Source organism: Sorex fumeus, unplaced genomic scaffold, assembly GCF_029834395.1.
Source record: "Sorex fumeus unplaced genomic scaffold, SorFum_2.1 ptg000033l, whole genome shotgun sequence".
Taxonomy (NCBI): Eukaryota; Metazoa; Chordata; class Mammalia; order Eulipotyphla; family Soricidae; genus Sorex; species Sorex fumeus.
In genome coordinates, this window is record NW_026606090.1 from 35,375,613 (window position 1) to 35,606,005 (window position 230,393).

Sequence of the window (230,393 nt, forward strand, 5' to 3'; positions counted from 1 at the left end):
TTCCCCTCAGCACTGCCAGGAGTGATTCCTGAGTGCAAAGCCAGGAATAAACCCCCCCAAAAAAATAAAGAAAAGAAATGGTGACTTTGATTTTAAATCCACTTCCTTTTGGAAGTCTGCTCATCTGGGTTTGGGGCCCCTAGTAAGGAGGCAAAGAAGCCTGAATATGGCCCCACCTCGACCTCTCAGCTGGTCGGCGGCCAAACTGTGATCTGGATCTCGTGGCCTGGAGAGCTTGCTCTGGTGAGAGAGATGTAGACCAGTTTGGTCTGAATTCTTAAATTCAGGCCACTGCTGGGGACCACCAGCAGTGGCCTGAGGGCCCGAGGGCTGCCCCACTGAGACCATCTATGCACTTGCATGCGGCTGACACGGGTTTAATCCCAAGCATCCCATAAGGTCCAACACTAGAGCCTGGGGATCAGTGCAGCTGGGGCACCGGGAGTGCCAGGCAGTACAGGGGGAGCTGCAGAAACAGGTTCCTCGGAAGACAAAGCAAGGACCACTGAGCCCTGTGCGCTGTCCCCTTCCCCAGAGCGGTCCGCTTGCATGGAACCTGCTTTTGTCCCCGCTGCAGACCCCTGCTGTTTGGGTGATTGGGACCCTCAGTGTAACACTCAGCAGAGGCTACCAGTAAATTGCCGACTTCAGACGCAGCAACTGATCAGGAGGGGCAGGGGCCAGGGGAGTGCCCATGGGTTTATATAGCAGGACACTTTCAACATACAGTCTATATTTTCACTGTGAGAAAATTGTGGTACCGATCACAGCAGGTGCCAAAGGCCCCTTAAGAGTCTCCTGGCAGAGAGAGAGAGAGAGAGAGAGAGAGACAGACAGACAGACAGACAGACAGAGACAAAGAGAGACAGAGAGAGACAGAGACAAAGGAAAGAAAAGTGCCTGCCATATGGTGGGGGCAGGAGGGAAACTGGAGACACTGCTGGTGGGGAATGTGCATTGGTGGAGGGATGGGTGTTGGAACATTATATGACTGAAACCAAATCATGAACAGCTTTGTAAGTGTGTATCTCACTGTGATTCAATTAATATATGTATATTTTTTTTCTTTCTTTCTTCTTTTTTTTTCGGTTTTTGGGTCACACCCGGTGATGCTCAGGGGTTACTCCTGGCTCTGCACTCAGGAATTACTCCTAGAAGTGCTGGGGGAGGAGGGGGTCATATGGGATGCCAGGGATTAAACTCGGGTCAGCTGCATGCAGGGCAAATGCCCTACCCTCTGTACTATCACTCCAGCCCCAATATATATATTTTTAAAAAGGCTTTCTTGGCAGCATCAGTCCAGACCAGATGTACAGACACTGTTGGCCCCTCTGACAGAGATGGGGGCTCATTTTGAGTCTAAAATATTAAAAAAAACTTAGAAGCTCTTTCTATGATAGTATTACTAAGTTTGCAGTACTTTGGGCTAGTACATAATAGCAAAGAGTGAGCCTTTTAGACAGGGAAGGAAAGAAATCGAGGCGGGAGGAAGAAGAAGGCAGGAGGTATAGGAGCAAAGGCCAGGGCCCGGGAACACGTTGGCATGTACGAGCTGACCTCTGAGCCACGGGCCAACAGATCGGGGAACGGAGGCGAAACTGTAGCTCCCACAAGCGGCTTCAGCTGCTCATCATGGAGGCAGCCAGGTGGAGAAGCTGAAAACATGGTGGAGGGAGGTGGGCTCAGGAGCTAAGATCGGTGTTGGGACGTCGTATGCCTGAAACTCTACTATGAGAAACTAAATCACAGTGTCTCGATAAAAAAAATTATTTTTTTACTTTAAAAAAGAGTTGGCTTTTTAGTACAGTGGTGCTGGGAAACAGCAACGAAGCCACGTCCATGCTGGCACGAGACGCCCTGAGCTTCAGCCCAGAACCAGCCCCTCAATTCCCTCAATGCCCGACTGGCCCTGTGTGCCCAGGCGTCAGTGCAATGCCCTGCCAGTTCCCAGAGCCAGGCACGCCCACACCAGAGCTGACCTGGGGCTGTCTGGGCACCTGGGGAGGCCCCATTACAAATATGTACAACATTTTTTCAAGAGTTAGGCTTTACTGCAACCAACCTAGGTTCAGATCTAAGTCAGTCCCTTACTAGGATGATACTGTTCAAGCCCAACACATGTCAGCTCTATTATTATTGGGGGAAAAGGTATGAAGTAGAAAAACACTGCCAATATTAATTTGTATTTTAAAATTAAAAATAAAAAACCTAAAGGATTAAATGAATGATAGACTTCAGCGCACTGAAATTATTTAGGCTACAAATAATGGACACATCCATAATTGACTTGAATCGTGCAATGGTTCCTGCAGGGTTGTTGGTCCAAGGTGCTAGTTCCTCAGATGAGTGGAGGAGCACAGATTCTGAAACCTCACAGTTCTAGTTTCTGATTCCTGCCAGCTGTGTATGATCCTAACCATGTATTTTTAAAGAGTTGCTAAACTTCTCTGCACCTCAGTTTCTTTATCCTAAAGCAAGAGATAGTACCTATCTCTGAGGATCATCCTTTGGAAGCTGACGTGTGATGAATGTCAAACAATGTTCATTTGCATTCTCACAATCTTAGAAAATATTAATAATCTACATCAGTTTGAAAACAAAGACTCAAACGGTAGAGAAATTAATCATTAACACCTTCATGCCTACAAGGCCTTGGAGTCCTATTTTCTTCCCTCCTTTCTTTTCTTTTGGCCTGGTTATTGAAATCTTTTTCAATGACTCACCTGTGTTAGTCTCATATCAGCACCACTGTGCCTGACTGGAGACAAAGCCCAGGGCCTGTGAGACATATCCTACCCTTTGCGCCCATGCTGAGGTCCCCTACCAGGGGAGAAGAGTTGGTCAATTCTGCATGTGTGTCATGTCCTCGGGCTGTCCTGGAGCCAAAGTGGGGAGCCTGCATCCGGGGTCCCACCAAGAAGAGCTCCCCTGGGCAGCTCCAAGTGGAATCCTACTTCCGGAAGCAGGAAAGGAATAAAGCATTCTTCCCATTCAATAGCATTTTCAATGTCTCATTTCTTTTGTTTCTGGGAGCAGCTAGGTTCAACTCCAATCCCTACTGTATTTATTTACTTTTTATTTTTGGACCTCACTGAGCAGTGTTGACCCCATGCTCAGGGTTTGCTCCTGGTTGGCTCAGAGAACCATAAGGGGTGCTGGAGATTAAACCCCAGTGAGCCACATGCAAAGCCAGCACCCTCCCTGCTGGACTCTCTCTCTCTTACATGTAGCATCTTTTATGTAACTTTTAAATTCTTCCCCCATTCCTTCTTCTCACTTTCTCTAACTCTCTCATTACACTTAGTCCTAAAGCCCCACCAAATGGCCCAAGTGACTCTGCTCTAGAGTCGACTATGAGAATGTCATCCATGCAGGGTTGCCACTGCCACAAAGACAGCCCCCGCTTGTCCCTCAGGTCCAGAATGAAATCCTGACGGCAGCAATGATGGTGTAGAGTGGCCCCCCTGTGAGTCATTCTCCTACTAGCCAAGGCTTTGACTCACAAGGATTGTCAGAAATAGTCAATAGCCCAAATCATCACGGGCTCAAGCCGTCCGTGTCCTTCTTCCCTGAATGAGCAGGCCAGGCACCACATAAAGGGCAGACAGGCAGGCAGAGCAGAGGGGATGCAATGAGGTAGTGCACAGACCAGCTGTGTAGGGACAGTTGTGGTCTATTCATTGCCAGGAAATCTGGAAGGTTGCCTGACTCAGAGCAATGGCGTTTCCTGATCTGCTCTTCAATCTCCCTTTCGACTCTTCACTTGGATGTGTGGAAGATTGTGTGCAGTCTTAGGTACTTCTCACCCTTGGGGAAGGACCCACAACAGATTCCTTCCCTCCCTCCAGGAAAAGGCTACACCTAGTTCCTCTACATTCCTATATCATCTGTTTCTGGAGCTGTACAATGAACTTCCACTCTTCCTCTGAAACAAGTGGATAGAAAGATACTTCATCCTTGAAGTTTTCCTTCTTGACCAAACCCTCCCCCATTTTCTCTGAGAGTTTGGGCAAACAGGACCCACTTTGTTTTGAATTGACCTCTCCAAGTAGGAAGCTGCACTGTCAGAGGTAGAATTCAAACATGAAACCAAGTTTGCCTGTCGAGGTCATGTGATCTATTGGTATGTGGATCATGCGGCAATGGAATGAGGAACAAATAGCAAAGGGTTTTGCGTTTCAGGGAGACCATCCAGGAATGAGAGTTGTTACTATTTTGTTTGTCTTTTTAAAGATAATTATCTGTATCTTGTTCTCTAATTTAGAAGCTGTTTGTCTGGCACAGTTTGGATACCCAGAAACAATCCAGCAAATATATGCCTCCAGTACAACCTGGGGGTTCATTAGATTAATTAATTATAGAGGTAAATAAATGTTTTGAAATACTCTTATTAAAAGGGCCACCTAAATACAAAGTACTATTATAATCAGGTCTAATGAGGTCAGTGGCTTAAAGAGAGGGAGTTAAACCATATATAAAGCTCCCGTGACAAGCGGAGGTCCATGATGAAGGTAAAAAGAGGCAGGTAAGTCTCACGGGGGCTTTAAAAGCTCCTTCACAGCAGTAGGGACACATTGAAGCCGGCTTGGATTGGAGCCAGGAGCTCAGAGAACTACTGACTAATGGACTCTCAAATGTTACAGGACGACAGCCGCTGATCCGTGAAAGCCTGCCGTGCAGGTTGTTGCAGTGTACAGATCCCATAGAGGGGTGATTTCTTCTGCAGGGCTGTAAAGCAGGTGAGTGCTGCTTTTCTGGGTCGTGTAAGAAACCTAAGGTTTCTTTTGAATACAACCAAGAATAAAGGCAGTGATAAAGTCTCTCTCTCTCTCTCTCTCTCTCTCTCTCTCTCTCTCTCTCTCTCTCGAGTATTGCTATATATTCAGCCACTGCCTAGGCTGATTGAATTGGGCATGAACTCCACCTTACTTTTTTTTTCATTTTTTATAATTTTATTTATTGAATCACTCTCTCTTTTTGCTTTTTGGGTCACACCCAGCAATGCTCAGGAATTACTCCTGGCTCTGCACTCAGGAATTACTCCTGGTGATGCTTGGGGGACCATATGAGATGCTAGTAATCGAACCCAGGTCAGCCACATGCAAGGCAAATACCCTCCCCTCTGTCCTATGGCTCCAGTGCAGAGCATCTCTTATTCTCTTCAGTTTCCTTTGATTTTCAGAGATTGGGATGTGAGGGTGGGAAGAAGACAATGGCATAACTCGATTTGGAGAGGGCAATATGTGTGCGTTTGTGTGGGGGGAGTGGTAATGCATATAAGATATTTATAGTTTCAGGTAAATCTGAAATTAGATCAAGAGGTTTATGAGTTTATGCTTAGGAAAAAGTGGACCAAGAAGCAGCAGAATATTGAAAGTTATTTTTGAACTGAAAAACAAATTGAAGTGGAAATGACACTAAAATTGTAAATCAAAACAGTTTTTCTGTAGGAAAGTTTAATGCTTTAAAATTTCCCCGTTCCTATTTCCCCATTCCCCTGTTACAGCATAACAGGTGCTGCAGGATAAGACTGACCGCAATGCTATCCTCTGTCCTGTTTTGGGGACTCGTGGCTCTCATGGGTAAGTCATCAAGTCACATTAACCTTGTTTGCAAAGGGTTCTTGGAAGCATCTGTCACTGTTAAAGCAAGAAAGAGCAATGAAAGAGCAATGACTCGTGCAGTGCATGGAACCCTCCAGAGCAAGGAGACGCTGATCTGCCGCTTGTTTCTGTCAAGGAGACAGCGGCAAAGCTGAAGTCAGTGGAAACTCATGGGTCAGGGGCTGAAAGGCAGGACGGATGGAGTGAAAACTAAGACTAGGCAGCAAATAAGACTACTGATTTATAAAAAGCACCCCAAAACCCACTGGTCTGGGAAGAGTTTACAAGGAGTAGTTCACACACAGTCAGGATGGTGAGTTCAAAAAAAGTTTAGGGCAGGACACGAGAGCTGACTGATTCTTGTTATTTTAACAAGAGAGGAGCCCACCAGACGACTTCAGTGAAAGCACGAGGCAGAAAGGCAGAGAAAGGGCCTGGGAAACAGTAGCAGGACAACATGCCTGAAAGAGAAAAGGGAATTTCTGAGGCAGGTTCTGGATGGGTGGGCTAGTGAGATGGTAAGAATAAGAGTCAATAAGACAGGATAAGAAACATTCCATAGGAAAAATGAAAAACCACAGTAAATGGTGCTCAATTGTCTTTATTTAAAAAGTGGTAATTAAGAAATAAAGCTTTTATTAAAATATTTAACTCTAAATTTGGGGAAGTGAGTCATACTGCTGAGAACAGCAGCTTCTCAGCCCTTTTGGCCCAAGCAGGGGCCTCGGTTTTAGCTTCACACTGCTTTAATTTCCAGAGGGAATCCAAGTGTGTAGCCAGTAAGCTAATTATGGCAAAATGCCAGCTGTGTGTAACTGAAAAGTGTCTATAATAAGAATGTGTGTTTCAGAGGCCAATGCAAGTCACGTGAGGCCTATGGTCATATTCGAATCCCCTAAACGCAGTAGTTTCCAAACTCAGGTTTGCATGGGTCATCTGGGAAGGCTGATAGAGTGAGGGTTCTTTAACTTGTACCCAAAGATTCTCGTTCAGTAAGTTAGCATGCGTGACCCAGAGATACACATTTTGAGTAGGTGTCCTAGATCATTTGTTGCCTGTGGTCTGCGGTCCATACGTGGAGAATAGCAAAGGTCGCCTTCCTGGCGAATGAGACTGAAGCTGTTCATATATGGACCCAGATACTTTTGATCATTTATTTCCTTCCCATTCGTTTTTTCACCCACCATTTATCAATTAAACAAATAATGATTCCTCAACAAATATTTACTGACTTTGCAACAGGCATTGTTCTAGCTGCAGAAGAGGCACAGAAGGAGGCAATATTCCAATGAGACGACAGGGGGAGAAAGAGAGAAGGAGGAAGCGGGGAAGAAAGGGGAGAAGGAAAAACAGATGGGAGTAATGTCAGAAGGTTTTAAGTGATATCAAATAAGATTTTTAAATAATTTAAGGTAATGAAAGACAAGGAATTAGGAATTGAAATACTCTCTTCACTATAAATAGATAGGAAAAATTCTCCAATAAGGTAAACTTTAAAAAATGTTTTGTTGTAGGAAGTTTTAAATAGAAAATAGGGAAAAGATAGTGTAATAAACTCCAAAGTGCCTACCCACCATTGAATTTATACACTTTCCATTATCTTGATTGATCCTTAAATTCCTGGGGGCTACTCCAGCTCGGTGCCCAGGGGTCACTCCTGATGTTTCTAGGGGACCATCCAATGTTGGGGGTCAGCCTAGGGGTCTCGTATGGAGCAAATGCTCCAGTGTTTTGTTTGTTTGTTTGTTTGTTTTTAGCCATTTCCCAACCATATTTGTCATTCTTATTTTACTTATATTTTACTTTACATTCTGAATACTGGATGGGGGTTGAAATATTTTTAAACAATTCAAGACATTTCACCTGAAAATATATCTATAACATATGAGACCAGCTCTGGCATACTTGGGTTTCAGACTTCAATGTTTGACACAGCACTGATCCCACCTCCAGTATCCACTTCTGTCTCCCTGCGTCCCAGGTCCCCTCCCCTCCCCTCTACAGGCACCTGTTGAAGTTTGGTTGTCAAAGTTTGGGTCTCATGATGTTGTTACCACTGCCTCCATGGTCTGGATATTTAGCTCTCCCATCCATTCCTTAACCCACCCGTGTACCTTACCCTCTGCCCTGTTGCTTCTCATCTGTCTCTTATCTCTACAACCCCACATTTTTTTCCTTTCTTTTTCTTTTTGGGAGGAGGTTTGGGCCTTAACTGGTGATGCTCAGGGCTTACCCCTGGCTTGGAGCTCAGGGATTCCTCCTGGCAGGACGTGGGGGACCATACAGAATGCCAGGGGTGAGACCCAGGGTCTGTCATGTGCAAGGTCAATGCCCCACCTGCTGTCCTATTGCTCTGGTCCATATTATCTGGCTTTCTTATATGCCTGCATTTACTTGATAGTTTCATTCTCATTTTTTGGTTCATTTACAATTCCTTTTTATTTTTTTTTTTGCCATTTTGGAAATGTGAGAGAACAGATGGCTCCTGCATTTTTTAAATTTTGTTTTGATAAGGTTTGCTTTAAGTAAAGGTAAAGGCCCTCCCGTTGATCATCGATTTGCTCGAGCGGGCCCAGTAACGTCTCCATTGGAGACTTTGTTGTTACTGTGTCTGGCATATCGAATACGTCACGGGGAGCTTGCCAGGCTCTGCTGTGCGGGCGAGATACTCTCGGTAGCTTACCAGGCTCTCCGAGAGGGGCGGAGGAATCGAACTCGGGTCGGCCATGGGAAAACTTTAGTCTTTAGAGTTGCTTTGTTTCTTTTCTTTTTTTTTCTTTCTTTTTTTTTTTTAGAGTTGCTTTGTTTCACTGTAGAATAAGAATTTTAAAATGGGAGGGTGCCAGAGGCTAGGGAGATAACTCAAAGGCTGGGCAGATGTTGCATTAGGAGGCCCTGAACCAACTCGCAGTATCTCACAGGCTCTGTGAGCCCCACTGAGTCTGGCCCTGGAGGCCCCATCACTACCAATCTGAGCTTCTTTACCTCTCAGGCAGAAACACTGAGCTGTCCAGACCAAGAATCACCGGGAGTGGTCTCAGATTTGGGAAGGGCTGGCCAGTGAGAGAGGGCAGTCTTTCACTGAGGTGTTTCTGATTCTAAGAAAGCCTCTTTATATTGTCAAAGTAATCAAATCTAAACTGTGGCTGGCACGTGAAATCCACCTGTCTATGGAAAACACTATTCACGATACTAAGAAAAACAACTCAGGTTTTTTTGTCAGTCATTTTAACAAATACAATTTTTATAACAAGTATTTATAATATAAGGTGCAAGTCAATCATCTTGGTGCTGTTAAAACAAAGTTATTGACACACAGAAAATTTCTTTTATCTACTTCAGTAAATACACTTGGATAGAAACTCACCTCTTTATGACAAAATTAAAATAAGACTTGATTTAGCTTAAATATTTATGGTGTGTTAAATTTTATTTCCAATTTATTAGGCAGAAATTTGTTTTCATAGCAACATGACATAAAAATAATATCTTTCAAGTCAATGGCACCCTTGTTTCCTAAGTTGTCATAGCACTCTTTCCTTTTAAATCTTCCTAAACAAAAACAACACTTAGTCCAGATGTTTACAACTGCTGTCCTTTTTCTTGGGTGTGTTTTGGATGCTCCTGAGCACTGTCAAGCAACAGAGCTGACAGGCCTGCACCCAGTGGCTCTGAAAGACCACCACGCAGTGCCAGGGTCAGACTGGCCGCACAGGCTCCGGCCCCAAGGGTTCACACCGTCAATCTCTCAGACTGGAATGCACAATTCCACCTGACAACCTAGTGGCGATTTTCATTCTGATTGAGACAGCAGCACGTGCTTTTGAGACCTGTAAGAACTGGCCTTCCCGTGCTTGGAATTAAGTCTAGAGCAGATGAAGGTTGGTGTAGAACGAAGAAAGGCTCCTGCTTCGCCTGCTGAGCTGGGCGGTTAGGGCAAGGCTCTGGGGAGCATGGCTTGTGGCTTCCCTTGGTGGGGAAACAGCCACTCGGGAAACAGTGCATTTCACGGGCTTCCCTCCCGCCCAGGCGTGGCCGAGGGCCTGTACTCCCTGACCCACTCCATGAACCCTCACCTGCACCCACGCCTGTACCACGGCTGCTACGGGGACATCCTGCACATGGAGACGGCCGGTGCGCCCTGTGACATCTCCCGGCTCTTCAACTGCGGTGAGTACAGAGCAGACCAGGGTCTGACTCCCCTCGTTGCCATCCTCAGGTGCATTCTTAGTGCTTTCAATTGTGAAGAGGGCATAGCATAAAAATTAGAAACTGGAAGAGCATGGAATCCCAACCAATCAAACTGTGTTTTATTTCCCTCCTATTCTTTCCAAATCTTGTCCAGACATGGTTTTTTCCTACCTATTGAAATTACTGCTTCAATAAAATATTAAGCTCTACTTTGAGGTTCTTTGTTCTCTGTTTACTTCACATTACAGCACGGACACTTGAAGCAGGTCTCCTGTTCATTCCATTTCATCACTTTTGTGACCCAAGTCCAGAGTATTCTTAGGCTGGCAGCCCAGGATTAGAGCCAGAGCTAGAAGCAGCTGCAAGATCACAACTACCCCCACTCTCTGATTGGCAGATTAGAGAACCAAGACTTCGATGGAGATGCTGCTGGGCCTGGGGGTTAGAAACAGAACTGGAGGAAAACTTGAGCTGGCAAGACCTAGCCCCAGTGCCAGCATGACACACAGAGATGAGGAAGCGCAGAGATGGTGCCCACGCGATGGTGCAGTGACAGGGAGGCTGTGCTGACAGGGTTGTCTAAGCCGTGGACAGAGGCCAACTTGCAGCCAACTCTTAACCTTTGGAGGACATTTTTCTCTGAAGAAAAGGAAAACATTATTTTCTCTTGACTCAGGGATCCGTGGTTCAGAGATGTTTGCGGAGATGGATCTGAGAGCGATAAAGCCTTACCAGAATCTGATCAAAGAGGTTGGACTGAGGTACTGCGTGGACCCTGCTCTGGTGGCCGCCATCATCTCCAGGGAGAGCCATGGTGGAACCGTCCTGCAAGATGGCTGGGACCACACAGGAGCCAAATTCGGCCTGATGCAGGTACCTGGCTAGGCACTTCATTTTCCTTTGCAGACTCTGAGCCCAACTTGGAGATCCATTTACAACACTTGCAGGCTTCAACACGCCTTGGTAGTTTACCATACTGCTTTGGGGGTTTGGCCCACTTAGAAGTGCTCAGGGATTTCTCCTGGAACTGTGCTTAGAAATTATTCCTGATAGGGCTCAGGGTACCATAGACGGTGACAGAGATTGAACCTAGGCCAGCTGTGTGCAAGTCAAATGCTCTACCCAGTGGACTACCTCTCCAGCTTCAAGAATGGTACTAAACTGGGACATGAAGCCTGGACCCTCAAATTAAAAGGCTGATTTGGGCTTTACCATAATTTGTATCTGGATTTTTATAATACATTCTTGTTATTTCATTGAAGATTGATCAGTTATTGGACATCTTACAAGAAAGTATTTTATGAGTTTCAGAACTGTAATTTTCAATACGTGATATTCATTCCACATAAAGGGGGATGACTCAAAGAATCTTCTTGGGGTTCATAAAGGATTCAACATTTCAATGATGTCTATCAAAACAGTATAATTAACACCTTCTTGAAGCAGTTTGTTCCTCTGGGAAACTGGAAGAAAAAATGAAAATTTTCTAGTTATTTGCTTCCAGGCTGTTGAAACCCAGACTTCTAATCTTTTTATGTTTGGTTTCAAATATCTATACTTTAGGTTCTCAGCAGCAACTTTTTAATTTATGGATCTATATAGCTTGTATATGTATTTATTTATCTATATTGTGTTTTTAAATCTGTACAACATTCTCTTTTCCCAAACCTTACTTTATTTTCTCCTCACCTGCCAAAGGAAGAGCTGCAGGATTGATTATGTGGGTAAAGACGCAGAGTGGGAGGCCAGTGTCTATAAGTCAGAACACAGGAAGGAAAAACCAAGTACAGCAGGAAAACGTGCTGCTTCATTCAGACACTGACACTACTGTTTCCATTTTCTAGCTGGATAAGCAAGTGTATAAGCCTGTTGGTGCCTGGGACAGCAAAGAGCACCTTCTTCAGGGTGTTGGGATTCTAGCAAACAATATTAAGGCGATCCAGAAAAAATTCCCCACCTGGAATGTAACTCAGCACCTCAAAGGTAGGCCCGACGTTACTTGTGTAGAGAGCCCTGAGTGCAGTTTCTGGGGCCAGCGACCCCTGTCTGCCCTAGCTGCCCCCAGGGCTCCTGCAGCTGTTCCTATGCTCCGTGTTCCACCCTTTATTAGTCTCCCCTTCCCAACTTTCATTTCTCCACCCACCAGATGCTGAGGTTCTTATTACACCTTTGGATATTGAACCACCAAGGGATGCCTTAAGTTTAGAAGAATCTGTTGAGCTCCCAGAACTGCTAGTTTAAAAAGGGGAAAAGGAACAGAGAGAAAACACAGCCGGTATAGAGCTTACCTTGCATGAAACCAACTCAAGTTAGATCCCTACTACCTCATATAAACCTCCCAGAGCCCCATCAGGATTTGATTCCTGAGCACAGAGCCGGGAGTAAGGACTGCACAGATGGGTGTGGCCCAAACACACATCCATGCGTGCATGTGCACACACACACACACACACACACACACACACACACACACACACAGATGTGTTCATCTTTCTCTGATGGGTAGTTTTTTCTGCATGCAAGAGATTCTTCACCACATTCTGAATTGCTCGACTAAATTTCTCACTTCATGAGTATCTCAGTGAACTAAGGTCTTTACACACCATGTAGAAGTCGAGATCTCTGCTTGATTAGCCACAGCACCCACTCAACACTTCCCACACAGAATTAATGCACTGACTTCTCACTATATTTTGCTGATTAGTTTTGCTGAAAGAAAGCACACTATGTCCAGTCACATTCTTCTCAATTCACACCTAACCATGGCTATTCTTATTAAGCTTCCTTTCTATAGACTGACAGTGTGCCTATACCTCTCCTATCTTTATTGGTTTAGAATAAACAGTGCCAGGGATCATTCACAGTGGTGCTCTGCGGACCACATGTCTGCTTCCACGGTCACACCTGGCTTCCTGTATGCCAAACCAGGCCCCAGGCCCCTCCCAGCCCAACAGTTTTTATGTCAGTGTCTTTGAAAGCAGGGATCATGGCTGGAGTCTTCTTCTCTAGATGTCAGAGTACATTTATGGTAACAAATTTGAACACATTAAGATGTTGAAGATAAAATTTAGGACATAATACACATATGCCCACACATGCATATATGTACCCTGACAAAGAAATGATTATGTCTCTGGTACCGTCATACACTTGGCACTCACCCTGGCTTCTATCCTGGAACACAAGACATATTTTTTTATTTTGGGGCCACACCCAGTGGTACTCAGGGGTTACTCCTGGCTCTGCACTCAGGAATTACCCCAAGTGGTGCTCACTGGGACCATATAGGATGCCAGGGATTGAACCCAGGTTGCTGCATACAAGGCAAATGCCCTCCCTGCTATACTATAAAATGGTTATTAGATGAATGACTTTTTTTTAACTTTTATTGAATCACCATGAGATAGTTACAAGCTTTCATGTTTGGGTTACAATCACAAAATGATCAAACACCCACCCAAGGTTATTGGATGAATGACTGTTGAGCGAGTGATTTGAAAAAACTAAATAATGAAATAAACAAGGTGTAACTGAGGATCTGGAGATCTAGTTTTTCAAGGCCTGGAAACACATGAAACAAATCCTGAATTTTCATAAAGAAAAACTGGTGCTGGAGAGGTAGTACAGTGGGTAGGGCATTTGCCTTGCATGTGACCAATCTGGGTTCCCTCCCCGGCATCCCATATGGCTCCAGAGTACCACCAGAAGTAATTTCTGAGCTCAGAGCCAGGAGTAAGCCCTGAGAACTTCTGGCACTTCTGGCTGTGGCCCAAAAGCAGAAAAAGTATTTGGGGAGAGAGAGAAACAGAGAGAGACAGAGAGGGAGAGACACAGAAAGAGAGACAGACAGAGAGAGAGAGACAGAGAGAGACAGAGAGAGGGAGGGAGAGGGAGAGGGAGAGGGAGAGGGAGAGAGAGAGAGAGAGAGAGAGAGAGAGTCATCTGAAATAAAGGAGGAAAAGGCTCTTAGACTTCCTGCTTCTGACTTTTCCTGAAGGTCTGGCATCCCTTAAATCTCACTCTGAACCTCTGTGCTTTGTTCCAGGTGGCCTCTCAGCCTTTAAGTCTGGAGCCGATGCCATTGACTCGCCCATGGACATAGACAATGACTTAACCGATGACCTACTTGCCCGAGCTAAATTCTATAAAAGACACGGCTTTTAGGCTGTGTTGGGAGCCAGTCTGGCAGGTGCTTGATGGTCCCTCTTTGAGGTTTGATATGGATATGTTGCACCTAACACTAGCAAAGGCATGGTTGCAATTTTGACAGAAAATTCATTTCCTAATTTTTAATCCAGATAGGCATGAACAAAGAAAAAAATCCAGACCAAAGAGCTATCTTTAGTATGGGGAAGGTGCTTGCCTGGCATGCAGCTGACTTTGGTTTGATTTTCAGCACTGAATATGGTCCCCCAAACACCACCAGGAGTGATCCCTGAGCACAGGGTTAGGAATAAGCCCTAAGAACTGCTGGATGTGGCCCAAACAAACAACTACCAAGAAAAAAAAAAGGAAAGAAAGAAAAAAAGTGGCCAGAGTGATAGAACAGTAGGGCACATGCAAGGGCACTTGTCTTGCACAAGGCTGACCCGCGTTCAATTCCCAGGAGTGATCCTTGAGTGCAAGAGCCAGGAGTAAACCCTGAGCAATGCTGAGTGTGGATCTCCTCCCGCCCCTGCCCCCGCCCCCAGAAGAAAAAAAAAGGAAAGAAAATCTATATAGTTCACAATATGGCTCCAATGAAATGTACGATATTATACACCTCTATCATGGTAAGTGATACATACATACATATTTCAGTGAGACCCTACTTTATTCCATTATTTCAATGTCTATAAACCGACTCTGTTTTATCAGAATTTAGCAAGAGAATTGAACTAGTCACCCACTATGTGCCCAAACCACTGAGGTTTTGTGACAAATGCCTGACTCAGAAACCAGTTAATCTATAGATCACTGGAAGCAAGAGACGGGCTGCGGTTCCACAGGTGAGAACTCTGAGAACTGATCTGCCTTAAGTGATCACATATGTCACTCAGCTGCCACCAACTTCCTGGAGCTTCTTCCTCTTGAAAATCCAGAGCCTGGATTATTTTCTTCCAGTTTTAGAAGTGGCTGCCATATTACCCAAGGGACCCATTCAGCACAAAACATGGTTGAAGATAAAGTCATAAGATCCAAAGTATTTTGGATTCTTTGGTAGCATTCCAGCAAAAGTGATTGATTCTGGAGGCCAGGAGATAGCATGGTAGTTCGAGGATATGTCCAGCATGCGCTGGGTGTGGTTCAATCCCGAGCACCAGTCTTCCAGCATTGCTGGATGTAGCCCTGACCGTCCCCAGCATCCCCAGGCCTGAGCAGCTGTACATCCCTGGGCCCCTCCTCTGAACCATTGGGCCTACTCGCCAATAATAACTTGTGGGGTCCCCAGGGCTTCTGAGCATGGCTTGGTAGTGTGTCTTCCCCACAAGCACCAAAAAAAAAAAAAAGTAACAAATTCTGGAATATTTACGTAATGAAAGGAAATTATTTAAGGCTACAAGAAGTTTCTAGAACCAAGGACACGAAGAGAAACTAGAGCTCTGGGTCTGTATGCAGGAGTCAGTTGCCCGTATTTCATAGCTTATTGTGCAAATGAATTAGCACCCTCACCGCATAAACACATGCCAAAGCATTCCCCCACCCCTTTATTACTGCTTTACTCTCATATTCCCAGAAAGGTGACTCTAGCTGGGGTCAGATACATATCCGCATATCTACGCCCTGATTCTTGCTCTGTGGTCTTCTCAGAATAGTCACATGGAGAAGGGGGCACTGAGCTAGAGAGGGTCTACAGTGCAGAATGAGGCTTGCCCAGCAGAGTACGGGAACATGCAGGGAGGAAAACTGTCATGTCAAGGTCCCAGCCCATAGGCACCTTCCTGGGATTCTAGATCCTTCTGCAGATGAATGTTCCCACCCATCACTTTTCCGTCATGTCTCTGTTCCTGAGTCCCCTTGGAGGAAGCCAACAAACTCTCCTCTGCCCAGTGACCTCTCAATGCAGCCTGGAGGTTTGACTGTTGCCCTGAGCAAACCCAATGCTGGCTGGCGCAGCAGCCCCACAACACAGGTCAGCAGCTACTTGGGAGGGCGGGACGACACTTGGGCGGTCACAGCTGTGAGCTCTTGGGGCTCAAGAACCAAGGAGAAGAGCAAGAGGCATGAAGACAAAGAGGCGACTCTGAGGATCAAATAGCAGGAACTGCCTGGCCAGAATTGAGAGCAGCCCTTAGTGTGCATGAGTGAACTGGCAGTAAAATGAAGTGTTCACTTTGTTCAGGAATGATTTCTTGGTGATTTTCCCCACCAATATGTTCTCCTATTATGCACAGCCCTATCATGGCCTATACTAAAGCAATAAAGCACATCCAGATAAGAAAATCTCCAAGAATCTTAAAAACAAATAGCACATGGACATACTTTGAATCTACACACCCAACACATTTTTTATGACAGGATTATCAAGAGAAGCTCTATAGGAAAATCCATATTCAAGATATCTTAACATGGTTCTTTCCTGCCTCCTACCCGATGCAGAAACAAGGATTCAAATGCAATTAGTTTATCTGAGAGGTTTAAGGAACATTAGTATGAAGTTGGGCTGGAGTAACAGCACAGCGGGTAGGGCATTTGCCTTGCATGCAGCCAACCCGGCTGAGCTGAGTTCGATTCCTCTGCTCCTCTCGGAGAGCCCAGCAACCTACCAAGAGTATCTCGTCCGCACAGCAAAGCCTGGCAAGCTACCTGTGATGTATTCAATATGCCAAAACACAGAAAAAACAAGTCTCACAATGGAGATGTTTCTGGGCCTGCTCAAGCAAATTGATGAACAACGGGAGGACAGTGACAGTGACAGTGCAGTATGAAGTTGCTCATGAAGTGGCTCCGACAAAGAGAACGGAAGAGCAAGCACGTGGCAGCAGGCCAGTTACACAGTGGACCCTAAAGCTCCGTCCTGCAACCAATGAGGAATGATGCAATGCACATACTTCAGAATTACACTGAAGGCACAAGCAACTGAAGTTTTTACTCATCAGCTTCTGAGAATCATTGGTTGAGGGTTCTACTTATTGGAAATGGGGACTGTATGTTCACTCACTGATCTCCCATGACAATAAGCAGCACACTTCTCTGCAGTTCCAAGGAAAAGGGACTAAAGGCAGAGAGATGCAGATACTGGCCACTGGAGACCAACAAGAGTCTTGGAGCAGCTAGAGATGGACAACTGTTGACAGCACCCGCTTGACACGATACACCTGGAGACTGGGCTAGCTTTCCAAGACTTTTTTTTCTTCCCCCATGACTTGACAACATTGTAAGAATCATCTAGAAATAATATACAAGCGTGATTTAACCTTGTGAACTCCACACTGGGTTTCTCTATAATCTGTAAGAGTTATTAATTAGGCAAAATAAAACTATCCCATCAATTAATAATTGCTATTTCACCTAGTTCCCAAGAATTTACTGAGAATAATTCATTTCAAAAATGTTCAATTCAAAGGTGGCTCCATTAAACATTTTTTATATAAGTTTTATTTTATTTTTTTTAACATGTGCTCACCATGAAGAGAAAAGCATTGGTCTAAGCTGACATCCTAGTGTCTAAAGTATCACTTCTGGGAACAGGAGAGAGGGTACAGTGGGAAGGTGTTTATCCCATATGGTCTCCTAAGTACCACCAGAAATCCTGAGTGAAATCAAACAATTATTTCTTTTCATTGTATCCATTTTAATGTGCACTCCATTTGTAGTAAGTACAAGCATGCCTGTTAAGCACTAAACCCCTCACTCTCCCTCAGTAAAACATTCACTCTCCCTCAGTAAACCACCATTAAACTATCTCTAGGATTTTGACTGCTCATTGTACATTGTGTTTCATTTGTCCCGTTTAAGATATATATGTTCACCCTCAGATTTAAAGATATTTCACTGCATTACTTTTGTTCTTTGAGCAACACCCAGCAATGCTCAGGAGATAGCCCCAGCTCTGGGCTCAAAAATTACTCCTGGTGGTCTCTGTAGGACCATACATGTTTAGGGGGTCAAACCCAAATAGCCATATGCAAGACAAGTGACCTGACTCCTCTGTCTTCTAAGTGTGGAGGTTTGTGAAGCACTGGATTTGGGGTGATTTAATGACCCAATTTAATTTTTTAATAGTTATATATCCAAAATTATCTCAAAATTATCCTTCCTCTCTCCCTATAGTACCACCCCTATTTCTGGACTCTTCTGCTGATTTACTTGTCTATCTCAATGACAGTCAGCTTATCTGAGCTACAGCAGTATTTGTAAGTCTGGATTCCTGGGAAAAGTGAGTCTACTCATCTTCTTTAAAATTTTATAGAAATTTTATGACTTTCTTGTCATTTCATAAAACTGTTTTTAGAATAATTTTTAAGAAGTTTTATATTCACATGCTCACTTTGACAGCACATATACTAAAATTGGAACGACACAGAGAAGATTAGCATGGCCCCTGTGCAAGGATGTCACGCAAATTCGTGAAGTGTTCCATATTTTTTTAAAAAGTTTTATATTTTCAGCAAAATTGAACACAAAGGCGGTGTTTCCACATGCGCCTTGTCCCCACCCTCTCCCACCCCCCAACCTCCTTCAATATCCCCACCTTCCACCACAGCACATGTCTATCCTAACTGGTGAGGTTAGTACTCCTGGTCTATAGCTGACATTAGCGTTCACTCTTGAACATCATGTGGGTTTTGACAAAGGTAAAATGACATGTAGTCATAAGTCTAGCAGCATACAGAAAGTTTTACTACCCTAACAATCCTCCACTTATCTCCCACTCCCCACTCACCTTTGGCGACCACTATTCTTTTACTGTGTCCAGAAATCTGCCTTACCCAGATGCCATTCACTTGGAATCATGCAGCATGGAGCATTTAGACGGGCTTGGTACACTGAGTAATAGAACCCCATTGTCAGGACAGAGTTTACTTACTCATTCACCTCTGAAAGGCATTTTAGTTGCCTCTACATTTTGACAATTATAAAGATGCCATAAACATATAAACACCTGGTTTTGTGTGAACATAATTTAACAGTTTAAATGAATGAATGCCATGAAACATGATTTCTGGGTGACATACATAACATACATGATACAGAACATTTTATAAGGACTGGACAAATCTCTCGGCCAGAGCTGCCACGCGGGTCCGGAAAGCGACCTGGAGTGTGGTGGCGGCTGTGGTTGGTGGGAGCAAGCAGAGAAACTCTGTCCCTGGGTCTGCCGAGCCTGGAGTCCAAGGTCTCAGAGAGTTCCGCTTATCTTGTTCTGTGGGAGTGAAGATAGATGGTCGGCAACTACACCACCTCCGCTTTGCTGATGACATTGTTTTAATAACACCAAACATCAGCCAAGCGGCACAAATGCTGCCCGACTTTGACCGTGAGTGTGGAAAGGTAGGACTACAGCTGAATCTTATGAAGACAATGTTTATGAGAAACAGCCTCGTTCCTGATGCCCCATTCGCTCTCAACGGAACGACCATTTCCGAATGCAACAGCTATGTGTACCTAAGTCCAGAAGTCAACATGACAAATGACCTGGCACCCGAGCTGCGCAGGAGGAAGAGAGCGGCCTGGAACGCCTTCAAGAACGTCGAAGAAATAGCTAAGAGGATGAAGAACCTCCGGCTTCGGGCACATCTCTTTGATTCCACTGTTCTTCCTGCACTAACATACGCCTCAGAGACCTGGGCCCTACGCAAACAAGATGAGAACGCTATTCAGGTCTCCCAAAGAAGAATAGAAAGAGCTATGCTTGGAGTATCACATTTCACTCAAATGAGAGAAAGAATCCAGAGTTCTGACATCCGTCAACGATCAAGAATCAGGGACGCTGTCTCATTTGCCAAGGTGTCAAAAGTCAGATGGGCTGGCCACGTAATGAGATTTAAAGACGACCGCTGGACTAGAGCTGTTACCGACTGGATTCCACGGGATGTCAAAAGACCGTGTGGCCGCCCAACTACCAGATGGTCAGGCTTCTTCGTCAAGATCATGAACGATCGGTTTGAGGCTCTTCATGTTCCCAGAGCGAACAGATGCCATTGGGCTACACTAGCACGCGACAGGGACAAATGGAGACGTTACTGGCGCCCGCTCGAGCAAATCGACGACTAACGGGAAGTTAAGTGATTAAGTGGACAATTCTCTTCCCAATCATTTTGCATTTCCTCAAAAATAAAGAGAGCTCCTGATGTTCTTTTCCCTGCTAATACTTGACGCTGCTGGTGTTTCTAACACCACTAGATTTGGTTGTTCTCTGGTGGATGTTTGAAGACAGCATTTCCCTGATGAAACAGGGTGTGGAACATCCTTTCATGTGCTGACTCACTGTCCGCACAATGAGGTCACTGTTCTACTCCTTGGACATCTTACTGGTTTTGGTTTCTGGGCCACACCTGGCTGTGTAAGGGGGACTCTTGGTGGTACTCAGAAGAGCATATGGAGTGCTGGGGACTAAAGCTGGGCTGGTCACACACCACGCAAGCACCTTGGCCGCTGGACTATCTCTCCTCCATGCTTCTGGCCATTTTTTAACTTAGTCGTTTATTATTATCCTTTATTAGTGTTGTCTCTTGCATACATATCTTCCCAGTCTGTATTCTGTCTTCTCATTCTCTCAACATTTGTCTTTCGCAGAGAAGTGTTTAATTTTTATGCTACCTTATAATTTTTCCCAACAATTATCCTTTATTGTTTCCTACAAACATTAATGGCCATATCCAAGATGATCTAGACTTTCTTCTATTCCTAGTTATGTACTAGGAATTTCATAGTTTTTCATTTTCATTTCAGGCAGAGCTTGGCAAGCTCCCCGTGACGTATTCGATATGCCAAACACAGTAACAACAAAGTCTCCAATGGAGACATTACTGGGCCCGCTCGAGCAAATCAAAGATCAACGGGAGGACCTTTTATTTATTTATTCATTTTCATTTAATACTATGACTAACTTTGAGAATTTGTTGGTGAACGACAACTAGATTTTTTTTTTTGGGCACGTGAACACCTGGTTGTTTCAGCCTCTGCAATTCTGTCAAAGATAAACTGTTGATGTTAAAGTGTTTATGTTCCATTGCTTTTATTTATTGAAATACCATATTGTCTTGATTATTATAGCTTTATAGTGATTCTTGAAGTGTCACTCCCTCTAACCCATCCTTCAATTTGAGTTGGCTCTTCTGGGTCATTTGGTTTTTCATAAAAACGCTACAATCAGTTTGAATGTTTAAAATAGCTTTCTGGAATTTAGACTAGGCTGCACTGAAACTATAGATCAAAGTGGGAAATGTTGATGAATGTTAATGAATGTTGATGAACAAATGAATTCATTTATTCATGCTGATGACACTGCAACTCTCTTGTTTTTTAAGGTGGAAACTTAGCTTAATGGTTTTATATATATATAATATATATATACATATTTATATATTTTCCATGATTTTGTCCTTTTATTTTTTAAATTTGTTATTAATTCACTGTGAGGTACAGTAACAAAAATTTCATGTTTGAACTTTGATCATACGGTCATGAAACATCAAACACCCATCCCTTCATCAGTGCACATTTTCCACCACCAAAATCCCCAGTATCTCCCTGCCATTCCACACCTCCCCCTGCCATGTGGCAGACAATTTGCAAAATACTGTCTCTACTTGAGTTATCTTTGATATTTCGAGACCAGTCCTACCACTCCTCATACCTGCCAAAAATGCAATGTTAGACAATGTGTTTTGTATTGCTTGCTATGGATATGATATAATGTTGTGCTCTAGGAATTCTAAGATTTTAATAATTCTAATAGTTCTAAGTTCTGACTTCTACTCAGATCTCTTCGATAGCCACATTCACCTGCCCACATACCAAATTCCGCAGGATGGATATGTTGTTCCCAACGTTCTCCCTTCTGAAATCCGACACACCATTTCGTTGGTAAAGAAACAAACAGCACCTGGCCCAGACAAGGTCAGACCTGAACATCTTAAGAACCTGCCGTCAGTACTCATCAATATACTGGCTCGGTTCTTCACACGCTACCTGTCTAAATGCAAGGTTCTGTCCCAATGGAAAACCAGCAGGACTGTGCTACTGTACAAGAAGGGAGACATCCACGACACTGGCAGCTACTGCCCAATCTGCCTATTATCTGTCATCTACAAGCTGTTCACTCGAGTCATCCTGAATAGGATTGGCAGAACACTAGATGAAGGACAACCATGCAAGCAAGCCGGTTTTCGAAAAGGATTCAGCATGATTGACCATATCCACACGATAACCAAGCTCATTGAGGTTTCTTGGGAGTTCAAGATGCCCTCTGTCTAACGTTCATTGATTTAAAGAAGGCCTTTGATTCTGTTGAGACAGAAGTGGTCATCGAAGTCCTAGACCATCAGGGTGTTCAAACTCAATACATCAGATCCTCTGTGAGCTGTATTACGGATTCACTACCAGGATCTCACCATTCTACAAAGAAGTGATCATTGATGTCAAGAGAGGGGTTCGGCAGGGTGATACTATTTCACTGAAACTCTTCAATGCCACCCTCGAGAACATCATGTGACAACTGGAATGGGAAGGAATGGGAGTGAAGATAGATGGTCGGCAACTACACCACCTCTGCTTTGCTGATGACATCGTTCTAATAACACCAAACATTAGCCAAGCGGCACAAATGCTGGCTGACTTTGACCGTGAGTGTGGAAAGGTCAGACTACATCTGAATCTCACGAAGACAATGTTTATAAGAAACAGCCTCGTTCCTGACGCTCCATTAGCTCTCAATGGAACGACCATCTCTGAATGCAACAGTTATGTGTACCTAGGTCGAGAAGTCAACATGACAAATGATCTGACACCTGAGTTGTGCAGGAGGAAGAGAACAGCTTGGAACACCTTCAAGAGCATCGAAGAAATAGCTAAGAGGACGAAGAACCTCCAGCTCCGGGCACATCTCTTTAATTCCACTGTTCTTCCTGCATTAATATATGCCTCAGAGACCTGGGCCCTACGAAAAAAGGATGAGAACCTATTCGGGTCTCCCAAAGAGGAATAGAAAGAGCTATGTTTGGAGTATCATGCTTCACTCAAATGAGAGAAAGAATCCGGAGTTCCAACCTCCGTCAATGATCAAGAATCAAGGATGCTGTCTCGTTTGCCAAGGCATCAAAAATCAGATGGGCTGGACATGTAATGAGATTTGGAGACGACCACTGGACTAGCGTCGTTTACCGACTGGATTCCACAGAACATCAAAAGACTGTATGGCCACCCACCTACGAGATGGTCAGACTTCTTCATCAAGACCCTGAACAATCGGTTTGAGGCTCTTCGTGTTCCTAGAACGAACAGATGCCAATGGGCTACAGTAGCACGCGACAGGGACAAATGGAGACATTACTGGCGCCCGCTTGAGCAAATCGATGATTAACGGGAAGTCAAGTGATCAAGTGATCAATAGTTCTAAGATTTTAGGGTCTACAGAAATCGCTGCACACTCAAAAGGAGAGAGATAACAAAAGGGAATGCCCTGCCACAGTGGTAAGATGCGATGGGGGGAAGGAGGGTGGGAGGGATACTGGGATTGGTGGTGGTGGAGAATGGGCACTGGTGGAGGGATGGGTATTCGATCATTGTATAACTGAAACCCAAGCACAAAAATTTGTAAGTCTACAACTGTACCTCATGGTGTTTCACTAATAAAAATTTAAGGAAAAAATAAAAAAAAGAAAAAAAGAAAAAAAAAGAAATCGCTGCAGCAAATTGCTCAGATCTGAGATTTGTGTGTTTCTGGATCATGGCCATGTGGGAACTTAAGTAGATGGTGGGTGGTTGTGGCATCATCTCAGAGTCCCATGGGTTACTCCTGGTGGTGCTCAGGGGACCATATGGGATGCTGGGAATCGAACCCAGGCCAGCTGTGTGCAAAGCAAATGCCCTACCTGCTGTGCTATCGCTCCAGCCCTATATATTTTTCTTTTTTAATTGCTGGCCCACACCAGGCAGTCCTCAGGGCTTACTTCTGGTGCTATGCTTAGGGATCAAGCCTGGCAGGACTAGACAGACTGTATGTGGTACAAAGGATCAAACCTGCATCAGCCATGTGCAAGGCAAATGCCCTATCTGCTTTGCAGACCTATTCATTTCTCTTTTTTTAAATCACACTCCTGGCAGTGCTCAGGAGACCATGCAATGTTAGGGATTAAGCCAGTTCTTCCATACATAAAAGCCAAATGAGCTGATGCTAGCCGTCCGGCCTTCTGTTCTACTGCCTGCACTCAGGGCTAGGAAATTCTCTCTAGGTACAACTGTTGTAACTGAATGCCACATTTGAATAAGTTGCATTTTATTTTTTTAGCAAAAATATCTTCAAATTCCTTTTCTTTTTCTTTTGACCTATGTGTTATAAGAAGTGTGTGGTTTATTTCACAATACTTAGTATTTTTCTATCTGTTCTGCTATTAATTTCAATATTTTAAAGTCTGATTTTGCAATTTTGTCAAAACAAAGACTATGTGGGGGAAATGACTGATTTAAGGAGGGAAAACTTGCTTGCAAATACACTAAATACCACTAGATCACTCACAGTCCTTGGGCCATCTCTCCAATCCCCAGAATGACATTTTTATAGTGTCACTATAAAATCACTCACAAACTGACAATGGAAAGAATTTTTCTAGGCTTAACTGAACATTACTGGCAAATAAAAAAAAAGTAGTTTTTCTGCTGCTGTGAAACCTCTACAGGCCAAAACACAAACATGAAGAAAACTTATCAGCAGCTTCCTCCCAGACACCAAACACCCAGGCCAGAGAGCACAGAGGGGAGGGTACCAGCCTCACATGCAGCCAGGCAGAGTTTGACCCCAGCACTGCACATGGTCCCCAAGTCTCCCCAGGAGCAATTCCTGAGCACAGAGCCCGGAGTAAGCCCTGAGCACTGCTGGATGTGACCCCAAGACAAAACAAAAACCTCTTGTTTATATGTATATTGTCTGAATAATGAGATGAGATGAGAATGCTGTTCGAGTATCCCAAAGAGGAATTGAAAGCTATGCTTGGAGTATCACGTTTCACTCAAATGAGAGAAAGAATCCGGAGTTCTGACATCCGTCGACGATCAAGAATCAGGGACGCTGTCTCATTTGCCAAGGTGTCGAAAATCAGATGGGCTGGTCACGTAATGAGATTTAAAGATGACCGCTGGACTAGAGCTGTTACCGACTGGATTCCACGGCATGTCAAAAGACCGCGTGGCCGCCCACCTATCAGATGGTCAGGCTTCTTCGTCAAGATCATGAACGATCGGTTTGAGGCTCTTCATGTTCCCAGAGCGAACAGATGCCATTGGGCTACACTAGCACGCGACAGGGACAAAGGGAGACGTTACTGGCGCCCGCTCGAGCAAATCGACGACTAACGGGAAGTTAAGTGTGATTAAGTGATTGTCTGAATAAGCACACATGCCTAATTTTAACTCAGTTTCATGCGCACTATAAAAATGTCATTCTGGGGATTGGAGAGATGGCCCAAGGACTGGAGAAAACGCTCTGCATGGAGGTCCGGTTCAACCCCCAGCGCTAGATGGCCTTGACCGAAGCGCTGCGTGGGGCTGACCTGAGCACCAAGTTAAAATAGCCCCCACACCCCCGGCTCGTTCCTTACTGAACCGAACTCTTCACCTGGTTGCAAGGGCTCCTGAGAGCAAGCAACAGCGGCCATTAACTAGCATCTGCTGGACTCATGCCAGACTCCACAATCTCGGGGAATACAGACACACCCCTGAACAGAGTCAACACCTGTCAGTCGGCTGACGGACCCTTTTATAAAGTTCTGACTTTCGGGGCCGGAGTGACAGTACTGGGTAGGATGCTTGCTTCCACACTGCCGACCTGGGTTCGATTCCTGGCGCCACATATGGTTACCCAGGCCTGCCAGAAGTGACAGCCCAGCACAGAGCTAGGAATAAGCCCCGAACACAAGGGCGTGTGGCCCCGGTCCTCCCCACCCCTAGGAAACAAACGGTCGTTGCTCTTTCTGTCTCATTTTACTACTTACTTACCAAAGCAAGACACTGAAGCCTGCATTTACGGCACCAATGCCAGACGGGAACTCACTGGGGAACATTCTGTCTCTTACCCCCCTAGGAACCTTGACCCAGTAGTGTTTGCTAATGAGTCATACCTCAAACCCAACCTGAAGGTTATGAAGCAAGGCATAATAGCACCAGTTTAGCTCTCCTTTAGGAAACAATCCCTTTCTGAAGCAAAATCAGTTTAGAAAAACTTTGTGTATTAGACAGCATATTTTTGGATCCAATGGGAACAAAGGGTGTCTTTTTTAAAAAATTTAATCACTGACAGATATAGTTACAAAACTTCTCATGGTTGGGTTTCAGTCTGGCAGGTCTCTTTCAGTCTCTCTCTCTCTTCTTCTCTCTGCCCCCCTCACCATCCCCCCCGCCCCCCCCCCCCCAGCACTATGGTTAGCAACACAGATACCGAGAGGTTTTTTCATGTTTGTTCCTTCACCTACTTTCAGCATGCAGTTCATGTCCAGAGCGATCATTTCCAACTAACTTGGACATAATGGTCTCTTCTCTATACCAACTGCCTTCTCTCCCAGCACTTGAGGCAGGAGTCCAACCCAGTTCTCCTGGCCCTTGTTTCTACCATCTGTGGGTATTAGTCTCTTTTTATGTCTTTTATATATCCCACAAAAAGGGTGTCTTTAAAACTCTGCTGGAATGCCTGCAATGATGTATAAGTTAGAGAATTAGATTTAGAATTACAAGAAAAATAAAAAAGGCTAGCTTTGGTGTTAGATTTAAGGATAATACAAAGTCACGTGCACATTGTATTCATAGATACTAAAGTTTAAATCAGCCAGTCTGGCTGCACCATGTTCAATGACTGGCTGAATCTCTGTATTTCAGCAAATCAGGCAATAAGTTCCTGAGGGGGAGGGACCACGTTCTGATCAGCTTCCGATTCTTCCAACACACACCACTGTTTAATGTCCACTCATAGAAAAGATTAAATTCCATCAAATAAGTGAGGGCACGTTTAAAAAAGCTAATTACAAGGGCCAGAGAGATAGTTAAGGAGCTTGCCTTACATGAGGTCAAGCGCGTCAGTTTTATTTCAGGTCATCATATATGGTCCGCTGGCACCATCGGGAGTGCTCCCTGAACAGAGGCAGGAAGAAGCCCCAAGAACCACTGGGCATGACCTCAAAACAAAAACCATAAACAAATTAATAAAGGGCTAGGGAGATCGCTCAGTGGGCTGAGCGCATGGCTGCCTGGAGAGACCTGAATTTGGTCCCTGGCACTACACCCGCTCACTCAACTATCTCTTGGCCCATCCTGAAGCACAGCCCCAGCACAGAAGCACCACCAGGCATGGTCCACGTCCAAACAGTGCCAGTCATACCCACACTTCAGTAAGAGTATCAGGGAGGAAGAGAAAAACATCCAGCCCAGGCTCACCCAGTGACAAGTTTAATAGAACACTCTCCGCACGTTTAAACAAGAGTGATGTGCGTGTTCAACCGTGCAGTCGTGCTCACATCAGGGCTTTGGGTGCCAGTGCAGTACCAGCTCCCCCGTGCTCTTGAGACATGTGTGGGCCATGTCCTCCTCTGCAGGAAGTCCTTGGGGCAGCTTCAGGGGCTGGATTCTGTGACATAAGAAAATCTTTTAGAATCACACAAGGCAACATTTTTTAAAGCTACAGAAATAAGAACAAACCTTATCAAATGTTTCACCACTTTGAGTTTTGCATTCACTGAAGGGATATTCTTGTGAACTTGAGGTGTATGTGCCTATAAACAAAGGAAATGATGTTATGGACGGTCCCAGACTCAGTAAAATGTAACATGAAGGTACATTCTATCTACACCAAATTTCAAGAGACTACACCAGTGCAAATAAAATAACAAAAATATAAAGTACCAATTTTCAAACAAATCCTAAAGATCAAAAGGACTGTATACTTGAGGCCAAGCTATAGCACAGGTGTTAGGGAGCTTGCCTTGCATGCAGCTGACCTGGATTCGGCTTCTGGCATCCTAGCTGGTCCCCCAAACCCCGCCAGGAGTGATCCCTCAGCACGGCCAGGTAGGCCCCCAAACCAACACAATTAAAATTAAAATATTACATACTTTTTCTAATCCAAGCATCTTTATTACATCTTTTTCCCAGTATGGACGTCTTTTTGTACTTTTTATTCGGGTAACAATATGCAATTTATGAGGATGCTGTGGATCTCCACCATATTTTTCATGATCTGCAGGTGAAGGCTGAAACACCTAGAAAGGAAGAGTTTTAACTGGTCAAATTTTAACTTAAGTTTCTAGGTACCTCTTTGTACCCGCTCGCCCCTAAAAAAACACCACCACCATCAAACAACTACATAATCATCCCTGGTGTTTCCAGAACCCTCATCACAAACTGAATCTTTCTACCAGTAAGGTTTCTCATAGAAATGAGAGTCTATGAGTTTCATATTCCAAGGAGAATATCATACAAAGTTTTTTCACTTTTTTATTAAAAGATGGCAGCTAGGGGCTGGAGCAATAGCACAGCAGGTAGGGCATTTGCCTTGCATGTGGCCGACCCGGGTCTGATTCCCAGCATCCCATATGGTCCCCTGAGCACCGCCAGGAGTAACTCCTGAGTGCAGAGCCAGGAGTAACCCCTGTGCATTGCCGGGTGTGACCCAAAAGCAAAAAATAAAAAATAAATTAAAAAAATAAGAAAATAAAAAGATGGTAGCCAGAAGCACTGAGGGGCACTAAAGCATTCAAACAGCAAGAGGATGAACACTATGAAAGCTGGGGAGGGGATAACGCCACCTACTTTACAGAGGAGAAACAGTCAACAGCAAACACCCAGGGGCTCCCCTAACCTCAGAGCGTACAATTGTCACCAATGGGACTTAAGCCCCAGCTTCCTTTCATGGGCTCCCAGCATCATGCGTGTTCCTAGTGGCTACTGGGCAAATTACACTGTGAAGCCCTGGCAGGCCTCCCAGAACTCCTGAAACACAGAAGCCAGTCACTGCTACATACTCACAGCAAACCCCTGCCCACCCCTGGTCTGTCTTAAGTTGGTCACAGGTGCTGTGCACTCAGCTCCCGAAGCCCTGGTCTCTGTCCAGGCCCACCTGGACTCAGTGGTGGCATAGAAGACCTGTGACCACATCTCCCTGGTCACTGCACAGGTCCAGGCCCAGACTTACACGGATGACTTCGACTTCAAGCTGGAAAAGGTGACAAAATATGGTGCAGATGTTACACAATGAAGGGGCTCTCCATCAGGAGGTCCTAACTGATTACTACATGTACAATGAGAAGGAGCTTCAGTCTATATAAAGCAGGATCGGGAGAGGGGGGAGGGGAGTGGGGGGGAGGGGGAGAGTGGGAGTGTGTGTGTGTGTGAGAGAGAGAGAGAGAGAGAGAGAGGGAGGGAGAGAGAGAGAGAGAGAGAGAGAGAGAGAGAGAGAATGTGTGTGTGAGAACCTTTAATGAAACTGACAGCAACATAAGAGGTAGGGGATTACCCAGTCCTGTCTGGAAAAATCAACATGGCAGTAAAAAATAAGAACATAACCTCATTTGAGGAGTTGGAAGGGTTGTGCTTAACGGAACACACAGGGCGCTTTACTGCTAAGAAGTCCAGCACATGTTCTTCTCTAGTAGCACTAGCACTATCTTCCCATTATTCACTGATTTGCCCAAGTGGGCCCAGTAACGTCTCCATTTTGAGACCTGTTGTTTCTGTGTTTGGCATATTGAATACGTCACAGGGAGCTTGCCAGGCTTTGCCTTGCGAACAAGATATCCTCAGTAGCTTGCTGGGCTCTCCTAGAGGGGCAGAGGAATCGAACCCAGCTTGGCCGGGCTAGCTGCGTCCAAGGCAAATGCCCTACCTGCGGTGCTATCGCTCCAGCCCACTCAAATGCACAAGTAATAAAATTAAAAATAAAACTCCAAATAGGATTGCATCAAGCTACAAGCTTCTGTCCAGAAAAGATAGCAATCAAAGTGGCAAACTAAAAGAAGAAAACACCATACACCATACATCTGATTAAAAAATATATGAGAGGGGCTGGAGCGGTACCAAAGCGGGTAGGGCCTTGCACAAGGTAGGCCTTGCACATGGCCGACCTAGGTTTGATTCCCAACATCCCATATGGTCCTGTGAGCACTGCCAGGAGTAATTCCTGAGTGTATAAGCCAGGAGTAACCCCCTTGCATTGCCGGGTGTGACCCAAAAAGCAAAATAAATAAAATATATATACACATATATATATATATATATATACACACACATATATATATAAAAGATAAAATAAGATCCAGGAGATGGAGTGATAATACAGCAGGCTGGGTGCTTACCTTGAATGCAGCCAATCCAAGTTCCATCCCCAGCACCAATATGGTCCCTAAGGACCCCCAGGAGTTATCCTTACAACCTGAACTCCTGCAAGGCTGCTTGTGTGCAAAGCTGTGTAAACTCACACAAATTGGGGGGCACGGCACCCACAGCGGCGGTGGCTCTATCTCTCCCGCCGCCCGCGTTCGGTAGTCTCACCCTTCTCCCACCCCAGAGAGGTCGATGGCGATGGTCAGGCAGAGGAAGGAACGAGGGCCAGGCTGGTAGGTATTAGTCGTAGTTTATTCTGATTCTCTCCTCATCTCTCTCTCTATCTCTGCCCCCATGCTACTTCATTCTCCTTCTCCATCCCCCTTCATCCTCCTCTTCCTTCTCATCCTCTCTGAACTCTCTTCTTCCTTCTGCCCCAGCCCACTCCTACAGTACAGTTAAATCCTCTCTCCATGATGAATTGGGGAAACAATTACACATAGGTGTGGTCACAATCAATAGGGGTAGAGATCAACAGGGGTAGAAATCTTAGCCTCAGGGAAGACCGCTCCTAGGACAGATCCTTCCTCAGCAGGAGGACCCACCCTAGAGCAGAATCCCATGGGCGTGCCTCTCCTCTCCTTGTCCGACAAGCATATAAAAATATAATATAAATCATTTTGTATGGATACAGTAAGAAATATCTTAAACTTATAGAATTGCTCTCCTAGGGCCATCTCGATCTCAGACTACAGTGCTCAGGCCAGATAGTCTTTCCCACCCCTAGCAGGATCCTAGTCTTGTCGTTACCTTTGGATCATGACAGCATTTGTCTATGATCAAACTCTTAACTTATAGTTAAGAATCGTGGCACTTTGGCCTGGCCCATTTCGCTGCCAGGGTAGCTCACTGCTTGCCCTGGGTCCATTCAGTCCCTCGTCGGGACCCTGCTTTTGGGGTGTTAGGAACTAAGGGCAACTGAGGCTAAGTCAAGAAAGCAGATGCCCGGGAGTGAATAATATTCAAGGCCAATCAAATCCTAAGTTACAAAGCATAATGTTAACGGTCTTTCTGTATCTATACAAAAAGGATATTACTTTAAAGTAAACTGTTCATAAGGCATAAGGAGAGGAGAAAGGCAATATTTCACTCATACATATAAAATCATAGATTTCTGGGAAACTGATCTTACAAATTAACAAAGTCTGATTAAGGGGAAAGCTGATTAACTGGGTGGGAAGGAGAGCATAGGGAAGACTGTTTACATGTTTACATGTAAACACAATGGAAGTGGAAGTGCTTCAGGAGCACTGTGATGGGTGTAACCAGATTGATGGGTGTAACCAGATAAACCTAAGTTTCTTGTGGAAGGACAGAGCAATGTTACCCAACACAAAGCCGAGGGGTAAATGTGACTTTTCCACAAGCCAAGGGGTAAATGTGACTTTTCCTCTAGTATACAAGGAATATGCTCTGGCACAGATATGTAAGTGAGGAGGGAAGTCATTTCAAGGATCTTTTTGGATCACCAGGGAATAAACTAGAAACCAACCAAAAAAAGAAAGGTGGAAAAAAAATGGTAACTTATAGTGACTAAGCAACATTTTACTGAATAACTATTGGGTCAACAAAGAAATCAAACGGGAAATAAAAAAATAATCCTAGGAATAAATGAAAATAAAGACATTTGCTACAAGAATATGTGGAAAGTACATAAGAATAAAAAGAAAACCACAGCACAATCTCCCTAAGGAGCACAGACACAAACATCCTCAACAAAATCTCAGTAATCTACATTCAACAATACAGAAAAGGATCAACCAAGTGGGGTTTATATACCAATTAAGTATATCACATCAACGAAAGATAAAAATCATAATGATCAACAGATTCAGCTTTTTGACAAGATTCAACATCTGTCTGTGATCTTTAAACAATGAATTCACTACTGTGGGGACAGAGGGAATACACCTCACCACAGAAAAGCTCAATGTCACACAGGAGCTATAATCCTCAATGGAGAACATGGGCAGTTTTCCTATATGTAAGACAGCACAAAATAAGATGTTCACCCTCTCCACTATGGTAAATATAGTATTTACTAGAAATCCTAACTCCAGCAATTTTGCAAGGAAAAGAAAGAAAAGGAAAAAAAATATAAAGGAAAAAGACTATCACTGTATTTAGATATTATAATATACATAAAAATAAAGGTTTCACTAAAAAACTATTAAAAATAACAAACCAATACAGTGAAATGTCAGGAAACAAAATCTGTATCTAATAACCCATTTTGTTTTATTGCGTGCAAGCAAGTAAGGGGGGAAATAATCAGTAAAACTATTTTACTTAAAAAGTGCATCAAGGGACAGGAGCAATAGCACAGCAGGTAGGGCATTTGCCTTGCACGTGGCTGACCCGGGTTCAATTCCAAGCATCCCATATGGTCTCCCAAGCACCGCCAGGAGTGATTCCTGAGTGGAGAGCCAGGAGTAACCCCTGGGCATTGCCGAGTGTGACCCAAAAAGAAAAAAAAAAGTGCATCAAAAGAATTAAGAACCTAGGAATGAACTTATCAAAGAAGGTGAAACATTCTACATAGACAATTACAATTATATTGTTAAAAGAAAGGAAAGGTGGGGCCAGCGAGCACAGTGGGTAGGGTGCTTAACTTGGACGCCACTCATCGGGTTTGGTCCTGGCATTCCATCTGTTTCCCCCCCCCCCCCCCCCCCCCCAGCACTACCAGGAGTTAATTCCTGAGTGAGGAGTCAAGAGTCAGCCCTGAGCACCACCAGGTGTGGTCCCAAAACCAGTGAAAATAAAAAGGAACGGGAGACACTGTAAATGCAGATATCTCTCCTCTGTCACTGGTCTGAAGAAGTAACACTGTCAAGTGACTGCCCTCCCAAAGTAGGAGAGAATCAGTGCAATCCCTGTCATTAATTCCAGGGGCATTCTATTATCTATTTTATTCTGGTTTGGGGGGTGTATCTGTCTGTGCTCAGGGGCCACTCCTAGTGGTATTAAGGACTCTATGCATGCCAGGGTGGAGCCTGGGTGAACCCTGTGCAAGGCAAATGCCTTATCCCTGAGCGAACTCTTGGCCCCCCAAAGGCATTCTCTAAGGAAGCAATTAGTATGGAATTACAAAGACCCAATAACCAAGCAATTTTGACTATCACGGTCCTCCCGTTGTTCATCGATTTGCTCAAGCGAGCCCAGTAACATTGTGAGACTTGTTACTGTGTTTTTGGCATACCGAATACATCACGGGTAGCTTGCCAGGCTCTGCCGTGCGGGAGAGATACTCTCAGTAGCTTGCTGGGCTCTCCGAGAGGGGCGGAGGAATCGAACTCGGGTTGGCCATGTTGGCTGCATGCAAGGCAAACGCTCTACCCACTGTGCTATCGCTCCAGCCCAAGAAATTTTGATTAAAAAAAAAGCAAGAATGGAAGTATCATGCTTCCTCACTTCAAACTGCATTAAAAGCTATTTTAAGAGATGGCGGTCAAACGCTATAGAATCAAAACAAGGTGAAACTGAAATGAAAGTAGACGCACTTCAGGAAAATGGAAAGCGTGTGCAAAAGAATGGAGTTGGATCTCATGCTACTCAAACGCTAACTCAAAGCCAGTTAAAGATTTGTATACTTGTCCCGAAACCATAAACTGCACTAACACAAACACAGACAGGACCAGGGAGGTAGCGACAGGGATAAAGTTCATGCCTTGCATGCTGGTATCCTGGGAGCACGGCCCAGTAAAACCCCAAGGCAAAAACACTCTGTGATTGGGCTGGAGCGACAGCACAGTGGGTATGGCGTTTGCCTTGCACGGAGCCAACATGGCCAACACAGGTTCGATTCCCAGCATCCCATATGGTCCCCCGAGCACCGCCAGGAGTGATTCCTGAGTGCATGAGCCAAGAGTAACCCTTGAGCCATCGCCGGCTGTGACCCAAAAAGGAAAACAAAAACAAAAACAAAAAAAACACTGTGATTACGGACTTCCACGATGCATCTGGGGATTCAACTTCAGTGTTAAAAGAAAATTAAAAATAAATGGATGATATCAAATCAAAAAGCTTCTGTATGGACAAATAAATAATTAAATCATTCCTCACAGCATGTCTGACAAAGGGTTAATACTCACAAAACTCAACAAGAAGAGAACCTGGACAAAAAATGGGAAGAGGGCTTGAGACAGGACAGGGGAGAAGGCCTGGTCCACACAAGGCTGACGCGGGGTCAATCCCTACTGCACAGACTGTCCTGAGGGCCAATGGGAGTGACCCCAAAGCACGAAGCACAGAGCAAGCTGAGTACGATCTGGTGTGCCCCCCCCCCCCACCAGAAAAAACAAAAAAGAAGAAAGTATGCATAGGTACTTCTTCAAAGACATAGAACACACACACACACACACACACACACACACACACACACACACACTCCCCTGGCCCTGCTCAACATCATTCTCAGGAAATGCTGTGATGCAACCTCTCTAAACAACCCTAGAAAGAGCAAGGGCTGACAGATGTTCAGGAAATGGAGCCGTCAATTCACTACTGGCTCAGTCTCTCTGGAAAGCAGTCTGACGATCTGTCAAGGTATTACAAGAGATGTGCTGGGACAAAGACTTAGTCCAGGAGTAAAGCACTGGCCTTGCAGACTTCCCATCCTGGGTCAAATCCATGGTACCACAGATGCTCCCCCAATACCGACAGAGCCCAAAACATCCCACCCAAAAGATATAACACATGATCAGCAATTCTACTACTACACAGCCACCAGAAAAACACGAAAATACTAATTGAAATAATGTCTGCATGCCTCGGTCATTCACTGCAGCACTGTATACAATGGTCAGGCTACGGAAGTGCCCCAAAGGCCAAATGACAGGGAGAAACCATGCCTTCCGTGACAACATGGATGGAACCGGAGGGGTTCCTGCAGAGAAGACAAATACCTGACTCAGGTGGGACATAAAAACAGCTTGGGAATAGACGGTGATATGAAATCAAGTTCTTTAGCTTCTGATCATGAAGCTGAGACTGCTGAGGGCAACATTTTACTAGTTTACATAGGACTATCATTTACATAGGACTATATTATGCTGCTATAATACTACTACTACCTACATTCATAGTGAGACACTGGCATTTATAGAAGTTTTTCAATATTACAAAAGTAGGTAGCTCTGAAAACCTCACATGTTCTTATAAAACAGTAACATTAATTTCTTTTTAAAAGCCCGCCTGTTCTTACTTTATCAGGAATTCTTGACTTGGTAAATTTGTGACGAATCCAATTTGAACAAATGAGTGACTCCACACCTCTTGTTACAATCTAAAATAGAAAATATGCATTTTTTAGAATTCTAAGTGCAGAAATCTATAATCATCAATTTTGACAAGTCTTTTTACATAACTATCAAAAACATTAAATATGTAATTATTAAACCTTTATCTCAGTCCCCTAAAAAATGAATATATCCCATCATACAACTATCATGACAGATGGCAAAAGCATAAATATTGACTATTAAACCAGAACTTGTCTATATATATGTATATATACATACACACATATATATACATATATTAAATGAAATCACTGTGATAGACCCTTACAAAGCTGTTAATAATTAGGCTACAGTTATACAGTATCCCAAAATCCAGTCCTCCAGCAATGTATATTTCCCAGCACCAATGTCTTCAGTTTCCCTCCCATCACTCCCCCATGCACCTCCACCCTGCAGCCTGCCTCTATGGCAGACGCTTTCTCTCTTTTTTCTGTCTTGTTCCACAAGGGGTGGGGCTATGTCCATCTAAACTCTGCTGGCTGAACTGGCCTGCAGGCCGCCACCCAGCCATCGCTAGAGTGCAACAGAGACAAAAGCCAAAGCGAGCCTTCAGCTTTCCTCCTAACCCAGCAGAAAAATCGGCCCCGGTTTCTAGTCCTTGTTTGCCCTCTAGTTTTGCTTCTTCAGGCTGAAGTGAAAGGATTCATTGCCAACCTTTCAAGCCAGGAAACTGCACAGGCAACTTCCTTCAGGCTCTACCCATACCGCAGAGCTGCAGTGACAACCAGAAAACAAGCAGGAAGGAAGGAGGGTGACCGAGAAGAAACCTGGGCACTGAGCTGACCCATACAACACGCTCGCCGCTACGGGCTCAGGCCTTGGTCCCGTCAGTTTCCTTTGGAGAGGTCACACCAGGAGGTGCTCAGGGCCGACTCCTGGCTCTGCACTCAAGGCCAGTCCTGGTGGGGCTCAGGTGCCGGGAGGCCACGTGCAGGGCGAGCGCCTTGGCTGTTGCCCTCTCCACGGAAACATCCCATTCACCCTGGCAGCAGGTCTACAAGGCGGGACTCCACCCTTACGAACAGAGGGACGTGCCATGCTTTCCAGAAGAAACATAGGAGTAAACACTAACACAATTGTGTCTCTTCATTATACTTTTCTGCATTTTTTTCTAATCCAAGATTAAAAGGGTACTCTGCGATTGCAGGGAAGCCCTTCAACTTAAAAAAGATGAAAGTACACAAGCAAAGGCCATTTTTACATATGCTAATTAGCAAAGACAAACGAATAACTGTAAGAAATAGGGGAAAAAAATCTTGACTAGAAATACTCACCTGGAGCGCATATGCTGCCTGAACCCATGTGTGCTTACGCCCACGTGGCTGAGCACACGTGGTGTCCAAGCACATGTGTCGCCCGCATCTCCCCTCTTGAGATGTGTACTTTCATGCTTTCGTGTCTAACTTTACTCGCTCTCTCTCTCTCTCTTTCTTCCCCCACCCCCACTCCACACCTTAAAAATCCTCCAAATAAAATCTATTTACTTAAAAAAAAAAAAAAGAAATACTCACCTGGAGCTGGCCAGGGGGCCTCTGAAGCACGGTGCGCAGGGTCCCCGCCATGGTCCTGCTACGCTCCCTGTCCCCTGGAGGCTGAGAACCAAGAAAGAGCCTGGTAAGTACCTCAGAATGGGCAGGGGGCCCTTTCAGGAGCAAGAGACACACAATTGGAAGCTTGTCCGAAGTTTCCCAGTAGAATCTGGGTTATTTCGTTTGTTTGGGTGTTTTTGGTGGGGGTGAGGTGGGGGTCCCAAGCTGTGCTGGGCCTGCAGGTCTGGGGGGGGGTTGCTCCGGGTGACAGCTGGCCAAGCTCAGTAGGCTGAGGGTGCAGGGGGTGATACTCGGGTGGCCTAATTTGTCCCTGTACAATCTCCCTGGCCCAATCTTGGTTATTTTAATATAAGGGCAGTAATTAAATCAGGATCTGTGTATTATTCTGAATTCGGCAAAGTCACAGACAGCAATTATGCACAGACACATCTTGTTTTCACTGACTGAAGCAGAGAATAGGTTAATTCCATTATATTATCTACCAAATCTGCTTTAGTTCTATCAGTTAAGATTTATTCTTATAATCTTCCATACAATTGAGGACAATTAAGGACAGCAACATCCAACATCCTCACAATTAAGGGTTTAAGAAAACATCATCCACCAACTGTTGGGTCCTGAGTAATCAGGAGCCACCTGGAGGCTGATACTGGCTGGGAGAAGGCTGGATCCCACCGAGTGGGGTGAAGGATCACCTGCTCCCGAGTGCACTTTGTCCTGCTCGCCTTTCTGATGCATGGATGTAACTACATCTTGTTTTCCTCATATCTCCTTAAGATGTGGGGAAATTGTTTTTTATATATAACAAGTAAAAACTGGACATCCCATAGCTGCCACCATGTAAGCAAACGTCCTAGCTCCACTGATCTCAGAAGCGAAGCACGCCAAGCCACTGAAACTCCTGGGTACACAGATGAGCGTCGGGAGGAAAACTAGGGAGCCTTCAGGAGGAGGTGGCCGAGCCCTGCAGCCACTCCCACTGGCCACACATGCAGCAGCCCATGGCCCAACTTCACCACTGACAGAGACTCATCTCTGCAGAGGCCCAGCCGACTGACGTTGTAGGTACCCGGATTTGGCGACTGAGAACTCTGGGGGTCTCCTCTGAGTGGGGCAGGTGGCCTCACAGCCCACTCCAGTGCAGCCACCCCATATCCCAGAGCTGCTGCCACGTAAACAATGGCCCAGCTTTAGAGCTCACCAGTAACCCTGCAAGTGCCGCTCAAACTCATCAGCCCAGTTCCACAGACCCTTGGGCTCCTGGAGCAACACCCCAAAATTCCACAGTACTGACAGCCCAGTAGGTGCACACGAAATCAGATGGGAAAGTAGCACAGAAGCCCACTAAACTCAATAATCAAAAACACACAAGTCTCAGCTAGTAACAAATCTTCAGACAATGACCAGTGATACACTGTGAAAAACAACTGTAAGTGGCCACAAGTCTGAGCTCTGGACTGAGACACACAGAGACATGACAGATGCTTCAAGGTTTTACTCATACACCAGAATACATTCATACAGGGCTGAGGGTTCGCTCCCTGGGCTTGGAACTCTGAGCTGGAGACTCAGTACTGAGGGCTGGCAAGCCTAAGGGACCTGGAATTCTGATGGCCCTCAGGGAGTGTTTAAGCCCTGTGCCCCCTCCCAGGTGCATTCCCCCAGCCATGAGCAAGGAGGTACAGAAGCCAAACACAGCGGTTCACACATCTTGTTCCACTGACTTGAATCACCCCGATTATCTGTGGCGATGTCTGGGCTTTTATGTCCATGTCCTTGGGGTCTGGCATGTTTTTCCTTACTAGCTTGTAAACTCAAGACCCTGAGGCACAAAATGGAGCCACAGACTTTCTTTCAGTAACAATTTTCACAAATTTTCTCCTTTAAAATTAATTTTTTTAAAAAACGGAATCACTGTGAGATAGACAAAGCTGTTGATGACTGGGTTTCATTCATGCAGTATTCCAACACACAAATTTTCTCTTACTGGAGTATTTTTCAATAATTCCTTAACCATATTTTTGGTAACAAGCAATATAAAATAAACTGCTTTGTGTCTGCTAAGGGGGATAGTGGCAAGCAAAAGACAATGGTGGAGGGAAGGTCCATGTTGGAACATAATTTTGGAGTATAAACGCAACCTCAGTCTTTGGATTATTTGTTGAAAATGCCCCCGTGCCCACTGAAATTCTGAAATAAACTTCTGTCCTATACCCCTTCTGTGTCCTGGGTATCTCACTGATTCTGAATTTGGGCATAACAATTAAAATGAAAAATAGGAGTTACTATGATTTGAAAAATGCCTTCTGGGATAGTTAGCTCAAGTAGCTAACTCATGCTTTGATCTGCATGAATTCTGATTTGACTTCCATCTATAAAACATGCATGAATTCAGAATGCCTGGGCTTAACCCCCAGCACAGCATGGTCCCTTGTGCAGCCTGGAAACGGCTCTGGAACAGAGCCTGGAGTGTCCGAGCACTTTCAGGTGCCCTAAACTCAAAGAATCCAGGGGGAAAAGGCCTTCTAGTAAACTAATACCTGCCTGTTAAAGGAAGAGAGCCAGAGATAGCTCAATGGGCTGAAGGTTCCATCCCTGCATGCTGGGAAGAATTCATCTTTCTCCCCCTTGCTGTCCCTTTGACTTTCTACATGTGATGCCACACTGTTGTGGTGTTCACATATTGGGGCGTGAGGGAGGGAGGCGCCCACTGGGGGTCCCTGCCATGTACATACAGGCACTTGTCCGTGGTTGGACTTCCTGGTCATGGTGATGACACACCTTTTTTAGTGATTTGGTCACTTGTATTTTAAAAACATTCTTTTCAGTGGTGGTGGAGAATGGGCACTGGTGGAGGGATGGGTACTCGATCATTGTATAACTGAAACCCAAGTACAAAAATTTGTAAGTCCTCAACTGTATCTCATGGTGTTTCACTAATAAAAATTTAAAAAAAAATAAAACAACATTCTTTTCTTTTTTGGCGATGTCAGGGATGGAACCACCCAGGCCCACCACATGCAAGGTGACTGCTCTACCACTGAACTAAATCCTCAGCACCTTTTAAATGATTCTTCATGGATAAACTCAAAAACTTTTGATACACATAAAATAATGCGACCTCATTATACGGACACACACTGAAGGCAGAAAGTCAGGTTAATGAATTGTACATCTACTGGGTTAGGTTGCTTAACTTGTGTTTCAATTTCTTCCCATAGAATATAAAGCAGAGCTGGGGGACAGCACAGTGGCAAAGTCCCTGCCGTGCAAGCCCGAGTCCCATCCCCAGCACTGTTCCCCACCGTCCAGCTGTGATGCAAGTGCTGGGGTCTCTGGTCATTACAGCAAAGAACAACAGGTGGCAAGGGGATTACATCTTCAAAAGGGAATTGTACCTACTAGGGCCGGGCTGAGAGGACCTTAAGAAGCTCTGCACAGGGCCAACCCACCCCAAATGGTCCCCAAGAGTGATCCCAGAGTACAGAGTAAGGAGTAAGCCTGAATACCACAGGGTTTGGCCCCCAAACAAAAGGAAATCGTAGATATCAAGTGACTGGGTTCTTTTATAAAAAGAAAAACAAAGGAAAAATTCACACACACAAAGGAAACCAACAAAGAGTTTTGAATAAATGTAAGGTGGTATCCTGGATGTGAGTCTGGTACAATGAAAGGACATCAGATAAAATTAAGAATCTCTTGGGGCTGGAGAAAGGCGGGGAAGGGTGTTTGTCTTGCATGCTGCCGACCCATGTTCGAGCCTGGCACCCTACAGGGTCCCCTGAGCCCTGCCAGGAGTGACCCCTGAGCACAGAACCAGGAGGAAGCCCTGACCTCTGAGCACTGCCACGAGTGACCCCCAAACAAAATCAAATTCAGACTTAGCGAAGGTCATTCTTGATAAAAATCAGGCACAGAGAGCTCTGACCAGGAGACCCCCGTCCTCCTCCGCGCGGCAACTACTCCCACACGGATGCAGGAGGGAAACTCGTGCCCCGTCTGAACACCAGGGCTCCAGGGCGTCATTCACGCTTCCAGGGCGTTCCCGCGCGCTGGTCGCGAGCCCGAGAGGCGCACGGCAGGCCCGGAGCAGCGGCCGCCTTCCCCGGACACCGCCCGCCCCGCGCCCACCGAGCCCGCCGGACCCGACGCCCGCGAAAGGCCCGGGACGCACTCACCGAGCAGCGCGGACAGCCGCGGGACGGGCGGCCGCTTCCGGCTCCTCCGGGCCCAGCGCGCAGGCGCGGCGCCCGCCCCGCCCCCTGCGCCCGCCCCGCCCCCCGGAAGTGCGGACGGTGGGCTGCAACCATGGCGGGTCGGGGGCGGCCCGCGGCCGTGGCCGACCGGCGGCCCGAGAACGCGGCCGCCCTCGCCATAATCACGCGGGCCGTGGAGCTGGACTCGGAGTGCAAGTACTCGCAGGCGCTCGTGTGCTACCAGGAGGGGCTGGACCTGCTGCTGCAGGACCTCCGGGGTGAGCGGACGCAGGTTCGGGGCGGGAACGCGCTCCGGGGGCGGGGCGGGATCCCCGGCGGGGGCGGCTTCGGCGGCGGCCTGGCGCCCTGGGGTCCCCGGCCCCGGGTGCTGGAGGCGCCGGGCGCCGAGCGGCCGCGTTCCAGTGAGGGCTGCTGGCGCCAGAGGTAGGCATTCTCTTCGAAACGAGGCTTCGTTCATCGTTTTAGAGATGCAGAACGAAACGATTGGGGAAGAAATGTCAGTTTTCGTTTTCATTTCGCTCGAGGGAAAAATTGAAGCCGAAGACCGAAAGACTCAAATGTCGGCAGTGGACCACGCGGGTGGTCCTTATACCAGTATCCTGACTTTTCCGCTAAACCTGTTGTGTCGCGGGAGGGGAGTTTCGCTCGCACCCTGACCGGACCAGACTCCGCAGGCAAATGCGAGGCCCCTTGGTCTCGCCTAACGCAGTGGAGTCTGGACAAGGACCTCGACTCCAGATTCCGTGCAGTTTAGGTAGGGCTTGGTTCCGGAACAGCATTTTTCTAGGAACGGGCAACAAGTTTCCAATTCTTGGTCCCTGTCCGGTCCCGTGACTCCACTCCCTCGGCTTTCCCTGCCTGGCTGGCCTGCACTGCCCTTGCCTCCCGCTCCAGTGGGCTGCTCCCACTTCCCACGGGCGGTGTGTCTGCCCAGGACGACAGTGTTTTCTGAGAAGTCGGGACTTCCTGATGGGAAACTGAAACTTAGGCCTTCTGAGTTTCGGTCTCACACATTTTCATTAAAAGGGAGCAGATTCGCTTACCGGTGGAAGAAGTGTTTTTTCTTAGAAATAGGTGTGCTGAAATGCATTCTGAGAAATGCTGGGAATTGTAGGCACACACGGCGAGACTTTTTCTACTGTGTAGTTAACAGTATTAGACAGCACCCACGTAGTTCCCCACAGGCCCCTGTACAGAATAGACGTCCGGAAGTTACATAGTAAAACTAAGACCAGCCTGTGCACCCTATGCCATCAGGTGGAGTTTCCTGCCAGCTGGAGGGTGCTGTGCCAATATAGCTCAGTGGTTATAATTTTAAGTGGTACAGAAACTCAGCAGTGGGCTTGCTTTAAAGATTAATGCTTTCTCAAATCTAAGATTCTGTCTTGGGTCCAGATGATCATAACAATGAGTATTGCGTATGAATACTGAATGCCTGGTGCAGAATACACTTAAAGCATTATCTTATCCTTAGCATGAATTGTCTTAGTAAGTGTATCTTCATTGCACAGAATAGAAAAGTAAAGTAGCTTTGCAGTTCTGCCAATTGGAGTCATTCTTAGAAGACAGCGCTATTGGTGTATCGCCTCCTTTTCAAAAGGTGGTGTGTAGATTAGATTAGCACTGGTCCAGTCTTCTGCCCCAGGAACCTGAAGCAGGAAAGTCACGGGAGTTTTTTTCACGAGTACAACCCATTGAACCTCCAGAGACAATGACATGATTGTACTGGTTAAAAATGCTGGCAACTTAATAGAGGGAATAAGTACAGAGGGAGGGAGATAGACTGGTACAGTGAACACTTAAATTTAGGTCACAGACTTGGCAAGTGAAAGTGACTTGTAATAAGAGTTTTAGGTAAGTAGTAGAATATCCTAATTCAGAAGTAAAATTTCCTCATTCAGAAATTCAGCCAAGAGTATTCAGATTTGATGTGTTGTTTTATTAAATATTAATTTGGCTTTTCATATTCCAAGAATAAAAAGTAAGGTGGTTTGAGGCTTAGAGGCATTGTCTGCCAGGTGATTTTAATTTGTTTTTTGGTAAATAGGGTAACCAAAGTTTTTACAAAGGGGTGGATATAAAGTTGCATTTCAGGGGCTGGTGCTGGGAACCCTTTGGTGTGCCCAGGATCAAACCTAGGTCCACCAAGTGCAAGACAAATACCCTACCCAGTATACTATTGCACCTTGCCAAATTCTTTTTAGTGTTATCTTTCCTCTCTAATGATAGGGAAATACTGTGCCTATACATATACATATACATACACATATACATGTACTATACATTTTCTTAAGTAAGTATGACAATAGTTTAGGGCAGACATTAACTTGGAGACTGAAAGCAAACAGACTAAGGAGCTCCTGCAGAAATCAAATGAGAAGCAAATGACACTGGTATCACCTCTAGGAGGGACAGTGCAGATGGTGAGTTGCTGACATTAGCACACGGCTAGATGTGCAGTGAAGTTCCAAAGGGAATCAGAGACGTTGTAAAATTTCAAGCCTGGTAAACAGACATGATGGCTGAAAGATCTTCAGTGTCAAACACTGCCAGTTGATCAAGGATGATGACTAAGGAAGGTTGATGTAAAATGCACAATCCAGCAACTACCAACAACAAAGGAACAGTGGAATTTAAGAAGAAATATATTAAAAGTGTGGTTCTTGGGGACAGAGTGATAGAACAATGGATAGGGCACTTGCCTTGCACCCAGCCAACCTGGGTTTGATCCCCAGAACTGCATATGGTCCCTGGAGCCTTCAGGAGTGATTCCTGAGTACAGTCAGGAGTAAGTCATAAGCACTGATGAGTGTGGTCCAAAAACAGTAATAAAAAAAAAAAGTATGGTTGTGTCTCCAGGTTGAGATATAACAATCTTCACACACTTTCCTCTAAGGAAACTTTTTGGATCATTTTTAGTGGACTATTCATAACAAGCTACAAAATAAATTGTTTAGGATCTGCCTTTGGGGCAGGCTTGAGTGGTGGTGGAAAAATTTGAAATAATGATTGTGGGAAGGTGAAATAGTGGTGGGATTGGTGTTGGAATATGAATGTAATTATTATGAACAACTTTATAAAAAAAATTTTTTAAAGTATGGTTCTCAAGTCTAGAATGAAGTGTAGGGAAATTACATTGATGATAATATTGTGATGCTGACAAGATTATTTCTTAGTTGCCAGTTTCCTTTTATAATTAATCATATCCACAACTCTCTAAGGTACTACAATATTACTCTTTGCATGACACAGAGAAATACATACATGTATATATATATATCGTGTAGCAAGATGAGGTAAGGGCCCTTTTTATTATTCAATATTAATACATAAAGAGGTGGGGAAGAACATGAGCAAACCTAAGTATCTTTGGAAAATAGTATTTTGACTATATTCATAAAGAATTCTTTGATACATTTTAGATTTAATATATAGATGGATACAAAGTGTGAATGTATGTATGTTATTAAACCTAAGAAGAGAGTATCACTTGTATCACTTGTCATCCAGTTGCTCATCGGCTTGCTTGAGCGGGCACCAGTAACGTCTCCATTCGTTCCTGTTGCATGCTAGTGTAGCCCAGTGGCATCTGCTCGTTCCAGAAACATGAAGTGAGGCCCATTATTGTTTTCGGCATATTGAATAAAACTCAGCTCCCAGAAGAGAACAGTGCAGAATCTCCTGCCCCCGCGCCTGGCTGTCCTCACCAGGGCCCCTTGAAGGGGAGCGGGTTGAGTTTCCCTCCCCTTCCCGAGCAGAGCCCCGGCAGCTGAAGACCTCCAGGACCAGCCACAACTATGCTGAGACCACTCTCGACACACATGAAGGTACCGCAGAAGAACAAAGGCATGCAGGTCCCAGGGCTGAGATCTCCAAGCCTGCTCGGATCGAGGCTGAGCATCCTCCACCCAGATCCTCCGTCTTCCAGTAGGCAGGGGTCACACCCACCAGCTTCCCCTCCCCCCCCCCCCCCCCCCCCCCCCCGGTGCCATGTAATCCCATCAACGGCCAAGACCCAGACACTATAAAACCCAGCTCCCAGAAGCGAATGTGGTGGCGTGACATCTTATTATCTCATTCTTACTTTGGACAACCTGGCAGGCTACCGAATAGAATCTGCCCACACGACAGAGTCTGGCAAACTCCCCCGTGGCGTACCCAGTGTGCCAAATACCAGTAACAATGATAGGTCTCATTCTCCTAACCCTGAAAGAGCCTTGAAAATGGCACTTTTTAAAATCTCAGGGCCAGGGCGAAGGAGACATTACTGGTGCCTGCTCGAGGCAATCGACGAACAACAGGATGATTGTGATTGTGATCATGAATACGCCACAGGTAGCTTGCCAGGCTCTCCTATGCAAGTGGGATACTCCCGATAGCTTGCCGAGCTCTCCCAGAGGGACGGAAGAATTGAACCCAAGTCGGTGGCATGCAAGGCAAACGCCCTACCAGCGATAGCACAGCAGGAAGAAGAGAGCATACAGCAGTAATGCATTTCACTTGCGTCCCAGATTTCGGTTTGACTCCTCAGCACCACATGTGGTTTCCTGAATACCATCAAGGGTCACTCCTATGCAAAGAACCAGTATTAGCCCCTGAGCACCTCTAGGTGTGATCCCCAAAAAGTAGACAACTTACCCTGTTCTTTGTCTGAACTTGATTTCTTAATACCCTTTTACAAAAACTAGTGCTTGTAAAAATTCCAGGGTATGAACAAGGAAAATATGAGTTAAAAAGAAAGTTGAGTGCTCAGCAAAGTAGGAAAAGTGCTCAAAATATGATGAAGTATGTCAAAAGGACACAGCAGCCAAATTAAACAAAAGCCAAAGCTAAAAAAATTTGAGCAGCAAAACAATGGTAGTATAGTATTATTACCCAGACACCAAATTATTCATCATCCATATTGATGACTTAAATTGGGCAGATCAGTAGATGAGAAAAAGGGGTAGCATTTGTTTTTTGGTAGAATTCCAAATAACAAGCAGGAATGTGAAAAGCATCATATAGCAAGTTGGCCTACAATCGTCATTGTCATGGGCATGGACTATCAACAAGTGCTGAAATCAGTGGCTAAAGAGTGGTAAGAAACTGCATTATGCAAATGATGGATACTAATCACAAAGGAGAAAAGAGTGATTTTTCATGGGAGAAAACTGTAAACTCCACATTCACCAAGTTAACATTAGAGGTAACATCAACATCAGGTTCCCACTAAGTGATTTTCTTACTCAAAATGTGTAAGCTCAGTCATGAGCAAACAGCAGCCACCTCAGATGAGAGACATTATAGCACAATAATGACCACTGTTTAAGTGTCAGGGACATAAAAGTGGAGAACTGTTAGAGATCAAAAATGGTCATACTGGGACAGAGATACAGATATGTTTGTAGGAGCTTAAAAACATAATTAAATGTAATGTGGGATCAGGGCCCAGAAAATGGAACATTCCTTTCTAACGCAGTTGTTTTATATTATTTAATTTATATATATATATATATATTTTTTTTTTTAAAGAATTTATTTATTTATTTATTTTTGCTTTTTTTTTTTTTTTGGTCACACCCGGCAATGCTCAGGGGATACTCCTGGCTCATGCAGTCAGGAATTGCTCCTGGCGGTGCTTGGGGGACCATATGGGATGCTGGGAATCGAACCTGTGTCGGCCATGTTGGCTGCGTGCAAGGCAAACACCCTACCTGCTGTGCCATTGCTCCAGCCCCTTAATTTATATTTTTATTAAGGAGTCTGAGTACAAGGGATTCAGTACCTTTTTTTTTTTTTTTTGCAACTTTCTATAAATACAAACTTAGAATAGGTAAGCTGAGCAGAGAAACTGGTTTGTGGCAGAATAACAGTGTATGCTATCTTGATTATGCTAAAATTTCAAACTTACAGGTGACTTAGGTAAAATAATGCTTTGACTTGGGTTTGACATGTTGTAAATCATCTCTTTTGCCTTATCAGATTTTGTGCCCGCTTAGGTGAGACAATGTCAGAGTCTCCACTCCTAATTCAAGGAGCATTAGATATTTCGTGTAAAAGGAAAGAAGGGGAAATAGCTCATTTGACTGGAGCCCGTTTTTCCATCTAAGAGCCTGGGGTTCACCCAAGCACAGACCGGAGAGGACGGCTCCTCTTGAGCAAGGTATTGCCCCCCAAAATAGAAAGAGGACGGTCAGAGCAATAGTATAACACATAGGGCTTCTGGAGGTAACAGTATTTATTGCACATGGCCATTGGGTTTGATCACCACCAGCAGTTATCCCTGAGCGCACAGCTAGGGATAACTATATCCCTGAGCACCACCAGGTGTAGTCCAAAACAAACATACAAACAACACCACCAACAACAAATAGAAGAGAATATGTAGGAAGAAGCCACTGTGAGTTGATTGTATAGACAGGCAAACCATGTCAAAGGATAGAAAATTTGTGAAGCACTGATATCTGTAGTAAATAGAAATGAGACTGTTTTTAAATTTGTAGGTACCAAAAATGATGCACAGAGAAGCCTCCTCAGAAAAAGAATTGCTAGCTACATGGAAAGAGCAGAAAATATAAAGAAATACTTGGATCAAGAAAAAGAAGGTAAAGTGGTTGTTGCAGAGAATGTGTCCACCGATACTGTGGTGGAACACATTTCAGCAGAGGCTTCAGCCTCAGCACCTCAGAGGTCTGTGTGGTCATTCCTGGGGATACAGGGATCCATGCTACAGTAGAGAGTACCAATCCTCTTGAGAATCTGTTGGCGGCAGAATTCTGCAGGCCACTTCTGGAATACACACATCACACATCCGATTGAAGCTAATGTATGAGCTAATGTATGAGCGCCAGTTTAACCATACAGCAATGGAAAATGCACGCAAATCCTGATTGCTATTTGTATTTCCTTTATTTTTTTAAAAAATGACCAAAGTATTTGACCAAATGACCAAAGTTTCTTTAGTAGCTAAAGAAACTCTAGATTAGTTGTGAATCATACCATTTCAGAAATTCAGTTTTCCTAGTGATAAGAGAGGCAGGAAAGTATCACATTCTGTTCTTAATTCCCTACTCATGAATATCTAGTTTCTTTTTCTTTCTTGCTGGGGCTTGAACCCAAGACCTCACACACTACCTATTAGGCCATTGACACCTTTGGCCTGAAGTGCATACTCCTACTATTTTTATAACTAAAGGAACTATTGCTTCACACCTCAGCTGCTCTCCTGCGGTATTCTTACTGCAGCCTTCTATCCCTTAGTATTCTACACCAGCACAGAATCTGGGGAAGTTCTTCCACCAAGCTCAGCTAGGGAGTAGGAATAAAATTGTTTCCTTCACATCTGAATGAAATCTATAATGTAGTAACTTCCCTCCAAAACACTGATGAACTCTAGTATCATCAGTATTGTGTGTTTTTAAAAATACTGGGCTAAATTAACCCTTCTAAAAAAGAAACATCAACTTGAAATCGATGTGTATTTACGTGTTATCAGTGGAAATATGGGAATGGAATCCAAAACAGTGGTATTTAAGGAAAATTTAAAAGTGCAGCCTCCACATAAATTAAGGACTACTAGTAGGAGATATAATACAGTGGGGTAGGACACTTGGCTGACCCAGGTTTGGTCATATGTTCCCCCAAATCCCATCAGGAGTGATCCCTGAGCTCAGAGCTAGAAATAAGCCCTGAGCACAGCTGGATGTTTCCAGAGAAAAAAAAAGAAAAATCTCTGATAACTTGTTTTGAATGAACAGAAACAGTGAAACAATGTTCTTCACATGTGGCATCTTGGTATTGGCTTGGGTTATAAAGGAATGCAATAAATTTCTGCTTAAAACCCCATCTATGGGGCTGGAGAGATAGTACAGAGGTTACGGCACTTTGCCTTGTATTCTGCTGACCCAGGTTTGAATCCTCAGTACAGCAGTCCCCTCAGCACTGCGCCTTTGGCACCATCGGGGTTACTCCTGAGCACTAACGGATATAAAAGATGACAAATTCTAAACAGTATTTGCACGTTTCTCACTTTAGCAGGATATTATTCATGGTGACAGAAATATCATATCTTTATATATGCAGTTCTCTCTTGATCAAAGTACCTGGGATACAGTATTTAGCTTGTGAACTGTTTCAGTAAATCTCTGGATTTTGCCTTTCCTCTTGCCTATGTTCCATGAAGGCAGAAATGCCTTATGGAGTGGTTTGCCTTATTTCAATACGTACAGCACTTTTCAGTGTGTGTGGTATACAGAATGCATTCAGTAAATGTTTGTTGAATTGGAAAGAGTTTTAAAACATTAACATATATCTTATCCTGATCAATAGTTACATAACACATTATGCATAAGTAAGTGATTTTAAAAAAAATGCAAGGCCACTGGTTTCTTAATTGAAGCTTGTATTTTGTAGATGGAAAATATCATAAGCAAATTAAAATAGAAGACAATGCAACAGGTTTCAGTTATGAGTCACTTTTTCAAGAATACCTTAATGAAACAGTTACGGAAGTTTGGATAGAAGATCCTTATATTCGACAGTCACATCAGGTGAGAATGTACTAAAATATAATGAAATGTTTTTTACCATTTCTGAGTTAGTAATACCAATCCATCCTGATGTCTTTCAGCTGTATAACTTTCTTCGATTTTGTGAGATGCTTATTAAGAAACCATGTAAAGTAAAAACTATCCATCTTCTCACATCTCTGGTTGTAAGTATCTGACAGTAGGCATAAAATATCTTTTTTTGTTATTTTAATTGGATCCCGATGAGATTTACAGTTACAAAATTGTTCACGAGTGGGTTGCAGTCATACAGTGCTTGAACACCCATCCCTTCACCAGTGTCCTTCCAGCCACCAATGTCCTCATGTTCCCTCCTGCCCCCCTCCATCCTGTCCCAGTCCACCTCTATGGCATGCACTTCCCCACCCCCCTATTTAGGCAGCATGAAATATCTTGATAAAATGCTTTTGAGTTTAGGATGTTCTTCCTTGGATTTGGCCTGTTTGTCACTTGAAACTCTTGGATGTTCATGGGAGTGATGACACTATAGTATTCACAATCTGTCTCTTCTTTTTGTTGATTTACTAAATTGGCCTTCAGAGAGTCACAGCATGTTGGTAGGCCTCCTTCTCTTGATTTTGACTCAAAAGAATGCTTATAAATAATTCACATTTTCAGGATTAATTTGAGAAGACAGTTCTATCTGAATACTTAAGCAGTAGAATGAAAACACATTTACAAGTTAGGACAGAATTGTGTTATGCTCATATTAGAAAAAAATACTCTTTTTTTTTTTTTTTGGTAAAAACAGTTGCTCTTAAGTTAAATTCATTTAAGTATATAAAAGTTAAACACTTTAACTTCAACAAAAATTGTCTTTGAAACAATAGACATCAAAAGTGACATGGAACCTTCCCATTTTACTTCTTGTGATATACATTGCATAGTTTTAGGAATAAATTAAAAGTAATAACTGATGAAGAAAATATGGTTTTTCTACACAGGGCAGTGTGCAGCAGAATGGCCTGGAAGAAATAAAAGAATCACTCTGTAAATACGGAGTGCTGTTGGAATTAGAATACTCTTCTTCAATACACGACCGAGAAATTAGGTTAGTAATATTATTACACAGCTGAAATATATCTTTATTGCTCAAGTTAAATTTTATAATTGCATATATTTAAATATTACATTTTAAAATAAAAATTAGTCTCTACTTTTACAGAGGGAAATCAGACTTATTTTGACCTAAAATGTGTTTCATATTTCCTAATGGAATAAAATTGACATGTTCTTTGTCATATTAGAAGAAGTAACTTTCTGCCTATTCAACCTATATATACAATATAAATTGGGATGCTCTCCTTTTCCAGAGAAATTAATATGTATTTGTGTGATTTTACTTCTGACACTTTGTCCTATAGACTGGACAGTGTACTATAATTGTAAGGTAAAGGTTATTTTGTTAGCACACTGGCTGTCATATGTTTGGTGTTAGCACCCTAAGGTATAATACACACAGTTGAAATGCAAAGAACATGAAAGTGCAACCACTTTGGGTGAGTCAAGTCCGGGATCCAGAGTTCTTTGTGGCCATCCCCATGTCTGGGTAGGGTGTTTCCTGAAACCCCCACACTATACTTTGAAACCATTTGAATTAGCAAGATTTAAAAAAAAATTATCCATGGGAACAAGTTTTGTCAGCAAGCTGAAATTCAGTATTTATTTTTAATTGCTGTATCAGCTAATCAGATCAGCTACTAGTTTCTCTCTTGTTTCACCGAAGACAAAGCATGAGTGATCCTAGATTGGTTCAATTTATGCCACTGGAAGAAGGGATTTTCTTCATTGGGAGAATTTTTTTCCTCTCAAGTCTTACCAGTTTTATCCCACTCCCCTGTTTTTGATAATTTACAGTATTCAGTAGGTTATTGAGGTGGGCACTGGGCCATGCTTGTGAGGCAACTCCAAGCTCTGTGCTTGGGATTGTCACCATATTTACCACATCACCATGCTTACCACCAAATTCCAGTTACCATTCCATCACCAAAAAGACCCCCATACCCATTCCTCCCACCCACTTGCTGCTTTCTCCCTGATAACCACTATAGTTTCCACGTAGTATTGATAGTTGTGTTGTTTTTTGCCAATTGATATGATTTAATATTTTACATTCCACGAGTAAAACCGTCTCGTTACTTTTACTTCACTTATCATAATTGCCTCAAGATCCATCCATTTAATCCCAAAGAGCACAATTTCATTCTTTCTAATAGAGTAGTATTCCAGTGGGTATATATACCACAGCTCTCTCTTTTTTTTTTTCAATCGGGGTATAGCCAGCATTGCTGGAGGGCCTGGGGCTATCTTGGCGGTGCTTGAGCAGAGGGTATGCAGTGCCAGGGATTGCTTCTCGTTCCATCCAAGCTGAGGCAAAAGGTAGGACTGCATCTTTTACAGTTGAGAAGTATTCCACTGTGAGTATATAAGTGTGTGTAAATATGTGCGTATATATATTTTTATGTACATATTATATGCATGGGCTGGAGCGATAGCACAGTGGGTAGGGTGTTTGCTTTGCAAGCAGCCAACATGGCCAACCCAAGTTTGATTTCTCTGCCCCTCTTGGAGAGCCCGGCAAGCTACCGAGAGTATCTTGCCCACAAGGCAAAGCCTGGCAAGCTACTCGTGACGTAGTCAATATGCCAAATACAGTAACAATTATCACAATGGAGATGTTACTGGGCCCCCTCAAGCAAATTGATGAACAATGGGAGGACAGTTACAGTGACGGTGATTATATGCGTACATACATAAAATCACAATCCATTTACCTGTTATCGGACATTTGGGTTATTTTTAGCTCTTAGTTATTATAAATAATGCTGCAGTGAATAGAGATGGGCATATATCTTTTTGAATTAATGTTTTTGTGTCTGAGGGTGGAGTAGATATCAAGGAATGAATTGTTGGGGTGTAGCTGTCAGTGCAGCTATGAGACTTGGGAACATGGAGACGTATGCAGTCTAGGGTTGATGGCTCAAAGATGTGCATGCCATGGATAAGCTGGAAGATACCATCTATGTGGGTCACAGACTGATGGTCATGACAAAAATTTTTTAGAGAGAACAGTGGTTACATAGGGGCAGAAAGGGGGTGCATTACGTGTGGATCACGAGATGGGAAGAAGAAGGGGAATTCATTGGCTACATAGGCTAGATGGGATGGAGTGTCGCAAGGTGTCACGAGATACCTATGAGCTAATGCAGAGGTGGAACAATAAGGTTTACAGGTACCACAGATGTTGGCAAGGCCATCAAGCCATGCTAATAGTTGGAGAATGCCGGTTCTCCTGGCAACAGCTTGCACCCATCAAGGAGAGTGCTCAGAGGACAAGCACTACGGTCTAGGTTATCAGGGAGCTGTGTGCCAAAAACAACTCCCAACACTGGGGTATAAAGTTTTAATTTTATTTTTAATTTCTTGAGAAATCTCCATCTGTTTAACATAGATTCTGAACCAGAAACAGTCCTACCAGCAGTGAAGAAGGGTTCCTTTTGCACTGTGTCTTTGCCATCCTCGGTTTTCATATAGGTCATTCTCACGTGTGTGAGGTTTTATCTCACTGTCATTTTGATTTGCATCTCCCAGATTATCAGTGATGTAAATACATTTTCATATGCCTCTTGGCCATGTTTATGTCTTTGGGAAGTGTTTGTATAACCCCTCACCCCATTTTTCTGATAGGGTTTTTTGATGCTGAATTCTGTGAATGCTTTCTAGATTTTAATGGCTTTCTGTCAGATGTATAGGGTTCAAGTAGTTTTCATTTAGTAGAATGTCTTTCATTTTAGCCGTTGCAAAGCTTTTTAGTTTATTTATATAGTTCCATTTGTTTATGTTTGCTTTGTTTCCTTTGCCAGTGTTAAGTCTCTGACGTTGAAATCTTAGACCTGTGTTACCTTCTATTTTGTGGCTTCAGAGCTTATAGCCAATGATTAATCCCTTTTGATTTAATTTTTATATGTGATAATATTAGATGAGGATCTACTTAATTTTTTCCGGGGGGGGGGCAAGTGGATATCCAGATTTTGCAACAGATGTTAAAGCAGCTTTTCTTTCCCTCTATGGTTCCTTTTACCCTATATGTGTGGATTTATTTTAGGTTCTCGATTCTGTTTATTGGCCAGCATGTCCATTATTTCCAGTACCACGCTTCTTAAATTATTATTATTTTGTATTATTTTTTTGAAGTCAGGGAGTGTGATGCTTCCACTTTTCTTTTCTCTCAGAATTGTTTTGGCTGTTGAGTTTTTTGTTTTTTTCTTGTGGCTCCATACACTTTTAGAACTATATGTTCTAGTACCTTTAAAAATGCTATTGGTTTTTTAAATAGGGTTTGAATTGGGTAAGATAGCTATTGTAATAATGTTCAGTCATGTTCTTCCATCCCTTAAACATGGGATGTCTTTCCATTTCTTTTATTTCTTCTGTAATGTCTTATAATTTTCAGTGTATATGTCTTTCACCCCCTTTGTCAGATTGGATCTTTTTTTGCCCTCTTTTCCCATTGTAAATGAACTTTACTTGACCGTTCATCTAATTCACTGTTTATATATACAAATGCAACAGAGTATATATATATTGGGTTTTGTATCCTACTGCCTTGCTAAAAATCATTATTTCTAGTAGTTTCTTATGGGGTCCTTAGGGTTTTCCATCTATATCACAGATCTCAGTTATAGTTTTACTTTTTTACGATCTAGATTCCTTTTTTATTTCCTTTATTGGTTTTCATTTTGGAGCCACACCTGCTCTGGGATTATTTCTGGCTCTGCACTCAGGAATTACTTCTGGTGATGCTTGGAGGACTAACCAGGGATGCTGGGGATCACGTGATTTTTTTCAAAACTAGGTTAAAAATTGAAAGGAACATATCTTAACATAATAAAGATCATATATAACAAACCTACAGCTAATACCACACTCAGTGATGAAAAACAGAAAGCTTTTCCCTTAATACTTGGAATAACAGAAGGATATATAAAATAAACAAAGTTTTGGTAAAGTTAATCAAATTAGGCAAGAAAAAGAAATAAAAAGTGGGGGTTGGAGCGATAGTATAGCAGGAGGGCATGTGCCTTGCACACAGCCAACCAGAGCTGTATTTCCAGAACCTCATCTAGTCCCTTGAGCACTGCTAGAAGGTGGACTGAGCATCAGTAGAAATAAAAAATTAAAGATAAAATGGATGCTAAATCTAGTCAAGGTTCCCTCCCAGCATTTATTAATAATATAATCATTTTTAATCTTTTTGCTGCTGTGGCATATTACATTAATTGATATGCAGATGTTGAAGCATCCTTGCACTTAGGGGAGATTTTACTGTGACTGAATTTGGCTTTGTGATTGCTTGTGTCAAGTGTCTGGAATATCATGCTATGTATGTATTTAAATAGGTTCAACAATGGATGGATAATTAAGATTGGAAGGGGACTTGATTATTTTAAGAAGCCCCAGGTAAGATAAGGCCTATAATGATTGTGTAGTACTCTTCTTTTACTATTTTTACAAAATGGTTTTGTTCTCCTTATTTTGAAAAACCTCTTATTTTCTTAGGGTCAATTTTCCCTTGGATATTGTGATCTTGATTTAAGACCATGTTATGAAACAACCGTGGACATTTTTCATACCAAGCATACGAAACAAATATGATGGTTAGTGGTCTAATTTCCATTCCGTATTTTTATTGTTTATATATACTGGAATTTTTTTTACTTTAATTATTACTGTACCAGCTTAACAATAAACTTTTATATTTCTACTAACTTATGTACTGTTCATTTGTGTGAACAATAATTTTCTTATTAATACCTAGTTAAGTGTTTTATCAATTTTGTCATATTTGGCCTTTGGTCAGCAAGTCAAAAGCACCACTTTTGAGTATATCCTGAACCTTGCTTCAAAGGAAAAAGATCATGGATGAGGGTGTGTGTGGCTGAGTGATAGCACAGTGGGCAGACGCTTGCCTTCTATGTGGTCAACCTAGATTCGATCTCTGGCGCCACTTATCCCTTCAGCCCACCAGGAGTGACCTCTGAATGCAGAGCCAAGAGTAAATCCCGAGGACCATTGTGTGTGGCCCTGAAACACTAAAAAACAGCAATAGAGGAATGAATAAGGGTATATGGGTCTAATAATCAGGAAAAAGTCATCCCCTTTGGTTATCTAGACACAGTTTGCAACTCATTCAACACGGGTTGGCACATTAGTTGAATTCTACACCTTAGAAATCAATTTTAGTCTTGGGCAGCCTAGTAATTCTGAAGCAGTTCCTGAACTCCTCTGCATGGATAAGAGTAACTTCATTCATCCAGATACTAGTTAACTGACTAGCTGGAGACAAAAACTAGTTTCCATCGAGACACGCTGGAAGAGATACGGAATAGGCAGGTTCAGTGGGGAGCCCAGGAGTGTAACGAATAAGCTAGTACATGGAGGGAAGCAGTAGTACAGTGCTTGATGGTACACATAAACATCATATTACAGAAGATTTTTCAATTCATGAAGGACCAAAGCCATGGGGAATAGGATTGGGCAGAGCAGACCTGGGGTACCTAGGACACAAGGCACATGCAAATATTTTACCGTTGTGAAACAGTGCGTTCATGACTGAGTTGGCATATTAAGACCAAAAAGCGTTTCCAGAAAAATTCCTAATGTTTTTCTCTGACATTTTCAGAATCGGTGTGGATAATACTGAACCTAAAAATATTCAAACCCATTTTGACAAGGTGGTAAATGGAAAATGGAAAATTAGGGCATCGAGAAAGTACTTGGACAATTGTTGATCAACAGTTACTTTCTGCAGAGTGTACTAGCTCTTTTTGCCATGTACCCATCATGTGGAAGTAAAGTGGCTTTTCCTTCAGGTGAGAACATGTTAGATTTCCTTATTTCCATGTTAAATAACAAATTCTTGATAATATAGATTATTACAATGCAGCATTCCACAATCCTATATAGACTGTTACTATGCAGTATTCTACAATCCTATGCAATCAACTTTTTTCTGACCAAGAAATGACAGATAAGAATTTCTGAATTTCAGATTACAAGTTTACTTAACATAAATATTGGGCCTGGTGCTGTGACTCCATGGTAGAGTGCCTTGCAGGCATCAGGCTCAAAGTTTATCACTAGCATCATCCCACACATCTGAGTGTGATCCTGACAGCACTGTCAGGATCCCCAGAGCCACTTAACAAGTGTGCAAGCACCACAACCAAATGTGCTCCCCTAACACCATTCAGAGATCATCTCCCTGAAACTCTCTGAAGTACTCCCCTTCTCCCCATCCTGTGCTCTTGGTCCTTCTGCGATTATAGAGTTTATTCATATACTTGGGGGGAGGGAAGTCCTCCCCTAAGTGTAACCAAATGTATAACCTCAACAAGCTACACAATTATGTAATACCTGTTATTCATTCATTTTTTCATCATCCTGTTATTCGTCGATTGCCTCAAGCAGGCCCCAGTAACGTCTCTTTCATCCTAACCCTGAGATTATATTCAAGGCTCTTTAGGAGAATGAGACCCATCATTGTTACTGGTATTTGGCATATTTGGTACGCCACGGGGAGTTTGGCCAGACTCTGCCCTGTGATGTAATACCTGGACTTCATAAAAACAAAAGAATAATAACAAAGGGAAGAGGATAAAGCAATTATAAAGATCTCTATATATAATAGGAAATGTACATGAATACATGAAACTAAATAGGCTTTAAGGTAGAATACAAAAAAGGAAATGAGTAACTAGAAAGATATTATTGAATGGGAAGGCTTATTAAAGTATCACTTTTCTCCAATTTTTAAGATAAGTGAAAAAACAGATTGAAACTAACAGACTTGGTTGGCCATATCACGGTCACGGTCACGGTCCTCCCATCGTTAACTGATTTGCTTGGCGGGCCCAGTAACGTCTCCTTCATGAGACTTGTTGTTACTGTGTTTGGCATATTGAATACGTCATGGGTAGCTTGCCAGGCTTGCCGTGCGGACAAGATACTCTCAGTAGCTTGCTGGGCTCTCTGAAAGGGGCAGAGGAATCGAACTCAGGTCAGCCATGTTGGCTGCGTGCAAGGCAAACACCCTACTGCTGTGCTGTCGCTCCAGCCCTGGTTGGCCATAAGGGGGAAAAAAAACTATAGTGATTTCTTTTAAAAATGTGTGTCAACCCGTCAACCCCTGTCATCTTTGGTCCATATCCACCACACCTTCTATTACATATTCTCTACCCTCCCCACACACCTCAAATTCCTGTGAACCCAAGCTCTCCCAGTGTACCATCTCCAGTAAACTGCCATTGGGAGAGTTCGCAACCCACCTCCAGCCCTGCTCCCCTGCTGAGAACTCTTCCTATGGCAGGAAGCAGTGGAGGCAGAAAGAGTCTGACAGTGAACTATATAGCGGATCTTTGCTCAGGCCTTCTGGAATTGAAAGTTCCACCCCTTAACACCTGTGAAGCATTAGGAAGAAAGAGAAAACAAAGGAATTCGGCAGCTTTAGCAGATGGGAACAAAAGTCTAGATAAATCCTCAAGTTTATTAAAACTCTCAACATTCCCTAAGGATGACCTCAAAACAGTCTCCTCAGTGGTACCTTAAATGAAGAAAGCATTGGATTTCACTCAGCCAGAAAAAAACTGATGCAACACATCAAAAAATTACTAGAATTGAGGGAATTAAGGAATACAGTAGAGAGTCACAACAGAATTGAAGAACCTGGGAACTGAGTATGTTTGGAGACAAAAGACATCACCCAAAAAAAAAAGAAGAGAAAGGAGATGTTAAAAGAAAATCTAAAATCTTAAGTAGACAATAGTAAGATGTAGAGTCTCCAAATCAGGAGTACTGGAAGGAGAGGGAAAAGAAAAAAGGGAAGAAGGGCTAGTGGAAGACAATAGCTGAGAACTTCCCCAGTCTGAGGAAGACCTGTGCTGTGCATAGACAGGAAGTCCAGTGAGGGTCAAAATAAACCTAGAGAAACACCCAGGCACATATAATCAGAATGACAACGGAGGGGGTCATTTAAAGCCACAAGAGAAAAACTGAAACTCAGGTACAAAAGCAACATAAAATTCTCATCTCTCACATAAACCCCCACAAGCAAGAACGGACTGGAATACATAGTACTAACCTGAAGCAAACTCCAGGCTTGAGTCCCTTTCCCTGCTAGGCTGTCATTGAGATTTATGGGAGGGATAAAAACACCTGAGACAAACAAGAACTGGGGCGTCTGCTTTATTCAAACCTCGGAAATGTTAATCCTCCCAGACCAGATAGCTCACTTACAGGTTTTGCATGCAGGCCTGGGTTCAACCTCTGTATTGCATGGGTCCCCAAATTCCAGTGGGACTGAGCACTCTTCTGAGAGTACTCGTAATCACAACCAAGAGTGGTCTAAAAGCAGAAAAACTGCTCTCCTTTCAGAACTGCTTCGGGGTTACTTTAGCTTTATTCCCCTAGATTCTGATATTTGAGAAAACATTCTTCTCTCAAATAACTGCTACCAGTGATGGATTGAAAATAACCTATTTTCCCATGAGGATGATTATCATTCTCTGACATTTGTCTTATGTGAGCTGAGGAAGTATTTTCTATGTACTCAAATATGTATATGTGTGTGAATATGACAAGTGGGTGTACATATATTAAAAATTGTTAAATATGCTAGAATGATTATGTAGAGTGTACATAAACTTCCATGTTAATTTATGTTGCCATGTTTGAATTGTATTTTTCATTGTTTAACAGTGCTCTAGAAAAAAAATCTAATTGAATATATTCAAGAAAAGTTTGATTATATTAGAAATATCTTTGTTCCTTTTGTTAATATTGTGAAAATATATTCACCAATTTTTTTAAATGATGGGAAATATAGATGTTAATAAAAGTCGTGCAGTGAAATTCAGCACTGACATACTTAAAAATTCTGTGTATCTGTAAAACAAGCTACTGAAGCATATTAAATTGTACAAGTAGGTGTAAGGCTTAGACAAAGATCACTGTATCACTGTCATCCTATTGTTCATTGGTTTACTCGAGCGGGTGCCATTGACCTCTTCATTCATCCCAGCCCTGAGATTTTAGCAGTCTCTTCTTACTCATCTTTCCCAACGCTGCCATATTGGAGGCTCTTTCAGGGTCAGAGGAATGAGACCCATTATTGTTACTGTTTTGGCATATTGAATATGCTATGGGTACCTTGCCAGGCTCTGCCATGTGGTGGGGATACTCAGCTTGCTGGGCTCTCCGAGAGGCATATATAATATATATATATTTCCCTCTTCGATTTGTTGCCTACTGTCTGAACCCCATCAAATATGATGTGGTAATTATGGAAAAAGGGTAGGGAGTGTCTGATGATGTGGGCTGCGTGGTCCATGTGCATATGTGAGGCTCAGCCTGAGCCTGTGGAAAACGGCCTATAACGTGGCGGTGGTTGGGTAGTGGAGGTCGGTTGCTAAAGATAAAGCTGAAAAAAATGACTGTAGCCTGTTTCGAGTGGCGCTTTGTGTTGCTGTACAGTTAGAAAAATCATTTCCTTCAGAATTTTAAGGAGAACACCATTCTATGTAAGTTAGATCTGATGCCAAATGATTTAGTTTCTCCCTAAACACCCCCTGGAATTCTGGATTACCTATCAGATCCTCCGTCTAATTATGTAATTTACATTTTCTTCTTCGTCATGAGTAAAAGATTCAAGTCTTCCTTACAGTTCACGTAGAGGCAAAGGGACAGTGGGACAGGGAAAAAGGGACATGGAGGGTTAGTACCGACGGGGCTGGTAGTGGAGTTGTGTTACTAGTAAAAAACAACAATATGGGAATCTGTTGTAAATCATGGATCTCAATACAGAGTACAAAGGGTTGTTACTATTAGAATTTATATTCTAAAGTACCTTTTTTCCCCTATTATATTCTAAAATGAAAACATGTAAGCATAAAAACGGACAAATCAGAGCCGGAGAAATTGGAGAAATATTACAGAGGTATTGCATTTGCCCTGCAGGTGACTGCAAGAGTGGGTTGAATCCAAGCAGTGCATATGGACTCCCAAGCACTGCCAGGTTTAGCCCCTGAGCACAGAACAAGAGTAGCTGTGGTCTGTTGTGTAGCAGTAGTTGATAAAACCTGGAACTCTCATTCCATTTCACTTTGTACAGCTTTCTTCTCATTCTTTCTGGTCTGTTTCAATGTCTTCATCTCTAGCTAAATGGCTCCTATTATATTCCATTTTAACCACCTGGACTTGGCTTTTATACTACCCCCATTTTATAATTGTTTACTGATTTGTCCAATTTCCCTCCTAGTGAAGTTTGTTATTTTAATAGCTCAGGCATCAACTTTTTTTTTTAGAGGAGGGGCACACTTGGTGATGCTCAGTTCCTGACTCTGCACTCAGGGATACTCTTGGCAGTGTTCAGAGGACCATATGGGAATGCTAGGGATCAAAACTGGGTCAGTTGTGTATGCAAGGCAGGCATCGTATCTGCTAGTCAATCATCCCGGCCCCCAGATGTTGACCCCTTAGTGGACTATAAAATCAGTTTTCATTTAGTATTAATTGGGGCCCAGTTGTAGCATTGCCCAGAGACCCATGCAGTGCTAGGGATGGAGCCTGGGACTCCCACATCCAAAACATGTGCCAGTCTTTTGAGCTTTTGTCCCTGGCTTCAGAATTTTTTAAACATGGGGGAGGGGTATTTAGACCACATCAGGCAGTGCTCAGGGCTTATTCTTAATTCTGAGATCCAGAATGATTCTTGGAGGGGCTTGGGATATCTGTGTTGGTCACATGCTTAGTTGTGCTACTACTGCTCTGTCCCCCTGATCAGTATTTTAGTTGAAATTCTACCTGTACCTAGGAATAGGTAATGTATGTTTTATTCTAATTTTTTAAATACTATAGAAATGAATAAGTAAAGTAAAGGCCCTCCCGTTGATCATCGATTTGCTCGAGCGGGCCCAGTAACGTCTCCATTGGAGACTTTGTTGTTACTGTGTCTGGCATATCGAATACTCTCGGTAGCTTGCCGGGCTCTCCGAGAGGGGCACAGGAATCGAACTCAGGTCGGCCATGTTGGCTGCGTGCAAGGCAGACGCCCTACCCGCTGTGCTATCGCTCCAGCGATATTCATAGAAATGAATAACATGTGAAAAAATTGTAGAAACTGAGAATGGCTGACAACGATGTTTGAAAAAGTTTGGCAGTGAAGAGTGGAGGAAGAACAAAACTTTGAACACAAGAGTTTTGGGGATGGTGAGTTATGGACATGATCATTAACAATGTTAAAGATACAGTAAAACTTGAAAAGAGAATACAAGATAACTGATAGTACACATTTATGCACAGGAGACACAAGACAGAAACTCAGGGTACAGTTGGTGGCATTAGCTTTAAGGAAAAGGCAGCTTTTCTTACATGATGGTGAGTTTTCCTTCAGTACTGCCTGCATATTGGGGCATAAGTAGAAAATAAATTATTGAAATTAAAACTGTTGGAATAGAGGCTGCGTGATGGTACACAGATAGGGCATCTTCCTTGCATGCAGCCAACCTGGGTTTGATTCCTGGCATCCCATAGGGTCCCCTGAGCATCGCCAGGAGCAACCCCTGAGCACTACCAGGTTTGACCCCAAAAAGCAAAAATAAAAAAATAAAATTGTTGAAATAAAGTTGTAGGTCAGAAAAGAAAAAGAGATGAGAGGCCTGGCAACTAGAGTATGAAAGGAGATGAAGATGAATTACTTCCGAGTACAGAGCCAGGAGTAACCCTGTGCATCTCCGGGTATAACCTGAAAAGCCAAAAAAATAGAAAAAAGAAAAAATAACTTTTTGAGGTCAGAATATCCAGTACTGTATATATCTCCAAGATGGTAGCCAAATTCTTAAGTGCATGCTAAGTATTAAGATCAATGCAGAGATGGTTTCCTGGAGTACAGGTGAGCAAACAATATAGGAAAGAACATGAGATAGACTATTTCAAATGGTATTACTGAAAGACTAGCGCTTTTTTATTTTAAAAGTCATACAATGCAGATTTAAATTTTTTATTTTCTCATTGAATCTACCAGTATGAAGAAATTTTCTAGGAATCACATTATTCCCTTAATTTTTTCACAGAGAAGATTCCATTTACTGCGCAGTTCATTGTCTTCTGGACATATTTTATTTGTTAGTGCAGCAGTTTCAATTGGGCAAAATTTTCTGCCAATAAAATCTGAATTTAATTTTGCACATATTTCCAGTGGCAGCCAATGGTTTGGTATTTCAATATTACAGATTTCAATTCTTCCATTCTTTATGTCGATAAATACTTTAATTTCCAAGGATGACTGTTCACATAATATGTTAAAGTAAGTACTTATACTAAACTTTGGAGTTTTGCCATATATCCAGTCCCAGGTTTGCAGTTCTTTGGCTTTTGACTTTATTCCAGGAAACAGGGTCTCATCTGTTGGGTTTATCAGATTAATGTGATTATCTATTTGATGATAAGCAGCATACTCTGCAGCAATGGTTTCCATCAGTTTTTCACAAGTCAGAGTGGAATCTTTTTCTAAAAGATTTTTCACTAAGGAAGGTATGCTAGCAGTGGCATTGCTCTTAATGCCCTGGGAAGGACTCTTGAGCAAAGATGACAAGAAGAGTTTGTCAGCATTACATAACAAAGTGCAGTGATGGTAAGCAGTAGTTCGGCCAATTTTAGAAGCTGTTCCTGAGATCTTAAACTGTCCATCAAGTAAAATGTCAAATCTTTTGGTCGCCTGGACATCCAGCTGGGGTTGGACAGCATTCAGAGCTCTCACAATTAATTTCAGATTTTCCATCCTATCATACTTTTTTTTGGTTGTGAAAAAGGTCAAATTAATATTACCCATATCATGGTAAACAGTTCCTCCACCACTTCTTCTCCGAGCCAGTTTTATACCTTCTTCTCTCATCAGATTCAGGTTACATTCCTGCCAAGGGTTTTGATGCCTACCAATGACCACAGAGGGAGAATTTCTCCACAAGAAAAGAATCGGCTTGCCTTCTAGATTCATATGGTCATGGATCCAATCTTCTACAGCCAGATTTTGGTAAACATCATTGGAAATTGATTGTAAAATGAGTCCACTTTGTACTGCATTTTTAAAGCCAGCAGCTGGGATCTTTAGGTTACAAAATAACTGGAAGCAATTCTTCTTTGAAAATGGGATGGGCATGCTTTTGAAAATGGAAGACAAACAAATTAACTGAGGAAAGGAATATTAAATTCTATTTTCCAGGTATCAGTTTTTGGTAATTTAATCCAAATTTATCTAATTCTCTTATGTATCCAATCCAGTTGTTTTTCTTGCCTTTTGTCATTAATCCCAATAATTTACCAAAGAGTAATCAAAGGAAGTAAAGTCAAACATCAGATAATTTCAGGTGAACTGGAGTAAGGGCACAAATTTATCAAATTGGCAAAAACATGTATTCCAGAGCCAAACACATTATTTTGAACTTAATATTTTGCCATGTACCCCTTTCCTTGCCTGTATAAATACACATCCACCGCCCCTCATTTCATTCAGCACAGTGGGTAGGGCGTTTGCCTTGCACGCGGCCTACACGAGTTCGATTCCTCCACCCCTTTCGAGAGCCCAGCAAGCTACTGAGAATATCTCACCCGCACAGCAATGCCTGGCAAGCTACCTGTGACATATTTGATATGCCAAACACAGTAACAAGTCTCACAATTTTACTGGGCCCACTCGAGCAAATTGATGAACAGTGGGAGGTCAGTGACAGTGACAGTGACAGCTTTTATGTATATTTTATTGTTACAGTAACCAGTTTGTTCAATCTCTTAGTTTATATTTTGTACTTTCTCCATTTTATTAACAACCTATTTGTGAGTATCTCTAGGAAAAGCTATGAGCTGATACTTTTCAAAAATGCTGATTCAACTTTAGAAATATGATTTACTGACAACATCGCTATTTTAGTCAAATCAGAATTCACCTGGTCCCAAATTGGGGCAGGAGAGGTAATTATAATAGTACAGTACATGTAAAAGCTATAAAATTTTGTTTTTTCCACATTTTAAAATTTATAATAATATTAGGTAGCAAAAGGTTTTATTTTTAATTTCAGGTCATACCTGGCTCTGCTCAGGGATCACTCCTGTGGGCTCTGAAGACCAGATGGGGGGCCTGGAATCAAACCAGGTTGGCTGCATGCAAGGCAAGCACCTTACCCTCTGTGCTATCTTTCTGGCCTGGAAAAAATATTTGATACTTTTTAATACTTCTAATAAATTTTAAAACTTGCTAAAGATTTTAAGACTTTCTATAATGGTATACATTGAATAGTCAAGTAGGATGGTCATATGCTTTTCTTTTAGGTCAAAGAAATGAGAGAAGTAGAAATACTGGGGGTAAGGTACTTGTCTTGCATGTGGTTAACCCTGGTTCAACCTGGTACTGCATAGGGTTCCCTGAGCACTGCTGGGAGTGATTCCTGAGCACAGAACCAGGTGTGAGCCCAGGCACTGTTGGATGTGGCCCCAAACACAAATAAAGCCCATAAACTCAACCAAATTATTTTGCTTTTTAAATAGGGGCCAGACCCAGTGTTAGTGCTAGACAAGGGATATGGAATATAGGTAGGCACACACTGCTTACAGTTAGGGAGAGGTTTAAGAGAAAGGAATATTTGGTGTTAACCAAGTAGATGGGAATAGTATATTTTTTAAAATGCTGACTTATCTTTATTAGGCTAATGAAAGATAGCTAACAATAAGGCACGTTTGGCAACTTTTGGTTCAGGGAAAGTTACACTAAAAGTTACACTATAAGTCTTCCAGCTCTACTGAAGACTAAAGTCTATAGCTGCACTGTCCAAAGAAGCCTCTTGAAGCCAGATGGAATGTCTGGTTAAACTCTTTTTTCTTTTTTGCTATATCCAGAAGTTCTGCTGAGGGATGCCCCACTCTCAGAGATGCTGGTTAAACTCATTTTTTCTTTTTTGCTATACCCAAAAGTTCCTATGACGGATGCCCTACTTCTCAGGAGAAGACCAGGAATCAAACCCAAGCCTCCCCAAAACAAAGCATATGCTCTAGCTCTTTCATCCATCTTCATGGCCCAAACTTCGTTCTTGTTCCTGCTTGATAGACTGAGATGTAGACTAAGCCTAAAGGAACAGAAAAAGAAGTAATCTAAATTTCTAATTCTAAAACGTGGTCTTTTGCTAAAAGCAGCTGGGAATTAGCTCAGTGAAATAAACAAGTCAATCATTGTGTAGAGTGCATGGACTAAAGAAATGACAGACGAGGGGGGCTGGAAGAGAAGTTAACAGTCCAATACAGCTGTCTAAGCCAGAGATAGCAGATTTACAAAAAGGGGAGTCATGAAAGACATGAAGGTGGTAGACTACACACTGGTCCTGGGCTCTGAGAAATTTACACCTAGATCCTGAAAAGCAAATAAGGTGATAGTTACAATATAAATTTTTAAGTGCTATGCCAGTAAGTGCATCAGAAAAAGAGTGGAAATGATAGTGAGGCAGAGATATAAGGTGTAAGGAGTAAGGAAAAACGTTGCAACTACAGCAATAGTGTGGAGGAAAAGAAAACCCAACCAAAGATTTTAATCCCATTGGTAGGTATGAATACAAACGGCTGTATAAAGTGTATAAAGAACATGGGTGGAACATGCGAGAATGGGGAGCCACAAAAAATAAAACGGCAAAAGAAGCAGCAGTCAAGTTATGAAAGGATTTCATCTATATTAATTGAATTTCATCTTGAGAGCCATGGAGGCAGCAGTGAAGCACTTTCAGGAAGTAGGAATAACACATTTATATTTTGAACATATAATTTAGAACTTTAAGCTTGGAGGGTCTTCAGTACTTGTTAACTGCTTGAATAAGACAGAGACATGAAGGATCTTTTACAATGATTACAGACTCAAACCAACTATCAATTTTTTTTCCAACTCAATTTTAAATCCCAACTCTGTCTTACCAGGTCAATCACTGTCATTGTCCTGTTGTTCATCGATTTGCTCCAGCGGGCCCAGTAACATTGTGAGACTTGTTACTGTGTTTGGCATATCGAATATGTCACGAGTAGCATGCCAGGCTTTGCCGTGCAGGCGAGATACTCTCGGTAGCTTGCCGGGCTCTCCGAGAGGGGCTGAGGAATCGAACTCGGGTCGGCCATGTTGGCTGCATGCAAGGCAAATGCCCTACCCGCTGTGCTATCGCTCCAGCCCACCAGGTCAATAACCTAAGGCAAATCAGTTGACTTCTATGTGCTTCTGATACTTTATCTGCAGTAATAGAAAAACAAGACATATATTGGGATTAAATAAGCTAACACATGTAAAGTGCCTATAAAAGTGCCTATAACAAAGTGCACAGATACTTTTTTTTTTTTACTATTATTATGTTGTGATTTCTGGCATGAGAATTGGGCTGAAAGAGGTGACATTTCCTAGGACAGATTTCACAGATACGAGGTAAAGAGAATTGGTTCATTTTGACTGTTGAACTTGCTAAGGCCCAGATTTGGATAGATGGTATTTGTATCCATGGGAGAGAAATATTCAATGATAAGATATTAGAGTTGGTGGGCTGGTACAATAGTATAGCGGGGAGTGATCTCCAAGCATTGCTGGGTGTGACCGAGGACCCCTTCTCCTAGCAAAAAAGGACTTAAGAGCCTTGACTTTAGAGCCTTAGGACCCCTAAAAAGGGTTGATGGAGAGAACTCCCACCTAGTGGAAATAAAAAGAAATTTTTAAATTTATAATAGAACTTCAAGGAGACAAGATAACAGATAATTGAAGACAGATCAAATAAGGTGAGGATTGAAAAGGAACAAGAGATCCTTTTCATTAAGATTACAGTGGTCTTTTCACGATCCAGATCTTTTGCATAAAGTGCAGGTGATGAATTTATCCTAGTTGCAAAGTAGAAAGCTAGGGTCAGCAGTCAGAAGGAAATGAAGTTAGGAGAAAAATTAAAATGTAAAAGAACTATGAATCCTGTGAATCCTGGTAGGAGTCAGGAGAGGAATTTCCTGACAATATGGTGCAAGCAAGTGAAGGCAGGACAGGAAGCAACCTAGACAGCAGATCGTCTTCTCTGGCAATCCAAAGGAGGGAAAAACAGTAACAAACAGCAATTGGTAATATATTGAATGATTTTGATAGATTCGAAGATTATTATTTTTTTTTTGCTTTTTGGGTCACACCGGCTATGCACAGGAGTTTCTCCTGGTTCATGCACTCAGGAATTACTCCTGGCGGTGCTCGGGGGATCATGTGGGTTGCTGGGAATCAAACCTAGGTCAGCTGCGTGCAAGGCAAATGCCCTACCCACTGTGCTATTGCTCCAGTCCCAAGATTCGAAGATTCTTAAAAACCTCCTGACATGCCCTCTGAGGTTAAGGTTCTGATTTGTATATGTGGAGTATGACAGGATAGCAAAGTGCTTAAAAGATGAAGGTTTATTCCCATACCCCCATTTTACTGAGATATAATTAACAGCATGTTTAAAAGCATGAACGACGTAATGAATAATGTACATACTGCACATTATTATCATGGTATTCCCATCATATGGCATATTTTCACTGCAGAAGCTTAAGAGGAAAGTATATACAGTCCTAACACAAAACATCCAAGCGTCACTTACACTGAAAAATTAATGACAGCTCAAGATGCTGGCTTTGGTCAGAACACAATCTTACAAAGGGTTCAGAATGGAGCCAGTGAATTTATTTATTTGTAAAACATCTCATCCAGATATTGTTCATACAGTATGAAGCAAACAGCAAATCTTGCATCTACTACAAATAGGCATTGTTCCTGCCATTTGGGAATTCATCATTTGAACTAGTTAACAGTGAGAAGAGCTCCATGAAAACATGTTGGGGAATGGAGAAAAAGCTCAAAGGGCTGGCGTGTGTATATTGTTCTGTTCTTTTGGTTTTTTGTTTTTGTGCCACACCCAACAACGCTCAGGGGTGACTACATTCAGAAATTACTCCTGGTGGTGCTTAGGGTATAAAACCCAGGTCAGCCATGTGCAAGACAAACACCCTATTCACTGCTCTCTGGTCCCTGGAGTGTATGCTTTGCATGCCAAAGGGGCTAATCCTGTCACTGCACTGTCCCCCAAACAGAAGTAACCCCCAAGCACTCAACTGAGTATAATACCTGAGCACTGCAGGGTAAGGAAAAGGGGAGGGAATGGGGAAAGAAAGAAAGTAATGAAAGGAGGATTGGAATTTGTATGAGGAACTAAGTTGCAATCCTAAATAAGGTAGTTAGGCTAGGTTTCATTAATAAGATGACTTTTGAGGGTCAGTGATAATTCAATGAGCTAAGTGCTTTGCATGCTGGAAGCCTGGTAAACACGGGTGAGTGACCTACCCTTCCCTCCCTTAAAAAAAAAGTTAATATTTCAAGCAAAGACTGAAGGAGATGAGGGAGTTAGGCTAATTAATTACTAGATGCACACGAATAGCTAAACAAAGAGGCCTTATTTGAGAACAACCGAGTCCTAAAGGATAGGAAAAAAGGATCACACTGAGAAGAAAAAAGGGATGTCTGCTTGAGCAAATCGATGAACAACGGGAGGACAGTGCTACAGTGCAGTTTTTTCATTTTCAAAGCGATATGTGCAGTATTGAGGCACAAGACATTTTCTTTATCCCTCCTGGTTCTTTCACACAACACAAATAATCAAGCATCAGATAAGGCAACAATAAAAAAAGTTCATTAATAATACAACATGTATGATTTCCATACACGAGAGGCCCAGAAAAAATAAGTCACCACATTGATTGAGATGCCACCGCTAAGAATTTAGCTAAAGAACGACACTGGGAACAGAGTAAGCGAAGAGAAGACACAGTAAAACAAAGGCAGGTTAGGGTTCTGCCCTCCCAACAGAGAAGCTATCGTCTTCCAGAAACATGTGCCTAGGGGAGAGGTTTTCATGTACTTGTCTCTCAGGAGTAAGCCCTGAGCTCTCCTAGGTATGACCCCCAAACCAAAAACAAAAGGGCCGGAGAGCCTCCAGAGGGGAAGGCGTTTCTGCCTCACACAAGGCCGACCAAGGTTCCATCCTCGAAACCCAGCGGTCCTCCGGGCCCACCGGAGACAGGAATAAGCCCGAGCACTGCCAGGTGCAGGGCATGAGTTGGGGGTCCAGAAAAAAGCACCTTCCGTATACCTCCCTTTAGCCTTCCCAGCGCCGCGCAGGGAATGAACATCTGCCAACACATTTGTGTCGTTTTTCCTCCTCCAAACCAGAGGTCCCGAAGCTTCCCCGACTTCTGCAGACGTCTGGTTGGCACCGCTGCCTTGACGATGCCCAGGTCAACTTCTCCACTCCTCGGTGCAGGCCACACTGTGCCCAGAAAGGGCCGCGGCAGAGGCGTCCCGCGCGAAGGCGCGAGTCCCGCGAAGACGGCGTCTCCGGGCTGGGGGAGCGCCCCGGGACCGGCCGGCGCCGGACACGCGCCTCTGGGGGCAGCCAGACCCCCGGCCTGACCCGTCCTGCAGCTGCGGGAGAGCTAGGCTTGAAGACCTGATCAAACTTCATTTTCTTAAAACTCTGCACCTCTCAACTATTTTTCTGCTTCGGGGCCACAGTCGAGGGTGCTCAGGGGCCGTACCTGGAATCAGGGATCAGTTTTTGAAAAAAATGAAACAAAACTGTTTTTATTTACCGACCCTTGCTCAGAAGGATGGGGGAGACAACATGACTGAAAAAAAACCTTGTGAGGAGAGAAAGCGAGGGGTGCAAGCCGCGGGTGACAGCCTGCGAGACGCCGCTCCGGAGAGCGCGGCGGGGAGCACCGGGTGCACCCAGACCCCCACCCCGGGGCCGCCGGGCGGCCGCCCCCAGTCTGCCCGGCCGGAAGGAACGGCGGGACGCCGAGTCGCCACCCACCTGCTGCTGCCAGAGGGTGCCGCCGCCGCGCGGGACAGGGCCGAAGTGCTCAGGCCCGTACGAACGCCGCGCGGACCACCGCACGCTGGGACGGAGGGCGGGGCGGCGGGGCCGGAAGTGCTTTCGAGGGCGGGGCGGCGGGGCCGGAAGTGCCTCTGAGGGCGGGACGGCGGGGCCGGATATGCCTAGAGGGCGAGGCGGCGAGGCCGGGAGGGGGCGGGACCGGATGTGCCGTCGGAAGGGCGGGTCAGTGGGGCCGGGAGTCCGGGAGGAGGCCCGTCAGCGGGACCGGATGGACCGGAAGGAGCGGGTCGGCGAGGCCGGATGTGCCGTCAGGGGCCGGGCGGCGGGGCCGTGCTCCTAACGCCCCGGCGCGTGCTCGCGCTCCCACAGTGGGTCCCAAAGGCGAGCAACGGTCGGCGGGAGGCGGCGGCGGAGCGGGCGCGCTCGGGGCTGCGCGCTTGCCCCGCGCCAGGAGTAGCAGACGCAGTTTGGCCGAAGGGCCGAGAAACCGCTGCAAGAAGGGAAAAAACCGGGCCCCGACAGGCGCTCTTCGTGTGAAGAACCGGCGCTGCTGTTGCGGCACGCGGGAAGGCACCGGGCACCGCCTCCACAGGGGGCGGAGGGCAAGGGCCTCGGGTGCTGTCAGGCCCAGCAGCAGGGACGCAGGCACGGCTACCCCGCCCTTGCAAGAGCGCTCTAGAAGGCTCCCGCTGGGCCTCGGCGCCCTACTGCTGCCCCCTCCTGGCCGCCAGGAGCACCCTCTGAGCACAGCCGGGGTGGCCCCCAAACAAGCCAAAAAGATTTCTTTTGGCTTCTCTGACCGAGTTGGAAGACGCGGGGTGGCTTTAGGTCATACGTATTTGGCAGTTTGCGCACTTCAATTTTGCAAGTGGCATTTCAGCCACATTCTAGTAGTAACCAAAAATTTCATCCGCACTCCCCTCCCCCACTCCACAGCCCTGCACTGTCAGCCTAGATCTAAGCAATGATGTTATAGACCCCCTCTCTTGAAGAGCAGACCCCCCAATTTATGGTTATCCATTTTCAGTCTTTCCCAGAAATCAATCTCTCCTTTTGTAAAAGTAGAATCCTCGAAGGCTCTGTGCCTCGATTATACTAGGTGACCTTCATCAGAGTTAAGGATGACTCTGCAATGTTTTCTCTCGTACGGAACGTAAGTCACCAAAGCAATGGATATAGCAAAAATAATTTTTCAAACCCATAACAAAGTTTCTGCCCCAATAATTCTTCATTATTGTTAAAAGTGGTTTTGGAGGTCAGAGAGATAATACAGTAGGTAAGCCATTTGTCTTGCAAATGGCTGATCAGATTTCGGTCCCTAGAGCCACATCTAGTTATCCCGTGCACCACCAGGAGTGTCTGCTGAGTAGAGCCAGGAGTAAGACCTGTGTACCACAGAGGCCTAAAAACACAACAAAAATGCTTTTGTTGAGTCACTGATGGCATTCTTGTTGCTAGATCATCAGACCCTCTAGTCTTTATCTAATTTTCAGTGTATTAACTCACTTCAAAGACGCGACCAAAATAAAAAGGCTCCGGGCAATCTTGATCATTACCCTACCTAGGTTTTCTACCAACCTAGTTTTTCTGCCAACTCCTCAATGTCCCTTTTCAGATTCTCTGCTATGACCAACTTTAAGTTGATTTTATCCTGCACTATACATTAGCTTTAAGCAATATCATTTATCTGTGTAGAACTTCACAATTACAGGCATCGGGAAGGGTGGGAAGGTATATTGGGATTCTTGGTGGTGAAAAATAATTACTGGTGAAGGGAAGGGTGTTTGGTTATTGTATGACTGAGACTTAAACCTGAAAGCTTTGTAACTTTTCTCATGGTGATTCAATAAATAAATTTAACAACAACAAAAAAGAACTTTACGATTTATCATTTTAGTTCCTCCTATACAACTTCTACTTGCCTTGGAAAGCTGAAATGTCCAAATACAATGTGTCTGAGCTCACTGTCAGCTACTTTGCCTCAACATGTATGCTTCAAGCCTGTCCCTCCCCACATGCACTGCCAAATCCCCTCCTGGACTGCAATCCCTTCTTGTTACCTGATCACCATCATCTCACTTGAAAAACCATACTATTGCAAAAATTTTGTCATGTCTTGACAATAGATTTCCCACTTTTCAAAATTGAAAATCAACTTTGTGGAGGCCGGAGAGACGGATGGGTGGGGAAGGCACCTGCCTGCATGCAGGTATTTCAGGTTTAATTTCAGACCAAATACAGTCTCCAGAGCACAGCCAGGCGTGATCCCTGAGCACTGCCAGGTGTGGCAGCCCCTCCAAAAACTCAAGTTGTTTGTTTAGGGGACCTTATGCTGCTATTTGTTTGGGAGGCATGATTTCTGCTATGTCTAAGAGTATTTTACTTTTCCTTCATGACACGTAATGGGTGTAACCAGATAAACCTAAGCTTCTTGTGGAAGAAGGACAAAGCAATGTCACCCTACATCTACCTACTGATGTTTTGTTTAGTTCCACTTTTTGGGTCACACCCGGGAATGCTCAGGGGTTACTCCTAACTCTGCACTCAGGAATTACTCCTGACAGTGCTCAAGGGAACTATACAGGATCAAGGCAGATGCCCTTCCCCATACTATTGCTCTGACCCATACTTTCTGACCTTCTATCCTTCCTGCTAGACAGCAGCCCAAAGACAGTGGCTATTCAATTCGCCCTCTATACCTAGCATCAAGCACAAAACCAAGATAGCAAAAGAATGATTTCTTTATTTTCCCAAGTATATAAACACTTTTGTTCCATAAATGATGAACACTTCATCATATGGATTTATGTTCCATTCAGTCATTTTTTTTACTCTAGGACCAATATTCCTGCAAATACATTTGTTTTTAGTATTTTTTCTGATACATGTAATATTTTATCTAAAATATGTGCTTTCCTCTTTGATTTTATGAATATTTGGGAGATTACTCAATTGGACATTAGATACAACAATTAAATATAAAAGTATACAAAATCACAGGGCTGGAGCAATAACACAACGGGTAGGGCGTTTGCCTTGCACACGGCTGACCCAGGTTCAATTCCCAGCATCCTATATGGTCCCCCAAGCACCGCCAGGAGTAATTCCTGAGTGCATGAGCCAGGAATAACCCCTGTGTAACGCCGGGTATGACCCAAAAAGCTAAAAAAAAGAAGTATACAAAAATCTTTAAACATATTATTATAGGTCACTGCATGTCCAGACATAAAATGGTTCTAATTTTATTTAGCATTACTTAGAATAATATTTATTTTAAAGTATAAGATATATCCACAAAAGTGGTAAGCTGATACATATAAAACTATAATTTCTAATACTAGATTGTTTTCTATTAATATTGATGGTATAAAGTGGTGGTTGTATCTGCATGATAAACTATTATACTTGGAAAGAGAGTTATTTTCTAACTGTCATGAATTCAACATGGGGAGAAAAATGTTATAGGAGAGGAAGAAGGAAAACCGTGTAAAGCTTCTGAAGGTATGACTTTACTGAGTTTTTGTGGAGTTTACCAACATATACACATATATATATTTTACAGAAAAGTGATAATACAAGAAAATGAAGTACCTATGTTTCTTTATCAAAATTAAGTTCTCATTTAATATGCCATTTTAGTGGAAAACAATTTTTGTTTTTTTGTTAATAAATACAATGACTTCATTCGACATCCATCATTTCTATTCCATCAATTTCTTTAATATATGCTACTGAGCCCAAGTTGTTCTCTGGATGAACTACCATACCAGTCTCTTCACTTCTTGTAAAGTGTTGTTGGTTTGGGTCTTCTAATCTTGCAGTTTTGAAATAAACGAGTTGCGAGTTCCAACTTACATTTCTCAGTCCTTTGCATTATGTGATCTTCCACTTTTGAATTCATATGCATAGGTGATATCTGAGTAGACAATTTACTAAGAGAAAACCCCATTGGGACAGTTGGATTAAATGCCACGGTGGTCTGCAGGTATTTCTTTAAGTAGTGGAAATATTTCTTCAACCTGGTTGCTTGGAGAGAAAACAATAACAAATAGAGCAGGAATTTTAAGTAACTTTATGGCATTGTTGTCTTGTAATAAAATATCATGGTAAGACAGACAAGAAGACCAAGCAAAATTGTCTTCCACCACTCAGTATTTACATTTTCTATGTGAGAAGTTTATATGTTACACATATTATTTGAAAGACTTTTTCTTTAAACTATAATAGAGCTTCTCTGCCTGGTAATTCATTATTTATTGTGTGTGTGTGTGAGAGAGAGAGAGGGAGAATGAGAGATTGAGTGTGGAGGTGTGAGTGTGTGTGTGTGTGTGTGGGGGGTGACCTCAGGCAATGAAACCAGGTCCTTACACATGTGATGTATGTGCTCTACCAGTGAGCTGTATACATAGCTTTGGTTAATCACTAGTGAATTAAAAATTAATTATGGAATCCTATGTACTTTACTAGGGTTTCTGCAAAAAATAAAGATGCTCATGTGCATGGCCAGTAATTTGATCCCTGCCCCTTTCCCTTTATAAGCATTGGTGTAGCCCCAACTCTGGCCTCTGTAAAACTGTCTGTTGTAACTGTAAACATTATCCTGTGTAATATTATACTATCAAAATATTTTTAAAAAAGGACATAATTGAAGGTAGAAATTATGTTGGAGACTTTTCGACTTCCTTCTCAATAATTAATATAATAAAAGACATAAAAGGCCTATTAGGGCTAGTTAACCTAATTAAATGTAATAGACATATAAACTACTCAATAACTACATACACACTCTTCCAGGACATTTTAGGCCCTACATTGACTCTCATTGTATTACAATAGCTAGACACCAAAATCTACTTTGGTGTAAGGGTATGGTATAACACTACTGTGTTCCTGAAGTATTAACAGTATTGTTAATTGTAGTGCTACATGATTATTCCCATAGATACAGAAACTGATCTATAATTTCAAGGCAACTGTTCATTTCTTGGTAGAAATTGGTTTTGGTAGAAACGCCCATCCTGAAATGCATAGGAAATCTCAACGTGCCACGAATAGCCAAAGACAACTGTGAAAAATAAGAACAAAACTGGAGGACTCATTTTCTGTTTGAAAACTATAAGGCTATGGTAATCAAAATGATAAAGTAACAGCATATTCACAGGTAGAGACCGTGGTTAGAAAAAAGCTGAGGAAGAAACCTTTGCATATATAGTCAGTCTACTTTTTTGTTTTCACTTTGGGCCACATGCCGGGTCCTTGTGTGTTATCCCGCTTGTTGCTCAGGGTTGCTTCGTGTGATGCCTGGGGACTGGCACCCAGGCAAAACTTGGACTCAGCCCTTTAAAAGATCTTTTCTGCCGCTCTTGTTACTTATAAAAAAATTTTTTTCTTTTAAAGCAGCTCTAAAGTTTCAAGTTGTTTCCAGGTATCTCAGAACAAAGACTACACATATTTAAAGACGAAAAGCCAAAACTTCCCAAACCCTGCGTTGCAAAATTTAGAACCGAGAAGAACAGAGGATTAGCGGTTGGTTACTAGGAGACGGGACGCGCGGCGGGCGCGCGGGGGCAGCGCGGGTGCCCGAGGCCGAGGCCTCCCCAGCCTCGCGGAGCCGGCAGGTGGTGCACGTGCGCGTCTACGAGCGTGGGTGCGCGCGCACGGCTGGGGGCCAGTCCAGGAACGCGCATGGCGGGGGGCGGGGGGACAGTCCAGGGGCGCGCACGGCTGGGGGGGGCAGTCCAGGGGCGCGCACGGTTGAGGAGACGCTCGTCCAGGGTCGCGCACGGCTGGGGGGGGGTGCAGTCCAGGGGCGCGCACGGTTTGTGGGGAGGGCAGTTCAGGAGCGCGCACGGCTGGAGCAGTCCAGGGGCGCGCACCGGGCTGGGGTACGGGCAGTCTAGGGGCGCGAACGGTTTTGGGGGAGGGCAGTCCAGGGGCGCGCACGGCTGGACGAGGTGGTGGGCGCCGTCCATGGGGCGCGCAGGGCTGGTAGAACCTCCCCCCCCCCCCGCCCAGTCGGTGGGCGAGTCGGGGCGCACGCACGGCTGGTAGGACCCCCGCCCCCGGAGTGGGTGGGCGAGTCCGGCGCGCGCACGGCTGGTGGGAGCCCGGGGAGGGTGGGTGGGCCTGTCCGGGCGTGCGCACGGCTGGTGGGCCCCCCCTCGGAGGGTCGGTGGGCCGTTCCGGGCGCGCGCACGGCTGGTAGTGCCCGCGAGAAGCGGGCGCGCGCACGGGAACTGAGAGCGCGCGAGACGGAAGCGTCGAGAAGGCGCCGGGGAGGAGGAGGACGAGCCCCCCTCAGGTAGGCGGAGCCGCTAACCGCCTCGGGCGGGGCCTCGGGCGGGGCCGGGGGCGGGGCCGGGGCGGCCGGGACGGGCGGGACGGGCGGGACGGGCGGGCAGTGCCGGGATGAGCGGCGGGGAGGACGGCGGGGCCGGCCCGGGCCGGGGGCCGGCGGCCCAGGTAGACGCGGCGGGTCGGGTGTGGCGGGCGGGGCGGGGGCGGCTGCAGGCGGGGCGGGCCGGGGCCGGGGGCGACCCCCGGCGGGTGTCTGCTCGAGCCGCCCTACCTCGCGTCGGTTCCCAGCTCCGGCTGCCCCGGTTCCCATGGCGACCGCGACGCTTCCCGCCGCGCGCGCGGCTCTGCTCGGGTCCCGGGGGTCCCGGGGGCTGCGGGGTCGGGGTCCAGGGGTCTGCGAGTTCGGGGTCCGGAAGGCTGCAGAGCCCTCGGGGTCCTTGGGGGCGTGGGGTCCTGCGGGGGCTGGGCCCTGGGGGCTCGGGGTCCTGTAGGTGCGGGGTCCTGGGGCCACGGGGTCCTGGGGCTTGCGGGACTCGGGGTCCAGCGGCCGCGGCGCGGGGTCCTGAGGAATTTACCGTTTCTAAGCGTCTGGAGCCTGAGCTGAGGGATGGGGAAGTCGGAAAATCGGGATTGGACCTGGCCTTTCCAGAGGACCAAACACCCACTTCTCAGCCTTTTTTTTTTTTAAACAGATTTTGAATCGGGGGACACAAGGCATTTGCATGAAAATCTCATTTAATTTCACTGGGAATATACACATGTACACACAGGAAAGGCAGCATTAGTCGGCTTTTCTTGGGAAAAAAATATTTAAGGCTTAAAATGAACAGTAAGGTGGTCTTGGGTCTGGTACCTGCAAACACAGTCTCCCTTAGTCAGAGCCTAGGATCCCGACGTCTAGGATGTTTGCACTAAGAATTGCCGCAGAAGTAAGGATTTTACTTCTCCCAGGCCCTTTATGCTCAGGAGTCTTTTGTTTATTTGGTAGATTTTTGGGCCACCCATCGATGCTCAGGTTTGCTCCTGGCACTACGCTAAGGGATCATCCTTGGCAGTACTTGGAGCTGCATGGGATGTACAAGGCAAACTCTACCCAGTGCACTATTGCTCCAACCCTCAGGTCACGATATTTCTTCTTTAAAATTTCCGAGCATTTCAAATAATACCCTTTTTATTTGGTACTTGTATGGAGAGCAATAGAAGAACAAGTGCCTTGTATTTAGAAAGAGTACAGTTATAAATAGAAAGGTCACACCATTCAAATATGCCTAACTGTAGAAGAGGGTTCCTTTTATATTTTAGTTTATCAGCGAACAAACCCGGAAGACGCATTAATGAAATATCTGTTTTTAAAAGTGTGCCTTGTCATTTAATGGCAGTTTTCAAAATACAATCTATTTTGGTTAAATCTCTGGCTCTTTTCTAGTCGCTTAGTTTGGGGGTAAGTCGCGCATAAAGCGCAGTTAGAGCAGCTGTTACTTTTTGTTTTCTCTTCCCATCAAACACCCCAGAGGAAGCTAGTATTCTCATTTATGATAGCTACATTCTGGCTTTTCTTTGTACTTTTTCCTTTGAGGATGAATATGTACAATCTTGCATGACTTGTTTTTGAACTTAATATAAGTGGAATTGTAATATTCCTTGCATTTTACTTCTTAATGTTTTTAAGACTTATTCTTGTGGCTTTTTTCCACTCTGGAGAAGCCCAAGTTCTCTCTTGAGCCCTTACCTCTTTCTTTCTCTCCTCTCACATTTCTCTAAATTTTTTTCAATAAAAATTGTTCTTACACTAAAAAAGAAAATTCTGATCAAAAAAAGGAATTATCCTTGTTATTGCTTGAAGTTATTTTGTTGTTTAGTGTCCCACTGTAAGAGTACACTTCAGTTTATTTACTCTCCTCTTAGTGTACATTAAGGTTTTTACAGTTTTTTATTATTAAGAGCAACACTAACTTTGTACTACATGATAATCTTTTGAACCGAGCAACACTAACTTTGTACTACATGATAATCTTTTGAACTGAGCTAGAAGGGCTCGTAGAAAGGCTGGAGTGATAGCCTAACGAACAGAGCACCTTTGTCCACAGGAATTCCTGTCCTGCCACCAGTACTCCCTGGAGCATCCCTGGAACTGAGCCCTTGAGCACTGCTGAGTGTGGCCCAAAAGCAAAAAATAAAATGAAGTAACTCTGTCCTTTCAAAAGAAAACAATGAGTAAACTAATTTGTTTATAGAGAATGTTTTGGAGGTGTCATGTTGGAGGGACGTTAGGAGAACTGGGAAGAAACTAACTGAATGCTTCGGGGGTTAGCTTTAGTTTAATAAATCCTCACTACTTTAGAGTAGTCTTTGGAGACAGAGAAAGAAGAAAAGTTCCAGTCATATTGGTGGTGGGAAATGTACACTGCTGAAGGAAGGGTGTTGGAACTTTATATGACTGAAACCCAATTATGAACAACTTTGTAACGTTTATCTCAGTGACTCAATTAAAAAAAAAGTTGCCAATGGACTAGCCAAGTATGGACCAGCTAAACTTAGAAATGTAAGTATTGCAGCCCTACTTAAATAAGAATTTGCATTTTTAACTAGATTCCCAAATAATTAATGGTTGAAATTTGAAAAGTACTGTTATAGTTAAGAAATTTGATACTGCTGGGGCTGGAGCAGGTAGGGCATTTGCCTTGCATACTGCTGACCTGGGTTTGATTCCCAGCATCCCATATGGTCCCCTGAGCACTACCAGGAGTAATTCCTGAGTGCAGAGCCAGGAGTAACCCCTGTGCACCACCGAGTGTGACCCAAAAAGAAAAAAAAATAAACTTGATACTGCTATTTTAAGTCGTTTTATTGTAACTAGGAACACATTTTTTAATAGAAACTAATAAGTGGCAAAGTGATTAGGGTTGAGCCCATAAAGACTTAAATTATTCTTAATTTGAAATACTCTAATGAACTATGGTGCTGAAGTCCCATATGAGGTAGCAACTGCTAGAATGAAGAAGAAAAAAGCAGAATTGTGCCTTAAGGAAAGGAAAATAAAATTGTCAGACCACGAAGTACTAGCTAAGTACTGTGTGAAGTATCATACAAGATCAGTGTCTGGTAGATAACTAATTTTCCTAACCTAGTTGTTTTTTAAGTTGTTTTTTAGACTAACAACTGTGTTGCAAGGAAAGATCTGTAGCAATTTCTTTCTTCCCCAATTTAATGGTAGCTGTGATCCAGGGAAAGAAAGAATCTATCTTGAGTGTCATCGTTTCTAAGATATATTGTCAAGTGGAAAAAGCACAATGCAAAGTAACATAGAACACTTTGAAAATTTTTTTAGCATTTCTTACTTTGCACATGCATACGTGTATAGGGTAAATTCTTAGAAATGAAATCACTTGCACAGAGGTTGTTTACTTCATTCAATGTGATATCTTCCATTTCCAACCTTGTTGCAGTAAATTGTGTGATTTCATTGTTCGTAGTTTCATAGTATATTCAGCATATATGTGTGTGTGTGTATATATATATATACACACACACACACACACACACAATGGCGTAGTATTCCACTGTGTATATACATCATAGTGTTCCATTTTGGTATACATCTTTATAATCCATTCATTTGTCATTGGACACTTAGATTGATTCCATATCTTAGCTATTGTATCCAGAGCAGCAGTGGATAATGGTGTACATATATGTCCACTTGAGAGTTTTTATGTCCTAGGGGTGGGTGCCACAAAGTGGAATTGCTGGTCATATGGCATTTCCATTCTAAGTTTACTGAGTACTCTCCATACTGTTTCCCACAGGGGTTGTACCACATATAGCATTCTCACCAGCAGTGGATGAGAGTTCCTTTTTCACAGAAATTATTTGTACTATATTTGATATGTGCCATTCTCACTCGTGTGAGATGGTATCTCATTGTCATCTTGATTTGAATTTCTCTGATGATAAGTGATGCTGAGTATTTTTTCATGTGCCAACTAGCCAACTGCCTGTCTTCTTGTGAGACATGTCTATTTATTTCTTTCCCCCATTTTTTTGATAAGTTTTGAATTTTTAGTTGCTGTTGATTTTTTTGAGTACTTTATATACTTGGATATCAAACCTTTATCTGATGTGTTGAATGCAAATATTTTTTTCCGTTTCAGTTAGTGTCTTTTAGTTTTACCCCATGTTCCTTTTGCCATGCAGAATCTCTTTAATTTTATTTAGTCCCATTTGCTTATTTTTCATTGTGCTACTTTTCCCAGTGGTATCAAATCACTGAAGATTTCACTTCAGATTTTGAAGTGCCTATATTTTCCTCAGTGTCCTTTATAGTTTCTGGTTTGCTCTCAAGGTCTTTGATCCACTTTGAATTGACTTTTGTGTGAGGTGTGAAATATGGTCTAGCTTTAATTTCTTACTCGTAGTTGTCTAGTTTCTCTGTCACTATTTGTTGAAGAGGCTATGTTTACCCTATTTCATGTTCCCAGCTCTCATTGAAAATTAACTGCCCATATATTTGGGGTTTTATTAAGGTAAAGGTAAAGGCCCTCCCGTTGATCGTCGATTTGCTCGAGCGGGCCCAGTAACGTCTCCATTGGAGACTTTGTTGTTACTGTGTCTGGCATATCGAATACTCTCGGTAGCTTGCCGGGCTCTCCGAGAGGGGCGGAGGAATCGAACTTGGGTCGGCCATGTTGGCCGCTTGTAAGGCGAACGCCCTACCCGCTGTGCTATCGCTCCATTTTATTCTGACCCATTGATCAGAGGATCTATCTTTTTTCTAATACCATGCAGCTTTATAATACAGTTCCAAAATAGATAATAAAATACCTCTCAGTTTTCTTATTTGAAAACAAAATTATAAGAAAGTATATTTGAGTGAAAGCCCTTTAGCTGATGAAAAAGTGTAAAACAAAAGTATATCTGAAAGCAATCTTTGAAATCTATTGACTATGCAGGAAATCACAGCTTTTTATAAATTATTTTCCCCCTTTCATTCCCGTTGTCTTTGTTGTTGATGATGTGGTGACATGTCTAGCAGTGGTCCCCACAGTTCTCAGGAGTCGCAGGTCACACTCAGCCACGGTCCTTCCCGAGGTTGAACTTCAGTGGCATTTGCTTACACAGGCCTGGGTAGGGAGGGCACACGGTTAGGCTGTGCGTCCTGGGCTTGCAGAGCACTCACAGACGCTGACGGCCCTTGTCACAAGCTGCATTTGACGCCCAAGATACTTACATGTCGTTTTAGTTGTGATGATTGCCAGGGTTCCCACCTCTTTGTTGTGGCTGCAGGGTGGCTGGAGATTGCTGTAGCACCAGGGCTGCAGACAGAGCTTCTAGGCTCAGTCAGAGTTGCCAGGAATAAATAGGCTGAGGGCATGTGAGACCCCAGGGATTTTTTTTCATTTTTTATAATTTTACTTATTGAATCACCGTGAGAGCAGTTACAAAGCTTTTGGGTCTAAGTCTCGGTCATACAATGAAACACCCGTACCTTCACCAGTGCCCATTCTCCACCACCAAAAACCCTAGTATACCCCCATCCCACACCCTCCCCCCACCTTTGGGGCAGATGATTTCCACATTACTCTCTCTCTACTTTGATCACATTCAATATTTTGACACCAGACCCACCATTATTATTTGAGATTTTACCCCAACACTCAGATATGCTGAAAAGGCAACAATAGGCAATTTGTGTTCTATTGCTGGTTATGAATAACATATGATGTCGCGCGGCTGCAGTAGGACCATGTGATTTTGAAATTCTGAAATTTTAACACTTAAATCTGGAGGGATTTCTGCCAAAAGTCACTGGGTTTCAAGATTTGCTCCTGAGTCTCTGGGATCATGACTGTTGAGCTGCTTGATCAGGAGCCAGAGAGGCCATTCATGGGCGATGACTTGTGGTCTCATTGGGGTGGGGAGGACAGGCCCGGCTCCACCCCATCCCGTGAAGCCCAACAAGTTTCGTCACTGCAGGCCCAAGCTTAACTGTCCAATGGCCTCTGGAGGATGGCAGCCACTGAGCCGCCAGGGGGAAACAGGCAGAGGGACAGCACCCTTTCCCCCCTGGGGTGGCTTGGCGACAGTAACCTACTGCAGGGTCCGGACACATTTCTGCCAAAAGCCGCTGGGTTTCAAGATTTGTTTCTGAGTCTCTGGGATCAAGGCCGTTAAGCAGCTTGATCAGGAGCCAGAGAGGCCATTCGTGGGCGATGACTTGTGGTCTCGTTGGGGAGGGGAGGACAGGCCCGGCTCCCCCCATCCCATGAGGCCCAACAAGTTTCGTCACTGCGGGCCCAAGCCTGACTGTCCAAAGGCCTCTGGAGGATGACAGCCACCGAGCCGCCAAGAGGGAGCAGGTGGAGTGACAACACCCTTTCCTCCCTGGGGTGGCCCGGCGACAGTAACATACTGTGGGGTCCAGACGCATTTCTGCCAAAAGCCACTGGGTTTTGAGATTTGTTTCTGAGTCTCTGGGATCATGGCCGTTAAGCAGATTGATCAGGAGCCAGAGAGGCCATTTGTGGGGGATGACTTGGGGTCTCGTTGGGGTGGGGAGGACAAGCCCGGCTCCACCCCCATCCCATGAGGCTCTGTGTGTCTCGTCACTGGGGGCCCAAACCTGACTATCCAGTGGCCTCTGAAGGATGGCAGCCACTGGGCCGCCAGGGGGAACAGGCCAAGGCACGAAACCTATTTCCACCTGGGTTGGCCCAGCACCGGTAACCTACTGCAGGGACCGGATGCATTATTACCTAAAGCCGCTGGTTTCCAAGATTCGTTTCTGAGTCTCTGGGATCATGGCCATTAAGCAGTTCAATCAGGAACCAGAGAGGCCTTGTCTCCAATTATATAGCTGAGCCGGAGGTGGTTTGTGGGTGTTTCCCACATACCTAACTTTTGGCTGTTTACTTTCTTGGTAAACTTTGCCCCAAGTTTTTGGGGTCTGGCCAAAGGCACAGCAGCAATTTTGGGGTATCTGGAAGACTGAAGGCGCCATCAGGCTGCTGATGCACTTGCCTCACAGGTACAGATTAACCTGCTGGTGGCACCATACCCCCACCCCAGGGATTTTGAACTTGGAACCATCAGCTTGTAAGCAGGTTTTGTAATCCACTGTGCTATTCCTCTGGGCCCCATAAAGCCATTTTAAACTAAATACTTTTGTATTATTCCCATTCTTTCCCGTAGGGTACCACCAAGGAATATGAGTTTGGTCTAGGGGCTCCAGTTTCTGAAGCTGAAAAATACCAGAATACACTCCAGCTAGAACAAGAAGTGAGAAATCAAGATAAATTCATCTTTACCCTCAAATTACAGGTTATGTTTAGTTTCTTTATTTTTTTTTCCTGAATTTGGGATGGGATCTATTTTTAAATAAGGCAATTTTAAGTCAGGAAGAATAAATACCTACTTGGTGCTTATATAAATCTTATGGGTCTAAACTATTCCATTTTTATTCTAGGCATTTTGATAACACAGATTCAAAGTCAGTACAAAGTATGCCAGGTGTTGTATCAACTGCTTTCAAATATATAATGTTATTTAATAGATCCCAATCTTGTGAAAGAGTCATATTTTTCCATGTTATAGACATGGAAGCTGAAGATTTCAAGTGGTTAGGGAATGGTATTTGACCATTGTGTGTCAGAGCTTGGACTTCTCTGAATTCCTAAGTTCACTAGGATTTGAAGTTAATTCCTGATCTCTATGTTGTTTCTGGTCCTATGGTGCCTGACATGTGATAGAGCTATAATAAAGGCCACTTAGAAGAAAATTCCTTGTCTCAGATGATGAAGTAGATTTTATTTCCCTTAAATCTTGAATAAAGTACAAGTAAAATTGTGCTTGTAAAAATCCTGAACATTCTATATAAAAATAACACAACTGCGTAAGTCCGGAAGGAGGAAGACTGGCTAGGACCTCAAAGACATAAGGAGTTACTGCATATATGGATTCCTGAACTTTCTATTTTTGCTCCGATATAGTCTAATCAGTGTGTTGAAACACACACACACACACACACACACACACACACACACACACCTGGCAGTGGAAATAGTTGGTGCAAGCAAAGAAAGGTCTCAGAGAAGTCATCTCTGTCAGACCAAAGAAATAATCTAGTGGCAAACTATTTTTAAGCAATAGCTGTCTACTTCAAGCCAAGACCACGAACAAACCGCAGCCCTATTTGTGCCAGCAAAGATGGAGGAGAAGCTACACTTGCACCCCTGCCTGGCTTTAGTAGAGACTACAAATACATCTTGCTGCGCTGCCCTCCCTCTAAGTCTGCCAACCCATCACGGTGCTCTAAAAGAGGGTTGAGTGAAAAATCAAGACTTTCATTTCCACCAAGGAATAAGGAGATCTTTAACTCCATGGGGTCAGTGAATACCATAGTAATAGTCCTTCATTTCCTTCATTTCTTCCTCGCTAGGATGGTGTTACGGGAAACCTATTGCAGTTTGGTCTGTTACCACACCCAGAAGTGTCGAGGGTATGCACTCACTGTGAGAGTGTCTGACCCAAGATGTTGTGGCTTCAGCACAGGCACTAACCTTACCTAGCAATAATTAGCAGTGTCAGCAGAGACCTTGGAGAGCTATAGGGTTTCCCTCACACTTAGCAGTAGCAAAGCAGTGTCCTCCTATGTTCAATGAAGTGGTGATAAACAGAAAGCCTTCTAAAATAGAAAGGTTAGTCCCAGAATGCAAGATCCCAACTAGAAAAAGACAAATCCCTTCTCCTATGATTTGAAGGTATCATAGAAAGACCCTATCTTCTACTTAAATTTCTTCGATAGCCATGTCCACTTGCCAACATACCAAATTCCACAGGATGGATATGTCGTTCCCAACGTTCTTCCTTTCGAAATCCGACACGCCATTTCATCGGTAAAGAAACTAACAGCACCCGGCCCAGACAAGGTCAGACCTGAACACCTGAAGAACCTGCCATCAGTACTCATCAATACACTGGCTCGGCTCTTCACTTGCTACCTGTCTGAACGCAAGGTTCCGTCCCAATGGAAAACCAGCAGGACCGTACTATCGTTCAAGAAGGGAGACATCCATGACATTGGCAACTATCGCCCGATCTGCCTATTGTCTGTCATCTACAAGTTGTTCACTCGAGTCATCCTAAATAGGATTGGCAGAACACTAGATGAAGGACAACCACGCGAGCAAGCCGGGTTCTGCAAAGGATTCAGCACCATCGACCATATCCACACGATAACCAAACTCATTGAGGTTTCTCGGGAGTTCAAGATGCCGCTCTGTTTAACGTTCATTGATTTAAAGAAGGCCTTTGATTCTGTTGAGACAGAAGCAGTCATTGAAGCCCTAGCCAATCAGGGCATTCAAGCCCAATACATCAAGATTCTCCGTGAGCTGTATTGCGGATTCACTACCAGGATCTCACCATTCTACAAAGAAGTGATCGTTGATGTCAAGAGAGGGGTTCGACAGGGTAATATCGTTTCACCGAAACTCTTCAGTGCCACCCTCGAGAACATCATGCAACGACTGGAATGGGAAGGAATGGGAGTGAAGATAGATGGTCGGCAATTACATCACCTCTGCTTTGCTGATGACATTGTTTTAATAACACCAAACATCAGCCAAGCGGCACAAATGCTGGCCGACTTTGACCGTGAGTGTGGAAAGGTAGGACTACAGCTGAATCTTATGAAGACAGTGTTTATGAGAAACAGCCTCGTTCCTGACGCCCCATTAGCTCTCAACGGAACGACCATCTCTGAATGCAACAGCTATGTGTACCTAGGTCCAGAAGTCAACATGACAAATGACCTGGCACCCGAGCTGCGCAGGAGGAAGAGAGCGGCTTGGAACGCCTTCAAGAACGTCGAAGAAATAGCTAAGAGGATGAAGAACCTCCGGCTCCGGGCACATCTCTTTGATTCCACTGTTCTTCCTGCATTAACATATGCCTCAGAGACCTGGGCCCTACGCAAACAGGATGAGAACGCTATTTAGGTCTCCCAAAGAAGAATAGAAAGAGCTATGCTTGGAATATCACGTTTCACTCAAATGAGAGAAAGAATCTGGAGTTCCGACATCCATCGACGATCAAGAATCAGGGACGCTGTCTCATTTGCCAAGGTGTCAAAAATCAGATGGGCTGGTCACATAATGAGATTTAAAGATGACCGCTGGACTAGAGCTGTTACTGACTGGATTCCACAGCATGTCAAAAGACCGCATGGCCGCCCACCTACCAGATGGTCAGACTTCTTCGTCAAGATCATGAACGATCGGTTTGAGGCTCTTCATGTTCCCAGAGCGAACAGATGCCATTGGGCTACATTAACACGCGACAGGGACAAATGGAGACCTTACTGGCGGCTGCTCGAGCAAATCGACGACTAATGGGAAGTTACGTGATTAAGTGATTAAGTGATAGAAAGACCACAGTTTCAATAAGAAAAGGGAAATGTTTGAACAAGCAATTCTGAGCAAGCTTGAAATACGCCAAAGACAGAAATCTCCGTAAAGAAATAAGAAAAAAAAATGAAATTTTTGAAAGCAGTCAAGTAGGTGAATGGATACACAAACTGTGGTACTTCCACACAGTGGAATATCACTGTATATCATAGTACAGTGAAATACCTGAGTACCATGAGATGGAGCCCAGCCCTTTCACCCCAAATAAGAATAAATAGGAAAGGGTTCAGGGAATTGTCTAGTGGCAAGAGTGAAGTTGCTGGTTTGATTTCTAGTACCTGGTAAATGATGTTGAACGGTGTCACTGTGTCTCTGCTCTCTTGGACCCACAACACTGCAGCAGAGCATACCATCTTTGAAATATCACAGCCAAGTATGTGCCGGCACCACAACTGAAACGTAATCCCCCACGAGCCCTAAGCTGAGAAGAAGTGTGGAAGCTGTGGTCAGGTGTGATCCTTGTCACACGTGTGTGTGAGCATCACAGTAAACCCCATAACCAGAAAATGCATGAGCACCACAGTTGGTTCTATCTCAAGGCCAGAGAAACAATCCAGGGTAAAAGTGCCTTGTCTGTGGCTAACCCTATTTCAGTCCCTGGCACCACGTACCCCTTCAGTTCCACAATCAAGCTTGCCATCCCCAGTCATCACAACAGCAATAAAGAAAGGGAAAGGAGAAAAGATCACCAAGTCATGAAAAATCTAGAAGGAACTTTGAAGAAAATTGGTCGGTAAAAAAAGAAATCTGAAATTGTTACATCAGGCCAACCCCTGTTTAGTCCCTGAGTACTGTCAGGGGTGATTCCCTGAGTTCAGAGCCAGGAGTAAGCCCTGAGCACCTTCCGTGATATGTACCCTGTGATATATAAATTTTTTTTTTCTTTTTGGGTCACACCCGACGATGCACAGAGGTTACTCCTGGCTCTTTACTCAGGAATTACTCCTAGTGGTGCTCGGGGGACCATATAGGATGCTGGGAATCGAACCCGGGTCGGCTGCATGCAAGGCAAATACCCTACCCACTGTACTATCGCTCCAGCCCCTGAATTTCTGGAAAAGATAAAACATGGGACAGACAGTAGAAATACTTCCAGGGTTAATAAGTAAAATAGCAGAAATCCAAAACCGCGCAGCTGCAATAGCGGCCATGCAACATCATTTAATTCTTGAACCCAGCTGTAGAAAGCAAATCATTTCACAATGCTTTTTCAGCATGTCTGATGGGGGGGGGGGTAAACTCTAAATAATAATGGTGCATCTTTTATTGAAACAATGAATCTAGTCAAAGTAGATAGAGTGTTAACTAGAATTCATTTGCCTCACAGGCATGGGGGGGGGGTTATTGGGGTTCTTCGTGGTGAAAAATAAGTATTGGTAAAGGGAAATGTGTTTGATATTTGTATGACCGAGACCAAAACCTGAAAGCTTTGTAACTTTTCCCACAGTGATTCAATAAATAAATATATTAAAAAAAACACATGGGACAGAAAAATTGACTGTTTTTCAGAGATTCACAGGGAGGAAGGGTAGACTATATATCACAGTGTGATACAGCAGTGATGTATGACAATATCATATATTTGTCAAAAGCCACAGTTCAACCCAAAAAACTAATATAAACTATACAGACTGGTTGTTAATTGCATATACAGCAAGAAAGATAATTCAATCTGAAGTACCTTTTTTTTTTCTTTTTTCTTTTTGGGTCACACCCAGCGACGCACAGGGGTTACTCCTGGCTCTGCACTCAGGAATCACCCCTGGCGGTGCAGGGGACCATATGGGATGCTGGGAATAAAACCCGGGTTGTCCACGTGCAAGGTAAATGCCCTACCCGCTGTGCTATTGCTCCAGCCCCCTAAAGCACAGTCTTTACATACTGGAAGCCCCGTGAAAAATTGGAGTGATCTTCAAGCGAGCACTGAAGAATAAAAATGAAATGAGCAGAAAGTATCAAAAGTGGTGCATCAAATGATAACAAATGAACCACATTAAGATAAAAATATATAAATAAGTGGGAAACTGGGGAGAGGGAGTATGGGAAAATATACTTATATATATATACATATATATATATATATCATGATCACAATCATCTTGTTGTCTATTGCCTCGAGCAGGCACCAGTAACGTCTCCTTTGTCCTAGCCCTGAGATTTTAAAAAGGCTCTTTCAGGGTTAGGAGAATGAGACCCATCATTATTACTGGTATTTGGCATATTGGGTATGCCACGGGGAGTTTGCCAGACTCTGCCATGTGGGCAGGTTACATTCGGTAGCCTGCCAAGTTGTCCAAAGCAAGACTGAGATAATAAGATGTCGGGAACTGGGTTTTATAGTCTCTGGGTCTTGGACGTTGATGGGATTACACGGTGCCGGGAGGAGGAGGATGCAGTTGGTGGGTGTGACCCCTGCCTACTGGAAGATGGAGGATCTGGGTGGAGGATGCTCAGCCCCGATCCGAGCAGTCTTGGAGATCTCAGAGCCTGGCAAGCTCCCCGTGGCATATTCGATATGCCAAAAACAATAATAATAATAATGGGTCTCATTCCCCTGACCCTGAAAGAGCCTCCAATATGGCACTGTTGAGAAGGATGAGTAAGGAGAGGCTGCTACAGTCTCAGGGCTGGGACGAATGGAGATGTTACTGGCACCCGCTTGAGCAAATCGATGAACAACGAAATGTCAGTGATACAATGATTTTTATATACATCTAAAACTGCTCTTAAAAATGGTCTGTTAGGGCTGGAGCGATAGCACAGCAGGTAGGGTGTTTGCCTTGCACACAGTCAACCCAGGTTTGATTCCCAGCATCCCATATGACTACCACCAGGATTAATTCCTGAGTGCAGAGCCAGGAGTAACCCCTGTGCATCGCCGGGTGTGACCCAAAAAGAAAAAAGAAATAAGATCTGCTAATGACAGATGAATGAGTAAAGAAGTTGTGGCACACACATAATGGAATTTTATGCAGCTATAAAAAATATGGAATCTTGGAGTTTGTTGCAACTTGGATGGAACTGGAGGGTATTTAGTGAAATAAGTCAGAGGGTACTTGATGATCTCACTGACCAGCGATATGTGAACTGGAAGTAACTTAAGGACATTGGTGAAGCTTCTTGGGCACATTGTGGTGATGAAGGGTGATAACTACATCAAAATCTTAAACTAACACTATTATAAATATGTGGCCTAAATTGCAATAATTTAATTAAATTTAAAAATAAATTACTAAAAATACATGAAAGAAGATATTTTCAAATCATGTATCTGAAAGGGATTGCTATCCAGAATATATAGGAAACTCCTACAACTGAACAATAACAAAAATAAAAGCACCCAATTAAAACATGTGTAAAATACTTGAATCTGTTCAAAGAAAATATACAAATGATCAACAAACATGAAAAGATGCTTAATGACACCAGCTATTAAGGAAATGCACATCAAAACCACAAAATACCACATCACACAATCAGGATAGATGTTATTCAAAAAAGCACACACCAAAAACAATGAATGTATATGAGGACATAGAGTTAACAGAAGACCCTGTCCATTATTTAATGCAAAATGAAATGGTAGAGTCTTAGTGTGTGTGTGTGTGGGATGGGGGGGATAGCTTGGTTGTTCCTCAGAAAACTAAATATAGAATTACCATATGGCCACTCTAGCCCCTTGCTATTTCATTTTAGATATATTCTCCTAAAATTAAAATCAGGGACTCATGTTTGTATACCAGTGTCAATTGTATAGAGTCTGATAGAATAGTAGCATTATTCACAATAATCAAAAGATGGAAACAACACAGAAGTCATTAGTGATGGAAGGAATAGACAAATGGATTTGCTTTCCATTTGTATATAGGTAAATTCAGCATTTGGGGGTGCACTGGGGCTTGGGCCACACCAGGTGATGCTCAGGGATTACTCCTGACTCAGTGCTCAGGAATCTCTCTTGGTGGTCTTGGGGCTCTGTATAGCGTTCAGGTATTGTATCTGGTTAGCTGCGTTCAAGGCAAGGGGCACCCTACCTGCTATATTCTTGTTTGGCCCTATTCAGCATTTCAAAAGAACACAATTCTGATAATAGGGTACAATATGGATAAATCTTGAAGACATGATAAGTTGAAAAATAGAAATCTAAGTAGAGTGCCATTTGGTACAGTGAGTAGTGGATTTTTCTTCCACGTGGACAATCTGGGTTTGATCCCTCAAAGCACATAGGGTTTCCAGAGTCCCAGTAGGATTGATCCCTGAGCACAGAGCCAGGAATAAGCCCTGAGCAGTGGGGTCTAACAACCAAAACCAGAAAAGGTAGGTACAGAAGGACAGCTTTTTAAAAATTCTACTTAAATAAGGGGTCTAGAATAGGCAAATTCATAGTTATCGTTTTAAGAGTTATTGTTTAAAAGGTGTTTATAGTGAATATTTATGGGCACAGATTTCTGTCTTTGGAATGGTGATGTAGGATGTGTATATATCATGGTGGATGTAATTTATGCCTACAAATTATGCAACTTAAAAGAGGTTTTATGGGACTGGAGTGATAGTAAGTGGGTAAGGTGTTTGCCTTGCATGCGGCTGACCCAGGTTTGATCCCTGGCATCCTATATGGTCCCCTGAGCACTGCCAGAAGTGATTCCTGAGTAGAGAGCCAGGAGTAACCTAAGCATCACCAGGTGTGGCCCCAGAACAAAACAAAACAAAAAAAATCCCCAAACAAGCAAAAAAGGTTTTATGCAGCCACCCCAGCTTGATCCCCAGCACCACATATGGCCCTCTGAGTACTGCCAGGAGTAAGTCCTGAGCACTATTGGGTGTAGTTCAGAAGTCCACACTGCCCTAGTGGAGCTAGAGAGAAGATCCGGTGGGATGGAGCACATGCTTTGTGTTGAGAAGCTCTGGCTTCTGCTCTGGCTACAGTGTACCTTCGTTCCTGCTCCAGCACGTTCTGAGAAAAGTCTCTACCACGCCAGGAGGCCCCCAAGCACAAGGGAACCAAAGTGGGTAGAATGAGGAATTTTATGTATATTTTGCTACAATAAAAGATTTTTTTTAAAAAAAATACAATAACTTAAGAAAACTTACGGTTCTTCACAGAGTGAGGGGGAGAGAGGAATGAATCAATAAATATAAACACAGACACAGACACACACACACACATAGAGAGAGAGAGAGAGAAATTACCTAAGAAGAACAGGGAGAAAAATAGATTGAATAAAAATGTGAACAGAGACTCAGGGACTGGAATATATTTTTAAAAGTCTCAAATTTGAATTTTTGGAATGTTGGAAAATGTGGTAAGAAAGGTTGTAGCAAACTAGTGTTCAAGGAACGAATGACTAATATTCCTCAAATCTGTCAAAAGAGGCAAAAGAGAGTAAAGAAGATGAATGAACATCTACCAGAAGTCTCCCTGAGAAATCCAAATAAAATGGTGATATTTTACATAAATACATGATACTTATATATACTGAAAACTGGAAAGGTGCCATCAGAAACTTCTAGAACCAATAAAGTAATGCAGTAAAGGGCAGGTTACAAAGGCAGTACACAGGGGCTGGAGCGATAGCACAGCCGGTAGGGCATTTGCCTTGCATGCAGCCGACCTGGGTTCAACTCCCAGCATCCCATATGGTCCCCCGAGCACCGCCAGCAGTAATTCCTGAGTGCAGAGCCAGGAGTAACCCCTGAGCATTGCCGGGTGTGCCCCCCCCCCCCAAAAAAAAAACAAAGGCAGTACTCAAAGATCTGCTGCATTTCTGTTTGCAACAAAAAAGTAGAAGAGAAAGACATTTAAAAAAATATGCTTGAAATTGCTTCAGGAAAAATGAAGTATCTAAGGATCAAGAAAGGAGGCCCAAAACTTCTATGTCAAAACTATAAATGAGATGGCATAAGAAAAAATATATAACTGACAAAAAGATGCTAGCAAATGGAAACAATCTGTGCTCCTCAACTGGAGAATTAACATTGTGAAAATGATACGCATTGTACAGATTCAGTGAAATCCCTAGCAAAATTCCTTTGACAAGGCTGAGGGGCAAGTATGGGGATTGTAGTACCGTACTTAACTGACTCCAGTCCAGTCCCTGGCACCACATGGCCCCCTTGTCTTCACTGTGGCTCTGGTAGTCATAACACTGTAGGACCCAAGTAATCTTGAGCTGCACATTGAATGTCTAGTCCAGTTGGATGAGAATCACTAGGGAGTGGCCCTGGGTTCCCTGAACACAGCTTGGTAGGTCCACACCCTCCAAAATTTCCCATGACATTTTTCAAGGACATAGAATAAATATTGCTAAATTTTATGGCTTAAAAAGCACAAAATCCCCAAATATAACAATCCGCTGAATTCTGAGGTAAAAGAAGCTAAGAGGCATCACAGTTTCTGACTTTAAAATGTATCTTAAAACTATAGTAATCAAAACAGTGTGGCACTGGACAAAGACCAACTCTCAGCAGTGGAATGCACTTGAGAGATAGAAGTGAATCATTGGACACACGATCAATTAATTTATGACAAAGGGACTAGGTGTATTAAGTGGTAGAAGGAAAGTCTTTAACAAATGGTACTAGGAAAACTGGTTAGCCACATGCCAATAAAATCGGATTCCTGTCTTACACCATACACACGTGTTAAATTAAGATGGATTAAAGACTCAAGTATATCAAGAAAAACAGGCAGACCTTTCCATGATATTGACTTTAGAGGTCAATATCACGATCTTTACCTTGAATTGCTCTGCTCCATTGGCAAAGTAAACAGAAGCAAAAATAAACAGGAATATAACAAAACGGGTAGGGGGTTTGCCTTGCAGCAGCTGACCTGGGTTTGATTCCTCTGCCCCTCTCGGAGAGCCCGGCAAGCTACCGAGAGTATCCCGCCCACATGGCAAAGCCTGGCAAGCTACCTGTGATGTATTCAATATGCCAAAAACAGTAACAACAAGTCGCACAATGGAGATGTTACTGGTGCCTGCTTGAGCAAATTGATGAACAACAGGAGGACAGTGCTGCAGTGCTACTGTGAAAGAGGTCATGGCTAAATAGACACCTTACTGAATGGGAGATATTTGCATGCCCTACATCTGATAAATAAGTACCCACCAGACTCATGAAGAAAAATCTACCCTATTGAAACATAAGGGGAACAGCTGTATAATACTTTCTCAAGAAAAGCATGCATTTGGCCAACTGCAAATAAAAAAGTGCTGCTTATTACTGATTGTCATAAAAATGCAAGTCAAAATGACAGATTAACATGTCAGATATGTGGCAATGGCTTATAATAAAAAAGCCTGGAAACAACCAGTGCTGGTCGGCATGTGGGGGAAAAAAAAGCCCTTATTCAGTGTTGATGGTTGTGTTGCATGGTAAAACCTCTATATAATATAGTATAGAGACCTCCAGAAATGAAAAGATAGAACTACCATATGACCCCAAGAATCCACTTGAATGTTTTTCCCAAGAACATAAAAAAAACTAATTTAAAAATATTTATGCCAAAGTCGTGAGAAACAAAGATGACCCCACCCCATAACCAAAAGGGAACCAAATAAACTTCGTTAGCTGAAGGGAAACAGTATTGAAAGGACAGCAGATTTGAAAAACAGAAGAAAAGTGAATCACATTATTCAAGTACTGGGAGAGATACTGCAAATATCTCCCATTCAGTAAGGTGTCTATTTTAGCCATGACCTCTTTCACAGTAGCACGGTAGCACTGTCCTCCTATTCATCAATTTGCTCGAGCAGGCACCAGTAACGTCTCCATCGTGTGACTTGCTATTACTGTCAACTTAGTATTTCATAGCTAGTGGAAGTATTCTTTAGAAATGAAGGGCAAATCTAGACATTCTTGGGAGAATAAAATAAAATTTAGTGACAGGAGAGATAGTACAGGGATTTAGACGCTTGGCTTGTTTGCATCTGGTCTCTGAGAATACCAAGAGTCATTCTTAAGCACAGAGCCAGCAATCACTCAACTCCAAGAACCTCTGGTTATGGTTCTCCCTACCCAAAAATATTTGTCACTAGGTCTATTCTGAAAGAATAACTGAAAAGATTTCTTTAGTTAAAAAAGAGATGTTAAAGAATATGCTATGGGAATGGACTGGTAGTGCAGTGAGTAGGAGTTGGCCTTGCACATAACTCACTCTGGGTTGTTCCCTGACTCCCACAAGGTCCCCTGATACACTCCATGGGTGATACCTGAGCACAGAGCCAGGAGGAAGCCCTGAGCACTGATTGCTGGGTGTGGGCCCAAAGCCACAAGGCAGACAAAAAACAGATTGTCAAAAGGAATAGCCTGGGGGCTGGATCAATAGCAAAGTGGGTAGGGCATTTTCCTTTTCCTTGCACAGGGCTGACCCTGTGCGATTCCCAGCATCCCAGATGGTCCCCTGAGCACTGCCAGGGGTAATTCCTGAGTGCAAAACCAAGAGTAACCCTTGTGCATCGCCTGATGTGACCCAAAAAGCAAACAAAACAAAACAAAAAAAAAGGAACAGTCTGTAGGACAGGAATATGGGTGAATGCATGTAGGGGAAATATGTTACTAATGGAAGGTATAAAGGGAAACAAAGTTTCTACATTTCACTTCACTTTATTCACTTTAGCTGGTAAGTTATTGACAATATAGAATATAGATAAATAAATATGTTAACATATAAAATGTATAAATCCAAGTTACAAACATGTAACAAAATAACCACTAAGAAAAGAAATACATACTAAGGAATACTACAGGTAAGTGAAAATAGAATTGTAAAATATGTTACCTCAGAAAGCCAACGAAAGAAAAACCAAAGTACAAAAAAATTCACTAAAATATTGAAAATTTCATCAAATCCACATTTAAAAAACCTGGATTATAAAATGAGTTTAGAAAGTTTTTTGTCTTCATTTCTGGCTTCTATACATTTCTCAGCAACAGAACAGTAAAAATGTATCCACAAAACTCTTAATTTCTGTATTATTTATTTCAATTTTGCTAAAATTGTTAAGTGCATAAGCAACACATTAATAATTGAATACTTTCCTTGCCTCTAATGTCAACCCTTATTATTTACTCCAAAACAAAAGTTATTTAGAAGAGGTAATTCATATTTGTAGAAAGGGTATGAGTTTTGGACTTAAGTATAAATCTGGCTATAGTACTTTATTTAATCTTATTTTCCTGAAATAATCTTATTTTTCTGAACCAACTTTCTTTAGCCGGCCATACCCACAAGTGTTGGCTCTGCTCCAACAGTCACGGATGACTACAGGCAATGCTAAAGGAACCACACAGTGTTTGGGGGATCAAACGAGAGATGACACTTACAAAGCAACCTGCTGTCCTATCATTTTGGCCGTGACCATTTTTCTAATCATTGCAAATCAATAATAACTTAAATTAAACTGTAAATAACCTGAAAAGATATAGATGGGAAATTTTGCATATTTTGTACCACGAAAATGTGTTGCCTGTATGAAAACAAACAAAAAAAAACTTTTCCATGCAATATATTTGCATGGTGCAGGATTCACAAAGTGAGAAAAAGATATAGCTTATTCTCCTTTACAGAGAAACAAACCCCTCTTCCTGATTCCTGTGGCCTATTTACTATGTATAGAGGGAAGCTAAAGAAAAACTTCAATGTGATCATTTTCTTTTTAATTATTACAGATTGAAGATCTCAAACAGATAAATCATGGCTTGGAAGAATATGTTAGGAAACTCTTGGATAGTAAGGAGGTGGTAAGCAGTCAAGTAGATGATTTGACCAACCACAATGAGCATCTATGTAAAGAATTGATTAAAATTGACCAACTAGCGAAGCAACTAGAAAGCGAGAAAAATTTTGTGGTGGATACCGCCGACAAGGAACTTGAAGAAGCAAAGGTACTAAATTTACCATCGATCAGAATTTTTCTTTTGGCCAGGAGCTGGGGCAGGCTTCTGTGGCACTTGAGCTCCCCCTACAGGTGCTTGGCGGACCCCGTGGGGCCGGGGATGAATGCCGAAACCTATGTGCAATGTAATGTGCTCAGTCTGTTGGACTGTCTTTCCAGCCTCGGGTCTAAGTTTAGTTTAAACACAATATCATTATTAGGTGCAGTGGGAAAAATGATGTTCTAATACCATAATATAGTTGACATCAGTATCTGTTTTAGCCCAAAAGTAGAGAAGAGAGTAAGAGGGAAATTGTCTGCCATAGAGGCGGGGGAGGGCTGGGAGGTGGCGGGTGGGAGGGTGGGGGGAGATATTGGAGATGTTGGTGGTGAGAAATGTGCGCCGGCAGTGGGATGGGTGTTCGATCTTTGTATACTGAAGTGCAAACATGAAAGCTTTGTAACTGTAGCTCACGGTAAAGTAAAGTAAAAGTAAAGGCCCTCCCGTTGATCATCGATTTGCTTGAGCGGGCCCAGTAACGTCTCCATTGGAGACTTTGTTGTTACTGTGTCTGGCATATCGAATACTCTCAGTAGCTTGCCGGGCTCTCCGAGAGGGGCGGAGGAATCAAACTCGGGTCGGCCATGTTGGCTGCGTGCAAGGCAAATGCCCTACCCGCTGTGCTATCGCTCCAGCCCACGGTGATTCAATTAAAAAATATGTCTGTTTTATGAATAGCAAAGCCACCAACCATAGTAAGGGTTACAGATAGGATGGGGATTAGAAAAATGCATGACCAATGTTGGGGATATGAACAACTAATATCTGTGGTCATAATCATTTAATTTTGGGGCGTGTAATTTAGGTATCCAACCACTGGGAAAAAGATTCTTTACCTGAATTGTGGGATATGGCTCAAAATAAGAGAATTTCTGATTTGAGAACTAAGAAACAATGTTTGGATTCTTAGACTACATGAGATTATTCTCTGGTTATGTGAAATAGAGTCTGAGGCTGAAGAATTGATTTAGAATTAAATTTATTACTGGGAATAGTTTACTTTCATAGTTTTTAAAGTATTTTTTGGGAGGAAGGGTTGAGGGGAGAATCCTCCTAAGCATTGGTTGGCTCTACCAGGGCTACCCCTGCAGTGCTGTGTGGATGCCAGTATGTTCTTCAGCCCTTTGAGCCCATCTCCCTAGCCCTGAGCCATTTCTTCAGTGGTCCACAGAGTAATTCTTTTATCCCATTGTAATCTTTTGATATTTACTATTACATTATCTGTTGCTGTTTATTAGATTACATCTAAACCTTAATGGCTTCAAATGACTCATATAGTTAACAATATCTGTGAATCACTAATTCAGTTAAGTTTATGATGTCTCAGAAAATGATAATCAGGATGATGGCCAGAGAGAAGTCATGACTTGACCATTACTAGACCATTTGCTCTTTATAATAAATTACTGTGGGATACCAGTAGGACTTCGGCAGTAAATTAATTTCTTGCCAGCAGATGTCTCTAGTTTGCTTGATAATAGTTTTTATAGCTGATTTTCCTCTTCCCTGCCCACACTTGATTCAGAGAGAAAGGAATAATCTTCAGTGTCCAGTATAAAAAATACATGCTGTCCTTTATGGTTTGTTACTCCGAATCACCATTACATGCTCCCAGGTCGGGAAGGGGAAGGCAACAAGCTACCCCTCATTGGCTCCGCCCAGCTCTGGACCCATGAAACTGAGGCATTGTGGCATCTGGATCCTGTTTGTTACTCAGGATCTCCATTTTGCCCCTCAGGCCAGCCCCCCCCTCCCCCCAAGCTCACAGCCGCACGGTGACCTCACATTTCTTCACTTCTTAATCCCTCACTGTGAGCATGCAAAGACATCCCACATTTGCTTACCTGGCCACACAGCACTGCAGGAAATACCTCCAGGCTGCCAAAGGTAAAGTGGAAAAGCAACTACAGAACATCACCACTCTTAGCAGTGAAGACAGAAGATAATAGCTCTGAAGACTTTACCAGTATAGGCCAGCTATAAGACCTCTCTGATAAGGACTTTGGAGAGGAAATGTGGAGCATGTTTAAGAAGCTCAAAGAAACAATGGAATGGATAGCTAATAAAACACAAGAGAACAGAAATAAGGAAACCACAAGCAGAAATGGCAGAACTAAAGAGTTTAGTAGACGAAATGAAAAACTCATGGGAAGGCCTCAGTAGAGTAAGAGTAACTGAGGACAGATATCAATGAGTTCCAAGATGAGATGCAGAAAACCTTTAGACAACAGCAGAAGATGGAAAAATAATCCCCCAAATTAATGAACAGCAGACAAGAGAACCCTGGGATGAATTCAAGGGGAACATCAAAAGACTCTTCAGGGTCCCAGAAGGCCAGGAAAATCTGACGCAGAAACAGTAGTTAAATAAATTATTACTGGGAAGGTCCTAAAGTTGAAGAGTGCACAGACCTAGATTCAGAAGGCCCAAATAAATAGACTCCAGGATACATCCTGATCAGAATGACAGAGGCCATGGAGAGAGATAGAACACTGAAAGCAGAAAAATCAGCAAAGGAAATTACATAGAAAGGAGTGTTCTTGATGTAGAGCACATTTGTCAAACAACACCTTTCAGCCTAGACGTCAATGGTTGGATGTAGTAAAAACAAAAAGCAAAACCAAATACAACCAACGCCCCCCCCCCCCCACACCCCAGTAAAATGATTGCCTCACCAAGAGTAGTTTATTCAGCCAGACTTTCTTTCTTTCTTTCTTTCTTTCTTTCTTTCTTTCTTTCTTTCTTTCTTTCTTTTCTTTTCTTTTTTTTTTCTTTCTTTCTTGAATATTCAAGAAAAAAAAACTTTTTTTTTTTTTTTACTTTTTTGGGTCACACCCAGCAATGCACAGGGGTTACTCCAGATCTGCACTCAGGAATTACTCCTGGTGGTACTCGGGGGACCATATGGGATGCTGGGAATCAAACCTGTGTCGGCTGTGTGCAAGACAAACTCTCTACCTGCTGTGCTATCATTCCAACCCCCAAACTCTCTTATATTTTAAAAAGTTGTTCACAATTTATTTCATTCAATATTCCAATACCAATCCCTCCACCATTACACCTTCCCACCACCATTATTTTGGATTTTCTCATCACCACCCAAGCCTGCTCCCAAAGTAGGTCTAAATAGTTTATTTTGTAGTGCTTGTTATGAATAATCTGCTAAGAATGATCCAAAAAAGTTTCCTTAGAGGAAAATGTGATCCTGGGTCCTCCCAGGATTGCTCCCTGAGCATAAAGCAGGAGTAAATCCTAAGCACCACTGGGGGTGGCCCCCCCAAACATAATATACATGACAAATCAGGAGTAAAATAATATCACGTGGCAGGAAGAACAGTGGAATCAAAGAGATGTGCCCGGAGCCGGAGGTTCTTCATCCTCTTAGCTATTTCTTCGACGTTCTTGAAGGCGTTCCAAGCCGCTCTCTTCCTCCTGCGCAGCTCGGGTGCCAGGTCATTTGTCATGTTGACTTCTGGACCTAGGTACACATAGCTGTTGCATTCAGAGATGGTCCTTCCATTGAGAGCTAATGGGGCGTCAGGAACGAGGCTGTTTCTCATAAACATTGCTTCGTAAGATTCAGCTGTAGTCCTACCTTTCCACACTCACGGTCAAAGTCGGCCAGCATTTGTGCCGCTTGGCTGATGTTTGGTGTTATTAAAACAATGTCATCAGCAAAGTGGAGGTGATGTAGTTGCCGACCTTCTATCTTCACTCCCATTCCTTCCCATTCCAGTCGTTGCATGATGTTCTCGAGGGTGGCACTGAAGAGTTTCAGTGAAACGATATTACCCTGCCGAACCCCTCTCTTGACATCGATGATTACTTCTTTGTAGAATGGTGAGATCTTGGTAGTGAATCCGCAATACAGCTCACGGAGGATCTTGATGTATTGGGCTTGAATGCCCTGATTGGCTAGGGCTTCAATGACCGCTTCCGTCTCAACAGAAGCAAAGGCCTTCTTTAAATCAATGAACGTTAAACAGAGCGGCATCTTGAACTCCCGAGAAACCTCAATGAGCTTGGTTATCGTGTGGATATGGTCGATGGTGCTGAATCCCAAAGAAGAATAGAAAGAGCTATGCTTGGAATATCATGTTTCACTCAAACGAGAGAAAGAATCCGGAGTTCTGACATCCGTGGATGATCAAGAATCAGGGATGCTGTCTCATTTGCCAAGGTGTCGAAAATCAGATGGGCTGGTCACGTAATGAGATTTAAAGACGACCGCTGGACTAGAGCTGTTACCGACTGGATTCCACGGCATGTCAAAAGACCGTGTGGCCGCCCACCTACCAGATGGTCAGACTTCTTCGTCAAGATCATGAACGATCGGTTTGAGGCCCTTCATGTTCCCGGAGCGAACAGATGCCATTGGGCTACACTAGCACGCGACAGGGCAAATGGAGACGTTACTGGTGCCCACTTGAGCAAATCGACGACTAACGGGAAGTTAAGTGATTAAGTGATTTAATGTTGAAAAGAATTGTAATTCCTGATATCTAATTTATTTATACAGTTTAAAAAATTAACATTGGAATTATTATTGCATTTCTTCTCTATTAGTTCTTACCATATGTAATAAAGCCAATAAAATATGTGGAAGACATGGTATAAGTCTCTGTAAACATTTTTCTTTTTTTTGACCATACCCGAGAGTGCTCAAGGGTTACTCCTGTCTCTGTACTCAGGAATCACTCCTGGCGGCTCATGGGACCTATGGGAAGCTCCTATTGAACCCTGCTCGGCACGTGCAAGGCACGTGCCCTACCCACTGTACCATTGCTCTGCCCTCCCCCCCCCCCCCCACAAGCTCTTATCTTGTCATTACCCATATCCCTTTCTGATCTATGTTTTGCTGGTTATCTTTTGTTTTTCTCTTTCGATGTAAACTCCTTGAAGTCTGTGTTTTCTGCCTCTTCCCTTCCCTTTCTCACCTTGATTTCCAGTGCTTGTACACTTGCTTGTAGTGCTTAAACACTTAGTTGTGGTGCTCTGATACTTAATTGCATTGATTGTTGAATGGTAAACACACTTTATTTTCAGTTCTTGCTCACCTTCAGTTGTGCTGTGCAAGAGATTGCACGTATATATTTTTTTTCTTGTTCTGATCGGTATCTGAAGTAGCAGTGATGCCCAGTTGGAATCTCAATTCTTTATGGGTCTGTGATAGGGACTGACTCATACCTGTAGAGCAGGCATTCTACCAATGAGTCACATGATGGACTCAAAAGCAGAGAGTCCACTTCATTTGCCGAAATTAGTGTCAAATAAATGAATATGTTGGGTTAGCATGTTATTTTTTGTGTCTTGTAATTTCATTTTCGGAGTGGAATCTACATTGTTTTTCATCTTAACAAAAGTAATACATATTTATTACAGACATTTCAGTCTGTATAGATATAACAGTATAGCACTGTAGTACTGTCCTCCTGTTGTTCATTGATTTGTTTGAGCAGGCACCAGTAACCTCTCACAACAAATTGTGGTACTTGTTGTTACTGTTTTTGGCATATCGAATATGTCACGGCTAGCTTGCCAGGCTTTGCCATTCAGGCGAGATACTTTCAGTAGCTTGCCGGGCTCTCCAAGAGGGATGGAGGAATCAAACCCGGGTCGTCCACATGCATGGTAAATGCCCTACCTGCTGTATATAACAGTATAATTTAAAAAAATCCACAGTGCTATGATAACAGCTTTTTGTACCTAAACATAATGATATACCTTCTCCAATTTTTATATTATTTAGTTATGTCCCATCTTCTTTGAGAATATATACATAAATTTAGTCTCTAAAAGAATTTGTTATGCTATTTAAAATTTTTGGCAGTAAGAATTTTTACATATTTTTATGGGGATCTTGTACATAATCAAACATAGATAGACTTCTTATTAGTATCAGTTGAAAACTTGTGCAAAAGTATGTTACAAACCATAATACCCCTTAAATATTTTATAAATTAAAATGTGACTATCAGATATCTTGAAGTTATCTTTGGTCTAAAGAACAAATGAGGGGCTGGAGAGATAGCACAGCGGGTAGGGTGTTTGCCTTGCATGCAGCCGACCCGGGTTCGATTCCCAGCATCCCATATGGTCCCCTGAGTACCGCCAGGAGTAACTCCTTAGTGCAGAGCTAGGACTAACCCCTGTGCATTGCCAGATGTGACCCAAAAAGAAAAAGAAAAAAAAAGAACAAATGATTAATCATTATTCCAGAAAACTCTAAAATTAAATCTGGCAAGATCAGGTGACTTTCAGTTTAGAATAACAATGGGGGAGATTTATGAATTAAGAAATAAATTCATTAAACCAGCATGCCAAATTTTAGTGAAGAACTTTTACAACTTTGCATGAAAAGCATAGTCACTGTTTTCTAGGAAAATACAATTTAGACATACATTAAATATATGAGTATAAGTAACTATAAGGCTGGATATATTTTATAAGATTGATAAAAACGGTATATTGTAATTTTGATCGAAACAAATTATTAAAAGAGCGTAGAGGCAAAAATAATCACTTTTTATTAGGGTGATTTGGAAAACTTTTAACCTAGTCATTTTCTTATCTCTTTCCCATTAACATTTTGTAATTACAATTGGCCAGTTGGCCCTCCCGTTGATCATCGATTTGCTCGAGCGGGCCCAGTAACGTCTCCATTGGAGACTTTGTTGTTACTGTGTTTGGCATATCGAATACATCACGGGGAGCTTGCCAGGCTCTGCCGTGCGGGCGAGATACTCTGGGTAGCTTGCCGGGCTCTCTGAGAGGGGCGGAGGAATCGAACTTGGGTCGGCCATGTTGGCTGCGTGCAAGGCAAACGCCCTACCGCTGTGCTATCGCTCCAGCGATACTGTAATTACAACTAGTACTAACTTTGTTTTCCAGATTGGGGGAGGAAATTTGATAAAATACTCAAGTAATTTGCAGCCAGTGAGGTAGTATCATGGGTATTGGCACTTGCCTTGCTTGTTGCTGACCTGAGTTTGAGCCCTCAGACTCTCTCTGGTCACCCTGAGACCATCACTATTGATCCCTGAGTGTAAAGACAGAGGTGAGCACTGAACTTCCAGATGTGACCCGAAAGTGAAAACAAGAAAACAAAAAGAATTTTCATTAATTTATGCAAAATATTGAATAATTTAAAGGAGTTGCCATATTTCATCAGGCTTCTTGAACAAAGATAGGCAAACACGAAGGAGTATATTAGTTTTCTTTAATAAAAACATTCACTGCTTATTTAGATTTTTTTTCTTCTCCGCATGCTTTGGGCCGAAGGGTGCTCTAGGCATCCCCTCTTTAAATCATTGCATTTCCTCATCCAGTTATTCTAAACACTACATATAAGTGATCTCAGCCTGTTTTTATCCTCTTCCTTTTGACTTACTTCATTCAATATGATACTCTCCGGTTCCATCCATGTTGAAGCAGATTGCACGATTTCATCATTCCTTGCGGTTGTGCAGTATCCAAATAAGACTACATTAAATTAAAGTGTTTTTGCATGGCAAAAGAAACATGGGCTAAAACTAAAAGACAGATAACTGAAGAGGAGAAAATATTTTTGGTCAACACATCACAATCAGCCTTTGACTCTGTTGAGACGGAAGTGGTCATTGAAGCCCTAACCAATCAGGGCATTCAAACTTAATACATCAGGATCCTCCGTGAGCTGTATTACGGATTCGCTGCCAAGATCTCACCATTCTACAAAGAAGTAATCATCGATGTCAAGAGAGGGGTTCGGCAGTGTGATACCATTTCACTGAAACTCTTCAGTGCCACCCTCGAGAACATCATGCAACGACTAGAATGGGAAGGAATGGGAGTGAAGATAGATGGTCAGCAACTACACCACCTCCACTTTGCTGATGATATTTTTCTAATAACAACAAACATTAGCCAAGCGGTACAAATGCTGGCCAACTTCAACCGTGAGTGTGGAAAGGTCGGACTACAGCTGAATCTCACAAAGACAATGTTTATGAGAAACAGCCTCATTCCTGACACTCCATTCGCTCTCAATGGAACAACCATCTCTGAATGCAACAGTTATGTGTACCTAGGTCGAGAAGTTAACATGATGAAAGACCTGGCACCTGAGTTGCGCAGGAGGAAGAGAGCAGCTTGGAATGCCTTCAAGAGCGTCGAAGAAATAGGTAAGAGACAAAGAACCTCCAGCTCTGGGCACATCTCTTTGATTCCACTGTTCTTCGTGCATTAACATTCACCTCAGAGACTTTGGCCCTATGCAAACAGGATGAGAATGCTATTCTGCTATTTGGGTCTCCCAAAGAGGAATTGAAAGAGCTATGCTTGGAGTATCACGTTTCACTCAAATGAGAGAAAGAATCCGGAGTTCCAACCTCTGTCGACCAAGAATCAGGGACGCTGTCTCTTTTGCCAAGGCGTCAAAAATCAGATGGGCTGGACACGTAATGAGATTTGGAGACGACCGCTGGACTAGAGCCATTACTGACTGGATTCCACGGGACGTCAAAAGACCGCGTGGCCGCCCACCTATCAGATGGTCAGACTTCTTCGTCAAGATCCTGAACAATCCATTTGAGGCTCTTTGTGTTCCTAGAATGAACAGACGCCATTGGACTACACTAGCACATGACAGGGACAAATGGAGACGTTACTGGCACCCACTCGAGCAAATCGACGATTATCAAGAAGTCAAGTGATCAACACATCAGAGAAAGGATTGATATCCAGGATATATAAAGTATTCACAATGCTCAGCAACAAAACATTCTAAAACTCCATCTAAAAATGGGGAGAGGAAATGAACAGGGACTTCTCTGAGGAAGACCAATGGACGGCCTGCAGGCACATGAAAAAATGCCTATCATCACATCAGAGAGAACGCACATGTCAAAAATACTGGGAACCGTCTGTGTTGGCGAGGGGGTGGCAAGAAAGGATGTCTTGTCGCTGCTGGTGAAATTGTGGTCTGGATCAGCCCATTTGGAAGGCAGAATGGAATCCGATTGAACTGCCATACAGCCAGCAATTCCACCTTCCGGTATCTCCCCCCAGGTAGAAAAATGTCCATTTGAAATGATGTGTGCACACCATTATTCACCGCAGCACTCAGTACATTAGCTAAGATTTGGAGGCAACTTAGATATCCAACGAAAAATCTTAGCACTCAGTACAGTAGGTAAGATCTGGAATCAATCTAGATGTTAATCGTGGTTTTGGAATAAACCATGAAAATGTGGTATGAATGACATTTTTTATGGATTGTTTTTCAGATTCAATTAATTTGCCAGCAAAATAATATAATAGTATTGGAAGATACAATAAAGAGACTTAGATCTGTAAGTATGGTTTTGGTAAATATATAAAGAATAATTTTCATTGGCTTGTAAGTCTACGGAAAATGTGTTTGTGTTTTGACTCTTATGTCCTTTTTGAACAATAAAATATGGTTTTTTTTTAAATCAGCACCATCTGACTTGTGTATCTCTATACAATTGGCTTTGATGCCTAGAGATCCTTCTGTCTGTAAGGGAGATACTTTTCCTTCTCCATTTCATCATTACTCCTTTCTTTCTTAGTGGTGGAGAGAAATTTTGCTTGGCTTTATTAATGTCCTTAGCTGATACTTGGTTTGAAATGATCACTGTGAGTAATTTAATTCTCAAAGTATAATGTGCGTTTGTTTATATACTAACATCTATTCCTCATAGTTATAGTTTAAGTTATAATTTGTTTTTTATATTTTATTTGTGTACAACTGTGAAGTGATAACTTCTTTGCTCAGACACTTTAATGTTATTTAAATATCTGAAACGTCCTGTCTGAAAGTGGATCTGATTTCTCAATAAAGTTTGATGAAAAGTTTTATGCTCGAGCGATAGCACAGCGGTAGGGCGTTTGCCTTGCACGCAGCCATCATGGCTGACCCGAGTTCGATTCCTCCGCCCCTCTCGGAGAGCCCGACAAGCTACTGAGAGTATCTCGCCCGCACGGCAGAGCCTGGCAAGCTCCCCGTGACGTATTCGATATGCCAGACACAGTAACAACAAAGTCTCCAATGGAGACGTTACTGGGCCCGCTCGAGCAAATTGACGAACAACGGGAGGACTGTGACCGTGACCATGAAAAGTTTAAAAAGTATTGGTAAAATAAATACTATAAAATTTGGCTATCCCTCATTGACTTAACTTATACATTTGTTGAACAGCTATTGAATATAATTTAGATGTTATTCATAGGTTATTCAGTAGGAAAACAAGGAAGTTAATTGCCTTTTCTAAGCAAGTTAATTGCCTTTCTTGGACATGTATTCGATCTATGGACATTCCTGACGTCTGAAACTTCTTTTTTAAAAATTTATTTTCTGTTTTTTTCTCTTAAAATTATTGAGTAAATTAGAGGTGCTAATTTAACTTTTCAGAAATTTAGATAAAGGGAAGTGTCTAACTTTTTGTTGGTTTGTTTTGGGGCCACACCCAGCAGTGCTCAGGGCTTCCTCCTGGCTCTGCTCTCAGAGGTCACTCCTGGTGGACTCTGGGACCACATGGGACATACAGGATCACGCCTTGGATCAAGGCAGACACCCTTTCTATTGCACTATCTCCCGGCCTCAGAAGGTGTCTAACTCTTAAAAGTATTGATGAATTCTTCTTCTTTTGTGTGTGTGTGTGTGTGTGTGTGTGTGTGTGTGTGTGTCTGTGTGGGCCACACCTGGCTGTGATCAGGGCTCACTCCTGACTCTGCACTCAGTGTCACTGTTGCCAAGGATAGGGACCATATGGGATGTTGATGATTGAACTCGGGTTGGTTGTGTGCAATTCAAGCGCCCTCCCCACTGTACTGTTGCTCCATTGATGAATTATTGTTACAATGCAAAACAATATTACGATTAAGGATCCTGTTTGTTGTCAGCTTTCATTTAAAGGTAATGCTAATACCTTTAGCTTAAAATAATGGCCTGATTTTTCCCTTCTTGACAAGATAATTTTAGAGACTGAAAAAGCACAAAATAAATCTCCTTCCAGACTTGATTCCTTTGTCAAGGCTTTGGAAGCAGACAGAGACTACTACAAGAACGAAACTCAGCTTTTGAGAAAAATGATAAGAAGTAGATCAAAAAGTCCAAGGCGCCCATCTCCATCGTCCAGGGTAGGTTTGGAAACATAAATATTTTGAAGTTTGTTCTATAAATTTGACTTCTACTGATATATTTAACCTAAGAATAATTGAGTCTAAGTTGGCATGCGTTGCTTTAGCAAAGAGCTTGGAAGACATCAATCTCTGGCACAGCAAGTCGTGATTTTTGTTTTTTATCAGAATTTATCAGACAAATGTGGAAGTATACACAAATGTGAAGCAATTTGGGATGAAGCTGTTAAGAAATATTTTTTTTAAATGTGTGTCATGACTTACAATAATATTAACTTAGACACCATCTACCAGAGTGCCAAACCCTACTACTGATGTTCCTAAGTTTACTTTTTTTTTTTTCTTTTTGGGTCACACCCGACGATGCACAGAGGTTACTACTCCTGGCTCTGCACTCAGGAATCACTCCTGGCGGTGCTCAGGGGACCATATGGGATGCTGGGAATTGAACTCCAGTCAGCCACATGCAAGGCAAAAGCCCTACCCGCTGTTCTATGGCTCCAGCCCCTTAAGTTTCCTTCTTATCTGCACCTCCAACCCTGTCTCAGTCTGCTTCTCATTCAGAGTGAAGCCAGAGATGATGTCCTGCCCCTCCCCTCCCCTCCACTCCCCTCCACTCTCCTCCCATCCCCTCTCCTCCCCTTCCCTCTCTTTCCTCCCTTCACCCATCCTCTCCTTTCTTCCCTCCTCTCCCCTTCCCCTCTTCCCCTGCTTTTCAGCTTCCCTTCACCTCCCCCCTGCAGTGCTTAGGGGCTACTCCTGGCTCTGTGCTCAGGATTATCTCTGGTAATGCTTTGAAGGCTCTCTGAGGTGCTGGAGATTGGGTTGGGGTTGGCCCCATGCAAAGCCTTAACCCCTGTCCTATCTCTCCCGCCTTCCCTGCACATTTTTAAGACACCACTGAACTATGGTATGCCAAAATTCAAGCCCCTGAATATATTGCCTGGTTTTGATTTTTGTTTTTTCCAGTCAGGTGTCATAAGAATAGTAAATTGTAAAGTTGGAGTCCCAGAATTTTGCTTGAGCACCTTTTCCTAGGACAGGATTCCGCATGCCTGAGCGGCAGGGAAATCCCTGCTGGACTGTTGTTCTCTATCCACTCTGCCCACCTACTCCTGCAGCTGGTTCTACAGCTTTTAATTCCAGGCTGTTGCTCCTGCACCACAGCAGAGCTCCTGGAACTCCTGACTAGACCCGCAGTTCCCAGGGGGACCCGGGCAGGAGTGTCTGTTTTGTAAGTCATTATTTGTAGGGGAGGGACCAGACATGGCAATGTACAGGGGCTATATCCTGCTCTCAGGCGACCGTTCTGGTGTCCAGGGGTGCCGGGAATTGAATCTAGGTTTCCAGCATGCAAAGCATGTGCTCTGGCCTATTGAGTTAATTCAATTTTTGGTGCATATTTTTCAGCGATGACAAGAGTGCTGCACATCCTTCCGTGTTTAGTCATCTTTAAAGTTATTTTTTCCTTAAGATAGTTTACATATAGCCATTTTTTCCCTAAGTAGAAATTGGGTGTCATCCTTTTCTATTTGTACTACATGTCAAAGACTTTCAAATCTCTTATAATTATAGGGTACAAATTGTGATATAGAGCTTATGAAGTCAGCAAGGGATCGTGAGGAACTTAAATGCATGCTGGAAAAATATGAACGTCATTTGGCAGAAATTCAGGGTAATGTCAAGGTTCTTACATCTGAGAGAGATAAGACCTTTCTTCTTTATGAGCAGGTAAAATTATTTGTAACTAAAATTTGAAAATAAATTTTAGAAATATGTAATTCTTTAAGTTCTATGAGAATGATAAATCTTTCTACTTAATATAAAAGGTAAAGGTAAAGGCCCTCCCGTTGATCGTCGATTTGCTCGAGTGGGCCCAGTAACGTCTCCATTGGAGACTTTGTTGTTACTGTGTCTGGCATATCGAATACTCTCGGTAGCTTGCCGGGCTCTCCGAGAGGGGTGGAGGAATCGAACTCGGGTCGGCCATGTTGGCCGCTTGTAAGGCGAACGCCCTACCCGCTGTGCTATCGCTCCAGCGTGGTTAAGACAATCTTAATAAAATGAGTTAACCCTGAGCATTGCTAGATGTGGTCCCCCAGACCAACCAAACAAAAACATATGTATATGATCCCCCATCCAAAAAATCATACAAATATATATATACACACAAAGACTGATTTTTTTTTGAATAAGAAATGAAGCATATGATAATGATGGCTTATGATAAGTTCAAAGTAAAAAAGATTGATTTTGAGTTAAAAATATTAACATCTCACTTTGATGTACTGTCTGTCACTTTTAAGTTCTGCCACATAATTATTTTTTTAAGAGAAAAGTCAGTTTGTAGGCAATTTAACTTTATCTTAGAGTAGTAGAAATCTTATTAGTAAGAATTTTTTCTTCTATTTTAACAATTTTTTTTAAATCACTATGATTTACAAAGTTTTTCACAGCTGAGTTTTAGACTCTTTAAGTATATAAATATTAAACTTCATATTTTACCCACCTTTTACAATATCAAATTTTATTTAGAATTTAGCTGTTTTGTGCAGTTATAGTTACGTTTATGAAGGATAGAAAAAAAAACACATTGTAAAATGCAGACCCTATTTTCTGTTTGAAATCTAGTTGTGGAGATGTGTGTGTGTGTGTGTGTGTGTGTGTGTGTGTGTGTGTGTGTGTGTGTTTTATTTAGGGGCCACACTTGGTCGTGCTCAGGATTTCCTCCTGGCTCTGTGCGGGCTCCTGGTGGCTCAGGGGGACTGTATAGGGTGCTGGGATTGAACCGGTCACCCACATGCAAGGCATGCATGCTGTATCACCTCCCAGCGCGTAAGATTGTCTTTTGCATATTGTTTGTTGTCTTCATACATGTAGTCTAGAAGATAAAAAAACAAATGCAGTAATGCTTTTTAAAGTTGTGATGAACAAAGAACTATTTGCTCAATGATGTCTGGTTGGAGTAGTTCGAGATTAATGGGGTTTCCGCTATCTTGAAAGGGGTAAGAAGAAATACTAAAGAGAAAGGAATGGTATGAGATGCAAAGGGTAAGATTAGTGGGCCGGGACATAGTAGAGGGGGGAGGGCATTTGCCCTGAACTGGGTAGACCTGGGTTTGATTTCCAGCACCCCACATGGCTTCCAATCCCACCAGGAGTGATCTCTGAGTGCAGAGCCAGGGTGAGCCCTGGATGCCATTGGGTATGGGCCCAACCCCCCCCCCCCCCGCCATCTCCCACAGAAAAGAGATTAATCCTAGAATAGGGGCCAGAGAGATAGTACAGGGGGTGTGGCATCTGCCTTAAGCTAGAATGACCCAGTTCAATCTCAGCACCACATGTGGCCCCTGGACCATCACGGGGGCCAGGATTAGCCCTGAGAGCCCCCAGATTTGGGCTCAACCCCCGCCCCCAACCAGAATTAAAACTAGATTAAGAGTTGTGTGTTAGAGTAAGGAGAAACAAAGAAATGAAGGTAGATTGAATTATTGGTCTGTAAAGACCAAAAGACTTTGCAGGGCATTGATCTCTGTGAGAACTCTTCAACTATGTTGTAGCATGAAAATATGTATACATATCATACATATGAATGAATTTGGCAGTGCTACTAAAAAGTCTAATTTATGGATACAGAAATTAGAGTTTATTATGTTTGCTTATAAAATAGGGCTGGAGCGATAGCACAGCGGTAGGGCATTCGCCTTGCACGCAGCCGGCCCGGCCGAGCCGGGTTCGATTCCTCCGCCCCTCTCGGAGAGCCCGGCAAGCTACCGAGAGTATTTCGCCCTCACGGCAGAGCCTGGCAAGCTACCCATGACGTATTCGATATGCCAAACACAGTAACAACAAAGTCTCACGATGGAGGCGTTACTGGGTGGATTCTACCATAAGCCCTGTGGTTTTTGTAACACATCCTCAAACCACTTCAGGGATGTGCCTGTGGTGCCTGGAACCCTGTGCTGGGACTCAGGCCAGGGTCAAGCATGTGCTCCATTCCAGCCAGCCACTGCACCATTGCCCAGTCCCAACAAGCGGGAATTGTTTGTTTGTATTTGGACACACCTGACAAAGCTCAGGACTTATACCTGGCTCTCTGTTGAGGGGGTCACTCCTGGCGGTGCTTGGGGAACCATATACAGTGCCAAGAATTGAACCAGGGTTGGCCATCTGTTGAGAAGTGCTCTGTGTTATTTCTCTGGCCTTCCACATGTAAAATGTAATATCTATCCCCAATGAAAAATGTCTTAAAAATTGGAAGAATAAGGGAGCTGGAGCAGTAGCACAGCGGGTAGGGCGTTTGCCTTGCACGTGGCCAACCTGGGTTCGATTCCCAGCATCCCATATGGTCCCCTGAGCACCGCCAGGGGAGATTCCTGAGTGCAGAGCCAGGAGGAACCCCTGTGCATTGCCAGGTGTGACCCAAAAAGAGAAAAAAATTGGAAGGATAAGAGTTATTGGTACTGTAAGGGAAAGATAGGTTTGGTTTCATATAAAGATGGCGGCAGTGCATTCAGGAATAATTGTCATTAAACAGTAAGTGGTGTAGAAAAGGCAAGAACTGAACACATAGATTTAGAAGTCATCTGCTTAAAGATTAGTTCTAAACTTTTGGAGTTGATGAGATACCTTAATGAGAGAGCTGTAAATAGAGGAATAAAGATGCCAGTTAGTGATCTTTGAAGTTTTATTCAGTTGGCAAAGAAATCTTCAAAAGAGATAATGAAGACAGAAAACTAAGAATGATGTTATAAGTCCAAGTGATCTTGAAGGGGGATGTGACATATTACAGGAACACATATTACAGAACTGAGGAAAGGCCACCAAATTTGGTGGGGTTGATTGTTATTTAAAATTTTATAGAGTGCTGAGAATGGGAGCCAGAGTTGAGACTGCAGTTGGGAGAGTGAGAGCTCCTGGGGTTTACCTTCAGTCACTCAAACAATCTCATCCTGAAGGGCAAGAGTTTCTAGAGAAATAAACCCTTTATTCTGGTCTGTGAATCCACTTCTATGAAAAATTGGAAATACTCACCTTGGGACTGGATTTCCCTTTAAATCCTACAAATGGTATCCAATTTGGCCCCATGTATAAGGGAACCCATTATATCTTTGAAAGGCGACATGAAAAGAACTGTTTCAGTCACAAAACAGTCTCATTTGTTGTTCTGAGACTTTGACTGGCCTCTGAACCTCAAGCACTGCTTGTTGTAAAGTGTCCAGTTGTTCGATGTTGCAATTGACTGTAGCCTACACTGTCCAGTGGTGGTGAGAGTCATTTTGGCACGGTTTGGTGAAATCATGCATCAGAACTGAGGTTTGGAGGACCATGCCCGCAGCAGCAGCCTCGTGATCATGGCAGTGAGTTCCAGGAGAGCAACTGTCAGGGCTCCGATGAATTGCTGGGCGCGCTGAGACAGGTGTGTCCTGACTATTGTCACGAGTCCTTCAGCAGGTCAGATTTACTGGCAGCCATTCATGTGACCTAACTTTTTGTAAAATAACATTGTAAGAAGCACCTTGGACCAGGAGGGAAGAATGAAGACAGGTGAATGGAGTACAGCCATAACAAGAAACCCTTTATAGAGTGGTGTTAGAGGAAAAGGAGCTCAAGCAAACGTATTAAAATGTTTGACACATGCTTTCATGTTTTAAGAGAAGTTATGATAGGTGTCATGGGTAAGTTGGAGCTGCTTTGAGCCATGAAGCGTCCATCCCAGTAGTGGCCTGGATTTAATTTCTACGGGCCAGTTATGTTCAGGGTAAAGCATTCTGTTACTCATCACCTAAGGTCGAGATGGGACATATATACACACCCTGTCCCCACCCCCCATCGTGCCATTTCAGCAGCCTGTGGGTCTGGATCTGAAGCTGAAGGGAGAAGTATAAGCCAGTTAGCCGCAGGGAGAAAATGGCATTTAGCATAATCCGGATCATCAAAACAATCAGGAACAAAATTTCCTCTAGGTCCCCAGTCTGTTACATGATAACCAAATCATAACAATCATAACCATGACAGAATGCCTGAGGTGGGGGGGGGGCTGGCATTCTGTCCAGTTCCTGGATGAGTATTTTCCATTTTTAATAGAAGTGGATTCACAAACCAGAATGGAGGGTTGACCTAGAAAAGTTAAGTTAGTGGAGCAAATATTTGTGAGAGAAAACAGTTTGTTGGTGATCAGAGGCAGTGTGCATTGTGGGCTTGCTATGGATCCATGTTGAGGGTAGAGAGAAAGACGGAGAAGTTTCAATACAAATGGAATCAAGGGAGTATCCTTGGGAGAAATTAAAAGGCATTCCTTTCTCATCCAGGAACTGAGGCATCTGGGGGTTCCAAAGAGAGAGTTGAAGAAAGGAAACATTAGTCCAAACACAGGGTCCCGTCATTGTCCAATCAATAACTTGTAAAAGAGAGGGGTAAGGAATATTCTGAATGTGACGCCATGATACTTTAAAGGAGTGAGGGGCCTTTCTGGTGTCCTCTGTGCCTGGCTCCTCCTCACAAATGTTCCTTGTGACTTCCAGCCAAGGTCAGCTTGGCCAGCCTGAGGGCTGAATCGGGCAGATTCGTGTCTGATGAATTGGACACTTGGTGAAGCATAACGGGACCCAGAATTTCTGTCATCTGTTGAAATACAGGCGTGACCTTTTCCTTCCGTGAAGAGCTTTCTGGCGACATTCTTTGTCAATTTTAACCCAAATAGGAGAATTAATAGTTTCCTGAGTGGAGGCATACTCCCTTTTTCATTTTTAATAACCGTAGCAAATTCTTCCTGCTGGGTAGTTAGTGTCCACTGTTGTGCTTCAGGACGGCTGACAGTTCCTCCTCTCTGGGGTGGGACTATCTGAGTTGGGGACACTGAGTGAGGGCGGACTCAATTAATGTCTCCTAGCAGTTTTGGAAAATCATTAAGAGTTTTGAGATTTTTATGGCAAACAGAATTTTTTTTTGGATTATATTACATATAGTAATATAATCCAGATATTCCTACAGGGGCAGCATCTGTTTTTTTTCTGTGGCTGTTTGTGATCCAGCTGCTGGCAGACATACCACTACATCTTCATACAGTCTCCCAGCTCTCTATCATTAGAACACACAAGATATCATCCATTAATGATTATTATAATCCATATAATAAACCTGGGGAAACTTAGTATGAGAACACAAAACCAATACAACCAAATATTGAAATTCCACTGTGCTGCTTCTTGGCCTTGAGCAAAGCCAGCATGGGCAAGGTGCCTGCTTTTTCGTCCTTAGCCAACAGCATCTCATAAGTTTTGCTCAGAATGACCTAGGGAGTCAAGTTTTGCTCTGGACTCATCACTGAACCACGTTGTCTATTGTGTGTACTGAGAAAGGCTCAAGCACATTTTGGCGACCACATGAAAACACTGGAGTGCCCAACAGGGGCCTTCACCCCAGGCAGCACATTGATGTGGGTCCATAGGAGGCACAGGCCTGAGTAGTCCATTCTTCTTTTTGTTGGATTTTTGGTCATACCCGGTGATGCTCAGGAATTACTCCTGGCTCTGCGCTCAGGAATTACTCCTGGTGGTGCTCGGGGAACCATATGGGATGCCAAGGATCGAACCTGGGTTGGCCATATCCCAGGGCAAATGCCCTCCCTGCTGTACTATCACTCTGTCCTGAGTAGCCCATTCTTAACCCTTTGTAAGACGGAGGCCAATTTTCCTCCAGATGGATGGGGAGAAGAGATGAAGTTCATGCAGCCTAGATGGAATTGACCACTTGGTTCTGATAAAGGTCTCAGCTGTGAGCCTCTGGGGAGCCGCCTTACCAAGCCGTCTCAGACTCAGGGCCCAAGGGAGTGGCATATACATCATCACACACATCCCCTTCATCTGCTACACTGGACGCTGAGGCATACGGAGAGATGGGGGTCTTTCTGGCTTGATACCAGTGGTGAATGTTAAATCGCTGGTACCGGGAAGGTTTTTCTACCTAGAGCTCTGGGAAAGCGCTTACCTTTCTTTGGGCCTTGGGCATGGGAGTAGCTGAGGGCATGAAACTTTGTTCTCCCAGGGACATCTTTCATTTTCTTAAAAGTCTCTTTACCCAACTCATGAGAAAAATCTTGCCTCTCGTATGGAATCTCCTCCCTATGGTACCTTCCAAAATCTGCGTACTGAGGTCCAGAGTCGTCCAAGTCACCCAGAATTGTGGAGGGATCTGAGCCCCATCCTTGAGTGCCTTGTAAACATCCCTAATCATTTCCAAACCTTGTCTCTAAAGTGCCTTTATCAGGAAACTGAGGATTAAATTTGTAGACAGTCTTAAGGCAAGATCAGAATTTTTCCAGGAAATACGATTTCCAGTTTGTATGAGAAATCAATAAAGGGCTTGGCTCACTCAGTCCATAGGAGAGATATCTACAGAGCTTGGCGCAGAACTGGTTTCATCCATTTTAGCAGGCAGGAATGGGGCTAGGAGTTAACTCCCAGGACCCTGGAAATCTGTTAGCCTACTCACTGCTCTAAGTGGAGGAGTAGACTAGATTCTAACTCCCTGGAAAATGTGTTATCCCACTCAGCTCTTTGTGTGTGTGTGTGTGTGTGTGTGTGTGTGTGTGTGTGTGTGTGTGTGTGTGTATGGCTAGGACCCTGGAAAATCTGTAAAGTGGGGGTCCACCAAATGCAGTCCTTCCACTTTCAGGGTCTCTTTGGGTGCCATTTGTCACCATTCTGCAAGGACCAAGTTCCTTGGTGTGTTAGGGACCAGTAGTCATTCCCCCTGCTGAGGGATGGAAGAACAGGTTACAGGCTGGTGGCTGGCAACATTTTAATTGAAATCAAACAGAACTCTTATAGGAAAAGTGTAAGGGCTGGGGAGCAGGGATTAACCTGGGTTTGGTTGAACATAAGCATAAATATGGGTTTGGTTGAACATAAGTATAAACAGATGTAAAGCTCTTCCTTCGGGGGAAATACTTTCAAGAGAAAGTGTGGAGCACACCTGTTGGTGCTCAGGGCTTACTCCTGGCTCTGACTTGGATTACTCTTGGCTAGTCTTGCTCATGGGCTGCCAGAGGTAGATTACTCTGGACCCAAACTGAGTGCTGTGTGTAAAGTGATATGCATGATATCCTTTCAGTAACAGTATTGCAAACCACAGCGCCTAAAAGGGAAATAAAGGAGGGAGGGAGGGAGGAGAGAGGGGGGAGAAAGACAGGGAAGGAGGGAAGGTGTCTGCCACAGAGGGGAGAGGGCAGGCAGGAGGGAAAGGGAGACATTGGTGGTGGGAAATGTACACTGGTGAAGGGACAGTGCTGGAACATTGTATGACTGAGACTCAATCATGAGCAGCTTTGTTACTTTGTGTCTCACAGTGATTTAATTAAAAAAAAACAGGGGTTCTCCTGCATGCAAGGTAAGCACCCTACTCGGGGTATTATGACTGCAGGCCAAAGAGTGTCCTTCTAAATTTGTTAAATAAGAGTGTATTTCTGTGTGTTTAAATCAGGCACAGGAAGAAATTGCTCGACTTCGACGAGAAATGATGAAGAACTGTAAGTCTCCTAAGTCAACCACAGCACATGCTATCCTGCGCAGGGTGGAGACAGAGAGAGATGTGGCCTTCACAGATTTACGAAGGATGACCACAGAAAGAGACAGTCTGAGGGAAAGGCTGAAGGTTTGGAGAACTCTTCTCTGTCTGAGTGTAGATGGCAAGAGCACTAAGGCAATGGCACTGAAAATATTTTATCTTATTTTTTAAACAGATTGCTCAAGAGACAGCATTTAATGAGAAGGCTCACTTGGAACAAAGGATAGAAGAGTTGGAGTGTACAGTTCATAATGTAAAGAAAAATTATTTTTGTACTTATGGCTATTAAATCCACTGTTAGGGGATTTCCTTCTCCTTTTTTCTTAGCATTTATAATTCTATGTGTTTAGACTCATTTAAGGTTTTATGTATGGTATAAATACTCTTCAGCATTTTTTTTATTGTTGCTTTTTCATTCTAAAAATGTAAGGACTTTTTCTGTTTGTTAAAAGAGTGTTCATTATGAAAAAAGTAAACACTAGTGTGACTGGAGAGACAGGAAAGGCAGTAGGGCACTTGCCTTGCATTTAGCAGATCCCAATTCAAATCCCGCGCACTAGATGTGGTTCCCTGAGAACTGCCAAGGATCACTCCTGAACGCGAGCCAGGAGTAGCCCCCGAGCACTTCCAGCTGTGGTCTCAAAGAGCACAAAAACTCTGGGGATGGATTCTCAGGCATTTCAGCAACCTTTCACATCACAGTCTTGCTGAAGGCAACGCTGTTGAATAGAGAGAAATACTTATTCTACCTAAAGAAGAGTTAAAATAGATGAAATTATGCAGAAATAAAAATCAAAGATAAAAGTGTGTTTAAACTAAATTTAAATTGAAATAGCACATTTTTAAATTTAATTTAATTTTTTTTAATTAAAACATTTTTAATAGTGAGACATCATGAGGTACAGTTGCAGACTTACACATTTTTGTGCTTGGGTTTCAATTATACAATGATCAAGTACCCATTCCTCCACCAGTGCCCATCCTCCACCACCACGGATTCCAGTATCCCTCCCACCCCCATCCCCCCCATCCTACCCTGCCTCTGTGGCAGGGCATTCCCTTTTGTTCTCTCTCTCTTAGAAAAATCACAATCACAAATCATCCTGTTATTCGTCGATTGCCTCTAGCAGGCCCCAGTAACGTCTCTTTCATCCTAGCCCTGCGATTATATTCAAGGCTTTTTAGGAGAATGAGACCCATCATTGTTACTGGTATTTGGCATATTGGGTACGCCATGGGGAGTTTGCCAGACTCTGCCGTGTGGGCAGGCTACATTCGGTAGCCTGCCAGTTTGTCCAAAGTAGGAATGAGATAATAAGATGTCATAATAAGATGTGGCGCGGCCCTATGGCTTTGTCCCTCTGCCAGTACCTTCATGTGTGCGGAGAGTGGTCTCAGCATGGTGGTGGCTGGTCCTGGAGGTCTTTGGCTGCTGGAGCCCTGGTCGGGGCGGGGAGGAAAGCTTGACCCGCTCCCCTCCAAGGGGCCCCGGCAAGGACAGCCAGGCATGGGGGCAGGAGACTGCACTGTTCTCTCTCTTAGAAATAGCACATTTTTACTAATCAAGGATTTGAGATGTTATATATTGAGATGTAACATTAAAGAACTAGCTTTCTCTTTCAAATTTAATTAAATACACTTAAATTCTCACTATTTTTACACTAATTAGTAAAAATCAATAGATGGTAAAAGATTTTCCCCCTGAATTCATATATATGTACATACATATATATGTACATACATATACATATATGTAATTTGTTAATTATACCCAATTTGTTCATGTTGGACAGCAAATTCAAATTTCTTTGAAAGGGTTAGGGCCCCTGCAAGATTTCAGTCTCTATTGCCCTAGTTCAGTCCTTTGACACCTCAAGGTCTCCATGTAGCTCAGGATGTAACCCAGTACCCCCTGAGCTTAGCCAGGGGGGACCCTGGAGGCCTCCCAGCATTGTTGGGTTGGTCCCTGGCATGACAGTGCTGAGCAGTGCTGTGCTGTTGGTTCCTCACATTCAATCACTGGCTCATTTGCCAATTCTTACCAGGAGTGGTCCTCTCTGAGCACTTCTTTGGAAGCCCTCCCAACCCTTCCTGCCATGCTCCATACCTCACTCCCGTAAAAGTATTTTAAATAGGATGTGGATGTTGTAATAAAATCAAACCAGACTGAAAATATAGCCGGTCGTAGGCTTCATAGACAGGCTAGACGGTGCTACCTTATCCTCACCCTTACTCCACTGTGCCTGTTCATGAACTTCCTGCAGATTGTGCTCTGAGCACTCACCACATAAATCTGCCATGCAGTTTCTATAAGCAGTTGGCCGCTTTAAGCAGATCACTGATAGATTATGGTGAAAGAAATAACCTTGTCATTCTACTTGCATAGCTTGATGATGAGCGTATGGAACAAATGTCAAATATGACTTTGATGAAGGACACCATAACCACTGTGGAAAAAGAAATGAAATCACTAGCAAGAAAGGCAATGGATACAGAAAGTGAACTTGGCAGACAGAAAGCAGAAAATAATTCTTTGAGGTAAATTAAATTACCTTTAAACAATAATAGTTTACTATAACCAATAGCTCTGCTTTTTTATAATGTATTTTGTAATGATAATTAAGCTATACATTTTAATCTATGAAAGGATTGTAGGAACTTCTGCACATAATGATCAGTTCTAGACTGGTAATGCCACGCAAAAGTTGAATTCAAACTTCTAATAATCTTTTTTTTTCTTTTTATATTAATTTTTTTAATATTTTCAGAAAGCCTTATTGTTGAACTGAAAGAGCATTTACTAAGTCCTAGCTATAGAGGATTACTTGGTAATTTACCTTTTGTTCTGAGATCTAGTAGTATAGGAAACACAAATGGCAAGTTTAACATTAACTTAGATCAATGACTGGTTTATAATGAAAAGTCATAGCAGAGATATATCACTGTAGCACTGTCCTCCCGTTGTTCATCGATTTGCTCGAGTGGGCACCAGTAACGTCTCACAACAAATTGTGAGACTTGTTGTTACTGTTTTTGGCATATGAATACATCACGGGGAGCTTGCCAGGCTTTGCCGTGTGGGCAAGATACTCTCAGTAGCTTGCCGGGCTCTCCAAGAGGGGGGAAGGAATCATACCTGGGTCGGCCATGTCAGCTGCGTGCAAGGCAAATGCCTCACCCGCTGTACTATTGTTCCAGATAGCAGAGATATAGGACATTTTATTACTTGGATGACAAGAGCTGAACTTTTATAAACCCCTCCACATATTGGTTTTGTATGATCGCAGAAGAAATACCAGTTAAAGCAACCTTCAGGATGTAAAATGTTTTAGACTTCCGGAACCAGAAAGATAATATACTGGATAAGGCACTTGCCTTGCATGCGGCCGAGGAGGTTTGCTCCTTGTTACCCTATGTGGTCTCCTGAACCCTGCTGGGATGACCCCTGAGCACAGAGCCAGCAAGCCTAAGGACCTCCAGTTGTGGCACAAAAACTGACACAAATAAAAACTTTATTGTTAGTGATTTTTATTTCACACTGATGTGAGAAATATAGGTTCTTCAGATTTGGTAAGTATCTGTGAGGTTTTGTGAAATAGTCCAGATGAGTGTGGGATATTAGGTCACTGCTGAAAATTGGTTTATATGAGTTCCCTCTGATCTTTCAAGGGCCTGTCCTATGTACATTTGGTATGTACATTTGAGTCACTTGTCAGGACAGATAATCAGTCGAATTCTTTTCCTTCATTTAATTTTAATTTCCTATTTAACAGTGTATTTCAAAATCATATAAAGTAATAGTGAAATACAACAATAACAAAGAAGACCTTGGAAAATAGAGAAAAATGTAAATAAAATATAAATATATGATTCTTTAACTTAGGGAAAAACTGCTAATGTATAAATATTCCTAAACAGAAATATATTTGCGTATATATTAACTTTCTAGGTAATTAACATCATCTTATATCAAGTTATATATTTGGTCTAGTTCAGTTAACCATATGTAACAAGCATTTTCCAATGTTATTTAAAGTTCTTTGAAAGTGTCTAGTTGTTCATGACAATAGTTATAACAGATGTATAATTTTGCTTTTTTGTTGTGTGAGCATTTGGTTTAACCATTTTATTACAGCGTAATGAAGACATGAAAGACCAGCAGCACTTCAAAGGTCTTCTTTGCTAATACCATGAATATACTAAAGTTAACACAGAAAACTCCAGTAAATATGAAGACTAGGCATATCATCCCATATAAAGAATAGGCATGTAATCCCAAAATCACTCAGGGCTTTCTCTCCTCTCTGAGGTCTATCTTCTCTCTTAAAAGTCTATCTTCTCTCTTCATATTTTCTTTACTGGAGTTTTCTGTAGACTTTAGTATATTCATGGTATTAGCAAAGAAGACCTTTGAAGTGCTGCTGCTCTTTCATGTCTTCATCACATTTTTTTTTCTGCTGAGATTTCTCCTCTTTTGTGGTAGTTCAAACTTCTCCAGGACCAGTGCTGGCATCACTTGGAGTCTTACCCAACTTTAGTTACTGTGTATATAAAGTGGGTCATGCCTTAATGCATTTCTGACTACTTTAGTGCTAGTAGCAGAGTAACTTCTTTAAATCACATCTTGATTTAATACTTCCAGGAATTCATTGCTAGCTACCACTCATCCATCTCCTCCACCCCCCACCTGTCTGCCTACTTCAGGCTGTTGAAATTTTTTGGTGTGCCAAATTCTAAATTGGCTTTGAGCCCTAAAGGTATAAGTGTCCTGTGATAGCACAGTGGTGGGGCATTTGCCTTGCATGTGCAGCCGGCCTGGCTGACTGGTGTTCGATTCCTCCGCCTGTCTCAGAGAGCCCGGCAAGCTACTGAGAGTATCTCACCCTCATGGCAAAGCCTGGTAAGCTACCCGTGATGTATTTGAGATGCCAGACACAGTAACAACAAGTCCCACAATGGAGATGTTACTGGGCCTGCTCAAGCAAATTGTTGAACAACGGGAGGACAGTGCTATAGTGCTATTACAGCGTAGTTGACAAGGCATTTAGTAAATTAGATTTATTTGAAATGACAAGTTTGACAAGTTTGGTAAGTCCTGCAATAACTTCAACACAGTCGAGAGGGTAGTCCTGCCTCAGGGTGCTTGTGACATTGCTTTGGAACTGCCACATCTTTTCCAGGGAGCTATTGATTTGCTCTCTCTTAAGGAGGGCTTTGAAAATTTTTTTCTAAAAAGTTCTATTAATGAAATAATATATATAGAGAGAGATTTTTTGTTGGACAATTTATTCAACATGATTGTTTTGACATTGAAGGATGTAATCAATATTTTATGCTTCCCTTCATGTTTTTTTCTTAGTAGTTTTCTATTTCATGCATGAACTACACAATAATTTTTATTGTTTCATTTTTGGAACACAGCAAATAAAGCTGTTGTATTTTTTTCACTTTTTAAAAAAAGAATCGCCATGAGATACTCAATTACAGAGTTGCTCATGACTGAGTTTCATGTCATGTTCTAATACCCATTCTTTTAGCAGTGTACGTTTCCTGCCACCAGTGTCCCCCACCTCCTTTACCGTCTGCCTTTATGGCAAACATTTTCTTTTCTCTCCTTTTTTCCTTTTAGACACTGTGGTTTGCAGTACTGTTACTGAAAGGGTATCATGTCTATCACTTTACCTTTTTTCAGACGATTTTTTATGTCTGAAAAAATTATATTAAAATATTTTAATATAATTTTATATAATCTTTGTATGAATGATGTTTTTATTTCTCATGGATAAATACCTAAATTGTGGTGGTTTATTTTATTTTGTGTGTGTGTGGTTTGGGCCACACCTTGCAGTGCTCAGGGTTTACTTTTGGACCACTCCTGGTGGGCTCTAGGGGAGCATACGGGGTAGGTGCGGGGAATTGAACCCGGGTTGGCCACATGCAAGGCAAGCGCTCTACCTGTTGTGCTATCACTCCAGTCCCAAAAGTCATAAAATGGTGTTTAATTGTCAAAGAAACCAGTAGACTGTTTTTCAGAGTGCTGTTACTGCTTCCATTGATATTCTGAGCAGTAACACTGCTGAGTATTTTAGTGGTCGCAAATCTTCAGCAACATTTAGGGTGCAGTGTCATTTTCTCTCTTGAGATCACTCCCGGCAGAGAGCTCAGGGGACCTTGTGGTGCCAGAATTGAACACCACGCTCCTGAATCAAAGTCTTCTCCAGTCCTTTGAGCCATCAGACCAGTTCCTGAAGAATCCTTTAAAATCATAGCCACTTTCTAATAGGTATATATTATGGTTTTAACTTGCCATCCTAAATGACTAATGGTCTTGAATATTTGCTTATGTGCTTATATGCCATACATATGTCTTCTGCAGCTTTTATTGAAGTATTTATATCACTAAGGCATAAAAATCCTTGCTGTAATCTAGATATAGTCCTCTTTCAAATATATTATTGGGCTACACTAGCATGCGACAGGGACAAATGGAGACGTTACTGGCGCCCGCTCGAGCAAATCAACGATTAACGGGAAGTCAAGTGATCAAGTGATCAAGTGATCAAATATATTTTCCAGCTTATGGCTTACTTTTTATTTTCTTAACTGTCTTTTAAAGAACACATTGAATTTTGATTAAGTACAATTTATTAATTTTTAAATATATCTAGTTTTTGTTTATCTTAAATCATTGTTAAATCTGCAATCACTGAGATTTTTCTCCCATGCAAATTGATGAACAACAGGAGGACAGTGACAGTGACAGTTATTTTTTTGTACTTTTGGTTCTTAGATTCACATAAATAATTTATACTGCATTTCAAGTTAATTTTTATATATATTACAGGGTATGGGCCAGAGCGATAGCATAGCGGGTAGGACGTTTGCCTTGCACTTGGCTGACCTGGGTTCAATTCCTCCACTCTTCTCGGAGAGCCTGGCAAGCTACTAAGAGTATTCCACCTGCACGGCAAAGCCTGGCAAGCTACCTGTGCATATTGGATATGCCAAAAAAAGTAACAACAAGTCTCACAATGGAGACGTTACTGGTGCCCGCTTGAGAAAATCGATGAACAACGGGAGGACAATGCTACAGTGCTACAGTACAGGGTATAGATCAAAGTTAACTCTTTTTTGTTATCTCTTGCTCGGTTGGTCCAATAGAAAAACTTTTTATACTGAATTGTTTTGTATCTTTGTGAAGAGTTTTGCCTATTTCTTGATGATCTGTTTTCTCCCATAGTTTTTTAAAAATACATTTTGATATTAATACAAAGCTCATGATTATTTTAGTTTTTTTTGAGGACCCCCAAATCCCTGGTTGTTCATGGGTCATCTGGACTCAATTCTCAAATGAGGGCCTAGGATGAGAACTGCGGTCTCTGCTATACTCCTCCAGGCCCTGCTGCTCTCAGGGGAGCAGTTATCCACTTCCTCCTTTTTACCCCTTGGTGCTCCATAGGGTGTTGTTGTTTGCGGGAAAGCTTCCCTGAAAAACAAGAAAAAAATTTACTGTTTACGTGATTTATTTTAGGGGCTAGAGAAATGGTATGGTGGGTTAGCCTGTTGCCTTGTATGAGCCCAATCTGCATTTGTTTCCTGCAGCCCACAGGGCCCCTCAATCATTGCCAGGAGTTATCACTGAGCATAAAAACTAGGGGTGAATCCTGAGCACAGCTGGATGTGTCCAAAACACAGAAACAGATAGGTATATTTTAGTATCAGAATGTCTTTGAAATTCTACTTCAGATAAACCAACACTTATGGAAAAGCTGGAATGCCTTTGTAACCTAGCAGCATTTTTGTTGGTGCTGGGTTTGGACCTCTGGCTTAGTGCTCAGGGGTTGCTTCCAGTGGTGCTTAGCGATCCTATGCAGTGAATGAAGGGGTTACATCCTCCTCCCCCCCCCCCCAAGCAAAACTTGTGCTTCAGCCCTTGGAGCTATCTTTCTGATTCTAGCACTTTTAAAAAAATTTTTATTAGTGAAACACCATGAGGTACAGTTGTAGACTTAAAAATTTTTGTGCTTGGATTTCAATTATACAATGATCAAGTACCCATCCCTCCACCAGTGCCCATCCTCCACCACCACGGGTCCCAGTATCCCTCCCACCCCCCATCCCCTCCATCCCACCTTGCCTCTGTGGCAGAACATTTCCTTTTGTTCTCTCTCCGTTTGGGTGTGGTGGTTTGCAAAAGAGGCTTTGAGTAGCAATCATGTTTGGTCTATAGTCTACTTTCAGCATGCTTCTCCCATCCTGGGAGGATCCTCCCAACACTAGCCTTCTTTTTTTAATGATCTGTTTGCTTGTATCTGTGCATTAAATTTTTCTGAGCTAAAAAATTAGAATCTCATATAGAGTTGAATAATTTCTAGAACGTTCTATTAATAAATTAGTTTGGGACTCTGTGTCCGGTGATTTCAAGTCTAATTCAGTTTGAATTTATGTATTTGAGGCTAAGATATTTCATCATTTAAGTATATTCTAGGTGGCATGAAAAAAAAAACCAAAAGAATCAAAAGAACACTGAAAATAACAAGCAGTTACATCAATGTTAATACACAAAGCCAATTGCTTTGCAATATATCAGCAATGAAGCAACAAAATATTAAATTAATGACATTACAGCACTGAGAAGCCCCCCAAATAAAACATTTAAGTATAAATGTAAAATCGTGTAAGATTTATATAAAGAAAAGTAAAAAAAACTCTAGTGAATAAAATCAAAGGATTAAATAAATCGGGATATATCCCCTTGGAAAAGCTGAGTATTTGTCAAGATGTTCTTCCCAATTTGATCTATAGGCTTAGTACAAATTGAAAGCAGTGCAAGTTACTCATTTATTTAGGCTTTTGGGGGCACACCCAGAGATGCTCAGGGGTTCCTTCTGACACTGCACTCAGGAATTACTCCTGGTGGTGCTTGGGGGAACAAATGAGTTGCCAAGGATTGAACCCCCCAAAAATTACAATGGGGAAAGTGGATGAGGTGCAGAAGAGGTGGAACAAAAGTAACATAAGGATGGTGATAGATGTTTTTGGACACTTCAGTGGTGGTAAAGGTACAGTAACTTTGTACATTAAATATAAATAATAACACTATTGTAACCATTACCATTAACACGGTTGTAGCATCATTCCCTAAACTGCAATTTTTTAAATTAAAGAAACAAACAAATCTTGCTGGAAAAAATAGCACAGGAGTTAAAGAACCTTGCCTTGTAGATGGCCAACTCTGGCTCGATCTCTAGTACTACATGCAGTCCACTGAGTACTGTCAGGAGCACTACTAGGCATATCTCCCCAAAAGCCAAAAACAAAATACGTTTAAATATGGCTGGGGAGGCAGATCACCATACCGAACACATGCTGTGATGCTGGGGACCCACCTTCACCTGTGAGGCAGCATGGCCCCTGAGCATGGCAGAACAGCCCCTGAGCACAGAGCCAAGAGTCACTCCTGATCATCAGGGTCCCCAAATCAAACCAGCAAGCAAAAAAGCTACAAGACTTTGATAGTAAGGAAATTTAAGGAGATGAAAACAAATGGAAAGACGTTTTGTGTTCATGGGTGGAAGACTTAATATTGCTTCAGTGGATATATTATGTAAATATATTTACACATTAAATACGATCCCAATCAAAATATGAAAGGTGTTATTCACACACATAGAGGAAACAATCCAAAACTTTTGGTGGATCTACAAGAAGACTCAAATAGAACAAAATTAAAGAAAGAAACGGAATTAACTTTTAAATTTGAACTATACTATCAAATCCTAGGAATAAAAACAATATACTCTAGCAGGTAGATTGGTTGCCTTGCACCTGGCCAACCTGGTTGGAACCCAGCATCCCACATGACCCCTGAGCCTGCTGCTAGTGACCGCTGAGCACAGCTAGAAGTAAGCCCAGAGCACAGTCAATTGTCACCCCAAAACAAAACAAAACCCCAATAAGGTGCTGACACAAAAATAGTTAACGTTGACCAACGCAATAGAATAGAAAGCCCAGAATTCATAGCAAATTTATATGGTCAAAGTAATATTTGGAAAGTGAGCCAATAATGCCCACTGGGTAAAGTATAGTCTTCAACAAACAGTGCTGGGAAAAATGAGACGTACATGCAGAACAATTAAATTGGGTCATTTTTTTTCATACCACTCACAAAAATTAACTTGAATTGTTACTAAGGCATGAACGTAGTACTTGAAGACATAAAGCTCCTATAAGAAAACATAGGGGAAAGCTCATCAGTAGAGGTCTTTGCAGTGATTTTTTTAAAAATATGAACCAAAAACACCAAAGGAACTTTCTACAAATCGAATCATACCAAACTAGAAGATTCCATGCATACATACTATTAATGAAATGACAAGAGTGGGAGAAAAATTCTGTAAGCTAAAAGTCAATAAGAGGTTGATAACCAACATAAATAAATTACTTAGTCAACTGAATAACAATAAAGCCCCACAAATATCCATTTAAGATACATAGAAAGTGTATTTAAATTACCAATATTTTATATTTAAGGTTTTTCCCCCCCTCCTTCTCTTCCTACTACTGTGTCAGTGCCTTGAAGTAGACACACTTGGTCGGGGTGAGCCTGAGCCCTTGAGGGCTCCCACAGAGCCACAGGAGGGAAGGCCAGGAAGCAGACTCCAGCCTCTTGCTGGAGAGGCAAGTGCCAATTCCCAAGGCCCTGGCATGCCGTTTCGGGGCTGGGGCCCATGTGGTCATGCTTGGGGCACATGTGATGCTGGACTGAACTCAGCTCAGGCCTCCTCTCTGTGCAGCTGAGCTCAGGCTTTCATCTACCTCTCTGCTCCCTGCCATGGAGTGGCAGTGGGACTGGGCATGTCACTCAGTGGCAGATCACCTGCTTCACACGTATGAAGCCCTGGGTTTGGTCCCAAGTACCAAAAATGGATGAATGAATAAGTAATAAAAAAGACATTTTCTGAAGAGAATATCTGAACGGTTAACAGATACCTGAAAAGATTCTCAGCATTGCTAACCCACGGGGAAATTAACATCACAGTGAGAGTACTTAGATCTGATAGACTGGCTGGTAGAGACAACAGGTGCTGTGAGGGTGTGAAGGAAAGAGAACTCTTAAGACATTTTTGATGGAAATGTGAAGTGGTCAAATCACTATGGAAAATAATATGAAAAGTATTAAAAATGTTAAAAATAGATGTACTATAGAATTTAGCAGTTATACTTATGGACTGGAGAAGCAATAGCACAGCGGTAAGGCGTTTGTCTTGCAAGCTGCCAGCCCGGCTGAGCCGGGTTCGATTCCTCCACCCTCTCTCGGAGAGCCCGGCAAGCTACCGAGAGTATTTCACTCGCACAGCAAAGCCTGGCAAGCTACCTGTGACATATTCAATATGCCAAACACAGTCACAACAAGTCTCACAATGGAGATGTTACTGGGCCCGATCCAGCAAATTGATGAACAATAGGAGGACAGTGCTACAGTGCTACTTATGGACTGATCTTTAAAACATGCAAACAGGATTTTTATGCACCTCTGTGTTCGTTCACAATAATCAACATATGAAAACACCCCAATTGTTCATCAAAAGATGAATGAACATAGAAGATGTAGTGAAAATAACTGGAGTATGTTTCATCCATTCTAAAGAACATTATTCCATTTTGAAATGGCTGAAACTTGAGCATATTATGTTAAGTGAAGAAAAAAAAAGACAAATACTATATCAAATCACTTAATATATGGAATGTATAACTACTATACCTCTGGGGAAAAAAAGAAAATGGAGGTTACCAGGGAGTGATGAGTTGAGGGGAATTAGATTATTGTGTTTAAAGATGGAAACTTGTAAACGAGTAATTCCTTAGAGATCTATTGCACAGTATAATGAATTGAAACATTACCACACTATATTTAATGTTATAAATAAATTTATATTGGAAATTTATGATGCATCGAAGTAGCGCTCTGTACGCATTACATTATAAATGTTACATGTTACATGTCAGATTTATTCAATAAAAAGTACACAGTTTTGGGGACTGGAGGAATAGTACAGTGGGGAGGGCATTTACCCTGCACGTGTTTGGTCCCCTGAACTCAAGAACTACACCCATGTCAGGAGTAGTTCTTGAGTACCAAACCAAGAGTAGAGTAACCCTCGAGTACTACCAGGTGTGACCCCCCCAAAAATAAAATAAAGTACATGGTTATTAAGTACAATAAAAAGTTTAAAAACGCAGCCATTTCAGAATTGGTTTTATTATTGCAATGTTTGCAGAATTTTATATGAAAACACAGAAAAAGATCTTTCCGATACTCAACGACACCTGGCCAAGAAAAAATATGAACTACAACTTACTCAGGAGAAAATTATGTGTTTGGATGAAAAAGTTGGTAAGTTTCTTTTTGTGATACATTTTTAAAATTCTGGTAGAAAAATATTTTTCATCTTTCGTTATTACAAACTTTACTTGGAAAATGACCTTTATTTTGTGAATCAAAATTGATAAAATTTTTTATTGTAAAAGTTTTTTTTCTTTTAGGGTCATAATTTATTGGCTTCATACTTTGCAATGAGGAAATAACAATAAGTAAAGCAGCAACTCTAGATGCGATAGCACAAGCAGTAGGGCGTTTGCCTTACACGCGGCCAACATGGCCGACCCGAGTTCGATTCCTCCGCCCCTCTCAGAGAGCCCAACAAGCTACCGAGAGTATCTCGCCCGCAAGGCAGAGCCTGGCAAGCTCCCCGTGACGTATTCGATATGCCAAACACAGTAACAACAAAGCTCCAATGGAGACATTACTGGGCCCGCTCGAGCAGATTTATGATAACAACTTTTTCATTTCATTTTTCATTTCATCATCCTGTTATTCGTCGATTGCCTCGAGCAGGCCCCAGTAATGTCTCTTTCATCCTAGCCCTGAGATTATATTCAAGGCTCTTTAGGAGAATGAGACCCATCATTGTTACTGGTATTTGGCATATTGGGTACGCCAAGGGGAGTTTGCCAGACTCTGCCCTGTGGGCAGGCTACATTCGATAGCCTGCAAGTTTGTTCAACTTGGAGGGGAGTGGGTTGAGCTTTCCTCCCCACCCCAACCAGGGCTCCGGCAGCTGAAGACCTCCAGGACCAGCCACCACCATGCTGAGACCACTCTTTGCACACATGAAGGTACTGGCAGAGGAACAAATCCACGTGGGTTCCGGGGCCGAGATCTCCAAGCCTACTCGGATTGTAGTCGAGCATTCTCCACCCAGATCCTCCAAATTCCAGTAGGCGGGAGTCACACCCACCACCTGGCCCCCTGGCGCCGTGTAATCCCATCAACGGCCAAGACTCAGAGACTATAAAATCCAGCTCCCAGGACATCTTTTTTATGACATCTTATTATCTCATTCCTACTTTGGATAACAACTTTAAAGATATTATACGGTCAGATAGGTAGCACTTGCCTGGACTATAACCAACCCCAGTACAATCTATAGCACCTCATATGGACCCCAGCACCACCAGTAATGAACCTTGAACACAGAGCTAGGAGTAAACCCAAAACATTACTGAGTGTGGCCCCATCTCACCCCCAAATAACTAAATATTATTTTGTGACTTGCTTATAACTGTTGTAATGAAATACAATACATATGTATTACACTTGGTGGAAGTGTATATATTATAGATACATTTTATAAAATTTTCTATTAACTGTGATTTTTATAAAAATATTGTAATTTTTATAATTCATTAAAATTTTCATAAAATAATTTTATCACTAAAATTATAGAGTAGAACTTTTTTTAAGAATTTTTTTGTTGTTTTGGGGCCACACTCATGCTATTGCAGGGGTTAAATCTGGGTCAGCTATCTGCAAGGCAATAATGTAAGGCAAGTACCTTATTCAATGTACTATTCCTGGGAAGGACTATTTTTAATAAAGTCACAGACAATTTTAAAATGAAAGAAATAGTCTTTCAGTGGGACGTTTCTTTAATGTAAATTCAAAGTTAAATATTTTGTAATTTTTTCAGGGCAAATAATATAAGTTAATATTTTATTTTTAATAGATTTGACTTTCTTGGTAATGGAACTCAATTATGTATGTTTTAGGGTACAAAATGATGCCTCTTCAAAATACCACACCATAACCACCAACAGAGTTCCAGTATTCCTCCACCACAGTCCGTTGGTCTCACTTCCTCTTTAAAATTGAAGGGTTTTGTTTGTTTGCTTTCTTGTTTGTTTTTCTACCACATGTAGCTGTGCTGAGGGGTTGCTCCTGGTGGTGCCAGGATTTGAATGTTAGCTTCTCACTTCACTCAGTGTGTTAAGCTTCATTGTTCCTAGAATAATTTTTTTTACCTTATCTATAATATGGCAGAGTCTGGCAAACTCCCCATGGCGTACCCAATATGCCAAATACCAGTAACAATGATGGATCTCATTCTCCTAAAGAGCCTTGAATATAATCTCAGGGCTAGGATGAAGGAGACGTTACTGGGGCCTGCTCCAGGCAATCGACGATTAACAGGATGATTTGTGATTTTTGTGATCTATAATATGGTTTTAAAATGTCTGTCATGAACAATTACATAGTTATTTAATTTAATTATATTGTGGTGCTGGCAATTGAACCCAGGGCCTCAAACGTGCAAAGCAAATGCTTTACCATAAGCATATTCCTGACCTAGAGTTTATTTTTATTGAGGTAGGAAATGTCAAAAGAGAAATGTAAAAAAGGAAATACTGAAGAACCAATTTTAGAACTTTCAAGTAAGTGAAAATGTAAATATCTCAAGAAATACCAAAGAACCAGTTTTAGAAATTTAAAGTCCAAGTGAAAATGTTTGTATCTCAAAAGAAATCTAAGTTAAAGATATGAATTGGGGACGCTTCAGTATATGAATGATACTCTAAGGACATGAAGTCACCTAGGGGAAGTAGAGAGTAAAAAAGTGCTTTTTGGACCCAGCAAGATATGAAGAAGAGAAGGAAAACGCACAGTGACTGCTGTTTGGGTAGCAAGAGTGAAATGCTTTTAAAAGGAGGGTATTATCAATTTTCAGATATTGGGGGGGAAGGATTGGGGTCCATCAAGCAATATCCAGAGGGCCTAGGTTGTGTGTGTGTGTGTGTGTGTGTGTGTGTGTGTGTATTCACTCCCAACTATGCTTGGTCTGGCTTTGGGGGCTAGGGTGCCAGTGCTTGCCTGTGGTAGTGGTGGTGCTGAGATTGAGTCCTGCCAGGCTGCTCTGTCACCGCCCTCCAGGACGGTGCTGTGCCAATGCCTGACCAGGCCTCTGCGCTGTGCACTCCAGCACATCTGAGCTTCTGAGGACCTCCTGACAACAGTTAGATTACGTGAAATAATATGGAGATGAAAATATTGATTGGATTTGGTACATACATGAAGGTAATAAAGCTTGAACAAGTGTTGGCTCTGGACCAAAGAATTGGGAAGTAAGGAAGTAGGGACAGGAGAATTCTCATGAGAAATTTACTGGCTGAAAGGAAAATGAGGACGTAGCTTGGGTGGAATGTGAGGGTGAGGCTTTGTTAAAGCAAAGAGATACTAGAATGGTTTGAGTTTTTAATTCTTTTTTGTTGTTGTTGTTAGTGAACCATAGCACAGTGGGTAGAGCGTTTGCCTTACATGCGGCCAACACGGCTGACCCGAGTTTGATTCCTCCACCCCTCTCAGAGAGCCAGGCAAGCTACCGAGAGTATCTCACCCGCATGGCAAAGCCTGGCAAGCTCCCTGTGACGTATTCGATATGCCAAAAACAGTAACAAGTGTCACAATGTTACTGGGCCCGCTCTAGCAAATCGATGAACAACGGGAGGACAGTGACAGTGACAGTTGTTAGTGAGAATAAATTTAGATATCAGAATATCCCAAAGTGAGATTTACCTTAAAGAAAGTACTGCATGGAAAACAGCAGGATTCACTCTCAGATTTCATAGTTCACCTGTTGGCATCTCCCTGGCTGCCGCAGCAGATGCCCCTTGACAAGGACGTCTGTGAGATGTGGTCCAACAGCTCTCCCTGGAGAGCACCAGGCCAGAGCTTCTCATACTTCAGTACATGCCAGGAGCACCTGGGAAGTTAATAAAATCACTCAAGTCTGGACTCTTGAAGTAGAATATGGGCAGAGATGATATCTTTTACCAGTTTCTACAGGTGATTCTTCATATGTTTGTAAAGCCATTGCTCTGACTTTAACTGGGAGGAACACTCGTGAAAGCAAATATTCCCAGAGTTTCTAATTCAGTGGGTCCAGTGGGGAACTGAGGAATTTTGCATTTCTGACAAATGTCTAAATGCTGCTGCTGGCTGAGAAACCGTTGTTTGAAAACTACTGATCTACACCAACATCCAGGCTGTCAGCACTGTACCAGCTGGCTGATGTTTTCACAAGTTGAATCAGAGGTCCTAGGATGACATTTTTTCCTAGAAAAAATTTAATATTACCTTTAGAAAGACCAGATTTGAAGTCATTTGACTGTGAAGATAACTGGGTATCGGTAAGATCTGTTAGTTACTGACTTGTAAATAATGATTCTAAGGGAAAGAGCACGGATACTTTAGGTTTCCACCAACTTCATCCATCCTTTTCTCTCCATATATGCATATCTGCTTTCAGATTTTGTGGTATTATCTTAGCACTTTCCTTTGCAGTTCTAATTCAATGTATTAATTGTGTTCATATATGAGTCATCATCCACCTTAGCTTTTATTCTCTAATAACAAAAGCCATTTCAAAAATTTGATGCATAGTACTTATTTTAAGTAAAGAATAATGCCCTTTAAAAATATTTAAATCTGCTATAACGGAAAAATTATTTTGATTAAAAACAATGTCTTTATGATTATATATTTAGATAATTTTACGAGGCAAAGTATTGCCCATCGAGAGGAAATCAGCATTCTTGGTGCAACACTTAATGATTTGGCCAAAGAAAAGGAATGCCTACAAGCATGTTTGGATAAAAAATCTGAGAATATTGCATCCCTTGGAGAGAGTTTGGCAATGAAAGTATGTTATGAGAACTGTGATTTAAAACAAATGTTCGAACTTGAATCTCAATAATAATAGGATTTTAAGATTATTGTTCTAGAGAGCAGAAATTAAAAATTTTAATTTAGTTATATTTCAAGTAACTGTTATGAAATATTTACTAAGTATTTACTAATACCTTTCCTTGGGTTACAAGTATTTTACCATTAAAATGACCTTAGTAATTATGCTCCAAGCTAGAAGAACATTTTTTGCATTGTTCTGAGCCTTCCAGAATAGAGCATATGCAGCTTCAGATATAAATCTTCATGATAATCTTCAACCCACATTTTTGTGTTGTTTAAACACAACACCTAAAGGTTGCTCAACTCAGGGAAATAATTGATACCCCTTTCTAGATCACAAATTCATTCTGAAGGTAAGTCCTGAACTATTTTCCACACATTTCCAGCCAAGACAGCATCATTATAATAAGGTCTTTCTACTTTTTTTTTTCATTTTTTGTTTCGGGGCAACACCAGGCAGTACTCCGGGGATACTCCTGAAATGAACAATGCTCAGGAATTTCCTCTCAGCAATGCTTGGAAGAACGTGTGGTCCTAGGAATTGACCTGGGCTTCTCACATGCAAAGCATTTGCTTTAGCCTTTTGACCTATCTTCCTGCTTCTCCCTTTTCTATGGGAAACAGTTCATTTGCTCATCATCCATCCATCCATCTGTCCATCTAGCACATACGTGCTGGCACGCAAAGGTGTTGTGTTAGAGACGGAGGGTGAGTTGCCTGACTCCACATAGCATATTATATAACTGGGAGAAAGATAAAAATAGAATATGCTCAATACATGTGTGATTGGAGCTTGGCAAAACAACTGATTCAGTCTAAGGTGTTGGAATAGAGAAAAGTCTGGAAATCTTCCAGGTAATGATGTTGCATGAAAGACGACTAGGACTTAGCCAGAAGATTTAGAAAAAGGTTTTGGCGAGAGAAAGGGTTATCCAAACAGATAAAATAACTTAAAAGAAAACTTAGTGTATGTCATGAGAAAATTGCACAAAGAGCTTTTTACAGTTTCGAATATGGCCAGAGAACAAATTGCAAAGAGGTGCATGTGGGGTTTGGGATGGGAGACAAAGATAAGATGGAATAGATAAGCAAAACAATCATTTTCTTTTGTGTGCTGAACTTAGACTCTTACAGACTTTAATGTTTCCACAGTGGGCAACACCACCCTTGGGTAGGGCTGGAGAGTAGCCTCAGTTGCAATTGGAAGGTTGCTTTCTGCTTGTTCTTTTAAGAAGGTCTGTTTCCCTGGGTGATGCTGAGAAATTATTTTTCAGGATGGGGTGGAAGGCCAACTACAGACCACCTGATAGAGGATCATTAAACTGTAAAGGAAATCTTACAATTATATCCTTATTTTAAAAGTATTCTTGGCACTTGTTTTTGTTTTTGGGCCACACCCAACAATGCTCAGGGGTAACTTCTGGCTCTGCATTCAGGAATCACTCCTGGTGGGCTCAGGGGGCCTTATGGGATGCTGGCGATCAAACCCAGGTCGGCAGCTTGCAAGGCAAGTGACCTACCCACTGTACTAACTCCCTGGCCCATTTTTGGCACTTATTAATCCATATCCAAGGAAAAATAGAATTAAAACAAGAACACTAGTTCAGAATAGAATATTAAGCAATTTTCATGAGTATAGATTCTTAAGGCAGTTTACAAGATGCATTTTCTGACTTGGGAACATTAATTATTTCTATGCATGAAATAGAAAACACAGGAAATAGAACAGCTTATTGAGGAGGTTCATTAACATGTCTTTGAAACATGTAGTTGAAATATTCATAGAATCTTTAATGTTTAGATTTGCAGATAAAATTTAAATAAATAGATTGGGGAATCAGAACAATGAGATAAGCGAAGAAAATGACAGTAAATTCTGTTTTTATTGTTAAAAGGCTTATTCATTTAACATCACAGTTATAACTCAGTAGTTTTGAAATTTTGTGCTTTTTGGTGAAACTGCTACTTATACATTAAATGATTTAATACACATGATTTTATTTAACAACTTTTACATACAATAAAAAATTCTTTACTTTTCTGAACCTCATTTCTTGATACTATTTCTAATATTTCACTTTTCTTCCATTCTGCTAACTGTACTAACATCTTTTCCTTCACAAGGAATATATATTTTTTGGGGGGGTCACGTCCAGTGATGCTCAGGGGTTACTCCTGACTCTGCACTCAGGAATTACTCTTGACAGTGCTTGGGGGACCCTGTAAGCATCGAACCTTATGGGTATTGAATCCTAGTCAGCTGTGTGCAAGGCAAACTTTCTGTCTTCTGTAATATTCACCGTGGCCCCCATAGTTTAAATTTAAATTTTCTGCTACTTGCTCCCTACTAAAGTTAGAAAATTCAATAGCAAGTTAACAATTTTTAACTAATAAAATTATAGAATTATTATAGAATCTTAGGGTGTTAGATTTTAGTTTTTTCTTTTTTCTGAGTATATTCATGAAGTTGCACAAGGAATACAGCTGATAATGACAGCGTACATTCAGCAACTTGTAATATGGTGGCATTAATGGTTGATTAAGAAAAAAACCAAGAGAATATATTATTTGGTGTTCTGGCAAGTAATTTCGTTGCCCTGAATACATTAAAATGTTATTAGAAAATCTACCTTTCAAGGTAAATCTAACTTGAATAGAGGAAAGTCCTTTTCGTTTTATAAATGCTATTCAATGTTTAAGTCAGTAATTACTTTGAGAAGCATTGTGATTCAATTATTTGTACTGAATTTATAAATGTGTTAAATTACATTTAAATTTGAGAGTCCAGAGTGACAGCACAGCGATTAGGGTGCTTGCCTCATTCAGGTTGGTCCCTGGAACCCCCTATGGCCCTGGAGAACCCCGGGAGTGACCCCTGAATGCATAGCCAGGAGCAAGCCCTAAGCACAGTCAGGTGTGGCCCAAAAACAGCAGTATAAAAAGCATTCTAAATATTACATTTTAGAGCAGTATTTTCTGTTTGAGTTTTGCCTCAGTTGATTTTTACTTGAAAGACTTTTAAAGCTTTTGCTGCTGGTTATTTTAAGCATACTCAATAACCATAATCACCAGATGTGGAATCTTGCCATGCAAAAAAGCAGAACAGGAAAACCTTAGATAAAAAATACTCTGGAGAAGAAAGCATGATAAAGGAGCCTCACACATGCAAAGTACATGTGCACATGTATGTGTGTGCCCCACAAAAGATGTCTCTTTAAAAACAGAAAAAAAAAGCGTAGGAGTGATTCCTGAGTGCAGAGCCAGGAACAAGCCCTGAGCATCGCCAGGTGTGGCCCCCAAACCCAAACCAAACAAAGCTCCCCCCACCCCCAAACAAAAAGAAAACTATTGGGTGATAGAGGTGTGGATTCTTTTGTCTTGTTACCTGGTTACTAGGAATTGAAAATCCAAAAGGCAAAGTGAAATCTAGTTAGAGAAAGAATTTCTTTTTTTTTTTTTTGGTGGTACTAGGAATTGAACACAGGATTTTATACATGCAAACATGTGCTCTACCACTGAGCTACACCCCTGACCCCACAATAATTTTCCTCTTTTTCCCTTAAAACCTAATGTTAGTCTATAATTAGTTTAGAATTAATGATAATTTTAAAAGGAGGAGGGTGGGAATGTTTTGATGACAATAAGATTCTTAACCTCTTTTAGCATTAACCGACTACACTAATTCTAGTCACTTGCCACCCTTTAAAAATGGATAATACAATAGTCTTTTAAAATTCAAATTTACTCCAAGCCTAATGCTTATCTACTTATTAATTTATGTTTGAAATTTATGGTTTGTTTTTATCCACAAATTCACTGAAGCAGCTTTTTGAAAATGCTATTGATGTCTAAGATAAATAACACGATCAAAAGTTTTGTGGAGACCAGAGAAATAGTAGATTGGGAAGGGCCTTTGCCTTGCATGTGGCCGACCCAGATTTGATGCCCGGCATCCCATATGGTTCCTCCAAGCACAGCCAGGAGTATTCCTGAGTATAGAGCCAGGAGTAACCCCTGAGCATTGGCAGGTGTGACCCAAAAGGCCAACATTTGGTGGGGGCTCAAATCTGGGTTGACTTCATGCAAGACATGCTCCTAACCTTCTGTGCTCTCTGATTCTCTTCTTGGGTTTAATAACATGAAGAAGGACATCAGTTCTATTGTCAGTAATAGAATATTGTGATGCCAAATCATGGGTTTCGCCTCCCAAATTAGGTTGATTATGGGGTTCTTGTGTTGCTGGGTAACTGCGCAAAATATCTTTTAGCTCGGTATTTGATACATTGATCTCATATTAGTACACTGAAGTATAGATTTTAGTGAGCATAATAATCATTGTCTTTCTTTAGTGTATTCATATAAATGTATTGGACCTTAGTTTTATTTTGTTAATTAATTTTTTAGTGAAGTAAAAATTTTTATTAAAATAAATATATGTAGTGAAGTGTGAGGGGAGAGGAAGAGAGAAATGCATGGTCAAGAGAGGAGAGTTTTTTTCCAGAGGAAAATCATGGACTTTAGTTTTGAAATTCAGAACATAGTATATAATTTTTTTGGGAAAAAAACGTAGTATGTAATTTTGGGAGGCAAGAAGGGAAGGGGACTTTTCAGTTCACATTGTTTTAGTAGCAATAGTATTTTAAGGTACTTTTACTTAATATTCATATTACTTTTCAAGGAAAAGACCATTTCAGGCATGAAGAATATCATTGCTGAGATGGAACAGGCTTCAAGGTAAATTATTTAACAAATATTTGAGCATTTATTGAAGGCAAAGGACCTTATTATATGTACAAACACAGTAAAAAACAGTGGACTTGGTGTAGCTATATAAAAGGTGATAATTCTCTAAAGTTGGAAAGGAGCTCAAGTATGTTTAAAGAAAGTAGAGTGCTTACTATGTAAAGGAAAAGGTAGTGAAGATATGAAGAAAAGCAAAGAACTGCAGAGAAGCACATGCCATTGTTCAAGGACATCCTGAATGATCGAGGTCTGAGTGTGCTGGGAGTTCAATGCCAGAGGGGCAGTAGGGGGTGCTTACCAGGTGTGGAGAGGCCTGTCAATCAGACCATCAGGGGTGTTTGCCTTAGGAACAGGATGTTTGCATTAATCAAGCAAAAGCGGTAACTGAGGGATTGGAACTTGTAGACTAGGAAGCAGTGAGGTGCTTTGAGGAAAGACACTAGGAAAATGACATTGTCTGACTGGGGATACACAAGCACATCATAGAAGTATATGGGGAAAATGACATTCTTCTGTATCCAAGCTTTTCTTTTCTTCCCTCTCCTACATGCCCTCCCCTCCCCCTTTTCTCCCCTCCTTTCCCCTCCCCTCCTTTCCCCTCCCCTCCTTTCCCTTTCTTTCCCCTCCCCTCCTCTCCCTGCTCCTCCCCTCTCCTCCCCTTCCTTTCCCTCCTCTCTCCTCTCCTCTTCTCCCTGTTTCTTTTTTTTTCTTTTCTTTTCTTTTCTTTTCTTTTCTTTTCTTTTCTTTTCTTTTCTTTTCTTTTCTTTTCCTTTCTCTTCTTTTCTTTTCTTTTCCACATCTGGCAATGCTCAGGGATTCCTCCTGGCTCTGCACTCAGGAATCACTCCTGGAGGTGCTCTGGGAACCATATGGGATGTTGGGGTTGGAACCTGGGTCAGCAGCATGCGAGGCCAGAGCCTTCCTGCTGTACTGTCTCTCCAGCCCCTGTATCTGCCTTTCTTATGGACATGTGTGCAAGCAGTTAAAAATTTGTCTAGAGTATAAGGAAGAGGCCAGCACTGAAGAAATTATTTAGGAATCACACAATTATAGGTGGATGCTATAGATGAGTATAGAATCAGTTTGAGAGAAAGTGACATGAGGAAAGCCAGTGGCTGTGGTTATGCCCCCAGACATTATTTTTTGTATATAGAGTATAGAGGAAAAGGAATCTACAAAGGAGATTTAGCCGTAACTCCTAGGCAGGATGAAAGCTTTCCTGTACTCAAGTGCCAGAAGTTTTGGAAAACTTAGTAAAACTTTTTCTGTTAAATACATTTACATCCTTTTTCATAGTGAAATGTTGACAACATAGAGAAACTCCAGTGTACTGTCTTTATAGTATTTCAACAAACTTAAATTGTATCCAAACATTTTCATGTTAATGATCCATCTGTGAGAATTTATTTGTTATGATAAAAGTTCTCCTAATACACTCTGTGATTTTTGGAATAGGCAGTCTACTGAAGCTCTAATCATGTGTGAACAAGACATTTCCCGAATGCGCCGACAGCTGGAAGAAACCAATGATGAGCTGGGCCAGATTGCCAGGGAGCGGGACATCCTGGCCCACGAGAACGACAACCTGCAGGAGCAGTTCTCTAAGGCCAAACAGGAGAACCAGGTACTCCACCCGCCCCCTCAGCCAGTGCCCTTCTTCTTTCCAAGGTGCAGCCCCATTCACTTTATAGAAAAACCCAGACTTGAGAATTCAGTTGTATTTTTCCTTTTACTTCGTAGAATAGGTCACTATTTCTCATGTGAAATATTAAATATTATTAAAAAGGGAATGGGAGATACATTATTTACACCTGTATTTTTTATATTTATTTGATTGACTGTTTTCTGTTTTAAATATGAGTGTATGGACTACCCCACATTTTGGGGTCCCTTTTAGCATTGAGTATGATTATTCTTAGAAAAATAATTTAATAATTATAAATGGTATAAGGTTAAATATAATACCATATACTATAACTTATATGATTTTACAATTACTCCCCTCTAAGCAAATATATTTCAGCTTTATTCACAGTTCTCATTTTTTTAAAAAAAATGTATTTATTTATTTTGAATGAAGACACCATGATTTACAAAGCTATTCATAATAGAATTGCTTCAGACATACAACGTTGTAACCCTAATCCCATCACTAGTGTTCCAGGGTTCCTGCTTTCCCTCTGCCTGATCCCTTAGCAGGCTTATAACAAATTTATTTCGTATTACTTGCCCCACCAAAACTTAAATGGCAATAGAATTATTAGAAGATAAGTCGGCAAAAGTCAATTTATTGTGATCAATTGCTATATGATTTTAATCTATGTAAATAAATAAATTCAAGTCATTCATTACAATATAGTATGTAGCCTATTCTCATTTGCATAACTAAGTTTTAAATTCTGGTATCTAAAACATATTGTCTTAAATTTTATTTTGTACTTGAAACTAATTGGGGTAATCATATCTTCCCTGTAACAAATGAGGCTTCTTTATCTTGCTCTTTTTTTGCTCACTGGAACGGCATATAACAAATTTATTTTTTATTAACTGGTCCAAAAGACTTCAAAAATGGCAAATAGAATATTAGAAAATAAATCAGTGAAAGTCATCTTATGATTAATTGCTATATGTTTTTAACTTCTGTTAACCTAGTAATATGCACTGTTAGGACCATATTCAACACCACGTTTCGGGAAGTATCTCCTGCCCTTTACAGAAGCTGTATAGATGCTTCTTGCAAAACTGATTCAAACACTTGAATTCCTGAGCTGTTACCTGTCCCTGAAGCTCTGTATAGCTCCTTCAAATCTGGATGACAGTGTAGTTGGTCAGAGTATTCTTATTGAGGTGTTGAACGCGTTGAGTTTTTGTACTCTTGTCATTCCATATTTTTTGTAGAGTCTCATATGATAGATCTCCTGTACATCTTATGGGCATTCATTTGTATGTAAATTCCTTTTTTGATCTTTCAGCTTTTAATATTGTCTCTAAAAGTCTTTAGATTTTTGTCATTTCGAGTATAATGGATTTTTCCTAATTGGGTCTATTTCCTTTCTTTCTTTCTTTCTTTCTTTCTTTCTTTCTTTCTTTCTTTCTTTCTTTCTTTATCACTGTGAGAACAGTGACAACGCCTTTCAGTTCAAGTCTCGGTCGGTCATGCAATGATCAAACACCCGTCCCTTCACCACATTTTCCACCACCAAGAACCCCAGTATACTCCCCCCCCCACCCCTGCCTGTGTGGCAGATTTCCACTTTACTCTCTCTCTCTCTCTCTCTCTCTCTCTCTCTCTGGTGATCACATTCAATGTTATGACAAAAGACCCAACAATTGTTATTTGGAATTTTCCCTAACATTCAGACCTGCCACAAGGACATCATTAGATAATATGTTTTCTATTGCTGAGCATGAAGAGCATATGATGTTGTGTGGCCACAATAGCAGCCAGGCGAATTTGGATTTCTGATATTTTAGTAATAAACCTAGAGGGATTATTGCCAGAAGACCCTGGGTTCCGAGATTGGTATCTGTGCCTGTAGGTTCATGGTCGGTCAGAAGCCAGAGGAAGAGTTTGAAGGTGGCAACGGGGAGCATTGTCATGGCGGGGAGCAGGGCCAATCCACCCGCCATCCCATAAAGCCCCACCTGCCTCGTCAATACAGTCTCAAACCTGGCTGTTCATTAGGCTCTAAAAGATGCAGTCCACCATGTTGCCGCCGCAAAGTGGGACAGGTGGAGGGACAGACACCCTTCTCTGAGGGCGGCATAGCACCATAGTTAAATACACAGTCCAGATATTTTTCGGTTGGGTATTATCTTTTGCTCAGATTTAACTGGGTCTATTTTCACTGGGATCCTTTGGCCTCTTGGATCTCAATGCCTGGAATCTTCAGCTCTGGGAAGTTTTTGTTAATGATTTCTTTGGTTGTTGTTTCTTCACTTTTGCCTCCCAGGTCTTCAAGGACTCTGATGGTTCATATATTGTTCCTCTTGAGCTCACCCCAGAGTTCTCTAGTATGCTGTTCTTTTCAGACTATTTTCCACTTTCTACTGTTTCTAGTGGTTCCTCCTTTTCATCATTTTCATTATTATTATTTTTAATTTGAACATTAAAGCAATCTTATTCAGAAACTTTTCTCCCTCAGAATCCTTTACTATGTTTTGACATTAAAATCTTAATATTTTTTCTCACAGGCACTGGCGAAAAAATTGAATGATACTCACAATGAACTTAATGACATAAAACAGAAGGTTCAAGACACTAATATGGAGGTTAACAAGCTGAAGAATATATTGAAGTCTGAAGTACGTATGTGTATTTTCATTTTGTTCATGATAGAATTTTCATTAAAGTAACCGATTAGTTATAGACATCTAAATCATCTTTCTTTAATACATAGCATAGTTTGCTTTTTTCTTGATGGGGCACCTGATTATTTACAGTATCACCAATGTCCAGAAAGGAATTTCAGGAATATTCCCCTTTCCTTTGCTATTCAGTAATTCTAGGTGAACAGAATTCTAATTGGTTGAAGTTCAAGGACCAAAATCAATTTGGGCTCATTTGTATTTGAAAAATGATAGTTTTCTCTACCTTCCTTTGACAGAGAGAGAGCACATTTTATAGCACATCAGAGTTGGTAATACTATTGTGGGAACATCTATTTCTCAGAACCAAAGGACAGATGGCTTAATTCTGTCCTTCTTTATTAGCAACATTTGGCTAGTCACATATGATATCTGATATCATATGAGTCCGAATATATGTGGGCAAATAAATGATTGACCTGGAATAAACAGCTTGACCAAGAGTGTTTGGCATGCCCATTGAGTAAAATATTATCTAAAATAGTATAGCTTGATTTATTACTATTATATGTATGGGTCACCTACACACCACTCAGACCATGAGTAAGAACTCACCCCCCCAAATAGTTTTCCTTATTTTATTTAACATACCATTTAACATTCACAAGTGTTCTGGAACTGTTGAGATAAATGAGAAGAGTAACAAAATTAGTGGGAGGCAGAGAAATTAGGAGACTGTCCACAAAACTGTCTTGGATTATGATGGATCCCCGCTGAGCTGTGCATGATTTTATTATACTGATCCCAGTGACAGCACACGGTTGGTGGGGGATAGGTGAATGAAGACTGTGAAGAAAGGGAGACTCTGGAAGAGGGAACTGGACAGTACTAGAGAGCAGTTTCACATTGGGCCCTAAACTGCTTATTATATTTTGGACAGAAACCAAAAAGGGGTGGGGATAATGGATGAAAACTGGTTTCTAATTGTAAAGAAGAGTCATGAAGTGATTAGAGGACAGGAGAGGTGTTTATGGCACCCCTTTAACTTGGACTTAAACTTTGAACTACTTATTCTTTGAACCATGTATTACTGAATCACAAAAATGAATTTTAATTAGAAAATGGTTCCTATCTTCTAAGGAGTCTAAGGTGTTATTATTGGTAAGACTATAATACACCTGATTATGAAAAATTGTAAGACAATTTTAAGAAAATGACAAGATAATACGCTTAAGAGAATTAGAGGAAAAGATTGATATGATAAAATTCAGTTTGTGTGCATTATACTACGTACCTCCCAAGTACGTGCTTAGAATTAATTTATTAATTTTAATATAGTTGTGAAAATCAGATATCCCTGTGGATACATTTAGAATATATGAATCCTGAAAGTCAATATAGTGCATTAACTTGTTGATAAAGGTTTACTTCAAGATCTTTCGCTTTAGCCAAATACAAGCAGACCACAAGGTGGCGATATTAGCTGAGTTTCATGCTTAAATAACTTACAATAATTTGATTAAAAAGGGTTGTAGAATTTTGAAAACATGAAAATTTAAAGTACTACAGAATGAGAATTTGTTTATTATTTATTCCAACTTGGTGATTTTTATTTGATTTGTATTTTTGACAGGGAGATTCAGTTTATTCACAGGTAGGGAACAAATAGATTTCATTACTATTTTTATTTTAGAAAAAAATAAGACCATACTTTAGTCAGTCTGCCATACGCAAATTTCAGGCTTTTAAAATGTGGTTTTTAGTTGTATGCTAAACATATACATAAATACAAATATATGAATAGTGTTTATTGGCATAGATTTAACATTTTACTTAATGCAATTTCAGCCTGTTATTTAAAGAGTCAGTAAAAGTGAATCATGAAACAGTCCATGATAGAGAAAAGTAAGTCTGGGACTGTGAATTAAAAGCAGAGCCAAACAGGAATTGTGACAAATAAAGTGAAATACAAGAAGCCGATGACTAAAATATATAGACAGAAGCTCTGTAGCCAGTCCAACTTAAAAAAATAAAAGTGACTAGAGTACTTCTAGAAAAATGGCAGATTAGAGGCCAGCAATCCTTTATGAAGAAGGACAATCAGATATCAAGAACGTATCACACGTAAAACGTCATCCTCTCCTAGCTGGTTTGCCTGAGATCCAGGTACTTGCACAGCCATGGACATAGATGGACATGGATGAACACATCAATGAGCCCAAGGAGGAGGGGAGATGAGCTGGTGAAGAAGCGGTGGCACAGCACTGCAGGCAACACTCAGGGTGAGCCAAGATGACCATAAAACTAGTGGCCATACAGAGAGAGCCAGAGGACTGCTCCTGGTAAAGAAACCAAATCCTGAGATAGACCACATCAATGAACGTGTATACACACACACACACACACACACACACACACACACACACACACACACACACACCCAATGTGTAACAAAGCTGAGTCTGGGCATATTAGGCTATAGACAGATGGACGGGCTGAGACTCCTCCCACTCCTCTCAGAGAGGAGCATAGGGATGGGGCTAAGGGAAGGATGTTAACACAGACTTTTAGCACTAGGAGGGGCAGAAGTTGCCATGGTGGCAGAACAGGGAATTCTCATTTGGGTCTATTCCCCTCCTGTTACCCAGCTAATAATACTGAGATCAGTTATAGTTTTTGATCTTCTGATCTCCCTTTTGTTCCCCATTTTGACCTTGGAAACAATTTCAACACTAAATTGTCAGAATCACCCGCAGGAAAGTGTAAGCAGCAAACCTTTTCAGGTAACTGGTATAAAAATAAGATGAAATTCCTTTAAAAAATGACATATTACCAAAGGGCAAGCTTAAAAGAGATTCAGATTTGGAGAACGTAGCAAAGAATGGAGACGAGCCATCATAATGACCTTTACAAAGGTAAATAACCTCAACTAAACACAGGGAAGCACATTAAGCACATACATCCTAAAATATTCTTCATTAAAGGGGTTGATTATATTAAAAAACTTCAAAGTTTCTGGATGTGAAGGGCACATTGAGTGAGATAACGTCTACCATGGAAAGCAGAACATTGCAGAAGAACAGTATTAAAAATTGGAGACAAAAATCACAATTATGAATCAAATGGAAAGGAAAGAATATCAGATTTAGGAGAAATGAAAGTTTGTAATAACTATCAAACCTCATAAGAAAGGTTCCTATCAAGACTGGGGGCGTTTCAGAAGGTGAAGAAGAATAGAAGAGAACAGAGACCATTTTCCAAGAAATACTGACATTTGTAAAAACGAGGAAAGATCTAATCATACATATCCAGGAAGCTGAAAGAACACGCAATTTTTTTTTGATATTTTGAGTTTTATGAAATTTTAAAAAAATTTTTACTAGTGAAACACCAAGAGGTACAGTTGTAGACTTACAAATTTTTGTGCTTGGGTTTCAATTATACAATGATCAAGTACCTATCCCTCCACCAGTGCCCATTTTCTACCACCATGGATCCTAATATCCCTCCCACCCCCATCCTCCCCATCCCACCCCACCCCAGTGGCAGGGCATTCCCTTTTGTTCTCTCTCTCCTTTTGGGTGCTGTGATTTGCAAAAGAGTCATTGAGTGTCAATTCTGTTTGGTCTATAGTCTACTTTCAACATGCTTCTCCAATCCTGGGAGGATCCTCCCAACACCCTTTATTTGGTCCTCTCTTCTCTAGCTGAGCTGCCTTTTCCCCTAGCATGTGTGGCTGGCCTCCAAGCCATGGAGTAAACCTCCTGGTACTTATCTCGGCTATTCTTGAGTGTTAGTCTCCTATTTTGTTACTTTATGTTCCCCAGATGAATGCAATCTTTCTATGTCTATCCCTCTCTTTCTGACTCATTTTGCTTAGCATGATACTTTCCATGTAGAACCACTTGTATGTAAATTTCATGACTTCATCTTTTCTAACAGCTACATAGTACTCCATTGTGTAGATATACCAAAGTTTCTTTAACCAGTCATCTGTTCTTGGGCACTCAGGTTTTTCCCAGATTCTGGCTATTGTAAAGAGTGCTGCAATGAACAAACAAGTGCAGATGTCACTTTGACTATACTTTTTTTTGCCTGTCTGGGATATATTCCCAGGAATGGTATTGCTGGGTCAAATGGGAGCTTAATTTCTAATTTTTTGAGAATCGTCCATACTGTTTTCCAAAAGGGCTTGAACCAGTCAGCATTCCCACCAGCAGTGAAGGAGGGTCCCTTTCTTGCCACATCCACGACAGCACTTTTGTTCTTTTGGATGTGGGCCAGTCTCAGTGGTGTGAGATGGTATCTCATTGTGGTTTTGATCTGCATCTCCCTGATGATTAATGATGGAGAGCATTTTCTCATGTGCCTTTTAGCCATGGACTTTTGGGTATTGATTTTATAACCTGCAACTTTACTATACAAGTCTATTGTTTCTATGAGTTTCTTGGTAGAGGTTATAGGGTTCTCTAAATATAGTATCATATTATTCTCAGATCCCTGGGTGGTTGATGGAAGCAGACAGGGCAGGGTAGGTTGGGGCTCCTGATTAGAATCCCTTTGTCACCTGTGGTGGTGGGAGCAAGCAGAGAAGCTCTGTCCCTGGGTCCACCGAGCCTGAAGTCCAAGGTCTCAGAGAGTTCCGCTTATCTTGTTCTGTGGGTCTTCAGTCGTGCGTGGGTCTCGGCCGGAGCTGCCGCGCGGGTCGGGAAAGCGTCCTGGAGTGTGGCGACGGCTGGGTAGTGGAAGTAGTGTCGAGAGTGGAAGTCTGCCAGTGGGGTATTTATCTGGGTAGGGTGGGTCTCCTGTGCACAATTCGATCCCTGGGTGGTTGATGGAAGCAGACAGGGCAGGGTAGGGTGGGGCTCCTGATTAGAATCCCTTTGTCACCTGTGGTGGTGGGAGCAAGCAGAGAAGCTCTGTCCCTGGGTCCGCCGAGCCTGAAGTCCAAGGTCTCAGAGAGTTCCGCTTATCTTGTTCTGTGGGTCTTAAGTCGTGCGTGGGTCTCGGCCGGAGCTGCCGCGCGGGTCGGGAAAGCGTCCTGGAGTGTGGCGACGGCTGGGTAGTGGAAGTAGTGTATCGAATTGTGCACAGGAGACCCACCCTACCCAGATAAATACCCCACTGGCAGACTTCCACTCTCGACACTACTTCCACTACCCAGCCGTCGCCACACTCCAGGACGCTTTCCCGACCCGCGTGGCCACAAGCGGCCGCGCGACACATCCTAAGGCACTAAATACCCATCTTCTGGAATTGTCATACCATATTTGATAGGGTTCAAACATGGTAACACCTACAAGGGTGATTAGAGGTCACCCCAAAAGCCTCTATCCCTCTCGGAAAGACTGGCAAGCTACCGAGAGTATTCCGCCCGCATGGAAGAGCGTGGCAAGCTATCCGCTGTGTATTCGATATGCCAAAACCAGTAACTACAACTGGTCTCATTCACCTGACCCTGAAGGCTTCACTGACATGGCAGCACTGAGAAGGATGAGAAAGGAGAGGCCGACAAAATCTCAAGGCCGACCTAGGCTGCCACAACGAAGGAAGACAAAAATGATCGTCTGTACTTTCAATGCACGTACGCTAGCATCAGATGCATCCATCGAGGACCTGATGGTACAAGCGCGAATGATCAAGTACGACATCATTGGTCTGACCGAGACAAGAAGGCACGAATCTCACCATGCCGTTTTTGACACTGGAGAAGAATTGTTCCTCGGAACATGCGATAAAAGAGGTGTTGGAGGCGTCGGTGTCCTTGTCAACACAAACTTGGCCAAGAGCATTGATTCATTCGAATGCCTAACAACCCGAATCGGACGTTTACATTTGAATAGATGTGGCTCACTGCCTGCAGTTTCTATTTTCGTTGTCTACGCACCAACATCTCATTATGATGAAAGAGAAATCGAGAAGTTCTACATGGAGCTAGAGAAGTTCTATAAAGAAGACCACACCTTCTACAAGATCATTGTGGGTGATTTTAATGCCAAGATAGGACCGAGAAGATCAGCTGAAGAACTTCACATCGGGACCCATGGCCTAGAATGGAACGAACAGGGTGAGAGACTGTCTGAGTTCATCATGTCGACCAAGACCATCCATGGTAACTCACAGTTCCAGAAGGCAGAATCTAAACGATGGACATGGGAGTCTCCCGGTGGACGATTCCACAACGAAATAGACCACATCATATTCAATCGACGGTTTTGCCTGACTGATGTCGCTGTTGTCCCAAAATTTCGAACAGGATCGGACCACCATCTCCTTCGTGCAAAATTCTACTTCACAGAGCGGGGAGAAAGGGCTGCAAAGTTCAAAAAGAGAACTCCCAGAATGACCACCAACTGGGAACTCTTTGGTACTATTGCGGCAACATGGGAAGATGCCATTGTTGACAACATTGACGAGGAATACGATCGACTGGTTCAGCATCTCCATGAATGTGCGAGGAATGCCAAGAGAGAGATAGCCACAAAAAGTCGCCTATCTTTGAAAACTCTTGAGCTAATTCGCCAGCATGGTTTGGCGCATGCCTCAGGCAACCGCAAGCTAACGTCCGAGCTTGCAAAGCAGTGCAGAGATGCGATCAAGGAAGACCTCAAAGAGAGAAGAGCAGAAGTACTGGTAGATGCGGCAGAAGCCAGGAAAAGTATTCGTAACGCCTGCCTGTCCTTCGCCCACTATAAGACCAAGATGACTGCCCTCCAACGTCCTGATGGATCCATCACATCCTCCAGAACGGCAATGGAGAAGATTATCCATGACTTCTACTCAAATCTCTTCAATAGCCATGTCCACTTGCCGACATACCAAATTCCACAGGATGGGTATATCGTTCCCAACGTTCTCCCTTCCGAAATCCGACACGCCATTTCGTCCGTAAAGAAACAAACAGCACCCGGCCCAGACAAGGTCAGACCTGAACACCTGAAGAACCTGCCATCAGTACTCATCAATACACTGGCTCGGCTCTTCACTCGCTACCTGTCTGAATGCAAGGTTCCGTCCCAGTGGAAAACCAGCAGGACCGTACTACTGTTCAAGAAGGGAGACATCCATGACATTGGCAACTATCGCCCGATCTGCCTATTGTCTGTCATCTACAAGTTGTTCACTCGAGTCATCCTGAATAGGATTGGCAGAACACTAGATGAAGGACAACCATGCGAGCAAGCAGGGTTCCACAAAGGATTCAGCACCATCGACCATATCCACACGATAACCAAGCTCATTGAGGTTTCTCGGGAGTTCAAGATGCCGCTCTGCTTAACGTTCATTGATTTAAAGAAGGCCTTTGATTCTGTTGAGACGGAAGCGGTCATTGAAGCCCTAGCCAATCAGGGCATTCAAGCCCAATACATCAGGATCCTCCGTGAGCTGTATTGCGGATTCACTACCAGGATCTCACCATTCTACAAAGAAGTGATCGTTGATGTCAAGAGAGGGGTTTGGCAGGGTTATACCATTTCACCGAAACTCTTCAGTGCCACCCTCGAGAACATCATGCGACGACTGGAATGGGAAGGAATGGGAGTGAAGATAGATGGTCGGCAACTACACCACCTCCGCTTTGCTGATGACATTGTTTTAATAACACCAAACATCAGCCAAGTGGCACAAATGCTGGCCGACTTTGACCGTGAGTGTGGAAAGGTAGGACTATAGCTGAATCTTACGAAGACAATGTTTATGAGAAACAGCCTTGTTCCTGACGCCCCATTCGCTCTCAATGGAACGACCATCTCCGAATGCAACAGCTATGTGTACCTAGGTCGAGAGGTCAACATGACAAATGACCTGGCACCCGAGCTGCGCAGGAGGAAGAGAGCGGCTTGGAACGCCTTCATGAATGTCGAAGAAATAGCTAAGAGGACGAAGAACCTCCGGCTCCGGGCACATCTCTTTGATTCCACTGTTCTTCCTGCATTAACATATGCCTCAGAGACCTGGGCCCTACGCAAACAAGATGAGAACGCCATTCAGGTCTCCCAAAGAAGAATAGAAAGAGCTATGCTTGGAATATCACGTTTCACTCAAATGAGAGAACGAATCCGGAGTTCTGACATCCGTAGACGATCAAGGATCAGGGACGCTGTCTCATTTGCCAAGATGTCGAAAATCAGATGGGCTGGTCACGTAATGAGATTTAAAGACAACCGTTGGACTAGAGCTGTTACTGATTGGATTCCACGGGATGTCAAGAGACTGCGTGGCCGCCCACCTACCAGATGGTCAGACTTCTCCGTCAAGATCATAAACGATCGGTTTGAGGCCCTTCATGTTCCCGGAGCGAACAGATGCCATTGGGCTACACTAGCACGCGACAGGGACAAATGGAGACGTTACTGGCACCCGCTCGAGCAAATCGACGACTAACGGGAAGTTAAGTGATTAAGTGATTATTCTCAGAGTAAATGATCTTTGCTGGTGGATTTCTTCTTTTAGAAAGTTTCTGTTCATTTCATCACCCCATTTTTTGATGGGGTTGGATTTTTTTTCTTGTGAAGCTCAACCAGTATTTTGTATATCCTTGATATCAACCCCTTGTTGGATGTATATTGGGAGAATATCCTTTCCTATTCTGTAGACTGTCTTTGTATTTTGGTCATTGTCTCTTTTGAGGTGCAGAAGCAGTCCCATTTGTCTATTTCTGTTTTCACTTGTTTGGCCAGTGGCGTGACATCTTTGAAGATACCATTAACTTCAATGTCATGGAGGGTTTTGCCAACTTTGTCTTCAATGTACCTTATGGTTTCCGGTCTGATGTTGAGGTCTTTAATTCATTTTGATCTTACTTTTGTACATGGTGTTAGGCAGAGATCTGAGCCCATTTTTTTTGCATTTAGCTGTCCAGTTTTTCCAGCACAATTTGTTAAAGAGGCTTTCCTTGCTCCACTTCACATTTCTTGCTCCTTTATCAAAGATTAGATGATCTTATATGTTTAAGGGGAGATGTCAGTATATTCAACCCTGTTCTGTTGGTCTGCAGTTCTGCCTTTGTTCTAGTACCATCCTGTTTTAATTATTACTGGTTTGTAGTAGAGTTTGAAGTTAGGGAGGTTGATTCCTCCTTTTTTCTTTTTCTCGAGAATTGCTTTAGCTATTCGTGGGGGCCTATTGTTCCATATTAATTTCAGGAGTGTTGTCTCCATTTCTTTGAAGAATATCATGGGTATCATTATAGGAATCGCATTGAATTTGTACAATGCTTTGGGAAGTATTGCCATTTTGACAATGTTAATTCTCCTGATCCATGAGCAGGAGATATCTTTCCATTTTCTTGTGTCCTCTTTTGTTTCCTGAAGTAGCGTTTTATCGGTGTCTTTGTGCAGGTCCTTTACTTCCTTAGTTAAGCTGATTCCTAGCCACTTGATTTTCTGTGGTACAATTGTGAACGGGTTTGTTTTTTCATGTCACTTTCTTCTCTCACACTGTTTACGTGTAGGAAAGACATGGACTTTTGGGTATTGATTTTATAACCTGCAACTTTACTATACAAGTCTATTGTTTCTATGAGTTTCTTGGTAGAGGTTATAGGGCTCTCTAAGTATAATGTCATATCATCTGCGAATAGTGATAGCTTGTTGTTCACTCGAGTCATCCTAAATAGGATTGGCAGAACACTAGATGAAGGACAACCATGCGAGCAAGCAGGGTTCCGCAAAGGATTCAGCACCATCGACCATATCCACACGATAACCAAGCTCATTGAGGTTTCTCGGGAGTTCAAGATGCCGCTCTGTTTAACGTTCATTGATTTAAAGAAGGCCTTTGATTCTGTTGAGACGGAAGCGGTCATTGAACCCGTAGCCAATCAGGGCATTCAAGCCCAATACATCAGGATCCTCCGTGAGCTGTATTGCAGATTCACTACCAGGATCTCACCATTCTACAAAGAAGTGATCGTTGATGTCAAGAGAGGGGTGCGGCAGGGTGATACCATTTCACCGAAACTCTTCAGTGCCACCCTCGAAAACATCATGCGACGACTGGAATGGGAAGGAATGGGAGTGAAGATAGATGGTCGGCAACTACACCTCCTCCACTTTGCTGATGACATTGTTCTAATAACACCAAACATCAGCCAAGCGGCACAAATGCTGGCCGACTTTGACCGTGAGTGTGGAAAGGTAGGACTACAGCTGAATCTTACGAAGACAATGTTTGTGAGAAACAGCCTTGTTCCTGATGCCCCATTCGCTCTCAATGGAATGACCATCTCTGAATGCAACAGCTATGTGTACCTAGGTCGAGAGGTCAACATGACAAATGACCTGGCACCCGAGCTGCACAGGAGGAAGAGAGCGGCTTGGAACGCCTTCATGAACGTCGAAGAAATAGCTAAGAGGACGAAGAACCTCCGGCTCCGGGCACATCTCTTTGATTCCACTGTTCTTCCTGCATTAACATATGCCTCAGAGACCTGGGCCCTACGCAAACAAGATGAGAACGCTATTCAGGTCTCCCAAAGAAGAATAGAAAGAGCTATGCTTGGAATATCACGTTTCACTCAAATGAGAGAACGAATCCGGAGTTCTGACATCCATCGATGATCAAGGATCAGGGACGCTGTCTCATTTGCCAAGATGTCGAAAATCAGATGGGCTGGTCACGTAATGAGATTTAAAGACGACTGTTGGACTAGAGCTGTTACTGATTGGATTCCACGGGATGTCAAGAGACTGCGTGGCCGCCCACCTTCCAGATGGTCAGACTTCTTCGTCAAGATCATGAACGATCGGTTTGAGGCCCTTCATGTTCCCGGAACGAACAGATGCCATTGGGCTACACTAGCACGCGACAGGGACAAATGGAGACGTTACTGGTGCCCGCTCGAGCAAATCGACGACTAACGGGAAGTTAAGTGATTAAGTGACTATACAAGTCTATTGTTTCTATGAGTTTCTTGGTAGAGGTTATAGGGTTCTCTAAGTATAGTGTCATATCATCTGCGAATAGTGATAGCTTGATTTCTTCCTTTCCTCCTTGAACGCCCTTAATATCTTTTTCTTGCCTAACCGCTATTGCAAGTACTTCCAGTACTATATTGAACAGTGGAGAGAGTGAGCATCCTTGTCTCATCCCTGATCTTAGAAGGACACCCAAATTTTTGTACCCAAGATTACTAGACACAAGGTCATTAAAAGTTTAAGTAGGGGTCTGAGAGAGTGCAGTAGGCAGGATGATTGTCCTGCAGGTGGTCAGCCTGAGTCCGATTCCTGTCATCACATATGACTCCTGAGCACAGAGTCCGTAGTAATACCTGAGCACAGCTAGGTATGACCCAAAAACAAAACAGGTCAGAGATACAGGAAAAAATTGTTGAAGGCTTCTAGGAAAAGAGAAAGTAATTATACAAGGCTCCCTCTGTCATGTGTTCATCGCATCTCTCAGCAGAACACAAATGCTGCAAGAGTTTGGGATGACATTCTAATCACCACCAGCAAAAAAATCATTTACTCTGAGAAATCATCATGAAAGTATGATGGAAACTAAAATTAATGAGTTTACCACCTTGAAGCCCACCATACAAGAAATGCTGAAAGGAGTTCTCCATGAAGGGAAGAAACAAAGGAATGTAATGCCTTGAGCGAGTCTTATTTTAAAAATAGTAATACAGGGGTTGGGAGGTGCAGCATCTAGGCACATGCCTGACATGCACCCGGCCTAGACTCCATCCCTGCCACCACCTGGCCTCCTGAGTGTATCTGAGTGTGGTTCTGGAGACCCAGAGCATCCTCGTGGTCCATCCTGGCCTAAATGATTATTCCATGTCTAAATAACAGTACCCCCTCGGATCCTTGCATTGAACTGCCAGTTGGTTATCCAGGTATCACCAGGCATGAATTCTTGTTCCCCTGAATATCATTTCAGACCCACCCACATTAATCAGTAGAAGAAGCATAAACATAAACAATAATAGATGAGTAAACAACAAAACATAAAGAGACAGAATTCACACAAAGGATGCTAAGATGATACCAACATAAATGAGACTATGTTAGATATAGTAGCTGATATACCCCCATGGTTATCCCAAAACAAAAATCTGGAGCAGAGACATTTAAGAGAAAAAAACAAAAATAGAAAACAAAGGGTATTCCTGTACAGTGATCCCCTATTTTAGTAGTCACCCTAAATGTGAATGATCTGAGCTCGTGAACCAGAAGACACAGAATGACTGGGTGGGCATAAAGGCAGGATGCAGTGCACATAGAAATACAAACAAATCCTGCATAAAGATGAGCAGGAGGCCCAGAATGAAGGATGGAACATTGTGTTGGAACCAGGAAGGCAGAGAAAGCCGGAACCAGGAAGGCAGAGAAGTGAGCCGGAACTGCTCATGTCCGAAAAAGCTGTCATGTCTGATAAAATACTTTCAACCCCCAAAGTAAAAGGAGACAAAGGTAGATATTCTGTGTGATCCAGGGGTAGATCCATGAAGAAAGCATAACTGTTATCATTATATATGCACCAAACATGGGAACACGCAAATATGCAAAGTAGCAGGTGTCAAGGGATACAGTGACATAATTTTTACATGTTCGTATATTGTATATCAGTAAACCTCAAACAATAGACAGATTATAAAATACAGTGACATTACATGAATTGAGGAGATCGACATATTAGATCTATAGATCTATACAGAAACTCCTATTCCCAAAGGAAAAAAAAAAGCACATTTTTCTTAAGTGCATGTGAAACACTTTCAAGGATAGACCATATGTTGGACACAAGAAATGTCTTTATAAATATGTGAAAAACAAAACCATGTTAAACATCCTTCTGATCACAATGGCAAGAGGTAAGAAATAAGCAATAACACAGGGAGAGAGCTCCAAGAATTGTTATGTGGTTTATACGTGGTACTCAACAAACTCCAGATTCAATCCACAGCACTAGAAGGCCTCCTGAATACTGCTGGACATATTCTTGCTGGCCATAAGCACCACTGGACTGGTCTTACAAAATTTATTTTAAAGGAAATCAGAACAAAAAGTAAAATGGAACAAAAATGAAAAATTAATAAACCTTCAAAAACATGGAGACGACATATTATTTTCATTAACTTTTGTGTCAAGCAAAGAAATCAATGAAGAAATTACCTGGAAAAAATAAAACAAAGAGGAAATCTATCATATCTTATGCAGTGCAGCAAAAGGAATATTGTGGAGAGAGCACTGAAATATAGACCCACATCAGTGAGCAAGAAAAGTGCAAGCAATGTAACTTTACATCTGTAAACACTAGAACTAGAAGAATAGAGAGAACCAAAATATCAGTAGAAGGAATCACTTGTAATCACTTGTCATCCCATTGTTCGTCGATTTACTCAAGCAGGTGCCAGTAATGTCTCCATTCGTCTCTGTTGCGTGCTAGTGTAACCCAATGGTGTCTGCTCGCTCCAGGAATATGAAGAGCTTCAAACCGTTCATTCAGGATCTTAACAACCATCTCGTTGTTAAGAAGTACAGCCATCTCATAGGTGGGTGACCAGGTGTTATTTTGACGTCCTGTGGAATCCAGTCGGTAATGGCTCTAGTCCAGCGGTCGTCTCCAAATCACATTATATGTCCAGCCCATCTGACTTTCGACACCTTGGCAAACGAGGCAGTGTCCCTGATCTTTGATCATCGAAGGAAGAAAGTAGAAGGAAGGAAATAAAAAATAAAATGGTGAAAACAATAGCCCAAATCTGGAAAAAACCTGAGTGCCCAAGAACAGAAGACTGGTTAAAGAAACTTTGGTACATCTACACAATGGAGTACTATGCAGCTGTTAGAAAAGATGAAGTCATGAAATTTACATACAAGTGGTACTACATGGAAAGTATCATGCTAAGTGAAATGAGTTAGAAAGAGAGGGACAGACATAGAAAGATTGCATTCATCTGGCGAATATAAAGTAACAAAATAGGAGACTAACACCCAAGAATAGCCAAGATAAGTACCAGGAGGTTCACTCTATGGCTTGGAGGCCTGCCTCACATGCTGAAGGAGAAGGCAGCTCAGATTGAGAAGGGAGAACCAAATAAAGGGTGTTGGGAGGATCCTCCCAGGATGAGAGATGCATGCTGAAAGTAGACTATAGACCGAACATGATTGCCACTCAATGCCTCTATTGCAAACCACAGGAGAGAGAGAACAAAAGGGAATGCCCTGCCACAGAGGTGGGGGGTTGGGAGGGATTCCAGGAGCATTGGAGGTGGGGAATGGGCACTGGTGGAGGGATGGGTACTCAATCATTGTATAACTGAAACCCAAGCACAAACATCTGTAAGTCTACAACTGTACCTTATGGTGTTTCACTAATAAAAAAAATGGTGAAAAGAAATGAAAGAAACAAAAGAGATTATACAAAAGAAATAGTAATCAAGTCTCCCTGAGAACAGAAGTCCAGGGACAGATGACTTTACTAGATAATTCTACAAAACTTTTGAAGAAGTACTACTATTCACTCTACTTGAATGCTTCCAAACAAAAACGCAAACAAAAAGTGAGAGGACATTTCTAGAAACATTTATCAAGGTCAAAATTAAATTATCTCCAAAGCAGAAAAGGCTTAAAGAGACAAAAGTAAACTAAGACTGATATCGCCAATGAGTATACATGAAAAAATTCTCAACAAAATCTTGACAAATTGAGTCCAAGAACACATCAATAGAATTACTCATCATGAACAAGTACTGTTCATTCCAGGATGTAAGGCTGGTTCAACATACACAAGTCAATTATTGTAAATACTACAGCAAAGATAAAGATTCACATCACATGAACATATCAGTCAATGCTGAAAACTCCTTGATAAGATTGAATTTCCATATATGATAAAATTTCTCAAAAAATTGCAAGTAGAATGAATATATCTCAACATAATAAAGTCCTTTTCATTGAAATATAACCTTTCATAGACTTGCTAGTAACCATTTCACATAAAGAATAGTTTCAGGGGCTGGAGCAATAGCACAGCGGGTAGGGCGTTTGCCTTGCACGCGGCCGACCCGGGTTTGATTCCCAGCATCTCATATGGTCCTACAAGCACCGCCAGAAGTAATTCTTGAGTGCATGAACCAGGAGTAGACCTCTGTACATAGCCGGGTGTGACCCAAAAAGCAAAAAAAAAAAAAAAAAAAAAGAATAGTTTCAATTTTAAGGAAATGAGTTATGAGGAATGAAAATAGGAAAAGAAATAAAGCTATCAACATTTGTAAATAACATACTAAGATATATATAAGACCTTTGAAGTCTACAAAAATTTATGACAACTGAGTTCAGTAAAATGCAGAGCATAAAATTAATAAACAGAAATTATTACATTTCTATATGCAAACAAGAAGAGGAAAAGTAATAAAAAAAAGTTCATTTATAATATTGTAAAAAAATAAAATGCCAGGCTAGAGAAACAGTATAAGTGTTAAGGCATATGCCTTGCATGTTGACTGGTCTTGGTTGGACCCTGGGCACCACATGGTCCCTCGAGCACTGTTGGGTACAGTCTGGGAAGCCCCAATCACCGGAGGCTCCTGAGTACTGCTGGGCACTGCAGGACCTGGGCAGCAATGCACTCTTGGCCTGCGTTGCCTGAGAATTGCAAGTAGTGGCCCCTGGGCTTCTGAGTAATCCTTTGACTCTGCACCCCCTCAGCCCCAAGTAAAAAACTAATGCCATGTAATAACTTAATAAAACAGATGAAAGGCCTTTGCACTGAAAACTGTAAGCTATTTTTAAAAGAAATAAAATACAAAGAATAGAACTATATTCCATGTTAACGGAAATGAAGAATAAACATTTGTAAATAGCCTTTGTTTTTTAAAAAATATTTTTCTTGAGCATATACTTGCTTTTTTAAAAAAAAACTGAGATAGTTACAAAGCTTTCATGATTGAATTTCAGTCATACAGTGTTCCAACACCTATCTCTCCACCAATGTACAGTTCCCACCAGTATCCCCTGTATCCCTCCTCTGCCACTCCCCCTCTCCAAGCCTGCCTTTATGGCAGGAACTTTCTCTCTCTCTCTCTCTCTCTCTCTCTCTCTCCTCTCTTTTGGGCATTAATGTTTGCAATACATATACTGAGAGGCCATCACATTTGGTCCTTGGCCTACTTTCGGCACACATCTCTCTTCAGAGCAATTCCTTTCAAACATCATTTTCATAATTGTTCCTTCTTTATCCCAACAACCGTCTTCCTCAGCCCTTAAGGCAGGCTTCCAACTGTGTACCATTCTTCCTGGTGCTTGTTTCTACTGTCATCAGGTGTTAATTTCATACTATGTTTGTTTTTTATATCCCACAAATGAGTGCAGTCATTCTATGTCTGTCCTTCTGACTTACTTACCTTAGCATGATACTCTCCACGTCCATCCATTTATAGACAAATTTCATGACTTTATTTTTTTCTAATAGCTATATAGTATACTATTGTGTAGATATACCATAGTTTCTTTAACCAGTTGTCTGTTCTCAGGCACTCTGGTTGATTCCAGATTCTGGCTACTGTGAACAGTGCTGCAATGAACATACGAGTGCAGATATAATTTTTACTGTGAGTTTCTGTATCCTGGAGGTATATTCTCAGAAATGGTATTGCTAGGTCATATGGAAACTCAATTTCTAGTTTTTTGAGGAATGTAAATGGCCTTTTTAATTATTATTTATTATTAATATTTATTAATATTTATTATTATTATTATTATTATTTTGCTTTTTGGGTCACACCCAGGATGCACAGGGGCTACTCCTGGCTCACGCACTCTTGAATTACTTTTGACAGTGCAGGGATGCTGGGAATTAAACCATATGGTATGTTGGGAATCGAGCCTGGGTTGGCTGTGTGCAAGGCAAACACCCTACTCGCTGTGCTATTGCTCCGGCGTTATAAATAGCCTTCTTAAAGTAATCTACAGATTAAGTAGAATCTCTATCAAAATAACAATGGTATCTTTTTTCTTTTTTGGGGGAGGCACACCTGGCAGTACTCAAGGCTTATTTCTGGCTCTGTGCTCAGGGATCACTCCTTGCGGGTTTGGGGGGGTCATGTGTGGTGCTGCGGAAGAGCCCAGGTTGGCATAGTACAAGGTAAAAGCCCCACCCATTGTACTATCTCTTGGGCCTCTGCCTATAGTATTTTTTTCAAAAAAGGGAACAGGAGCCCAAGAAATAGTACAGCAAATTGGGTACTTGCCTTGCATGTGGCTAACATGAGTTCAAACCCTGACATCCCATGCTCCTCCAAGTTCCCTGAGTGCAGAACCAGGAGTAAGCCCTGAACAACACTGGGTGTGACCCAAAGACCATCCCTACCCCTCAAAAAAAAAGAAGAGAACAAAATTTTAAAAAATTGTAGGGATCCACAAAAGACCCAAAGCAATTCTGTGAGAAAAGAGGAAATATGTAGACACCATGCTCCTTGATTGCAAGCAGTATTACAAATAGCTATGATCAAAGTAGTATGACATCAGAATAAGACAAGCCCAATGCAGTGGAGGTAAAGTCACAAATAGAAGGACATCTAAGTCATGACACAAGAGCCAGTAACGGACAATGAATAAAGAAAAGTCACTTCAAAAAATGGTGTTGCAGATGGCCACACACAAAATAAAACTAGATCACTGTTTAACCATGACACAAAATTTAGCTCAAAATATATTAATGACATGAATATTCAACCTGAAATCATAAAAATTCTTAGAAGAAAACAAATGATACACAACTCTAGGGCCTCAGCAATATACTTGTTGATGTAACTATTGTCAAGAAAAAAAATGCAAGAATGAGCAAATAAAACTACACCAAATGTAAATTGCTTCCTATAGAAAACAAACAAAACGCAAAAGTCAACTTGGTCAGGACAGGTAATGCAGCAGATGATATGTTTTCTTTGCATGTGGCTAACCCAGGTTTGATCCCAGAATCACATATGGTGCCCCAGAGCCTTGATAGGCATGATTTCTAATTGCAGAGCCAGGGGTAAGTCCTGAGCACTTCCCAGTGTGGCTCCCAAACAGAACAAAAAGAAAAATTAAGAACCACAATCTAGGTAGCAATTCGGGAAGCTCTTTTCACATAGTACATCTGGCAGGTACATCTGAATATTTGAATTAATATTCACAGTTTGTAATTTCACAATAGAATAACAAATAACACAAATGAAAATGGGCAAATGATTTGGATAAATACTTCTCCAAAGAGGAAATACTGACGGCTAATGAACATGTGAAAAATACTCCAAATGTGGACTGGAGAGCTAGCGTTGAATGATTGGCGCGCATGCTCCGCACCGAGGCTCGTGTTTGGTCCTAAACACTCCACAGTCCCTGAGTAATACTGGGAAGACCCCACAGCTCCTCGCCAGTAAGTTCCAGAGCACTTCTGGGCATGCCCCCCATTCTCAAAATCAATTATTATCTAGGAAATATAAATCAAAATCACAGTGAGATATCACTTTACACTGGCTAGAATGGCTGATGTTAAAAAGGTTGGAAACTGCTAGTGTTTACGAGTGTATGGAGAAAAGGATCTCTTGAACACTTTTGTTAGGACTGTAAATTGGTGCAGTTTCTGTGGTGAATGACATGGAAAGTCCTTAAAATGGAAATCGTGCATCAAAAATGCCTCTTCTAGGCAAGTACCTGAAGAATTCATTCATTCATCATCCTGTTATTCATCGATTGCCTCGAGCAGGCCCCAGTAACGTCTCTTTCATCCTAGCCCTGAGATTATATTCAAGGCTCTTTACGAGAATGAGACCCATCATTGTTACTGGTATTTGGCATATTGGGTACGCCACGGGGAGTTTGCCAGACTCTGCCCTGTGGGCAGGCTACATTCGATAGCCTGCAAGTTTGTCCAAAGTAGGAATGAGATAATAAGATGTCATAAAAAGATGTCCTGATAAGATGTCGCGCGGCCGCGAATGTGGCCGCGCAGTTCCGGGAGCTGGATTTTATAGTTTCTGAGTCTTGGCCGTTGATGGGATTAAACAGCGCCAGGGGGCCAGGTGGTGGGTGTGACCCCCGCCTACTGGAATTTGGAGGATCTGGGTGGAGGATGCTCGACTCCAATCCGAGTAGGCTTGGAGATCTCGGCCCCGGAACCCGCGTGGCTTTGTCCCTCTGCCAGTACCTTCAGGTGTGCGGAGAGTGGTCTCAGCATGGTGGTGGCTGGTCCTGGAGGTCTTCGGCTACCTGAAGAATATCAAAACATTAATTTGAAAGGTTATTTCTACCTTGTGGATAGCATTATTTACAATAGTGAAAGCATAGAATCAATTCCCATTGACAGTTAAAATTATGAAATAATAACATAATATGAAAACTTATGTGAAGACTTTGCATATTGACATAAGGAAGTTCTGAGATAAAAAATGTATATTAAGTCTTTTGGAACAAACTTGATAAATAAGGTGATTATGCTCAATGAAATAGGGACATGAAAGACAGTAGTATCACTTATGTGGAATATGTATAACTAAAACAAACTAACAATGCAACAAAACTTCGAAGACTTGATGAAAACTATGGTGATTTCTGAAGGAAAAGTGATGGTATGGGGGTGGTGGGAAGAATGAATAGAGTGGTCTGTTGTAGTGGTAGTATGATTTGGGTAGGAGATATGGTGAATAGAATACATACATAGTGGTATGAAGAAAAAACCCTGAAATCCTATAATCCAAAACAAAATAAAGATATTATAATTCAGGGAAAAAAAGTTTTCAGAAGAAAAGGAATGCAGATTCCAAGAGGTCAGGCCATTACAGAAATTTAGAAGCCAGGCCAGCAGGTAGTCAGTGTTTAGATACATTGAAAAGGAGACAAATAGAAGAAGTTTTAAAACCAGACCCTAAAGAGAAGCATAGTTTGCCTTCCTAGACAGTTGGGTGTGACTCTAGTCCTTTCTTGTTTAATTACAATGTAATAAATTTTCTAAGACTTGGATTATATTTCTCAAGGTTACACTACAAATGTTCCTTATGGCAAGCACATTCCCAATGGCCTGAACAAATAATGTTTAAATTGCATCATATCTAGAACATTTTACTACTTTGATACCTTATTATTTAGGAATCTGAAAACCGGCAGATGATAGACCAGCTCCGAAAAGCAAATGATGATGCTGAAAATTGGGAAAATAAGGCCCGTCAATTAGAGGCAGATAACAATACCCTCAAATTGGAACTTATCACTGCTGAAGCAGAGGCTAACAGGTTAAAAGAAAAAGTAGATGCTCTTAATAGAGAGGTCGAACAGGTAAGACTCGTAATGGTTTTAGAACATACTCCTTATATATTTAAAAAGTTTTGTTTGACTTTCCATAAATTATATGTGCAACTTAGATTGTATAAATGTACTGTAAATGGTAGCTTGCTGTTTTCCTGTTTACAACTTTGGTTCCCCTTTAGTAGGTAACTTACTCTGTAACTTGAACAGTCTATTACATTTTTATTTATTTATTTTAGTAACTTGATTTGAATACCATGGTTTACAAAGTTGTTCATAATACAGTTGTTTTGGGCACTCTGTTCCAACACTAGTCCCACAAAACAGTGTGACTTTCCCGCCACCATTTCCTCTAGTTTCTCACCCCCTGCCAACAAGCTGGAGGACAGGCTCTGCGTGCAGGGGTTCTGGATTCAATGTTTGACACCATGGGGTCCCAGAACACTGCCAGGGGCAACTCTGAGCACAAATCCAGTAGATCAGAAGAACCGCTGGGAGTGCATCACCGATGTATGTAAAACACAGTGAAGCTGATGTACTTGAGGAACTATAGCTTGCTGATTTTTGTAGAGGAAGGTGATAGTATCTTTTCAGATTTAAATAATGCCAATGCACAGCTGTTCATTTTAAAAAGCCAGCCATGTGCCCTGCATATCACAAAGCTACTTCAAGGATAGTTTTTTTTTTTTTAAATCCAAGTATCATTGTTTGCAATAGTATTGAAATTGTTGTTATTTTACAAAGTCATTACACCAGTCCCTCCACCAGAGTTTCAACATTCTCCCCCACAGCCCTCAAGGATAGTCCTACTATGAAAGTGTGTAAGGATGGGGCCTACCTTCCTGGGCCAGAGCAGTGTCTAGTACTAGCAAGTGTGGTGGCCCTCAAAACCCAGAAACGCATATGTTGGGCCTGGGAATGCAACTTAGTCATTGAGTACTGGCCTTGCATGTGTGAGCATGCAAGGATCAGATCCCATCTTAGCCTCCCGTGATTTGTGGCACTTTTACGAGGTAAAGTACATCAAACAGGGTTTTCAGAGCCTGGGTACATAACTGAGGGACACTTGCAAAGTGATTCCTGCTTGTGTAATGAGACACGCTCAGAGACTTTCTTCCTCTTCAGTGTATGTTTCCAGTGATTCAATGTGTTGTTGATGTTTCATTTTTTACTGAAAAAAAATAACCACTTCTAAAAATTCAAAAAATAAAATCTTTTCTTCCTAAAATATATATGTATATTATTTATAAATAGAGCATTAGTATTTATATTAAAATTGAAACAGCATGTATAGGCAAAATATATAGCCTGAGATGTTCTCATATATAAAGCCTGAAAATTCTATTGATTTATTTATTTGCTTTTTGGACCATATCTGGCAGTGCTCAGGGCTTACTCCTGGCTCTGCAATTAAGGATCACTCCTGGTGAGTTTGGGGGGGGCCACATGGGGTGCCGGGGATTGAATCCAGACTGGACACATGCAAGGCAGGCACCCCACCCACTCTGTTATCACTCCTGCCCCTACCCTAAGAATTTTAAGTTGAGAACAGATTTTTCTAAGAAATTAAAAAAGTGACCAAGGACCCCCTTACCACGTGTATTTTATGCATAATAGATTGAAAGCTAAAATTATCTTTCCAGAGTGTTTTGTACATACTACAGTGTTCCTATAACCTATATCATTAAACGTATCCTATAGTATCAATGATTTATACACTTTGTTTTCTATTTTGTGGTTTTTTAAGTTAAAAATATTTGATAATTTTTTATGCAGCACTTAAATGCAGAAAGATCCTACAAATCTCAGATTGCTACCTTACACAAGTCTCTCATGAAGATGGAAGAGGAGCTTCAGAAGGTTCAGTTTGAAAAAGTTTCTGCCCTTGCAGACCTCTCCTCCACGAGGGAGCTTTGTATTAAACTTGACTCCAGCAAAGAACTTCTTAATCGACAACTGATTGCTAAAGATCAAGAAATAGAAATGGTATGAAATGCACTTTAAATGTTTTTTCAAACAGTACTATAAAATTGATAAAGTTTTATTAAAATGCTTTTATAACATTATAAAAAGAAATGTATTTAAACTTCCAAATTTTATTTTTAAAACTTATTCAGTTAATTTATGATGACTGTCTTCAAAAAAATTAAAGAAGGTGATAGAAACTTTTCCATTTTTAAATTAGCTTATTTTATTAAATCACTGTGAGATACATGGTTACAAGGCTGCTCATGATTGGGTTTCAATGTTCTGACACCCATCTCCCCACCACTGTACATTTTCCACCACCAGTGTCCCCAGAAACTTTTCCTTTAAACAAGTAATTTGCCCTTACTTTTTCTCTGAAGAATTATAAAACACAGCAGTCAACAATGAACCATAAGATTGGGGTTTATCCAGCCAAGATACAATTTTAATAATATTATTTTAAGCTGGGCTGGAGCGATAGCACAGCGGGTAGGGCGTTTGCCTTGCATGCGGCCCACCCGGGTTTGATTCCTCCGTCCCTCTCGGAGAGCCTGGCAAGCTACCGAGAGTATCCCGCCTGCATGGCAGAGCCTGGCAAGCTCCTCGAGGCATATTCGATATGCCAAAACCAATAACAACAAGTCTCACAATGGAGAGGTTACTGTGCCTGTTTGAGCAAATCAATGAACAGCCAGAGGACAGTGCTACAGTATTTTAAGCTGAATATATTTACTAATTTACTATGTTCCTTAGAATTATAACCCATTTGATCTTTTTCCTTTTTTTTCTTTTCATTTTTTCTTTTCAGCCTACACCTGGCTGCTCGGGGTTTACTCCTGGCTGTGACCTCAGGAATTACTTGAGGGATCATATGGGTTGCTGGGGATCAGGGGTGTTGGGCCATGTTTGATCTTACCTGTTGTGTCAAAGCTTTCCACTGTGGATGTAGAATTTAAACTATGTATCTTCAAGGACCTCCTGTCTGAGATCATTTGAGGAGTTTCTCCTCTGGTTCGCCCTTTCTGAGAATTTTTTTTGAGTGTTGAATTTTTGAATTTTTTTTTTCAAAATCAGTTAATATGATGATGTGATTTTTATCCAGTACTCTGTTGTTCTGATAGATTATATTGATGTTTTTGGTTTGCTTGGGGGATATACCCCCTGGTGCCCAAGTCTTACTCCCAGCTTTGTGCTGAGAGATCACTCGTGGTGGGGCTTGGGGCTCAGCCAGCTACAGGCCAAGCACCTTCCATGTACAGCCTGTGTAGTCTCACGCTATAATGACTTTGTTTGTTTGTTTGTTTGTTTGTTTGGGGTCCAAACCCAGTGGTACTCTACGCTCAGGGATCACTCCTAGTGGTGCTCAGGGGACCACAGGAGATCGAACCCAGGTCAGTTATGTAAAAGGCTAGTGCCCCACCTGCTGTACTACCATCCTGACAAAAATCTGACACAGATTTTTGTATAAAAGCCAGTCCCACATCCTAGAATTATTTGGCTCATTAAAAATGTTAAAGAGGTTAAGAGCAGAAGATCTACATCTTCACCTTCATTCTCTTATGAAAATGACAAATACAATGGAATACTATGTAATGAAATTACACTTGAAGATTTCAAATTTTCATTTATGAAAATGACAAGACTCACCATGCCTCCCCGGCAGGGAAAGGGTGTCTGTCTCTTCCGCCTTTTTCCACCCCCACCAGCACAGTGGCCGCCACCTCAGAGCTTATTGGACAGCCATGTATGAGCCGGCAGTGACGGAGCAACTGGAGCCACATGGGATGGGGTTGGAACTGGCACATCCTTCACACCCTACCATGGCCACGAGTTGCCCCCCACGAGCAGCTCTCTGGCATGGCCATGGCACCAGAGGCACACAAACCAGTCTCATAATTATCTGGCTCTTGGCAGAAATCCTTCCAGACTTAATTAGTAAAATATCAGAAATCCAAAAATCATATGGTTTTCATAACCAGCAATAGAAAACAAATTATTTCACAATGCCTTTTCAGCAGTTCTGATTGTTGGGGGGAAATTCCAAATGATAATGGTGCATCTCTTGTCGAAATAATGGATGTAATCAAAGTAGAGAGAAAGTTAAGTAGAAATCATCTGCCTCACAGGTATTGGGAGGGTTGGGAGGGGGGCTATATTGGTGTTCTTGGTGGTGAAAAATAATTACTGGTGAAGGGATGGGTGGTTGATCATTGTATGACTGAGACTTAAACTTGAAAACTTTGTAACTTTTCTCATGATGATTCAATAAATAAATTTAACAAAAATAAATAAATAAATAAATATAAATGGAAAAAGAAATAGAAAAAAAAGAGAAAATGACAAGACGCAGTACCCATTCATGATAAAAACTCAATAACATGGGGGTTGAAGGAACTTACCTCAACATAATCAAAGCCATCTACTGTAAAAAACTCTGAGGGCGGCCAGGGTGTGGCCCCAATGGCTCTTCCCCTGGCTGCCCAGGTTCTGGGGGGCCCAGGCCGCTCCCACAGCCGGGGCGGCCTGGGCCATGAGGCAGATGGCGGAGGAAGTGAGGGCCAAGCCGATTGATTGATCAGATGTAATTTATTCCATTCTCATCCCTGTTCACTCCTGTCTCTCTTTCTCTCCTTCTTTCTCGGCCCCCGATCTGGAATGCCCACCCCCCTTCTCCTTCTGGCTCTGGGTCTGGATCCCGATCTCCCAGCCACTCTTTTTTTTTTTTAATTTTTATTAGTGAAACACCATGAGGTACAGTTGTAGACTTACAAACATTTGTGCTTGGGTTTCAGTTATACAATGATCAAGTACCCATCCCTCCACCAGTGCCCATTTTCCACCACCACGGGTCCCAGTATCCCTCCCCCCCACCCCATCCCCCATCCCACTCTGCCTCTGTTCTTTCCCTTTTGTTCTTTCTCTCTCCTTTTGGGTGTTGTGGTTTGCAAAAGAGGCATTGAGTGGCAATCATGTTTGGTCTATAGTCTACTTTAAGCATGCATCTCCCATCCTGGGAGGATCCTCCCAACACCCTTTATTTGGTGCTTCCTTCTCTCTCTGAGCTCCCTTTTCCCCTAGCATGTGTGTCTGGCCTCCAAGCCTTGGAGCAAAATTCCTGGTACTAATCTCGGCCACTCTTAGGTGTTAGTCTCCTATTTTGTTACTTTATGTTCCCCAGATGAATGCAATCTTTCTATGTCTATCCCTCTCTTTCTGACTCATCTTGCTTAACATGATACTTTCCAGGTAGTACCACTTGTATGCAAATTTCATGACTTCATCTTTTCTAACTGCTACATAGTACTGTTAGAAGACTCAATAACATGGAGTTTGTTACATTGTTACATTGTGTAAATGTACCAAAGTTTCTTTAACCAGTCATCTGTTCTTGGGCACTCAGGTTTTTTCCAGATTCTGGCTATTGTAAAGAGTGCTGCAATGAACAAACACGTGCAGATGTCACTTTGACTATACTTTTTTGCCTCTCTGGGATATATTCCCAGGGGTGGTATTACCCCCAGCCACTCTTACAGTCTAGTTAAATCCCCAAAACCTTGAGGGGCTGGGCTTACACATAGGTGGGGTCACAAGCAATAAGGTTAAAGTTCTTCCCCTCAGGGGATGCTGCTTCTAGGACAGATTCTCTTTCAGCAGGACAACCACTCAAGGGTGGAATCCCATGGGTGTGTTTCTCCTTTCCTTGTTCAACAAACATATAAGCATTCATAATATTAATCATTTTTTATGGACACAGTAAAAGATGCATTAAGCTTTTAGAAATGCTCTCCTGGGGTCATCCCGATCTCAGACTACAGTACTCAGGCCAGATTTGTCTCTCCTATCCCTAGCAGGGTCCTAATCTCGTCATTACTTTTGGTTCATGACAGCATTGTCCATGATCAAACTCTTAATTTATAGTTAAGAATTGTGGCACTTTGACCAGGCCCATCTCGATGACAGGGTAGCTCATAGCTTACCTCTTGCCCTGGTTCCATCCAGTCCCTCGTTGGGACCCTGCTTTTGGTAGTGCTAGGAAGTGAGGGCAACTGAGGCTTAAGTTGAGAAAGCAGATGCCCGAGAATGAATAATATTCGAAGCCAATTAAATCCCAAGTTACAAAAGCGTAATATTAATTGTCCTCTTATGTCTATACAAAAGGGCATTGCTCTGAATAAACTATGCAAAGGACTTAGGGAGAAGAGAAAAAACAATATTTGCAAGTCAACAAAGCACAAAGAAAGAAGTTACAAATAAACAGAGAGGAATGGGAGCAACCCAATAAACCTAAACTACCTGAGGTTATACAGGAAGGACAAAAACAGTGTTATCCTACAGTCTACCACAAACCCACCACAAACCCACAAATATTGAAACCCTTCCCCCTGAGTTGCCCATTTTCACCACTTCTATTCAATCTAATATTGGATGTACTTGCAATAGCAATTAGGCAAGAAAGAGATATAAAGGGCATCCAGATAGCAAAGAAAGAAGTCAAGTCTCACTATTTGAGGATGACATGATGCCAGACAAGTGCCCTAACCACTATTACTATCACTCCAGCCCATATTTATTGCATCTCTAAATATCAACTATTAGGTGCATCTTAAATTTAGGGGAATAACTAAGAGACTTGTTCAGTATGTGGAAAAGTTTGGTCTCCACTATGGAATATCTGATTATTGGTGATGGATAAGCCTCTTGTAGAGGCTGTACCATCCTCATGGCATTTGAAAGTTTTCCTTTAGAATGATTGAGTGGACTGTGATGTCTCTCAGTTGTTAGATAATTAGTTAGAAAGATCTTTTGCTGATTTGGATTACCTAATGTCTACTAAGGGTTATGTTGACAAGGACACCAACACCACTGATGCCTCTTTTGTCACATGTTCCGAGGAACAGTTCTTCCCCAGTGTCGAAAACGATGTGATGTGATTGATGCCTTCTTGTCTCGGTCAGACCAATGATGTCATACTTGATCTTTCACTCTTTCACCATCAGGCCCTCAATGGATGCATCCGATGCCAGTGTATGTGCATTGAAAGTACAGACAGTCATTTTTGTCCTTCTTCGATTTGGCAACCTAGTTTGGCCCTGAGATTTTATCAGCCTCTCCTTCCTCATCCTTCTTAACACGGCCGTATTGGTGACTCTTTCAGGGTCAGGGGAATGAGACCCATTGTATTTACTGGTTTTAGCATATCGATTACACCACGGATAGCTTGCCAGGCTCTGCCGTGTGGGCAGGACACTCTTGGTAGCTTGCCAGGCTCTCCGAGAGGGATAGAAGCTTTTAGGGAGGCCTCTAATTGTCCTTGCAGGTGTTCCCATGGTTCAAACCATATTTGAACCCCACCAAATATGGTGCGGTAATCTTCTGTTAAGTGTTTTATGATGTGTCCGTGTGGTCTGGAAAGCATCCTGGAGCGTGGCGGTGGCTGGGTAGTGGAGGTAGTGGAGGTCTGCCAGGCTGCTGGTAGCAGGCAGAGGATCTCCGTTTCCAGATCCGTTGAGCCTGGATTCCAAGGTCACAGAGTTCCGCTTCCCTGGTTCTGTGGGGCTTCACTCGTGCATGAGTCTCGGCCCAAGTGTCGGTGTCCCTGTCGACGTGAACTTGGCCATAAACATTGACTCATTTGAATGCCTAACAACCCGAATTGGATGATTACACTTGAATAGATGTGGCTCACTGCTGGCAGTTTCTACCTTTGTTGTCTGTGCACCAACATCCAATTATGACGAGGGAGAAATTGAGAAGTTCTACATGGAGCTGGAGAAGTTCTATAAAGAAGAGCACACCTTCTACAAGATCATTGTCGGTGATTTTAATGCCAAGATAGGACTGAGTAGATCAGCCGAAGAACTCCACATCGGGACCTATGGCCTAGAATGGAATGAACAGGGTAAAACACTGTCTGAGTTCATCATGTCGACCAAGACCATCCATGGTAACTCACAATTCCAGAAGGCCGAATCTAAACGTTGCACATGGGAGTCTTCCAGTGGATGGTTCCACAACGAAATTGACCACATTATATTCAATCGACAGTCTTGCCTGACCAATGTCACTGTTGTCCCAAGATTCCAAATGGGATCGGACCACTGTCTCCTTTGTGCAAAATTCTATTTCACGGAGCGAGGATAAAGGGCTGCAAAGTTTAAGAGAACTCACAGAACGATCACCAACTGGGAGCTCTTTGGCACTATTGTGGCAACATGGGAAGATGTCGTCATTGACAACATTGATGAGGAATCTGATCATCTGGTTCAGCATCTCCATGTTTGTGTGAAGAATGCCGAGAGAGAGATAGCCACAAAATGATGCCTGTCTTTGAAAAACTCTCGAGCTCATTCGCCGTGTGGCTTGGCACAAGCCACAGGCAACCGCAAGCGAACGTTCGAGCTTGCAAAGCAGTGCAGAGAAGCAATAAAGGAAGACCTCAAAGAGAGAAGAGCAGCAGTGCTGGCAGATGTGGCAGAAGTTGGGAAAAGCATTCACAATGCCCACCTGTCCTTTGCCAACCACAAGACCAAGATGACTGCCCTCCCATGTCCTGATGGATCTATCACATCTTCCAGAAGGGCAATGGAGAAGATTATCTATGACTTCTACTCGGATCTCTTTGATAGCCATGTCGTCTCCCCACATACCAAATTCTGCAGGATGGATATGTTTTTCCCAACTTTCTCCCTTCTGAAATCTGACATGCCATTTCGTCGGTAAAGAAGTGAACAGCACCCGGCCCAGACAAGGTCAGACCTGAACACCTGAAGAACCTGCCATCAATACTCATCAATATGCTGGCTTGGCTCTTCACACGCTACCTGTCTGAATGCAAGGTTCCATCCCAATGGAAAAACCAGCAGGACTGTACTACTGTACAAGAAGGGAAATATCCACAACATTGGCAACTATTGCTCAGTCTGCCTGTTGTCTGTCGTCTACAAGAGGTTCGCTCAAGTCATTCTGAATAAGATTGGCAGAACACTAGATGAAGGACAACCATGCGAGCAAGCCAGTTTCTGAAAAGGATTCAGCACAATCGACCATATCCACACGATAACCAAGCTCATTGAGGTTTCTCGGGAGTTCAAGATGCCCCTCTGTTTAACATTCATTGATTTAAAGAAGGCCTTTGATTCTGTTGAGGCTGAAGCTGTCATCGAAGCCAAATAGGGTGTTTAAGCTCAGTACATCAGGATGCTTCGTGAGCTGTATTGCGGATTCACTACCAGGATCTCACCATTCTACAAAGAAGTAATCATCCATGTCAAGAGAGGGGTTCGGCAGGGTGATACCATTTCACCAAAACTCTTCAGTGCCACCCTCGAGAACATCATGCAACGACTGTAGTGGGAAGGAATGGGAGTGAAGATAGATCGTCAGCAACTACACCACCTCTGCTTTGCTGATGACATCGTTCTAATAACATCAAACATCAGCCAAGCGGCACAAATGTTGGCCAACTTCAACCGTGAGCGTGGAAAGGTCGGACTACAGCTAAATCTCATGAAGACAATGTTTATGAGAAATGGTCTCATTCCTGACCTTCCATTCACTCTCAATGGGACAAACATCTCCGAATGCAAGAGTTATGTGTACCTAGGTCAGAAGTTAACATGATGAATGACCTGGCACCTGAGTTGCGCAGGAGGAAGAGAGCGGCTTGGAACGCCTTCAAGAGCATCGAAGAAGTAGCTAAGAGGACGAAGAAACTCCGGCTTTGATTCCACTGTTCTTCCTGCATTAACATATGCCTCAGGGACCTGGGCCCTATGGAAACAGGATGAGAACGCTATTCAGGTCTCCCAAAGAGAAATCGAAAGAGCTATGCTTGGAGTATCACATTTCACTCAAAAAAGAATCCGGAGAAAGAATCCGGAGTTCTGTCTCATTTGCCAAGGCATCAAAAATCAGATGGGCTGGACACATAATGAGATTTACAGATGACTGCTGGACTAGAGCCATTACCAGCTGGAATTCACAGGATGTCAAAAGATCATGTGGCTGCCCACCTATGAGATGGTCAGACTTCTTCGTCAAGACCCTGAAAGATCTGTTCATGATCCTAGAACGAGTGGACGCCATTGGGCTACACTAGCATGCAACAGGAATGAATGGAGACATTACTGGCACCCGGTCAACCAAATCGATGAGTAACAGGATGTTAAATGATCAAGTGATCAAGACTAAGGCTTGACTACACTGAAACATATCCTATGTGCTTTACATGTGTGAGCTTCTCAGCATGAGTTCTGCATTGAATTGCAAGATATAAATTTTAATAAAGACCTGCCACACTTCTATGTGTTCTCTCCATAGTATACATTATCTGATACATGGTGATGTGTAGGCCCCAGTTCAAGACTTTTTCACATACTCTGTATTTAAATGGTTTCTCTCTAGCTTGAGTGACTTGAAATGTGTGACTTTCGCCAAAGACTCTCATGCTCATTACACTTGAAATATTTCTCTAATATCATTCATTTTGCCCAAAGTAAAAGTTCAGTCTATTTATTCATCTGTTTTCAACATTGCATACGAGAGGCAAAATGTTTCACATTACAGAAATTCATTTCCAAATCCTTGGAAGTTTCAGCTCTTGGGCTAAATAAAGGAGAGACCAGCTTGGAAAGGCAGGCAAACTAGCATGGTTCTTTATTATATTTTAGATAATGAGGTTACAGTAGTGTTTAGTTTATGGTATTGATATACAGAGTCACTGCATATGACCGTCACCAAGTGCCCATGACCCACCACCCTGTCCTCTGTAACTTCTGGTCTGACCTTCCTTCATCCGATTACTACCCCACTCTTTGTTGATTAACAAGTATGGTTTTGGTAATACACTGTTACCTCACTTAACTGCCACCACTGTGCCCTAGATCGCAATCTTCTTGTGTTAATTTTCAGTCTACCTGATCTTTCCTACAACCATCCCCACAATCTACTATTGTTGTATATGTAATACATTGTCCAAGGTTTATTATCAATTGGTACTGTACATACCCTTGATTTGTTCCTCTGTAGATGACAGACAAGTAAGATCATCTGTTATTTGTACTTCTACCTATAGCTTATTTTTCTCAGCATGATACCCTCACGAATGGCATAATTTTATTTTTTGTGACTGCATAGTATTCCATTGTGTATATACCTAAACTTTTTAATACAGTTATCTGTTGTCGGACATTTGCATTGCTTCCTTATCCTGGCAATTGTACTGTTACAATGAACAGAGGTGTGTTTATATCTTTCTAAATTTTTTTTAATGGGGGGGGTTCGGTGTGTAAAAGTAGAACTGGGTCATATGGGAACTCTGTTCTTTCTTTTATTAAGAGCAGGAGTTGGACCACACCTGGATGTTCTCAGGGTTTCCTCCTAGCTCTGTGCTCAGAGACCACTCCTGATGGTGCTGGGAGTGCACAGCTTGACGGTATGGAAGACAAGTGCCTTCCTCTCGGTGCTTTATCTCTGGTATCCCCATGCTCACTTTAGGGGGAAATTTCCATATTGTTTTCCATAGAGGATGGACAGATGGCATTCCTACCATCAGTGGATGAGGTTTCCTTTTAGTCAAACCCACCAACACTGGTTGTTTCATTTCTTTGACATATGTCATTCTCATTGGTGTGACGTGATCTCTCACCACTTTGATTTGTGTTTCCCTTATGCTACATATTGATAAATGCTTTTTCATATGCTTATTGGATGTCTGTATGTATGTCCTCTGTGGAAGTGTCTTTGCATCTCCAGCTTTGATGGATTTAGTAATTTTCTTGCTGCTAAGCCTCGTGAGTACTTTATAAATTTGGGATGTTTTCTTTTTATGTAATGTATTATGTGAAAATTATGATCTCCCAATCGTCAGGTGTTTTTTAGCTTATTATTTTGCCATGCATCAGCTTTGTACTTTCATGTAGTCTCATTTTCTTATTCTAAACATAGTTCTTAATGGAGCGACAGCACAGTGGTGGGGCATTTGCCTTGCATGCAGCCAACATGGCCGACTCGAGTTTGATTCCTCCACCCCTCTCGGAGAGCCCGGCAAGCTACCGAGAGTATCTTCCCGCCCTCACGGCAGAGCCTGGCAAGCTACCCGTGACGTACTCCATATGCCAAACACAGTAACAACAAGTCTCATGATGAAGATGTTACTGGGCCTGCTCGAGCAAATCAATGAACAACGGGAGGACCGTGATACTGTGACCGAATGGTAAAAGGATGTTTTTCCTCTTTCTTGTCAGTATCAGGAATTGCCACCTTGTCTCTTCTGTTCAGTATTGTACAGAAAGCTTTAGCCTGGGCAATAAGGCAGAAATTTCTTTAAAAGTCAGCTATGGGGGCTGGAGCAATAGCTCAGCAGGTAGGGTGCTTGCTTTGCACGCAGCCGACCTGGGTTCAATTTCCAGCATTCCATATGGTCCCCCAAGTACCGCCAGGAGTGATTCCTGAGTACAGAGCCAGGAATAACCCTGAGAATCGTCGGGTGTGACCCAAAAAGCAAAAAAAAAAAAAAGTCAGCTAGATTGGTAAATAAGTAAAATTATATTTTCAGATGAATAATCGTGGATATAGAAAATCATGGGGAATTGACTAAAATATTAAAACTAATTAATGAGTTTATCAAGTGACTTAATGTTAATATATAATAATTGCAATTCCATACTTAGCAATGAACAATCCAATTTAGTAAAATTTCCCAAACCTTTGCTGAATAGCTCAATTTTTATAATTGTTTATTTCACATTAGTTTATACTTTATATCACTTTCTATGATTTCCTTGTTATTTGTAAGATACTAAATCTTTAATTATTGAATTTATTTATTCAGTTTTTCTTACATATTTTGGTTAAGATATTATCTTGAACCTAATTTGAAGTTCACTTTTATATGGAAAGATAGTAATCTTGTATTCATTTCTATGTGGTTAGATAACCTAAATTATATCTTTTTTTCATTATTTTATTCACAAATCACAAATCATCCTGTTAATCGTCGATTGCCTTGAGCAGGCCCCAGTAACGTCTCCTTCATCCTAGCCCTGAGATTATATTCAAGGCTCTTTAGGAGAATGAGACCCATCATTGTTACTGGTATTTGGCATATTGGGTACGCCACGGGGAGTTTGCCAGACTCTGCCGTGTGGGCAGGCTACATTCGGTAGCCTGCCAGTTTGTCCAAAGTAGGAATGAGATAATAAGATGTCATAATAGGATGTCACGCGGCCGCAAATATGACTGCGCGGTTCCAGGAGCTGGTTTTTATAGTCTCTGAGTCTTGGCTGCCAACGGGACCACACGGCGCCAAGGGGCCAGCTGGTGGGCGTGACCCCCGCCTACTGGAACCTGGAGGATCTGGGTGGAGGATGCTCGGCCCAAATCCGAGTAGGCTTGGAGATCTCGGCCCCGGAACCCACGTGACTTTGTCCCTCTGCCAGTATCTTCATGTGTGCGGAGAGTGGTCTCAGCATGGTGGTGGCTGGTCCTGGAGGTCTTTGGCTGCTGGAGCCCTGGTCGGGGCGGGGAGGAAAGCTCAACCCGCTCCCCTCCAAGGGGCCCCAGCGGCGAGGACAGTCAGGTGCGGGGGCATTATTTATTTATTTATTTATTTTTCTTGTATTTATTTATTGAATCACTGTGGGAAAAGTTACAAAGCTTTCAGGTTTAAGTCTTGGTCATACAATGATCAAACACCTTTCCCTTCACCAGTACTCCTTTTTCACCACCAAGAACCCTAGTATACCCCCCTCCCACCCCTCTCAATGCCTGTGAAGCAGATCATTTCTACTTAACTCTTCTCTACATTGATTATGTTCATTATTTTGACAAAAGATGCACCATTATTGTTTAGAATTCCTCCCCCCAACAATCAGAATTGCTGAAAAGGCATTGTGAAATACTTTGTTTTCTATAGCTGGTTATGAGAATCATGTAATGATTTTGGATTTCTGCAAAGAGACAGATAATTACGAGATTGGTTTCTGTGTGTCTGGTGTTATGGCTGTGCCAGAGAGCCACTGGTTGGGGGCAACTCGTGACCTTGGTAGGGCGTGAAGGATGAGCCGGTACCCCTTCGCATGAGACCGCAGTTGCCTGTCACCGCCGGCTCATACCTGGATTTCCAATAAGCTATGAGGTGGTGGCCACCTTGCTGCCGGAGTGGGGGGAGGGAAGGCGGAAGGGAGCAACACCCTTTCCCTCCCAGGGAGGCATGGAGCTGTAGTTTAATGCATGGTCCATTCACTTTTCTGCCACAAGCTGCCGGGCACTGGATTAAGTCCTTTTGCCTCTGGAGCCGTGGCCGTGCCAGAGAGCTGCTCATGGGGGGCAACTCGTGACCTCAGTAGGGCATGAAGGACGAACCGGTACTTCCCCCTTTCCCATGAGACAGCAGTTGCCCCGTCACCGCTGGCTCACACCTTTTTTTTTTTTTTCTGAGGCGGCGGCCACCTTGTATGCGGTCCAGATACATTTCTGCCAAAAGCCTACTGGGTTTCAAGATTTGTTTCTGAGTCTCTAGGATCATGGCCGTCAATCAGCTTGATCAGGAGCCAGAGAGGCCATTTGTAGGCGGTGACTCGGGGTCTTGTTGGGATGGGGAGGAAAGGGCTGGTTCCACCCCCATCTGGTGAGGCCCCACGTGTCTCGTCACTGCAGGCCCAACCTGACTGTCCAGTGGCCTCTGAAGGATGGCGGTCACCGGGCCGCCAGGGAGAACAGGCCAACGCACAAAATCTATTCCCACCTGGAGTGGCCCAGCATCAGTAATCTGCTGCAGGAACAGGACGCATTTCTGCCAAAAGCCTTTGGATTTTGAGATTCGTTTCTCAGTCTCTGGGATCATGCAGTTCAATCAGGAACCAGAGAGGCCATGCCTCCAATTATATAGCTGAGCCCAAGGTGGTTTGTGGGTGTGTCTCCCACATACCTAACTTTTGGCTGTTTACTTTCTTGGTAAACTTTGCACCAAGTTTTTGGGGCCTGGCCAAAGGCACAAAAGCAATTTTGGGGTATCTGAAAGTCTGACGTTGCCATTAGGCTGCTGATGCACTCGCCTCACAGGTACAGATTGACCTGCTGGTGGCACCATACCCCCACCTAAATTATATCTTGTATAGAAAGTTCTTCTCCTACCTGTCTAACCTTCGCCCCAACAATATCATTATTTATTTCTTTTTTTCTTAGAGCTTAAAGTTAATCTCTGTATACTTGGTATATTTTATGAGATGAGAATAGTTTCTTTTCCTTAATAGAAAAGGCTAATTTTTATTTGAAGAACTATTTGGGTTACAATCATATATTAGGTTCAAGCTATGAAAAAACTCAGGTTTTCCACAGGTTTATGTGAGAGGGAATATTCAGTTTCTTTTTGTCTTCCTTAGTTATGGAGTATAATAATGTTCAAAAAGGCAGGTAGGGAGCTCACCTAACTCGGGACAAAGAGTGGTCACAGATAACATCACTTCAGCCATGTAAAAATATATAAAGAAATATCAAAGCTAAAAATCAAGTTTTTTCAGCACTTAGATTACCAAGTTTTAACTGAAATTAATTTTCTGATATGATCTGAAAGTTGGAGGCAGTGAAACTGTTAATTTATGTATGCGGTGTTTGTGTGTGTATGTATATTTGGTACAAAGATAAAAATCTCTAATCAAGAAATTAAAAGTGGGTGTTCATTTGTAATACAGTACAGGTAACTCTGTTAATCTTTGATAATACAACTGAGTGGAAGAATGGGCATAGTTTAAATAATATCCTATTTTTGTACAGATGGAGAATGAGTTAGATTCTGCTCGTTCTGAAATAGAACTCCTTAGGAGTCAGATGACAAATGAGAGAATCTCCATGCAGAATCTAGAAGCTCTGCTAGTGGCCAACAGGGACAAAGAATATCAGTCTCAGATAGCGCTGCAAGAAAAAGAGTCCGAAATTCAGCTTCTCAAAGAACACCTTTGTTTGGCAGAAAATAAAATGTGAGTTGATTGGCAATATAATAACATTAAGTCAGATTTCCTAAGTTTTTTTAAAATTCTTTTTAGGTGATTGGGAATTTATTGAAAGTGGAATTAGGAAATTTAGTGCTGATAACTTTCTGTTACGAAAATTGAGGGCCAGAAATAAGGTTAATTGGCAAAAATTTAATACTTATTTCTAGTATATGTTTTACCTGATTGTACCTAAATTTATGACTTTCTTTTGCTATCTGTTGGGGTCCACTTGTTGATTTTCTTTTATAGTTTTGGATATAATAGGATATGATAGACTATATGAAATTTACCTTGTGGAAGTAATAAACAAGATTGGAAAAAATATTAAGCATTTCTGAACCTAGAAGAATTTTCCTATGCCTAGACCCATCTAGCATTACTACTTAGTCTTTCCATTTGTCACAGTTTTTCTCATGTACCTGTATTTTATATTGGATACCTAGAATTGTTGAATTATTAGGATACTTCCCCAAAGCATTAACTAAAAATTTTAAGTGCGTGCTGCTATAGTTTTATTTGATTTTGTTTTGTACCACACCCAAAAGAGCGCAGGACTTACTCCCACCTCAGTGCCCAGGGGATACTTCTGGAGGTGTCAGGAATCAGCACATTTAAGGCTGATCCTTCTCCCCAACTATCTCTCCTGCCTCTAGTGTTGTTTTAACTAATTTATTTATTTATGTATGTGTGTCTTGGGACCACAGCAGGCTTACTCCTGACTTTGCACTCGGGTCACTCCAGGGGTGCTCAGGGGACTGTATGAAGCACTGGGACTTGAGTTCGGGTTGGCCAGATGCATGGCGCATGCCATGCCTGCTGTCCTACGCTTTTCTCTGGCCCCTGAGTTTTGTTTTTTAAAAGAGCCCGTAGCACCAGCTAGCACACGGCCCCAACTGAAGGGGGCTGATCACATCTCAGGAAACGGGTCAGAACCCGTTGCCTCTCTTCTGCACTGTCGTCTATCTATAACATTTTCTCATTCAGTTTCAACCCCACCCTTCTACCTGGGGAATAGTTAGAAGAATGACTTCTGGAATCAGCTATTTATAGGAGGACTCTTTGCCTAAGGAACATGCAAAACTAGAGCCAGTTTCCATCAGAGACAGTTTGAGCTCGTGGCAGCAATGAGAGGGCCCTTCTTTGCTCACTGCAGGTGGACTTTTGGGATATTTCAACCGATGCTGCAGGATCATCTTTTTAAGTGGGTGGGCAGAAATCCACCTTAGTGAAGGATGCCTAAATTCTTACTTTAGGGATGCATTCTGTTCATGATGGTTGGTCAATACTATGGATCAGAACTGAGAAGTGTAAGCGTCTGTGTTCTTAGTCTCTGCCTCAGAGAGATTCCTTAGACTTCCCGGCACTCAGCTTTGCCATGACTCCCTTAGGATACTCTAAATTCTCACAAGGTTTTTGAGGTGTTCTTTAGCCCCAAGAAAGTGCATGTTAATTGAAGATTTTTATGTTTTTTTATGTATTTAAAGATGTGTGAATAAATTTCATTATAAGTACATATAAAGTACTAGGTTGACTAAATGTTTGTACACACATATATGAAGCACACATATATATGAATCATTGTATTAATGAATTCTATGTGGTTATTTGATATTATTACTCTGCGTACAATACCACAATGTTCCTTAATAATATTATTTATGGATTAATAAATATATTGTTGATAGATTATGCTATTATTAATATATAAAGAGAACGAATTCTATGTAGTTATTTGATATTATTACTCTGCGTACAATACCACAATGTTCCTTAATAAAATTATTTATGGATTAATAAATATATTGTTGATAGATTATGCTATTATTAATATCTAGAGATACATAATAAATATTACCCCATCTAAACATAAAAACCCCAAGAGTAGTGTTAACTGGTTGAATGAGATGGACCAATTTAGGATTTTCAGGGAAGCTCCCATGCATATTTATTATCTAAAATTTGCACACTTTAAATATACTAAATACATCTGCCCACAAAAAATATCACAATTTGACCTAAATCCAGCTGAAAAATGGTTGCCAATATGGTTTCATTTATGCGAGGAGCCCTGGAAATATTTGATCAACTGTTACTCATGTATTTTTTTTACTCAGGGCCATCCAAAGTAGAGATGTTGCCCAGTTCCGAAATGTTGTTACACAGTTAGAAGCTGATCTGGACATCACCAAGAGACAGCTAGGAACTGAGCGCTTTGAAAGGTCAGTTTATTTCCATGCAGTGTTTGCTCTAAAGGTTTTTTCTTAGATTACAAAAGATTTTGCCCAGTTGTAATCTAACTAGTTCATAGTTAAAGTTTTGGGTTTTAAAGTATGAATTAGTTAGATTTTAAAGTATGAATTGTGCTGTAGTTTTGCAAAAGTATCAAATATAACACTGACGGGAATAATTGTTTTGCTTCAGGGAGAGGGCGGTGCAAGAACTTCGCCGCCAGAATTTCTCAAGCAATGCCTATCACCTGAGTTCCTCACTAAAACAGAATGCCAAATGTCATTCCCCAGAGCGTGTTCACCATCGCTCTCCTGACCGAGGCCTAGACCGATCATTAGAAGAGTAAGTGGGTCAAGGATTCATTCTTTTGGGATCATTTAGCAGTATGCACAACGAATTTTTGAGGAAGCAAGAGAATTAAATACACTTACCATTAATAGTTCTATTTAAATATTATGATACGTTGACATAAAAGTAATGTGTATTGCTAAATTATTTTATATAAACATATTTATAGAAATATAATTATCTTGATTTACATAAATTATATTTCAAAACATAATGTTCTTTTTATTTATACCATATAATTTTCCATATATTTTATTAACAAAATGTTGGTTAATTACTATCGCACCATAAAATGTATTATCCCAGGAAAGTAATAAATCATTTTCTTAGGAAATTATTTTAGATATACTCATGTCACAAATTTTATAAAATTTTTTAATTTGGAAAGAATTTCTAACTCATAAGAAGTTCTTTATAAACTGTTTTTTTATAAACCTGTAAGAAGTAATTTTCTCACTCAAGCACTCAAACGTGTTTGAGTTTCTGCTTATAATTAGAGAATTCTTTTTCTAAATAGACAAATTCACTAATGGTTATTTTGTAGTTTTGTTTTTCTATATTTAGATTTCAGATACATTTGAATTTTGTTTTTACATTATGTGAGGAATGGATCTAATTTTATTTTTTTCAAATAAATATTCAGTTGTCCCAACATCATTCATTTAAAATACATGTTCCACTGATTGAAGTCTCTTTCTAGAATTTTCTTTGGGCCTATTTGTCAATTCTGCACTATTTATTTGTGGTAGAATCCTAATGTTTAAATTTTGAACAACTGATCTGATGGCACACTTGGATCTGATGGCATACTTGTCAACGGTCTCCCCCACCCAAAAGGGTGTAAAAAACCCTAATTTGTAGCACTGCAGCACTGCAGCACTGTAGCACTGTCCTCCCGTTGTTCATCGATTTATTCCAGCGGCCCCAGTAATGTGTCCATATCGAATACATCACAGGTAGCTTGCCAGACTTTGCCGTGCGGGCGAGATACTCTCTGTAGCTTGCCAGGCTCTCCGAGAGGGGCAGAAGAATCTAACGCTGGTTGGCCGTGCCAGCCACGTGCAAGGCAGATGCCCTACCTGCTGTGCTATCGCTCCAGCCCTTAGCAATTTCTGTGGTAGAAATAGTTTAACTCTAGGCAGACATGCTCAGTTTCATGCTACCAATTGTGTAATTTAAATTTCATAAGATTCCTAAGTATCACATAAGTCCTTTCATTCAGTGTACTTTCTTTGTAATGTTGATGGGAAAAAGAGCAATCCCAGTCAATGTATAATGAAAGGACTCAATGTTTAATGAAAGGACTCATTCTTCACTTAAGATCAGAGTCTGAAAACATACTACAAATAGAGTAAGGACTCACCGAATTTAGAATCAGGTGTGAATCAGATCCAGCATACCAACAGATTACTCATCCTCCCTCCCTCCCTCCCTCCCTCCCTCCCTCCCTCCCTCCCTCCCTCCCTCCCTCCCTCCCTTCCTCCCTCCTTTCTTCCCTCCCTCCTCTGCCTCCTTTCCTCTTTCTCTCCTTCCCTCTTACCTTCCTTCTCCCCTCCCTCCCTCCCTCCCTCCCTTCCTCCCTTCCTGCTCTATATTTAGGGCTCACTTCTGGTGAGTTCAGAATACCATACAGGGTACCAGGGATTGAACCCAGGTCAGCCTTGTAAGGAAGCATTCTACCCACTGCTCCAGTCCATTTCTTTTCTTTTTTTTTTAAATTTAATCACTGTGAGATTTAGTTACATACAAGCTTTTATGTTTGAGTTACTATGTGCAAACACCCATCCCTCCACCAGTGCACATTTCCTACCACCAATCTTCCCAGTATGCCCACCCCCCATTTCCCACCATCTCCTTGCCTCCATGGCAGACAGTTTCCCCCGTACTCACTCACTCTACTTTTGGGCATTAGGGTTTGCAATACAGATACTGAGAGGTCATCAAGTTTGGTCCTTTATCTACTTTCAGCACACATCTCCCTTCCTAACAAATACCTCCAACCATCATTGACTTAGTGATCCCTTCTCTATTCCAGCTGCCTTCTCCCCCTACTCATGGGGCAGGTTTCCGACTGTGGGCAATCTTCCTGAGCCTTGTCTCTACTGTCCTTGGGTTCAATCTCATGTTATGTTGTTTGCTTGTTTTTTAATTAATTTTTTTCTCATTTATTTTTTCCATATGAGCGTTAGGGCCAACTTCTCTAACTCGATCTTGATATACATTTATTGGATTAAAAAAATTAAGATCATTTTCAATTTATAAACTAACTTGGGGAGAACAAATGGATCGATAATTTTGAGGCATCCCAGCATTTGTTAAGATGTCTTCCTTTTGGTTGAAGGTCATTCTATATCTTTCAGGAATGGCTTATATTTTTGTTTATGTACATTTTGAATATTTCTTGTGTTTTTTCCTAAAATATTTTATCTTTCTGTTGTTTTTAACAAGAGGTTTCACCCTAATTTTTCTATTTTCAAAATGTACTTTTGGGGCGAGGGCCAGCCTAGAGCTGGAGCACATGCTGGCCTGGCACTGCTGCCCCTGGGTGCCAGGGGGCTCACACTTCCTTCAGGGCGTCTCTCACCACCCAGCTCAAAGACGACACTCTGAAAATACTCTTTAGGCTTTAGGATGATCTTGCTACCGTACATCATATTTTCATTGTTTTACTACATTGATTCTTTAGGCTTTTCCACGCACATTACACAGTCATCAACAAACAGATCATTCCATTTTTTTCCTATTTTTAATCTCCTTAATTAACTTTGGTTAATTATGTCAATAACTTCAAGAATGATGATCAATAGAAGTTAGAAAATGGGCGTCCCCATGTTGATTCTGTAGCAACCTTTCCTTTAAATAAAATGTCCTTTAGTATTGAAGTACATATTTCATTTGATATTAAAGAAATATTGCCTCTATAAATTTTCTTAAGATTTGATATTGTGAAGGAGTGTTAAATTTTGTCAAATATATTTTAGCATCTATGAATATACTTTTTTCTAACTGTAGAACTCTTAAGTTTAATTATATCAACATATACAGATATGTATTGACTTACCTCATAAATTAGTATTTTATGTTAATATTACCATATTTTAAAGCATTGAACCATTTTAAAATTTTTGTTATAAGCCCCTCTTCACCAGAGATTTTTCTTTAGTGTTTTCCAATATTTTATTTGTTTTAGATTTTTGTATCAATTCACAGAAATACTGGTTTATAATTGCTTTTTTGTGTTAACCTTATAAAGTTTAGATATAAATGTTTTATTTTAAAGAGAAATTTGATATTTTGGGGGAAGAATTTGAGAGAATTCTAATATCTGATGATTTCACTGAATTCATTTTTGGAATAACACCTCTGGTGAAAGCCTTGGTTCTGTGTGTGTGTGTGTGTGTGTGTGTGTGTGTGTGTGTGTGTGTGTGTTTGTGTTTGCTTATATATGTGCTTGTGGTATTTTTTTTTGATAATTTTTCTTATTTTTCCTTTGGAAATTGATTTTTTAGGCTTTCTATTTCAACTCTTTTATAAATTGTTTCCTTGAGGTTTCCAAGTTTATTTGCATGCATGTTACTAAAGTAATATCTTACTAATTTTTAATTTTCCTCCATCAATTGTTGCATATGTTGTTCTTTCTTACTTGATATGTATACTACTGTTTCTTGTAGTACATCCTGTTTCTTGATTACTTTAGCCAGTGGTTTATTTACTTCATTCATTGCTTCAGAGAACCAGCATTTGATAGAACAATTTGATCCACCATTTTTAGTTAATTAATAATATTAATATTCTTTTACTGTATTATCTTGTAATTTACTTTTTTTGATTATTCACTGTCTTTTTGAGTTAGGAATTTATTAACATTTATTTTCACTTTTTATTTAAAACTTTCACTATTTATTGTTGGCTTATAGTATATGCTTCAAGTGTGGCATTATAGTTCAGTATTTGTATGTGCTTCAGCACATACAAATACTGAAATGGTCTCCACTGAAAATTTAGTTTCCACCTACTACCATGTAATTGACCCTTTCCCCCAATTTTAACATTCATTTTTATTGATGTAGATTTTAGAACTATAAATTTTCCTGTGATAATTGCTTTAAATATGTCCCCAAGATTATGATAGTATTTCATCATTATATTTAAAAATCCTGTAAGTGATAGAAGAAAATATCTTGATGGTCAATGAAAAGGACTTTTTGTGTTTGTTTTCATTTCTTATTTTTATTATTAGTTTGTATTTAAAACTTTTATAATTTATATTTTATGAACTACTGATATTTTCTTTGTACTTTCAGTAATCATATTTTGTGGAAAGTTCATTGCACTTGAAAAGTTTGTCAAAAATATTTATCTTTAAAATTTTATTTGGCTTTTAAAATATTGTTTACTTTTGTCCACTTGACTTATTTTACTAAGAATACTGTTTTTTAAATTTATTATTGACATGTTTTTTAGTTTTTATATATTTTTTTGTATTTCATCTTATATAGGTAGTTTCCTTTTTTGTTTCATACATATATTGAATTTATTGTGGAAGGTGGTTTTTTCTAGACTATCTTTTTCTGATGCTTTTGATTCTTTTTGGAGTGAGTAGGGACCTGATATCTATTTATACATTAGAGTTAAAACTCCTGTGTCAGGGGGTATGGTGCTGCCAGCAGGTCAATCTGTACCTGTGAGGCGAGTGCATCAGTAGCCTGATGGCACCGTCAGACTTCCAGATACCCCAAAATTGCTGCTGTGCCTTTGGCCAGACCCCAAAAACTTGGGGCAAAGTTTACCAAGAAAGTAAATGGCCAAAAGTTAGGTAGGTGGGAGACACACCCACAAACCACCTTGGGCTCAGCTATGTAATTGGAGGCATGGCCTCTCTGGTTCCTGATTGAACTGCTTAATGACCATGATCCCAGAGACTGAGAAACAAATCTCGAAACCCAGCGGCTTTTGACAGAAATACATCCGGATCCCGCAGTAGGTTACTGTCACCGGGCCACCCCAGGGAGGAAAGGGTGCTGTCCCTCCACCTGCTCCCTCTTGGTGACTCGGTAGCCGCCATCCTCCAGAGGTCATTGGACAGTCAGGTTTGGGCCCACAGTGACGAGACACGCAGGGCCTCACCAGATGGGGGTGGAACTGGCCCTTTCCTCCCCACCCCAACAAGACCCCAAGTCGTCGCCCACGAACAGCCTCTCTGGCTCCTGATCAAGCTGCTTAACAGCCATGATCCAAGAGACTCAGGAACAAATCTTGGAACCCAGCAGGTTTTGGCAGAAATCCCTCCAGACTTAAGTGTTAAAATTTCGAAATTTCAAAATCGCGCAGCCACTACTGCAGCCATGCAACATCTTATGTTATTCTTAACTAGCAATAGAAAACAAATTGTCTGCTCTTGCCTTTTCAGCATATCTGAGTGTTGGGGTAAAATCCCAAATAATAATGGTGGGTCTGGTGTCAAAATATTGAATATGATCAAAGAGAGAGAGAGAGTAATGTGGAAATCATCTGCCCCACATGAAGGGGGAGGGTGTGGGATGGGGATATATTGGGGGTTTTGGTGGTGGAGAATGGGCACTGGTGAAGGTACGGGTGTTTCATTGTAAGACCCAGACTTAAACCCAAAAGCCTTGTAACTGCTCTCACGATGATTCAATAAATAAAATTATAAAAAAAGAAAAAAACGTAAGGTGGAGTTCATGCCCAATTCAATCAGCTAATCAGTGGCTGAATAAATAGCAGTACTACTACATTAAAAAAAAACTCCTGTGTCATCCGTCTGTAAATCTTCCATCTCTTTATTATTTAAGTATTTAATTTTAAGCGTCTCAAATATAATATAGATTTGAATTTTATTTCATAAGCAATTTTGAAATTCTTAATTTTATTTTATTTTTTTTTTGTTATTGAGTCATCGTGGTTTTCAGTGTGACTCATAGTTGAGTTTCAGGCATACAGTTTCAGCTCCATCCCATCACCTGTGTCACCAGCTGCCCTCTTCCAAGCTCCCAGTTTCCCTCCCACCCGGCAGGCACATTTTAAGTTTGGTTGTTGTGATTTGGATCTCATGCCTTTAGTTTCATTGAAATCCTTTTTGAAAATAGGTTTAAAAAAGTTAGGCTCCTTGTCTTTAACATGTGAAATTTGGAAGATTTTGGGTTTGTGGGGCAGGGTGCAGGGAATTGCAAATGTTTAGGACTTACTCCTGGCGGCACTTAGGGGTACATAGATGGTGCTGGGTTTGAACCTGGGTTGACTGTGTGCAAGGCAATCCTGCTCTCTGTGCTATTGCTCCAGCCCATGTCAAATTTAGAACAGATAGCTTTAGGACAAACAATAGAACAAGGTATATTATGATAGCTATGTTTTGTGAGATTTATTATTTCTTTATCGATTTTCTTTAATTTTTCTTTGCCTTTGCACTTTTTTGATAGTCAGAAAGGTTTGTATCTTATTTTTTACTATTTTTATTAATGCACTTAATCTCCCTGTTTTGCATGACCTTGCAAAATATTATCTTCAAATGATAGCACTTCTATCGATTGTTTAAAACTGTTTTTCTCCTCCCTCCACCCCCGCCAATAGGATTCAGTTCCTTATTGCTTCACTTTCGCATACTTTTATATAAAGTGGAAACATACATGTAGCCTCTAGTGAAGGACTTTCAGCACAATATATTTCAGATTTATCCAAGATGTTATATGTATTTGTTGTTTTTCATGTTTTTTTCTAACCAGTAAGTGGGATTACGTTGTATGGTGTCCATGGTTTTCTTTTGCTTTAATTTTTGTTTGAAGGATCAAAACTCTCAGAAGTAGTTGTAAAAAGTAGTGCAAGACAATCCCATACAGCCTTCCCGAAGTTTCCCCAGTGATAACATGGTACATGAGACATTGACATTGGTACAGTACTAGCTATAGTCCATACTCCCAATCTATAACACAACTGGCCCCTGAGCCTTATTCAGAGTTTTGCTAGTTCTTACATGCACTCATTTATGTGTCGTGTATGCAGTTATTTTATGCACTACACATACATCATCACTACAAATAGATGTTGAATTCTTCACAGTGCCAAGGAACCCTCTCTTTTGTTTTATCTTATTATACTCTGAGTCTGCCCCTTTTCCATTCATCTCCCTTGGAAAATATTAATTTTTTCTTTCCATTTGTAATATTCTCACATTTTAAGTAGATTATGTAGGTTACAGTGTGGTAATATGCATAATGTGTGATACCATTATGTAACCTTCTGAGTTTAACATTTTAATATACTACAGTATTTATGCAATTTGTTACATCCATCAATAGTCCATTCCTTATTATTATGGAATATTATTCCCTGGTATGGATGTGTCCATTTCTAAAAACTGAATGAAAAAATGTTTTGTATCTATTTTCCTTCACAGAAACTTTGGAGTTATATTAAATATTGCCAAAGTAATGATAAAAATACATTATTTAAATATACTAAAATAATTTAGGTGAAAATATTAACATGCGTAATTTTTCTTTTTCATAGGAATCTTTGCTATAGAGATTTCTGACATGCAAAAAGATTCTTCACATCCTTGGGAAAGGTCAAAGTTAAAAACTGATTTTTTCTATATGATTGCATTTATCTTTGAATGCTTAACAATGTTGAATGTACTTCATGCCTCTGAATTTCTGTTCTCCTGTGCCATATTGCAGTGATCTGAAATGTCTTATGAGCCAAAAATGCATATGGCTTTTTCTATCCACACAGTAATAGTGAGTGTAAAATCTGCTTGCTTCACTATTAATATTATTTTGTCAACTATCCAAATCAAATAAAGAAAATTATAAAAAGAAGGAAAAGTATTTTTACAAAATGGATTTCCTTTCCTTTCTCAATACTTAAATAATTGGTTAGTAAAAAATTTTCTTTGTGATTCATACTTTCATGGCTTGAGAAGTTATGCCAGTTTACCAATACTTGCCTGGGACCTAACATTCCATTGTGGAACCAGCCTGACATAATTTCCAGGCCATAATCAGACTTCAAAGCAGCAGATAGTAAGAATATGTCAGCATTAAAAACTCCATAGTATTGTACCTTTAAATAACATACATTTTCTACAATTGTGTTTGCCCTACTATTTTTAGAAAGGTAGGTGATGCTATCCATGTTTAGAATGTGAGCTTTTTTAAAATCTGTATTTTAAATAAGTTTTCTTTAAAATATTAAAGTATTGCAATCAACTTAATTGCCATTTTATTTATTTTTGCCTATAATAGTTATATATAATGTAGAATAATAAGTTTAGTCATGTTTCATTATTTCCTCTAAAGTCTCTTAAATCTCTTACCTTTTCTGTCCACAGATGGATTTAATGTTGATATTACAGCCCGAACACTACTGTATTTTACTGATGCTTGTATTCTTGCCATTTAATAAAAAAATCAGCCCTCTCATTGATAGCACATATGATGTATATAATTTCTCATTTCATATAGTCACTGTGAAATATGACTGCAGTAAATAAGATAGTGCCCCAATTCAGGTCCTGTTTAATCACTAGTATACTGATATTTACTATAAATTCACGGTCACGGTCCTCCCGTTGTTCATCGATTTGCTCGAGCAGGCCCAGTAACATCCTCCATTTTTTGAGACTTGTTGTTACTGTGTTTGGCATACTACATTTAATTTTTATTTTGAATTTTAAGAATGTTTAGGTTTATCCATCTAGCCTAACATAGTCATTAGAGGTTGTTTTAAAAAATAAATAATTTAAAATAAGATGACCTTCCTTTTAATTAGTCAAAGGGATAATGAAAAATACTAGCTGATCTCTCCTATCTGTGGTGTATAGAGACAAAATAAGGGAATAAAGGATATCAGTGACATACTCTTGGTCTTGGATTATGAAGACAAATTGCCAAGCATGGTTGGGGGCATGGCGGGGGGAGTGGAACGAGATGAGGTGGGTCAGAGGTGACTTATGGAGTGTAGACGGGGCCCATGGGCATCTTGTGGTGTGCGTGGGGGGGTTGTGCCTTGGACTTTGACATCAAAACAGTAGTACAAAACAGTAGTACTACAAAAACAGTAGTACTACTATAGTCATATTAATAATAATAACTACAATAAAATAAGGTATATATATTTAAAATAGTAAAATATAATGCTCTTTATAAAACTTTTGGAGAATAGCATGCCACAAGTACTTCTTGCTAAAAGTTAATATGTAAATAAATATGCAGAATTTATCTTTGTAAGGTGATGCAAAGACCAAATCGTTAGCTCACTAGAGCATTAGTGTTATTGTGTCCACTTCCTAAAAAAACTGACAACTGAATATTGCCTATCATGCATATTTCTTTATTTAGTAAAACAAGATAGTTTTATGAATGAAACTTATTTAGAAAGATGTGAGGGGAATGGAAGAGCGGAAGAGAACACAGACTTCTCTAGAGTGGAAAAAGCAAGAGATATGGAGATAAGCAAGCTAGGTGTGTGTTCAAAGGAGAACATGCGCTTGAAGAGCAAGCCCATTATGCATCTTTCACATGTTGTTTGTGGCAGGGAGGATGAGGATGAGATCAATGATAAAGGAAGCCTGTAAGAAAAATACCTTAAAACATGGTTAAATGAATATTGTACTTGACTTTTGCCATAATTACAGAACATTAAAAAGGAGAATTTAGGGGCCAGAGAGATAGAGAGAGGTTATGACACTTGCCTTGCATGCAGTTCAATCTCTGGTACCACATTACGTACTCTGAGCACTGCCAGAGGTCACTCCTGAGTTCAGAGCTGCCGGTAGCAGGCCAGGTGCGGCCAAAAGCACAAAAATAAATACAAGAATAAAAGTTAAAGGTAAAGGCCCTCCCGTTGATGGTCGATTTGCTCGAGCGGGCCCAGTAACGTCTCCATTGGAGACTTTGTTGTTACTGTGTCCGGCATATCGAATACTCTCGGTAGCTTGCCGGGCTCTCCGAGAGGGGTGGAGGAATCGAACTCGGGTCGGCCATGTTGGCCGCTTGTAAGGCGAACGCCCTACCCGCTGTGCTATCGCTCCAGCAAATAAAAGAATAAGAGGTAAATATTAAGGATTAGTGTTATCCAATTGTAGAAAAACCTCAGATATATTCTTATGAATATAATCCTTTCTTGAATACAATTCTTGCCTAACACAAGAAAACAGCACAATAGCACAAAAGTATATTGAAGCCATTCTTCTTTTTATTGACAAAATCTATTTTTCTGCTTTGAAATGTCATGTTCCATACAAAACAAGCATTGTTAACCCTCTGAGTTAAATATCTCTTAGGCATTAAGTCTGAATACATCTAAACCAAGTTAAATACTCTTCCCTCCTTTTCCCCCCTGCCTTTGTTTCCTAGCTTAGAGTGCCACCAGCCACCATTGACTTAGAGACCTAAACATTGAGTCCAACTGCCATCCCAGATCACCCCCTTCCCTTTTCACACAATATATTCAATGCACTGAAGTGTCACTACAGCACAGCATTGCTGAATGAAAATAAAGATGTACATGTAAGAGTCCCTTAGGTCCGAGGATTGAGAGGTTTACTATTGTTACGATGATATGGTCTCAAACCATCTTCAGATTAAAAACACATCTTTGTTGAAATCTCAGTGGCGCTCATTTTATGTGTGTTAGAAAAATGAAAAAACTTGCTATAAAATTTATATGAAATCATAAGGACCCAGAATAGGCTAAACAGTCTTGAAGAAGAATGAAGTTGTGGGGATGGGGTCTAAATTTCTAATTTCAAAAGTTGGTACTAAATTGCAGTCATCAAATTAGAGTTCTACCTGCATAAAGACAGGTGTGGATCAAGGGATTAAAATGAAGCCCTTTCACTTATATATGGCCTCTTAATTTTCAGCAAGGGTGTCAAGATCTTTCAGTTGGGAAAGAATGATATCTTTACAAATAATGCTGTTAAACTGGATAGCCAAAAACAAAAAGAATTTAGACCCTAACTTCATACAAAATGGATCACTTATCCAGATTTAAGTGCCAAACTGTGAAACTTCAAAAAATACATATGTCTTTGTACTTACTTTGAATTTCACAATAGTTTTTAAAAATATGACGTGACAAGCAGCATAAAAATATATAATTGGATTTCATCAGAATTTAAAACATCAAGAATAGATAATCAGATTTTATCAGAATTTTAACTTTGAGCATTAAAGGATACTGTCCAGAAAGTGAAAGACAATCCAATAATAAGAAAATATTTACAAATCATGTCTGATAAAGTTGTGTTTCCAAAATGTTAAAGGTTTTTACTCCAAGAATAAAACAATCAATCTAAAAATGGCAAAGGACTTTTTCAGAGAAGATATAGGAATAAAGAGCCAGTGAAAAAACACTTGCTATTCGTCAGGATCATGGAAAGCAAAAAACCCTCATAACATACTGATTTGCATGACTAAGGTGGCTATAATAGAAAAGATGGTCAGTAACAAATATTGATGAGAATTGGAAAAATTTGAGCCCTCTTATTATTGCTGGGTTAATGGGAAATGACTCAGTCACTGAAAAACAGTTTGATAGATCCTCAGTAAGTTAAACATTGATTTACCATATGAACAAGATGCTCTGTTTGTAGGTATATAACCAAAGGAAGTGTGTTCAGACTAAATTTGCATGAATATCCATAATCATTCACAAAAGATGGAAAGCACCCAAATGTCCAATAATGGAATAAAATAACCCCAAATATTCCCCTACAATGAAATGGTTTTCAGTCATAAGTATGAATGAAGTGTTTATACAGGGATCATCAAAAATGGATTGCCATTGGAAACACTGAACCAAGTAAAAGAATCCAGACACAAGACTCATATTTTCTTTATTGAGATGAAATATTCTGATTAGGTATATCCCTCGGGACAGAAGGCAGAGCAGTGATTCCTAGTTCCCAGCAGACAAGGGGGCTGTTTAGTGGGTGCAGTTTGCATTGGGTGAGGAATGAGTTCTGGAATTAGATTACCAATAACCAACTGTAATGGTTATTAACGTTGTGAATGTAGTGGTATCATTGAATTGTACAATTAAAATCGTTTTTACAGTTTTAACTTTTAAGTTTTGACAGCAGTAAAAATGATATGTTCTCAAGCTTTCTCTAACTCACCATACAGTTAGATTGAGTCAGATTCCCCTATAACAGCACCCAGTATTTCTCCTTTGAGTAATCTGTTACAGTTGCATTTATTTTTATAATTTGTATTTAATATCTGTCTTTTTTTCCTGTGGTCTCACATCTATTAGGAAAGGGGTTCAAACTGTCTTTTGGATTGAATCTCCTGGTCTTCTGGTCATTGTACAATGCTTGACATACATTAAATGTTCTGTAAATATTTAGGGAACAAATAAATGAATTATACCCATTTCTTGATGATTCTACCTCCAATATCTTCTTTTTTTCTTTTTTTAACTTTAAAGAATTTTTATTGAATCACCATGAGAACAGTCACAAAGCTTTAAGGTTTAAGTCTCGGTCATACAATGATCAAACACCCATCTCTTCACCAGTGCACATGTGTTCCACCACCAAGAACACCAATATACCTCCATACCACCCCTCCCACTGCTTGTGTGTCAGATGTTTTTCACTTTACTCTCTCTTTACCTTGATTACATTCAACTTTTTGACAGAATACCCACTATTTTTTTTTTTTTTTGCTTTTTGGGTCACACCTGGCGATGCTTAGAGGTTATTCCTGACTTTGCACTCAGAAATCACTCCTGGTGGTGCTCAGGGGACCACATGGATGCTGTGAATCTAACCTGGGTCAGCTGCATGCATGGCAAATGCCCTACCTGCTATGCTATCACTCCAGCCCCAAGGCCCACTATTATTATTTGGAATTTTCCCCCAACAATCAGACCTGCCAAAAAGGCATCATTAGATAATTTGTTTTCTATTGCTGATAATGAAGAGCATATGATGCGGCCACTATTGCAGTCGCATGATTTCGGATTTCTGGTATTTTAGTAATTAAGTCCAGAGGGATTTCTGCCAGAAGCTGCTTTTTCCGAGATTGGTTTGTGTGCCTCTGGGTTCATGGCTGTTCAGGAGTGGAGGAGCCGTTAGTGGGCAGCAACTCGGGTCTCATCGGGGCAGGGAGAAGGACCGGTTCCGCCCCCCATCCTGAGAGGCCCCACGTGCCCCATCACTGCAAGCTTGTACCTCTCTGTCCAATAGGCTCTGAAAGATGGTGGTCACCATGTGGCCGCTGAGAGGAAAAGGTGGTCCAGTATCTTCTTAAATAAATCATTTTTTTTCTGTCTTACCTTAACTCACACCACAGTCACTCTAATATAGAATATGCAACATCCTCTTGTTTGCTCTCTTGGTTTCAGTCGTGGTTTCAGTCTGATCTGTATTCAAAGAAATGGTCGATTGTTTTTGCATCTTTTGTGTTATTGGGATTAAAATCACGGTCTCAAACTTACAAAGCAAGTGCTGTTATGCTGTGTGACATCCTTTTCCCTCAATGAAATAGTTTTAAAACAAAAAGATTATAACATCTCACTCTAAATACAAACTTATAGCTTCCAAATTTGCCACTAGACTCAGGTCCTAGACCTTTAATATTAATTTCAACAATCTCATATTGTTTCTATTCTTTTTTCGAAAATCAGCCTCACTACTCGCACCTTATACTCACTGTCACTGTTACTGTCCTCGCATTGTTCATCGATTTGCTCTAGCGGGCCCAGTAACGTCTCCATCGTGAGACTTCTTGTTACTGTGTTTGGCATATCGAATACGTCATGGGTAGCTTGCCAGGCTTTGCCATGCGGGCAAGATACTCTCAGTAGCTTGCCAGGCTCCAGCTTGCCGGGCTCTCCAAGAGAGGCAGAGGAATAGAACTTGGGTCGACCGTGTCGGCCGTGTGCAAGGCAAACAGTCTACCTCTGTGCTACCGTTCCAGCCCACCTTTACAGTATTGCAGTTATTCTGAATTGCTTTCAGTATCTCAAACAGACTCTTTCATCCTTTGACCTTTGCACATGACTTTTCCTCTTGATTTCATTGATCTTTTGGATTTTTGGTTTTTGGGAGTTTTTAAATTTCAGTTCATTAATTTGTACTCCAAGATTTATTTAATCCTTTCTCCTGCCTACTTAGGGCTTTTTCAAGTTTTTTTAGGCTGTGCAGTTAATTTATGTGGGCCCTCCCTTCCTTCCTTCCTTCCTTCCTTCCTTCCTTCCTTCCTTCCTTCCTTCCTTCCTTCCTCCCTTCTTTCCTTCTTCCCTTCGTCCCTCCCTCCCCCCTCCCTCCCTCCCTCTCTTCCTCCCTCCCTCCCTCCCTCCCTCCCTTCCTTCCTTCCTTCCTTCCTTCCTTCCTTCCTTCCTTCCTTCCTTCCTTCCTTCCTTCCTTCCTTCTCGATGAATGCTTACATAGCTGTGAATTTTTCTTTTAGCACCGCTTTCTTCTGTGTCACATAAGTTGTAGTTTGTGTCCTTATTCTTTTTTTTTTTCAGAAATCTTTTGATTTTCCTTCTCTGATCTCTCTGATCCACTTGTTCACTAGTGAGCTGTTTAATTTCCAGGTAATTGAGTAACATCTCCATTTCATTGATTAACTTCTCAAATTTTAGTACATAATGGTCTGAGAAGATATTTGATGTGATTTCTGTACACTTGAGTTTATGGAGGTCTGTTTTGTGGCCCAAGCTTTGTACATTTTTTAAATAGGCTTTTTGTTATTGTGTTGTAGGAGTTATTTATATGGCTGTAGCCTTTTTATTAGATTTATGTTTTACAGGTATTTTCTCAGTCTGTTGGTTACCTTTACATTGATTGTGTTTTTGATGCTTATATAATTGGTTTTGTCTTCAGCTCAGAGAAGAAATAATAAGTACTATACTATTAAGCTTTGTCACTTTTAGTTATCAATATGATGGATTTTACTAAAATTCCTGTTATTTTGTATGTGGATTTCAATTACTAATACCACGTTTGGCCTAAATTTCCTTATAAAACTGGTTTGCAGCAAACATATTCTCTCCATTTTTGATTAAGAGAAAGTCATTTCACTTTCAGTTTTTTTTTTTTCTTTTTGGCTGGAGCGATAGCACAGAGGTAGGGCGTTTGCCTTGCGCGCAGCCAGCCTGGCTGAGCCAGGTTCAATTCCTTTGCCCCTCTCGGAGAGCCCGGCACGCTACCGAGAGTATCTCGCCCTCACAGTAAAGCCTGGTAAGCTACCCGTGACGTATTAATGTATTCATACACCGAACACAGTAATAACAAGTCTCAAAATGGAGACGTTACTGGGCCCGCTTGAGCAAATCGATGAACAACGGGGTGACAGTGACAGTTTCTTTCTGGCTACATCCAGCGATGCTCAGGAATTACTCCTGGTCTGCCCAAGGGACCATCTGGGATGCCAGGGATTGAACATGGGTAGGCCGCATGCAAGGCAAACACCCTACATGACATACTATCACTCTGGTCCCTCACTTTCAGTTTTGAATGATAGTTTTTTTTCTGGATATGGGAGCAATTTATTTTTTATCAGCATTTTGAATATGTCATCATCATTGTCATCATCGTTTTCTCCCCTTCCCTTCCTATTGTTCCTGCCCTCCTTATACAGATTCCATAGCCTAAGAGATAATGCAGTGACTCATTTCACTCAGCACAATACTCTCTATGTCCATTTATAGGCATATTCCACCTCCTCCTTCCCTCTCCTCCTACTCCGTGCCCTCCTCCTCTTTTTTGTTTTTTACTTTTTTAATTGATTGAGGTTCTGTGAATTACAGTGATGGTTTTCCATACATATAATTTCAACACTACACTCATTACCAGTGTACCCACCTCCCTCCCCTCACCCACAAAGTTACTTTTTTTTAGGGTTTAGGTTAGAGAAACTTTTAGAAGTATTTCAAAGGACTGTTTTTTTTTCTTGCCTTTTTCAAAGAGATTTGTTTTTGCTGCATATAATGATAAAAATAGAGGAATAAGATGCTGAGCTATCAATGAGAAGTAACTAGGATCAGTCTCAAAAAGAATGACTCAATGGCAAAATAAAGAAAAGAATCTCAACCCGTGGTGTCCTATTTTAAAGATTAATGGGGGGAAATTTCGTCTTCTGTTTACTACCTACTTTATGTGTTCTGTTGGGATGAATTTGAATCAGTTTTATGTCAGCAAAAAGATATATAGTAATTATTGGTTTATCTGCATTATCTCTTAGGCTATGGAATCTGTAATAGAGATGGCATCGTGAAATACTCAAAAATAAATGTAAAGCCCTTCAAGGTGATAGAAATATTTCCTGCTTCCTTGGGTTTCTTAACTGTCTGTGGAATCTCAGCAATTGCAATTTAAAGACCAGTTTTTTTTCTGTCGGAGTAGCTGTAAGTAAGTCCAGCTCAAGAACGACTACTTTTGTGTCTGTCTGTATTATAGGAAAATGACCTCTAGTCAAATAGACCTATAGTTTACCTTATCTCTGATGAAAGTACTGGAATAAGAAACACATTCAAGTAATCATTTTTCTAACTTTTCAAAGAAAAATATTTTGATAGCTATTTAAATATAAGAATTGGACATTATTTTATATTGGTCTTTTTTTTGAATGGAACCTAATTTCTACATTTATCAGAGAAAATAACTCTTAGATGCTGGTAAAGTGTGTATTTACTTATTGGCATTGTAGACTGCTATATTGAGTGTTTCTCTTCTTTTTTTTACTTTTTACTGGTAAAATCATTGAGTTTACTTTAAGATTACCTTCATATTCAGTTATATACCCCCACAGTTCAACCCACAATTCAGGAAGCTGCATATGAGATGACCTTTTTGTGTCAGGCATTAGCTGGGGCTCCAGCCATTCTTCCTGCTCCTCTGTCCTCCTTCATTTTTTTAGCCAGATGTGTACGTTTAATTCCATCATGAGACTTCTTCATCTTCTTCAAGATGAAGACAAAATGAATGTGATTGGAATCTGTTCTCTTCCTGTCTGCTTGTTTTCTAGACTTCAAGCTCTAGTATCTTTTTTAAAGATTTTTTTATTGAATCACTGTGAGATAGACCCTTACAAAGCTGCTCATGATTAGGTTTCAGTCATGCAGTGTTCCAACACCCATCCCTCCACCAAGGTACATTTCCAAGCACCAGTGTCCTAGTTTCCCTCCCACCTACCCCCAGACTGCCTCTGTGGCAAGCAGTTTTCCTTAGTCTCTCTCTCTCTCTCTCTCTCTCTCTCTCTCTCTCTCTCTCCCCCCCCCCTCTCTCTCCCTCACTCCACATCCTCCCCTGCCCCCCTTAGAGCATTATAGTTAGCAATACAGATGCTGAAAGGTTATCTGGTATATTCCTTTACCTACTTTTAACACTCAGTTCTTGTCCAGTGTGATCATTTATACCTATTATTCTATTATTGTCATACTGGACCCTTCTCTATTTTACCTACCCTCCGCCACACACACATTGTGGTTGATTCCAATCACTGACCAGTCCTCCTAGCCCCTGTTTTCCCCTGGCCATGGATATTAGTTTTCTACTTATATGTATTTTTATTTACCACAAGTGAATGCAGTCATTCTATATCTGTACCTCTTCTTATGACTCATTTCACTCAGCGCAATACTCTCTATGTCCATTCATAGGCATATTCCATGAATTCATTTTTCCTAACAGCTGTGTAATATTTCATTGTGTAGATGAGCCATAGTGTTTTTGTTTTTTTCTTTATCCACTTGTCTGTTCTTGGGCACTCAGGTTGTTTCCAGGTTCTGACTATGGTGAATAGTGCTGCAATGAACATAGGAGTGCAGATGGTGTTTCTGCTGTGTGCTTTTGGGCCCCAGGGTATAATCCCAGAAGTGGTATTGCTGGGTTATATGGAAGTTCAATTTCTAGTTTTATGAGGAATCACTATCACTATCCTCCTGTTGTTTATCGATTTGCTCGAGCGGGTCCAGTAACATTGTGAAACTTGTTACTGTGTTTGGCGTATTGAATATATCACGGGTAGCTTGCCAGGCTTTGCCGTGCAGGCTAGGTACTCTCGGCAGCTAGATACTCTCGGCAGCACCCCTCTTAGAGAGGGGTGGAGGAATGTCCATATTATTTTCCTAAAAGACTGGACCAGTCCACATTTCAGCTATCAGTGAAGGAGAGTTCCCTTCTCTCTGCATCCATGCTAGCACTAGTTGCTCTTGTTTTGGATGTATTTCAGTTTCTATGGTGTGAGATGATATCTCATTGTTGTTTTGATCTGCATCTCCCTGATGATTAGTGATGAAGAGCATTTTTTCATGTGCCTTTTGGCAATTCAAATTTCTTTGAGAAAGTTTCTGTTCATTTTTTCATTTTCTGATGGGGTTGGGTTTTTTTTTTCTTGTAGAGTTCAACCAGTCCTTTGTATATTTTTTTTTTTTTTTGAAGAAAAGGATATTCTTTATTGCATCATTTCCCCCAGATTTCTGCTGTTGGGTGTTTTTTTTTTTTTTTTTTTTATATTTTTTTTTTTTATTAGTGAAAAACCATGAGGTACAGTTATAGGCTTACAAATTTTGTGCTTGGGTTTCAGTTATACAATGATCAAGTCCCCATACCTCCACCAGTGCCCGTCATCCATCCCCATGGGTCCCAGCATCCCCCCCCCTCATCCCCCCCCCCCCGTCCCATCCTGCCTCTGTGGCAGGGTATTCCCCCTTGTTCTCTCTCTCTTCTTTTGGGTACTGTGTTTTGCAAGAGAGGCTTTGAGTGGCAATCATGTTTGGTCTATCGACTACTTTTAGCATGCTTCTCCCACCCTGGGAGGGCCCTCACAACACCCTTCATTTGGTAATCTCTTCTCTATCTGAGCTTCCTTTTCACCTAGAGCCTGTGGCTGTACTGGTTAAACTCCACAAGAAGAAATCACCCAACCCCATCAAAAAATGGGGTGAGGAAATGAACAGAAACTTTCGCAAAGAAGAAATTCGAATGGCAAAAAGGCACATGAGAAAATGCTCTACATCACTAATCATCAGAGAGATGCAGATCAAAACCACAATGAGATATCATTTCACACCACAGAGACTGGCCCACATCCACAAGAACAAAAGCAACCGGTGCTGGCGCGGATGTGGCGAGAAAGGGACCCTCCTTCACTGCTGGTGGGAATGCCGGCTGGTCCAACCCTTTTGGAAAACAGTATGGACGACTCTCAAAAAATTAGAATTTGATCTGCCATTTGACCCAGCTATAGCACTCCTGGGAATATATCCCAGAGAGGCAAAAAGGTATAGTCAAAGTGACATCTGCAATTGTTTGTTCATTGCAGCACTCTTTACAATAGCCAGAATCTGGAAAAAACCTGAGTGCCCAAGAACAGATGACTGGTTAAAGAAACTTTGGTACATTTACACAATGGAGTACTATGTAGCTGTTAGAAAAGATGAAGTTATGAAATTTACATACAAGTGGTACTACATGGAAAGTATCATGTTAAGCGAAATGAGTCAGAAAGAGCGGGATAGACACAGAAAGATTGCATTCATCTGGGGAACATAAAGCAACAAAAAGTGAGAGTGACACACAGGAATGGCTGAGATTAGTACCAGGAATTTTGCCCCATGAATGGAAGGCCAGCCACAGGCTCTAGGTGAAAAGGAAGCTCAGATACAGTCCTTTGTATATTAACCAGTCCTTTGATATTAACCCCATATCAGAAGGGTATTGGATGAATATCCTTTCCCATTCTGTGGACTATCTTTGTATCTTGGTCACTTTTTTGGGGGTGCAGAAGCTAAGGTAGTCCCATTTGTTTATCTTTGCTTCCACTTACTTGGTCAGTGGTGTTTCATCTTTGAAGATACCTTTAACTTCAATATTCTGGAGGGTTTTGCCTGCATTTTCTTCCAGTACCTTATGGGTTCTGGCCTGATGTTGAGTTCTTCAATTCATCTGACTTTTCTGTGTGGCAGCGGTAGGGCGTTTGCCTTACACGCGGCCAACATGGCCGACCCGAGTTCGATTCCTCCGCCCCTCTCGGAGAGCCCGGCAAGCTACCGAGAGTATTCGATATGCCAGACACAGTAACAACAAAGTCTCCAATGGAGACGTTACTGGGCCCGCTCGAGCAAATCGACGATCAACGGGAGGGCCTTTACCTTTTTTACCTTTTTTCTGTGTGGCATTAGATAAAAGTCTGAGTTTGTTGTTGTTGTTGTTTTGTGTTTTTAAATTCAGCTGTCCAGTTTTGCCAGCACCACTTGTTAAAAAGATTTTCCTTGTTCCACTGCACATTTCTTGCTCCCTTATCAAAGATTAAGTGATCACATATTTAAGAGTGTGTTTCATAATATTCAACTCTAGGGACTGGAGCAATAGCACAGCAGGTAGGGCATTTGCCTTGCATGAGGCTGATCCAGGTTTGATTCCCAGCATCCCATATGGTCCCCTGAGCACTGCCAGAGTAATTCCTGAGTGCAGAGCCAGGAGTAACCCCTGTGCATCGCCAGGTTTGACCCAAAAATAAAAAAAAAAGAATATTTCATTTGTCTGAGGGTTTGTATTCATTCCAAAACTCTGAGTACCGCTTTGTAGTAGAATTTGAAGTTGGGGAGGTGATGCCTCCCATCTTCGTTTTACAAGGATTGCTTTAGTTATTCATGGGGGGTTATTGTTCCATATGAATTTCAGGAGTATTTAATCAATTTATTTGAAAAACGTCATGTGTATTTATATAGGGACAATATTGAATCTGTATTATGCTTTGGGTAGTATTGCCGTTTTGACAATGTTAGTTCTCCCAATTCGTGAGCAGGGGATGTGTGTCCATTTCCTTAATCAATCTTGTTTATATTTTTAATGAACCAGCTCTTGGTTTCATTCATATTTTGGATTTTTTTGGCAAGGGAAGGGGAAATCCAGCTTGTTAATTTCTGCTCTAAGTTTGTTTTTTTTTTTTTTTAAATTTCTTTCCTTCTGCCTGGTTTGGGCTCCTTTTTCGGTCATTTTCTAAGATCTTAAACTGTGAAGTCGAACTTTTTATGTGGGCCCTTTCTTCCTTCCTGATAAACACTTGCAGAGCTATAAAATTTCCTCTTAACACTGCTTTAGCTATGTCCCACAAGTTCTGGTAGCTTGTGTCCTCATTCTCTTTTGTTTCATCTCTGCAATTTTGAAGCACATTTTTATGTAACCTATCATCTACACCTTCTAAAATTTTATGACTAAACAAAACATAGTTTTAACAAGTCTGCGTAATGATTGTATAGTCATTTCATCCTAAAAATCAAATGTCAGGTGTTTTTACAAAGAAAATTAAAGGCAGATCTGAGGAAGATGGTCACAGGCAGAAAAAGAATGAACAAATATTTTTTATCAACCAAGTTGTAATCAAGTTAACAGGTCCTTCTAAAAAAGAATTTTTATTGAGGTACGAGGATTTACAATACTATTAATTGTAGTATTCATGAAGATGTTATTCTAGTACTTACCCACCACCAGAGAGCCCAGCTCCCTCCACCAGTGTCCGCCCAAGCCCCTCCTACCTACCCCCCATATAAGTACAATTAAATAAGTCCATTTGACTGTTTTCAAGATTTATATTTGTAAAAGAACAGTCCTGGATTTTTTAGGGTTAGAGATCATACAATAGAGGAAATTAATCTCAAATGGAAAGTTATACTGAACTCCTTTAAAAAGGTCCTTAACAACTGCCTAGACTGTTAGTTTATTTGCATAAAGTAAACATTTCCATGTCTTAAAAATTCTAGGGGCTGGAGCAATAGCACAGAGGGTAGGGTGTTTGCCTTGCATGCGGCCAACCCAGGTTCGATTTCCAGCACTCCATATGGTCCCCTGAGCACTGCCAGGGGTGATTCCTGAGTGCAGAACCAGGAGTAACCCCTGTGCATCGCCAGGTGTGACCCAAAAAGCAAAAAAAAAAAAAAATTCTAAACTCTGTCTGTGAACTGAATTTTACTTGCTTTAGAAAAAAGTAATATTCTTTCAATTCTGTTTCATTGATTATGTCCTTGCTATGTCTGCTCAGTTGACTTCTGCAGTTCACTTTATAACTTTCTTCAAGTCCTTCTGCTTTTTATGCAAATTATTTATGAATTTTGAACTGCTTAGAGACAATATTTTTCAGACAGTATATAAATTTTTCACCAAGCTCTAATTTGGCAATATTTAGCCTTCAGAACTTTTGAAATAATCATCTACCTATTAGTCATCTGTAGGTCTTCCTTGAAGATGTATCTGTTCAGCTTCTCTGACTTCTGGATAATGTGTTTTTTGGGGGGGTGGGGTGGATTTGATAACTTTTGAGAGTTCTTTATAGATTTTGGATATTAGTCCTTTGTCATATGTGTGGTGAACAAATGTTTTTCTCCCTGGCACAGTTGTCTTTAGAAAAAATTGTATCATGTCTTTGACAGTGCAAAGCTTCTTGATTTTATTTAATTCCATTTGCTCATTTTTGCTTCTATTTTCTTGGCCAGTGGCATCGAGTCATTAAAGATACTTATAGAGTCAATATCATGTAGAGTTATGCCTGTATTTTTTTTTGGTTTATTTTATGGACTTGTGCTTAAATGTCCTTAATCATTTTGTGAATGGTGTGAGATAGGGACTGAGTCACTTTTTTCATGTGCCTAAACAGCTTTCTTAGCCCCATTTGTTTAAGAGAATTTGTCCTTGTTAAATAACTTAATGCATCTATTGATATAATCTTACGAGTTTTTTTTATATCAATGTAGTGTGTCGCACTAAGTTGCATGTATTAACCCAGCCTTGTATTCCTGGCATAAATCTGATTTGATCTCGGTGTGTATTTTTAATGTATTGTTGGCTATAGTTCATTGAGAACTCGAGGATCTTTGCATCTGTGTTCATCAGGGATATCAGGATATCAATAATTCTTATTTTTAGTGATCTCTCTGCCTGCTTTTCCTTGCAGGGTAATATTGATCTCATAGAAACTCTTCTGGAGGATTCCTGTTCCTTCAGCTTTCTGGAAGAGACTGAGATGTGAGATGAACAGGAAGTAGATCTTTGAAGGTTTGAAAGAACTCAATAGTAAATACATCCATGCTTGAGTTTTTGTTTTTGAGAATACTTTATTATTTTAATTGTCATATTATTAATTGGTATCTTCAGGCGTACTTTTTAAAAAAAATTATTAGTGAAACATCATGAAGTACAGTTATAGACTTACAAATTTTTGTGCTTGGGTTTCAGTTATACAAAGATAGAGTATGCATCCCTCCACCAGTGCCCATTCTCCACCACCAATGATCTCAGTATCCCTCCCATCCCCCCATTCCACCCTGCCTCTGTGGCAGGGCATTCCCTTTTGTTCTCTCTCTCCTTTTGGGGGTTGTGGTTTGCAATAGAGGTATTGAGTGGCAATCATGTTCGGTCTATAGTCTACTTTCAGAATGCATCTCCCATCTGGGAGGATCCTCCCAACACCCTTTACTTGGTGCTCCCTTCTCTATCTGAGCTGCCTTTTCCCCAGCATGTTGCAGATGGCCTCCAAGCCATGGAGCGAACCTCATGGTACTTATCTCAACTATTCTTGGGTGTTAGTCTCCCATTCTGTTACTTTATATTCCACAGATTAATCCAATCTTTCCATGTCTGTCCCTCTCTTTCTAACTCATTTCAGTTAGCATGATACTTTACATGTAGAACCACTTGTATGTAAATTTCATGACTTCATCTTTTCTAACAGCTGTATAGTATTCTATTGTGTAGATGTACCAAAGTTTCCTTAACCAGTCATCTCTTCTCAGGCACTCGGGTTATTTTCCAGATTCTGGCTATTGTAAACAGTGCTGCAATGAACAAACAAGTGCAGATGTCACTTTGACTATACTTTTTTTGCATCTCTGGAATATATTCCTAGGAGTGGTATTGCTGGGTCAAGTGGGAGCTCAATTTCCAACTTTTTAAGAAGCGTCCATACTAATTTCCAGAAGGGCTGAACCAGTCTGCATTTCCCCCAGCAGTGAAGGAGGGTCCCTTTCTCCCACATCCGCGCCAATACTGGCTGCTTTTGTTCTTTTGGATGTGTGCTAGTCTCTGTGGTGTGAGGTGATTTCTCAAAGTTGTTTTGATCTGCATCTCCCTGATGATTAGTGATGAAGAGCATTTTTTCATGTGCCTTTTGGCCATTTGGATTTATTCCTTAAGAAAGTTTCTGTTCATTTCATCACCCCATTTTCTGTTAGGGTTGAATGTTTTCTTCTTGCAGAGTTCAACCAGTGCCTTGTATATCCTTGATATCAACCCCTTGTCCGATGGGTACTGGGTGAATATCCTTTCCCATTCTGTAGATTGCATTGTATTTTGGTTACTGTATCTTTTGTGGTTCAGAAGCTTTTTCGTTTAAGATAGTCCCATTTGTTTATCTCTGTTTCCTCTTGGTTGGTCAGTGGAGTGTCGTCTTTGAAGATACTGTTAGCCTCAATATCGTGGAGGGTATTGCTGACCTTGTCTTCAATGTACCTTATGGATTCTGGCCTGTTGTTGAAATCTTTAATCCATTTTGATCTGAATTTTGTGCATGGTATTAGGTTGAGGTCTAAGCCCATTTTTTTGCATGTGGTTGTCCAGTTATGCCAGCACCTTTTGTTAAAGAGGCTTACCTTGCTCCACTTCACATTTCTTGCTCCCTTATCAAAGATTAGATGTTCAGACATTTGGGGTTTTGTGTAAGGATATTCCACCCTGTTCCATTGGTCTGCGGCTCTGCCTTTGTTCCAATGTCATGTTGTTTTAATTATTACTGCTTTGTAGTAGAGTTTGAGGTAGGGGAAGGTAATGCCTCCCAACGTCTTTTTCCCAAGAATTTTTTGGCTATTTATGGGCATTTGTTGTTCCATATGAATTTCAGGAGTGCTTGATCTATTTCTTTGAAGAATGTCATAGGTATCATTATGGAATTGCATTGAATCTGTATAATGCTTTGGGGAGTATTACCAATTTTGACAATGTTAATTCTTCCTATCCATGAGCAGGGGATATGTTTCCATTTCCTAGTGTCCTCTTTTATTTCATGGAGTAAGTAACGTTTTGTAGTTTTTGTTGTAGAGGTCCTTTACCTCTTCAGTTAGGCTGATTCTGAGGTACTTGATTTTCTGAAGCAAGATTGTGAATGGGATTTGTAGGATAACACTCTTTTGTCCTTCCTCAGGTAGCTTAGGTTTATCGGGTCACACCCATCTAAGGACACTGAACTTGTATTGTAAGCAATGTCCTTTCTGTATGGACAAAGAAAGACAGTTAATATTATGCTTTGTAACTTGGGAGTTGATTGACTCCGAATAATATTTACTCCTGGGCATCTGATTTCTTGACTCAGTTGCCCTTAGTTCCTAGCACCCCAAAAGCAGGGTCCTGACGAGGGACTGAATGGACCCAGGGCAAGCAGTGAGCTACCCTGGCATCGAAATGGGCCAGGCCAAAGAGCCACAATACTCAACTATAAGTTGAGGGCATGATCATGGACAAATGCTGTCATGTAACGACGAAACTAGGACCCTGCTGGAGCTAGGAAGATTAACCTGGCCTGAGGACTGCAGAATGTATAGTGAGATGTTCTCAGGAAGAACCAAACTAAATTTATATCTCTTACTGTGCTCATACAGAATGACATTGCTAGAAATATTAGAAGTACATTTATTACAACTATTTAAGTAGGTTACTAACTGAGGGAAGAACACACCCTTGTTGGGATCCCACCCTTGAGCAGGTCTCCTAGTAATCTGGAGTAATCTCTGTAGATGGGATTTTATCCTTGAGTTAATCTCCTGGAGGAGTGGTCTTACCTCTCTTTGTTGATTCGTCAATATTCAACCCACCTTTATGTCACCGCCTTATGTGACTGCTATATAAACTAAGATGGTAAGCTTCGAGTGGGGAGAGTCAGAGAGAGAGGGACTCAATCTTGAGAGAAAGAACAGTCGTCCTGATCCAAGCACACACAGGGCTCAAGAGTACGGAACGCAGGCAGTGAGAAAGAGCCATCCAGTGAGCCCGTGAACACACAACCTTCGATGTGATAAGATCTTACAGGGATTGTTTTTTACATGTCTCTTTCCTCTGTCTCATTTTTTGTGTGTATAGGAAGGCCATGGATTTTTGGGTAGTAATTTTATAGCCTGTGACTTTACTCTACAAGTCTATTGTTTCTAGGAGTTTCTTTGTAGAGGCTTTAGGATTATCTAGATATAGTATCATATCATCTGTGAATAGTGAGAGCCTGATTTCTTCCTTTCATATCTGGATGCCTGATGTCTTTTTCTTACCTAATCGCTATTGCAAGTACTTCCAGTACTATATGAAACAGAAGTTGTGATAGTGGGCATCCTTGTCTTGTCCCTGATCTTAGTGGAAAGGCTCTTAGTTTTTCCTCATTCAGGATAATGCTTGCCATGGGTTTGTCATAGATGGCTTTGACTATCTTGAGGAAAGTACCTTTAAAACCCATTTTTGTGAGAGCTTTCATTATAAATGGATGCTGGATCTTGTCAAAGCTTTCTCTGTGTCTATTGATATGATCATATGGTTTTTATCTTTACTTTTGTTGATATAATTGATTATGTTGATTGATTTCCGAATGTTAAATCATCCTTGCATCCCAGGGATGAATCCCACTTGGTCATGGTGTATGATCTCTTTGATAAGTTGTTGGATTCTATTTACTAATATTTTGTGAGGATCTTGGCATTTGTGTTCATTAGGAATATTGACCTATAGTTTTCTTTGTTGGTGGTGTCTTTCTTTGCTTTTGGTATTAGGGAGATATGTGCCTCATAGAAACTGTTCGGGAGAGTTCCTGGAAAAGCTTGAGGAGAACTGGCAACGGGTCCTCTTTAAATTTTTGGAAGAATTCTCTAATGAATCCATCTGGGCCTGGGCTTTTGTTTTTTGGGAAGACTTTTGATTACCGCTTCAATTTCCTTGATATGAATGGATCCATTCAGGTATCCCAAGTCTTCCCGTTTCAATCTTGGGAGATTATAGGAGTCCAGGAATTTATCCATTTCTTCTAGGTTCTTTTGTTTCGTGGCACACAGACTCTTAAAGTAGTCTCTGATGATCTTTAGAATTTAATTGGTTTCTGTTGTGATGCCCCCTTTTTCATTTCTGATTCAACTTATTAGGGTTCTCTCTCTCTTTCTTTGTGAGTCTTTCTAGTGGTTTATCAATCTTATTTATTTTGTCAAAGAACCAGCTCTTGGTCTCATTGACCTTTCGGATTGTTTTTTGGGTTTCCATGTTGTTAATTTCTGCTCTAAGGTTTATTATTTTCTTTTATCCTCATCCAGATTTGGGTTCCTTTTGTTGGTCTTTTTTCTAAGATCTTGAGCTGTGAAGTCAGGTTGTCTATGTAGGCCCTTTCTTCCTTCCTTAGGAATGCTTGCAAAGCTATAAATTTTCCTCTTAACACAGCTTTAGCTGCATCCCATAGGTTATGTTAGCTCGTGTCTTCATTCTCATTTGTTTCTAGGTATCTTTTGATTTTGTCCTTGACGTTCTTCCTGTCCCACTTGTTGTTAAGCATTGAGTAGTTTAGTTTCCAGGTGTTAGATTTGGTTCTCCATGTCTATGTGTGATTAGCTTCTATCTTCAATGCATCGTGGTCTGAAAAGATTGTTGATACTATTTCTATCTTCCTGATTCTATTGAGGTATGTTTTGTTACCTAACACATGGCCTATTTTGGAAAATTTTCCGTGTGCACTGGAAAAGAATGTGTATTCTTTCTTTTTTGGTCTAAAGCCCTGTATAGGTCTTTTAGCCCTCTCTCTTCTATTTCTTCCTTCAAAGCCAATGTTTCCTTGCTGAGTTTTGTTGTTGTTGATCTATCCACAGGTTAAAAGGCAGTGTTGAAGTCTCCGACTACTATTGTATTGCTAACAATATCCTCCTTAAAATCTGTTTTAAGTATTTAGTTGGTCCCTCATTAGGTGCATATACATTTAAGAGTGTGATTTCTTCTTGATGTACATATCCCTTGATGAATAGAAAATGGCTTTCGCTCTCCCTTCTAATCTTTTTTGACCTGAAATCTATGTTTCGGATGCTAGTATGGCCACCCCAGGTTTTTTGAGGGAGTTGTTTGCTTGCCGGATTGTTTTTCATCCTTTAACTTTGAGTCTGTGTTTGCTCTGACTGTTCAGATGTGTTTCTGGTAGGTAGCAGAATTTTGTTTTCAGTTTCTGGATCCACTTTGCCACTCTGTGCCTCTTGATTGGTGCATTTAGACCACTGACATTGAGAGAGATTATTGTCATGGGTGTGCCATCTTTCTGTAGGGGTTGGTTGTGCTTATAGATGCTTTCCTTCTTGTCTTACAGGAGCCCCTTTAGTCCTTCTTTTAGGTTTTGTTTTGAGTCTATGAAGTTCCTGAGCTGTTGTTTATCTACAAAATGGTGTATAGTTCCATCGAGTTTGAGTGAGAGTTTAGCTGGATAGAGTATTCTTGGTGAGGCATTTATTTTACAGGGTTTTTTTTTTCACTATATCCCACCATTGTCTTTGGGCTTGGAGGGTTTCTTCTGATAGGTCTGCTGTAAATCTAAGGGGTGCTCCTTTGTATGTGATTTCCTTCTTTGACCTTGCTGCTTGCAGTATTGTGTCTCTATCCACAGCATCCATCATTCTGACTATGATATGCCTTGGAGTGTTTTTATTAGGGTCTCTTTTTGATAGCACCCTTCTGGCTCCATGGATCTGGATGTCTGCATTCTTTAACTCTGGAAAATTTTCAGCAATGATTTCTTTCACTGTGACTTTTTCAATGGGGTTGCCTCCCAGTCCTTCTGGTACTCAGATGATTCTAATGTTGTTCCTCTTGGTGTCATCCCCTAGGTCTCTGATTCACCTTGGAGCTATTTTGAGGTCTTTTGCCATTGCTTGTTGTTGCCTATACGATTTCTGCTGCTCATCTTCAAGCTCACTAGTCCTGTCTTTGACTGTAGTCATTCTACTGTTGAGGGCATCCACTGAGTTTTTAATTTCATCTACCGAATCCTTTATTTGTGTCACTTCTTTTTGTGCCTTTTTAATTTCTTCTCTCATTTCTTCCTGTATTTTCTCAACTATCTGATCCACTGTTTCTTTCATTTCTTCCTTTAATTTTCTGGAGGTCTGCTCCATAGATTCTTTGAGTTCCTTGAACATCCTCAGTATTTCATCTCAGAATTCTTTATCGGAGAGATTGTGGGTAACCCCTGTTGAGGATTCGGCAATCTTTTCTTTTTCCACTCCTCGTAGAGGAGATTTGCACTATTTCTTCATGTTGTGGTGGTTCTATAGAGGTAGAATATTCAAGTTCACTAGCACTGCTCCCTCTTATTGTGGGAAAGGGTTCTGAATGAGCTTGATCAGTGGTGGTCACCCTTTTCCCCTTCTAGAATCTGTCCTTCCTCTCAAACATTATTCTGTGACTTTTGATAGGCATCTAGTGAAGCATTGGAGGATGTGCTCTTTTGTATAGGGCTTGTACAGCTTTTTGCATACACTGATCTTTTAATGGAGTTGGTGTAGGCCAGTGGATTGTTGTTGTATTGTATTTTAAGCGGCTGGGACGCTTTGCACAGAATTAGGTGCTGGAGCGATAGCACAGCGGGTAGGGCGTTCGCCTTACAAGCGGCCAACATGGCCAACCCGAGTTCGATTCCTCCGCCCCTCTCGGAGAGCCCGGCAAGCTACCGAGAGTATTCGATATGCCAGACACAGTAACAACAAAGTCTCCAATGGAGACGTTACTGGGCCCGCTCGAGCAAATCGACGATCAACGGGAGGGCCTTTACCTTTACCTTTAGGTGATATAGGTTGGGATATGAGTTGAGAGCTCCAGGGTTGGGGAAAATAACTCTGGCCGCTGGCCATACCCACTTTTGAGGAGGCCACGCCCCCTACAGTGGAGGCCACATCCCCAGCCTGTCTGTTCGCTGGTTCCCCGGGCCCAAGGGCTTGTGCAAATGAAAGGCAGGGGCTAGGCGGTCGGGGGCCCACAGTGGAACTCTGGCGGGTACCCTCAGGGATCTGTCTGGATGGCAGGCAATACGTGGCGGGATGGGATGGGGGATATAGGGGCCGGCACAGACAGTCCCACCTGTGCAGAAGAAAGGCGGGGCCTAGGTGACAGACAGCCCCACCTGTGCAGAAGAAAGGCGGGGCTCTTCAGGTGTATTGTTCTTCCTTTTGACTCAGTCTTGAGGTTATATGATTTCAAAATCTTTTATTTCCTGATGCATTGTGCCTGTATTTAATCAATACATTTTATAGATTCTGGTCTGATCTCAAAGCCTTTGATCCACTTTCAGTTGACTTTTTTGTAAGGTGTGAGATCCAGTTTTAATTTTTTACACGTGGTTATCAGTTTTGTCAGCACCATTAGTTGAAGAGGCTGTCTTTACTCCATTTCATGTCTTCAACTCCTTTGTCAAATATCAGATGATCATATACATGGGAGTTTGTCTTTGGATATTCTATTCTATTTTGATCTATTGGTCAGTGAGTCTGTCCTTATTGCAATACCATGCTGTTTTGTTCAGTATGGCACTGTAGTATAGTTTCAAGTTAGGTAATGCGATACCCCCAATTTCTTTTATTTTTCATTGTGGTTTTGGATGTTCAGGGTCCTTTTTGATTCCATACAAACTTTATTATGGACTTTTGTAAGACCTCAAAAAATGTTGTCTGAATGTAGGCTTGCACTGAATCTATGTAATAGTTTAAGTAGTATGGTCATTTTGACAATACTGATTTTTCTGATCTAAGAGCATGGAATATTTTTGCACTTCCTAAGGTGGTCTTTTATTTCTTTCTTAAGCGTTTTTTTTACTTCCTTATTATTGCTGTCTTGTATTTTGTCTCAAATTCATCTGTTTCTATGAGACTCTGCTATTATGACTTGGTAGAGTGTTCTTGAGCTCCTTGGATTTCATTTGTATGAAATCTCTAATCCTGTGAAAAAGTTCTTGATTGAGTTGGTTGAATTTCCTATCTAGTAATTGCTTAATTTCTTTGGAAACTGCTTGCTAAATTTCTGCCACTGATGCAGCTAGCATTGGTTTTAGGTCCCCATTGACCAGGCTGAAGTGTTTTGATAGGTTCGGGGATTTTCCTAAGTTTCTTTCCCAATCAGCAACTGCAGCTGAGCTCCCTAGTTTCCCTATTGTTTTTTGAGTCTTATGGGTGTTGGTGGCAGGGATTTGGATTACCAGTTATTTGAGAACTGATCTATTGAGTTGTTTATACCAGGTAGCCACTAATACTGCATATTCTGTTCAAGTTATTTATTTATTTTTTACCCTTAGTATTGTTTAGGGCTGGAGAGATAGCACAGCAGGTAGGGCATTTGCCTTGCAAGCGGCCAACATGGCTGACACGAGTTCGATTCCTCCGCCCCTCTCAGAGAGCCCGGCAAGCTACCGAGAGTATCTTGCCTGCACAGCAAAGCCTGGCAAGCTTCCCGTGATGTATTCAATATGCCAAACACAGTAACAAGTGTCGCAATGGAGATCTTACTGGGCCCACTCGAGCAAATCGATGAAACACGGGAGGACAGTGACAGTGTTGTTTGAGTATGCCCTGAAGATTTTCAGCTAGTCACTGAGTTGAGTTAGTAACTCAAGATTTATGACTATATATGGTCTGAAATACAGCAATGCCACATCTTCCCTGTCCCCATGTAAGAAGTCTATGTAGTCATGTCTTTGTGTAGACACTAGTGTGTTCATGTAGTTTTGGGTTTAGAGATAGACTGATGTGAACTGGGACCGATCCCCGGCCTACGGGTGGGCTCTGAAAGCATAGGGCAGAAGGATGGGGTCCCTGGGCTTCCCAGCACGTGCTTGTGTGGGCTTCAGGGTGCAGAGGAGCAGGTCCAGGCTAGAGAGGTCATGCACCCATGATTAGAGGATAGAATGACAAGAGCTGGGACCAATAACTAAAGTCAGTCTATCTTCTTCCCTCTCTCCCTCCCTTCCTTCCTCCTGGTTTATATATCTAGTGATAAGATAGAATCTGCTACTATTATTGTCTTGCTGCCATTATCTCCCCTCATTTATTTATAAATATTTATAATATTTATAAATATTAGCAGCATATTTATAAACTGGGGTGGGGTTAGTGGGTCACAGCCTGTGATGCTCAGGGATTGCTCATGGCTCAGTGCTCAGGGAACATTCCTGCGGGTGCTCAGGGCACCTTATGTCATGCCAAGGGACTGAGTCCAGGATCACAACATACAAGTCGAGCCTTACCTGCTGTGCACTGTTTCTCTAGCTCCATGCTTTGTAAGTCTTTGATGGTTCTACATTTTACATATACATGTTTATGAGTGTGAATCCCACTGTGTGTGTATCTCTTGATCATTAAATAATGACCATCCTTGTCCCTCTTTAAATTTAAAGTCTTTATAACCATTTTTAATTTAAAGTGTATGTTGTTTTCGGTAAGTATGACTGTCCTGGCCTTTTAACAGACAGCTATTTGCAAAATTGTTTTGTCAAACTTGTTTTAATCATGACTGTGAGCAGAAAAAAGTTTAGTTTTCTGATCCAGCTAGTCACCTTATCTTTCCATGGGTGAGTTCAGGCCCTTGACATTAAGTGATACTATTGAGATGAAGGAACGTATTGTCATCATTTTGTAGAATTGTGAGTGTTTGTGAAGGGAGTTTTTGTTTTTGCCTCTTATAGAAGATCATTGAGTAATTTCTGCAAAATTTGTTTAATGGCTGTGAACCTTGTTAACTGTTGCTTGTTCATAAAGCTTTATGTCATTTCTTCAAATTTGAATTATATTCTAGATGGATAGATTACTCTTGTTGGGTTGCTTATATCATTCATCTTATTTATTATGTTCAACAATTCTCTTCTCACTTATAGGGTTTCATTTGATCAATCTGCAGGGAATCTTATGTGCGATCCTTTATATGTAAGTTCTTTTTTTGATCTTGTTACTTGAAGGATTTCCTCTCTATATTTGGATTTTTTCATATCAATTACAACATGTCTTGAATATTTCTCTTTGGACTTATTTTAATTGGAATTCTTTGAGCTTCTTATATCTGGATATATGACTCAATCATTAGATTGGGGATGTTCTCAGCTAATTCCTTTGATGAGTTATTTATCTATCTGTCCTGTTCTTGGGGACTCCTATAACTCAGAAGTTGTTTCTCTTTAACTCACCTCATAGTTCTGTAGTAATTTTTCATTTCTTTTCAGTATTTCTCTCCCAAATTCTTTTATTTATGATTTCCTGGATCTATTCTTGGAATACATTTGTTAATTCGTTGGCTTCTGTCACTCAGCTGTGGAGGCCTTTAGTGATTTTTTTTTAAGTACACATGGTCTTCAGTTGTGTGACTATTCCCCCATAGTCTTTTTCATACGTTTTCTTTATTTGATGTCTGCATATAATTTTTTCAGTTCACTAAACAGCCTCATCAAGGTCACTCTGAAGTCATCATCTGAGAGGTTCTATACAGAATAGCTGTGATCATTAAATAATGACCATCCTTGTCCCTCTTTAAAGAGAGCAGGGGACTCTTTCCGACAGTTATTTCACCCACAATCTTCGTGAGCTCCTCTACTTCACTGTGTCTGTTGCAGTCTGAGGGCTATGTGTATCTTATGTTGTGCAGGCCAGGAGCAAGCTAAGGCTCACACACTCAGCGCCGCTGCCCCTGGCCTGTGCTTCAGGCTTCATGTAGCATCTGGGTGCTGTGGAGGCTCCTCGTGCAGAGTTCTCTGTGGTCTGCGGATTGGAGCATCAGCCACCCCCCACGACCCCTCGCCACCTCAACTCCCAGTACTGGCCTTCCTTTGTTGTTTTTATGTTTTCCCTGCAACTCGACTAGTTCTGTAATGAGATAGAAACTGCCTGAAGTGGAGTCTACGGGACAGTGCTATATATATATATTTTTTTTTGTTCGGGGCCATACCCAGCTGTGCTTAAGCGCGACTTCCAGTCCAGGCTTAGGGGTTGCTCCTGGCTATATCTGTGGACCATGTGTTACTGGTGTGGAATGGAAGTCCAGAGACATGACTGGGGTCACACACTTGCAAACAAAGCACCTTGACCCCAGTACTATGCCTTGAGCCCCTACGGTAGGCACTCTCTTATTGTCACCTGATACCGCCTGTAGCTTGCAGCCTCTAAGGACGTGCTGGCAGAAAGATGCTCTCCTGCATGTGACTCTAACTGTGCTCCTTGCAGTTACTATTGCCTGGGAATGTTCTGGGCTCTGCACCAGCTTCCCACCCACACCCTGTGCAGGCAGAGATTCAAGGTTTGTGGGAGAGTTTCCAGTCTACAGTGTTCACAGTGTACACAGGCCCCCGTGTCAGCCTCCACGGATACCTCGTCCCAGCAGCACTGTTTGGCTTCTTTGCTGGACCCCAACCCTGGCACTCCTCCATTTGGTTCCTGATGGTGTAGCCAGTCACTGGGTTAGCTCAGGGCTCTGGCTGGTTCCTAACAATGTAGCCAGTCTCTGGGGTAACTCAGAGCTCTGGCTGGTTCCTTAGGGTGTAGCCAGTCTCTGAGGGTAACTCAGGGCTCTGGCTGGTTCCTTATGGTGTAGCCAGTCTCCGGGGGTAACTAGAGCTCTGGCTGGCCACTGCAGTGTTCTTCCTCTGCAGGATCAGTCTCCCAGTCTCTGAATCCTTTGTCCACCTCTGCTTTGTTGCAGTTTTGCCCCGGTGTGCATCCCAAGATGCCTTCCTTTATCATTTTGGCCGCTGCCTCATCTCTAAAACCAGTCTTTCTTATACCAGTTGTATTCGTACAGAAGTTCAGAATTGGTCTTTTAGAACTTGACTTTATAGGTATCTCTGTATACAGACCTCACAAGATTTGTTTCTGGCAGTGCCAGGGATCAAACCCAGGGCCGCACACATGCAAGACCTGTGTGGTACCGCTGAGCTCTATTCCAGGCTTGTTCCACAATGTTGAGGGGCCTTTGGAACATTGGCCGCTGTCATGCATTAGTTCAGTTCGTTGGTCGAACTTAGCTGAAAGGACTGTAGATCCATAACCTGAGAAGTTCATCAAATCCAAAAGGGCTTCTCTCAGCCACATCTCATTTGGATAAGCAGAAATTTGTGAGCTGAGTTAAATCTGTTTTCAGGACATAGGGGAAGAACAAATCCCGAGAGAAAAGGGATGACTTTCCTGTGCCTGGGAGGTGTTGGGGCTGGTCATGCTCAGTCAGTTGGTTTTATAACTAACTTTTAAATTTAAATGCCTATGTTGTGGTGTGGGGGCCATGTCTGGTATTGCCTAGGGGCTACTTAGGGGCATCTCCTGACAGTATGAGGGAGCCACAGAGTTCAAGGGCCAGGCAGAGGTGTCCTGCATGCGGTGTGTGTGGCTAGCCTGAGGTGTGATCTCCGAGTCAGCTTTTGGTCTTAAAGTTATATCCTGACAATACAAACATTTATGCTCCTATCGAAAAATGAAACTTAAAAAACCCACCAACTTATCTTTTTTTAAATTTTTATTAGTGAAACACCATGAGGTACAGTTGTAGATTTACAATTTTTTGTGCTTGGGTTTCGATTATACAATGATCAAATACCCATCCCTCCACCAGTGCCCATTTTCCACCACCATGGATAATATCCCTCCCACCCCCATTCCCCCATCCCACCCTGCCTCTGTGGTTCCCTTTTGTTCTCTCTCTCCTTTCAGGTGTTGTGGTCTGCAAAAGAGGCATTGAGTGGCAAACATGTTCAGTTCATAGTCTACTTTCAACATGCATCTCCCCTCCTGGGAGGATCCTCCAAACACCCTTTATTTCCACCAACTTATCTTAATCCAAATTTCTTCAAGTTCTTTCTAATGGGAAGGAAAGAACAAAAGCAACTTCTGAGTAAGCATAGCTGGGCCCCATGCTAATTGGAATCAGATCCAATTGGTCTGGATTCTGGCTTCTGATTCACTAGCTCCACGAATTTACCAAGTATCTTCTGAGTTTTCTAATTCCTGAAATGTGGAGATGTTTATCTCATAAGTATATTGTGTGTATTGTTGAGTGGGGACTTGTATCTACCATCAAAATTAGCTCTATGCAGATTTCATGGCCAGTTCATGAAAGTACAGATTTGGCCTGGTGTTGGAAAGTGGGATTACCAGAGCTGTGTACCCTCATTACTCCCCCTCACCCACATGCCTCACTACCAGTGCCCTGTCATATGGACTTTCCGAACAGGAATATATTTCCTAGGGATGTATTTTAGGATAGAAATGGGAAAACATCAGATCAATCAATATAGTCTGTCAAAAATTTACATCTTTGAAGAGATTGAAGAGATTTCTGATGTTGGTTTATTAACTAAGGTTTATGTAACGGGTGCGTTGCGTGACGGACGATAGCACAGCGGGTAGGGCGTTCGCCTTACAAGCGGCCAACATGGCTGACCCGAGTTCGATTCCTCTGCCCCTCTCGGAGAGCCCGGCAAGCTACCGAGAGTATTTGATATGCCAGACACAGTAACAACAAAGTCTCCAATGGAGACATTACTGGGCCCGCTCGAGCAAATCGACGATCAACGGGAGGGCCTTTACCTTTTTACCTTTATGTAACGGGTAATTTGAATCAGGGCTGCTATCAAGGATACTGTGGGGCCTTATCTGGAGGGAGGAGGTTCACACAATCTGGGGAATCTGTCTTGGAGCTGCAAGAAGACTTGAGAGGCACCAAGAATAACTTTCACCTACTTCACAATTCTGTTTGGGGTCAACACCCCATAATTCAAGTGAGTCAGTCAACATGGACTTGGCAATAGGAAACTAGATATAAAAATACAGTCAATAAAAGCTTTTATATATATATGTGAAGTCATGTATTTATGGCCATTGAGGCTGGGAAGAGATATTGGAGTTGTTTAGAGAATTACTGTCGTCCAATACCATACCATTTCTCTTAAAAAAATAGTCTTCAGATTTACGTAAGGCCTCATAGGCACAGACAAGTCATACATCATTACCATCATTACCACTTTGCTAATTTTCCATGGAAACAATGAAAAAATTATTCCTCATCCTACTTTCACTCCAAACACTATTTTTAGTGTTACAATTTGCTATAGAAACATTTCTTTAGTTCTTTCACCTTAATGTCATATCATTTCACTGAGAGACAAGGAAAGTGTTCCAGGAGTTTTCAGAGGAGGAGAATACATGTTTCAGTCACCAAAAAAAATCTCCCTTCTAAACATGTATTTGTTTATAACTCAGGCAAAAACAAGAAATTACCCAAACAGTGACAATATAAAACCTCTCTATAATTAAAAAAGCTGCATTTCCTTTTCAATATTTTGGCATTTTTTAAATTTGTAGCTTATTAATGAATAAGATACTGCATTCCTCAAAAATGAAGAGGAATTTTCGTAATTTGGTCTGCCAAGACGTTTTCCATCAAAATTGTGTTGGTGATTATGAGACCGTGAGCTGCAGAGTCTGGGGAAGTAGGCAGGTGCTTTACAGCAGGGCTGGGGGCTCAGCCTTGGCACAGTACATACCCCCCGGGCTAGTCACTCTCTAGCCCCCCAGAAAACGGGGCAGAAGAACATGATCTCTAAGACTCGACAAATCCAGCCTTGCACATCTGAATTCCAGTCACGTAGCAATCGTGCTGGGGAGGCAAGACAAGCTCCAGGAAGCTTCATCGAAATGAAATCGTGAACTGCATTGGGTCCCCAGAAAACAGCAGCGTGCTCATTGGCAGAGATTCTCACTCTTATTCAGCGCCTTACATTTATACTCCCACGTTTGTTCTCCCTGCTTCTAAATTAGTCAGTATAAAGACTTCTAAAGATTAGCTGCTTTAAAGCCCTATTTGCGAAAGGGCTGTGCAGGCCAGCACATAAATCAGATACGTCATTGTTTTTAATCTCTCTGCCCAAAAGAAAAGTAGTGGTTTAGACTTTTTCTTTATGAGCATAATTAACGTTCTTGTTTCTCTCATTTAAATTACGATTTTATAGAAATACAAAATGGGTAGGGTTATGGGCATTGTTCCAAATTAATGTTCCAAATTCATTCCCAGTCCTGGAAGCTGGTACCTTTGGAGAAGCAAATACTTGTTAGGTTAGGATAAAGGTTACGCGGAAATGATTCATTTATGGAAAATAACAATGTTAAAATATCAACACAATCATTTTATATAGCATAAAAACTTTATAATAAAGAATTAAAAATTATAAAATTGGGCAGATTAAAACTGAAAACATTTAAAAGTTACATGAAGACACTAATGGGCACTCCAAACATCCCATATGGTCCCCTGAGCATCACCAGGAATAATTCCTGAGCACTGATTCAGAAGTAATCCCTGAGCATAGCTGAGTGTGACCCAATAATAAAACCAAAATTAATTAAAAATTGGGGAGGTTAGAGAAGTAGTACAGCAGGTAGGGTGCTTACCTAGCACACAGCTGACCCAGGTTCAATCCCTGGCATTCCATATCATCCCTCAAGCAGTGTCAGGAGTAATTCTTGAGTGCAGAGCCAGTAGTAACCCTTGAGCATCACCAGGTGTGGCCCAAAAACCAAAAAAAAAAAAAAAAGGAAAAATAAAGAAAATAAGGTGGTTTGTTTAAAAACATTAAACATATTCCACTAGTATTCAGAGAGAGTATATAATAAGTCTCTACTATGAATTGTGCTATTGAGTAGAGCTGGTTTCAGCAATAATTCCCAGGGATTCTAAAATAAATTTAGTTTAATTTTCCTGTGAATTACCACAGCTTAGTGGCAGAACACAACACAATTGTCTGACAGCTCAGAATCAGAAGTGTGATGAGCGTTTCTTTGTGCTAAAATCACAGACTGTATTTCTGAAGACTGAGAGAGACAGTCATTGCCTTGTGGCCCTGAGCTGCCCACTTTCCTTCACTCCTGGTGACATGCTGTACATTCACAGTCGATAAAAGGGACCTGATGCCTTTCTATGCTCCTGTTTCTCTCATACTCATCTAGCTGCCTCCTCCCCCTATAAGGTGCCCTTTATGTGTGAGATTGCATTGGGTCCACCTAGATAATCCACATAAGCCTCATTTTGAGATCAGTTGATTAGCAAACTTATTTCCAGGACTAGAAACTTAATTTTTCTTTGCAACAAATAAGCAGAAGTATTTATTTGGAAGAGTATGATAAGAATTCTCAGACACAGTGTCTGAGAACAGTTGGGACTGTGCTGTAGACGTCAGGAAATGCTCTGGGACAGAGGAAAATATTGCCCAGTTATGCTCTTCAGGCCTTGGAACTGTGAAGCCTCCCTACCTGGTTACTTAATCAGAGGCTTCAGCCCACACAGTCATTGGCTCGGCAACTCCTGTGCTGGCTCTCTTCTAAGGATGTAATTATAGCGACTGTACTCAGGTAGGAGTCAAAGCATTTTGTATAATGCCTTCAAATCAGAAGCAGTGGAGTTGGTAAAGGATAAATGATGGTATATCCACATAGACTATAAGCCAGTTACATTTATATTTATGACAACGCTCGGTCTGTGATTACAGAACTGAAGTGCCAGGAAGTGTGTGTGTGTGGGGGAAGAGGCTCATGGATTTTTGTGGGCGAACATTGGTACCAACCGAGGTGGTGGGGGTGGCCGAGTAACATTTATTAAGAGGTGTGAAATTGTATTCCTGAAATACATACAGCTTTATAAACCAATTTGGCCACAATAAAACATTGTTCTTAATTCTTAAAAATTTTAAATTATTAATATTTATAGTTTGTGCTGCCCGTTTACAGTAGTGTCGGTGATTTTGGTCGTGATGTGCAGTTACTGCCTCCCCCCACCAAAATGCCCCAGTGCTTGCACCACTGCTTGGTGTTACCTGTAGTCCCTGACTTCACTCCCCAACCCTGCCTGATAGTCGCAGTCTCATAATATAAGGTCAAGGTTTGTCATTATTTGATACTGCTCTTCCCTTGTTAATAAAATTTTTAATTAAAACAATTATGTTTATGGAGACTTGGTTATCACCTGGGAAAATATATATGCCATAATGTAGTTGAAAAAACAAAAAAATATTGTATTTGGTTTCATCTAACTATGTAGAAGATATTTAAGCTTGCAGAAAAACTAGTGTGTGTTTTTGAAAATACTAGGAGGAACACTAAATTAGCAACAGCGATTCCCCCTAAGGCTGGAATTATTGGCTATGTTTTCATTTTATGATCTGTCCCACTGGTGTTTTAGAGACTGACTAAGGGTATCCAGACTCAAGTGGTACTGGAAACTTCTGTGGTTTGTACCTTCATGGTTCTGTGATGTTCCTTGGCAGTATGGAAGAGAGAGAAATGGAGGGTGGAGAGAGAGAGAGAGTATGAAAGTGGCGGAGAGATAGAGGAGAGAGGGGGGAAGGAGGAGGAGAGAGAGACGGGGGGGGGGGAGGGAGAGAGAAGGAAAGAGAGAGAGAGAGAGAGAGAGAGAGAGAGAGAGAGAGAGAGAGAGAGAGAGAGAAGATCCTACCATAGAGGCAGGCTGGGGTGTAGGGGGTGGGAGGGGTGATGGGAGGGAAACTGGGGACACTGGTCCTGGGAAATGTGCACTGGTAGAGGGATGGGTGTTGGAACACTGTATGACTGAAACCTAATCATGAACAGCTTTGTAAGGCTCTATCTCCAGTGATTAAACAAAATAATTTAAAATAAAATAAAACATGTTTGAAATAAAGAAATTATGTGGAATAGAAAGAAAAAAGTTTTTTTTATTATTACAAAAGAGCCAACAGGAGTAACAGATTTGATAAGACACTTTACAAAAAGGGATAGCAAAAGAGTCAATGAAAAGAAGCGCACCATTAGTCATCAAAGAAATAAACATGAGAACCATGGTGAATATTAGATGGGAAAGCAGCGTAGAAACCAAATAAGCTCGACAAACTACAACAGTAACAAAGAAGGCTCAGCTAGCAACAAACAACTTAGCACAAACCCTCAGGCAATGACTTACTGTCCCCATAGTTAGATATAACAATTTTTATAAATTTTCTTTTAGTGAAATATTTTTGACAATTCCACGAGCCATTTATTTGTAACAAGCAATATGGAATGAATTGTGCTGTGTCTGCTAAGGGGGCAGGCTTGAAGGGTAGGGAGTGGGAAGCTGGGGACAGTGGTGGGAAGGTCACACTGGTGGTGGATTGTGCTGGAACAATGAATGCCCAAAACAACTGTCTTATGAACAATTTTGTAAACCGCGGTGTATAAGGTAAAAAGATAACAAAAATAAATAAAACCACAGTGAGATATCACTACAACATCCATGAGATATCACTACAACATCCATGGGATTTTCCTAAAATCAAAAGCACAGAGTACCACATAGACAGGGATATGAAATAACCAAAACTTTTCCATTAACAGATGGTAATGTAATTGATCTTATCACTCCAGAAAAAAAAAGATATATATGCTCTACAACTCAGGATTCAACTCTTGTGTAATACACAGCAAAATTGGATGTTATATGTAAAAACAATCCTTATAAAAACAGTGTAAGGATTTTCACAGAAGATTGATTATAATGGTGTAATTTTGTTTTGGGCCACATCTGGCGGTGCTTAGGGATCAGTCCTGGCAGACTCAGGGGATGATTAGGGGTGCATGCAAAGCAAGTGCCCTATAGACTGTATTATACTCTGGCCCTATGATAGCACCAATTTGGGAACAAACCAAATGCTCAGTAATAAAATGGAAAGAGTATATCTAATCAAAAGTACAATTTTATGCCTATAGTAAAAAAAAGTTGCAAAAGAAATGGTTAAATCATGGTTTATACATATACAGTGGAATACTACACAACGATAAAGGGAATCAAACTCATGGACATAATTTTGATCAACAGAAACTGAGAGAAAAACATTTATCAGCCAACTTATGCCCATTTAACAGCACAGGTAAGTAATCTCCAATCATGGGGCATAGGATGTGGTGATATTTGCTAGACAAGGCAGATACAAGAATGCTTCTGAAGTGCAGAGAGTACTCTAGATCTTGATGTAGATGGTGACTGCCTAGAAGTAATCACACACAACTAAAACTTCAAGCTAAACAGTATCCTTTAGGCTAGTTATACCTTAGCTTTCTAAGGTGTAACTCCACACAAACAAAAACTACTACCAAGATTTAGCTGGCACAGGAATAACAAAATTTTGTGAAACGTCTCATCTATGACATATCCCTAACAGAACTACACACTTCATAGCTCTGCTCAACACTGCGCCAGAATTACTGGGTCATTCTCACCTCATGAAACCTGAAATTTCCTGCACATCAAAAAACTAGATAAAAGAATTAATGGGATCTAAATTAGGAAAAATATCCTACCAGGGAAATTATGGAATTTATTAAACTTGTGCTAAAACATAAAGCCACATATTCCATATTTTGCAAGCACAATTTACATAACATTTGAGAAAATCAGAACCAGTGAAATGAAGATAGGATCTAAATGCAGAGTTTTCTCGTGGTTGTTAACAATTGTCTACAAAATACTTGGTCACTACCTAAATGTAAAGGCTTACTACCATTGTATGACCAAAACCCAATCATGAACAACTTTGTAACTGTGTATCTCATTTCATTTCATTTTTCATTTCATCATCCTGTTATTCGTCGATTGCCTCGAGCAGGCCCCAGTAACGTCTCTTTCATCCTAGCCCTGAGATAATGTTCAAGGCTCTTTAAGAGAATGAGACCCATCATTGTTACTGGTATTTGGCATATTTGGTACGCCACGGGGAGTTTGCTAGACTCTGCCCTGTGGGCAGGCTACGTTCAATAGCCTGCAAGTTTGTCCAAAGTAGGAATGAGATAATAAGATGTCATAAAAAGATGTCCTGCGGTTCCGGGAGCTGGATTTTATAGTCTCTGAGCCTTGGCCGTTGATGGGATTACGCTGATGGTGTATCTCATGGTTATTCAATAAAAACATGTTTTAAAAAGAAAAAATGCATACTTCTGCTTTATTGTATGGATGAAAATGCACCTTCCTGGATTTGTGATTACATGATGCCATGTCAACAGCAGGCAATAAAATAGGTTAAATAAAGCAAAACAAGCATGCCCACAATGCCTGTCTAAATGTTAGTGGGAATTTTTTCATATTAGACAAAGCATCGGCATCATATTCTAGACAAGACCCATAATTCCCAGACCATATTTCCAAACTCATGTGTAAAGAGGATTATGATGATCTCCTTTTCATATTTAGTGCAAGTGTCTTATGCAATAGTGCAACCACATATGAAGGAAATACTTAAAATCTAAAATATATTCGGAATCATATAGAGGGTTTGACATCTAGTGTAGTCTTGGGCACACAAAAAATTTTGATTTCATAAAATTCCAACAGAAGTTTGACAGAAATCTTTGAAAACAACTAGTATTGTATGGTATAATGTGCAGTAGGCACTAACAGTTATGATCTTCTCTAAGATCTATCTTCATAGGTAGTTATCTTGGAGGAAGAATGTGCAGTCAGTCTTACCTAAAACTGAAGAGGCAGAGAGATATCACACATTTAGGGTAAGATATCAGTGCTGTTATTGAAACTACATTAGCTAATATATGATAATAAAATCAGTGTAATTGTGTTGGGAGTTTGCAATCATTGGAAGAGTTGATTCTTAGGGGCAGGAGAGCTATTGCATAAGACACTTGCCTTTCATATGGCTGACCTGGGTTTGATCCCTGGCATCCCATAAGGTCCCCTGAGCCCCCCAGGAATGCTCTGTGTGCAGTCAGGAATAAGCTCTGAGTCCAGTTGGGTGTCACCTAAAAGCAAAGCAAAACAAAAACAGGCAAAATCATTTGTTTAAAAGAGAATCATGAGTATATTAGGAGATTGTGTAAGTTAGGCCACGCAGGCCTTTGAACTTTAGAAGCTGTCCCACACTATGACTTAATCAGAACTTTGGGCCCAACTCATAGACATTGACTCTTGCCATACATGTGGCTAACCCTGATTCAAACCCTGCAGCTTTAAGGTCTCCTGAGCACTTCCAGAAAAGACACAGAGTCAGGAATAACCCCCGACACTTCCCAAATAAAAACTTCAGAACTTAAATTTTTATACTTAACTCTGTATAGCTTTGCAGGAAAATAAGACTGTCATTTACTCTATTTTAGTTTGGGGCCACACCTGGCAGTACACAGGGGTTATTACTTCTGGCAAGAAGGAATCATTTTTGCAGTGCTGGGGGATCATAAAGGGTGCCAAGGATTGAAACCAGGTGTGCAAGGTAAGTGCCCTGCCCACTTTACTATCTTTAGGGACCCCAGAATGTCTTTTTAAAAAAAACTGGAAAGAAATATATTAAAATAACTGATTTCTCAAGTGCTAGAATTATTAATATTCTTGCTTTTATGTACTGTCTCATAAGTTTTTTTAGAGAATGCCTAAGGGAATTAAAATCTAAGTGAGGTTAGATACTGCATTTTTGTTGTTTTGAACTACGTGGTTCTTTGATTCTCCTTGACAGCACAAGCATGAAAATGCATGGATGTAGGTGCAGAGTCTGGGAAAGGGGCAGAGTATAAGCCAGGAGGGCAGAGGAGGGAGGAAAGGGAGAGAAGGACCCTGGAGTGCCTATAAAAGCACTTGAGCACCAGGACTGTGGAGAGTGGGAATTAGGAGAGATGGGTCTTAGTGGCACCCCAGGGCCGCCCTTCATGCAGGACGGAAGCTCTTCCAGACCAGACTTCCCTGCTCAGGGGCGCGTGGCTCACCTTGTTTGTACACGTTCTCCTTTTGGGGCGTCATAAATACTCAGTGTGCCTGCCTTCACTGGGCTCAGAGGACTTACACCCCTACGCAGATAACCAACTCCAAGGACCATGAACCCGTTAGGGAGAAGGATGCCATCCTCCTATGAGAGTGGAACAGTGAGCCTGAGGCTGAACTGAGCTGCCTCTCTGTAAGGCATGTCCGGAACCCTCTCCCATGATTGGCGGCCACAGGCACCGTCCTCCTTCTTCGGTCAGGCCAGTCACTAGGACATGTGCCTCTTTCCAGCCCATCTCTGGCCTGCGGGCAGTTAGGGCAGAGCCATTCTGACCTGTCCCCTCCCTGCCTCTGTGTACCATCTTTCACATCACTCCAGTCAAACTGGCCTTTTCCTAGATCCTGAACACAGCCAATCATTTGCCTGCTTGGGCCTTTGTCCCAGTGACCCCATGGAAGTACCTCATCCCTCTCTCTCCTGACTCCTCTCCTGTTTGAGGTTTTAGCTTAAAACTTTGGTTAATCTTTTGGTCTTTTTCTTCTAACCCGTATTTCCTACCTGCACTATTCTCTTTTCAGGCCTGGAAACACTGGAGGTTTATTTTTGGTTTCCTGCCAAATCCCCCTATTGCAGCACAACTCCGAAATGGCTGAGTCTTCTTCATTCATCACTGCTGCCTTTTCAGCAACTAGTGCAAGGCTGACACACAGACCCTGACACCTGAGCTTCCCGCACGGCCCCAAATCACTCTCCCTTGAATGCGGGTCTTCAGCTCCCTCTCCCCCAGCTCTTTGCCTTGTAGGCCTTGTTCCCCCTTTCCCAAGCATCTTCCCTCTTGAACGCTCTCATCTGAGACCCATCTCTTCTACCTCCCACCCTCCACAGACCTGGTGCTCAAGTGCTTTTATAGGCACTGCAGGGTCACTATCTCCCCTTCCTCCCTCCTCTGCCCTCCTGGATGGAACTCTGCCCCTTTTCCAGACTCAGCACCTACATCCATGTGTTTCTATGCTTGTGCTGTCAAGGAAAAACAAAGAACCACGTGGTTCAAAACAACAAAAATGCAGAATCTAATCAGATGAAAACGTATTTCTAGTTGAGATTTCTAGTTGAGTATTACTAGCTGTGATGGAGATGCTGATGCAGACCGTATCATGAATAATTGAAGAAGGAAACATTTTAACACATAAGCATCAAGAGTTGAAACACGTGCTCTCTTGACAACCTGGCCACCTCTTTGAGAGTGGTGAGACTCCTAAGCCACGGTCCAGACAGCTCAGCGTGGGCAGTGCCCATTGTGGTGCTGCTCTGGCCTCTGCTGCCTACTTTTGCCTGACTGCTCATGCACTGCCTTCTCTGTGCCCTTCTCCTCACCCACACGGCCCTCACAGGAGTCTGCTGGGATCAGCTGCTCCGGGGAATTGGAATGATTTAAATTAATGTCTGATCATAAACAGAACAGTGTGACCAAACTGCTTCCAAATGAGGTGCAGTGCACTCAAAAGTGACTGGGAAGTACCTTACCTCGTCACCATAGCAGCGAAGGGCTCCTCCGGAAGCAGATGACATTGGTGGGCCCAGGAGAGCCAATTCCATGCCCTCTGCTTGACGGTTCCCTGCGCAGGATTCAAGAAACTGGAGGTTGGGGGGGGGGGGGGTCTGTTTCTGCAAACCTTTGGCAAAGTAAGGCACTTTATTTAGCCTTTTCACAGCCAAGCTTGAAGGTTTAGCCCAAAAGGCTAAGGAGAAAAGAGTCTATTTGAGCATATGGCCAGGCCCTGGGCGCCAACCTGGGCCAGATAGGGAGGGACATTCCTCCATGTTTAAAGCATGAAGGTGCTTTTGCCTCCAGCCTCCAGATAATTTCCCATTTTTCTAACCTATTCACAAAGTTCCCTGCGCTTTCTATTTTGAGTATTGACACCATGTTCTTTCTTGGCTCTAGCTAATAGCCGCAAAAAAAAAAAAAAAAAAAAAAAAAAAAAAGGGTTTTGTCCTCTCAAAACCTTCAGGAACTTCAAAAACCGCCCACAACACACACAAATAAAGCCAGAGGCTTAGGATATTCTGGAAACAAGTGCAATTCTTAAATGGGCAATTTATGGACTTGATAAACATTTAGTGGTTACAACCAAGAAAGATGTGGTTTTTGAACAGAAAGGAGCAAATGCTCAGGGTGGGAGAGAGGATGTGTAGATTTGCTGGGCACTGTTAATTTTAACTTGAGGATTTTGTAAAAAAAAAAAAAAAAAGAAAGAAAGAAAAGAAAAGAAACACGCACACATGCACACACACCCTGACAAAGTCCTTGTGTCATTATCCTGAGTCACTTGTCCTTTGTAAACAGAAGATATTGAGTAAAGAGTCTTGGTCCCTTTCATAGAATTTAAAGCACTTAACGCTCAAAGGATGCTTTTAGCCCAACGGCTTGTGCAAAAGGGATTATTTTT

The 230,393-nt window shown here is 41.8% G+C and overlaps 6 protein-coding genes and 1 non-coding gene across 20 annotated transcripts; 4 read left to right on the forward strand and 3 right to left on the reverse strand.

Moving 5' to 3' along the window:
- Positions 1-5,521: 5,521 nt before the first annotated feature.
- LYG2 (lysozyme g2) lies at positions 5,522-13,958 on the forward strand. Its single transcript, XM_056116752.1, has 5 exons — positions 5,522-5,582; positions 9,633-9,773; positions 10,471-10,667; positions 11,639-11,777; positions 13,840-13,958. Exons 1-5 carry the CDS (start codon positions 5,540-5,542, stop codon positions 13,956-13,958), a joined length of 639 nt encoding a protein of 212 aa, XP_055972727.1. The 5' UTR covers positions 5,522-5,539.
- Positions 13,959-18,256: 4,298 nt separating this feature from the next.
- On the forward strand, positions 18,257-18,363 carry LOC130026240 (U6 spliceosomal RNA). Its single transcript, XR_008792851.1, has one exon. It is a non-coding gene; the product is annotated as a U6 spliceosomal RNA (small nuclear RNA).
- Positions 18,364-27,355: 8,992 nt separating this feature from the next.
- MRPL30 (mitochondrial ribosomal protein L30) lies at positions 27,356-41,374 on the reverse strand. Its single transcript, XM_056116750.1, has 6 exons — positions 41,331-41,374; positions 37,114-37,194; positions 35,506-35,586; positions 28,034-28,180; positions 27,621-27,694; positions 27,356-27,549 (listed from the first exon to the last, which is right to left on the reverse strand). The coding sequence occupies exons 2-6, from the start codon at positions 37,162-37,164 to the stop codon at positions 27,441-27,443; spliced, it is 462 nt and encodes a 153-aa protein (XP_055972725.1). The 5' UTR covers positions 37,165-37,194; positions 41,331-41,374; the 3' UTR covers positions 27,356-27,440.
- Positions 41,375-41,453: 79 nt separating this feature from the next.
- Positions 41,454-63,981, forward strand: MITD1 (microtubule interacting and trafficking domain containing 1). Its single transcript, XM_056116747.1, has 9 exons — positions 41,454-41,626; positions 47,855-47,956; positions 49,764-49,900; positions 49,981-50,064; positions 50,863-50,969; positions 55,318-55,378; positions 55,478-55,575; positions 56,601-56,790; positions 63,870-63,981. The coding sequence occupies exons 1-7, from the start codon at positions 41,461-41,463 to the stop codon at positions 55,571-55,573; spliced, it is 753 nt and encodes a 250-aa protein (XP_055972722.1). The 5' UTR covers positions 41,454-41,460; the 3' UTR covers positions 55,574-55,575; positions 56,601-56,790; positions 63,870-63,981.
- Positions 62,805-70,971, reverse strand: LIPT1 (lipoyltransferase 1). Of its 4 annotated transcripts, XM_056116743.1 has the most exons (4): positions 70,864-70,971; positions 66,920-67,226; positions 65,054-65,170; positions 62,805-64,131 (listed from the first exon to the last, which is right to left on the reverse strand). In XM_056116743.1, the coding sequence occupies exon 4, from the start codon at positions 64,128-64,130 to the stop codon at positions 63,018-63,020; it is 1,113 nt and encodes a 370-aa protein (XP_055972718.1). In that variant the 5' UTR covers position 64,131; positions 65,054-65,170; positions 66,920-67,226; positions 70,864-70,971; the 3' UTR covers positions 62,805-63,017. The 4 variants fall into 4 exon arrangements, with proteins under 4 accessions (XP_055972718.1, XP_055972720.1, XP_055972719.1 ...); XM_056116745.1 differs by lacking the exon at positions 65,054-65,170; XM_056116744.1 differs by lacking the exon at positions 66,920-67,226 and having other exon boundaries at positions 70,864-70,963.
- Positions 70,972-74,568: 3,597 nt separating this feature from the next.
- On the reverse strand, positions 74,569-74,836 carry CUNH2orf15 (chromosome unknown C2orf15 homolog). Its single transcript, XM_056116751.1, is given in 2 exon segments — positions 74,569-74,707; positions 74,709-74,836. Coding segments are annotated over 2 exon segments (267 nt in total).
- A 2,308-nt stretch (positions 74,837-77,144) lies between these two features.
- Positions 77,145-206,263, forward strand: TSGA10 (testis specific 10). 11 transcript variants are annotated; one of them, XR_008792828.1, is made up of 21 exons: positions 77,275-77,349; positions 84,373-84,501; positions 97,323-97,538; positions 106,856-106,921; positions 108,564-108,731; positions 110,307-110,462; positions 118,215-118,385; positions 118,474-118,551; positions 120,685-120,836; positions 130,580-130,695; positions 135,183-135,337; positions 140,063-140,118; positions 141,583-141,751; positions 144,322-144,432; positions 164,511-164,696; positions 166,443-166,652; positions 180,408-180,610; positions 182,740-182,844; positions 183,047-183,196; positions 199,420-199,586; positions 206,128-206,263. XR_008792828.1 is itself a non-coding variant. In XM_056116735.1 (21 exons), the coding sequence occupies exons 1-20, from the start codon at positions 77,296-77,298 to the stop codon at positions 190,749-190,751; spliced, it is 2,676 nt and encodes an 891-aa protein (XP_055972710.1). In that variant the 5' UTR covers positions 77,275-77,295; the 3' UTR covers positions 190,752-190,784; positions 199,420-199,438. The 11 variants fall into 11 exon arrangements, 9 of the variants coding, with proteins under 9 accessions (XP_055972716.1, XP_055972715.1, XP_055972710.1 ...); XR_008792829.1 differs by lacking the exons at positions 199,420-199,586; positions 206,128-206,263 and adding exons at positions 190,727-190,784; positions 191,550-191,602 and having other exon boundaries at positions 183,047-183,200; XM_056116735.1 differs by lacking the exon at positions 206,128-206,263 and adding an exon at positions 190,727-190,784 and having other exon boundaries at positions 199,420-199,438.
- The last annotated feature ends 24,130 nt before the right edge of the window (positions 206,264-230,393 follow it).

What these genes read in the sequence shown, in the direction of transcription:
- MRPL30 (XM_056116750.1), bottom strand. Translation starts at nt 37,164, where the DNA reads ATGGCGGGGACCCTGCGCACCGTGCTTCAGAGGCCCCCTGGCCAGCTC. An exon ending in GGCCCCCTGGCCAGCTCCAG is followed by an intron (nt 35,587 to 37,113) that starts GTGAGTATTTCT and finishes TTTCTATTTTAG; the next exon opens with ATTGTAACAAGAGGTGTGGA. An exon ending in AGATGCTTGGATTAGAAAAA is followed by an intron (nt 27,695 to 28,033) that starts GTATGTAATATT and finishes CTTTGTTTATAG; the next exon opens with GCACATACACCTCAAGTTCA.
- LYG2 (XM_056116752.1), top strand. Translation starts at nt 5,540, where the DNA reads ATGCTATCCTCTGTCCTGTTTTGGGGACTCGTGGCTCTCATGG. An exon ending in CCAAATTCGGCCTGATGCAG is followed by an intron (nt 10,668 to 11,638) that starts GTACCTGGCTAG and finishes TCCATTTTCTAG; the next exon opens with CTGGATAAGCAAGTGTATAA. An exon ending in TGTAACTCAGCACCTCAAAG is followed by an intron (nt 11,778 to 13,839) that starts GTAGGCCCGACG and finishes GCTTTGTTCCAG; the next exon opens with GTGGCCTCTCAGCCTTTAAG.
- TSGA10 (XM_056116735.1), top strand. Translation starts at nt 77,296, where the DNA reads ATGAGCGGCGGGGAGGACGGCGGGGCCGGCCCGGGCCGGGGGCCGGCG. An exon ending in AGGAACTTGAAGAAGCAAAG is followed by an intron (nt 97,539 to 106,855) that starts GTACTAAATTTA and finishes ATTGTTTTTCAG; the next exon opens with ATTCAATTAATTTGCCAGCA. An exon ending in GAGAGAGTTTGGCAATGAAA is followed by an intron (nt 135,338 to 140,062) that starts GTATGTTATGAG and finishes TTACTTTTCAAG; the next exon opens with GAAAAGACCATTTCAGGCAT.
- MITD1 (XM_056116747.1), top strand. Translation starts at nt 41,461, where the DNA reads ATGGCGGGTCGGGGGCGGCCCGCGGCCGTGGCCGACCGGCGGCCCGAG. An exon ending in GCTGCTGCAGGACCTCCGGG is followed by an intron (nt 41,627 to 47,854) that starts GTGAGCGGACGC and finishes TTAAATTTGTAG; the next exon opens with GTACCAAAAATGATGCACAG. An exon ending in CTTGGATCAAGAAAAAGAAG is followed by an intron (nt 47,957 to 49,763) that starts GTAAAGTGGTTG and finishes TGTATTTTGTAG; the next exon opens with ATGGAAAATATCATAAGCAA.
- LIPT1 (XM_056116745.1), bottom strand. Translation starts at nt 64,130, where the DNA reads ATGCCCATCCCATTTTCAAAGAAGAATTGCTTCCAGTTATTTTGTAAC.